The 288,358-nt window shown below is 27.3% G+C and overlaps 5 protein-coding genes and 1 long non-coding RNA gene across 10 annotated transcripts; 3 read left to right on the top strand and 3 right to left on the bottom strand.

The window, feature by feature from the left end:
• Positions 1-5,530: 5,530 nt before the first annotated feature.
• On the top strand, positions 5,531-8,674 carry LOC113556010 (the record flags this gene model as incomplete). The annotated part of the gene is given in 2 exon segments (XM_026960740.1): positions 5,531-5,624; positions 8,607-8,674. Coding segments are annotated over 2 exon segments (162 nt in total), but the record flags the coding sequence as incomplete, so codon positions are not given.
• A 1,653-nt stretch (positions 8,675-10,327) lies between these two features.
• Positions 10,328-19,499, bottom strand: LOC113560051. The gene is made up of 3 exons (XR_003406106.1): positions 18,764-19,499; positions 18,570-18,615; positions 10,328-11,734 (listed from the first exon to the last, which is right to left on the bottom strand). It is a non-coding gene; the product is annotated as an uncharacterized LOC113560051 (long non-coding RNA).
• A 3,414-nt stretch (positions 19,500-22,913) lies between these two features.
• LOC113555940 lies at positions 22,914-50,092 on the top strand. The gene is made up of 32 exons (XM_026960617.1): positions 22,914-23,064; positions 23,562-23,570; positions 23,731-23,760; positions 23,951-23,995; positions 24,795-24,839; positions 25,844-25,870; positions 25,957-25,986; positions 26,350-26,406; positions 27,066-27,104; positions 28,024-28,077; positions 28,522-28,575; positions 29,996-30,040; positions 31,889-31,900; positions 33,426-33,458; positions 34,136-34,162; positions 34,892-34,900; positions 35,653-35,685; positions 36,110-36,148; positions 36,995-37,003; positions 37,148-37,174; positions 37,498-37,545; positions 37,766-37,786; positions 38,641-38,658; positions 40,609-40,653; positions 42,028-42,075; positions 42,938-42,946; positions 43,368-43,394; positions 44,135-44,179; positions 46,949-46,975; positions 48,352-48,402; positions 49,173-49,229; positions 49,877-50,092. Exons 1-32 carry the CDS (start codon positions 22,983-22,985, stop codon positions 49,960-49,962), a joined length of 1,188 nt encoding a protein of 395 aa, XP_026816418.1. The 5' UTR covers positions 22,914-22,982; the 3' UTR covers positions 49,963-50,092.
• A 23,248-nt stretch (positions 50,093-73,340) lies between these two features.
• Positions 73,341-225,161, bottom strand: LOC113560556 (cytoplasmic polyadenylation element-binding protein 2). 2 transcript variants are annotated; one of them, XM_026966498.1, is made up of 11 exons: positions 224,566-225,161; positions 222,570-222,810; positions 222,334-222,503; positions 162,455-162,560; positions 116,968-117,012; positions 77,871-78,065; positions 77,645-77,757; positions 75,847-76,057; positions 75,450-75,631; positions 74,551-74,661; positions 73,341-74,100 (listed from the first exon to the last, which is right to left on the bottom strand). In XM_026966498.1, the coding sequence occupies exons 1-11, from the start codon at positions 224,998-225,000 to the stop codon at positions 73,984-73,986; spliced, it is 1,926 nt and encodes a 641-aa protein (XP_026822299.1). In that variant the 5' UTR covers positions 225,001-225,161; the 3' UTR covers positions 73,341-73,983. The 2 variants fall into 2 exon arrangements, with proteins under 2 accessions (XP_026822299.1, XP_026822298.1); XM_026966497.1 differs by having other exon boundaries at positions 222,334-222,810.
• Positions 225,162-229,180: 4,019 nt separating this feature from the next.
• LOC113549392 (alpha-ketoglutarate-dependent taurine dioxygenase-like) lies at positions 229,181-231,702 on the bottom strand. Its single transcript, XM_026950670.1, has 5 exons — positions 231,475-231,702; positions 231,129-231,323; positions 230,385-230,626; positions 230,146-230,301; positions 229,181-229,388 (listed from the first exon to the last, which is right to left on the bottom strand). Exons 1-5 carry the CDS (start codon positions 231,569-231,571, stop codon positions 229,245-229,247), a joined length of 834 nt encoding a protein of 277 aa, XP_026806471.1. The 5' UTR covers positions 231,572-231,702; the 3' UTR covers positions 229,181-229,244.
• Positions 231,703-239,582: 7,880 nt separating this feature from the next.
• On the top strand, positions 239,583-285,783 carry LOC113548505 (protein MLP1). 4 transcript variants are annotated; one of them, XM_026949411.1, is made up of 17 exons: positions 239,583-239,603; positions 248,423-248,624; positions 264,107-264,172; positions 272,333-272,395; positions 275,833-275,976; positions 276,477-276,740; positions 276,989-277,099; positions 278,543-279,156; positions 279,232-280,114; positions 280,176-280,274; positions 282,322-282,501; positions 282,567-282,659; positions 282,885-283,017; positions 283,103-283,125; positions 283,214-283,489; positions 284,808-284,942; positions 285,365-285,783. In XM_026949411.1, the coding sequence occupies exons 2-17, from the start codon at positions 248,439-248,441 to the stop codon at positions 285,533-285,535; spliced, it is 3,441 nt and encodes a 1,146-aa protein (XP_026805212.1). In that variant the 5' UTR covers positions 239,583-239,603; positions 248,423-248,438; the 3' UTR covers positions 285,536-285,783. The 4 variants fall into 4 exon arrangements, with proteins under 4 accessions (XP_026805212.1, XP_026805211.1, XP_026805213.1 ...); XM_026949410.1 differs by lacking the exon at positions 239,583-239,603 and adding an exon at positions 240,006-240,179; XM_026949412.1 differs by lacking the exons at positions 239,583-239,603; positions 284,808-284,942 and adding an exon at positions 240,006-240,179.
• The last annotated feature ends 2,575 nt before the right edge of the window (positions 285,784-288,358 follow it).

Genomic DNA, 288,358 nt, shown 5'->3' with positions numbered 1-288,358 from the left:
TAATAATTAATAACACTTAAAAACACGTGATAATCAAAGTATTAAATTCAATTTTACTTAAATTTTGTAGTTAAAAAATGTGGTAAGTAGTACTAAGTACTTTTATTTGTATTATTATAATTAGATATAGAGATATGTGATAAGTGAAGTAGATCTAATCAAAAATTGGAACAATGTCAAGTATCATACTGTGATCGGAAAAATATTAACTTATTTTTTTTTTTTTACTATTGAGTGTTTTAATAAACTAAAATAATTTTAAGCACAGTGGTTTTTAAAGTTGCATTTGGGAAATTACATTAAAATATAATAGTTATAAGTTAAAATACATGTTTGAATATGAAAATGCGATGAACGATATTTCATAATTTTCTCAAACGTATTGTAGTTTGTTGTAGGCTTTAGCACATCATTCGTAACGATAATTTATTTGTATATTTATTTTGCGATAACGTTTCTGTTTATTATTAATTTAAAAAATTGAATATTGTGTATTGACATTTCTCTAAAAATGACAATGGTTCATAAAATCAGATAGTATAAGATAAATATAAAATTATTTACAAATCCTCGCACAAATAATGACAATTATACTTGAAATATATGTATTATTAGTTTTAAAATAGAACGACTAAAAAAAGCGCACTTTAGATATATTCCAACAAATGTTGTACGTTCAGGTCTTATTTGAAACAAGACAAATGAAAAATAATAGGAAACAACTTAAACTAATTAGTAAATGTCAAGAAGTATTATTAGATCAGTTTGCTATGTACCAAAATCTAATACCATATTCTATCATCACGAAAACATTAAATATTTTAATATTGTAAAATATCGATACTGACACGAAATAAAATTGTAATTAATGGCGTTTGTGTCAATGTTTTTCGAGATAATACAAAAATAAATAAACATCTACCTACATTGGAATTATATAATGCCAATAATGTTTAATTTATACCAAAATAATTCTCAACTATAGTGTGAGGATCGGAGTATCGCGATAATGATATGTGTCAGTCCGGTGACAGTGGCAATAATTACATTTTAACATCCATCGTTGGTAATAATTATAATTATTATTATTTGACGAAAACAGCAACGATTTTACAAAATGAATTAATACTTCTATACGTATACTATCATCAATTGTCATAAAAGCTTATTCATCGTGTAAATGTCGATACAGCATAAAACATTGTTGGTTGAAATTTACATAATATGTAAAACACATGAAATGTATATAATAAATATTATATAATTTAAAAATATAAAAATGCCTTTAAACGGTCGTAATGCTCGCATTATTATTAAACCATGATGTATGTTTAGGAACTGACTTAATTCCAATAATTTATCATTATTAATATAATATATTATGTCATACATAATTTTATAATTTTGTAGAAAATGAAGAACCTGGTAAGTATTTATGAAATCATATTTTGTATTAGTTATTATATTATAGTGTTTTTTTTTTTTTAAATTTCGATTGTTCATGTTAATTTAATTTTAATTTTATAGGTTTATATATTCGTGAGTGTATTTAATGAAAATTAGTATAATAAGAAATTGGTGATGTAATTAAATCGAAATTCATGTTATAGTCTGTACTAATATTTAACAATTGAATTTTAATTTGATTGGGAATTTAGGAATCACATTTTGAGCTCATCGATTTAAATGAACCTCTAAATATTTCAGTTAGATTGATTTAGAAATAATAGGTTTGGTATCTAGTAAAATATTTGTTATGGTGGTACCTTGTCAAAAATAGACATTTTGTGTAACTTTTTAAATATTTGGAAAAAACTAACTAATGGAAATATTTATTTTTATTTAGCATACTTTTTGGAACAAATAGTTTTATTTTATATTTTATCTGAGAGACTTGAAATTTTACCAAACACATATTAAAACTATAAATTTGGCTATTTTTAATTTAATTTAGATATCCATTTTTACATTTTGTATTGTTTTTTTTTTAAATGTATGTTAATACAATTTTTGGTTCTAAGTCAAAATATAAACAAGGTTTCTTTTTAATGTTCTGATACTTAGTAGTACAGTAGTCAAAATCACTGTATATAAACCATTTACCTATATAGTAAATTTTTTTTAAAAATGTTATCTGTTTAAATTTCAATAAAATTATATATTGACATGAAAAAAATAGCTTTTATATTATTGGAATTAAAAATATAAATCGTTGAACCTTTTCATATATTACTTTCTGTATGAGTATATATTGAAATGTAAAAACATTCAGACTAATTTTAAGTTATTTATACCACAAATTTATACAATGTTCTAATTCACGTTTGTATTAACTTATAAGTCATATGATATGTTTTCAAAAAAGTTAGTTAATCTATAGAATTCAAAAAATAAATTCTAATAATATTAAATTATTTAAATTGTATTAGGATACCTATTCGGTAAGTGTGAATGACGTAAAATCCTAATAGTGTTGAATATATAGTTCATGTGAAGCTATAATAATATTGGTTATGTAAAAACAATTTGAATGCCTCTATAGTTATTAATACTCATACGTTATTTCATTTTATTTTTCACAAAAAGATATGGGTAAGTGTTGTAATTTAAGCGATAATAAGCTTCTGTCAGAACTGAAAATTTGATAAATTCAATATATTATCATAGTTCAATATTAAATATTTTAAAATCAATGACAATCAATATAATAAATATGTTAAAACGTTTAAGAAAAATTGAACATTTTTTTGATAGGGATGGAATTATAAATGAATTATGAAAATGATATTAAAATAATAAAACATAAATACAACTTGCATTTATAATTTATTTGTAATTATTATTATATTGCACTAAACTATTACATTTTTAATTTGTAGAAAGAATTTTGAGTAAGTGTTTAATGTTTATATTTGTTATGGATCCTTATATTTACTTATACGACCTTAAAAAATACAAATTATAAAATAGAAAATATTGAACGTAGAAATGAGACGTAGTAACTTGACTTCCTAATCATATTGCCATAATCATAGTATGTTCTGATTTTAATTTTGAAAGCAACATTTTATCTTCGGATATTATAGACATCATATGAGTAAAGAAGCTAGATATTAAAATATCTTTACGTCTTATATGTCTGTTATTACTTATTTCATGGTATTTAATTTTAAGTTGAAATTACTCAAATAGGGAGTGTGTTTTAATTCGTCCTACATTTGTTGATAAATACCAAGACTGAAATGAAAAATGTTCATTTGACATCTAAATCATTACAACATTTATAGAAAAACTAGGTAAAATGTATGTAGATAACGAATTTATGACCGAGATTCCAATAAGAGTTAAATTCTTATAATTATATTTTAGTGACAGATGAAAAAAATAAAACATATCAGTTAGGTAAGTTTCTTTTTATACTATTTATGTATGGAGGAAATATTACTTGGAGACAATCCCAATAACTAACACTGTCGAACACTAAGGACTTTAAATTTAAATGAAAATCGTCAAACCTCTGGCAGTCAGTCTTCATAAACATGGCAGACACCTCGTATACCTCTCTAGAAAGCAAAATCCTCATTTACGAGTATGAATAATTGGTTTGTCTTTAGATTTTCAATGGCATTCAAATGTTGGGGTCTATCAACACATCTAACCTAAAATTATTCAAATCAATCTTATACATAAACTTTTACTGGTCTTGTTCTCAATACACATTACTCTTACCTCTATGTTATGCCACAACTTCCACAATTATCTTCCACTGTACAACGCATTTGCTTATTGTTTACGATTTATGGATATAGAATATTTATGTATATATTTCTATTTTATGGAAACGTGAATAAAATTATTTTCGCATTGTTAATCTGATATCTGTTATGCAGCCTTCAACAATAGTAGGCAGAGGTACCGGGTTTACACCGAAGATTAAATTACACTGAAATAAAATTAAACATGTACAGGGATACTGTACAAAAACCTTTTTTTTTTTATAATTTATTGAACGAATTTAAAACGTTTAACTTTACTATGCTATGTATTCTTTTTCGGTTACACTGTAGAATATTAAGTCTCATTTTAATTAATTGGATTGCCGATCAAATAAAAACAAAACGAGAAAATTCGTGACTTAAATTATATCATGTACAATAAATTATGGTGTTGTATTATTACTACTACGTAGTAATATTATTTTTAAATTGTCCGATGTTATCATTTTTATTATTTTCGTTAAAAATTATTGGTGGCAAAATGCACAAAATGGTTCTTTTCATTCATTGCGACTACTAAAATACTATAAATTTTAACTAATTATTATTGTACAAAAAAAAAATTGCTTAAAGTTTTTATAAGTACAAACGATTAGTTTGAAATACTTGTTATAATATTATATAATATACAAGACGACTCTTTAATAAAACTACACTCATTATATTAAAATAAATTAATTTGAAAAAAATTTGAAATTTGAAAATACTTTTTTTAAATAACATTTTTCAAAATAAAACACTTAAAAATTTTTTATTTTTTAAAATATTTTCATTCATTATATTTTTTAAGGTTTTAAATTTTATATTCTGAAACAGAATATTTTTGAGAGTATTTTGATAGACAAAAATTGGAATTTGGAAGTGTAATTTTTAAGTTAAAAGTATTTAAAATGTAGGTAATCGGAGTAGTAAACCAACATTTTGCGGGGTATCTCTGAATTATTTTATTCCGTTAGCTAATTTTTGAAATATTTATAACTTAAAAACAACTCTTCCGAATTTCAATTTTAATGTAACGAAATACTCATAAAAAGATTCTGTTTCAGGATACAAATTTAAAAATGTATGTTGTCATTTAAAAAAAGCAAAATTCTTAAAAATGTATAACGATTAAAAATATTAAAAAATATATTTTTTTTAATTAAGTTCTATCTTGACTATAAATTATGTAAAAAAATATTTTTAAGAACATTAATTATTTTTTAAATTATGAGTGTTAATGATAATGGAATAAATCTGTGTATATTTTTTAATTTCATAAAATTGATTTGATTGTTTAATATTAAATTATTATTTATTGTACATTCCAATATTTTGACATTTTTAAATTCAAGAATACACTTTTTTCTAAATGAATAATTTAAAAAATATATTACCGGCATAACACTATGTATATATTTTATATAAAATATACAGAGCTTGGTACAAACAAATCGCATGACCGTTAAAATTATGTTTGTGTGGCATATTGAATAGGAGGTTACCAAGCATCGTCAAACCAACTTAGGACACCGATGCCAATCGATCAATATTAAAATATTATGACTACAATGACAAGAACAATAATAATAATCACAATGAAAATAATTATAAGATATTTGTGGCTGATTGATAAAAACGCAGATTACGTGACTGTTACTGCGTTCCGGGAATTGGGAGTTGGGATTCGATGACAATAGTTTTGTTACGTCACCTAATCTCTACCATTACAATTGGTATTCACTAAAAACGATTTAAAATAATGGGGTTTTATTGATAAAAATAACTAATAACTACTGTGGAATTCATACGTTTTAGAATTTGTATCTAAATACAGTCAACACTTGGAAAAACTAATGTTAAAGGACGGTATGTATCATATTTCTTGGTAATATATTTAATTAAATTTTCTAAACAAAATAATAATACTATACTCATGAGTGACTATATTAGTTGCGTCTTGCAGTAAAAATGTTAGTCTTAGGAAAATAAGTCCGAAACATAAAAAATCCACGGTAAAATAGTTCAGTATAACTGGTGTATAAATATGTGATGTACAATTTAAATTAGTATTAATATAATAAAAAATATAACAAATTATCTTATAAGTACATTTTCTCGGCAATATCACAGTACTTGTTACTCGTTACAACTATTTTTTGGGATTTTGAATACTGTCCGATTTTTCTAATCAAATATTATTTAATTTATCTTAATTATTTGGTTCGTCGAGATTCAAATTAATTGCGGCCCAGGGTTTTTATGGTTACTTACATATTTGTTAAAATTATTAAACCATATAGTATAAAAACTATAATTCTATAAAATTAAATAAAATAGACATTATATAATATTATAATATATTATGGACATTATAATTTTATACTATTCTAAACTTTATTTTCCATTTCGTTTGACACGGATTTAAAATAACTGCCTGTAACTATAGACGCTATAGCACTACTACAGGTATAGGTTAAAAATTTAATATTTTTTTTAAATTTTAAAATGCTTTCTTTTTTATCGTTTGTCATATCTCTTTAAAACTATAGTTATATTTCTTTAAATGTGTTGTCACTTTTGTTTGATTATGCCATATATATTGCGGTATACTACGGTCTGATAAACTTCAAATTTATTTGAAAATTTAAATCTGATAATTTGATTTTCTTCTAATAATGTCATATTATTTATAACGAATGTTTCTTTGTTTATTATATATTTTTTTTTGTGGTTATTCGAGTGGGTGTTTTTTAGGGGCGCACCTTCTAACCTCGTTCAAAAATGACCTTCCTTTTTTCGCCCACGTCCTCTTCATTCCACTATACAAACAATTTAAATATAAATTAAATCCATGACATGACATGCCATTTTTTTTCAACGACGTCATAACAATTAATGACAAATACCTAACTGATATCTCTATTATGTGATAATTATTTTTGCACAAACACAATACATTTTTTGAGAGTAATAGAAGCCGTACCCTTGTGGTGCTCTATGGGTTATGCTAAATGGCTTTATTATTAATAATTTTGAGATAGTGAAACCGTGGAAAAAAGAATGAAATTATTTTTAGGCGAAAAGTGGAAACTTTTTTTATCATTTTTGGGAGAAAAGGGTACCTAAATATTTAGGTGTGCATTGTAGAGAGTACTCAGCGTAGAACATGCTGTTTTCAAACTTTGAATAAAAATCCTCACAGCAATTAGTATTTTAAAATAGTAGTTATTATTAAACTAGATACGGTAAATTATAATATAATAAGTATGATAGACACATTTTAAAATGGTTAATATTAGTCGGGCAGCAACTATCAGATATAAGTTATATATCATATAACCCACAAAAACCGGCCTGAAATTAGGATTAGATCTTTTTTCGTAGTTATCTTTGGCCCTTTGGGTCGCAACTAGTAAGTAGCTGTACTTATAAGAAATGAGTGATACATTTGAAATTTCACTTGTAAAAAAAAATTAGGCGTTAATCTTACCAACTCTTTTTTAGCACTCAAATTTTTAAGTCATTCTTTAAATTAATTGTCATTTACTAATCGTATGATCGATTTTTGAAAACAAAAAATGTAGACATACATGATTTAGTAAACGACGATAGTTAGTAACTATAATAGTTACGAACCTATCGGTGGTATTTCCAGGGTTATCCAACTGCTTTCCTGTTTTTAGTGTATCATAATTTAAATATTAAAATATGTTCTTAAAATTTGATGAATTGTAATGACTTTTCAGTATATTTGTGATAAATTATAATCACACATTTCATTTCAAATAAAAGAGAGTATTTTATAAACAGATAATATATTCATCATATTTCACACAACTATTAACAGTGTACATTTATATAGCAATGTAGTGTTTTTAATTAACTATTCAAAATTGAAAGTCAGCATAATTTACTTATAACCAGGGCACGGATGTTGTAGTACCTATACACTTAAAAATACCAAAAATCGCATTAAAACAGCGTTTTGTTATAAATGTTTTTAATTGACTGTTATAATCTAAAATTCTACCAAATATATATATTGCAACTTTATTATACATTATAATATAATCATATCATCACCATAACATCATATTATATATCATTGAGTTTAAATTTTCAAAATCCAAGTCTCTTTAATATAGAGCTAATAACTAATAAGTTTTTATATCTCTAAAAACTTTGGTTCTGCGTCAGTTTATGTAAGCGGAACGTATTTTAAATAGTGTAAATTGCTTACTGTCAATAGCCTTCGGGTAAACAATCAAACAGTTTTCCTAGTCCAGTCAACATATCGTTGATTTTAATAATGGTTTCAAATTCAGTATTCTTTTGAGAGTGGCTGAAGAACAAATTATAACAATATAATGCATAATATTGTCAAATAGTGACATTTCACAAATTATTTTTGTGTTATATTAAATAACTATCAACTTGGAATTATCTTTATTTTACATGTTTACATAGATGTTACGACGGTTGAGTGTCGACTATAACTAAAATAGTTGTATAAATGAGGAAATTCAATAAAATTGCAATAAAAATCCAAAAACTGCACTCAAAACTTATAAATTTTAGATCGTATACTTACATGGCACGCATTTAAAACGTACTTGGCAATAAATTGAAAAAGTAAAAAAAAGAAGTTGCAAATGCAACAACATCCGTGCTCTACTTATAAAAAAAAAAAAAAAAATGAGCTCTAAGATCACTCCTGTAACCCGAGTATCAAAATCAATACAAGTTTACAAAAGTATTATGTAAATTCAATAACAATATATTAAATGCAATAAGAAAAAGGCAACAATGTGAACAATGAACAACATTCATTATTTTTTATTATTACAGATAGAACAAGAAGAATCCCGTTCGAATGGTGTATGTTTACTGTCGTGCAGGAAACTATAGATTTATGAAATATAATATTTATAATTTTCAATTACGTACCTATTATGTTATATTGTAATATTTCCTTCATGTACATTCAAAAGACTCAAGATTTTGTATGTATATATATATTTTTTTTTTTTTAGAATAGTTGTAAAAACGATTGTATTAATAAAAAAAGTCTGTCATCATTGAATGATTTTTCAATTTTATTATTATTATTACTTAATGTCACCAATGATTTAGTCATGCAGCAGCTTAAAAGTCTTATTCCGGGTTGCATGAACCATAACTAAACGTTTAATGAAACATTTAATCGATAGTGAACTAATATTGTCCTTAATTGTGGTATATAATGTAACATTTTTTTGAACCATTAATTAATTAATTAATCAATTTTTAATGTATTCTGACATGAGTTGTATAATTAATCTTTAATATACACGAATTTCAGCTATTTCCTACGGTTTTACTCGCATAGTCGCATATCAGTAGTTTTGTTACGGTCGATACAGACACGAATTAAAGTGTAAACAGTGCAGGCTGCAACCTATAGAACCACGGATTTAGGAGCATCACATACTGTCCTTATTTTTGTTGAAATATCTGAAATCTGAAATAGTAAATTAAAGCCGGTATCGGGTGGTATTACATTTATTTGTAAACAAGCGTATTTTTTTGTTTTATAATTTTGAATCTTAGTTTTAGCTTTAACATAATATGTATCTGGTTGATTTTAATAATAATTATGCAAATTAATTTTCAAAATTATTATTATCACTTAGCGTAATATTATAACGTCATACATACTTTTATATTTAATGTCGCAATTATCTTGTAATATTTGTATATTTAATACAACAACCTACAATCGTCCTATATTGCCCTTATATAAAACGTAATATATTATATTTTATGATAAAAAACATATACTATCTGACTGTCATCACTCATTACCCGTACTGGCCATTGCTTTATCTTACATAGAGGCTGGACAATTTTGAAAAGTAAACATTTTTTTAAACGTATATTTTGGACGTGTATTGGAATATATATATATATATATATTATACTACGTAAAAAATTTTCTTTTTTCTTGAAAAAAAATTTTTGACTCAGATTTAGTTTTTATCAATCATTCGTTTTCAAAGAATTGCCAACAATTAGAAAAAACTATGTGTTGAATTTAAATGTTTCAAATAGGCGAAAAAATAGTTTATACTATAACACGTTTAATATAGGTATATACCACATGTTCCTTATTGTTTAGAATTTTAAAATAAAACAATTTTAAAGTCATACAAAACTTAGTTATCTTACGAAATTAATTCTATTAATTTTCTCATACTTATATAGGTTATAGGAATATACTTACATAACGTAGTGCGTTTCAAATGAACAATTCTATGACAGATATTGATAAATCATCTCCGTTCAGAATTGTTTTTCGTATGACGTATACAATGATACCTGTCATTGTATTCAAATTTAACACATCCACTATAGTGACCTACTCTCCATCTCTATTATACAGCAGAGTGATATCCGCTTTTTTTTTTTAATATGTAATATTTATTATGCTAATTAAGTAATTAGTCAAACATAATACGAACCGGTATTTATTTGATAAGAAATTTATTTATTTTCACAAGTATAATATACATTTTAACAATGTACTCGTATTAAAATATTATACAAAACAATAGTATATTTTATACACAGTAGAACTCCGATTATCCGGACTAATTAATGTCAAGGGCGGTCCGGACAAGCAAATACCCGGATGATTGGCGTATGATACATGAAAAGTTATATAACTGTATGAATATATTGTATGTATGTATTTATCATTAATATATACGTAATATAATTTAAAATTCGTAACCATAAACAAATAATTTTATTATATATTTATCTGAAACAAAATAAGCCTTAATTATAATATGTGACGTATTTTTAAGCCAAAAAAAGCTTTTTTTTACTCGTCCGGATGATTGGCGTTCGGATAATCGGAGTTCTACTGTATATAAAATACACGTTACACGTTATGCCCTACACGTAGAAGTTATTATTAGGGTGCCTAACCCACTGGGGGCGGTGAACTTTAGAACGAACGTTATAGAGATGCACATTGCTGGTACCGTACGTCATTGGGTTGTCGGGGAGAGGCTGGCGAGGCCCATTGCGTATGTAATGGGAATTATCGGGTGGAGGGGCACGAGGGAGATTACCGCGTACGTTATAGGGACGGTGGGGAGAGGGTGTCGAGGCACAGCATCACATACGTCGTAAAAAATGTTGGTTTTTGAATAGCTAAGGACTTGCTCTATAGTTTCCATTTGTTCTACAAATGAAAAAATTGCGTAATTTTAAGTGGCACTCTTTAACAAATAACAAAACGCTCAAAATCAATTTTTTTAAATATTTGTAGTACGATATAAAATAGAAAAAAAAAAATCAAAATCTATTTTTAGTCTTTTGTAATATTCAAGGATACTCATGATTTATATTAACAGTATTTGTGGTTATAAAAGTATTTATACAACGGCCGTATATTACGTACAAGTAAGACAACGAAATACTACGTGATAGGGATAGAAATAAGAAAATATCTTGCGAACGATGCTACACTGTGTCCGTGAAATTGGACCTAGAAGGTTGTAACCCTGTTTGCCTATTCCCTAGGGTGTGCAGATAACGATTTTATTAAAAAAAAAAAAAAACATAAAAATTAAAATTTTGAATGATGTTTCGGACCGTTGTGCGGGGGGTCACATACGTTATAGGGACGGCGGTGAGAGGGTGGCGAGGCACAGCATCACATACGTCACTGTCTTAGGTCTCCGGGTCTGTTCTCTGTTTTGCCTGCAACTTTCTTGATTCAATCTTTTCTTTTAATTTTAAAAGCTTTTTCCTAACCGTTAGCACCGTTGGTTTGCATGGTGCGAGTACTTGTACCGGCGACTCCCCGCGCGAAATGCTGGTAGTCGCCGCCGGTGCTTTCTCCTCCACGCAAACCAACGGTGTCGGTTCGGCCGGAGGCGTATAGCTGCAAGATGTGTTCTCCGGCTCTTCGATCTTCTTCGTGTCTGCAAAGGACAGTTGGTATAGTGCAATTTAATTTATTAAAATAGAACGCTGTGACGGAAAAAATTGTCATAGCTGCTGTTCGTTGTGTTAAACTATCAAAATCCTCGGGACCAAAGTGCTCGGTTTTCAAAATAAAATATACCCGATTGTTGAGAAAGTTTTTGGTCAGTGAACCTCTGCATAACATCTGTACAATATATTTCGGTGAAATATTGTGCGTGAATACTATAGTGGTAACTAGACCTCTATTTCTGGGTAGGCCGAATTGACATTAGCGATCCGCGGGGATTTCGCCCAAAAACCACTAGTATTGATTATTAACACCGACATAAAAAAACTGGGTGGGCTGAGCTACCCTACTAGTCGTGCTTATGAATTAGTGGTTTACCCATCAGTTTCCTCACTTTTTCTTCCAAAACCCTTGCTCCCTATAGAGTATATAAAAATATATACGCCCGCCGGAGACCGTGTTCAAGGCCAGAGACACCAGATTTGGCCAATATCACACAGTGTCTATAGCCTGGTAATAATTAATAATAATAATAATAATAACAATAATGCGGTTATGATGATGTCGATGATAATATATTGATAAAATATTATGTGTGTCATACGTTGTTTTCAGTTTAATTCGCTGCAAAATAGAATATTTGTCTGCAACTGATGAACACCACAAATAAAAAATTATTATGTAATAGCCACTAATAAATAATAATAATGTATATTGAATTTTTTATCTAATTCAGCGTTTCTCAAAGTGTGGGTCGCGGCCCACTGATGAGTCGTCAGTCAATTTCCAGTGGGTCGTGAACAATTTTTTGAATTATGATGTCAATGCTGTTATTAACCATAAGAGAAAACAAGCACATATTTCGCATACACATCATTATTAAAAGTACATTTATTAAAATAAATTGGTTATAAACCTATAAAATACTAAATATATATCACAAATTTATACATATTTATAAAATACAAATTTTGTTTTTTATAACTACTTCTTGAAAAGTGAAACCATGTGGGTTGCGAAAGATTTTTCAGGGTAAATTTGGGCCGCGGTACTAAAAAGATTGAGAACCACCGATCTAATTAAATGTATATTTGATTCGTTTTTCCACTATTTATTGACTTATATCGTTCAACAGTCACCAATATAGAGCCGTGGCTGTATATAGTATTATAAAATAATAAAGTATTTTAATAGGAAGTGAATTTAAACTTAAAATGTTATGAATTAAATTTAAGAACATGTTTGTGTGTATGTTTATGCGTGTATCTATTAAGTTTTGGTTATTTATTTTATAAATTTCTAGTTGTTTTTCATTAGTAATTTTACTCGGTATTAGAATAGATAGTAGATACCTAAATTATTCTCATAACAGTCATAGTGAACATTTATAATATTTTTTGATTTTTAAAGACTAAGTTATTGGATTTTATAACAGTAATTATTGTTGTATGGTGGTGATATAGCCTAGATCGAAATAATTGAGATATTTCAGATACTGCAGCGGTTGTTGTATGAGGCTAATCGGTGTAGTTATAATAGTTATACAACATATATAGGATATTGGTATATGGCTAAATGGCTTCACAAATAAACTTAGTTAACAACCAACAACGTTCATAATATCAGGCTGATATTAACTCCGTTTTGATGGTCACCCGAATAACAGCACTCATTATTCGCTCGTGAAATTTTCAATTTCAATATTATTTTTAGACAACAACACATGGCGAGCGTATTACATTCTGATGAGATAAATGTTTAGCAAATAGACCGCTTACTATTTTTAAATCGTTCATTATCATTTTATGATTAGAACAAATAATTCCGCTGTGTATTAAAATTTGGCGTTTTTTTTTTTTTTTTTTATAAACGTTTGTAATGACACCCCATTCGACATTATTTTAGATCACTTATACTATCACTTATCACTAATACACGTAGACTAATGTTTCACTGTGAATTTTATTTATAGAATTTATGATGTGTAACTAATTAATTTCAACTGCTGGAGGCATGTATTGCGTATTTTTGCATTTGTGGAGGACAACGGCGCCAGGGGCAATAAGAAGGCCCAACAATCATCTGTAGGCACAGCTACAGAAACATTTATTGTTCTCGACCGGACGGCGCTCGTGGTGGCTGAGGCTACCGTGGCCGGAAAAGTAAGGCGGCGCGTGACCAAGCTTGACAGCGCGGTCGAGCCACTCGGGCGGACGTGTCGGAGACGATGGTCGAGTCGTCGATGCCAACCTGCGCCAGGCCGTAGGCTCCGCGACCGTCTACCGGCCGTGTCCAAGTTGCCGGCCAGAAAGACCCACCGGCAACGTTTGTCCAAGTGTGCGTCACACGGTCACCACTCGCAGCGTTATGGCTGTATCCAGTATCCCTGGTTGAGGGACGATCGCGTCCAAACTTACATGGAGTTGATGAACTTGAAGGATGTGCAGGATAAACTGCTCTCACGTACGAAAAGAACAACGACGATTGATAGAACTTCCGAAAAACACGATCTCATTGTCCTGCTTAAAAACCACCGTCTTCGGTTAAAGAAAACGCAGGACGAAAACACGTCGGAACAAAGGGTCTTGATGGTGGAGCTAGGTTCGCATCTTGCGTCTCGCATCACAACCATCTGTTAATTAAAATATCGTCATCAAATTAGGTATGTCGAGCACGAATAATATATGATAAACGAGAGTGACAATCTTTTTTTCTCACCCCGCTTTATACGAATATAACGATTGCAATTTCGGAGTTGTAGAGAATAATCCTAGAATGGCGCGTGGCGCAGGACCCAAGTGCACCCCGAACAGTTTTTTGTTTATTGTGAAATAAATAATAATCACTACAAATTATTCGGGGTTCTATATAGTGTTATATTAATTATTATTATTTGTTGTTGTTAATAATCTACTTTTCCGGCGTCATCTGCTAATAATAATACCGTACCTGTAGTACATTGCTACAGTAGATTGAAGTACAAATGGCACAATTATAAAAAAAAAAAATGGAGACTATAAAGTATGAATGTATTAACGATAATTTTTAACTGTGGTAAGAAAAACTTATGAGAAACCTTGTACTGTAAGATATTATACACAATGAAAATTTCAAAACATGCCGATTAATTTTAAGCTATTGCCTATGTTTAAACCACGGACCAATTATTCACATTGTTTTACAACAAGATGATATTAAGTCAAAAAGTTTATGACAATAATATAATATTGATATGATATAAATAAATACTATTACGATGATTAATGATCGAATATATCAATAATATGATAAATGCAATGTTTTCGGTAAAAATTAAATTAAAATAAATTACTTAGACAGGAATAAAAAAAAAAAAATACATCATGAAATAATATTATATACTTTGGTATGTAATAAGCTAACCTTTGGTAGGTTGACTGTTCAGATATCTCCGTTCAGAATGGTTTTTTTTTTTTTTTTTTAACGATATTATAAATCATTGAATTCAAAAATACGATACCCGTTATAGTGATCCACTCGACACACCTGTATACTGTACAGTAGAGAGACACTTACCTCCTTAAGACCACCTTTCTAATATTACCGCGCGGTTTCGGCGGTCGACGGAGACTTACCAGACCTTTGCTCCTCCGTGAGTTTCGCCTTGCGTTTTAATCGAACACGGCGGTCTTTAGGCTTGACACTGAGGTCATGCTTTTCGGAAGTCCTGTCAATCGTTCTTGTCTTTTTCGCTTTGCGCGAGAGCTTCTGCTGCAGTTTATCCTGCAGCTCCCTCGCGTCCATCAGTTCCATGTATGTTTGGACGTTATCGTCCAACCACCAGGGAAATTGCATACAGCCATAGCGCGATTGGGTGCCGCGGGACGCTGATCTGGACACTCGTTGTCGGTGAGCGTTCTTGGCCGGCATTCTGGATACGGCGGACCGTCGCGGTGCGCACGGCTTGTCGCAGGTCGGCTTCGGCGACTCGACCGTCTTCTCCGTCACGCCCAGTTGAGTGGCGCGACCGCTGTCGTCTTTGAAGGTCACGCGACGCCTTATTTTCCTGGCCACGGTAGTCACGGTGGCCAGCCCATGCTCGGGCGCCGTCCGGTCGAGAACAGTTTCTGTGGCTGTGCCTTGGGCTTTAGTCTTATTGCCCCTGGCGCCGTTTACTTTTAAGTTTTTTGTGTTCATTTTTGTCGTGTAAATTTTGAAGTGTTGATAGTTTTAAAATGTTAAGAAATAAATCTAACGATTATAAATATCTGTTTATTTATGTATGTCGTAGAGATGGTAACGATATATATATATACTCATCGTGTATAATTAAGTATATCAAACATTTTCTGTATCGATATTCAATTTTGACTGTCGATCAAATTTTTCGTTATAATAATAATTATTTTAGTTATAATCATTTTTTGATTTTAAACCGAACGATGAATGTAATAATGTATTAAAATATGTTAAATGTGTATTTTTTCTGTGTTCACGATTTATAGTAAAAAAAAAAATGCTTTTATTTTATTATTTTTTGATTATGTTCTGTGAAATCAAAATGGTTAAGAAACACTGATTTAGCAAATAGTAGGTACTTTAGGAGATCAAAAGTAAAAAATTCCCATGGTACTTTTCTTTAATCGGGAAAAACAAAATAAAAAAATTAGTGAAAATGGAAATTTTTTTGGAAAACCTGCAGTTTTTGGAAAAATCGATTTCGTATTTTTGTAATAATTTAAAAATAAATATAATGTATATTTAATTTTCTTAAAATATTTATTTAGCATTTTTTAGAAATGATATAATTTTAAAATATTTGCAATTATTTGCAAATACAAATTGAAATTTTTCAATTTTTTTTTAAAGTTTATTTATGATTAAATTTTTATTTTTGAGTGAAGAAACTTGGCAATTAAATATACGATTTTTCTCACGAGTTATTCCTACCATAGTTACAAAACATCAATAATACATAGTTCCAATTTTTTAATAAATATTTTTAAGTTCAAATGTATACCGAATACATTAAAATAACGAAGAGATGAATATTTGAAAACTATTTTGTAGTCATGAATGCATTTGATTTATATTTATCAAATATTATTTGATTATAATTTATAGCATCTTATTATACACTATAATATAGTAGCTATGTATAATAATAATTAATAACAATACTAAAAACGGTTTTTAAAAAAGTGAAAATAGATATTGCAAGACTGAGTAGTGATTATAGTTTTGTCGCTTCACATAGGTTTAGGTAGCTAATAATTTAAAATTAAATTTTAAAGTCATAAGCACGCATCATTTTATTTGTATAAATTTATTGTAAACTCATTTTTCATTCACAATACCTAATTATTATTGGACTATCAACGTAATTATAATATGTAACATGATACCAACATTAGTTCATATTATATGATGCAGTCTTATACGTTATTGTGATTAGTGACCAGTGATTTATTTTTTTTATAATACTTCTTACAACAATCCTTGATGATAATGATGAGATAACATACGTACACTTACCTGTGAAATGGTAATGTTTTAATGAAAAGATAGGTCTTAACGTATTTTTATAAATAGTTTCTATGTAAATTGTAATTTAATAAAATATTATACTTCTTCCAGTGGTGTGTTCAGCACGAGATAATTGGGTAGACCAGTTTTGTTCTGTAGTGTGTAGGTGTGTTTATAACTAAGATTTTCCTATCACATGGCTAGATGGGATATGGAGCTGATAATAATATTCGATAATAAATATTAATAGTAACATATTTATTTTTAATAAAAAAAAAAAAAACCGAACAGTCAAATACAAATTGGGTTGACCCGGGCCTAGTCGGCCTACCCTCTGTAAACACGTCACTGACTTCTTCAAGTACATTAATCCAGGTAATTAATTTATAATTTTTTCCCGGTAATTTATCATGTTGAAATTTACTAAATTCAAATTTTAAACGTTCAGAAATTGAAATTCTTTACTCTTACTTACTATATGTAGGTAGATATTTTATAATACCTATATTATATGGGCTATATGTAATAAAGTTTAACATCCAACAATGCGTGTAAAGTTTCAGAGTTTTAAAATAAATCCTTCACCGCGCAAACCTGCATACTAGTTTTTTTCTTCAAATAGTGGTTTTTAGTAGACTTATAGATGTTAAATATTAAGATTTTCGACATTATACAGTATTAAGTGCACAACGGCTCCCTACCACGTTAAAGATACGTAGACACGCAGTGAACGTTTTAAAGAAATTTTGGATATGCCATTGAGGTTGTATATACAAGGTGATTTTTTAAGCACGCTTACCTCATTTTTATGCTTAAATTTTGCATGTATTCAAATTATTATTTTTTCACAGTTTCAAGTTGTTAAAAAAGAATGTTTTTATTAAAAAATTATATTTTTAAATATTTTTTATCCTTATATTTTTTTAAGTTTTTTATTTTTTTGAATGACAACATAGAGTTTTAATTTCATATTCCAAAGCAGAATATTTTTCTGAATATTTTGATACATAAAAATCGAATTTAGGGCGAGTAGTTAATGAGTTATACGTATTTAAAGTTTAGACATAGCACTTCGATAAGTGATTTATTAACACCAATAACGTCTGAAAGGTCTGCAGAAACTTCACTAAATTATAGTGATCTTGCACATGTCTCCTAAAACAATAACACCATCAGCGGAATTGAAAGTAATAGATTGTTGTCAGAACGAGTGAGTATTTGTATGAAGTGAATATACGCACATATAATGTATATTATGCATAATATATTATATGTATTAACGTATCCTATACCTATTTAATTTATAATTAACAACTCACGTTTTCTGGAGTATGATCGATGCCTCCGGTGAATATGGTGGAATATCTGGAGGTAAATAATTTAATAAAGAATATTAGCCATATTGGGTTTAATTTGAATATTTTGTAAAAAAATTTAATGGTTTATAAAATAATGTAAACATATTTTTAATCTCTGCGAGTTTCTGCCCTCAAGGTATATAATTGCATTTTACCTATATTAACCGTCCTTTCTAGACACAACGAGCGACGGAGGCGAGGCTGAACTGCTGAAGGAGAAAGCACAGGTGGTGAACCGGATGTTCACCGACCAAATATTGCGAGACCCGGCGTGAGCGACCATATACCGTCGGAGTTGGGCAGACAGGACGGTGGACATCCGACGTTCACTGGAGCTTCAAACAATCACCGACGGTGTGCAGGCACAGCAGCCAGAAGAATCGATGCCACGGCAATCGGCGACAAAAACGACGGCGAAAGACGAGCAAAAGACGAGCGGAGCCACAGACCCGAATCCCGCAAACCGATCAGGCGTCGCCCGAGTGCGCCCCGTTAATCATATTATCGTACCTTTTTAATAGCACAACTGCGTCCGCAATAATATCGCTAAAGATTTTGGTACATCGCATGTGCGTCCGCGATATTATTGCTAACAATATTTATCTTTATGAATAAAATGCATTGATAACTAATAATATTACACTGTGTCAGTTTGCATTTATTTCCATACGTAGAAACGTACTATTCGTAACTAATCTTTGACAATCACGTGCAGTATGTGTAGTGATGTGTAGTGATGTGTAAAGCTTCCATTCAAAATTGAATTCATGTTTTTACACACCTCGTCCGGACATATATTCCTTCTTAGAAATGTTAACGAAAATTCAAATAGACACAAACGTTTTGATTCAAACTTCCAATCATATATCTAAAAAAAATAGATCAGTCAGTGAAAAAAATATGAAATTCATTGAAAAAAATATACGAAAATACAAAACTGAACAGATCTCTAGATATGATTTATTTATTTATTTAGATATATTTATATTTTTGAGGTGTAAGCCAGTTCACCTGCTCGTGGTGCACCCTGGGTAACTGGTATATGAACTGGGACGCACTTGGGCTACGTCAAAGTAGTGACCCTTTTCTCTTGGGACGCACTCGGGAGTTGCCCAGCCGACCAACACCGGCGTTAGTGACGGAGACCTAGTACCGGCAACAAATGGCGAAATGCCCATGCCCCGGTAAAGGTATCCGTGGCACCCTGCACGCCAGTGGTAAAGATGACGAGGACGGAGGCATAGAAGGCGCGGATTTGTAAAGCTGCGAAGGAAAAGAAAAAGGTCAGGGAGCAATTGCTAAAACGGCAATAGCTTGCCATGCAACCTGTGCTAATATCTGATCCTGAGGCCGCAGGGTATCTGTACCGGTACATCAGGCATTTCGCCATTCTCTTCCGTCACTAACGCCGGTTATTTGGGTTGGCGGGCCGCTCATCTGACCACTGGTCTGCAGTTTAATATTTTGTATCATCTACAATCTACATGACCGACCTTTGGCCTTTCGATTTAAACTTTGCTATTAAATTCTCAAAATACCAAAATTTACTTCAGACTATTATCAAAAAAGCACGTATTCTACACTATCAAAATGAAATGTTACAAGCAAGTTCAAATACAAAATCTACTTGTTGTATGAAAATACAAGTAATGAAATTACTGAAAATAAAAAAAAACACATAATTGTGAAACCAATGCATTCATCGCTCCGTTCAGAATTTAAATTGTAAAATATTTTAATATTTTAGGTACACACATTACTATAAATTATGTCATGTTCCTAAAATACATTGTATAAAATTTATAATATTGCAAATAATATTTTAATGAAATATCATCTATGTATACATTTTTTTTACCATAGCTATATTTTAATATTTATATAACAATGTAAATAATATTAAATTATCACCACTATAATAATTCTTAATTCGTTGATCAAAACACACAAACATAATATGTTTATGTATATTGTATATTTGTATAATGTATATTATAAATTTAATTTGATGCCACTGATGAGTGGTTGTTCGAAGTTCGTGTAGTAAATTACTGATATCATCTAAATAATCATTATTTACTTGCAGTGTTTATCTGTATGTGTTCGTTTGATAAATATATATATTATAGATTATTATTTGATCAAGTGGTTATGGATTATTGTTCTGAACAGTTGTTATGTTCTTACTGTTGTATATTAAATTGTTAAACTATAATATTACGGTGTTCAATTTTATGTAATCGTGAATTAGATTTTTGAAGTTTCAATTCATAATAAAATATTTCAACAATATTTCATTGTAATATAAAACATATATCTACACTTTACTAGGATTATGAGATATTATCATTTATTGATTATTACGTTGGAATAGATGAAATATATATATCTTGTATTTTTGAATTGAATTTAAATGTTTTGCACGTGAAAAATATATAATTACAATTAAAAAAATATTAAAAATCATATTTACTTTTAAAAAAAAGTAAATTTTACAACATTTTTCAAAAAGTGTTAAAACGCAAACCGCATACATAGGAATTCAAAATATCAACATGATGTATACGATTGATTAATTGTTATAATCAAAGTATAATGATATTTTATTTGGTAGCCATAGCAACTCAAATAAAGTTAGAAAAAAAAAGGTAGGCAGGTGACTGGTGAGTACAATTCTGCTGTACTTAGATGTGAGTGGGTCACTGTAATAGATATGTCAAATTTGAACTTCTTTTAATGTTTATAAATTTCATACAATTTTTAATTCCAGTATAACAAACATGAACATTATATTAAATATAAAAATGTTGACTATAAAAATTTAAGATTTTATACACTTCTTATTACAAAGTACTATTGTGTAATTTTTGTAATTCAGACGCATTTTCAGAAGAAATTATATTTTTAAATATAGTACTAAAAACATATAAAGAACCGTCTATCAGATTTTAAAATCTTAAGTGTAAACAGTATTTTATTTATAAATTTCTTACTGTTTGTCATGTTCGAGATTTTGATGATTTTTATTAATATTCTAACTTAAAATATTCATAAAAAAATATTGTGTTTAAACATTATTGATTTTCTTATTGTGAAATGAACAATTTATTAGGAACATTGTATTTAATGTTCAAGCATTTTTAACAATTAATATATATTTTTATAGACGTTTATAAAAATAAAAATAAAAAAACCTCTTTAATTTCAATTGCTTAAAATAATAAAATATTTTGAAAACTATATATTTATAATATCATAAGTATATAGAAAATTATAATGATAAACATTTTGTAAAAATTTCAAGTGCCTATGGTTATTTATTTTTGAATTATAACAAAATAAGATATTAATTTTGTCAAAAACTGGTTTGGTGTAAAAATTGAAAAATACTGGAAATTTTTTTATTTTAACCCGTTGTAAAAACTGATAAATTCTTACTGATATCCACGGCTACACGAATTGGGATTTAAATTATATTTACCTAATAATAATATCACCAAAAAAAAGATTTATCCAATTAGAAGTTAATTTCTATTTATCTAATATTATATTATTTATATTGTACGTATTAATTTTACTAATGCTTTCGACATTTAAAATAATATCAATTGTGTACATTTTATAACTTTTAGAACTACAGCATTATATTCTGAAATTTACTTATTGGGGTTGTCGAATGATATAGTTAATGAGATAATGTAATGATACCTCATATAAATGTTTTTAGACAATTACAGCAGTTAGCAGTGTTATCTATCATTACTCTATAATCTATAGGTAGATGTTGTAATATGCAATATAGTATTGTAAGTGAACAAAAAGCAACTTGTTCTTATAACTTTTTTTTTGATTTTTGAATGGTATTTTTGAAGAAATAGCACATTTAAACTAAAATTTCAACTTCTATTATTGAAATACAAAAAAAAAAAAATATTTTGATCGTCATTTAAAAATTAAAATCTAATATCCCTTACTCGTAATATATTCCTTATATTTTTGAAAATATTCTCAAACATTCGTTTTATAATCTTTATATTATTACTATTCTAAAATCAGAATTCTTAAATTTATAATAGGGAGAAGATAATCGATAATTTCCCAATATATTAAATACTTTGTATATTATATGTTTAAAAATTATGTCATTTAATACATGATGTTTAGAAACATTTGCAGCAACAAGTCAAGTTTTAAAAGCTGTACAAGTGTACAATGAATTGTTTGTATACTATGAACAGCTATGCTAGCTCACAATTGTTTCGAAGAACATTACTTTATTTTTTATTTCATGGATTTTATATTTTTTGCTAGTCGTTTATTAAAATATTAGTTAAATGCACAATTTCTAGAGGAACCGAAGTTTAAAAAGTGAACATGTTTTTTTTAATAAACAATTTAACGATATTTGTTATAACTATAATCGTTATTTTCTGCAAACCGGATGATGATGTAAAAGGTATATTTCCAATATATTAAATTAAATTATTTCCAATTTTTAAGTAATAAATATAATAATAACAGCGAATTATTTTCCTTAATTTCTCTATAAAAACCATAATTATATTAAGCTTTATTTTACGTAAATATAGAAAGGACAAGTTTTATGTACATAAAAATATGTAGGTTCAAATATTAGGTATGTAAAAACCATCGAGTTAAGTATTACCATTATCAAAATAGAATGGTTTTTGAAAAAAAGGAAATACTTATCGATTAAATAGTACATTATGCTTTGTAAGTTATTGAATTTTTTCAAAAAAATAAGCGTCAAGTAGATAACAATTGTTATCTTACCCCTTAAAATCAAAATTTTGCGCACTTTTACTTTTTTTAAAAGAAATACGGATTTACAGAAAAGAAACAAATTGATTAAGTCAATTGTTTATTCATTAAATAAAATTAATAATAAAAAGTCAAATTGATTTAATAAAAATTTCTTTTTTTAAATTTTAGAATGTATAAGTAAGATTACAGTTTTATATAAAAGATAAATTTATTGAATTAACAATAATAAATTGCTATGTTGAGAAATAATAAATGTTAATAATAAGCATTGGAACGTTCCATTTACCGTTTGTCAATCATAATTGATTTTGATGTTATAAATAAAATATCTTAACAGATGAACTGATTAATGTTGGATTCGATATAAGTATGTCGTATAAATATATGGTATTATAAATTATAATATAAAGAATCTATTATGTAGTACTTACGCTAATTATTTTATGATTGGAATTTTTCACATATACGAATTAATAGAGCATGAGTTATAAAATTGTCTAATAACTGATAATGCTCATAACATTAATATTGAATTTAATTTTTTTTTTTTTTTTTAGATGATAATGGATTTAATAATTTATACAAAATAAATACATTTTTGAGTATATATTTTTACAATAAATCGTTTAATTGATTAACACAATATGTACTTTTGTTTTATTTATAATAGTTATTCAAATGTGATTGTTCGAAAGTTTTAATTGGCGATTAATATTGAAAAATTAATTCCATCAATTACGACTTATCCTTTTTTTATAAATGAGTTATAGCCTAAATAATAAAATTGTCTTGGACACAACTAATTGTTTTAAAATCATAACGGTTATATGGAATTTAACAATGGAGATTAGCTAAGCCCTTAAACTAAAAAAATAACCAATTATTTTAAATTCAAATGCATCCGTTTAATAACAAAGCACTTTTTCTGTGTTTTTAATAATGCACTCCATTCCAATAGTTCATAACATTGTCCAAACCTTATACGATCGCTTTCACTTCCACCTATTCAAACACCGCGATCATCTAATATTCTACTTTTCCCACCATGTAGTATTTTAGAGTCGTGCCTCCATAAAAACAGTTAAATAAAATAATAGTTCGAAAATAGTCATGAGTATTGATTCGATATTCGTTTTAATATTATAAATAATTCACACAGGTACTCGCTACTTATTCATAGCTTGCTTAAAAATATATTGAAATATCGCAAAGACCAACGTACAAATGCAATTAATGTTTTACCTGAAAAAATCAACTTTTATATAACATTTTTGCACTGTAATGCGTATTGAAGCCAACAATGAACCATTAGTTCTTATGAACAACGATTTACTGTGTGAAACGTCTCAGACAAATTCGCTTCTCCATTATTAACACAAATTTATTTTTTATTTGTTTTAGTTTACAATCCCAGACGTCGTTTAGACAAAGAACAATTAAAAGACTGTAAGATATAACTTATGAACATGTTGTTGAATAGATTTTAGAGTTTTTATATAGTGTCGATTCAAAGTAGATTTTTTTTCTGTCATATTCAAATGATGAAAATTGTAAATGAACTATTATGCCTCCTTACAACGGATAAAGTGGTATAGACGTATAGAGCAAATTCCATGGTTGAAAACGTTTTATAATACGAACGCCAATGTTCGAAACGTTTATAAGGTTGAAATTTGTAAGCGCTTGCCGCTCACTGCAGTATGTAAGTTAACCGTAGTTAAAATAATAGTAGTCTTAAATAATAATTATACCCTGCGATAAGACCGTATAGTAATCACGATAGCGATTATGATACAAATAAACAGGTATAGGAACAGTTTCAACCACGGTATTGGTTATTTGAGTTATTTCGTATTTGAACTAAACGGGAAAAACGCTGGATCACGCGTTTACAATGATTGTAAATTTTTACTACGTCTTTTAGCAAACAGACGGTCCGAATTTATCTATTATTAAATCTTTCCAACATTTACCGCTATAGAATTTGCTCATAATATCGACTATTTTATTATAATAAAATAAACTATCGATAATTTGGATTTATTCTATAAAATATGTGATGAAATAATAAATTTGTGTCTGGCGCGAATACATAGAAATCTAATTATACTACTGTGCAATACTATAATAGTAATACTGTATAATAGACATTGCGTTAATTTTTTTTTTTTTAAGAATAAAATAATTTGTTTCTTTGTATTAATTATTTTAAGTCGACACCGAGTGACTTTTTATATTTATATATTTTATAATAATAATAAGCGGCGACGTTGTACTAGATCGTGTCTTATGAGTGCAAGCTTATTTCGTAGGGATTTCATCGGTTTTAAGAGCTTAATGAAGAAAAAACAAAGTGTGGTTTACATTTGTTTTTTGTATACTAAATATTTTCACCTATAGACTATAATGCACTATGATTATAAACGATAATTTGAATTAATTTGTTTTAGACAAACAAAATGTTATATCACATATTTGTAAGTTATCTTTAATATTTATAAAGACTTTTATGACTAGGTAGTCCTTTGACATGATTAAATATAGAGCATCTCTTTGTTCTTAGCTTACGAATTTCCCAAAAAAACTGAACAGAGTAAGTTATTATTGTTTGGTTTATAGTTTTTTTTTCGTGTTTAGAAGCAATTCATAAGCAATCATATGTTTCTTCATCGATTTAGCAAACATAGGCTTCTACAAAACAAACATTAATAATCACTTCATTTTTAATTATTAAATAATATGGTCAATGACCATTGTTCATAGGCGCGACTAGAGCTCTATTTCTGGAAAGGCTGAATTGATATCGGTGACCCGCTAACATAAAAAAAAAATGGGTAGGTTACAGACAAAACTGGGCGGACTAAGCCCTACTAAGCCCCCCCCCCTAGTTGCACCTATGAATATAGTGTATTGTAATTGTAAAAGGTTACTAAAAGATTAAAACCATTTATTTCAGAAATCGTTTATGGAAATTCGTATATTAATGAACTAGGGAAGCATGTTCTAAACACAAGTATGGATTTTCGATACGATACAATACGAACACGTCATAATATTTTAACTAAAAAAAGAAAAAAACATAATGGTTTTATGGCCAATATTGAATGATTAATTGGGAAAAATATATTGATGAGTTGTATTATTCGTTTTGATGGTGTTATATAATTTTACGTATTATACACGTTTAATAAAACATTGTTTATTGAACAAAGAATATGATGGCTACTATAAATAAATTAGTTGTATTCATATAATATTAACAAATTATGATATTAGAATATTTAAGGATTTCTACATAAAAATATACGTCATATTATTATGCACAACTTAATTCAACATAATGCCATAGTACGCCGTAATTATAATTTTATACTATTCTGTTAGATTAACCAACGTTAACCTTATGTAACGTTAAAAATGTATACAATAATTTACAATGGTCATTATTGACTAGGTACTGTTAATAAAAAATATAAAAAAAAGATTGTATATTTGAAAAAAAAATAATAATGTTAAGTTAATATTTTATAATAAAGATATTTTTATGTTATTTAAGTTATTTAATAAATATCGACTATCTATACAGTGCGATATCATGCAGTGAAATTATGAAATTTTTTTTAGAACATTGTTGTTAACAGAAAACATTGAAAATTATTTTTGTCTTTTTAGAAAGTATGTTGTCAATTACAACTTGGTGTTCAATCAATGGTAAAGGTTTTGTCGTTTATTTAGTGTATATTGTATAATGTGCATACAATTCAGAGGATGCCAATAGATTGTTTTTTAACTTAAAAAATAAAAAATATAAATGAGGCTTATTGACAATAAATAATGACTTAAAAAATATTTAATTTTAATTATTAAATAATTAGTAACTAAGTTGCTTCTTTATTAAAATTGTTTAATATTTGATTAAAATAGGTACATAATATATACATATACCTAGTTACTTTACAGACAAATTTAATGATAAAAGTTAAAAAAAAAAATATTAAATAATATATCGCCGAAGTACCGCCAATGGGCGGTCTTTTCACTTAATATTTATCCAACAGTCAACATAAGCTCATACACTTTAAAAAATATAGTGTTTTATAAATTGTGTAGGTAATAAAAAATGAGTTTGAAAGCTTGAAATTTATTTATAAATTTTATATTATCGTAAATTGTATAATAATAAGTATAAACATTTTTACTGAAAATAAATTCAGAGGTATACAAATTTTGAATAAAACATTTGGTAATTAACTTCGAATTTTAAATATTAAGGTATTTTAATATACCAATTTAGACCAAGGTCCTAAACTTATATTGAAGTAAGAATAATGATAAGAGAATAAAATATAACTATTTTTAATTATGGAGAATATTTTAGGTAAAGCGATTACGGTTATTGTAATTTGTATGTGTATTACGCACTATATAATATATATTATTGAAAATTTTTCATTTATTTAATTTTATAATCAATACAATTATATAAAAATAAATAGCATTTTACTTATGATTTTTTTCATATAGTAAAATGAGTAACTTTATAACAATATTATAAAATTAAATTGCATTTTATAGAAAATAAATTATTTAAAAGATGAATTTTATAATAAAAGTTTTATTATCCTTCTAGCAAATACTACAATGGATGTGGAAGAATTTTCAGTGAATAAACCCTATACACAATGTACTTTAGTGTTGTAATCATAATTATTTTAATTTGTATTACTCAGATATTAAAATATTTACACATTAAATACATAATAGAGATACATTATTTTTTAATGTAGCGTTAGTCAATATGACTAATATAATGTTCACTAATAATATTTATTGCTATCAATATTTTAAATTACAATGCGAATATTACATTACGGTCAACGGCGAAAACATAGGCATTTTATCGCACTGAATTTTGCAATTAAATTAGCTACCAAATGTACAATATACTCAATCATTAAATAGAATGATTAATCTTAATCCTTCAGTGAAAGTTTTATGAATACCAAATTGATCAAGTTTTTTTGTTCCAAACCAATGAGAGAAATTCATACAAATAATGTATCTAAATTGTATATAATGTTCCATTGCCTTTTATATTTAATTAATACCTTTGTTTATTATTTTTTAGTGACTGAAAAGATTAGTAATATACAATATGCAAGACGTATAGCACGTAATATAGGTCAATACATAATTTAACCATTTTTATTATTTTATTTATTTTATTTTTTAGCATAACATTCATTATTATCCGTTTAGACTTTTCACGGTGTATAATATGTTAATAATTATAATGAATTATTATTATAGTACAATTATTATTTAGTCTTGTTAAGGATTTGGGAGCGTTAGGCATCATATAGTTGTGATAAAATATGTATATTGTATATGTATGGTAATAGTATCAGGGACTGGAACCTTAATGCTTTTTACGGTTCCGGTTTCGGTTAGGTTCTTAAAAAAACTAAAATTTCGGTTTCGGTTTTTAAAAAAACAAGTATTTCGGTTCCGGTTCCTTTTCGGTTTTTAAATTTGGGTTTCGATTTTTTTTCGGTTCCTAAAAAATGAAAAATACGTTTCCTATTTTGGTTTTGTACTTTTGTCAATTAAAATTTGGTTGTATCGATTTTTTTTAAAAATATTATAAAATATTAGTAGTGTCAAATGACATCAATTATGACAGGTCAATAACAATTTTCAACCAAAAATCCTACTAATTGTTTAGGTTAAAGAAAAAGACTAGATAAGTAAAACAATTACTAAACACTATTAATGTTATATACATTAAACATAATCTTGTTTTAAATAACCCTTTTTGTTTTTTTTTAAATTTTTATACCTAGTTTATACTTTAATTTTTATATAATATATGTATTATTTACTAATTACCACTTATTGTATCAATATTCGGTATTTCAAATTTTAAAATATCACTAAATTTTTATTTATTATCACCACATACTATATTTATAGTATACTATTTACTCTATTAAAAACCGAAATTAGTCGTAAAAAACCTTTATAAAAAAGTAACGGTTCTGGTTTTTAAATTAATTTAAATTAGGGTTTAGGTGAGGTTCCGGTTCCCAAAATTTAAAGGGTTCCGGTTCCAAAACCAGTTCTTTTCGGTACGGTTCCGCACCTTGAATAGTATACATACATGCATATAAAATATATGTACAATACATTTATAAATAGCACAATATCTTGTATAGACACTACTGACCTGTATTGTTTATGATAGTCATTAATTTATAACAAGCAAGATCATTTTTTGGGTGGGGGGGAGTAAATATTTATAATACATGAATTAAAATACATTATTTTATTATTATTTTAATGATAAAAAATAATTCTACCTAAGGAATTTTCGAGAGGGTTGAACCCTGTTTATGTGCTTGATTTATAATACAATATAAGTATTATTTAGCCGATAGTAAAATAACACTTGATAAGTAATCTTCTCGTAGTATAATGAGAGAAAAAAGTATTTGTTAAATATACTTATCTTGTATCATTGAAAAAAATTAGGTACCTATAATTGAATGATTATTTTAAAAAAAGGTTACAATGAAATCAAAACTTTTATTTTTTTTTTTTAGGAATGCCGAAATCTTATCAAGTTATTGGTTTCAAAACTATAAAGGGTAAACAACAATTCCAATTTGTTATTATTTTTCGTGAATGATTAGATTAGTTTTTGACATGAAGTATGTTATAATGATTCACTATATTGTGTTAAATTTATATGACATCAATAACAATGAAATAGTATTTTATATACAAAATGTGTAATTGAATACACTTTTTGGATAACTAACCTATTTTTTATTGAGCATTATATGGTAGCTCAGCACGTACTGTTGCCGCCTCTGTGCGCATGCCTATGATCACTAAATATATAGTTCATGATATTTTTATTGAAATTGCTATTAAAGAAATTAATTTTACTATTGATATTATGCACTATGGTAAGTTACGGACATTTTTTCCGAAAACATGGAATTTTTAATATTATTAATTTATTAGTATTTAATTCTTATAATACAAGTAATAGTTAAAGTGAGTCAAAAAAGTGTATATTCGACATACGTATAATACAGATTCATAATATAAAACTAGAAATAGGTAATATATCAAATTTAATTTATCTATTTTTAAAATGTCATTGAGTATAGTAAAATTCATAATATACGTAAATGTTAAGACCAAAAGTGGTATTTTTTTAAAGACATTTGGAATTTAAATTTGGATGGAATAACGTATCTACTTTAACAATGCTTAAGGATGTTGATTATTTCGTTATAATAAAATTCAAAAATATTATTCGTTGGGACATAACACTTGTACGCGTATTATATGTTTAAATAACTAAACTCAATGACAATTTTAAGATATATTTCTAGTCTTATACAATAACCACTATTTTACGGTAAAGCGGTATCGACTCAAAAGTAACAATAATACAATATTGTTATAATAATGAAGTACTAATAGTATAAAAAATACCACGTTTTCGCAAAAAATTAATTGACTTACCATAATATCAATAGAAAAATAAATTGTTTTTGTTGCAATATAAATAAACATATTACTTAGTGATGAGACAGATGGTCTCCAGTCTAAATCATTTTTCGTATACAAATATGCAATTATATAATACATTTGATTTCAAATTTAACACATTGAGCACAATGACAACAGTGACCCACTTGACACCTATTATTCAGCAGAGCGACGTTTATTCACTAGTCCACCTTTTCTTATAATTTAATCATTAAATGTTTTAGTTATTTTTTTTTGTATATTTATAATAATATATTGATTGAATTTAATAAATAATAAATTGATATAACACTAATTTTAAAGTTGTCGTGGCTTTTTACATTATATTTTCGCAAGCAGCGTTCTTTTTCATCGAATTTAGTATTTTTTGAATGTTAAAAATGTTTACTATCTAATCCTATACTAACATTGCATATGAAGTGAATTATAAAATAAAAGAAAGAATATAATTGAAGAGTTTAACACTCATGTGTGAAAACTTTATACTCACTTACAATTTGGTTTTTAATTTATCTTTTCTTAATTTTTGTTTTGTTTTATCGTATAATTAATGCCAAAGTTAATTTTTGTTTCGAGTAATCAATTTGATTTAAATAATAAATACATCGTGATAAACGGTAGATAATATTTCGGATTGGTTAAATTTTTATTGAAATTTAACAGAAGTGAAAGAAATTAGTTGATAAGTTTTCATTTTTATATTTATTATTAATTTCGATTGAGTGTTTGGTGTTTTGACAGCTTCTCAATAAATGTTTGTATTTTTTAATGACTTCTATTACACGTGTAGGCTATATTATTTGTTCAAAATAATTTAATAATTTTTAATTTTGATATTGATAAGTATGAGAGAAGGTTGTTTTTTGATTAAATATGAATGAAAAATAATATTATACGAGTTAATTTTTGTTTATTTGTTTATGATTTAGTCTGTCACGAGGGTAAGTTTTTGGATTATAAGATAATAAACATTATATTTTAAAAAATACGTATGGAATTTAAAGGATATAAGCGAATCCTGTTTGTATGAAATAACTATTGATTATGTCATCGATACATACTACATACTTAATAATTAGTTTAATCGAGAACGTTACAAAACGAAACTATGTTTCACATAAGTTATAATATTACACAACTATTATAAGAGACATCGTTATATTCTTAATCAGGAATAAGTAGCAGCCGGCGGTGGTCAAATAAATTCGTCATGGGATATGGCCGATATGGAATGTGGCTGATTTTTTAACACACACTGTTTGATTATTAAAAATATAATTTGTGGTTATGTCTGATATAATTTTTTTTTAAATTACGGTAAATAGCGTCAGCGGAAATTTGGTGGTCTTGAGTAACAACAACTTTTGTAAACTGCTTGACCTCAAAGAGACGGTTTACGATTTAACAAATTCTGTAGGTCTAGATAGATGGGTATTGTATATAACTACACGTTTAGGTTTATCTTCTCGTGATTGGCAGATATGGTATTCTGGTATTCAGAATTGTTTTTTTGAAGATAACGAATTAGCACTCTATAAAAATCAGAGTTTGCGGTCTGTATTTTCAGGCGGTTATCAGTAGATTTTGTAAAATAATTTGTTGACTCCAATTAGTTTGATTAGTACTGAGCAGAAATTCGGGAAATCCAATGAAGTTTTTATGAATATTAGGGATTATGTGGCATTTGCATAATTTGATTCTTTTGTATTAAAGATCAATGACGATCGATTAATTTTAAGTTAGAGGTTCAAAACTGTTGTATATAGTTAATATATAATTTTTTTTTTTATGGAAGAACGGTTTTAGAAGTAGAAGCTTCGGAATAGGAGCTCTATCGAATTCTTTTAGTTTGCTTCGTTGTCCAGCCGTCGTTTGCATAACTGTTCATATAACTATTCTAAGTACTGTAGTCAGAATTATTTTTGAAATTTTTATTAGAAATTTCAAAAATTGTTAAGCAAGCATGTTGCATAGAATTGACTATTTTATCCGAATTTTGTTTTTATGATTTATTTTGAAGATGATTTATTTTTGGAGAGAACGACCCATAAAATCGTGGATCATCAAACGACGCACGCAATAAGGCGATAACGAAACGTGTTAACTATGAGTGCCGCGATGGCTGAAGATAATCGCACTTTGATTAACCTAATCAAAAGCAAAAAAAAGCTACATTTTGCAAGCACGGATAGAGCGTACTCGCAGGTTCAATTTAAATTAGATCGAATTTGACGTTAACGATTTATACGTATTCATTTTTACATAATTGATTGCGAAGAACAAGAACGACTACGAATTTTAAAGGAGTTAAATGCAGACGTGTGTGTCGCGTTATATTTTTATTGAAAAAAAAAAGTAGCGGAATTAGAAAAATAATTACTGTTAGAATTATTACAACTGTATGTGCCCGCACAATATTACGATTTGTTAGTATGTATCTTAGTTTTAATACAAAAAATATTCCAGAAGTATCTACTACTCTTGCAGAACTTAAAATAAGTAAGTATTTAAAGCAAAATTTTGAAAATTTACGATACCAAACTATCTAAGTATAACTATGTATTTATTTAAATTATTTAAACGAATACTATTATGTATATGAAATAACTATTGATGATGTTATCGTTTTACTGTCTAATAATTAGTTTGATCGAGAATATTTTTAAACACGACACTATGTTTCAAATAAGTTATAATATTGTAAAACTATTATAAGTGGCTGTTATTTCCATAATTAAGGATGAGTAACAGTGATGGATTTGAGACTATACATTTTTTTGGCGGGACAATGTATTCATCATGTTTTAAACGCACATAAGAGTAGAAAACAAATATTTAATAATTATCCATAGTTAAAAATGTTCATTAATTATACCAATAGTAATTGGTTAACCTGAGAATAAATAAATACAAAATATAAAAATACGAGTTTAACCATAATATAAGCTACTTAGGTATAAACAATTTTAATTCCACAAAGTCGCTTACAAACCACGATGTCAAATTAATATAATAATGTATTATTACTATTATTATTAAAAACAAAATGTTGAACGAGAAAAACGATTATTGTTAAAATTACAACTGTATGTACTCATACTTATTATACTCGTATAATATTATGATAATTTATTATTATTTTAATGTTTTTAATTATAATAAAACAATTATTATAGATTTAAATTATTATGCATATAAAAAAGGTAAGTATTCCAAGTAAAATGTTGTAAATGTATTACGTCAAATTATAACTATGTATTTGTTCAAATTGATTATATTTTAATGATTAGGTTATATTAAACCCTACAGGGGCATCTTAATTGGTAATGTGTGTGATAAGGGTCTAGTCATCGGCGTAGCGGAAGTATCGTTTCCATCGCCAAATTTGCTCAGGGTGCTACTTAAATGTAGCTCTTCCTTTACCTAAGTGAGTCAAGAATAAAATATTATGTGTCAGATGGTATTTTGGGTGAATACTTTGGAAGTTTTAGATATAATACACTAACAGATCAGATTTTCTATGTTCACCAAATTGCTCGGAAATCATGAAGATTTATAAAACAAATGGTATAGAAAGAAGACTAATGAGGGTTGGGCACAATTAGAGGAAATTTATTAAGATGGTTATTTCCGAAATTCCGAATGGAAATTGAAAATAAAAAAATTATGCCTAGAATAGGTTTAAGATGGGGTAACTGTATAAAAAAAGGATGTCGAGTTAGTGGTATCGAATGTAGATATATCAAGAAAAGAAGATGGACAATTTTCTCTAAAATCTGGTCTTAAAGGCCAAAATCCATAATACGAAGAAAGTCTATTATAATATATTAAGTACCTATTGAACCTCATAGTATAATTTAAAAATGAATAGTCTTACGTTGGTTCCATAATATCAAAGTAAAAGATTAAATTTATTTAATTTTGATTTTTAGTAAAACTATGTAAGTTATTTATATAAATAATTAATTAAATTATTATTTTCGGTATATTTATTCAGTTTAAGTGATGCAATACTATAACTATACAATATTGCGGTAATTTGTCTAAAATAAATATTAAACATTATTAAAATGGTTAAATATAATAGTTATAATTATAATATTTCATAAAAAAAAAAAAAAAATGTCAATAATAGAATAAAAACAGTTATATTTATATAATAAAAATCGAATTTAAATTTTCAACCGAAAATTAACAGCTATTATACTATGTAAACAGTTTTAAAATTTAATATCATACAAGCGTTGACGATAAATTTACGGTAAATTACCATCTTGTTGTCGCATAAAGCTCACGTGATGATGGCATAGCCGTCATCAAACGATGATTCTAAAACTGCATAATATACAGTTGTTCTAATTAAAAAAAAAAAAATAAAAAAATATCAGTTACAACATACGAACTTACTTTTGAAATTATTTTGCATTTAATTTGTCTTTACCGACCCGATAGAGTCGGTCAGTGGCAGCAAGTGAACTACCTAGTTACTGCTTCTGTGCGAACACTTTAATAACGATAACTGTAACAATTTTTTAATCATCGATGTATTATTAAAAAACATATTTCGTTCAATTATAAAATATTGCATAAAATAATAATTACTTACAATAATCAAATTAATAAAATAAGAATATAAACATAGTTTATAGTTGTATAGTTCAACATAATGGTTCTTTTGTATTTTGTTGTTAAGCATATTACGAGTTGTACCACAATTACAATAACGGTGAGTGATATTTAAAAAGTACTCGGGTTATCTTAGCAGTAATTTTATATACCATTTTGATAATTTATATCCATTTACATGTAAATAATAATTATTTTTATCTATACAACAACAATAATTTTCAATCAGTTGGTTGGAAACAAAAATGAGTAATTTGTATTTGTCGAAAATATAATTTGATAAAATTTATTATTTCAATTTATTAGTATAACACCGTACGAACGTCCATTGAAGTATAAATAATTATTTAACAATAAGAAATGTATTTGTTTAGAACCATTTTTTTCTAGTCTACGTTAATTTAATCAAAATGTTACTGTCAAATCGTTTTGAAAAATATATCAATAACAAACTATAATACGTGTAAAATATAAATTGGTTTTAATTAAAATGTTTATTTAATACATATTTTTTTTATTTGTAGTTCTTAAACTAGATCCGCTAAACTGGTGCGCAATCAACGGTAAATATGTACAGTTATAAAGAATTGAGTTTAATTTTTTGTTTTATACTTTTGTAGGCACATTAAAGTCTTGAATTTAGATATGCTGTCACTATATCACGTTGGTAGCCTCAGCAATCCGGCATATATATTTTTTTTTGACTATCGATTAAATAATTCAATAATATTGTTGGAATTTCAACTAAAATTGTAAACGTTTTAGTGACACATCTGCACTTGTAATTCAATAAAAGTGCGATAAAAAAAAATACCATTTACGTATCTAGTTTTTTTGATAACCTAGCAGCACTATATAGTCCCATATGTGTCGGTCTAAACAAGACTCTACTATAAATATAAATATTAACATTAAAAATTAAGTTAAGATATTTTCATTTTAAAAGAAAGATACGTATATTATTATATCTTGTACACACAATGACATTTTCAAATGTTATGATTTAATCGAAAATGCATCAACCTACCATATTATTACAACAGTAATAATATAAATAATGCATCATAAAATATACTTAGGAAAAAAAGCTTTTCCTATATACCCAATAGACCGTCTTCACTCGTAATCGTTTTATATGAAAAGATTTATCATTGAATTCAAATTAAAAACATACATTATAATGTCAATAGACACTAACTGTATAGTATAGCGGTTACTTACATTCAACATTTTTTTGATCAATTTTTAAAAATAATTTTATTTCTTATTAATTAATACCAATCAGAAAAACAATAATAATAATAATAATACCGAATGTAATTTAAATTGTACATAACGTTAACTATATTTAATAAAATTCTACTTTTTTAAATTAAAATATTAATTTTATTTTTGTTTTCTTATTTTAGTTTGCTATGGTAAGACAATAATAAATGCTAGTTAAAGTGTGTAGACAACATTGACATTAATCAATTTATTATTAAGTGTATTAGGTTAGTTAAACCTGAATTAATCTATTGTTTTTAAAGAAAATTAAAATATTTTATTTATATTCTTAACAGTCACATTAACGACAGCTGGTTTTGAAAGTAATTCATTTATTTATGTGCTGTTGTTAATATAATACATTGAAATATATAATAATATTACATAATAATTTCAAAAATATATATTATATTTTATTATATTTTAGTGCTAATATATATTATTATGCTTACCTGTTGACTGTGAAACATATCTAATTTCCGTTTTTGATTTGTCCAAGTGAAAAAATATAATTTAATTACAATTTAGTAAAACCTAAAGGTCCACTGTTAAATTTATATGCTATCTAGAACTAAGAAGTGACCACATTTTCTTATTGCATATATAGCTACGGTTATAATATTATATTTATTAATCGTTATTTTAGATGTATCAGCTGAAGAAAATATTGAAATAATAAATCTTCTTAAGAAAAGTACGTATGTATTAGATCACAAACTACATTAATAAAAGAATGATATTGTTCGGAATTCAGCATAGACTTGAAGTTGTAGAGGCTATATTATGTATAAATTACATAATATGAATCAAAATCCAATCAAATTACGAGTTCATAAATATAATTCAATATGAATGTGACGTTGGAGATGTTAATTATTTTTTATCAATTGTTTTTATTAATTTATTATGTTTAGCAATAAGCGAAACGGCTGATGGTAAGTCAATTTATTTTACGTTGGTCGCGATTCGTTGCGGCTATTACTTAATGATTTACTGATAACGTAGATATAAAGACGTAATATAGTGATATTAAACGTGTTCTGTGATTCTGGTCAAATCAAATTAAAAGAATACAAATGTTTAATAGTTGAAAATGGCAAATAAAACTTTTTATAAAAGTCATAAACATTTAACATTAAAAAATACAAAAAACGAATTACGTAGATAAAAAATATTACCATGTTAAGTTATACATTACTATTACAAATCAAATATATTATTTTAAGTAAATATTATCTAATATTTTTTAACCTCTGAAAGGATTACAATTACATTGGTTATAAATGTTATCAAAAATGACCGATCACTGTGTAAATCGAGGCTTTAATATGACAAATGTAACTATTTACTAATTATAATAACTAAAAGCCAAAAAGCATAATTTTTTCTAGAGATGGTATTATAATAAATAAATAACCTGTACAACTTAGTCCTAGTTGCTATGATATGAAATACATGTTAGAAAAAGCCAATTAATGCATACCTATCAGAAAAATAATATTATATTCATTTTTACTATGCTCCTTAGGTGTATATGTATACCGTTTTTATGAATATATCAAAAAATTCAGTGAAAGACAAAGTATGTAACATTAAATTAATTGTGAATTATTTTTATAGCAAGAATTGAATTTGAAAACGTTCTGCATCAATAATGTTAACTTTTATTAACACCCGACCTAATGAATTATAAACTTTAATTCTCTGTCATTGAAAAATCACTTAAATATTTTAACTTACAATATTATTATTTATTTTATTTATTTATTAATTAATTAACGCCCGTTAGAGAAATATTATGACGAAGGTAAATATACAAAAGAAAAATACATAATATTATTATTATTATTATTACAATACAGTTATTATATAGTTGTTTACAAAATAATACACAGAACATAATATAATTAGGATTCAGCAGTGTTGGTATTTTGGTAGACAGGACTATCTTACAAAAAGGAGTGGTCTCATTTGCCAAGCAATTATTATTTGAGATAATATATCAAACCAGTGTTATATATTTGTGTTATGCTCTAATGTTATATTGAACCAGTCATGTTTGACGTTTGTGCCATCGTCGTATTTTATTTTATAATAATGGAGTGTTTTATTGGAGTGTCAATATAAATAATAAATAAACTTATCATAGAAATTATTTTTTTTTAAATTTTTAATTATTAAATTGAATATTTCTTAGACGATTTGGTTAATAATACGAAATATGAATAATAAACTGTAATTTAGTAATACATTATATTTTAATTTTGAACATTAATACACATTATAATAATATAGATACCCTTTCGATCTACTATAGTTGTCGGCACGTCATCGCGATCCCTTTTAAAATACATAACCTTATCATTCTTTTTTTCTTTCTTCTAACTTTTTAGTTGACATGGAAAACTATTCCATCGTACTTTGGACTTACATCTCGTACACCTATAACACATCACTTATATCATGCGGATTCTCCACATACACTCTAGACCCTTTTCTAAATTGTATATTGAATTCATAGAACTAAAGCCTAATTTTCATTCTCCGAAATATTAATGGTAATATCAACTTTAACGTGTTTTTGAACGTAAAACTCCAATAACTTGTGATCACATTCTATTATTATTTTCTCTCCATGGATAAACTTATAAGAGTTGTGACCAACAACCCTAGACTATCACGTATGTTACTTTTTCAGTTCATGTTCATATAGTTTAGTTAATGCTTTTGAAGTCAAATATACTGGTAAAGCATACTGAATTATAAAGTTGTCCACAGACAATATTATTTTCTTGTTTGGGTTGATATTTGTAAGACTAGAATCTTACACAAATCTTGTTTAATGTTTTTAAATATTTTCCTTATTGTGGCTGCACTTAAAACTGGAATTTCGTTTTAAAAATATCCTAATGGTTCAATTATGTTTGTTGCATGAGGAATAAAATATGTTTGTACAATATAAATTATATAATATTATACATTTCTAAAAACCTTTCAATATCTTTTCTACACTTTGGTTGTGCTATTTCATTAATACGACGGTTTGGCATCATACTGATACTTGAAAACTCGTAAATAATGAGTATTAATTTTCTAATTGTTTATTTACACTTGTCATTATTTATTTAGGGCTACTAGGCATTACTTTTTTCTAGACATCTGTTTTCATCTTTCCCCAAAACAAATATGTCTTCCATGTATGTTTGTATTTCCTTTAAATAATTGTGAAAATGCTTTTGAAATATTTTTGTGGCTACGTCTTGTAGATGGACTAAAACAATATGTTCTGAGGGGTGTGTTAAAAGTTATCAATTTAACAACATCATCTTTTAATACAATTTGAAAAATCCTTTTTTTTTCGTCCAAATTACTGAGTATAGTAAAGTTACTCTCTAGTAAATTTACTTTTTTTGAATTAAATTTTTTTATAAAAGTAAATAATCATCTTACTACATTTGAAGTAAAAATATGATATTGTGGAAACAAAACAAGTTTTTCAGATACGATTTAAAGATATATTATTAATTGAAATAATGATAGATTAGAGTTCAAGAAAATTATTTTCATTCTGTTAAAATATATATATTTAAGAATTAAAACTATAAGTGTTTAAACAAATACCGGTTCACCCCCATGAAGCGATACTACACACAAAAAAAACAAAGACTGAACCAGTATTTTATGAGTTTATGGCTGTCGATACATATTTTCATCATAATTGTTATTATTACGCTATTGATTCTGATTTTGGTTATAGATTCAGAGGAAAATATTTATAATATCGTATCACCTTATGACAGTAGTAAGTTATTATTTGGTTTATAGATTATTAAACTAGTGTGTAGGGAGTAGGTAAGTTATATGCAGTAACATTTTTACGTAATATGAAATAAGTATGTTATAAAAATGTATTATGATGCATGTATTTCGGATCTATAGGAAGTTTGAGTTACCAAGAGAAATTTTATCATAATTATGATTAATATACCATGTGTCCTCGGAAACAGGATACACTTATCACTCATTATCCTGTTTTTTCAATTCAGTTTAGAGGACGTCAAACTATACTAATGGATCATAAATGATTATGACTAACAATTTTTTTTTAATTTATGTATTTTGCACATGCGCAACACAACTTCAATTTTTTTTTATGGTAACTCCCATTTTAAATATCATTCTCGAATTAATCAATTTTGTTTTATCAACTTATATATTTTTTATTTTAAACCAAAATCAGTGAATTTGAGCTAGGTATAATTTAAAAAGAATATGTTAAATTCAAACTTTTTTTTAGTTGTACATATTTTTTCGTTCTAAGTACCATAGTATTATAAATTAAACATGTATTATTGAAATAATAAATTATTTACCAAGTAAATAATTAATTGTAAGTCATAAGAATTTATGATCCATTAATTTAGTTTGACGTTCCGCAAACAGAGTTGAAAAATATTTACAGGATAATGAGTGATAAAGTGTACCTATACCCTGTTTCGGTGGACACACAGTATATATTCAGTTGACATATTATTATATGTGAATCCCGTCGTTGGTAAACATGCGAGTGTGACACTCACACAGATGCGTTTTGAAGGTCAGACGTATAAATGTTTGTTGATTGGTTTGTTTTCATTTATTAGTATTGCCTTCAAATAAAAACAAAAAAAAAATAACAAAGCTGTCTATATTTCCTTGGCAGTTATTAGTGAGCAAAGTTGAACCTAACCGATCAAGTGAGTGCCGTGCTCACAGTTTATCCAGGTGTTATACGTTTATTTTGTTTTCATAATAATGGCCTATAAAGTAGTATCGTCGTTAAAGGAGACAGAGGAAGAGTTTTTGGAATAATCGAACGGTACTGAATGAGTGTTGATCCCGTCAGATTATTTGGAAATCATTTTGTACTATACAATTTTTAATTTTTTTTATCTATTTTATAATAATAGTAATTACATAAAAAAAAAATTTCCGATTGGCGGTGTGTAAAAATATACTTGTTTCCATGTATGATTCAATGGTTTAAGTTGATCGAATAATTAAAAGTAATAGAAAAAGTGACGCGTGAATGTCAACAGTTGTTTTACGTAATATAGGTTTACCAACTACGTGTTAAACTTGTAATTTGTAAGGTACCTATATAATATTATGAAACTTATATAACTTTTCTATTTAGGAATTCTCAGTCAAAGTCAGTATCCAATAAATTGGTGCGGTATTAACGGTAAACGCATTATTAAAGCATTTAGTTAACGTGTATTTCGCAAAGTTCTGTACCAAATTTTATTTCATATTATTAATATTACTATTTTTATAGTATAAAGTTTATTTTTTATTGGGCTATGAATAAAAAAGTTTTAATAATTTGTTTTTAAATAAAACTATTGATCGTTGTTCGTGTTTTATTAGAACAACCGTTGGTAATAATAAGTAGACATAACTATTGTTCGCAATAGTCTAATGTATACCTGCGATACTAAACGTCGTACACTAATTGTCTATGAAAATATAAATTGTCTATAATATATTACTAAAAATTCAATTCTAATAATTTTGTGTCCTTAACTTTCATATGTATTTATGCTCTCATTTTTGGACATTCATTAACAAATATAAAAACAATTTTGTATTTTAATATATACAAATATACGTGATACACATGTGTTGACATTAATGTTAAATTGTTGAAATTACAAGTTATTCTATATAATTTCCAAAGTTGAATTTATCTACTGAAATTATAATGATTGCAAAAAAATTATTTTTATAATGTATAATTCAACTATATTTGATTGGTCAAAATATTATTAATTAATAATAAAATGCTATCAATGTTTAGGGCCTTGTAAACGATTTTTATAAACTAAACTTGCATTGAAATTTGTAAAAAATAATTCCATATTGTTATAAATTATATCCAAATTCTACATAACAGTATATAAAATATAGGCATTATACATTTATACATGTAAAATAATTTGTTTGATTTAATTGTAAGTCATACTTTTAAACTTGAAATAGATTTTATAGACACACTTATATATATAAATATTATATACATATATTTTTTTTTATTAACATCGCAGTTTGTTTCGGTAAGGTTTTATATTATATATATTACATATTATTTGTATAAGTAAATTACATATATATATATATATATATATATATTTGCAAATACGTTTTAAAATGTATTTAAGCGATTAGATTTTATTATTTATTGTAATATATTTGGTAATTATTAGATATCCTTGGTTCTGCGTATTATAAAATATCATAAATCACTTAAAGCTTATTGAATAATTTATATTAATAAACCTACAATTTTATTGGGTAAATTGACTGATATATGAAGATTTTAAGTCTTGAAATCAAGTATTCATTTGTTAGTTATTATAATTTTATTAAGCTAATTACAGAACTAAATAATGGATAATTTACTACGATTATATTATATTTATATTTATGTGATGATATTAAAAAAATAATGAAATTATTATTTTGATAAATGTTTAGACGATTTAATAGAGGCAGGTTTCGTATGTAAGTTTAGTGATTTATTGTATTAAAATAAAATTGATTTTCTATTGCACTAAATTATTTATGTATCTACTTTATATGGTGGTTTTGATTAAAATATTTATGTGATATGTACGCATATAGTTAAATAGTACACGTGTGTGTGTGTGTATATAATATATTATACCAATTAAGTTAATAGTATTAACTATTTTTTATGTATACGTGAGTATACAAACAAATATATGTATGAGTATATTGTAAAAAAATGTATTTAAGTTATATGTTCAAATAATGAAAATAAAAATAGCTATTGTTTTATAAATATTTAACCAATAAGTACCCTCAATGATGCACCATACTTTTTGAGCTGTATTTGTTGTAATATATTTAAACCATAATTAATGTTGAATAGGCTACAGCTATTATATTACTTGATATAATTTAACAACAATGTTTTCATTGTTAGTGAATTATACATTTTTTTAGAAAGTAAAAATTATAGTATGCCTACCTATATTAATTATTAACTTATACAGGATAACAAGATCAATACATTTGATGTGATCAATAGTATTCAATGCATCAATGAGTTATACTTAAAATGCATCATTGATCAGGTCTCTAAATACAAAATAGTATTTATAAAGTACTTAAATACCGGTATAAAGGTATTGAAATAATTCACAACACTAAAAAAAAAAAAATGGATAGCTTTTTGTGTTAACTATCACACTTATAATAGCTAAAAAATATATTTTTAGATGAATATGCTTCGGATAATTACGCACATGTATTCTCAGAAATATGTAAGTTATTTATTATAATTAATAATGTTACGAAACAATTACAATATATTGTTAGCATATCTGAAATTTCCCAACATAATTTTAATGAAAAGTCAAAATTTACTAATGAGTTAAGACTATATTATGTAATATACAGAGAAGAAAATATTGCATAACCATTCACTGTATTTTGAACTTTTGATACCATATTAGATACGACCACAACGACATACGTATGACTACTGTTATTTATTCATTAGTCAATCATCATATTGTCACATTAACAATATGTTTACATAATATAATATTTTATTTACCTTTTGTAAAAGAAAAATCTATTTTTAATAATGGACTAACTGGGTTTTTTGCAAACGAAACGATTTGTTTTATTTAATACTTTTAATTTTAATTTGATTTATAGTCTAGAATATTGGGAAGTATTAATTGTTTAGAAACTTGTAAATTTATAATGTTATGCAATCAATAAAATACGTTTGAAGTCGGTTATCGAATACGATTACGATGAAATAACCATGAGTTAGGTGCCATCGGGGTATTGGGAAATATTGGGTTCATCGGTGCTAAGTCTGAAATGGCAAGTTAAAGTTAAAATTGAAACTTAAACGGATATCACACTAATCATATAATTTGCCGTACAGGAGATTTAACAAGGCCGTAATGATTATGCTTATCGTTACATTTGTTTTAACTTATCACGTCGTGCGTAAGCATATAATGTAAGGCAATACGGCGGAATATAAGATGCGACTTTATTGATGTGTACTTTATTAGAGTTTTTCACCAGTAGGTATAAATGTATTATATTATGTCGTTTGGATTTCGTATTTTTCATATAAATAACTGGGGTATGTAAATATTGTTTTACAATAGTTATTTTCGTATGTTTGTTAAGATTATTTCGGGTATACAAAGCAATGGACCCTCAAAGTTAAAAATATTTTTTTTTTTACATTTTATTTCTTGTAGTTGAAAGGTCACGAGAAAACAATCATCGACATTACACGCATAATTATTGTTGATGTTTTAAATTACTCAATTTATATTTTTTTCCCCATAGAAAATGAATATATTAAATATTACAATTTATAATTATTACCTAAATAAATCATTGTGATTAAAAAAAAAATGGAGTAAAATTTAACAATACATCAATTAATAAAAACAATTGCTGTGAACAATATTTTGAATACTTATATTAATCTATTAAGATTATTAAATATTGATAATATTTACGATGAAAGTGTATTTTTAAAATAAATATACAGGGCGATTCTTTTATCATTAAACACTTATTATTTCGTCGAATATTTTTTTTTCATGCTTTTCTCAGACTGTATGACATTTTAATTTTTTTCACAGTGTTTAATAGTGAAACCACTATCAACTTTTGGTTTTACAATGGCAACATATATTTAAAATGTTCTAAAATTCATAAAGAAATAGCTTAACTATTTTATGACATTTTAAATATATAGGTTGCCATTTGAAAATCAAAAACTGATAGTAATTTCATTATTAAATATATAAGAGTGAAAAAAATAAAAATTTTGTATAGGTTTAGAAAAGTATGAAACAAAAGATTTTGAAAAAAAATTAAAAAAAAGTCAACACTTTTTGAAACAATGAGTGTTTAACGATAAAATAATCATCCTGTATATGCTATGCATACTATATACAAAAAATTTAAGGCTTTATTTTATTTTATATATTTATTGCATAGCAATTGAAATTTTCTCGTAATGCTCATTAAGATATCATACTTTTATAAGTTGAAAATATTTTAAACCGTGATTAAAACTGTATTTTTACACGCTGTACTCAACTAAATAATACTTAATTTTTGAACTGCGTCATCAAAATGTTAGATTTAAAGTGTATTAATGAATTTAGTAGGTAATGGTATTTTTTTTTGTGCCTGTATATACGATAAACATTCGAAAAAATGCTTTTACCTTCAACTTTGAGGGTAGTATCAATTAGAAAATTGAATCTATAGTTTCTACTTTAAAAAGTCAAAATTTACTATTAAATTAAAAATATTTTTATAAATACCGATTAAACAATAATTTGCTTGGTTTAAACTTTTGTAATACAGGATACATGAGTTAAATGTATATAAAAATATTAAAAAAACATTGGCAAAATTTTTTTTTACAAATTACAAGTATTTTGTAGTAAACAGTTTTTATAGTCATATTTGAAATAAAATAACTAAAATATGACTAAAATATCTAAAAAAATACACAATCAAATTGTTCAAGTTCAATAGTTAACGAAATTACATATTTTTATAAAAATTATTTAATAAATGCAATGTTTTTGGTAAATATGTAACCTATTACAATTATAACTAATTGTAAAATAAATTATTTTATAACAGTTATATATCTTATATCAAGGCATACGTGATAAACTTAGTAATATAAGTTGACAGATCATCTCCGCTTAGAAATTTTTTTTTGTATACAATGTATATCATTGAATTCAAATTTAACTTATCCATTAAAGATAGTCAACCGACACTATATATATATAGCAGAGTGGTACTCACTTACCCGTTCTGTTCATTGAATAAATATTTTCAATTTGTTTTATTTTTTACTTATTATTATAATAATGTAATATTATTATTACTTAATGATAAATATGAAATAAAATACAATAAATAGTCAGTATAATATTATAGAAACGTCAATATAAATAAAATGTGTATAATGTTTCTTGATATTTATAAAACAATATTTATATATTTTATTTACAATTTTCCAGGCTTTAATACAGAAACTCCATTTAATAGTATGTTTACAGCTTATTCATTTTTATAGAAAAGAACTACTAAATGTGTTGATATTTTATAAACATAATATGTTAGACTCGTAGCCAGGCGCGATGTTTTAGATGTTATAACAAACCCTCCCACCCTCTCGGCTTTCTAAAATAAATATAAATTCCAGAAATATATAACATGCTAAAATGCATCAGGCTGGGTTATGATTGATTACATTTTTCATATATTTTTTTAAAGTTTATAGTCAAAAATTTAAACGTATTTTATTAGCATTACATACCTATAATATAAAATATGATATATATTATATTATTATATGCTATAAGAATTGGGAATTTTAAAATTTAAACAGTTTAAGATGTTAACTTAAGGAATGTTGTTTTTGAATTTTGGACAAACCAATTACATGTGTTTTCTTCGGATTATTACTACTGTTAGGTATTTATGCACAAGAAAATTACAATATTATTTCATAACATTTTAATGGATATACGCTATTGAATAGTTGTAGTTCTTTAATACACGAAATACTTATTTATATTAACCTGCAGAAAATATAAAATACTAGCAATCTCCGTACGCTCCATGGCCCAAACAAAATGCATCAGTGTTAAATTTGGCTACCTAATATATGCTAACATTGCTAACATTTTGAGGGTTTTACGAATTGACCTTATCCCCTCAAACATGTCACTGATATCAATTTTATTTTATCGTTTATTATATTTACTCATTGTTCTACTAGATTGTTAACATTTGTTAACATTTAGTGTAACGCGTTTGGATAAATAATATTTTTGGTTTTCTGATGTGGCGTATTTCCGACATATCAATTTTATCCATAGCTGTCCCGTCCAGCGTTGCTTTTTTCACCATTTTAAAGTAACATTTATTTTTCTATTGAACGACCCAAATTCGATTTCCTTTTCATCCTGAATAAAAAACCAAAAACTCATAAAATTCAATAGTATGAACAAAAAAAACAACAAGTACTGTTATACTACATCTACTATTCATTAAAATACTAATTATACTAATAACTAATTATTGTTACCATTTATTAAAAAAATATATCTTTATATGCGTATTTTCCGATTATTTGAAAAACTAAAAACTCGAATTTTCATTAACTTATAAAATCAGAAATAAGTTCATTCATTAAAAAAAAAAAAAAAAAAAACAATGCAAGATTGAGTTTGAGTTTCAGATTACATGTGTGAACAAAGATTTCCATTTTCACATTTATATGTGTAGATTTTTGAAAACCTATATTTATTAGGAGTTTATTTACTCGTTACTGCTTAGTTTAATACTTACTTGAAAATAAATTAATTTTTTCGATTAAATTAATAAATATAACTATCAATTAAACTTTATTTTTTAGAGTTTGCAATGGCTTACTGTGGACATTTGGCATATATTGTGAATTCGACAAGTACGTATGAATATTTTATCAAAAATTAATAACTATAAAAGTAAAATAAATATATTTTTTTTTTTTTAAACACATATTTTTTTAAATTTTACTTAGAATTATCACTGTTATAGGATACATAATTTACAATTAACACTAGTTGTGCAATTAAATACTATTTTCACGCGTTATTCACTTAGTTATTATCAAATATAAATAAAATATGATACGTTCATCCGAAAAAAAATAATTTGTTCATCTATATTCGATTTGATAAAATAGTTTTTAAAATTTTAAAACTTTACTCAAAACTAACTATTATACATCTCTTACCTTAGTCAAAATAGGTCTTGCGTAGTTTTTTAGTTTATAAGCTACAAATATATGATCATTGCCTCTTGTATACGAAATATATAGAGAAGATTATAAAATAAAGCCTCTTTTTTATTCTGTTCTTCAATAGGAGTACAAACTTTCGATAGTTTTTGTGATTTCCGAGATGACTAAGTACTAACAAGTCTATGTATTTTCTATGTATGTCTAACATTTATTTTTATCTTTTAATGACTAAATATATTTTACTTGTGGACAAAATAAGCGCGTTATAATAGTGTGTTTTTAAATGATCACAAAAATAAATATTTCTAATTCAATGATGATAAAAAAATCATACCGTATAATATTTAAAAATTACATTTTTTTAAAAGTGTATCATATTGTATTATATTTTTACCACAAAATTTAATCGAATCCAGTTATTAACACCGTAAATTACATTATTTGTGTTTTAGATAGATATGTGGTGAAAAGTGATAAACCGGATAGCGCTGTACAGCATATTCCTGCAAGTTAGTTAATATATATTTATTTATTTATTATACGCGTATATTTTACGGAGAAAGTAAGAAATCGTAAATTGTACACAATGCTCAATTTTAGTGGGTCAACGTTGTCTTTTTCTCCAGAAATAAGTCACGGTGACCTAATAAAAGTGGATAAAATAAATTTAATATTAAAGTTAGTAAAGCCAAGTTTAATTCTACAAAGTAATATTATTTTTTATTGAAAAAATCAAAATAAATTAAAATAGTAGTATTACGTATATACATGCATACTTCACATTACTTATATATCATAATATACAAAAATATCGTATCCGTATAAATTTAAAATTTTTAAATACAGCTGTTATAATTACAACTTATGAGGATTCTCGTAATCGATTTTCAAGGTTTTTTCACTTGTAATTAAAATTAATCCAATGATGTGTCAACTTTTTTTGAATTAGTTGATATTAAAAAATATATTGTAGTTGAAAATTGAAACATTTTTAGTGGTCCAACAAGTGATGACAGACGGAAAAAAATTACACATCATTGTAAAATTAATACATTTTCCGCTACGCTCAGAATCGAAAATAAATTATAACTATTATTATGTTATTATTGATACTAGAAAATAATATTATTATTTAATTTTTTTTTTTTTATTACAGATTTTACACCAAGGAACCCATGGGACTTTTGTACACTTACTGTTATAAATCTGGATGTTCCACACAACGCAGAGAATTATGATTAAATAAATAAAAATTATATTTATATACATAAGTATTATATTAAATGTATAACGTCATAAATTACCCTCACGAAAGGGTATCTTCTGTTATTTATTTTTCATTATTTTATATTACTCATCAATTTACCTTATTGTTCAGTAACACGAAATAGATTGCATGAATAAAAACGTTATGTTAATATCATTAAAAAAATGTATAGCGCATTAAATTATAAATAATAATAGTTCCTAAAATCACATTTAAAATCCATTAGGTATATTGTGTAATACTGTAATGTTATTATTATTATCATAATTATTATCTTAACTGTATGTATGTTTAGTAGTTCGTATATCAACGATAATGAATAGGTATTATGTTGCGTCGAACCACAAGTTATGCCACCACGTGGTGTTAGGTTCTCGGGCTACGTCGGACGTCTCCGCACGTCGCCGCGTTATCGATGCAATAGGCGAGATATCACGCCTCTAAATACGGTTACGGTAGGTCCTACAAAGACAGTGCCAACGGAAACTAAATAAACTCAAACAAACAAATTACAGACCACGTAGAATTGAAGAGAACATTCATATCAATACTAATAATACAACATATTAATATGTTGACACAGCTCAATCGCGCGTTAAATCCACACGACTCACGTACACACAGCTCGTCCAGCAGACTAATTTTATATTTGTTGTAAAAAGCCTAAATTCACGTGTAAAACGATAAAAAATATTATAGAAGTGTGATGACATATGGTGTAATTAACACCGTGGTAGATCGATATATATCTACGTTTTTTAGCACTTTACACGAGCAAATTTAAAATTACAAGTGGAAATACAAAAACTTTACACCGCACAAGAACGGTGTTAATTTATAACATAACCTATAGCGTTACCCGCGCCGTACGCAAAATATACCGCCTAATGGATAATATATTAATATGTACGGTGTGCCTGTGCGGACGGCGGTAAACAGAAAACACGACGGACGTCGCGACGACAACGAACGGGTCATTACAATGCGAAAACACCGTGAATTTTCAAACGCCAAGTGTAAATATTTGGCGAAAAAAGGCCAATCTGCAAGTGTATAATATAATAGCTGGCGAATAAAGTATACGACGCACGAGCGCCCACCGTTAAAGACTAAAGAGTATAATATAGTGTGCGAAGTGAAATTAAAATACAAATACGTGCAAAAATAGATAACGTTGAATGATCGGCATTAAAGACTTGCCGCAACATGCAAAATGATGATATTCTTAAATTGATTAAATTGATAAATGAATTATTGTTTAAGTTTAAAGTTATATTTATTGAGTAATTAGTCAAACACAATAATATGAATTGGTATTTTATGGTTTGACGTTTATTTTTACAAGTATATCAATTTTAACAATGTTGTAGTAAAATACCTATGTTATATATATAAAATATATATTGCTAAGCGTTGAAGCTAATAACCATGGTGTTGATGCTGTAACAATACAAAAAAAAAAAAACTTTCTGTGATAAATGTATTATATCACATTATTACGTTACCATGGAATTTAAAAGTACATATTACTAGAATAATATGGGTTGATTTCTTAAATAAAAATTAAATAATATTGGTAATAAAAATCAAATATGTCCGTAAACATAAACTGAATACTACTTTCGAACAATGAAGTACACGTGACTAATTGAAAATGATAATAAGTCATGTATAATAAATATTTAAGGCACCTTACAATTTTAACGTCATACCTATGGCCGGACAACGCATCACGCCGAAATCGCGCGTACTCGCCGGTACACACGCCGGCCGGTCACCAGTGCTTGAATTGTGGGTGGAAGCGGGGAAACGGAGTCCGCCTTTATTTTAATTTTTTTTTTTTTTTTAGCATACTCCTTCTATTTATTTGAAACGGAACGCTGGAAACGCAACATTTGCTGTAGTGAAGTTGTAAATCATCAGTTCTTTTTCTGATGCAAAATAAACCTATAACCTATAGCCACAATATTCGTATATTTGTATGAGAAAAAAAAAATTGGTTAATAATAACGGGTGATTAATATAATCGATCGTTAGGTTGCGGCGACCACACCTAGACCTTTTTCCTATGCGACCGCTGCGGTCCTAGATATTGTGAACGTGACTATTTTTCACGTCTTATTATAATATAATTAATACAAGAAGGATATGTCAAATCTACGAGTGTTTTTTCAACAAATTTTACACTAATTCACTTTTAACAGTGATTGGCCACAGTTGAGTTAATTGCTCATTTTTTTTATGGGAAATCTGTAAAAAAAAATATATATATTCATAGCTAGGTGCTTATAAATAATAAACTTAACTAAATGAACGTGGATATATGTATTACTAAAAAAAATTTGTATAATAGACAATTATTATACGTTACAATTTTACAAACACTACCAAAAAAAGAAAGCACATAACGTTTTCGTAATGTGTACAATGTTTCGAACAGATTCGTGTGTCATTCAACGACGTCACGGCCACCGAATAATCGGATCAGAATCGAATCGCACGCGTTGCCAGATCATTACAGCGGTACACGAGACGGGCAGCTCAAACGAAAGCGATACACTCGCAACGCGGAACTTTGACGAGTCACTGGAACCGTGCCATCTGCTCGTTAGATCCGACGTACGCGCGACTTGTCATTTCTGCGGAACGTAACCCGTCGTAGCTCTGCGCATATGTCGACATTGACGATAACGCACAGCGAAACGGGATTTTACAAATATACGTTCTGTTTGGTAAACATAATTGAACACTCACGAATAACGTATTCCTACGAATGACTGTTTATCGCAAAACACGGGAACAGAAAAAAAATAAAATATGCAAATATGATGCGACGAACAGTGTTCGCGCAAACGCAACAAACCTGCAACCACTAACGCACTGCCCGAACGGTTTCAGATTATTATAGGCCACGGAACAAGGCCAAGGTCGAATTTCGTTTGTGCATACCAGAGCTTGAGTTAAGGAAACGTCAGCTAGAGCTGCTAATAGGTATGAATAAAATCACTATTTAATAATACGAGTACAAGCAATATAATTTGCAGGTAACGTAATATGTTAAATATCAAAAAATTATTGACAACAAATGTATAGATAACTGATGCCTTCACTAATCGCGCAAGTCTGCCCGGGGTGGGTCCTTGTTACGACGGAGGACAGACGGTGAATGTCGGTGCTGGTCGTTTGGCCGGGCCTTCTATACCTGATTCATTAGCGATTACGCAATGTGCAGGACCGATATCGTGTTCTGTGACAGATAACAAGAAACCGTCGAAACCCCAACAGTGCAATCGCCGATAAACGCACAATTTAAATAAAAGTTATTATACGAATAATATAATTATGACAATAATAAAAATTAATTAATATTGATAATAAGAATAAGATTAGGAATAAGAATAATAAAAAGGAAAAGAAGAATCTAGAACTTTATCCGTGCATCCCCCCTCCCCACACCGAATGGAAAAACCCCCCTCTCGGATAAAAAATTAAAAGTTAAAATATTAAACAATTATTTATTGTGTACAAACTTTTCACGGGATTTTAATTTTTAAGACTTTTCCAGGGTTTTTTTCCAACCCGTCATTTTCGTATTCGCGTAATTTGCGTCTTTCGAAAGCCGTGCGTATACACGATTTTTTCGCCGTTTGCGTTCGTAGCAATCGCGATCGCGGTAACTAGTAGGACCGCCGGCGACAGTCCCCCGGACGTCTTTCTTCGTTCTTTTTTATTTTCGCACATAGGATCGCGGACGCCGATCGACGTACGAGATATTTATTCTATTGTTATTGCTTAAATTTCCACGTATATAATATTATACATTTGATTCGAAGTCCATTCGTCGGTGTAAATTACTGTTTTTTTTTTTTTTTTTTTGATTCAATAAATTGCATTTTATCGTATTTATGTTTTTTCTTGTTGTTTTTGGTAGCTAAACTTTCATGTCGTATATCTTCAACCACGGGTTGTAGTGCTGTATACCATAAAAGTGTTTCTCGACGACGTTTGTAGGTGTATAGATGAGTTATTAATAACATGTTATATATCTTTATAAATCGTAATTTAAATTATAATGTCGTTGGATGATGTGTAGTAAATAAGTAAATAAGTGTTTCTTTATTTTAAAATATTTTTATACAATAAATTTAACGATTTTTGGGGATTACGGGCGGCTGATGGGGATGAGGGGACTTTGCACCCCGCAGGCCACAGTAATGTGACATTGGATTTTTTGTGAAACGCTCGTTCATCCAAAATCCATCGAGTCCCCCTTCTAGTTTTTTTCCAAATCAAGCACTGCCGGTCCCTTTGTAATTGTTACATTGTCCCGTACTTCTGTCGTGCGTATTGTTGTTGTTATGAACCGCGTAATATCACATGTTATATATAATATTGCCAATTTATATTTAATACCGTCGTGACTCATCTTAATTGTCGGCGCAGGCCTTTTATGCGTTTTGGGCTATATCAAGCGCGTGCGGACGCTGTCGTTTTAAGTAACTGTGTTCACGACGCGCGATATGAGTGACCCGTCTCGTGCTGACAGTGGTTTATATAATATCGCCACGGATGAAGTCCGATATTAGTCCGTGTCATGGATTTCCAAGTATAATCTGACAAATCTAAAGAACTGCAAATATTTCAATAGACCTCTAATAATTACCAAGATAGACCATAGAATATATCTTCCACTGGATCGGATTGTAAACAATATAATATTCATCGTTTCGCCCCGATACTTTTAAATTGCTTGAACAACAATAACTTATGAGAAACCTTGTATGACACTTTGAACTTTGCAAGCTTATTGATTTGAAAAAAATGTAATATTTTATCAACTCAATTAAACTTAAATAAGTACGAACATTATATAAATGACAAACAAAATAGTATTAAAATTTATTACGGCGCCTTGGATATACGATATTGTTGCATGCACACGTTCATTTTTAATTGGCAAGTACCGTTACAGTTAACTTTTAGTTAGGGTATATTAATACAATGATTATTCTTTATGAATTTTGACCCAAGATGATTTAAACTTTTTATTGTTTTTATAGTTTCTTTATTAACCGATTATATCATTCTAATTAACAAATATTTGATTCGTGTAATTTTAATTTTTGATATCTTACAAAATAGTATTTTTCACTAGTTTAATAACTTATGATGTCGAAGTGTTAAAGACTAAAACCTAAAAAAATTGTATAAAGTTTTTAGTATGATTAACCTTGTTATTACATCAAATAAGTAATATTCATTTATTTAGTTCAACTAATTTACCTTCTCATTTACAGTAATATTATCTATAATATGACAGTTGAGGGTCGGCTATAACTAAAATATTTGCATAAATTAGTTAATTTAATACAATTGTAATTAAAATCTAAAAATACCAAAAAATTGCATTTAAAACTTTTATATTTTACTATATTTTACTTACATGACACAAATTTAAAACATACATGACAATAAATTGAAAACGTTGTAAATGCAGCAACATCCGTGCCCTTAACCCTAGTGATGTATATTTGATGTGTAAATGGAAATAACACATCGATGTCCAGGATAGCCAGAATAGGTCTATAACTAGCTTAAAATTTTAATTAAATTAGGATAAACCGTATTTTAGATGATATAATTGATTAGCGAAAAAATAAATGACGTATTGATTTTACTGTTGTCTTTAATAGATTACAATACTTATTTGCATTTAAAAAAACAAACCAAAGAAAACACTAAAATGTTTATTGACATTATTAACAATTACTATAATATATTATATGTGATCGGAACATCAAGAGTGGAGGTCGTTGACTGTGATTATGGTGACTCTAGTACTCTACTGACACGAGGGGTCGTCTCGTAACATGATTTAGTAATGCTTCCCGATTCGTATCCTCATCCGCGGGACGTCGAATTTCGACTTTTCCGTAAAGAGATTTGTAAATTTACTTTAATGGTTAATCTAATTAATACTATGTTCAACTTCACACTCTTCGTCCTGGCCCCAACATGTTTGTGTTATTAATTATTTAATAAAAATGTGTCGCCACACCATGCAGTAATAATATATATATATGATATATTATTTGATTTATGCACATTATATATACATATGTATGTATATGATATATCATAGAGTTCGTAACAACATATTATACAATATGCATATTTAATAAACCGATTAATATATGTACCTCTACTCAAGTTAATTTTAACTAGGTACATCAAACATTTTATATTTGAAAACTTATAAATAATATTATTGTGTTACCATAATATTTAAATTGTAATTGTTACACCTTGGTTTTTTGTTTGTCTGTGAGTAACTATATTATTATGTTATGGTCAATAGACTGTTACCATTATGTTTATTTCGCGTGATAAGATATATCATAGTAGCATTAGCGATTTAAGTTGATCAACTTATATCTACAATGAATCATTTATACCATGCATTTTAGAAAATATTACATTCCACTATAATGATTAAAGTTCGATTATTATCAATATTTGATTAGTCAATTATATCACGATTATCACCTATAGGGTTTTTCAGATGTCAAACACACTATCTATGTCCCAGTATTTATATGCACGTAACGTATCATGTAAATATCATATTGCACTGTGTGTAAAATTCATTGGAAAAGAATTTTTAATTGAAAATTAATATTAATTAATACTTTTTTTATAACAAGTAGGTACATATATTATGAATAGTGAAATATACCGATTTCTACGTTTAATATATTATGTATATATATATATATTTTTTTTTTAATAAAATGACTAAAACAAAAATTGTTTGGGAACACATCGTATTACTCGTTTGAATAACCTCATAAATTTCCCATATTTGTGTAAAAATATAGAAATAAAAATTGAGGAGACTGTTTGGATTTATGTTTACGAAAGTTAGAATTTAAATTTAGTAATAATTCTTAGCGATGAAATGTAACGTTAAAATACGGTTATATTTCTTTTTTATATCATGGTATAAACTGTACACTTTATTAATGTATCTAATGCTAACCATAGAAAAAAATATTTAAAACTACTTTAGTATTATATAATTATGAGACAAAAACCTTAAACTTAGGGAACGATTTAACGAATTATTACAATTCATTGTCATACAACTCATATATTATAACTAGCTTCATAAAGTTTTCTGCGTAATAAAAACACAGAAAATATTTACAACCTAAAACAACTAATATTAAATCGATGACACATTGTTTGTAAATTTTTCTGTAAATTACACAAAATCTCTCAAATAAGTCTCAAAGCTAAATTTTCGAAATCCAATTAGAATTCATCAATGATGAATAACGATAATAGTAAAATACATTTTTCCGCCGCATATATTTAAAAAAGATAAAGCGTTTACCGGAGAAATAATAACATACTTTGTATAATATCATAATATGTAAATCGCCATTGTGTACATCCATATTATAGTATTTATAATGTGTACTATAGGTATTCAAGCTTACAGGTGTACATTGTAAAACCGCCTTAATCCGCTGAAATTCTTAAACTGTTTGACGTCTATACGGACGTAATATAAATGGATGTTGACCAGTACCGGATCGGCTATATCTATCGTATTGTTCGATACTAATATATTTTCTACCAACGCCAGTCACATAATAAATGAGGTAGGTAGTGGATGAGAATCATATATTTTAATATATATAAACTGACTCTGCGCTCGTGCCACCGAAATTATATTCTACAATAGTAATAAAATAGTAATAGTAATAGTGATAGTATTAAATTATTGTTATTGGGAACACCACGTCGTGTTTGACATAATATTCGTTTAGGTAAACGTCGTTTGAACGCGAATCCCACGGCTATATTAATATATAATACATATACACTGTACTAATATCCACTATGAATATAAATTATTGTGCTGCACGTACGCAGAGTATTCTTTATACCCGCGACTTTTTTCGTTTTATTTTTTTTTTTTTTATATACATTTTATAGTAACAATGTTATGATCTAATATGACGTATAAAATGAGAACGAAATTGGTGAGCGGTACCATCAAATCATTATAATATTACCATAGCGCCTGTGCAGATGCTTGCGAACAATACGACACATCATATTTATTATCAATGGACTGTTTACGAAACTTAATAACTTTATATTGACTGGATGTCGGTACATTACTGATAAAAGTAAAATAACGATACTCGTATGGTACAACGCATCGAAACGTATCCACGAGAAATACCGATGTTTATCGTTAAAACAGTTGAATAATCGTGACCTGTGCATGGTATGTACATTTAAAGCTCGCGATTTTGACCGGACATTAACTTACAAGTGCAAACGGATCCCGTGTACGCGGAATCGTATTAATATCCTTGTAATGAATTATACGCGTTACTGAAATCCGAGTACACGTGCGCTACGTGTAATTACTCAGGTATCCGTGTATCTGAAATACGCGTGTATTTAAATTTCGTTTAAAATAATTGATATATATATATATATATATATATATATATATTTAAAACTTATGAGCTCCAAGTTAAAAATCCATAGTTGTTCTACCTATAAATCGACCATAACATTAGGCATGGTTGAACGATAAATCTCAAAACCTAATGTCAGATATGAGTATATAGGTGTATAAATAAATATTACACTATTTAGTATCATACAACACAGCTATATATACCTCCGTTCAGCTCATACTTCTATGTCACACAATTAACAGAGATGTACGGTTTCATCACATGAAAACAACATTCTCACCGGATTCTAAAACGTAATTCTTTACAACTGTGGGAATAGTTGGCTCAGTTTTCGGCATATTTACAAAACAATAACATAACACAACCACTACGAGTATCCGAAGAACAGATTAGAACAATATAACGCATAATTATTGTCAAATAGTCACATTTCACAAATTATTTTTGTGTTGTATTAAATACCTACCAACTTGAAATTATCTTTATTTTATAAGATAACATATATGTTAGAATTGACGGTATTAAAATATAATCTTATCTACAATATGATGGTTGATGGTCGTCTATAACTAAAATAGTTGTATAAATGATTAAATTCGATAAAATTGAAATTAAAATTCCATAAATTCTAAAAAATTCTACTTAAAAGTTTTCGACTTAAAACATTTTTTTATTTTTAAAGATATAGACTTAGTGCACAGAAAAAGTTATTTGAAATTTCAGCTTTTATTGGCACCAAGTGTCTACGCCAACACATTTGAGATAGACAATCGCGTGTCTTTGGCGATGTATAAAATAACTTTTTTGTAGTATTTTGGTTTGGTAGCTAACGTGTGTTAAACGTGCAACTGAAAATGGCTGCTAATAATTGCGCAACGCAATAACCAGCTAGCTGTTTCATGTATATATTATAGTAACTGCTAACTTACCGTTGGCGTACGTAGTACAATATACTTTCAACCCGACTTGATTTGACATAGCAGAACGAATCGAATATGTAGGTCGTGTATCTTCAATCGCAAAACGATTTCTAGTTTGAAAATAACGCAAATTATTTCCCGCATTTATATACTAATAATATAATAATAATATCGTAAGTATAGGTATGTAGGTACGCACGGCGTATCTCCTCGGGAGTTATCATTTTACCACTATGACAATAATGGCTAAGAAGTCCTTTTCACGACAGCTACCCAGGTGGAAATGAACGAACTACCATATATAATACATAATATAAAAATAATCAACCGTGATCTTCCTCCTGCAGATGGTAAATGTGTGTGTGTGTGTGTGTGTGTGTGTGTGTGTGTGTGTATAGATGATAACCGTTCCGACTCGATTCTATTGTTCGTCGCTTCATTGTTTATTGATTTTATATATTATATTGTCTCCTTTGATTCAACAGCCGTTCGTTTCAACGAACATTTTAAAAGTTGATGTATTTAATAATATTACATTATCCAACAAAAAGATGCCAAAGCTTTTTATGTTTACGATAAACACTGATAGCAATATTATATATGCGTTGTTTAAGATAGGCACGGCAAACAATAAACCAATTGAAAATAATAGCCTTGACAAATATTTTATAATAAATTTGAAAAAATAAAAAAATTAAAGAACGATAAATCCAATAGCACGAAAAATAATATTACAATGAACAATACGGACGGAGAGGTTGAAGTGTGCTGAATATCGACACTCCACCGCAGTCGGCATTCGTCCCGTTATTCCGTTCACCTTGATACGATCCAGTGTTTTATTAATATTATACTATAAGTTTGAATGCAGAGAGATAAATAATCGTATTCGAAAACCATTCGGTTTAAAGGAGTTTAAAAAAAGGTCGAAGTGCTCGTAAAAATAATTTATGAGCAAAGATTTTTAAAATTAATTGAATATGAATTGTTAATACTCCAGTGACCTTGTATAAAAATATTGCAAGTCTTGGTAAACCAATAAATCCCGTAGGTAGAAATAAATCTAAAAATAATTTCACTGTGAATAAATAAATAATAATTTTATATAAATATTAAATTCGATGGTTAGCGATTGAGGAAATATATTATGTTATTAGTTTCACTCTCATTATAAGTTATAATACAATATATGATGTCTAAGTATCAAATGTAAATGTAATTTGAATATAAATTTCCGTGTGATTACTATTTACGATTGCCATATTAATAATAATATGTACTATATTAATCAAATAAATAAATTAATGTAATATAATATTAGATACGGTACATCGATACATAAGATTTTCATGTGGATAAAATGTACGAACAGCGCTTTATTAGCGTATTGACGTAATATGTCATACAGTATAATTACAGTTTATATATTCTTCTCTATAATTCAAAGTTTCAACCAATCATGTAATTTTTTTTCTACTATAATAAATGAACAATCGGTAAAATGTCGACATTTAGCGAATAAAGCGGGAAATTTATAATCAAAATACATTTTTAGGTTGAGTATGAGTTGGTAATTATTCATTTAAAATATTTGAATAGAAACCTTCATATTTAAATTTCACTATTTTTTTTTGTGCTTATATTTTCAAAGGAATTTGTTCAATTACATAATATAATAGTAGTTGTTATCGAATTATTTTTAGGGTTAAGGTCTAAAGGTCTGTTATACAATAGTTGTTGTAAAATAGAAAGAAACATTTAAAAAAAGTAAAGTTAATTTAATTAATTTTAAAATCATTATTAAATAAATAAATACATTCAATTAGTCGGAAATAACCTATAGTATAGTAAAATAAACCAGTCACCAACTCAATTACAGCCTTTTTATTACAATAATGCAAATTACAAATTATTGAATAATAATTGTTCCGTTTGTTACGCATATTGTTAAGCTTACGGATAAAACGGCATAAATATTGATTTAATTTGCTTTAAATTGTATTGAGTATAAAGTATATTTTTAAGTTCACATTTGTTCTCATGTCAGACAAAATGTATCGTATTGAATATAATAAATATTTTGTCTTTAATATCATTTCAAATTCCATATGTGTATCGGTAAGTAGGAGGTGTATGCCAGTATGCTACAATGCGGAATGTTATCACTTTATTTATTATATTACTTACTAATTTAAACTTTGTATACTTATTTCACTAAAAAATAAATTTATACAAAACCAGAATATAATTTATTGCTGTAGTAGTTGTAGGTATAATGACATATAAATCATTAAGTTAGCTCTGTTTTCAAAAAAAAAAAAAACAAAACAAAATCCAACAAAATTTAACAAATATATAGCTTTAATTATACATTATATTTTTGTGTGTATCGGTTCATTGTCATACTTATATTCCACTGTAGGTATTTTAATATTTCGTCTGTTTCTATTTTCTTGTGAAATATATTATAAAAACTTATATAATAACTAATTTCTAAATGTTTAATATCATTAAAGTAGTTTATTATTTTAAATTATTTATATAATAAATCTAAAACTTTTAAAGACGTCAAATTATCATAGAATAAAAATTCTTTAGGTAGGCCAGTTCAAAAATGATAAAGTAGTAAAATTCAACTATTTATTCCCTATATCTATTGAAGTGTATTTTCAACCGCATATTATAAAGTGATTGATCATTAAAAAGCAATAATCATAATATTCCTGTTACACTTACCCGATGATATCATTTATGAATAATATTAACTTTATTTAACTTGGTGAATTTTGAGGAGAGTATACCGAATGTCACAGCCTATATTATAACTATAACAGTCCCATAATGATGAACTGCCTTTCCCTAAGATATTAACAAAACTTTAAATAAAATAGCTAAAAATAATTATTGTATTATTGTATTATTATACATATTATATAAATAATAATATATAAATATAATAATTACAATATTAAATTATTCTAAAATATAAATAATGAACACAGCACACAGCAATGTACCTATTTTGCCCATACATTGCGCCGTCTCAAATAATATAATGTTTATTGTTGAGTATATTTGGTTCGATAACCCAATTATATTATCATATTTATTATATTTTTATGGTTGTAGTTGAATTCACTGTATTGATTTGACTACTCAAAGTTTCAAATTAATAAACACTATTAGGATTTGTTTTCATTATCATCATTTAATAATTGACCTGTTTTTAAATTGACAGATGCGAAAAAAAATAACATTTTAGTAATTTAAAAAATTAAATTTCTAACATAAATATACGACCACTCGTATTTTTTTTTCGTATAATCGTATTTCATACTTATATCGTTCCAAAAAAAATAAAGTAATGAGAAATCACAGCATTCAGAAAACGGTTGTGAGTGGGGATTATTTTTATAATATACCACCTAATGCCTTCATGGAGTTGAAACGTGTTGCTTAGAATTCACTGACGTTCTTTCGCTGCTTTTCACGTTTATCCGGGAACTACTGAGAAATTCGAAAATGACCTTTCTAAAGTACCTACCATCCGTGTTCAATTTCCAATCCATAGAGCTACAGCGTTTTACGATCCCAAAAAGTGTTTTCTGAAAAATAACTCGTAAAATGTAATAATAAAGTGCACACATCATTGTAAAAGTAAAACCAATACATTCCTCTCTTCTTTCAGAATCTAAAATTAAATGATTGAAAAATGTTCACGCGAATGTGTACATCGAAAAAATAAGAGATATCAACAATATAGGTATGCACATATGATAATGTATAATGAAATATTTAAATATATAATATGCATTGAATAAATTATGAACACATTGTCCTGCTTCAATTTATTATAATATTAAATAATTATTTTTTCCAAGAGCAAAAATCATGTTTTATAAATATTAAGTATAAATGCTATGAGAATTATAATATTACTTATTATCATGTCAATTTTTACTATATGAATACAAACAAATTGTTTTTTTTTTCATCAAATCTATCATATTAAATATTAATATATTCTGAATGTTTTAAAATAATGATAAATACATTATATTAAATTATAAATTTAATTACGTACATAACAATTAATCATTTAATTTAATCTAACTTAACGGATTGATAAAAATAATAGCTATATCGATGAAATCAAGCAATATATTTTTATTATAATCCGGTCATTTTACAATAATAATTAAGTATGTTATATTAAGAATAATTTAAAATAATAATGATAATACATAATTATACATACTCGTAAATATAATATAGGCACGCAATATAAAATAAAAAAGTAAAATACCATTAATTAATCGTATCGATCTTAATTAGAATTATATTATTAACTAATTGTTTGTACGCGATGCGGAGAATTGGTGATTACGTACAAAATGTAAATACTTAGAATTGTTTTCCTTTGCTTGCATTTATTTATTTTGCAAAACTGCGTACGCGTACATCAATCATATTCCTTTGCTCTTAAATCAAAGCAGGCGCGGGCTGACGATGTATATATAAATTTGTAATCCCCTTCTTGTTGCGCATTCGGCATATCAATGAGATCGATTTGACACATCGAATTCATTTTCGAAGATATAATTGGTTTAACCACTAATCATTTTTTTCACTGTACTTCCTTTTCTCTGACACGACTCGAAAATTTAAATACGACATTATTGTTTACCTGGTTATATTTTTTATTTATTTCACATTCCATATACGATTTTTACGAACGTGCGTACAAGACAAATGCACTTCACGTAAAATAACTTTTCATTATAATAATAACCATATAATTTTATACAATTATCTTGTTCAGTTATTGACATAATTAAATTTTCGTCGTCTTTCTACAGTATAGTCATTATGTCATATTTCTTCATTAATTTTGAATAGGTTTTTTTTGCTCTTGATTTAGATGTTTTCAATAATTAATTATTTTATAATATCTTAATTAACTAAGAAAAATATTGTTTATTTTTCCACCTTAATTATTTTTTTTTAAAGTTTATATAATTTAGATTTGAATTTTTAAATTAATTTAAATACGCGATGATTAAAACAGACAGCGTTCAATATATACTATATAAATATATACGTACTAAATGTCTTTAAAAACACGAAATTCGATTGGTTAATAAAAATTATCAACAATTTTTCATATATCGTAGCTCAATTTATCAACATAATCATTACTTTTATCGATCAGATATACTTGATAGTTGATATGGACAAATTTGAAAACAATACTTCTATAATAATATAATAATAAATTAGATAAAATGGCTAAGGTTCAACAAGCTGTTAATTCAAACTGTAAGTTTAACAACTCTAGAGCAAAAACCAATTTACGATTTGTAAAGAATACTTTACAAAAAGTAATTAGTTTGTATTAGCAGTTCAAATTTTCTGTGCAGGATAAAATTACTACATTGTCCATACTATAATATGATGTTTTTAGATTCTAAGTGAACGATAAATTGATTTTGCCTTGATGTGTGTGTGTGTGTGTGTCCTTTGACATTTTAACTTAAACAAACAAAACGTAATAGAAAAAAATGGCTTTGAATTTTAAAGGCGTTTTTTTGATAAAAAATTGGATTTATCATATATATATATATATATATATATATATATATATATATCTAATGGTTCTTTTTAGAGGTAAAAGTTTCAATTCACAGTAGATATTATTCAAAATATTTTGGAATAAAAAAGTCAAAATGGGTATGTTTACCCAAACCCAGTTCTTGACGAAATAAATTTTGTTTTTTTTGGTTTAACTCAAAAACAAATTACTCTAGGTACCAACATTTTTCACCAAATTACTGTAATAGTATTTTCTATGTATGATAGAATTTTCAACATAGTACTTTGAAGATTTTTCGAGCGATTTATAGTCATTTGAAATGTGACATTTCTTTAGATTTTTTCCATACCCTGTTATTTTTAATATAAATAAAATTTGTTTTTTGTCAAACAGTATATAAAGTGATAATACTCGTTCAATGTACATTGATGACTTGACTGATTTTTTCTACGCACATACGCACACAGTATGTATCTGTGTACGGGTATAATACAATCGTTTTCAGTGCTATTTAAAACGAGAATATGATAGGTATTGTATCATTACATAGCCGTAAGCAGTGGCACACAGTACATTTTTCACAAGGGTGTCGAAAATATATATTTCGAGGTACCCACCCACCCCCATCCGTAAAATCTAAATTTAGGCATAGTTTAACTCTTATTTTTAAGTGTTTTTGGTTTTTTCTTACTAAAAAAGATGCTAAAAATAAAATTATATGTACAAATATTCATCCTAGTTCACAGTTCACATAGCATTGTCACCCACCAATTCCCTGAGGGGTGTCAGTCGACACCCCTGACCTCCCTGTGTGTGCCAATGGCCGTAAGTATCAAAATAGTTGCTAAAATGAATAAATATCGTTTATACTATGTTCGGAATTCAACACGAGGCTTAAACGATATCGCGGCCACGACGTAGGTAGTTATTTTACGTACGCGGTTTTTTATAAAAGCTTTTGCACAAATTATTAATATACGTTGCACGAGGTCTGCAGAAAATAAATATAATAAATTACCGTCAGCACGTTTTTTTTTTTTTTAAACATTATGGTGATGAGTTGAACTTGTATAATATGGTTTAGAGGAAATATTATAATCTTAAATCGCGCGTGTATTACCTAAATTACCGTGTATACCCGTGCAGATAAAAAATAATACACTCTGGTCACATATCGACATCGGTTGGTGCACGAATTTTTTACAATAAAAATATTACGAAATCCAGTGCTGTTGTTTTTTTTATTTTGGGTATCACACATGCCAACACTTTATTAACGTCACGGACGACAAATGGGACCAAAGTACAAAAAAAGTTCTATATTTCTATAATAAACTATATTACATCCTCCTACGTAGACGTTACACACAAGTCCCGATTTAAACTCGACAAAGCTAGGTTTTAGTTGTTAATTCTAAGTAGGGTATTAAATTCTGTGATTTGTAAAATCATACTATTCATATTTAGTGAAAGTTTAAAAGCACGATATTATTCGGGATCTTAGTAAAAACGTCTTGTAAAATCTATGAATGTATATATTATCATGACAATACAATTCACTGATTGGTCCATAACATAAAACTAATAGGATTACATAAGACGCCAGCAAAAACAATATTTGATAGAATATAAATAAAACTATAACACTATGGATATGTTTTATTGTAATTATTTATAAAAATACAAAGTTTCCAATTGTGGCGAAAAATTAGTCAATCAGCAAATTTATAATGTAATGATAATTAATAACAATAAAATACCTATACAACAGAGATTTTTGTTTTTGAAATTCCAATTCGTAAGATATAAATATATAATAACATATACATTTTATGTTAAGGATAAATCAGCTTTTGCTGTCATGATTTATATATCCTATGAGATGCGCACAACGCCTTTAGTAAAAGCCCGAATTATGCTTTTCAGCGTTTATTGATTACTATTAGTAAATCCTAGTAAAACCTAGCATTACATGCACAGTAATTGTGCTTTGTAGATAACATAGACATTTGTGGATACGCCTGCTGATTTAAAATTGCTACTGCATGGAGCTCAAATGAAGACAGTGACGGGTGCCCAAGAGATTTCGGTAATCTACAGTATTGTGAGCATTTATAATATATTATTATATACATGTATACTGATAAGCGGTCGTAAGCTCGTCAAAAAAAAAAATAAAAAAAATAAGGCTGATAGATATGCCAATGTCATGGTTTTTTTATACTTACTTTCTTTTGATTACATCTCGTATCTATGTTGATGAAAAGTGTTATAAAAAAAGAGCTTTTTCAAAACCATGAGAATAATGAGCTCAAAAAAAAAAAAATAAATAAACATAAAATACACGTCTGGTATACTGTTTACCGTTTACTACGCTTGCTAATGAGTAATAATATATTTCAGCATCTCCTCCGGGACGGTTTTTGGAGTTTAAACTGAAAAAAAATATAATTAAACAATATTTTGTGTGTTTTGTTTAATTAGTCTTTGCACTATTCCCTCTAAAATTATTTAATATTTCGATTAATTAAAAAAATGTATTCGGTTTAATTTGTATAATGATTAACATTATAACTATTATGCGTTGGATTTCAAATGTTAAAATAACTGATATTATTCTGTAGTATTACACTGATACTACGTCTGTCGACTTTTACTTTAAGTTAATTATTTTTGTATCCAATTTACAATAAAATGTAAACTTACACATCAAAAATAAATATTATCAACATTGATCTTTTGCTTCGCCGTTTTCCTATAAAAAAAAAAGTATTTGTCGTCACATTTTTTATTCAATTTTAACAACACGTTCAAAGTTTCTAATTTTGAAATAGATGATGGAAATATGGTGTATAGTATTTTTAGGACCTTTTTTATCGGAGGATTCAACGCTGACACTAAACATCGAACGTAAAACGAACTGAAATAATTCTGGAATAACTACCTACCTACTTACCTAATTATTGCACATTTCCGTCCATACAGCTAGTAACATTTTTAATTCCACGTCGACGAGTAGAACTAACCTGATTGTTACAATTAAACTTTTTAGCGGAATAACGGTTACCAATTAAGGAACTCACCAATAACGACGTAATATTATGATTGTGACTCACATTTAGTCAACGTTGCAACATTTATTATCATACCATTTTTAAAATAAAAATAAAATTACATTTTATGTTTCTCAATTATTAGTCGCATACCTATAAGTCTATAGTTCAAAAATAATTATTCATAAAAAATAAAACGTGTTTTTAGTATTTCGTACACGTGTAATATTATGGTTATATCAAAACTTTGCATAAATAATTTAAAATAAAATTTTCCTTGGAATATATTTTTATTATATTCTGTATTTTATTGGAATTTCTTTAGGTAGATATTTTAAATTGAATGGATCCATTTTCTATGGATACCTTATACCTAGTAATACTTGAGATATATAATACATTTTTGTGATTGTCTGCTAAACGTTTTATGGTTATTATACTTGCTGTTCTATATTATGTATAGTTTGGGCATAACACGATTACGTGGGTAGTATTTACGTTATGATTATTTGTGCACGTTAGTAGTGTATGTTTTTTATGCCATTACACATATTGAAAGCAGTTTTTTCCTATTATACTTACATGATATGTCGGAATATATTTTTGATTAATTTCAGTGACTGGCCTATGGATGGCGATCTCCGACCACTCGAAGTAGGTACTCAACGTTATACTTACCAGAATTACACGAATTTTGCGCAAACCTAATTGCGCTTTTAGATATTATATGTACGAAAAAAAATTCTTCGACAACAGTTTGTTATAAATTAGCGTTAATCGTGATAATTATTATGTAAACAATACTGTGAACCATTGCAGCAGTCGGCACCTGTTTGCTACTGAAACAGTAGTAGATAATTAATATTATAACACGGAAATACGTATAACGATTGTCCTTACAATGCGACGAAATTAAATAAAAACAACAAAAGATAATATTGTAATTTTTTTTTATTATATGGATATACATTATTATAATGATTTTACAAAACAAAACAAAAAATAAAAATAAAAACAAAAACAAAACCATAATAAATTGACCCAATCGAAACATCGGGGCAAGTTACCGGGAAAAGCAAGTTGGACATTGTGTGTTATACATGTTATATAATATATTTATATATATTATTAAAATTAAATAATAAAGACAGACAAATCTTTTCTTGAACATAAAAATGAAATAATCATCATTTTTTTTTCTCAAGAAAAATTTGATTTAAGGTATTTGGGTAAACAAGTGTTAATATTTTATAATAGATTTGTCCAACATTACTACATTTAAAAAATACGTAGTATACAAAAAAAAAAAAATATATATTAGAAAAACGTACAAAATTCATAAAAAATAGGAGTGATGAAAAAAATGCACACAAATAATATATTTAGCATAGGCTATTTTTTTTTTTTTTAGCATTTATCTAAACTAGGTATACTACAAAAGAATATTTTATCATTTATTTTCCATCTCTATTATAGTAAATAATTAGGTAATTACGTTTATTTTAATTTTTTTTTTTTTTAATATAAAGTTAACAAAAAGCAAAATTATTGAACTCAAGTCTCACTTTCCCTTCCAGCTGGCAATATGATATTATATTTTGTGTCTTTGAAATTAAAATATGCATTTTATATTGCATAAATAAAAAACAAAATAAAATAAATAAATAAAATAAATTAATAAAACAAACTAAAAAACGCTAGATAAAAGTTGTCAAAAAAATAAATATAAATGATGTATGAATATAATAATAATAAATAAAAATCCCAGGTAAATAATAAAAAAAAATCAACTAATAAAATAAAAACCAAAAACAATTTAACATTTTTTTATTTTATTTTTATTTTTAACAAGATGTAAGTTACTTTTTTTATTTTTCTGGACAAGAGATCAATACGATCGACATTATTTAAAAACGTTTTACATAATTAATTAGACCATAAAGAAAATAATAAACAAACCAAACATATAGGTATCTGTTTTTACAATCATTTTTATTGATCATATCACAGTCCTGCCTATTTAAATATAAAAGAAAAAATTATATAACAAATTTCTGAATATGTGTGTGTATTTGGATTTTACAGAAATAAAATATCTGTTCAAAAAACACAATAATTATTAGCTTATAGATCCTACAACAACAGCACAATGGTAATCGTTGTTTATAACAAATTGTGGTAAAATATTAGTTAAACAAATTATACAATAAATTTTACTAAAGTTTGTCAAACAGTTTATAAAATAAATAACATAAATGGTTATTATTATATTTGATGTTTTGAAAAAAAAAAAACAATAATAGTAATAATACTAATACTAATTAAATAACAAAACTAAAACATGAACTCGAAGAATGATTATTTTTTGATTACAATGTTGTAATGATTAATGAAAAAGTAGGATTACCTATGTTTTATAAATTTTTAACCGTTAAATTAAATATGCGTTTGGCTTGCAGCAAATAGCTTATTTAATAAATCATTTGTATGGAAGAAAATATTGAGCCATAGGAAATAAAAAACCGTATAGGTACAAGTTTCAATTATTATTATTATTATTATTATTATTATTATTATCATCATCATTCGAACTGTAAGAGGAACGAGAATAATAAAACTTAAGATTATTGATCAATTAAAAAAATTATGGGAAAAACAAAACAATTTATTTACACAGAGAAGTAATTGCACTATTAAGAAATAAAAAACGAAATATATTAAGTGGTAACCGACCCTTACAGAAAACTGGACAAGTTATTGTAATTATTATAAATTTACATGAAAAAAAAAAGAAAAAGAAAAATATATATAGCCATTTTCATCCCATAAAAGAGTAAAAGAAAAGATAAACGAGTCAACAATTCAATTAAACAAGCATTACGCAGTTAAAAAATAAAAGATGTATAAAATACTGTATCACAGCCAAATACATGTATGTCAGAATGGCCAGCGAAATAAAAACAAGTAATTACATAATATTAAAATTTGTAATAAAATTATAAAAGATTGTATTATTTTTAAAGAAAAATTAAAATTATTTCCCTACCGCAAAAACCACACAAGCCAAAACACTAAATGACAAACAGACATTATTATATTATATAAACACCGATGAACACTTAAAGTATAATGCTTTTTTTCTTAGCATTTAATAGACAAAAAAGTTTAAAAAAAATACAACTATTTATTTATTTTTGTTATCTCAAAATAACTAAATCTAATTTTGAATAATATTTGTAATTTTAATTTTAATAATATATAAAATATCAGTTTGTCAGCATAAAAAGAAAAATTATTATTTTAAAAATGGAAAATTTTTTTTGAAAATGTTTACTGTTAAAATTGTTTAATTGTTATAGTAATGAGCAATAGAAAAGAAAAGAAAAACAATTATCTACTTTTAATATTTGTATTATTAAATATGGCTCCTGTGCTTAGGAACATAATGGGCTAATGATAATTTGACTAGAAACTAGTAAAATCTGACTGCCAAAATATTTTAAAAATTATTTTTTTTTGTTTTTTTTTTTAAAAAATTTTTTTTTTACATATTATCAATAAACCTAATGTATATAATGAAAAAATTCGCTATAAATAATTTATATATTTTAGGTGCGATTAAAAAACTTATCGATTCATAATAAAAATTACACTAAATTTTTCCCCCAAAATAAGAAAACACAACAATTTGCCTAAACCATAATTATTTTGTTTTTTTTCTTATGTACATAGTGAAATTTATCATTACTCTCTAAATCAAGTGCAAGAAAACGCAGTATCATCTATTATTATAGTATAAATCACCATTCTTAAAAATGTATTATTATTTTATTATTTATTATCTTTTTTTATTTTTATTGAAAAATGTATAGTATATATTTTAACTTAAGTACAATGTATTTAAATTGCTTGTTTTTTGATTTTATCTTCTCAGCTTAACGTTACCAAATCAAATGACAATGAAATCTGAGGTACGATATAAAGGAAAAGGAGGGCCAAATAATTGTTAAATACTGTGATATTGTTATATTGTATGTCGGTTAAATCGGTAGCGCTGATGTCAAATGTTAAAAGGTAGAATGCCTTCGAATGTTTATATTAATTGTTCGCTTAACATCAATTATTGATATGATTTGATAAATTCAAACTTGATTTAAATGTGACGTATACATAATGAACAGCACGAGACATTTACGTGTAAATAATACATAATCGTTCAGAACACAACTGGAGATAATTTAACAGTGACCAAAGGACTTTGAAAACATTTCTATCTAATTATTTTTAGAACATACATACAATGCTACCGACCAATTCAAAAATATTAGTAATTCAAAGACAATTTATTAAAACCTTATATTACAGTTAATATATTTTTTTAAATCATTGATAATTTTTAACTTCTGGAACATTGTCAATTTCAATGGAAAAATAAGGGGTAAAGGGCAGAAGACCTGCGTCAAGCATGCCTCAAAAATTGAGGTATTTTATAAAACCGATCGGGTTCCTAAGGGTATAGTAGAGTATATTAAAAATATAGAGAATTATTATAAAAAATAAAGGTAGGTTTTTAAAAACTAAATACTATCAATATCAAAAAACAAATAACGAAACATTAAAAACTTTTGAAACTAAATAACATTCAACAAACGTTATTCATTTTTTTTATTTAAAAAAAGGTAATACAAATTTTGATGAGAAAACACCAGTTTTCAGTTTTGTGTAGTTTTAAATATTATTCTCTTCTTATTTTTAACTTTTAACGTTTTAGAATTGGTAACTAGGCTAAGACGTAACGAAGCTGCCTAAAAAATATAAAAAAGAAGTAGAAAAATATATTTAATATCGTATTCTTTTTATTTCATATTGTAATTTAAAACTTAGGCGAAAAACCAGGAAAAGGGCACACCTATTGTTTGCATGGATGCATGCATACATTTAATTTACGAAACATTGCACATTGATAATTAATTAATTTATTAAAGAGTTTCGATTGCTATAGGTAACACCTGTGGTCCACGTCCGCAATATCAATTAGATATATTGGTTATTCTATACAATATTGCCCCCAAAAATATAAATAATTATAATAAGATAATATTAAGAACAAAAATCATGGGAAAATAAAAGGTTTACATATCAAACTGATTTAACTTGCAAATTAATAATGTCAATATTTAATTTATTTATATATTTTATATATAAATATGTATATATGTATATATACATATAATATATTATTATATATATATATATTAAATGTGTATATAAAAAAACCATTTTATCAAAACAAAAAAAAAAACAAAATTAAAACAATATCTATAAAAATGTATGATAAAAAGGTGGCAGTAGTCGAAACAATTTGTCTAAAAATAATAAACTTTAAAATAAAATAAAAACAAAACTCTTAAGTTAGGTTATTAAACAAAAAAATAAAATAAAATATTTTTGGAAGTTGCATATTATCTAAGTATAAAGAGAAAAACCAACAGTTGAAAAACAATAAAAATAAAATGAAAAATAGTTCTAACGAAACAAATCTAAGTTCTTTGGAAGGTTTGTGTAGTACTAATACAATTCGTTTGTAGTACTAATACAATTCGTTTTTGCTCGGTGTAAAGAGCCCTATCCATTGTGTTTACCCTGAATTATTTAAATAGTCCTAAAGAATAATTACAATAAAAAAAAACCATCAATTTCCCTAAGTCAGTAAAGGCTTAATTGTGTAATAAAGGTAGATTAAAAAAAATTGTAAAAAACAGTTCTCGCATTAAAAAACGACAGATTTTAAAAAGACTATTCAAAAACATTAAAAATTTTTTTATATCATTTGTATAAACATGCGTAAGAATAATAAAATAAAATAAAAAAAACAAAACAAATAAGTGGATTAATAAAATGTGACTACTCGTTTTGGAATCTTACGTTATGACCAACGGAATGGCACAGTTCTTGGACGTTCTGCGCCTTCTTTAACTAACGGCTTGTGAAATTCCCGGCCTGGTCTTGAGTGGATCGTTGCCCAGCATAGTTCGCAATAGTACTGAAAACATATATGTAATTTTTTTTAAATTAAAATTACTTGTATCGACCTTAATATTCCGAATAGAGTTGATCATATATTATAAATTATAATAAATAATGTTCAATAATGTAACGTTAAATAAAACTTTAAATTCACAAAAATATTTTAATATATATATGAAAAGAAAAATAATTATACCTTGACGTATATAAATTAAATATATTCTATATACATTTAAAATATTAATTTTGATGTTCTTAATGCGGAACAGTAAGGCTTAATAACTTACAAGACGTTTTAAAAGTTTGAAAAGTTTAATTAATGTCTTTAAACCGTTTTAAAATTTACACTTCCAAACTTTATATGAATACATGTATATATGCGTACAAAATAAATTCAACAAATCAAACCAAAATCAAAATAATAATACCAAACTAATAGAATTATTTTGACTCACGGCTCGCTTACTTGTAAACAAGTGACGTTGGCGCAAAAGAATGGTGCAAACTTGCCACCACATCTTTGTCCTTGGCACTCGTCGCACATCTGATCATCAAGTACGTACGGTTTAACTTCAACCTTGGCAAAATCAAGTATATTAATAACCAAGTAAATAAAATCGTTAGATAACAGTTATGACGATAGTGAAGGTGGGAAAACATGCAAATTAATATCATAAATATGTAATACTGAACAGGGTGCCTGCAAGGACCTTTTAGAGTGGCGTATTTGAGAGTGTACATGATGACGGGACTCTTGTTCCTTTTGTGATTTAGGTCTTGGCTTTATTTAAGTATTTAAAACAGTGTTACACGAATAATAAAAAGGTTAGAAGAAACATCCAATAAGTTAATCAATATGATGAGTTTTCCGTATCGTCGCATATTAAAACATTTCGATTACCAACCCCTGAGACTCATAATCGATCTACAACAGACCATTGGGTACACGCTATACCAGGAGTGGAATGGAGAAGTTTCACCACGCTGCAATGGTAGGTTTAGTTGTTAAGCAGGTGACCATGCTATAGTCCAAATAGTACAATATGATGTATATTATTATAACTAAGTATATATTTTCCCCATGACGTCGATAGATTATATTGCAGTAGAAACTTAAATCATTTAATATTAATACGTATATGTTACACTTGATAAAAATTCAAAGTAACAACCATGACGCTGCTCTGGGGACAAACTGTATAGTAGGACGACATTAAACTTTGCACCAACCCAATTACAGTATATAATTCATTTTAATTTCAAGCCAGAATCGCGGTTTGGAACACCTCAAAACCTAACCTAACCTCTTCTTAAGTAAATTTGTTCTACGCGTTGCGCTATCCATAGGATGGAAACAATACTCACTCTCTTGTCGATATCTCCATGCTGGAGCTGTACGAAACGGGCGCTAATAGCGGCAATATAGCTCTGTTGGTTGCTAAACGCTACTCGGCCAGCTCCTTTCGGATATTTAAGCTCTGGATCGGTATCTATACCAGCATAACACACTCCACCGTACAATCTGTCCATAATCATAGCCAATTCGACTAGAAATAAAAATATGATAGTGTCAAAAAAAAAAAAAAAACTAATTGTGAATCGCATACAAAAAGTAATACTAAAATAATTGGGATCAAGTGTGGTGTTACACAATTTCAAATTTTTCGTATACGTCTTGATAAAATAATATAATATTATATATATTATGTATTTATTTAAAAGTAGTAATATTTCAATGTTTATTATTTGTATCAAAACTTACCGGCTTTCAACGGTCTGGGTACGCCACCCACGAAGACAGTTTTTCGGGGATCTAACGGCATGGATGCGTCCAACACAAAATCAGCATCGGAAAGACGCCAAGGCCTAATTTGCACTGGTTTGTCTTTGATGGTCGGCGAAGACACGCACAAGTATAGTTTGTCGTCATCCTGAATGCATGCATCGATCAATTGCTGTACCGAAGACTCGTCCTGCAGAAATATATCGCGTAAGAAATATCCAAACGTACAATTGTTATAGGTATGTAAGTATATAATGTAATATACGACGATGATACAGTATAACTATATATTATATACTTTGCCATGATATATTGAAATTAGCCGTTTTGCAAAAAATATTAACACAAAAACCATATATCTCTCTGCCACTTTTTTCATTCGTTGTATTTCTAGTATGGCCGTGAAACAGGCGGGAAAATTTAAATATTGGGCCAATTGGCACTTTGCCAAATAATTTAAACACAAACAAATACAAAACAAATCAAATATATAAGCGAAAAAGAGGGAAATAAGGATTTTTTTTTAAACACCTTCAAGTTTTTAAAAAATAATTAATCAACGAGTTTATTTGTTTGTTTAATTAATTATTTTTTTTTTTATTTAATTCAATAATGCAACATAAATGAGATTTTAAAGTAACTTTTTCCGTAAGGGCAGACTTCTTAATTATTCACATACACAATTTAAGAGAATCAAAATTTAAATTTAATTTAACTTTAACGAATACGTTATAATTATAATTAAGAGTTGATATTTAATTTTTATTTTAAAAACATTTTTTTTTGCCATACACTTTTGACTTATATTAATCTTGTATTCATAATTTTCAAAAACTTTTATAGGTCAATTTTTTTGGTATGTTAAGTACTTGTAAAATAATTTATGATATATTGCAATATTTACCTTGTACGACTGATGGCTAAAGCAGCTTATTTTATAAGTTATATATACTTTATATAGTGAGAGTAAGAAACTTAAAAAAAGTTTAAAAATATGTATAAAGTTTAAAAATAAAAACTTCATATTTTTTAAAATTAAGGTAATGAGTCTAATTTTGTGTAATACATATAAGAATTACAATAAAAGCTTTATCTTAAAAAACGTATTGATATTCAAGAGAAATTTTTAAATTATTGAATAAAAATAATAATTAATTAGATTTTATACACTGCTGATAAATAAATAATCAAGTATTTCTTCTTAACAATAGATTGTTTTTACAAGTAGACGGGTATTAACTGTCAAATTAATATTCCATACAATTATCTTATTACATGCTCATGTCATTCAACAACCGTTAAAAAGATTTTCTTAAGGTGCATTTAAAGTAAAAAATAATAATTATTTTGTGAGACCATTCTCACCTGTATACATTCACTAATTGAATATACTATTTAGTTAAGATGAACCATAGTCTAAACAGTTAACTATAGTATTATAATGTTTATTATGTAACTAAAATATAATATTATTTATTTAATGAAATTTAATCTGTTAAGTGATGGAAAGGTTTTTCTTTTTTTCATTATAATGGTTTCAGGTGATCAATTTAATATGTTTTATAATCTTATTTTGAAATTTTATGTATTGTAAATTGTAACAATAACGTTAAATTAAAATATTATGAACACGACTTAAAACCTAAAAATCAGATAGATTATTCTAATTAGTAGTTTGAAAAACAATAGATTATAAATTAATTAGAAATACTGGAAATAATCAAAGAGAGCGTTTTTAGAATATTGTGTTAAATAATTGATTAAACACAATACATACCTGAAATAAAAGAAAAGCGTATCCTTTTGGCGGAAAATAAGACTTGCTCTCAGCTTTATGAGGCCAGTCGACCACCAGTTGACCGAATCTGCGGAAACTAGCCGTGATTTCATCTAGAAAATAAATGTAAAACGCAAATTAGCTTTCATCGACAAAAATATTCAAACAAAAATCCAATTAAATAAGAATTTTATTTTTAAAGATTGGTGATAACGTTTAAACGAACCTTCATCGATATCGGGTGGCAAGCCGCCTACAAACACTTTCCTGGAAAACCTTTCGCTGCTTTCCGATCCTTGACTGTGGGGCGACGACCGAGATGGCGACGTCAGAGCTTGCACGGATGTATCGATCAAATGCGAACCAGGGTCGTCCAACAATCCCGTTTGATCTTCAAGTGTTTGAAAGAAAGGCGATTTACCTGGAAACGAAAATGTTGATTACATTTCGTGCACGCCTACGTTCACATATAATATATTGTATACATGGTTGGTATAAAATTATGCTGGACACAAAAAAGAAAACGGAACGTTTCACGATTATTAGAGCAAACTGTTTGTCGAATACACGAGATGCTTACCTACATTACAGGAGTGTACGAATTGAGAGGGGGCGTGCGTATGTATATATAACACTAATCTCCGTGAGAGCTATATAATACATAAATACTTATACGCGCACACACGAGTTCATAAAAGTATTTTCGTAAGCGCGACGAGATAGAAAATGTGATGCAATTATTAGCTCAATGATGAAGGAAACGACGTATTATATTGCTATACATATCAAAAGCGCACAATAGTATTATAGGAAAGTGTATATAAAATATATATAATATATAATATATATACTTAAAAATATATACCCTCGACTAAACGTATATATAAGACGTATCGGAGCACGGAATTTCATTCGCACAACACACGGGTACGCGCGGTGGAATATTTACCTTTAGGATATATAATATGACATAATATAATACCTATAAAATATAATATTTATAGAGTTGTCGTAGTTTTCTATGCGAGACTTTTGGGGGCATCGTCCCCTCCCCCGGGAAAAAGTTCAAATAGAAAATATTAATGATACACCCGACGACGTCATTCGACAACGTGCGAAGGATCGAGCAATATTTTTCTCTTTTCGCTCATATATACGACGCAGTGCACGGAGAATAGGAATACATTACGTGGATTCGGATGTTGACAGGTCTCAAGGACACAGTATGAGGGATATATTATGAGGACGACTAAGACGGGATATCATTCATTCATATATGTATATATATTGGTACAACAATGCGGTTGGTCCTATATATATATATATAATAGTATATGTATATTCCTCGTCAACCTCTTCACGGCAGAGCTGGCGGAATAGTATGACGAGTGAGAGATGACGTGTATAAAATATACACATATTATATACGTATCGCGCGAAAAATATGATATTGCCACAAAATCAATATACGACGAACCGTAATTTTATTAATGATCGTCTAACGTATGCGCTGCTACTCCAATTTGTATATAAATAGGTACCGTTAAGACAATATGTATAGAATACTATATTCGTCAAGATTCGAGTTGAAATCCGGATTAAACTCGTAACACGTATCCTGACTACGTATAAAATAGAAGGCTTGCTTTGGAATAGTTGTGTTTAGTGTAATTATTAGAGGTTTTATGATTTTAATTTCTGGATTATAACTCGGCCGCATATTTACTTGTTTACAGCTTGGATATTATCATTAGTCATATAAAACAATTTTTTTAGATAACAGTCAGTGAAACGGTCGAAATATTCGTAGCCACCGCCACCGAGAGTAGACAATAATAATATATTGTTATTATAGTTTCTATACAACTTAATGGTCTTAATGTTGTCAAAGATTAAAAACGAATCTTCTGTTGTGGGATGATTACAATGTACAATATGGAGAACGTTTTCACGGATAATAACATTATAATAATCAACCACAATCCAATACCATCGATAAAGAAAAAAACTACACTCAAAAATGTTGCCACCCCTCAAAATGTGTCATTGCTATAGTGCTTGCATATATGGATACGCCACTGTGTACAATTCACTCAAGCCATGACGGCGACACGGCACACCCCACGACCGAGTAAGAAATACGTCAAAACTATATACTACGCACGCATTTTAATCATCATTTGGCACACTGTTACTTCCACTACGCTTACGGCATGCCGTTACCACATACGTATTATTTATATTGATTTCGTGTATTTTATGCGTATAATTTATTTTGATACTTGATTAATTACTTGATTAAAGCCGACCGAACAGATTTATGTTTAATTTAATTTAATATTATAAGTGACTTGCCTCTATCATCCCTCTACAATAATAATAATAATAATAATAATAATAACGGGTAAATCACTATTGTGTAATTATTCAAATTTAGATAGAATACGATATATTTATATATATATACATTGTCATTTAAAAAATATATTCAAACGTATATGGAGACAGCTTTTGTTCTGTGTGCTTTAATTTAACGGATGGCAGAAGAATTATGTACATATAGGTATTAATAATGCCGGTGCCGACCGTCGTCTCTTCTTACTACGATCGTTCGATCGTTCCGTCGCCTTATGATATTATAATATACCTACTTTCAACGTAAAATAATACAGCGCAGGTCACCGTGTTATTCATATAAGGCTAACATAGAGAAAAAAATGAGAGAATACGGTTACCCCTTTCCTGCATATAAATACACACAAAGCTCAGACTACTATAACTGTTTACCTGCGGTCTCTTATACAGAATTTTGCGACATACACAAATCTTCTCTCTCATCTGTTTTTCTTTATTTCTTTCTATCTATATATTTATTATTTATATATATACGACCCTTGGCCCGAGTCCACAATGTCGCCTCAGGTTTTTTTTTACCTTTTAAAGTGTTAAATCGTTTCGACGGGTGTTTTTGACGATGATTTTAAATTCTCTTTGGCGAGCGTCTTCTTCTCTATGTACATCCATTCTATACGCGCTGCACACAAAAAGACCGTATATTTGAATTTTAAATTGTAAACTTTCGCTTAAATCGATTTCGAAATTTTTATACATCTTAAAGCGAAACTCATTGTAATATATACTATATATATTTTATGTTGTACTCGTATTGTGTGCTGTATTTTACGTGAGTATATCGGGTTTGATGATGTATTTTTTCTTACTTATAATATAGGCATGGAATTCTGAGGAGCACAACTGTTGATATGGCTGACTACTGCTGCTGCAGTATAATATTTTAATTACATATCTAATAACCTATAGTTCTATCTAGTTAGAGATTCTTTTTGTTTCTTACACGAGATATATAAATGTGTATAATCAAAGAGCTTAATTGAGTAATTCACCATAATTAAAAAAAAAAAAAAAATACCTATCCTACTATACTTATACAAAAAGTAAAAATAAAAACGAAAAACTATTTAATTTCGATAATATGAAGTAGTAATATAATATGTAAATACGTGACGCATCACAGTGCATTACACTCATCTGTTTACCAATGTTTTACGTTACAATGATAACGTGCGAACCAGGTCATTATAGATTGTGCGCATACGGCATTTAAGCGCTTTATATTTTCGCAATATAACCAAACCGAAAAAACTACACATAAAGTACGACTATATATATATATATATATATATATAGTATACATTATAGTATAAATTTTTTGTACAATATGTAAACCATGTCCCAGACAGATGTTACATAATGTTCAGGAATAATTTTCATTTTCAAATCCCATTCGAATACTTTCGAGGAATTGTATTCCAACGCATTCGATACTTTACACTTTAATATACATTATACAGTAAGCAGAAGGTATACACAATCTTCACGAGTTGTTTCAAGGGTCCTTACATCAAAAAAATTGATAATAAAGGGGAAACAAATCTAAACATTTATGACAGTGCAAAATTATTCCATAAAAGATAAAATAAATAAACAAATATATTATATTACAAGAAGACAATTAAATGCTCGATATACAATGTTTGCTATTTCCTAGCTCCATAACGCTTAAAAAAAATAAAGTAAATTATTTCATTAAAAAAAACAAAAAAGCATTACAAATAGAATATATAAAAATATCATATTATATAGGTAATACGTAAAATTAAAACCTACATAAAGAAAACGGTAAAAATTGTTCTTTATTTACGTTCAGATTGAACTCGAAGTAAATATTTCACAATAAATATTTATTATTTCATTAAGACGAAATTAGTTCTTTTTTGCGTCTCGCATCCGCATTATTATCGACGCAGCGGAAGGACAAAAATGTCTTCAAAAGATTCTTTTATTACGAAAAAAAAAAAAAAAACACCATACAATGCCAGGTCAGCAGCAGTGGCGGCAGTATGAAAGCGTCAGTAGCGCGTGGAAAAAATTTAAAAGAAAGAAAAAGTTTATTATATACTACGAAAACGATTGCTTCCGGTTCGGATATTATATAGCCGGATAATGCCGTATATCCAGGAGTTACAATGCTGCGCACTCATTACGGGGAAATAAGACGTTTTCTACGATGGACTTTTATTCACAGCCAACCCATATTCTAGCAGGGGTTTCCTCTCTACCGTATACTTATGTCGCAAGTTTTACGCATCAACCGTTAAGGTCATGCATCCAGGAGTATTCTATTTTAAATAGCCTAGTCGCATTTCAGTTTTTAATATCATAAGTTATATATTAAATTATCAATTATCATACATTTAAATAAAACAATCTAGGTACATTTTTAATGTAATTAATAAATACAAATATATTTTATATTGAGAAATTATATTATATTTAAGTAGAACCTAAAATAGAACGTGAATTAGTGTGCAGTCTATAGTATGTACCTAAGTATAGAATTTGAGTTCAAAATAATTAATTTCGAAGTCATTTTTAATACGGTAACACCAAAATAATAATAATATTGTTATAATATATTGTATTACCTAGTGAAAAATGCACTTATATTCCTACTAAGAAATTGTAGTTGCATCACTGATTCAAATTCAATCGACCGAAGCGTGTATTCAAAAATGTTGAATCCATAATACCGACTTACGTCCCCTTACGATCATTATAATATATAATGTATATTATACATTTTCATATATAAGATGACCCACGAACATATATACGTCGTATTATATATAAGTGTTATTTTAAAGCACTGTGAGTAATAATAACGAAAACTCCATTACATAACACCACTTTATATTAGCAGTGAACCGTCAAGGGACAGTCCGTATGTTATATATTTTATAATATTTTGAACGTGATTAATTTAAAACGCGGTTATTTTTTTATATATATTTATAGGTAGGTAGGTACATATATATATATTATATATACCCGTTGGAGTAATGAATTTTTCAAGCTCAAGATTTTACGACGTAATATCGCACACAGCGGCTGCAAACGTTTTAATCGAATTTGTATTACTCCTATCCGTAGACAAACTCATAATATATATATATATATATATATATAAGCGACGCGTTATATATATAGTTGAGTATAAAACGCGCGTATTTGCCCGATAAAATATTAAGTACGTCCGTGGAGTGAATTATTATAACGTAATATTTATTTTTACACGTTTCGTTGCAGAGTACATAATATAATATACGAACTGCGATTACAATCTCAGCGCGTCACTGTATATATAATATAATATATATACACATGAATATTGTAGCCAGAGGTATATATAATTTCAAGTCCGCGTAGCCACAATGTACAACGCGTACATTGTAGTATTATAATATACGATTATACAATTAATATGTACGCCGTACACCAGTGTACGATCGGGGAAAAAGAAAATGCTGGACAGATTCCGTATAAGGGTAGAATAAAACATAATATATATATACTATTTGTACACTTATTCACGAGACACAAGTGTTCAAAACTTGTACATAATAATGTAACCCATGTACGCGATATACCTATACAGATTGGTAAAACGATAAAAACATAAAAAAGATATAAGGTATGTGGTATAATAGGTATATAAAAAAAGAAATATGTATAATAATACAAGTATGAATACATATTATCAGGCACTTTTTACAGCCGATAACGACGACATCGTCGAAACAATTATGTAAAGGATGAAAAAATAACCGACTGTCGTGTTATACCTAATATATGATAATTAAATGTGTGTGTAAATAAATATAGATATAAGCACACCGGGTTATCCGTTTAACGTAAGATGTTTGTTTTTTAATTTTTGTTGAAAGCACGCATTTTTTATTTCATTTTTAGGCAGAGCATATAATATTCAGAGTATTTCTATCTATATAAATCAAAATCTAGAGAAGAAGTTATAAATTATAAATATTAAAACCGGAGAAAAGGTACAGGAATACTCCGTAAAATGTTGTTCCACTATGCCTCCTTGTCTAAGCTTAAGACACTTATAATTAATAAACTTCGTGCTTAGATTTTTAGAGATCAAAATATAAAAAAAAGATTATTTTCCGAAAATAATGTTTTGAAACGACATACAATTATTTAACAAAAATATTTTGAAAAACGTAAGTATTTACTGAAATAATGAGTGTCTCTCGTTAAATAGATCACCTCGTGTGTGTGTATACACATATATATATACACGAGAGAGAGAGAGAGAGAGAGTAAGAGTGAGAGAGAAGAGGGGAAGAGAGAGAAACAGGGACGATGGCGTAAAGCTTCCGATTTTATTTTTTCCTACAAAAAGCTAATTCACATGCAGGCGACTGTGGAAGCTGCAGTGAGCCAGCGCAGGCAGACACGCGCGCGCGAGAGGAATGAAGAGGAGGAGCGCAGCCGATCGGGTCGTCTCCGGTCTCGTTTCGCCACCACCACCATCCTCCGACCACAAAAGGCCGCCGACAACGACCAACCCACTCGCGCAAAAGCAGTCTACCGCCGCCGCCGACGTGCGCGCGGCCGTCAAAGACGGCGGTATTGCGTGTGACCCACTCACGCGCGCGCACACCCCTCCGACGGCCAGACGCAGCACCAGAGGTCAATGACACACGCACGTGCGTATGTATACTCTCTACCACTGACGCGGCAACCCAAGCCACCCACACCAACTCCGTCACACCCCTGCACCCTCCCGACGGTGATGGAGCACGTGCCGCTGACGATCGTTTTCCCTCTCACTCACGGCGCGCTCACTCTCTCTCGCTCAGAGACAAGCGCACACGCACACACACAAGTCGTGTGTGGATGTACATATAACGTGTGTACTATGTCAACGCGTCGTTGATACCTGTGCCGAGCTTACACACACACACACACGACTTTACGGAAGAATAATACTCGTCATATATTATTATAACATGGGTACATTATTAATTAAAACGTAAAAAATTAGATTCAAGCACCGGAGACCACCTTTTGTAGCTGTGGATTTTTAAACGGTTCAAGTGTTTTATCTTTTAAACCGTATAACCATTGTACCATATAAATTTTATATTCCACAGCAAAATATTTTTACCGAAAACATCATTAATGAAATAGATATCGTCAATCATATAGAGTATAATATATACTGATGGATTTTTTATAAGCGATTCGAGTCGAGAGATAGGGTAAATACATTATGTATAAATGGGCAAATGGCGATAATGATATTATACCCCCCCCCACAATTACGCATTTTTGCAGAACAGATCATCTCGGCTTTGATCAATTTTGATATATAATGAATCATAATATTAGGTATTGCTAGTTTAATAATATACCGTGAAAACAACAAAATGTTGAGAAAAATATTTTGTCTCTAAACACAAAATTAAAAAATATCGGTCTCCATTACAATAAAACAAAGTACATGGAAACATTTAATTTTTCCGGAAAAGTATATACTTTATGGAATATATGCTATAACACTATATATAAATATATAGTGTTTACATTTAGGTAAGTACCTACATATATTGTAACAGTACATCACTCACTAAAACAGTCCTTATCAGGACTACACAATATCAGCCAATCAGAACACGCCCTACAGAAAATTACAGTAGTCAAAGCCGTTTTATAAAATATAAGTTCTTCCAACTACACTAACAACCTGACAAATACGGCCATGGATAGGGGAGGTCAGGACAAATATAATGAAACCCCCCCCACCCATGGCTGTAATCAAAAAACCCAGCAAACAGCACGCAGATCCGTAAAGACGGAAAACACAAACATCACGGCGGCACACACGATAGTTTACTAGTCGGCACGGCGCACGGGTTATATACCGGTCGATTTCCGACCTCATACTACAGTCTTCAATCAACAGAATTTCTTCTATTAGAACGTATTTTTAATCAGTACGAAGAAGAGAAGAAAAGAGGGAACACCCAAGCGACACGACGACCAGCAGCAGTCTGAAAGTAACATCGACAAGTATATCGAACGAACGTTCCTCGTACGGACCGTGAGCAACCCATACGGGCATCGCCACACTCTTTCCGTACGGGACGACACCGCAATCGGCGATCCAAACAACAAGAAAACCAGACAGTCCGCGTTCTTCACACGGATCACGAACAACATAGTATACGGGTAGTTCCCCCCCCAATTCATCTACGGCCGCACTTGAGAGCTTGCCTTCCCGGGTCAGATTCACGATAGCAGTCGCTTCATAGCTAGACACTACTCGTGGTCGTCTCCGTACCCTCATCTGTACATCCTCTATGCATATGACCCTGAAGTGCAGATAGGGCGGAGCTTCCAGCTCGTCGTGACCATACGCCGTATCCGGCAATCCGCTTTCAAGCCTGGCTGCCGCGTTAGCGTATCAGCCCCATGCGTCTGTATATACTTGTATAAATTTATATGAAAATAAATAGAAAAAGTGATACCATTAACCAAAGCGGTGTCATTCACTTTTAACGAAACAAGCCAGAAGGCTATTGTTTCAATATATAGAATCGATTTTATCAACAACACAAATATGTACCACCAAAATAAGCGCGTTACGTAAATATAAGATTACCGCGTGTACACGTGACCCAAAGTCGACCGAGCATTAAACAGCTATAAATATACCTATTTTAAGTCATACTCCCGTGTAACGGCATGTGACTAACTTGTCAGAAACGTATATACCCTTCCACGGAGTAGAAAAAAAGGGTCTCTCATGACATGAAAACTAATTTCCAAAATACTAACTATGTAAGTAGCTATGAAGGTAACAAATAGAAATCCATTTTTAGAATAATTATTATCACTCTTATCACTGGTATACATGAATATACGTTGAAAATATGTTATCATGTCATAATCGAAACGAGATAAATTATCTTTCATCAAAAACGTACATTTCGAGTATCTAAAAAAATAAAAAAAATTTTCCACTTCGTAATATACGTACACATTGGTGTAAAGTTTATTTAATTTTTTGCTGGTATACCACAAAATTTTAGTACAAAGACGGTTTGAACGTAACTCGCTCGAGAATTATGTCATAGAGATCGGTCGAGTTATTTTCAAGATATGCGCACGACATCATGGTGTGCGCTTCCGAGGAGCTTGGCGTAGTATTAATTTAAATAGTTTTGGTTTTTACTATACACAAAGTCGTTTCAACAACAAAGGGAGAGAAAATATATTTTACCGTCGGTAGTTTTTCGGCAATAACAATCAACGGTTTCTTTGATATACTTGCTGCATAAAAGTTTTCTACGAAATCCCCCGGATAATCCCTTTGCAGTAAAACGTTTGAAGGACACCACGGAGGATTTCGGTAAAATTATTCTCGTTTTTAATAATAACTATAAAAATATTGCCACACAGTTCGGTTAACAATTCGCAATGAAAAGTTTTTCACTAGAACCGTTATCAACCGCAGACACGGTGTCACAATCGTAAATTATCGTTTTATTATGGTTATATATGCGTATACATTCAATAATTTATTCGTAATAGAAATCATAATAAATTAATGTCAGACTCGGTTAACTAAAATGAAAAAAAAAAAAACGGCAAATTAATTAACATGAGTTATTGTGTTCAACGATATGGTAAGTTTCATAAAATATGCGAATGAAACAACAACAAATATAATGTTATAATACATCATTCGATATACAGGGTTATTTATGTTAAATCGCATTTTGTGATCAATTTGTGAAAGAAATTTGTTCATAACTTTAACTTTTTTTCTGGAAATTTCGACTTAAAATATATCAAATATTGCAAAACATATAGGTACCCCTAACGATGAACGAAGTGTTTGATATTCGATATACTATAATGTAATATAAGCACTATAAATTATGGTTATATATTAAAGATACAAAAATAAATAAAATAAAATAAATAAAATCGGTACAAACAATATGAAGTGAAATAATTTTTAATAACCAACCATTCAATATAATATATATACATACAAAAATATAAAAATATTTCGTTTTTGTCAAAAACATGAAAAATGATCGTAAAAAAAATGTGTTTCGCGTGAAAAAAAGAGCGCGCTACAATAATAGTCTCGCATGAACGACTATGCGCGGTGATGGTGTGTTCTTGCATCATAAATATTTTTATATAGTATTATCTGTTTATTGTACGAGAAAAACGTCAAACTGTTATATATGTCTTTTAGGAATAGCGTGGGCCAACAGAAAATGCCGAACGCGCATACTATCAAGAGAAGATCGGGCACAACAATCTTTAACCCCATGGATAAAGGTGTCTTCTGCATGTGTCGTATGTATGAGATATTAACGCTATTATTATAACTCTGTAACTTAGCCGAGCAAGTTTCAAACCTTTATACACAAAAAATAAAAATAAAATGCGTATTTAAAATTCCTGGTATATAGCGGACTTGCTCGCCTTCCTATAACTCGTGTACCTATATAATAATAATGTAATATTATAATGTATTGTAAAATCCAGGTGCTAAGCGATGTTGACAATATTGTTAATACGGCCAAACGAAGCGCTTTTCGTTAAATAAAAAAAAATACTTCCAGTACTTAAAACACACCCGCGCCGAAAATGTTGCTGTTCTTATGGTTATTATTTTTTTTTTTTTTTATGATTAGTGATCAGGTTCAGGTGTTTATACTCGGAACGACCCATCATAAATCCAATTCACTGCTGTTTATGAAATTCGGTTACATTAATTTTATCGAACAGTGTATATATATATATAGGTATATATACGCGGCGCTTTACTATGCTATTACAAAGACGCCTAGCGAGAAATAATTAAAAGAAAAAACATTAATCTTCCGACAGAGAAGAGAAGATTATATTATATTATTAAACGGGAGAAAATTAAACGATCACGCCATTTTCAGACGAATAAACTTTAAAAAAAATTCTAAAATTATCAGAGAATTGAAAAGAACTCGGGCAAGGTTATACTATATATTATGTATCGTAAATATTCCGAGAACGATTAAGGATACACGTTGGGAAAATGAAAAATGCGATAATTAACCAAACTATTAATTAAAATAAAAAAGTTTTGCCAATAGTGATTTAATTGATTATATACATTTCATTTGCTCCTCACTATTTGTCATTAGGTAAATGAAGCGCCACACAAAAAAAAATATTTTATCGTTTGATTCGTTCACCATTACATTAATAAATTATTAAATACACGAATGCACATAAATTCTACCTATGCATTTTTGTACAAAGAAAAAAAATTTTAATGTCCCCCTAACGCAAACATTACATGTAAATACCAACTCATTATTAATAATATTTATATTTACATGTTATTATTTCTGCCAACGAAAAAAATAATGAATATGTGGTGGCGGCGCTTCCGTGCAGTGTATATACGCTGGATACTTAAAAACAATATTAATAAAAATATTATCACTATATGAGGGTGATGGTATTTCCTTTTCCTGTCATCCGAGATAATACATCAACCTAAACTTCGCTAAGTACCAGCATTCCCATTTGCATAATTGCTGGTACGTCGTTTGTGAAAGTTCAGACACTAACGACGCCATTACAGGGTTTGCAAGCATTAAAATGGCCGCTACACACACAAAAATTCTTGGACTCACAGATTGAGTGGTGGTTGGAGGGTATAATGGGGGATGATGTGTATATAGTTCGTTTTGTTTTCTTTTGATAACGTGCTAAATGTTCATCAAAGCAGATATGTTTTTTGTGCATATATATTAAAATTATCGGGAACAAAAAAATGTACCTACATCTGAGTAACATTTTAATCATATGGTAATACGCATTTGACAAATTAGATCGTCATGGCGTGCATAATAATACATTGAGTTATATGATTTTTAAGTCACGAAACGTGTAGTAGTTCATTAATCAAAGTAATATTGTGTACGCTTGTGAATCGAATAACATAATACTTAAAACAGTTGAAAATGTACAATTTTTGAAACGTTTCATTTATTTCAAAATTGAAATTTTTTAAAACATAAACTACCTACGCGAAAAATGCGATAATTTATATCTACTGTAAATTAAATGATAAACGAAAGCTTTTACATAAACAAGTAAGTATAGTATATCATATCATTATTACGTGAATACTGTATGCTCTAACAAAATCATTCGAACTCCGTAGAGTTATTGAGAAACATTAATATATAAGTGAATAGTTTTGAAATGGTATTAAAACGAAGAGTTAAAATGTAGGTCAAACAGTTCTTATTACAGGACCCTCTTAATGACAGTGGCCTGCAAACAGTAGAAATTAGACCCAAAAGTTAAAAGTAATAACCCATTATCGAGTGTTTTAGGTTTCATAATACATATACCCAACATTATATAATATACGGCGCAGCACATACAACATGTGTACACATCATGCCATTGCGATCAACACATATATCACACTGTTATAGTTTCTTGTTTGTCTCCGCGAGTGCCGAGCTAATAGCACACAATATATGTTATACATTAATGGTAATAATAATATACGATAATTCATAATAAATAAATGAAAGTAGAAATAATAAGCGTTTTTAGCTGTGCTTATCGCCTGGCATCGCGGTCACTAGGATGCTGTTACACATTATATTCGTACATAAATCCAAAAAGCAATCATCGACATAAATCACGTACTTATAATACGCGACCGAAAAAGTCAAATTATAAAATGCATTTTAAGTACTTGACGGTGCGCATATATGAATATGTGATAAATATATATATTATATTAAACGTGTGTATAAGCGCATACGTTATACTTGTAATTATATTATAATACAGTTGATTTATGTAGTAATAATGTATATTTTCTCAAGTTTTGCGCGCGCTGTATATTGCGGTCATGAAATACATAAACACTTTTGAAGTCTATTTTTTTTTTTGTTTTTAATAAACGACACGATAAATAATAAAAACTTTAAAAGCTCGCGTAAAGACACACAGAATTAAAAAGAACCACCGAATTTCCGGTTTTTAAGCTCCCGTCGTCTTCGTCGTAGGAGGTACGCGTACACACACATACATAAAAGTCGAGAGTTAAGTCTTAAAACCCTAAACTTAAAATCGACTCAACTACGTGCATATATATATATATATTATAAATTGGCATGGATTTTCTAAATATTGTAGTTTTTGTTTCGTCTATATCGCACCAGAGCTTACATAAGTTTTACAGACAGTATATATTCGCGTGATTCGTCCTTCCGGTGGGGAAAAAACGATGATATACTTATAGGTAGTAAGTCTTGTCATAGGATATCAAAACGTTCGAAACAGTTAAGGGAATTGTAAATAATATATAGACTTTCCAAATACATAATGATTAATTGAAAACACTCTATTTTTTAGGTTACTGTTTACTTTTTGTTTTTTGTCGACAAAAAATATTGTCGGATACATGTAAAAAAAAAAATCAAGTTCTTACATTATTTATATTGATGTGGTAAGTCGACTTTTTTTTAAGTCGACCATTATTTTTTATTTCATATACTGACAATGTTACCATACAATCGTGTATCGCATCCAGTGATCAGAGTTTAGATACACGTTAGCTGAGCGGTAGAGATGTGTCGTGATTTGTCTTTTTTAGCGTTTCACTACTTAGCTCGTTTTAACCCTATAAAATATGAGCATACACGATACGCGATCATTAGAAGAATAGGTATTCTATATTCGTTCAAACGTTTCGAAAAAAATATATTTTTGGAATTATTAAATAATCAATAATAGAGTCTTCGCGTTTATGCTGTATATAAAAGGCTTTACGAGGGAATATTTTCGTGCGACTAATGAGCGTGACGATATAATAAATTAACAACGGTTGGATGCGTACGCGCCATTACACTATTATTTATTTTGTTTTTTTTTTCATTTACCCTTCTATATAGTAATATAATTATAATACACGGCCATACAGTGTATACCGTGTGGCAGCAGCAGTGACTAATAATGCACCAAAATCAGCAGAAACGAGCGAATAGCGACGATATACCGGCCGATTAATCATGAACGATTTGGCATAATTATTATGATTTTCATTCGTTTATGGCGTGTCATACATGGTATATATATATAATATTATGATGCTGTATAGATGTGCAGTATATCCGTAAACACGAATAACGCGAAACATTACAATATATTAACTTTTTTCAGGACACACAAACAGCGAATATATCGCATATAAGATATATGCACATGTTTACATTCTACCTATATCATCTATATATATATATATATATATACATACATATAATATTTATAGGTATGCTTTTTTTTTTTTTTGGTTTTACAGTACCCAGCAAGCTTTATCGGAGCCACTAAAAAGATGGTCTTAGCTCGATGGCATCGTGAATTCGTTTATCGTTCTGACCCCCAGAAGAGGAATTTGTGTTTTTCTAACGTCATCGTCGATAATTTATGTAATACATTTAGAGAATAATAGTACACACATATATATATAATGTATTATATGCGTATATGTACCTATAACCCTTAACCTTTTATTTGTATTGGCAAATTTAACGAACGGAAGACCTAGTTACGCGCTTTGCATGAATCGATCATAAATTATTCAATGTCCATGTTTACCCCTAGAATTTCGTTGTTGCGTCTTCAGTGCGCGCATTTTTTTCCACGCATCATAAACTGCAATAATATTATAATGGTGATGAAAAAAAAAAACTGAAAAACGATGCGAATTTTATCGTACCAGTTTATGTTTGTGAGACGACTCATTCGGTATGCTCGCGTGTTCGGCGAACGAAAAGGTTTTAAATATAGGTTATCCGTATCGCCGCGGCATCGAGCGCGCGCGATAGTGATTTTATCACGCAATATACCTTCGGATGTATACAATATTATATTATAAATACATACAATTTACATGCATATATTGTGTTTGCTTTTTTTTTCCCCAGAACGTTTTCAAATAGTTTATTCACTTTAATTCTCTCCACATTTTACATAATACATATTCCCGAACGCAATTGTTAGTTTACGATCGGATACTACGGTTTGAAAATAGACATTTTCCCAGTTCGATTTGGTTACTATTATTATTATTATAAATAAACATAACACACACACACACACACAACATATATATAACAACTGTAATAGTACCGTACTCGGGGTAATTGTCAGGATTTAACACGCAATCTAAGTAAACTTAATTTCGTTTCAATTACACACTGCAGTTGATGTACAAATGTTTTACTTATTATGTGTATATATGCAATGGGTATTAAAAACATAAATATATGTTGTAGTTACACTATCGTGCTACGTTATAGAGATTCATGATGATGGTTTATGTTAAGAAATTTAATTTAAAATTTTTATACGAAATCAATCTCAGATCCACGGCAAATAATGTAATTTTTAAAGTTATTTTATGCGAGTAATGGACTTCACGGCATTTCGTAGCACAGTATCATATCATCATACAGCAACTGTATATTTTATAAATATAGTCTAAGGATATACAACGGTTATAATATGGTGGGTTGACATGTTATCCGAATATATTACATAATATTATACATACCGTCATAATATATCTTTGGTACACCTATGAGTTGTCAAACTTTGGTAAGTTTGTGATGTACATGCACCTACCTATATAGTACGTATTTATTTGATGGATATATCGAGGTGCAGATACAATTTAATATATAAATATATAGTATATAGTATATACTCATGAAATATTCATTAATAACTTTTAAGTTGCCGAAGCAACAAAACGCAAGAGAAGTTTTCATTTTCGCACAGTATCTATACCTACTATCTATAGTATAGATTCTGACATATAAGACGATTTAACAAGTATGCTCACCTCCATTTTCTCTTTTCTCTTTAATAATGATTTTATTAAAATTACAATTTTTGGAATTTTTAACAGTATAATTAAAAATCATATTTTCAAATGGGTATCTATAGATTTTTTTTATACAATTTAATAAGGTGATACTGACCTATTTTTTTCAAAAGAAAATTTTTTTCTATTAATTGTTATGCAGATGATTTTTTTTTATTATTTAAGTTAATATTGTAACAATAATATAGAAATTCGAACGATAAGTTTTTGACTTTTAAATAATTTAAATTAGTGTACTTAAGATTATTATTCTTCACAAATCTATTGGTTTGGATTATATGATGGATATTATGATTTTAAAATTATAGTAATTAATTTTATTCTATTATTAACATTAGGTATATAATTTGTAAATATTATCAGATATTATGAATTATATATATGAGTATAATTTTACTTTACACCTACATTTTAATTACTCAAATTCTTTAAATTTTGATTTAGATACATCAAAATGTTTATTCAAAAAAATATCTTTTTAATAATTTACAGTAGGTAAAAGATATAAGTTCGCATTTGCAAAAAGTAAGTTTTTATAAAAAACTAACTGTTTAAAAACATGGTCATTAAATATGTTTAAAAATAGAAGGTGAGCATGCTAGACAAATTACCCTGTATATAATTATTATTATATTATATCACTTTTGGCGTTTCTAAGTGATTATAAAAATATTTACATTTCATGATAAATATTATTGTATTTATTATTCGTGCGCTAGTAAAAACAAGCAAATGTTTTTCTTCCATAAAATGTTAACAATTTGTTGTTGTAATATGTTTTAATATATATATTCACATCGACTTCTTATATATACGTACCTCAGTGGACCCAAGGCACGAAATAAAAGAAAAGTTTTATAGTTCACATAAAGTACCAATATATTTACATTGAGTATATACAATATATAAACTTATTTATCTACCTACTTTAACAAACAGTATTTATATTTATTTTGTTTCCTAACGAGAATTTCCTTACGTTTATTTCAACGGAGATTAAACGACGTCTGGTACTAACTGAAATATATGTTAGACACAAGCTGCTCATATCAAAACACATAATAATTATATAATTGAAATTTCATTAAATTAATCCAGAAATTTAATTCATTCATGATACCGAAATACTATGATTTGTACAATAGAAGTATAAAAATTTATTTTTCGTTTAACAGCTACATGGAATAATCAGCAGCGACCAAGGGCCAAGACAAAACTCTTATTCAAATACGAGTGAAATACCTGACTCTAGTACTTTACATATAATTAGCTACGTGTATTTAAAATACGATAACTAATAATAGTAAATCAGTTTTTTTATGCATTTCTGAATTTCTAAAATAGTAATTATGTATATCTTACAGTATTCGTACTTTTACCGTTACATATGTATACGCATATTGTTCTGTATGTAAATCATCAATAGAGTATTACAAAATAATTATTTACCTATATTTACTTTACATAATCTATCTATAAATATTATACGGTGATGAGATTTGTATAGTTTTCATATAGACTATACATACTCATTTATACCAATACCGAATATAAATACATCATCATGATAAATCTTGTACCAAAGGTATGAAGTGTGAATAAAAATGGTCGAGTTGCAGTGTTAATAATGAGCAGAAACGTATACAATTATTATTATGAACAGTGTAGATAATGAGAATATATTATACCTTCAGGGTATTTTATTTTGTTATATAATCATATTTTATATGCATTTTTTACGGTAGTAAAAAAATAAAATAAAAAGCTTTTTGTATAAAATATGTATTAACCCGAGCTGTTTTTATATATACATGATTTTGGGAAATCTTAACAGGAAATTCTGAAAAACAGACATTTTGAACAAGATATTAATTTTATTATTTTAAGCGACGGGAGAGGTCGAGTAAATAATGGCATGGCGGTTAGAGAATCGGTTAAAAAGAATGACATTGGTTAAAGAAATTTAATATAAAATATGATTGGTGGGCTAACATTCTCGACCGGACCACTGCTGTCGTTCTCTAAGCTTCGCGTTAATTCTTACTATATTCGACGCCTATCAATTTTAATTAAACGTCAGTTACTGTTGCAGCGTGTCTTTCTTTTAGATATAATTTATTTAATGATTAAAATTAAGAAGACGTCACATAAGATTTGTTGTCTTAATCTGCCATTTACGAGTATAACGACGACAACGTTTCCTAATGACATTTTGTAAAATAAATCGATTCATCAAGAAGACGCATCAAAAGAACACAGAGATTCAGTGATTATTGTCGTTATGGGGTTTTTTCTTCTCTCGGCGATATTTCGAAGCTAACGCGCGAATTCGTGATATCTACGCGTTTATTGTGTAAAAACAAATTAAAGACAACGTAAATACAGTGAACAAATACCAGACCCATTGCGTTTCAACTTAATGTCGTGTTTTAGGTGTGATCAAACAACGGATAATACGCCCAGATAGGTAAGGCTGGTTGACCGAATCACCAAGACCACTGCTTGGTTACACCAGTCAATTCCTATAATATAATTAGATCATTCGGTTGTAAGAACCACTCGGTTATACGCGTTAAGTGTACACAAATCAAACGCGGTACACTACGAATAATATTAAAATACGAGGTAGCTATAGCAACGGTGTACATGTTAAAAGTGTTATAGACCAATATATAAACAAAGTTGAATATATTAACACAATATTGGTACCTATATGAACAATTTAAATATATACTTTATAAACACAATAATCCGGTATATAATCCTTATGTGGTTATTGTGGTATACATTTTACGCATATACCTTGTAAATACGTAGGTATAGGTATTAAAATTTAGTGATATAAATATAAACTATCTGACTAATAAATGTTTTCATAATTTATCAGCGGACTAGTGTAAATCACATACACTAGGCGATTCTTTTATCGGACAACAATTTTATTTTAAAATGATAACGTACATTATTAATTTTATAGTCTGAAGTAGATTATTTTTTTGGAGTATTTTTATGTATAAAAATCGAAATACTGACGAGTGGTGTATGAGTTATAAATATTTAAAGTTTGGTAAGCGGATCAGAGAGGTACAAGAATACCCTGGAAAATATTGGTCTATCATCAGGATTAATTATAGTTATAGATAGTCAATAACACTTTTCAAATCGAGGTAAAAGAGAGGTCATTGAGGATTAAAATAATCGTATTATATCATGAATTATAGAAACTATATATGGTTACTGATTTCAATCAATTAAAATGCTGGACATTAATATACCTATATAAATAAGGTATAGGTACACATACGCAATTTTGGTTTAAGATATAAACACTGTAATGATAAATATACTAAAATTAAAATAACTAACCTAAAGTTTATACAAAATACGCATTCACACAAATATTATGTTTATATATTTTTATACATATAATATACTAAAAATAGTCGTACTGGCATTATATACATATATAATACATTATACAACATAAATGGTTTTGTATAAACTTCAGTTGCAGATTAAATGTATCAATAACGTGAAAGATAATCAGACATTCGATGGGCTATAAAAACTTTAAAATAATAATAATACTTAAAGTTTTCGATTTCGTCAAATTTGGTGCATGATGAACAACACATAGGCGAGCACGCGTGCGTCTTCATATCGCGCATTGATTACAACTGTAAACCCAAACCAATAAAAACCAATAGAACAGACGAACGTTTTACGCGGTATGCACTAAACACATAATCGTACTAACGCCACACCATGGGGTTAAAACAAATACAAAGTACACATACACTACCGAAAATGTTTTTCGGAGATCATCACCATTTCGTATTACTAAAATATAATATAATGTGTAGGGGAAATGTTATTAAATCAAATAATGAAAAATTGTGTAATTATTGAAGGGGAGAATGCGGAGAGAACGCTTGGTGAATTACCCTGCATATTTATAAACGTTGGACAGCAAATGAAAGAGCAATCATAATACATATTATTATCGCTACGTGTAAAAATTCGGCGTTCACAGTCGGAGAGAGTCGCACTGTATTCAGATTTGTTTCCCGAAGAAAACAATCGTTTTTCGTGCGTTCGATGTCGTTTGTCACCCGTGAAGGCCCGAGTAAACACGCGCTGACCCTCCCCCCCATTCGTGATCCATCGGTTTAGCGGATATTCCTAAGTACACAATACGCAGTAGTATATACGTACACGCGTCAATACTTAGGTATAGGTCCCTACTACGGAACAACAATAACAACAATTGGCGTGTGCCGCGTCCCCCGAGTCAGTGGTTAGACGGAAGAGTGTCGAAAAATAAACGATTGTTCGGGGGTCAAGACTCGAGAGTGTATTTTCGTTGGACGTATTATAGTGCACGTACATTTTTTATTCGCGGCACATCCACAGAAATTGCTCGGCGATTCACGACTGTCAAAACTGAATAGGATATATATATATATATATATATATATTTTCAAACACAACATATATATGTAAGCGCGAGAGCGCATGTGTACGTGTAATAGGTAGTGTAGAGAGCCGTCGCATCGACGTCAATAGAAAATGATAATATTATTATTTCTTCGTAAAACCTCGCCGCACACAATATACGACTAAAGTGTTAATAAAACTTATACGTATATAAAACTATATTATATAATAATATATAGAAAATACACATACAAAGCATAACATTCGTCTATCACACGGAATATAGAAATTGTGTTATTTTCGAGATGGAAAAACTACGTACCAACACATCACATCGTATATGTACTGTACTATACGTACCATCATCCCCCGTCAGAATAAATACAAATAGAAATATTAAATTCGGTAAACCAATATTATTCTAACGGAGGGATGAAAAATAAAATATAGTAATAAAAATAACTCATTACACAATTCCGCATTATTACCAAAACGCATACGCGAATATTTTAGGTATCATACTATCAAAATATTTTCATAATAGTACATCTATATACCGCTTAGGAACAAAATAAAAATGAAAAAAACCACTCCTTACGTTTCCGGTACATCGACGAAGTCCGTCTGTACTGAACATTCGTATTATAAAAGAAAAAAAACGAGCCCAGCAAAAGTGATGATAAATTTACGCCACAATTTTATTCAATTGACGAGGTGGCGATGAAAGCGGTACGGAGAGGCGATGGTATATGGAAAAACGAGGAAGAGATGAAAAACAGATACACTATAGGTCTTTGATACGAATTGCCGTCACCGCTGGAGTCGTATACACAGCATATACACAAATACTTTATATATATTCGGAAGCGGGCGCGCGTAAATCGAGAGCCGTTAATCTTGCCCCGAAAAGGAGACGCCCTTTAATTTGTTTTAGTAGATCGCGTCGCCCGGGGTTTGAAGGATGGGGAAAGACTTGTCTCTAAATAGACCCGAGATAAATCGTTTGTCGTATATGCGGCGGGCCACGAAAAACGGGATAAGACGTCGACGACACATCACAAGAGGTTTTTTTTTTTTAATAGCGGAAAATACATCGTCGGAATACACCTGCGCAAGATCGAAAATAATTCCTTCATCGGTTCTACAGTTACATAATATAATACATAAATGTGTATAGTTTTACCAGCCACAAACGCTATTTGTTTATACAAATCCTATAACCTCGTTTTATACGCTCTTATCGTCAAATAGCTACCTTATATATATATACGAACTACTATAATGCACATGATAAACTTTTTTCTGTTTTTAACTTTGTGTCGATTTTTCATTTTATTTTGTTTATTATCTACGGGTGAAAACGAACGACACTATAATCTATGTACGTATGTATGTATGTATGTATGTATGAGTATTAAATATATATATATATCGATCGCTTTGTCGGGGGTTAACGGAGTTTTAATATAATAACAATCATACGATTTTCTTTGGAAAAATACTTTCAATTCCAGGGGCGTTACATCCGATACTTTTGTATCTATATAATCAACTTAAACGACTGGAGATTTAGTTAAAACTATTAGTTTCACGTTCTAAGTGTAAAACATTTGTTTCTGTGACGTGGGGGGTAGTACTTGGCGAATGATTAATAATGATGTATAGCTTTATTTCTCGACAAATTACAATAAATTGCTGGTGTAACTTTAAAAGTGTATACCATTGGTTGTAACACCCACGAGTGTGCATTTTATTAGTTTTAATTTAAATGTTGTTTAAATTAAGCTTATAACGACTGTAAGATATACAGTATACAGTGAGAAAGTAAATGTCAAAAAGTTTACAATAAGGCAAGCTATTAAGGCGCCACGTATAATACATTAAGTAGATATTAGACAAAGTTAATATTCATATTTATAATAATTTTATTTCTCCAAAAAGTCTTTAAACTTATAAACGAATAATGTTAATCCATTCGAGTTTGATTGATTAAATAATATAGTGTTAATTAAGTACCTATTTATTTTAACATACTCTCACCACAATGAAATTTATATTAAAACAAAGAACTCGTTCTACTGTAAAATGTACCTGTTTAAGCTGCAGGTTCCAATAACGATTGTCCTAAATTTGAACTCAGTGATAACTGATAAGTAAATGAATACAAAATACCCAATAACGAAGAATTTAAACTCTTTACCTCTCAAAACACCTAGATAAACCTTCTAACAAAACCTACCATCAGTGTTAAAAAAGTTTTAATAATAAACATTTACGAATGTAATGTGTATATCATAATAGGAGATCGAACAAAATCGTATAAAAATTTAATTATAATTAAACAATAATAAAACAAATAATATTAGGGACAAATTTCAAAGAAGGTTTTTGTCTTTTTGTGTTGCGGTTGAATATTTAAATAAAAAACCTTTTCAGATTTACATCCGTATTGTTATTACTGAGTTGGTTTTGTCAAACAAGGTAATAAAATTAATAGTAGAAAAAAAATAATAAAAAATATACCAGACTCCGGGGGGTTGTTTGGTGCGAGTCTCGTCCATAGTAGATACCTGCAGCCATTCAAGATGAAAAAATTTACAATTTTAATGGCCAAGTACCACTCGAGACGTATTCAGCGAAAAAGGGTGGGAAACTCGCAGAAATCATGATACGTATCTCTACGGACGAGACGACGATGTAAACGAGAGAAGAGCAGACGTTGTTTTAAAACAAAACTATATAATATACACACATAGTATATATATATATACACTATATACCTAGTGCATTTTTCAATACCCAGTCCACGTCATTAAGACGGCGGCAAAAGCTGTAGCTTTTATACTATATATATATATATATTATATTTTGTGCTACACAACCGCACACACGCCCGAGAATTATAGATACGAAACCGGCAAAACTTGGAACACCGTTTGTATAATCGCTATGCAGATCATTTATCAAATCTCAACATTTCCATGGTTTCACTTTAAACCTTTTGTCTTACTCAGCTCGCACTATAGACACGGACGACGGCATGGCGGCGGGTGGGCTCTAAAAGCCATTAGTTAACGCGGTAGGGTCTGTTTTTTTTTCACATTTTTTTCCCCGTTGATGTTGTTGTTATTCCATCTCCTACGCCGCAGACAGACGACACTTGGGCACAGCAGCATCAATTGTACATTTGTACTTGAACCCACACACCGCGAAAGAGAGCGTATACTGTATACAATATATAATACGATATATAGGTACCTCTCGAGATCGAAAACGAACCTTTTGTTTCCCGGATGAATCGATTTTTTAAAATTACTCGACAGAAATGTCCGCCATTATATTCGCGTAACAGTCGCGCGCGAAAAACTCGGTCGTTCATATAGTGGTGCTACATATATATATATCTTGTATAGGTGCAGACACATTAACTGTAAGCGTGTACACACACACACACACACACATATTATATATAGGACGCAGATACAATGGGGACGCATACGTTTTGTCCAGCCCGATAGGGTGGACGCGCGTAGTTATATACAGATATAGCAAATGTATAGTACTGCTACTATACTACCACAGTAAAGTCGGTGCGAATAATAACAGAGATTTATTATTAGAAAAAGAAATAAAGTACGAAACAACCAAATGGCATTATTCGAAACATTGTTCTCTCTCTCACTTTCCTTGTCTCTCTCTCCCTCTCTCTTTCCGCCTCTATCGTATACTAAAAATAGAGAAACAACGACAACGTGTACTACGGTAACTACATGTATTTATGTTTCAGTAGTAAAAGGTGCAGAGTGACAATAAGCGTGTATCTTCAACACGTATATATACGTGAAAACACATTCGTAGAAACAAAACATGAAAAAGCTGAAGAAAAACTAAATAAGAAAAAAGTCTACCCGCAATCGAGTTATACGACCTATTTTGTACGCCAACACACACACCGCGCACGTACACACACGTCGGTTTTTCCAGCGGTTATAATTAAATTCCTGTGGGGACGGAGGTCCCCAGGGACCGGGCCGCCAGACGTTTACGACGGGGCGGCGATAGTCGCGAACGTTCAAAAAGCTCCGCCGAGTAATTTTTAACGTGCTTACAACTGGATAGAAAGAGATTTAAACGGGTGACAGAGAGACGGAGAGGGAGAGGGAGTAAGAAGCATAGACCTGGCAGAGAAACGAGAGGAGGTAGACACTGCGTTTCACAGGCTTCTGACCCCGCGCGAAAACTGTGTCACGAACGCCGTCGACGCCACGTACGGTTTACGCCACCCGCACTATTGACTTTTTCGATACGATTTTATAACTATTTTGTATACGCCGTGTTTTTAACCACCATGTTGTGTGTAGCGTATTATTGTTCTAATAATAATAAATTATTATAACATAGATAATATAGTATAGGTAAGCCATTGCGTGGTGGCCGTGATGTCTGAACGAATAAATAATGCAAGACTATAAAGACGGGTTCCGTAAACGACAGGGGGCCTGTCGTCGTCAATCCGCGACGGATTGGGCTGGCGAGCTACAGAGAGAATCTCGGTGCACCAGTTTATGAGTGTTTCGTCGTAATTGAATTTTTTTTTAGAATACTGATAAATTAGGAACAATATTAATAGAACATATAATTGAATTGAATTATTAAACCGTAATATAAAACTCGGCAGTCCGATACCTTACCCGTTATCCAGCGTTGACAAATGCTCACTAAACGTTTAATTAATCAATAACGAGTTAATGATCCCTTAGACATGATTTAGTGCTCATGTTGATCGGTTCATTAAATTTTAGTGAACCGTTAAAATAATATAATTTTTTTATGAAAAAACATAATAATAAAATCAAAAACCGAATGTGTTCTCGAATTGTCTCTACTCCACCAACATAGAATTTTTTTTTTTTAGTGGCATATTATTTTTATACTTGGGATGAATTAATTACCACGTGGATGATATCTCGAACACTAACTATACATAAATGCGCAAATATGATGATAAAATTATTAAAAATTTCCATTTAATTTTTTTCCTTCTGATAAAACGTGTTTTACTGTCTGCTTGAAATAGTATTTTAACACAGATAACATGATACATTACATTCTTTCGATGAGTTTACTTTACAAAAATTCCACATATTCATATTTATCATTTTTGATTTTCTGACGTTGGTAAAAGATACCAACAAATACGAGCTAAGAGTTTTAGGTTAGAGTACAATTTAGTAATTATTGGACAATGGAAAATTAAAATTATTATTTAATATGCACAGCTTTTTGTTTTGAAAAAAATGTGTGTTTTATTCATATTAAAGCATTGTACATTTCGACGAAATTTTAACAAATATAGGCAAAAATTATAGTATGTATATTAAATTAATAGATGAGTGTATAAAACAAAATTATCATACAGATAAAAAAAAAATAAAAATGTGAATATTATAGTTTATATTAACCGAATATCAAATAGTATTACAATTGAGATTAGATTTATTGTAATCATTTATTATTTTAAATTATTTAATGAAGATTAATCGAGTAAATCTTTATGTATGATTTTGCAGTTATCAGAGATAAGTATAAACTAAATATGAAGAGTTATGACTAATTAGCTGTAGCTTATTATTATGATGGAATATCAAATTTTTATATTATATTTAGTTGCATGCTTTATTATCGTTCAAAATCGACTGTATAATAATAATAAAAAAAAGAGTGGTATAGTTAATTGAAGATTTTTCGTAAAACAAGTATATTGTAGAATATAAATATATTTATTAGAAAAAAGTTCCAATATAATTTTGTAAAGAACGGAGTAAGGAATTAAGTAACGTAACTATATAGACTGACGTGATGGTGTCAGGATTCAGTTGGGAACAAAATGCATCTGAAATTGGTGCTCTTATCGTTAACTGTAAATTGTTTTCCTGGCCTTCCTGTGCCAGGTTATCACATAAATATATATTAGAAAGTATATTTTCCAAATCTTCTCTTGGTTATTATACATTATTTGTAATAAATACAGTATTCATAAAATAGATGTCTCGGTGAATATATAATATATTTTCCATTTATATAAATATATGAAAATTAATCATTTACATTGGTAACTTTAATAATATAACTCTTGTACGTTCATTCTACATTGACGATTACAACATAGTTACATTAAACATGAATTGTTTCACAAATTTCCCACCTGTTATAAGCTAAACTATAAATTATAAAGTTGGTTATTGCAAGCGTAGACTATTACGACCCGTTCAATCATAAGTTCATTTATTCCAGTATATAGTTTCTGTCCACCATTCTGTTAAATTCGTGAGTCCGTAACATAATAATATTACACATACGCCACACCCGGATAATTCTGTTAACGTAAAACACTCATTATTTCAAAAACTATTAACATTATACAAAACATCATTTTTAAGTAAAGTACCTATTTACGATTATAAATTACAATATACATTTTTAATGGCATATCCCAAAACAGAATATTTTTTCTAGTATTCCTCGAATATTTATGTTTAATAATCAAAAGAGTATACCACAAAATGTTATTATATTAAAGTGAGTACTCGTTATGCTTATCTAAACATTAAATACATATATTTAATTAATGACTCGTTTTAAATTTGATTTACGTTCATTGAATACTTCGAAATTTCTTTACATATTAAAAATAGAGAAAATGATAATTTTTTTTAGAATAACAACAGATGAGATGAGATCAAAATCAAATTACCCAGTAAGAGTTGGTTCGTCAATTTATTACACCTTTCAATATGTTTTAGTTTTGATAGCAACTACACTATACATAGCAAATTTAAGTACAAATAAACGACATTTTAATCTCCATCAAAGGGTTTTCAGTTTACTTTAAAACAATAATCAGTAATGTTAAATAAAAAAAATACAATCGCAAAAATAATTGTTTGCCAATCTATTAGACCTAACCATTATTGCTTATTGTTGATCCAGTTGTTAGAATTGCATTTACATTAATTCTATTATGTATTTAACCCATAGAAAATCTAATTAAATATAAGTATATAAAGTACGTTTCAACTTCGTCAAGTACAATTCTTACACATTTTATATGTTGTAAATCTAGTACAAGCATTATTTTTAGAATATACGAGTATATTCTAAAAATCAATGATATAAGTAATAAAACAACGGACCATGGACATTATACATAGGTGCATACATCATACATAATCAAACTAATGACGTAATTATTTAATAAACACCAAAATATAATCATTCAAATGAAAAACAATCAGATAAAACTACATCCAGCATGTGTATTATCTAATGGGAACAATTCGGAATGCTGTAAGTGAGTATAGGTATAATAAAATATTTAGATTTAATTTATTAACTGCTGTAATGAAAAAAAAAATACCATATTTTTATAAAACATGTAGTGTGTATAAAAAACCATGTTGTATTGAGTATTATTATTTCAGCAAGTTTTGTCACATAAAATGGAACGTCAGTGAACCGTTGCTATTGGCAATGGCCGATTTTTTTTCCTAGTTAAATAAAGAACTTTCATGTTGTTTGAACAGTTATTTTTTCGAAACTCTGAATACTTGCGTCACTATTTGGTGGGTCCCGTTTGCTTTTATGACAAATAAAAAGAGTAAAGTACGTTAAATATATTTTTCAAAATAAACTGTACATACACTAATGGATGGTGGTTTTAAAAATAATAATAATAATTATAATAATGATAAAAAAAAATAATAACGCCCAAAAAATGTGATTGTTTTCTACCCTTACACTTTAGAGAATTTGATTACTTAACTGTATTTATTATTTTCTGTATTCAAATATAAAATATCAAATGGAAAAATAAATTATGATTTATGAAACAACACTACTAAACTTAACCTAATAAAATATTATTTATGTTTAGTATAATATGAGCTATACCGTACAAATGTATTTTCGTATATTATATTATAAATGTATACAAATAATTTTTCACCGCAAAAATCATCAAGTTTTAGGCGTGAAGCATTGTTTTTCTATTAATAAATTGATCACTCATATATAGTGTTAATGTATGCAATTGACTGCGATAACGATGTGTGCTTATATGTTAAAGACACGAGTAAATAGAAAAATATTTTTCATCATAAACGATAAGAGACGAAAATCTCCCGTGTCGTATAATATCAAGACAAGAACACGCATGCGCGTATATTATTATAATAATATCATGTGAATAGCTGGCTTAATTCGGTTAAATGAATGGAGCCCATACCTAATATACATAACAATATGTTAATATGACAGCATTTTACGGATGGCTGTAACTTTAGAAGATTGCCTGGGCTTGAAATCGATTTTAAATATCGAAATAAATAATTAGAAGAAACTCTAAACCATGAAAAATCTATAAAAATCTTAAATTTTCTCACAAAAATTAAAATGTTGAACAATCTTTGATAATCCCAACATCAATATGTATATACATAATGTGTACCTTTTGAATGTAATTTTTAACACGATGTAGCATTTACACAAGTCTAATAACCTTAGATGTTGCAGAAGCTTTTCTTTCTTTTAAATAAAATATTTATATGTATAGTAAGAAATAAAAATTAATTTTTTTTTTATGATATTCAAAATGTATATTTAAATATAAACAAATTTAAGTCAATACTTCTTATAACCTTAATCGTTCTATATTTTGTATAAATAAATCGATTCAAAATGTAAACAAATAATTAATTAAAATTTAAAATTAGTTTATTTTAGGCACTGTTCATCTGGAGTAAATATTAAGTTAAAATAACTAATTTTTCGTTGTTTTTTTTTTGGCCCTTTCCATAATAACCGTCTGTTTTTGGACGTATGAAACTCGGGAAAGATGACAATGTCATGTAGGTACACATTTAAATAAATATCGTAAAAATGTAAGTAATTTTTTGTTGAAAGAAAAAAAAATTATGTTTAAAATCAAAATACTAATCAGACGAAAATTAAATCGATATTATGCAATAATATAAAGTACATAAGATTATAAAATCAATGAACTATTTTAAATTTATATCAGAAAAAACCAATATTGATAAACGAAATTAAAATTAAAGTCGAATAATTTTTGTTCAAATTAAATTTAATATATATCCGAATTTCAAAACAATAAATAATACTGGGAGAACAAAATAGATTTTGTGCTCCGACTCTATAAACAAGAGAAGACAGACATTATATAAATCAAAGAAACAAACTGTTTTTTACTAAATTTATATAAATATATTTTTTACTCTATTAAGGATTATACATCTCTTTAAACATACAATGTTTCGGGTATTAATCTAGACTTATCAGGACATATAACTTGTATACAGTATTGTGTGGTAATGTATTTTTAATGTGAAATATTAGATAATTTGTATACTCTTTTTAAAGTCTATTTTACTTACTAAAAGTACCGTTAAATTTATGACAATTTGAGAAACGAACGCGTTATGTTTAAATATTAACTTACAGTATAAAAATGTTTAAAACGATTTTATGCATCATACATAAAAATAAAATTAGCTCAAAGTTAACGATAAATCGAATTTCTCAACATTACAGAAATAACTAAATTGAAATATTAGCAATTATTAAACTATATTTTTGAATGTTGCAGCTCAATAAATTTATAATAACAGTTATGAATAAGAATTAAATATATGGTTATCATAAAATATATTAATTTGTTTGATTTAGTAAATATTTATAAAGAATTTAACAAGGTCGGGTAACTGAAATATGTCTTATTCAACTATTAATTTCAAAACTAAATGTTCATCTCATTTTTATAGTGGTTATATTTAAGAGTTAGAATCAAAATACGATTCATAAAAAAATATAAGCTAATTGGTTTTTTTTTATTTTCTTATATTTTGAAATTATTACTATATAATATTATTACTTTATGGACTGTTGAACTATACATTTATTTTAAAAAAAATAGTAAACGAAATGTCATCAAATACATAAATTGTTCAATTAGTTTATAGAATTTCACAGCGTGTATCTTGCTGACATTCACTTATATACATCGATAAATTTAGAGAGAAAATACTTCCATTAGATACAACTTGGGATGTGGTCGGATTGAGTTTGCTCTGCTGCTGGAGCGTGATGAATTTTATTTTTTATACATTTTTTTTTCTGGTAATGGGTCGTATAACGTGACGGCTACGGAAACGCCCAAACGCACAAAGTTCACTATAGTGTAAATACAGTGGTTGAGAGAGTGATAGAGAGTGGTAGAAGTGATAAGAGAGTGAGGGTGCGAGTTCAACGAATAATATCTCTTTCTACTATTTACACTATACTTCCGTTAGCTTCTTTTCTTCTCTTTCCGAGACCAGACAACAATTCGATGAAGAGAGCAAAATATAGACAGTTTTCATTTGAACTTACATAATCGACCAGCATGATGCAGCAGTCGTCAGAAGGGACAAAAACTAAAAAATGAATATTCTTGATGACAGCATAGAAGATAAGACAATGAACGTTAAGATTCACGTGATTGATTGTAGTTGAAAATGTATATAGGTATAATGTATATTTGTACCAAGTATGAGAATGTGTATAACGTTAAATATGGATCCGTTTTTAAAAATTGTGAATTAAAATAATTAGTAACTACCAATATTTTAACTATATACATTTTTAGCATATTCAATATGAATAGTATGATTTCAAGTACTGACATAATCCGTATGACATTATATGATAAAATAATTTAATGTAATTAATGGTACAATTATTAAATAAAACACAATTTTTTATTTTAGGTATATAGATTTTTTAAAACTGATTGCAATTATGTACTAAAAAAAATAATGACAGTAATAATAAATAAACACCGACATTGTAAAATTAATTTAATATTTAAAATTAAACAGAAATATTTTATTAAAAAAGAAGGCGTTATGTCATAAAGTTATAAAAAAGTTTCATGCAAATTTAAAATGTCAAAATTAAAGGTGCCCCTCCTCCTTTTCATTTTAATTTAGTTTGCCCGTTCTTGGTGTGGTTTCCTATGTCTGCCTGGTAGCATTAATGATTGCGCCTGGTTGCGTCTACTCAAAAACAGTCAAAGCGAATTATATGAAGAAATATTATGTGAAAAAAAGTCAACAATTAAAAATAAAAACGAGATTTTACATGATTTTAAAGTTCATTTGTATATATATTTGTTTAAAATGTATATCGCAATTTTGAAAATTATTTTTCATGCATAAATGTATGTTGTTGACTAAAGTAAACTTAAAGCAAACGCTTTGATTTTTGAATAATTAAGTAATCATGCGGTTCAATAAATAGCTGATTAATTAATAAATTCAGAACAAAAAGTGTTGTTTTTCTGCATAAAACCTAAGTACAGTATTTTAAATTGTATAATATTAAGAATGAATTGTGCTCAACATAAATTGATTTAAAATGAATTCGTGACGCTGATCAATCAATGAAATGTTTTTGTTTTTTTATTTGTTTATATATTAAACGATTTTGATTGCAATATTGTACTTCTATCAAATAATTTTATATATACACTACTTTAAAAACTGTATGCTAAAAATTACAAATCTACTATTTTTATATCAATAATATAATAAGTATATACATTTATAACTACAGGATTGTTTTTTGTCGCAAATTATAATACGAAAAATAATTGCAAAGAAAAATCTTGAATTCAAAACATATTAAACACATACGTTTTTAATCAAAATAATTCATGGTTATTTTTTTATTATTATACCTACTAGCACTATATGAGTATAGCTAGTATAAATTGAAGTTAATTATAGTAGTTAAAATACATCGATTAAGATCAAAACACATTTTCAATATTACATTGTACAGTATAGCAAATAAATAACGTTTTGTTTTTTTAGGTTAATTGTTAAAGGAAAAAGAACATAACGATAAAGCATTCAACTATTGTCCATAATATAATATCATATACCTAGTGTTTTGAATTGTGTTTAAAAAAAAAAAAAATTGGTCCCAACGTTGTTCAGCCAGCGATGGCGGCCAAGGTCATATTATATTATAATATGCCACATCATTGTAGTGGTTGTAATATATGACACTATTTTATACGCAATTACAATTATGCAGGTGTAGTGCGCGACGGCGTAAGGAATTTTTTTCATATATTTTACCATTAAATTCTAAAACGCCGGAGAGTCTACGATACTCAGATTATAAACATATTATAATATTACAACCTGTCCCATTGCCCTCGTTTTCGCATCGGCTTCCGAAATACTGTAGCCGTTCAGGCGGCTGCTATATACTATATTTATACAAATGTATGTATATATATATATATTTATATATATATATGCATATTATTACACTATATAATATAAACACCGTCGTTTAGCGTAATAATCTCGTAAATCGGTCGAAAAGCTGCGCGCACCCTGCTTCTTCTCCGGTAGCCGCGCCGTTTAACTGCGAATTATTGTGACTTTATCGTCCACCGACTACGCAGCTCGACCCCGCCTAGTCGCCCGATACTCGGTTGGACACGAATTTATGGCGCCCCCAGGCCATTGCCGCCGCCGGCAAACATTGCAGCTCCAAAATATACACTGAAATTCCGGCATGATAATATTAATACATTATATGTATTATTGCATTATATTAAAATATCCACATATCTATATATACACAACGCTACGGGTTGACATCGGCACAACGACATTCATACAACAATATTATAGGTAGGTAAATTCTATTGTTTTTATTTTTATAAAAAATAATAATAATAGCATAATATAACACTTTGAATTGCATCAGCTATGTTTTACCTTTCGAATTCACTAGCCATCATCATACATCAGTGCGCGCACACACAACATTTATTAGTCTCATCGTGATAATAATTTGATTCGTAATAATAATAATTTAGCAAGACTTTTCTACGTATAAAAATATTATTGTAATAAGCAAATTAAAAAAAAAAAAATTAAAATCATTCATATAATCATATATATCCAAATCCTAAGATTGTGATTAACTCTCGAATAATATAATAAGTATATTATGGTTAATGATTTTAATGACCAAGTTTGCAGAAAAAAAAAATAGACCGAATTAAGAATACTTCATGCGACAATATAACTTAACAATTAATTTTTCTACGACTCTTTTATAAAGATATTTTAGTAATTATAAAATTGTAGCTCACGCATAAAGGAAGCATGTATTAATTTTATTTTATTATTCTTCTAATAAAACGTGAGATACTGAAATGCCGTCTTAGATAAGACCTTTGGCCGATGCTCACACCCTACCCGCGTACGGGTCGTATCTATAACGCGTTAAGACACGTCACCGTCGCCTGCACATATTATTGTTTCCCAATGCGATTACCTTAATTAAAATTATGCACGGCGGTATAACGTAATGATAATGTGGACACCATACAGTAGAGGTCAGAGCCCTCTAAATACAATAATTGACATATTTTTTTTTTTTTTAATGTTGTTTTAGATACAACAATATGTACACATATATAATAAAACGTTATGAAAATAATCATTCGAATAATACACGCCCAATTCCAGACAGAGTAGTTTAATGCCATTCAATTTTAATCAGCACACTATACGTAGAAACATATTTAAATTACATTTTCATTTATCAATACCCGCACATAATTTCAAAGGAATTTTTAAAACGGAAAAAATAAACTTTGCACTGTGTAGAAAAAAATATGATTAAATTCTATACAAATGTATTGTTTTAATTTCAGAATTTATCGAGCGTGTGTCCACGTTTAAATTAAGTTATACATATTTTAATGTAAAATATAATAACCCCTTACACAAATACGCAAAACATTTTTTTAATTCAATATTTTAAAAATTGAGCTCAATTATGATTTTTGAATTTGTTAAGAATAGGAAATCCATTAAGAAGTATCTTGTAATAATACGAGTATAAACAATACATTTTTTTTTTTTAGAAACACTTATTTTTACTGACAATTTTTAAGCAAATGGTTTTAAGCAATAACAGTGTTTATGTACTCACTACCTTCTAAGAATAATAGTCCTTACTTGTTTTACAAAAAATATAAAACAAGTCTATTATATTTTAATGTAGTACTTATAATTATTATACTCTGAATTTTTTTACAAATGTATTATACAATATATTATATATTAATATTGGTTATACAATAATTTTCATATCGCAATAACCATCACCTTATAATATAATAGTGTAAATTTGTAATTGCAGGTATAAATCGTATATATTTTTAATTAAATCTAATTAAAATGGGTAGGTAACAAAACGGTTGAATAAACTATAGATGGTACCTATGTAGTTAATTAACGACGAAGAATGTATATTAATAAACACATTTTCTTTGAAATATTGTAATCTAAAAAGGGTTTCACAGGACAATTATTTTTTTTTTAACTTTTTAAAACAACGAATCCCCAATACAAAATAAAAAAACGCACTTTATGTTAATTGAAACCGTTTTTGGTGTAAGTTTGTCACTGAATATATATATTTTTTTTTAAATAGTTTCACGACAAACGGAAATTAAAAGTATGCTCGGGACAGGAAGTGTTGCTTCTCCGAGTTGTGTATATCATTAAAGCGATGTTTATCAATGTTAATTAGACGAAGGAAAAATAATTGATCATACAGAGCACTTTATGGAATACAATTTATTATTATAGTAATACACGTATTATTTACACACGACGACAACAGTTACATGGAGTCTAAAGGGGTCAGGAGGACACGAACGATAGGTCACACGTATAGGCAGCTATAACTATATATATTATGATATTATATTATTAATAGTAACTATGTAATATTATAATGCATTATGATTTCCGATCGCGGATTTTAATTACAGCGAATACTTGTGGTAACACTATGTATATTCGTTGTTTTCGGTGTCATCATTGTACGGTATTTCTCACACAGTGTAAATTACAATAAAATAATATTTACATCATGTCATTGCGACCCGTGTAAAACGCACAGCACAATGCTATGTTGTACATCGCATGAAAATATAATATAACATTATTGTATACATTTATATATTCAAACATGGGTAAGCACGGCTGTTAAAACCCCGCCGTATAATCAATTCATTCACGACGGTTGATTAACCACTTTGACCGTAACTAAACGGCTGTGAAACGGCAATCGTTATTAATATAATAATGGCTAATGGCATATATATTAAATAAAATGCTAGTGAATGGGAGGGTGACGGGGTAACGGCGGTGTGTCAGTACGTTTATACCAAAGCCTAGCTTTTAATAGAATAATTTAATATAATTTCTTAACGATGGAAATTCAAAATATTATTTAAAACTGGTAACGAACAGAAGCTGCGGAGGTACGTCAGAAAATCGAAGTCGCGTTCACTAGGATCCGATGATGGGCATGAGGAGGGGTTGCCGTAATCGAGCGCGACGGGAGGGGGGAGGGAAAAAATGAATAATGCATGACGGGCGACGTTTTCCCGGATTTATTCGTCTTTTTGGCGTACACGTACACACACACACACACACACACACACAGACGCGCATATATATAAGAGTTTATATGCACAAAAGTGTTTTATCGGCCGACGGGTTTCGATGGGTCAAAAAGAGATTGATTCAAAAAGTCGTGTGCGTGCCACGGCTTGGTTTGGCCGGTCCGTGGAAATACATCTAAACAAATCTGTTGTCGGACGATCATCAAACGTATAATATATTACTTATTACGTTTTGGAACTCTCAACGCCTGTGCATCAGGATTTGTTGAATAGTATAAATTGGGGTTTATGTTTATAAAAATATAATTTGATCAGAATAAGTCATATAATATATATATTATACAATGGGATTTAATATATGTTATGGGAGACGACGGGACGAGATCATACCAACTAGTAACCGCGAATTCATAGCGGTAACTTAAGCAAAAGTTTTAAGTTTCCACGATTAATGTTTTAAATTAAAACAAATAATTAAAATCGTAATTTATCATCTAAATGAAACGTTTCTTCCAAATTTGAAATTATGATAACAGACTATAAAAAAATAATTGTCTACATAGATTTCCAAGATTTTATAGTTTCAGTTTGAACTATTTATGAGAAATCTTGTATTACATTTTCATAACTTAAAAAGAAAATGAAAATTTGTTATAAATTTCTGTAACTATAAAATTGTTTACATTATTTTGTGATTTTGTCAAATTTCATCAAAATTTTAATTTCAAAAAAACTTATACCTAGGTATTTTTATTATTTGTATACAGATATAAGAACAACTAGAGTAAGATCTTGTATTACATTTTCAAAAATGTTGATCCAACAAATATTTTTTTATAAATAGAATTATAGAAATAATACAAAAAAATAAAATAATACATTCGTCCCTCTGATCATAATCTAAAATAAACAGTCTGAATGATCAAGTTTAAGGTACCTAAATAAAGTTATTTAATTATCAGAAAAATAAAATATAACACCGGCTTTACTTTTTTTACTAAACAATTACTTTTACAGACATAAGCATTACAAAATATTTTTAAAATTATAATTAATGTCTGTTTACATTAAGCTCACACTCAAGATAATTATAAAATAATAATTTAAACTCTTTAAAAGTCAACAACAAAATGAAAAAAAATGTTAAAAGGTATATACGATTATATTTAACTTGTATTCTGTTACTTTAATTACAGAAGTATATACAAATAATAATTCTGTTTTTAATTATTATTACTATGTTTATATACTTGGTGTTGTAAACGATTATATATAATTACATTTCAAACATCGATTACTTTATTCGGTTAAAATTAATAACTGCAAATTGTTAACTTCAGTTTAGAATCACGTTGTTGTTCACGTCAAAAATAATGAAAATCCTTTTGGTAAAGATTTTTTCACCTAAGTATGCATAAGGTATTTAGATACAGTGAAGGAGTGTTTGACAAGCCTACGTAATAGGTACGTTTTGCAATGGATAAAGGTTTTCTTTAACGTAAGCAGATTTTCACGGTCGTTGTAGATGTGAAAAAAATGTCATGCTTGTCACAAATTTCCAACTCGGTAAAATACAAATTATACACATAAAGAAATATATAAAAGGCATTTGCAGTACATACACGGAACATTTTTTTTATTATTTTTTTGTTAAACAACATGTATAGATAGGTGTACCTATGTTATACCTAGCTTTAGGCTACATTTTACATTGTAATTATAACAAAAAAATAAGCAGTCATGACCTTAATAGCATAAGTACTTATATATTTCAAAAACTAATAAGATGAGTATGCAATGCAGTCAACGACGAAAGTGACTATTGAATAGATAATTTATATTAATTAAATATAATATAATAATATGAATACTCATACAAATATATATATATATATATATATATATTTATATAATTATACTCATTCATAAAACATATACACGACTAAATAGTTTAAAAAAAAAAGTATGGCTAATATTTTTTTAAATAATTTTAAATTATAATTTCAAATACTTACCATAGAATATAACAAATATATAGGTAGGTAAAATTGAAATGAATATTTTATTGTGATAATTTTTATCGATAGGTACTAATGATTTAACCAACACGAGGTGTTAATCATAATTATTATGTATGTATAATAAATAATGTTTATAGGGTAAATATTGAAATAATACTAAATTATTTTTACCTAAGGTCAATTATAACAACACATTATTTAAACAATATACGAATGTGTTTATAATTTGATTTAATTAAATCTCTAAAACTCGCGAGTGTTTCATCAAAATATTTTGCCACGTATTAAAACAAATTAAAATAATCAGCAAGCAAAAAAAAAAAAAAATTAAAACTCTTCATTATAGAACTCGTCAGTCAGTCAAAAATAGTTTATTAATACTTCATCATATAGATGTGGCCTCCGGTGTATAATAATACATATGCAAGACGAAAAATAAAAATAATTTAAATAAATCATTAATTGACGCATATGAAAAAAAAACAAGGGAGAAAAATGTGTAGAATAAAACTCAGAGAGATGGTTATACAGATATTATAATATATATAGTCGTATATTATTTTATAATAGGAGAACAATATTCGTTTAACTTGTATAGGGATTTTCAGGAGAGACAATATGTGTCAATTATAATTATATTTGACTGACGGCAGAGAAGTTCATTTTGTATCGTTAGCACGTAATAATTGAGACCTTGTCAAAAATCAACATGATTTACAACTGGAAAATCTATTTACTATATAAAGCCGATGATTTGTGTTGATGATGCGCGTGGATATTACCTACACATGTATACAACACACTACGACATCGTCACATCGTCAATGAACAGAAGAATAAGTGAAATCGTTAAAAATTGTTTATCCGACAAACTATATAAGTTAACTCAATTTCGTAGTTATATTTCTCAAAAAAATACACTTACCGTGTAGGTGAGCTAGAGAGTGTAGAGTGTTCGAGTTGATAAAACCTGAAACAAAACATTATTGTTAGACTATTTTGTCAACCAATGATAAAATGATAATAAATTATAGTAAAAGTAAAATGTCTACGAAAAGAATCAGTTCCCGTATTTATTATAGTAATAATAAAACAATAATAATAATTAAATATTATTTAACAATTAATATAAAATAATAATGTATATATTGATTGTCGAAAAGGTTTAAACGTGACCTTTTTCGCATTATTTGTCTGTATTTTTTTTCCATTTTCTTTTTTGGGTGTATGAAACACGTTTTTAAGAAAAATATTACTTACACACACTGATACGTATTATGTATTGTTATAAAACGCACCTTTTTGTGCTGGCGTGTCACGTAATAAACAGTAAGTTTCACAATGTGTTCGAACAATATAAAAGCTGTCGTGGAAAAAACGAAAGGGATTCGAAGTCTTATACGGATATGAACGTTTTCGGCCAATACTATTGCATATCGATACACAGCGATTAAACTTTTGGTAGTAAATATAACACAACCACACAGCAATAATATAAAGCGTACATAATATTATATTTATAGAGTTTGTGAATTGTGTTGTACCATTTAGCGATGTATGTTTATATGTATACAGATTACATATAGTTTATCTGGAGTTGTCATTTTGACATTGAAATTATATTTAAATGTCACATACTCGCATTTCCCAAAAATACACCACTAGGGCCAAAGCTAAGAGGGTGTGCAACGGTCTTATGTTACCCATAACAGTGGGCTTTTTAAAAGGGCGGATAGTCTTGAGTTTCCTGCGTCGTATTTCAACTTATCGAACTAAACAATTGTGTTATGATTTGTTTTATTCTTATTTACTAACGAATAAGTAATTGCACAAGTAAACAAGCAAATACGAATATTGTTTTTGTTTGTTTTCATATTTTTGTCATATCCACAAAAATAATAATAATAATAATAATAAAAATAAATAAATAACGAGACTCAGTTCTCCGTTGCTCGAAAGAGGCAAGTTCGATACAGGCAAGTCATTCACCCGGTACAATATGTGAATATAAATATTATACGACGTCATACACCAGTCGAATGTTGTCAAAAATATTTCCTGTTTATGATGCGGACGAGTAATTGGGCACTGATATATAGTAGGAATTATAAGCCATAATATGGCGTGTGTTGTTGATACAGTCGGTTTGTTTAACATAATGTGACGTGCGGCGTTCTTGTGCACGTGTCTTAAACGATTTTAATAAAACAAAACAAATCTCAGCTAGGCTATACGAGGAGAACGGCGGCGGCGGCGGCGGCTGCGGCTTCTGGATGATGACAATAACCGTACCACAACGATATAATAATAACAATGGTGATAATAACTATGTAGTACTTAACACGGAAAATAAGAATAACGTTTTGGCCGACGGTATATCATTATATTATAATACTTTGATGACGCGGACGAAAGTCGGGACCGCCGCACGCGCGCGTCGCCCCGGCCGTCATCGCAAACGGCTCCGATAGGATTCAGGTACAATAACGTTCGTACGGAATACCTGCAAGCACAATATTATGGCAAGCAGAGGACGGTGATTTACGACGTTTCCTCCGAAATAAATTAATCTGTATCGCGTGTGGTAATAATAATTGGAAACAACCGCTGATACGTTTCAAACATATATAATAATACAATAATACTGCAATGCACGCATTGTATTGTGCGACACGGAGAAAGTTTCCGAGTGCTTCGTAAATTATATGACATGTTTATTGTTCTCCGGAAAACTGCGAATACGCCCGTGTAATATATAATATACGCGGCGAGTCTTCTCGTGTACGATTGTTTGCGTACAAAATACTCGTTGTACACTGCACACACATACAGATCGATGACGTTTAATAATAACAATAACGATGACGACCATGATGATGGTGATTATTTATTATTATTATTAATAATTGAATAAATCTAGTTTTTTCAGAGGAAATCGACGCGAGTTCTAGGGATACGTGATCATAAATAATTGTTTGAATTAGTTATGCATTATCTGCGACCGCTTGATGTAGCGTTACGGACAGTATATTATTATTATTGTTGTTGTTGTTGTTGTTGTGTTGTACAGCTGCTATAGTTTCTGGTACGATCAGTAAATGTTTTACATGCATAATTAAAAACTCATCGATTTCAATTGAATCGGTTTGTCAAAAAGTCAAATGTAAAAAAACCCCTTACACACTAAGGCTCGAATCAATTGACTTTTTGCTGCAGTGCGATCGAACAGTTATAATGTCATGCAATATGTTTTAAGTGTTATAACATAATATTATATTATACAATGCGATATTGCTATAGGAAAACTTAATGCTGAAAAATAACGTGTTTCGTATTTTATCCCAAATACAAAATAATGACTATTGTAATTTATAATGTAGTACTCTGTACTCATATAGCAGATTTAAATATGTTTAATAGTAAAGCAAACATACAATAATATTATACCGTCGATAAAAGGTCGATTGATTTGTTGAGCAGTTGAAGCAAATATAGTATGAAATATTAATACAATATTATTGGTGTGGTCGTATATGGTTTTTATATTTAATCGCTGATTATTCATTATTATATAATTACGAGTATAAACCAAATTTATCACAGATATAAAAAAATAAAACATTAAATTTATCACGGGTTGTCAGACGAAGATCTATTGCCATAAACCATAAAGTTTAATAAAACGTGGAATGTGATAACATCAAGAACAGCATTGATCACGATTTCAAATACATAAATATAAAATATAATTACAACTTTACAATGTATAATCGAGTGGACACTATGCATTGCCTCCATTATAACATAAAATTCACATAACTATATATCGTTTAACGTTTATATATTATTATGTACGCATTTCAATACGTCCGATTTATATAGGTATTATATGTGCATTATACGACGGTATGGTCTATAGGTACAATAAGTACGTATTATACAGAACGAATTATAATATGTTACAAAAGAATTTTCAACGTTTATAGCATACATACACGGAGAATCGGTTGCATCTATACAATAATACAGCATTAGTATGAAGTCTCAATGGTTTCGTCGTCCACTTTCAACATTTAAATCATACACGGTACATTTGATAGTCCTCTGGAGGATGATGAGCTAAATTATTTGAGGTTTTATACAGAACCCGTCGCCCTCCCTTAAAACCCGCAGACTGCAGACAATCCGATGTGCAACCCGACTTTATGTAGGCGCTCGTTAAACGAATATGTTATTATTAACATTATTATATAAATACAACGTAACATACTAATATAGTCATATTATTAATATCATTACATATGGACGGCGAAGTGTGGAATAGAAAATAATAACGATATACGTAATAACAAATAAGTAATAAGTGAGTATTTAATCGTTTCGCTATAATTAAAAATACATTAAACGCTTAGTTGCTCAAATAGGCAGGCGGGTGAGCTTGGAAGTTATAAGAAAATATATTGAAAATATTCAATTTGTAACAAATATTTATATTATAAAAAAATATTCTTAAAACCTATAAAACTATCTAAATTATATATTTTAGAACTCAAGTTTCTTGATTCGTTCAAGGATTATTAATATTTGTGACACTGCATGATTAAAATTAAACTACAAACACAATTTTTTTTTTGATTTTCATTTGAAATACATTTTCATGAACGGACATATGACCTCGGCGAAGGGTTGGATTCTTTTATGTTCAATCAAATATAACCATTTGGATATGACATTTTTAGATTTTCTATAACGTTATAATAAAATTATTCTAGACATTAATTCTTGTTTCCTAATTATAGCTCGCTGATCGCTTTTAATACAGTTGAAATCAACTAATTTGAATCGATATATAACTTCTGTACCGGTTGCGTATTGAGTCTGTATTTTTTTTAATTATTCCTAATAATACATATAACTATCAAAACAAACATATAATTGCACAACAACCATATATATCTCTCTATCTCTCTGACCAGTGGGCAGAGACCGTCAACTGTAAATCGTATTACTGCAGTGATAAACACATACGAATCGTGAATAGAATAATATTAAATAATTTTTCGTTTAAACACTGTACAACGCTGATAATAAATAATAATATATGTACCTACCATTGCACCCGCCCACTATACGTATATATACTCAATGCGCTGCTCACTACACTGGTTGATTTTCACGATAGATCAATTTTTTAGTTATTTCAAAAGGAATCGTATTTTTAACTAAGTATTGTTATGTACTATTTATAATTTTGTACACGCCAAAATGTCGCTTATTTGATATTTTCGACAACTTCTAGAATGTTGAGGTTTTTGGATTCGATTTCAAGATGGAAAAAAAATACTACCTATACTAACTACGCTGTACAACGACGTCGTCATCGGTTTATCATTTTGTCACCGAGGCATTAGCATTTACAGTCGATGACTTGCCGTTGATATACTAATATATGAAGAGTCAATAACCTCGTACTTCCTTTCTCGGGGCAATCTATATATATATAATAATGCGTTTGAATCCACTGTTTGCTTGCGCTTGGAATTCATTTTCTGTAAATCGTTCACAATTTTCTCGAAACGAGACTACAGATAGCGTACACCGTTGATAGGCGTACGGCACATATACATAAGCGTACAAACGGCGTTTTAAACAACTTCAATAACAATTAAAACCGATAGTGAAGCATATGCCAGTTGTTTTTACCATCGATTATTATTTATCACCAGCTTAACTCGTATTAATTGTCTACATGAGAATGCGCGTTAATGTTCTATACAACAGCAGTGATCACATTTACATATTATCATAGGATATAATACTGCACGTATCGAAACTGCAATGACAAATTTAAATAAATAATAACAAGATAACGCGGTAAACACCGTCACACACATGGTTTTTTTTAGACATACATATTATAGTAATCATCTTGACACGATTTATATTATCTGGGGTACAATGCCTGTGGACAATGACATTTGACTTTTTTTATACCTTGTTTAGTTAACAGTTTGTCTCTATTGCACGAGATTATAATAATCGTTTAACAATTGTACAGCGGCTTTGAATTCACGTGCCGGTTCATACATGTTCTGTGTGGCTCATAAAGGTACACTTATACTTATATGCGAAATCTGAAGATCGTTCACACATTGAAAAAGTTAAAATATTTGTTACACTTGTATTTTTATTCTATTTTTACAGCGCGAATTCGTGAAAGGGCATTTACCTTGGTTATTTATGGTGCCTATATTAGATAAGTATACATATGAATACATATCTAACGTGCAGTACCAATAAAAGTAGGTACAGGTACCTACTTATACCTACTGTATGCAATAAAATATATATATAATACATTACACGCTGCTCGTCGGTTCATCGAGCTGCAATTAGGCATTAGCCACCCGACAGTTTTCTAAGCGTTTTCTTTCCACATTTCATTTATCTAGGTGAAGGCGATTAATACTATACTATACACTTCAATGGTGCGGTAAATTATCAAGTCATTTACAATAATTGCGTGGCTACACATAATCTTGAGACGATATAATTTCTGCATTATATTAGTTCTCCAAAGGCAAATAATATAATAGCAATATACGCCCGTTCGTCTGATGAATACGTCTATTGGCACGTAAACGGCAGATACAAACGATAATCTGACGCCGTGACGGGTGTGTATATATATTATAATATTGTGCTGCGACTGTGGCTAAATCTGACGGTTGTAATAAATCAACAAGGTCGGGAGCGTAATTAGTGGACACCCGAGTGGTCAATTCAGTCGAACGAAATCGCGGAAAACAAAAAAAAAAATGACGATGAGTCTATAACGAGCGAAATGTCGAGAACAAGATCCAATGCCGTCTTCGATGCATCGACACACGCGGTAATAACACAATGTCTTTGAAAACCGTTTCGCAGTCAGTAAATATAAATTACCTAATAAAGTAATAACCTTTAACGTGTGATACCACAACGATAGTATGTGGCGGAAACTCTTCGGGCGGTAAAAAGAAAAAAAAAAGAGAGAACAAAACCATTATTTATCGATATTATAACGCGCGTGTTTACGGCGTATATAAGAATATCGTTCTTTCAATATATTCGGTTTCGCTTAGAGATATATTAATATTGCGAAATATTCTGACGGAGTAAAATAACCAGAACGCGAGCAGTGCACCTACATTTCACACGTTGTAATCCGCGGTATATATAAAATAAAATTAAAAAAAAAATCATAAGCCCGCGAGTATTCAAAAACTTTCCCCGTTATTGCGGAAAGATAAGCTGTATAATATACTGTACGAAAAGATTTTAAAACAAGATTGTATAAATTAATAACAATAACAATTCTAGGTCGTTTGTGCATGCGGTTTTGCGGCCGCCCGTCGGCAACGTTTCGATATATAATAATATTATGCATATACGACCAGCGATGTCGTCTCACCATAATATTACACCCCACCACGGCTCACAATATTATTGCACGGCGCCGCGATACTCATTGTAGGTACCTACCTTAATTATTGTAAATTATTATACAGTTAATCAATATTGTGGGTCAATTTCCAAACACTGGATGCAAAATTGTTGGATTATTAAACGTTATCGTATTATTATGATTAAGTCAAAATATAAAATAACACAACGCAATTTATGCGTAAATAGGATCGAAGACGATTGGATCAAAATCATATCAACACTCGTAACGGTATATTATAAATCGGTACAATTGATTTTTTCTATATACCTTTAAATATTATTATTTTCAGTAATCAAACATTATCAATTAGTTATATAAATTAAATACGTCGATTGTATAAACTCTACATAATATGTAAGCGATAGTGAATTAACTAGTTTAAAAACATCGTATATGATAGTGAAAGTAGCTAATTTACATTTTTTAACTACGTCCGACCACTTATTATAAATAAATACTATACAAATACAAAATATAAATACTTTCTGTCTAAATAATAAAATTAAAATCATATTAAATATGACTAAAATGTTGTTTTTTTTTTTTTTTTGGTATATAACGCAACGATTTGTGAAAACGAGTATTTATATTAATTTAAAAAACAAAATCAATGAAAATACATCGAACATTGAGAAAGAATATAATATTATAGCATTCAGTTTAAATACAATTTTATATTTTAGTTCAACTATAACTAAAAGTATTACGCAGCGAGAATTTAAAATGTGTTTTTTCCTATATCTAGACAGTAGAAAATAGACATATTGTCTATTATATGACATTATTATATTATAGTATACACCGACTGTAAACATTAAACCTTGTCACATCAGCGCCTTAACAATTACAAATAATGATAACTAATTGGTTTTGACGGTATAATGACTAAAATGCGTGTATAACATGTACTTATATTATACCAATGTGTCTTGAAAATTTAAATATGAAGAAAAATTATGTTCCAGTCGTTGAGTAACGGTTGATTATGTGAATATATGAGAATAAAATAAAATACACACAAGTTGTCAATTATTACACTTGCAATAACGTGACGTGCACACGACTGACCTTGCACCGAATGTCCTTGGCCGAGGTACAGTTTCGTTTTTCTGCGTTCAATATAATTTATAAATATACATTTTTTTTTTTTTTTGTGCAAACGCTTCAAATTTATAATGCCTCGTGTACATTGTTCTGAAAAAATGGTAATTTTTCCACTTAAAAAGCCGAACAGAATGGTAAAAAAAACCACGTAAACCGCAATAACGAACGTATCACTTCTCCTGTATACGTACCAGTACCACCACTACTAATATTAAGAGCCTCTTTAAATAGTTATCAATCACAGCAAAATACGTATATATTAAGCGTTTTCACTAAGGTAATAATATACCTAATCTAAGCGCTAGGAAGGTTAATGTATAGAAAAATACGAATATTTTTAATCAGCAGCGCTTTGTAGACATGTTATAAAGATTGTACTATAAAGTACATACAAAGTGGATAGCACAATGACGATCAAACATCAGAATAACAAGGAATACGATACACAGTAGCTTGTAAATTGTAATACACAATTAATTCACAAAACATACTCACTCCCGCTTTTATTTGATAATGAATTTCTTCAAAATATGATTTTTGAAATTATTAAATATATTTATAGACCATATTTTCATATTCTTGAGAGTTTGTGCAAGTAGTATACTGCAGAGTTTTTAATAATTAAAATACTACACTTTCAAATTTTTATTTCGAATCATCGACATGTTGAAAAAATAACCTGCTAAATATTTTTTGTAGAAAATGAAATCCTTTTTTGAAAAAAAAAAATAGTTTGTTTCTCCACACAATACAGTTTAAGTAATATAAAAATCTTAACAATTTAAAAACATTGTCTTTAGGTAGATATAATTAAAAATTCCAAAATATACATGTATATTAATATATTGTACTAGTTTCAAGCAGAGTAAGCTTTACGCACAGGTTTTTATATCACACGTTGGATAAAATTGAACGCGGAAGAATATACTGTAAAATATCTAAGAACCATGACCAAATCGTTACTACCAGGCAGGGCTGTAGTTATAAAAACCGGCAAGAGGGCATTTGCCAAGGGCGCAATTTCATCGAGTGGCATTCTTAATTCAAATATGATAATTTAAAAAAATAAAAATACATAATAAAACAATTTTTATAGCTAATAATAAAATAATAAAATAAATATAACTTGTGCTACACTCAACAGTGCGTTTTTTTTTTTAAATACTGAAAATTTTATATTTTTATGGTACTAGAAAGAAAAATTGGATGAGGGGGGTGCAGATTTGGTATTTTGCCAGGAGCGCTACTGGTTCTTGCTACGGCTCTGCTACCAGCTAGGGTACCTACTAAACCATACCAATTATAATATAAGAGATCCTAGTGACAGAGGTTAACATCGTTCAGGTATATATATCTCAACCTGCAGTGTTTCATAGGCATCTAACTTTGACAGATTCATTATTACAATTATTATAATTTTACTACTAAAAATTATTACAATTATATGATATGTGTTGCGAAAAGGTAAAATCTCTGAAGAGTTGTCTAAACCCAACACATGAGTATTCATTTAAACAGTATGCTCAGGATTTTTGAATTTTATTGATATATATATATATAGTAAATACATATATATTTGTTAGGGTAAGTTGAATATTCGAAATGTTATTTTATATTACACATTTGTGTGTATTATTATTTACGACACTTGATAAAATATAATGATTACATTTATATATATTTAAAAATACAATAATTATTGCATTTTTAGTATTTATCGACAATGCGTAATTCATATTGGTTAGTTTTAACTTGCTATATTTTCAAAGATGTATTAAGCTGAATACTGGACAAAGTCGGCTTAGTAAGATGTACTGAATTAAATTGTATATTATTTTAAAATCGATTTTAATTGATTTCCTATTCAATTAAAGTCAACAGTAGTTTGTGCGTCTTCAGTAAATGAACACACTTAATTATATCAAAACGAGTTGATATTGTTGATCTAAGATTATTTGTTTTGTTCCTTTGTACTCTCAAACATAGAAACGAAGAATCTTTGTTTCCTAAAATGTTACCAAAAACCTATTGCAAAAACGTTAATATAAGCACTATGCATATATATAGTGGTAAATATAATTTATAATTAAATATGAAAACATAAGAAATAAATCACAATGTATGACAAAATTCATATACGTTAGGAACAACTTTTACCTACTCAGTAATTATGAGGTTGTTGTTTTTATTTCATTTTTTTTTTTTTAATTTCGTAATAGTTATTACATATTGCAGTGATTAGTGTTGGGCGCGGAGGGCTCTGTCCCCCTATCTATGACTGCGCTAAAATGTGTCCCCTTTAACTAATTTTTCAAATGTTATGCAAGAATACTGATGCTTTGAAATTTAATCAAATAATTTCTCATCCGTTAAAAGTAATTTAGGTAATAACTTATTTTCAAAAATATATCTTTTTATATTTTTCAGGATTTATAAGTTTATTTATACATCAACTTATGCTAAATGTTCCAAAAATCAAAAATAAATTATATTCGTATTTCCAATCATGATTTGAGCGAAGCGAGAAAAAAATTGTTGGTTATAAGAATTAATTAACTATTGCACGGGATGACACTGCATGGAACGATCTAAAAAAAATATGAACTATAGTACCCTTTACTAATTTGTGCTACTTTAAGACCTGCAGCTTATTTGAGGCCAGTAGAGACGTTCAAATCACGTTAATTCATTAATAAAACTTTTCGCTCAAGTCAATATGAGCATGCACGCAAAATGTAATAAAACTATATATACACGCAGAGGTGAACATTAAAGTTATAACCATTATCATTTATTATATCAATGGGCGTAAAAAAAAAATAAAAAAAAAAAAAAAAAAATTGTACTAAAATTAATTGGTTCGTGGAGTGCGGAACCGCGGAAAAAATGAAAATGATTTATTAATGTATACGCGAATGTGAAACTGTTGAAAACTGTAAACAAAACAAAAAAGTAAAAAGTCATATAGGCAGGCACATATATAAATGAATAATGATCGATCTTTTGAAATTCGTGAAAATGTTTTCACATATATACCCGTACCCGCGGCCCTTGGATCCGGAATCCAGATGGGGTTACATACTGCTGCTGTTCATGAGACAAATCTGAAGCCAATTCAGTATAATACATAAAGTTTTCCTATTGATTTTTTCCGCATTTCCATATCGCATTATGTGAAACAAGAAATACCTATATAACGTCATATTTCCGATTCAAAAACATTTTCGTATATAAATATATATATATATATATATAAATAAATCGAAACGATTGCAGATAATTGTACACTGTTCACTGTACCGCGACTGATGGGCAAACAAAATGTACATGCGAAAATGCTTACAGAGAACAAATATCAAATATCGCACAACACTATACATACACACACACACTATATTCTGCTATATTATAGGAGGTGGTAACCGTGTCGCATTTAAACGTATTATATTATTATAATATAGAGAAAAACCAACGGAATTTGATTTTAAAACGTTTCGGAGGTTATCGCTAAACCACACGTCGAAAACCACGCGGTGTCCTGGTTGTATGCGACACATCTGTATTATAACACAATGCGACGAAGAGATAAAAATACAAAATTCTCACGGGAACACGACATTACATATGTTTAATATTCCAAACCGAAAAATAAAAACAACATGATGGTTTGGGTGAAACCGCTTTTGTATTTTATTTCGACAAGGCGTAACTGCTCTACCGGGTCCGACCGGGTGCATAATATTATTATAGTATGTCGTGGAATGAACACGAGATAGTGTGCGTTTTAAACCAAAGCGTCAAATTAATGTTCACTGATAACACATTATAAAGTATATTATATATCATTGCATACTCGCACAGAATGCGTTGCAAATATTTCCTTCAAATAAAACGTGCCGCAAACAAGTTGAAAATAAAACCAAAATACTGTGTTAGGTATTATATCTAAAATATTTTTGGACGTTTTCTTCAAAACAGCCACACAACACAATATTTGAATAAAAGTAACTCACTACCGTCATTATGATATTATATTATGGTACACATTTTAAGCGTATAACGTTAAAACGGTTTTTGAACATTACATTTTTTTTTTTTTTTTGTTAAGCACTTAAGTACCCCGCATTACTAATAATAACGATTATTCTGCGCATAAATTATCTCGCTAATGATCCAAAAATATGAATTGGACTTAAGGAGAGAAATTTAAGCACAGACGGCAATTAACTCCGTGTGGTGTTGGAGGTAGTGGTGGGGAGAGGGGTATTTTTAAAATATTACGATACGGTAGGCAACTCCTAAAACATCCATAACGAAAAAGAACGATATTTTAAAGTATAGGTTTGGTAAATCTTTAGTATATTGTACTCATTCACGGGTATGACGTCCTCTTGCTTATATTATAAGATTAATTATCATTTATCTTAATACCATTATCTTATCTACGCCCATTAATACGCATACTATAACGACTATAACGTTTTGTTTAATCTTTTTGTAACAGGACTTAGAGAAATTGAATATCGATAATAATTATATTAAGAACCTAATGCACTATAGAGTTTGAACCGGACGACGCACAATGAACACACAAAAACTATTTGTAAGCAAAAAAATCGTGTTTTATTCGATTCTATTTCCATCGATTTGCGGGTATAATCGGTTATTCAACTAAATATATATTTTTATTGTAATGTGCCGTGGAATAGCGTTGGTCACTAATAATATGAAATACATTTTAAAGTCTCAAAATAGTATTATAATAGGCAGGTAGTAGGTAGTAGGTATTAATATATTAACGCGTGCGCCTGATAAGTAATAGTGCTAGTGAGTCAAATACCGAAATAATAGGTATTAAATTGTAAATCCGACGACGAAAATCTGAGGCCTTTTGTAGGAGTTTTGTGTATAAATAATAACATTATGCTGAGAATGCATTTCGTTTGCATAGCAAAACGGGTTTCCACCGGGCACCGAGAAAGTGGGAAAATTATCGCAATCATTGTGGGACGCCGGCACGCGATAATAATATTATTGCGGCCGACAACTCATGTGAACATCCTCTTTTCGATCTATTATTTACAATTGCACATTGTTGCGTTATCGTCAATGCATAGCAGATAATAAAGCAAATAATAATAACAAAATAAATAATAGTAACAATACAGTTAAAAAAAAAAAGACTGAAAGGCGAACGGCCGTCGTTAGAAATAGCGCGTGTTGGCCAACCACGACGTATGAATCACACATGCCGAGTTTTTGTAACAGTTTTTCAATGCCTACTACCTAACCCCTAAAATATAGTGATAACATGGGTGACTACTATATTGTATTGGTATGCAAAGCAATCGTTTCCACGATGATAGTATTTACTCTAGAAATGAATCGTCAGCATACGCTGTACAAAACCACTAGTATAATAGTATTTAAACGTTATCCGGGTTTTTGAGGGTGTATATTGAAAACACGATCACAATAAACTAAGTTTGAAACGGACACGGGGCAGTTTTTTTATAATTTTCATTGTTTTTGTTTTTAAATAAATCACGCTGAACGAACATGTAGGAGTAAAAATTAAAGATTTTCAACAAAAAAAAATTCCATTGCGGTCGTTAGTTTAAAATAGAGAAATAGCGACATTTTTTCAATACCTTTTTTATCGTACAACACATTGTGCTTGTACCATCCGAGATTGTATAACACTTATTATCTATAAAACCGCACACACAACGCGTTCGGCAAACCTTACACAAAACAATTAAGGTCAAATTTCAAAAAAAAAAAAAACGACGAAAGCCGAAAGACATACAGTCCAATATCCGTTTCCTGCGTGTAAAAAGTGTAGTAGATTATGATATCTTATTGCCTTTGAACAGAATAAGTCAGAATAGCTCATATTCCAGTTCAAAACATGAATATAAGTGTTATTTGTACACGTTAACATTTATAAATGTAATATAACTAATGAAATTATGATGATAAATAATAGTTATAACATTGACATTATTGATGTGATAAGATACTGTTCCATGTTAAAAAATAATTTACAATTCTATAATGCTCGACTTGTTTGAAAATTAAAATTAAAATAAAAACCTTTCAAGGTGCCACGAATAAAATGTTTACAATTAAATTATAAGATAGGACAATTTACCCCAATATTAAAAATAACAAACTAAAACGTTTTGTCATGTTATGTGTCAGTCACACGTGCGGGTAATAACGTCCTCTTAAATTTTAATATAACATTTATCTCCATATCTATCTTGTATTAGTCACAATTATTTTTGGTTAGTTTATAAACGTCTAAACACTGTCAGTAATAGAATTTGTTACTATATTAAAGTACGATGAAAATATGTAAACTCTTGAACGAACACAGCAGTGGACTTATTAAAAAAATGGTTCCGCCAAACCTGAGGCCGTCCTCGGGGCCGGTTTGAAGACCGTGTAACCCATCATGCCGTTGTACGGAGTCAATTGGAACAGAAACAAAATGATTTGGAACTTATTGATGGTTGTCAAGTATATTTTGAAATAAATTAATAACAATTAATCAATTGGTCACGTAAGGAAGTTGTATTAAGCGTTTAATAAAATATATATTAAAATGTGTAATAATAAATAGTATTCAAAAACTAGTTTAAGAAAACAGCCATAGGTAATGAGTGAAATTTCAAAATAATAACCAATAGGTTACAGCATAAGAACATGCGAGTACCTCCTAGGTTAAGATAATAATTGCGTAAAACATAACAGTTGGTATAACCATTTTAAGCATATTGAAGGTAGTATAATTCGATATTACAATGATTATTATAAGCAGAACAACAATTGTGTGCATAGTTAGTATTATAATTAGATTAAACGTAAAATCAATGTTGTGATATAACTAACATTTAAGGAAGATATGAACAGATATAGGTGGTCAGTGGTGGTGTGACGCCGCGTGTTGATTAAGTATTTTACAATATTTGGTTGTTCGTTTATCGTGTACGCTGTTCGAGCGATCGACGTGTACGACATGACATATCAAATTTATCGAAATTATAAATTATAATTTATGCGTTTAATAATAATTGTTAATGTACAACACAACAACGGTTTTATTACGATCTATATATACATATAGATACACGTAGTTAATGAGGTGCACGAAAACAGTACGCCCGGGGCACTGGGCTGTAGTGTAATCATAATTTATAACAGTTATTATTATGCGATTTTTATAACAGTAATAATTGTAAACCCAGGGACTAGCGCTATATGCAGCGGTGCGGTTTCGGTGGTTACCTCGGTGGAACACGTTGAAATTCCACGCGGCGGCGGCGGCGGCGTGCGGGTACACCAGGCTCAGGTCGCCCGGCACCGACACCATGTTGCGGTTAGCGCCGGTGTCCACGGCGGGCGCGGCGGCGGCGGTGGCGGCGGCGGTGTTGCCCTGGTGGTAGGCCCGGAACATGCTCATGGCCGACGGCGAGCGGACGGGTCGAGACGGACGGAGCGTCGAACGAGCGGACGCCGTTCTCTCGTCAACGGGCGGTGGGTCGGACGCGAAATGCCGAACGGTCAACTATAACGCGCGCGACACATGTAGTAAAAACAAAAACAAAAACAGCGTGTGTATCGGGAAAAAAAGAACACACGAAACGGCGAGCGAAACCGTCAAATTAGATGTTATTATTGTTGCCGCCGTTGCTGTGGTAGTCGATCACGCGTATGCGTCACGTACACGTCGAGCTCGTATTATTGTGTTTTTAATCGAATGTTTGAGGTTAAAACGCGTGTCGCGTGATATGGGCCCACCGGCACTCGGCGGATCCTTGAAAATCGATCTGGAAACGAGACGCATGCAAAACCAAGATTTGCCGGGCCGAATCCGGGGCACGAGCGACGACGGTCGGGCACGCGCGCACGCACTTACACACACTCGCGCGCGACAACGAACAACGCGATGGCGCGCCGAACTACCGCCGGTAAAATACTATGCTGTACAGTGACAATAGTGATATTAATAAATACGACGAAAATCGACGTCGGCCTGCGGAATGACTGACTGACTGACGACGTGCCGCGGCGGTGCAATGCGTGTGTGTTAAAATACTGAAATACGTGTGCTTGCGGACTACGGCGTGCCGACGGTGGTTATGAGGAAAAAAAAAAAAAAAAAACGCCGCCTCCCCACCAAGACGCGCGACGTCGACGACGACGAGTGACGTAGAGCGTTATCGGTCCCACCGCCGCCGCCGCCGCCGCGCCCGGATAATAATAATTACTGTAGCGATGATAACGCGCGCGCGCGCGCGTGTGTGTGTGTGTGTACGTACGTCTGTTTCGTACGACTATACGCGCGCCGTGTGCGCGCCCGAGCCGAACGCCGAGCCGATCCGCAGCACTTGTTGTTTTTACTTTTCGTTATTGTGTATACATATTATATACTTTTTCAATAATACACGCGTGTGTACGTACTACGGGTACACCGCAGCTGGGCGATAATATGAAATAAAATAAATTATAATACGTACGTACAACACGACTACTACCGACGAAAACGGTCGTTTGTGTGCACAGGACTATGACTAACACACAATATCGCTCGACTAATATTTAGTTTTCGACATCATAATATGCGGTGTATAATATTAATCGGTTGCCGCGCTATACCGAGTCCGGTTCGGCACGGTATAACGGCGGTTCGGTAATTAATACGACCGAATGTATATAATACGGAGAAAGAGAGATGGAATGCTTAACAGTAATTTATGGTCACCCATCCGCGTCCACGATGACAATAATAATTATTAACGACCTTATACGCAGCGCTGAATCGAAACGAGATACACCTACCGTTTTGACGCAATCAAACATGTCAAAACGCGTATTTACCGCGAAAAAACGTCAAAAGCCTAGAACAATAAAGTCATACAGACTGTTCGGTTTTCGAACCAAACTCCGATAGCAATAGATGGTTTGGTTCGAATTTACGATCCGTATACCAATATTATATTTACAATAATAGCATTCTATTCACTATGTATTTTATGTCAACGAATTGATATTATAATTGATAACCTAACGAAATTGAGTTATGTGAAAAAGATGAAAACAATAAATACGAACAACGTAGATGAATTTTGTATTTTTTAATATTTTTATTTGGTTTAGGTTCGTTAAAATTAAAAATAACTTTTAGGTTCAGCTGGTTCAGGTTTCAGTACATGTCACTATTACAGTGACTGTTTCTTTAATATGATCTACGTGTTCAGACATTAAAGGCCGCGCGTGTTCCACCGCTTGACGTAGTAGTAGTAGAGGTAAGTTTCTCACTATTACTCTAGAACGGCTTTTCACTTAGTTCCGAATATGATAGATTTTACATGTTTTTGAATTCAAGAAACCAAGTTAATCTGGCTTAGGAATAAAGTTTAAGGCTAAAGTAAGAATCAAAAAAAAAAAAAAATCGTTATTAAGTTCTTGAGAATTGAATCTTTTTAAAAATTTTGTCAACTAAAATAATTAACCATGTTCGTTTTTGATCGAGCTTATTGGTAGTTGAGAAATCGGGACATTCTATACTCCTATCATCATGTGAATAGAAAGGAACGTAGGAAAAAATTCAACGATAGAAACATTAGAAACTAATAATAATAATATTATTACAATAATAACGCGTCATTTGTATGTGCATTGCAGACAGTGCGCGCGCACTGTACAACTTACACAAGTGTTGATGTTGCTGTACTCGTAAGTATAATATACGATAACCTGCGTCGGGACGATACCGTAAAACTAAATCGACTGGATTAAACGACAACGACGTCTCCATTAAAAATAAGTAATAACTACTTTTTTTTTTTTTTTTAATTCAAACATTTTTTTTTATATAATTAACAATGCATAACATGCAGTTAACAACCACTGTGTAAATACAGAATAAATACGTCATTGTACATAATAATATCATGGACCATAAAACACTGTAGTGTTTTGAAAGACGAAGTAATAAAATAGTCACTGATAACAATTTAGTTACATTATTATAAGTAATAAAATAGATCTCTAACTCGTGATAATGAGTGCGAAGTCGATGTATGCATAATTTAAACACATTTTTGTGTGTGCACATAAAAACTTAGTAGCTATTTTCACATATTCACGGTGAAATGTGTTTATAGGCTAATATTTAAAGTATGTATAACCATTGAATATATATATTAAATATCTCGACTTAATAGATATTATTAAAGTATTAACGGTAACAAATATTAAAAACAAAATACAAGTGATAATTGAAAACTGATTGCAATGTTAATAAATAATTTGTAACTATAATTTTTTATTGATATATACTCTTATACATCCATTTAATATTTAATGATAAAATTACTATTCATCTTTTTTTTTAAATTAATATTTATTACATAATATTAACAACCATTTTATATATTATGACTAATTTTCACATGTTTGGTTCAGCTTAAAATGTACTTGCATGTAACAAACTACATAGGTAAACAATCATTATTGTTATTAATTATTTTTAATCACTTAATACGATTGTAATATGGATTTACGTAAGATATATGATGTATATTGCAGGGAATTTTTACACTTTTTTATGAAAACAATATTTAAGTATATTTTAAATTCTTTACTAAGTGATCAGTCGTGCATTTACATCGAACATTCAAATTACGTGCATACTAATCAATTTTACATAAAAAAAAATTCTTATATTATGAAACTACTCTAATAAGTATTCTATTTAAGTATTTTTTAGCATAATGTAACATAACATATTTCACAGTTATTAAAATATTCTTAAAATAGATTTTAATAATGCAAATTTTGCGAAATCATGGCGAAATCATATAAAAAAATTCACTGATACATAAAAATATAGTACCTATATTCAACTACCTATATACATAATTGTTGCAATCAATGAGCAGAGAAATTATATTTTAGTTTATTCTGCTGCAGCTAGATAATATATTTTTGTTAATTAAATAAAGGTACAGCATATTAATGTGGTACAACAATCCAATTATTATTTCTTGCTAATATCATAATAATCAGTATTTTAGTTTCACGTTGGTCGATTGACAAGAATATACCTTCCCTACCAACAGGTAATAATTATTAAGTAATAACTACAATAAATTATATTTATAAACGTACGAGTATGTCGTTTAAATTATATAGAAACAAAACCATTCTGAATTTCAGACAATGTATATATGTATTTAAATGGTAGAGGATTTGGTATACGAAAAACAAGTTGTAGGTTAACTAATGGGTTTAGATAGTTTCTTAGACAGATTTTCTGAACTTGATATAGTCAACTTTCAAAACTCAATAATAGTTAAATGGTTAAGACTGCAGTGAACGGCTGTAGGTATCTAACTGAATACATTCTAAAAAAAAAATAACTATGCCATGTTTGGGTGTAAGTTTGCTTATGATGAAAAAAAATTTGTGTTAATGCGTAACGGTACACATCAAAATATAATATGTATGTCTGAGTCACAATAAATTAAACAGTAATTCAAAATAAACCAATTAATGCAAATTGAATTTGAATAATATAAAATTATGTTAGACATATTTTTATAAACACAAACAAAAATGTCGGTGCATAGGTACAAAGTACTAATAATGTTTCTACAAAACGAAATTTTTTGTTATGTTTACATTATGTATGCAAAATATCATAAAACATTTACAAAAATTATGCCTGTATAAAAAACTGATAACAGTAAAAAATTACACGGACTTAAAAGTAAAAATTCAACTAGGTTTCATATATAGTTTATTTTTTAAAACGAAAGACCAAATTTAATATAATACGATCATAATATTGATCTATAATTTAAACTAAAATAAATAAATTTAGACAGAACTTTAAAACCCACGACCACCATGAAAATATAGTAAAATAAAAAAATAAAAATTTAACTAAGTTAGTTGACATTTTTTTTTCGGGAAAATCATTTTGAGCATAAATAATTTCTTCACCAAAAAAAGTTTGCTTAAGTCGGAACATGACGTGGACTTTATTGACTATATTGTCACGACCAAAGTAGATTTTTATCGTGTTTAAAGTAACTGACAATGTACGTGTCTAGCATTTATGTACAATACATAATAAATATATGTGTGTGTGTGTGTTCTATATATATTTATAGAGCTTCTGAGTTTATAATGTTCTTATATTTTTTATAGGACAATATAATATTTTGAATGGTGAAATTTCAAACCATGTGTTTTAAACTTGGAACAAAGACCTCCATATGTTTATAATTTAATTTAATTACTGATCGGTACAGACAGTGATCAATGATTTAATACCAAATAACATTACACATGAAATATACATTATATATGTATAGAAGTATATTATATTAATATGTTTATTATAACTGTATTTTAGATACGAAAAATAAAATCAATACAATGATGCTTTCGATTTAACTATAATCGATGACTGTGCAATAATTAAATATCATACTATTTAATAACATAGGAACTATAGGTTTTAAAAGGAAACTATCGACCTTGTGACAAACGCGCGTATTTTCGTTTATGTGAAAACAGTTAATTTTTTTGTGCATGTCCTTCCTTCTATTATTATACGTTTTATATTTGTTTTTATTGAAAAAACGCATAAAATACAACTATATGTGTAATGAAGGTTACTGATGATGACAGAAGTTTGCAAAACGTCGTTACATAATAATATAGATAGGTAGATTTAGTAATATAAAAACATAGAAACATAGAAAAAACAAAACGTAGTTAAACATTAATTGTAATTGCAAATTTATCTTATAGGATAGGTAGATATAAACAATCCGCTGCAAGAAGTAAAATCAATATAATACTTAAAGCATACGGCTGAAGTATTTAGTCTATTTTATAACAATAGTACTTTGTGTAATATGTAATATATTACGATACTAAATAATAATATTGTTTAAAACTTTTTGTTGAGTATTCATTTTAAATTCACCAGTTTTTATTATGCATATTAATATTGTAATGACTTTTAAGTTGTAACTGTATTGCAGTCTCTGTATATAGTACATATAGTACTGTATAGTAGTGTGGCTATATATTTATTATACAAATATAAGTATATTATGTAATGCTGTATGTTTCGAATAAAGTTAGCGTTAGGTTTAGTTTTGAATTTTAATAATTGAACTTATTATAATTTCTTTGTAAATTAATAATGAATATTTAGATTTTTATATTCAACATTTTACACTTTATAATAAAAATATATAACTTGGAAATTACAAAATAGAGACTCTTAAATACAGACCTAACAGTATTACCAAAAATAAACTCATTAAAATGTTGCATTCCACAGTCAGTAACTATTCAATAGCAGAAATAGCAGTTTAGTAATATATATATATTGTGGCGCTTAACATTATCTTACCGAAATCTGAAATGTTATTAATGTGTACAAAGACTTAAACTGTGTTTTAACAATTTAACTGTCACACATTTTTTTATAACACTACTTCAACAGGTAAACTTGATTTTATTATTATTATTATTATTACACGTGGTCGATAAAAGTATAATATACAGCGAAATAAATACTTATATAAAGTGAATCGAATTGAAATTAGCTTTCATAGTATATATACAAGAAACGAAACGCCAGCAGAACAAATAGAACAGCTTACATTGGATATACAGACTGCACGTAGCCTAACAGAGATTGTAGCAACGATTCGCATACACACCGGATTTCCGTTTGCCGAGTTGGGGGAATCGTTGGTTTATCTTTCGTACCATATGCATGAATACGATTACATAACCTCTATCTCATATTCCAAGTTTATCCGACACCCCGTTGGCTAAGAATTACGAATGCAAAATATTTAAAAATAGCAATATGTACGAACGTATGTAGCCGAACGTAAGATATTATACAAACTTATTTCATATTTTATCAGGAACGTAATATGACCATTATTCTTAGATGATTTATTTACCTAGTAAAATAAAATTATGATTATTAAAATTATTCGTATAATAATATTGAGAAACATTTACAAAATTGGCCAGGTTGCATTGTGTTATAAAGACATGGTCACATGGGCATTATAGTATCTCTGTACCTGATTCTAAATTTATATTATATGCATTATACGTGCTTAATCAATTTATCAATCATTATTAAGACCAATGTAAGTACGATTGTGGAAATTATAGTAATTAGTATTTTAAAATTAAAAAATAAAATATTGTACTCGACAATTATTATAATCGAGCATTATTTGACCGTACGGTAAAACATACAAATGCATAAATCCCCTGATCTAGATATTGATAAACGCTAATGGTGGTGTATATTGTATAAAGTTGGCTTCATAAAATATGCCAATTTAACAATGCAATGAAAACAAAATTGTATTTTTAATTGACTAACAATAATGAATAATGAACATATTATAATAAATTATCGAATTTCGGTATAAATTGTAGATGTGCACAATAATAATGATGTGACGAAAATAAACGTTATTATACATTCCAAATGGCTTCTAATTAAAATATTATCTTGAGTTCTGCAAGAATTTCTAGAGAGAAAAATCAGTATGTATACTAATATATTTTACGTAATATTAAAAAAAAAATAATTGTGTTTTAAACAATTAAACTAAATTTATACATATAACAAGTGAATAAAATGATATACTCAATTGTATCAGGATTTTCAATATATATCCATCGTGGTTGTAAGTATTTAAATTTAAAATTTAAAAAAACGTAAGTACCTAGTTAAAATAAAGTAAAACAAATTTGAAAAATAACCGAAGCTTAAAATTTATTATTAATTAATAATATTATAATATTATTTGTGTAAAACATTTGATTATAGATCAAATTTGATCGATATTAAAACTTTACAAATAGGTGTATATATATATATATATATATATATATATATATATATCAATTTTTTAATCAAAATATTTAGAAATCAGATAAAATATATTAAAATACTCGCAATCGAACAGGATTATATAATAAATAATAAATAGCTGCGAGAGATAATCAATTTAATGCATAATATATGCGTATAATGTGTACCTATACAATTTAGATATTAAGTAAGCTGTTAATATGTATGAAGTATGTATAAAAATAAACATGTTAATAAGTCTCACAGTAGCATCACAGTGGCACAAAATGTATGGCTATTATTAATACACCATAGCACAATTGAAAAGAAAATATTAAATCAAAAACTAAAAATTATAATTATTTAACAAATCATTTTTATGTAGTTGGTTACTAATTATAACTATATAACGAGTACACGTACATCGTATGTTTAACTTTTCTCAAAACATACATTTATAATAATATGTACGATGCGATAATATTATATTGTAATTACTTATACCCTAAGGATATTGAAAGTAGACTATATTATAATCAAGTTTGTTCTGTACTAAATATTAATTGCGATTACTAGTAATGTTGATAAAGTAAAAGCATATTATAATGTGTAACATAGGTATATATAACAATTTATGGTGTGAGTGTGAGTATCACAGTTTTTTTTTTTTTTTTTATCGACATGATATTAGACAAACTATACATCAGTTGCAGACACACGCAGGCCTATCGTAGCCAGACCTCCGCGGCAATTGGACGATCAATCACTGGACTTTATCCCTTAACACTGACAGAAAAACTAAACTACAGAAATTTTAAAATTAGATAAAATGTCAGTTTGATCGACTGTTTGTGCATTTTACACAATGTATTGACCACTCCTGTTTACCTCTCAAAACGAGTTTATTTTCGTATTTATAGTTACTAGTATATAAATATGACTATATTATTATATCTATAATAATAAAGCCACTTACTTATTTAGTTATTGACATATTGTATGTATAATTTACATATTTAAGCCTACCCTATATAATATAATATAACGGGGAAATTGTGTACGCTGTATACGTTGAATATTTAACACCAGAATGATAATCGTCTTAGTGACATTTATGTAACGGCTAAAGTGAACCTACACGACACCTCAAATGTAACACCTGCTTATACGGTATTATGTATAGGATAAAAAAAGCATGCGAAAAGTATACAGGGTGATTCTCCAAGCACTATTCTCCTCTAATGATGAACTTTTTCGAATTCCCATTCATTGATTTTTGAAGTTCCTATAAGTCTATTTAATTTTCAACTATTAATGTCTTATGACGATACAAGCTTCTTTTTTTAAATGAAAATCACCATTTAGTCTTGTATATTTTTTAACAGATTAAATGATTTAAAAATTATAGTGCGTATAAATTAATATGTATATAAATTATGAATAGCAATCTATCAAAATGGTTATGATTTGTAAAAATTGCCTACGTATAATAAAAACTAAATTAAATAATAAATGTATTCTATTTTTGTAAAACATTGTTCAATGGTTACCATCTCTTTCGTATACACATTGAAATTAGTCGTTAAAATGTTAGTAAAAATTAAATTACATTAATATTTTCAAAATAACTATCTGCTTATCAACAATCTACAGTAAAAGTTATTGGTTCTCATTTGAAATAATACTAACATTGCCAAAGAACAGCTTAGTCTCTAAACATCTAAACGGTATAATAAGAGCTCCACAATTGAAAGTATGATAATATTCATTATTAAGTATACTTAAAATTACCAAAAATTAGAATTTATAAAATGAATTGTTAATGACAAAAACGGTGGTTAGCACATTGTGTACCAGTGTAATTCGATCAAGCTAATTTAAACAATTCCCTACAGGAACTTTATGTACATTTTTAAATTGTTTTCAAGCAATCGCAACTCTGTACTACAGACCATACATATTCATATAAATATTGGTTTACGATCCATTTTTATTTTTGGAACCAATAGACTATGAGAAGATTACAAAGATACATTATTCATAATGTTGAGTGGAAAAAAATATAACTATTATTGGGGCGTTTTCGATTATGTTCATGGTCTGATAATGTATTCAGTAATATATTATATATTTTATTACATATAAATCGAAAATTGATTTGTTTCATTTTACTCTATTTGAACAGCATACATTCAATAGCATATATTGAACTTTAATAACATTCATATAAATTTTACATGATTACTTTTATAGAAAAAAAAACATATAATATCAAAGTAAAACTAATATTATATTTCAATAACACCTATCTATTCTAAACATATCAAACATTTTTTTTACATATTAATGGAAAATAAACAAAGGTTTAAATTAACATTTCAAAAATTTAATTAAATACCTAGTGAGGTCATCTAAAATTAAAACTTTGATGTAATGATCAAGCAAATAGACGAACAATATATTCATTATACGTTTTATATAATTAATATGGTAAATATAAAACAATTAAAAAATATTTTAATAATTATACTCCAGTACTTTGTGTGGGATAGAATAAGAAAAAAAAATACAACAATAGTTAAAAATTATTTAGACATCGTCTAAATTCTAAACTCTAGAAATTAGATGTCGATAATAGTAATATCAAACTATAATCTATGCGGCTACCAGTTAACAAAATAATTTAACGAAGTTGGATCCGATAATTTCAAACAAATATAATGACATTTAGTTGTTTAGATATATATGATATTTTTGAAATAAATAAGACACAAGCTCTAAGAAAAAATATAATATGAAATCGTGAGCACTGTCGCAAACAATAGGATTAATAGGAATAAAACAGCATTCGTCTACGAAGTAACACGACATTGATGCCATTATACATACATCCGCAGGCTGATTCTACAAGCTTCGTAGTTGTATCTAAGAGTTTACGGTTAAATAAGTTATCTTTTTCCTCCTGTGTTGTTCTTTTTTGTTGGGGACTACTATCCCGATGAAAAATGATGGCGACAAAAATATGATATGATTTATGACACAAAAATACTGCTCGAAACAACAAAGTTCAAGAATGAGAAAAATATAAATACTTGAAAAAGAGCTGAAATTTTATAGGACCAATTTATTTTTAGTTTAAATGAAACGTGATTAAAAAATATTATAGACATTTTTAATGCAAATTAAAAAATGATTAACACAAAGTGTATAACATAATATAGAATCAGTTATCGTAGATTCGTTTAACTAATACGATAAGGTTCATAATAATGATAATAACTATCTATATATTAAATTATGTTATATAATTTTTTTAGAAGATTAATATTGCAATAATGTTCCTGATTTTTTACTGAATAACGTTTAGAAAGAAAAAATAGGATTTATGTGACTGAACTCATATGTGGTCGTTCAAAAAAAATTACATCCATAAAATATGCCTCAATAAAAATGTATTGATCAAATGGTTCATTAGATTGATATAAAAGCACTTAGAGTATATTATTTTTAAGACTATTAAGATACTTACATATGTATAATATGATGTTTTTATCAATATTATAAGTATTTAAATTTAAATATATAGAAGAATAACAAGATATAAAATATGAAAAATTATTATTTTAAGAAATTAAGTTTTAAAAAATATATACCTACAAGTTAAGCATGACTATATAAACGGATCAACCACCATTATATTAGGTAATTTTACTATAAACGTTAATTTAAATATTTTATATGCGTTTTCTTGATTGAAGTATCAAATGATTTAAAGTATAACAAGTGTTTTTGAATGTAATGAAGAATGTTAATATTTTGATTTAAGATTTATCATATTACTTTTTAGTGTAATGTCATCAATATAGTATAATGTTTAATTAGTACTTAATACAGTAAAATATCATTAAAAATGTTAAGACATTTCATAAAATCACGAAATATTGAATACATAATTGACAATTTTAAGCTTTATAATTTATAGCTTGTAAAACTTACAGAAATCATGCTGTGCACGTCTCAAATTGACCAGCTAAATAGATGGACAATAATGCCAATATATAATAACTACTACACAAAAATGAATTTTGTGGAGTGGATTTTGTTAAAGATAATAATAATAAAAAAAGTAACTTTCAAAGTCATGTCACAGAGCATAAAACTTTTTTATTGTAGAGGTGTGTAGGTATGTTAAAAGAATATTTTTTTTCTTTTTAGAGAATAAAAAGCTATTTTGATGACCTTGTTTCTTTATATCGCGTAATTCAAGAAGATTTCAAAATCACTTAAATGACAAATATAAAAGGAAACACCACTCTTATTAAAAACATACTGACTCGTTTTTATATACATACATAACAAAATAAATACAAAAACTTTTGATTTATGGGGAATACAGTATGAAAATATATTCACTGTTATTTTATTGTTAGATATTAAAAAATCATTTTATCTATACACTACACAAAATATTTAACTCTTAGTAACAATGATTATCAGATATTTTTTTTAATGATGGATGCATTAAATAATAAGTAACATAGAATGTAGTTTAACATACAAAAGTAATATTTTAATCAATAAACTAAACACATATAATATTATTTCACGTACTACAAGTAGAAATATTGTTCCTTGCTTACTACGAAAATGAGTTATTATTTATGATAATAATAATAATCTAAAAATACGGCTACTCAAGTCATGAAAAATCGATTCAAAAATATTTAATATTGAGTAATACGAGAACTTTAACCAAGTAAAACAATAATACATAAGTGCATTTAAATTTTACTGAGAAACCTACTCAATTAATGAAAAAAAAAAAAAATGAATTTATAACATGAAATTATATTTACGAATTATAACCAATATACACGTAGTAAAAATAAATAAATATTATAGATAATATTGGTAAATAACGAGTTTTCGTTTATAAAAAACAATTTTTAAGAAAAATATAGTTTTAGTATTTTTATTTTATTAATGCTCGCTTGCATGGCAGCGTATTTATTTCAAAGGTATATATATATAAAAAAAAATCAATAAATGTTAAAGGTATAATATCTAAACTCATAAAATACATATATTCCTAGACCTGAAAGAATAAAAAAAATCAATTATGATCTACCTCTATTGGCTCTTTTCCATTTCCTAATGAAAATGCAATTTAAACGTTTTATATTTTTATATTATTGAAACATTTATTGAGTCATTGGACAATGGATATAAATATAATCACTAAAATATTATCAAGTCGATAGAAGTAGTTAATGCGTTAATAATGATTTATTATTTCTATATAATATATTTAAAAATTATTATTACAATTCAAATATTATGATATATTTAACAAGAATCAATAATGTGCATTTTTTTTCATTTATAATGGTTGAATAGTAATAAACTCATAGAAAATTAATTGTAATAATAATTTTTAAAACAAAATAATCAGGTACTCAAAGACGTGTGATACACATAAAATAAAACATTAATGAAAAAATACGAATATATGTTTAAATAAATAGATATGCTGCCTAAGTCTGATAAAGAAACATAACAGAAATACTCAAAATACAAAGCTAAGTAATAATATTATCGAATATAATTTACAAAGAACATACGTCACATGAGAATGGACTAAAATATTAAAATCATGTGATATTTATTGAAAGAAGTGAAACAAAATAATATATGAACTAATTTAGTATACAGTAATTTATTAATATTAATGTATTCTATTAAAAAAATGTATTTATTCGACTCCAAATAAAAAAAAAGGGTATGAGATGATTGATTAAAAAAAAGTTAATGTATATAATATATTTATGTATGTATATATGTATAGATATGAATTGTTACATTGATGTATATTATCATCAATGAGAAACGATATTTGCAAGGCCTTTCAAACGAAAATTCAGACACAGTCGATAAATTCCGAATCCAGTTTGATTGATGTGAAACCTAAAAAAAAAGGCATCAATCTCTGTGAGTAAAAACGTTTTCAGTGTTATCCACTGTAACGGTCACCACCCTTAAAATTTTCATTCCAGCAATATTCTTATATCGAAGACATTTCACTGTTTTTCTGTACTTCAAAGAAACGACCAAACTATACTTTACCAATTAATATGACCTAGTTTAACTCTGGTCTTTTATATTTGCGCTAGTATTTATCGTGCACATTTCAGAATTTACAACTGAACTTGCCATGTACACAAACACTTAATTTTAAGAAAACCATATTTATGTAATTTGATATTAGAAAACCACAATAACTAACGTAATTTATTAATGAAGATGAATATTGTAAAAAAAAAATAGGAAAACCATCTAGATGAAATTTTTGTATTTATTACAACTTCTAGATAGAAAGTATGAACTAAAACCATATGCATCATATCCCACATAAGGTCGCTAACATAAAAGAATCATCAGTCAATAAATAATTTATTGATAAAATTAATGGGTGGTAACAACAATATGTGAAGCAAAAATCGAATAAAAATAATTAAAAATAAACATGAATTACAGCAGTATAAATATATATATTATAATTGTAAGTTTATAGTTTGACAATTAATTAATATTTATTTATTAAGTAGAGTTGAATATGATAATTGTTTGTTAAAGGGTTAATACTAAGAAGTTTGGAACAAATAAATGTTTTATATTAATTATGCATATTATTGTTGTTTAGTTTTAACTCAAAAGCGTTCAAACAATAATATATTATTTTGTATATGTATATCAATTAAGTTTGAACCTATGCTGAAAACTTAAAAATAAAAATATCATCAATAAATTTATAATATCTTTTTAAAATATGTGCAGTATATTGTGTATAATATTATAAACTGTAAAATTAGTTTACCGGTAGAAATATTAAAAAAAGAAAATATTAATGAATATTATATGTAAAGTAATCAAAACGTGTCTGTACATAATATTATTTGAGTTATTATCTTTATAGAAAACACATAGATAAATAATATATTAATAGGTAGTTGACAACAAATAAAAAATGAAATAGGAAAAAAAAGTAAAATATGTTAATATTTTTATTCAATCATTACTAACGCAATATTCGAGTACAATATAAAATGGTATTAAATAAAATCCAACGATAATATAATATGTTCCTTTGATAAGATTTTTCTAGAAAAAATTGATTTATCAGCATTAAGAATAATTATTCAAAACTTTAAAGATGACACTGCTGCTGGTTATGATAAGATAATAGTTAAAAATTTTAAAAGTATTTCTGAATTAATTATTACTCCAATGGTCTATATTTTCAATTTGAGTATAGAAAATAGTATTTTCCCGGATAATTTAAAATTGCAATTAATAAGCCTCTATTCAACCGAAAAACCATAAGTAATTATAGACCTATATCAATGTTAATCAATTTCTCCAAAATATTTGAGAAAATAATTAAAATAAGGCTGATTTCTTACCTTGAGAAAAATAACTTATTATCTAAAAGCCAATACGGATTTCGACCAGGACTAAGCACTGAAAATGCCTTGTATATTCCTACTCAATTTTGATATGACTCTCCGGATAAAGGTTTAAAAACAATTGCTGTCTTCATTGACTTAGCAAAGGCCTTCGATACTAATCAACATGATATCTTATTAAGAATTCTACCAAATTTTGGAATAAATAATAAAAGTCTCCTCTGGTTTAAGAGCTACCTTTCTAACAGACAAAAAATGGTGAAATTAAATGATGTAATAAGCAACACAAATTATATCGAATATGATGTCCCACAGGGCAGTGTTCTAGATCCCATTTTGTTCATACTATACATTTTTAATATGTTTTTTAGTAGTTTGTAATTTAAACGTTCATGGCAAAATAGTGACCTATGCAGATGATACCTGTCTGTTATTTTGGGATAAATGCTAGGAAGGAGTATACCTCAAAGGAACGAAAGGTCTACAATTAATGTATAAATGCACAAGTGAATTGGACTTAACTATGAATTCAGACAAAACTACGTACATGAAGTTTTCAATAAATAAGATTACTAATGACAACTTTCCGCTAATAATTCACAATTGCCAAAATCAATTGATATGCAATATGCAAAACTGTAAGAAAATCAATGAAGTTTCAAAAATTCGCTATCTGAGTATTATTTTTGATAATAATTTGAGGTGGAACTTCCATATCCATAATTTAGTAGGGAAACTGCGATACTCTTTGCACAAATTCATTTTACTAAAAGATATCTTACCAGAAGAAACTTTACGTACAATTTATTTTGCGTTCTATCAGTCCATCTATCAATATGGCCTTTTGGTATGGGGAGGTGTAAAAGAAAATTTTTTAACAATTAAATATAATTATTAAGTATTATTTTTAATAATACTAAATATAAAATCTTTAGTAGGCTCAACTAAAGTGAATTACATAAAATTAGGTTTTCTTACAATAAGGTACCTATACAAGAAGTATGCAATTTTATTTACAATAAAAAAATTAGTTAATTTCAATAACAATAACAGACATTTAAGAGATCATACAGCCTATAATTTTCCAGTAAAATATTCGAAAAAACCCTTTGGTCAATCTTTTGTTGATTATTTAGGTTCTATCTATTTTAATCAGATGCAGACTCTATACAAAAAAAAATATTCATGGAGGTCTAGTTAATGAGAAAAAAGTCGTCTATAAATGGCTATTCACAGAACTAATTACTCCCTAAATAATAGTTCGCATTTCAGTGATTATGATTTTTTATTTTTATTTTTGATCTAGTTTGTTTATTAAATTTATTAAATTTAACTACTAATTTTTAAAGAATGTATTTCGAATCTTGCTACGTTTCTCTCTTATATATTCATATGATGTCTTTTATTATATTTATTTTATATCTTATATATTATTGTATTGTATTGTAACTTAAACTGGTCTGTTTAATGTGACTGATTTTGTATTCTTATTCTTATCTTATTTTATATTTATTTATTTATATTTTATTTTATATATACTTATTGAGAAATTTGTTCTTTTGCGAAAAGATGTATCTATCCTAGTTTTATTATTTTTTGTTGTTTTATTCTAATGTTGCTATTTTAAATTACTATTATTATTAATATTTTTACTAGTATTACTATTATTATTATTGTTATTATTATTATTACTACTATTGTCAACTCTCTACTCCATCATAAGCTTAGGCTTAAAGGAGTAGATATATTTATTTATCTATACAATTATTGAAAAAAAAAAAAATTTAAAAGAATAATAAAACAAAATGCAGGTATAAATAAAACCCAATTATCAATTAGGTATTCAAATTAATTTATGTTATATCGTTTGTTATACCTAGTGAATTCACATAATTACTCATACGTATCACAATCACATCATATTTTTTTTTACATTATATAATTATATATGTGCATTGTACGAAGAGATCAGAAAAATTCAAATAATATTTGTCACGGAACTTTTAATTCGAGAGTAAACTATGAGTCACGGATTTAGAGTAGGACAATGGTTAAAACCAAAGTGGATATTCGATCAAATTAATTTTAAATAATGTAAAATAAAAGGAGTTCAAAAAAAAAATCAATAACTGAATACGGAAAAAAAATTATTAATACAATCAATAAAATATTTAATATAATTCTATTATTGTATCCTAGCTTACCGGGTGTTGCAATTTTTATTCCGAGAATGTTTGGACATACGACCTATCATTTTCTATTCGTTATAAAAATGACAACGATATTTGATTATAAATTATAACATTAAACTCTGAATAAAAAATCGATCGTCTGTAAAAATAAATATGTTGAAAAATCATGAATATAAAATTCTCAATTATAAATTTATGTTGAGAATTATTTAGTTTAAAAGATATTTGAGAATTGAGATTCATAAAAATACTGCAATTAAAGTTATAATTTTCCATATTGCATCAAAGTAAAGTTATCTTACAATATAATTAAATAAAAATAAATAATATTTCAATTTCAATAGATACCTACCTATGTGAACAAATTTAACCATTAGAAGTTAAATTCTGATTACTGTTATAAACACTTCATAATCTTTAAACGATATATATTATCATGTCTTTAGTCATATTATTTATCCTTTAAACTAAAATCTTAATCAACTATACAAACTGTAAACTTTTTATAAGTTATAATCTAATATGACCTTATTCTTAAAACTAAATTAATATTCCTTAAGAGTGTTTATTCTTTCATAATTTTATTTTGTTTTAATTAATTTTTAATATTCTAATCTCAGGTTATTATTATATTTCTATATAGTAGGTATATATTAAGAATAAATATAAACATATTTTCTATATAAATATTAGAAACTAATGAAATGGAATAGTTATGCATTTATAGATGTAGGTACTTATATACATTTTAATCAATAATTATATATATTCATTATTCGTTATAGATAAAAAATTAATTTTTTTCCCAATAACACTTAAAAATACGAATGTAGTAACACTGTAATTGTAACTGAAGATTCAATACAATTTTATTTAGACAATACATATTTTGTAATACAATAATAAGATAATAGGTTTAGAACATAATTCTACATTTTTGACCCAGCAACTTACATAAATCATTAAATTACTAGTAGTTCCATACAAAAACTATGTATAACTTAATCTAATAAGATTTATAATAATTATTTTGATAACTTAACTATGCCCAATACTAATTTACTTCAAAATTACTTTTAAATCTATTTTCGAACTTTAATACTGATATAGTGTAGTATAAGATGGAACACTACTGCAATATTTTGGGAATTACTGGCTAAATTTTAATGTAAGAAACAGCTTGTTTCTCAACTGAAGCTTAACGTATTTACTCATTTCTATAGTGGTGTTGCAACCACAATACTCACTCAAAATAGTTCTACGTACTTTGTTCAGTATAATTATATATATAACCTAGTTTTCTCGGTAAACAATGAGATAGCTCCAACTAAGAGAAAATAACACTTTGTTAACCAAAACGCATTTTTGGTTCTCAATTAATTGTATACAATATTAACCGAATATAATAATAATCCTAAAATGAATACACACCATAAGGTGTGGGGGCAATACTATAAAGCCATAAAACAATTATTATTCGAACCCCAACGTAACCAGCCGAGAGGGAGAAAGTTAAAATGTGAAAGACATGGGGTGGTGGAATGAAGAAAGAGAGAATACGAGAGAAATAGAGAGGTAAGAAGGTCTAATCCTGGGGAACTAATAAAGTTGAAGTGAGTACGCACCGGAAACCAGGATTACCGAGTAAAGTCAGTATTTACGTAACGGTTTCAATTTACATAGTAAAAACTTAGAGTTGTCTCAAAATAAGAATTTCAACTAGAAGCAAAAAATAGAGAATCGAATATTTCTATAGTGTAAAAAACAAACGCTGTAGACATAACTTTGGTAAAGTAGGAAAATATACAATGTTAAACAATGTTAAGAAATAGAAAAAATGGATTAAACTTCTATTGAAAAATTTAAACTCAACCTACAAGTTTATTTTTAAAGGTTTTTATTCTATAAAATTAATATAACACTGTATGGTGTAGAAATTCTGTTTTGACTTTTTAAACTTTTCGTGGTAATTTACTTGTGTAAAAATATATTTTTTTTTGGCTACCAAGCTTAAAGTGGTTTTTAATTTATAGTACACGTATAACAGACATTGAATAATACATTTTTTATCGTTACAACTAAAAGAATAGTAAAATACAAAAGAGATGGAGAAAATGATTATTAATACATTTGAAAAATATATATGATGTATTTATACGCGTAACTATGTATAGTTGCAAAATAATTCAGCTAACCTAATAAATATGAAGTGTAATATTATTCTATACAAGGGAAATTATATAAACCAATATAGTATATGGTATAAATAATATATAGATATATAGATATGACCCAATAATTAATAATAAGTATTAAACAATTCAAATATTTTATTTATGATTTATGATGTTATACGTAGGTAGTAGGTAAAAAGGTAATAAAAATGTTAAAGTTGACAATAATAATATTAATAAATAGTAAAATAACTAGTATACATGTAATTAAATAAAAACGTGTAAGTATATAGAATATATATATATATATATAATATATAATATACAATCCTAATTAGTAGAACAATGATTATTTATTTGCCTATAATGCAACTAATTTATTAGTAATTATAAGGAATTATCACTTTTAATATAGAATGTATTATGTTCAATAGACATCTTATAAAATATAATTAATTGACAAATAATAGTGATTATTATTCTTTACAATCTATGTATTATATTTATATATCAGTCATTTTAATACAGTCTATTCGATGAAAAAAATTTGAAGAATATAATAATTATGAAGATCTATATATTTTTTTTTTATTCCATATATTTATTTATTTGAAATTAATCTAAATGTGTACCATTCGTAGTTGTAAAGATAATTATAGAGATTAATTTCCACATAGTTCATTATTTTTCTGTAACTTTGTTACATTTAAAAATTCAAATCGAAAAAAAATATAAATCATTCTTAAGAAAAACGACAATCAAATCAAATAAATATGTACCTAATCATAATTGAGCGATTTTGTTGTAACAATACAGTCGTTCCGTCGTTCGTAGTGATTACATAATCAAAACAAAGCTACACATTTAATTTATTATTTTTTTTTAATTTTTAATGAAAACATAATTACACATCAGTTATGCTTATAAAATATACATCTAAATAATAATGTATCAAATCAGAATATCATTATACTTACTAATAAAAAAAAAAGTTATATTCGACGTTTAAAATTCAGTTATAACTATATAGGTACCTACTAGAACTTTTAAGAATTCACTTTGTTCAAAATTATACAAAGATTTCAACTTTAAACATCAATGAAAACTTTTTATACATTAAATTAAAATTAATTTAATAAAACCATATAACGATTACAAGTTTTTTTTTTTACAATTTTCAATTAATAAAAATTATAATTTAAATATTAAACAAATAATATGAATAGAACACATTAAATTAATTGTCAACTGTATTTAATTTTGGGATTATATAATATTACTTCAGAAATAAAATTAAATTGGCACAAATAAAAACTAATTTTCAATAATAAAATAAACGATTTTTTAATCTTTTATTTTACTTTAATTAAAAAATAAATTATTAAACACTAGTTGACTTTTAAAAAGGTATATAATTAATAATTATTAATTATACCAATTGTTATTCCAAGAAAAATAAATTATAGTAATTATGTTAATATTAAAATCAAAGATGTATGTTAAGAATTATAATATTTTGATTTTATATAGGATAGGTAAAATATATATAAAAATAGATTAGTGTTCAGTTCAATTGTTTTTAGCAAGTTTTTATCAAACAATAAATTTGAGTAGTATATTATTATTAATGATGCGTATTTTATTTGATACATCAGCTAAACATATCAAATTAAAAATTAACTAAAGTGACACTAATTTTGGACGGCCAATAAAATCCTGTGTCCACTAAATCTGTGACAACCTGGTGGCATAATTGCGTAGACAACCATTTTGCATGAGCCATAAAGGGCTGATGGGATCTGCAGGCTTAACGGTTTACATACAAAATCAATGGCCAGTGACCCGAATTCAAGGTAGGTACGCTACATCTGCTGATTCGCACACATCAGTGCGTACAATGTACAAAACACATTAATTTGTATAAATAATAATTTTGTATTATATAATTTTTACTACATCATATCATACAAATGTTATTTTAAAAAATCGGATTAAAATTGAATGTATTATTAAACACAACAATGATAGTATACAAACCAATTTTAAATGTAATTACATTTTTGTTTATAATGTGTAGAGTAAATATGGATATGGTAACAAATTAGAGGAAATGCAAAACAAATAAACGTATGAACGGTAGTTACAGGAATTTTTATATTGGGTACTTGTCTCGGTTCACTCATCCAGACACTAGCCAGTGTTGCATTATTATTTTAATTTCAAAAACAATGATAGCCGTTGTAGGATAACAAAAGTAGTAAAATGATATTGAACGGAAACTTGGTAAACTGAAACGGTGTTTATACTGTTAATTGGGAATTCTAAGTGCTCATATAACAAAAGTTATGACTTTATGAGTAACGATCTATAAATATCATTGTAACATTTGAAATACTTATAACTTAATTTAATAAATTTCTAATTAAATAAAAAGTAAAAATAGTAATATTTATAGAACGAAAGGGCAATAGAAGATGTTTGTAAAAAATTGGATATACTTAGAATTTTAAATAAGTTCTACAGTTTTTAAAAATGAAATTATAGATTTTATGAGGTGCACTTGGCTATATTTATTTATGGTGAAATAAATATATTAAAAAATGTACTTAAATAAATATATTTACCTTAAAAACAACCGTTAGAGATATGATGAAAAAATATTAAACAAAATAAATGGCTAGGTTTTATTATTTATTATGCACAATGCACGATACGATTTTTAATTTATAAAATAATCGTTTTATTCGATATATAAAAAAAAAAAAAATATGTTATTAGCGTTTCATCGAACTCCAAATAAAATGCTTATTGAATACGAGTATACTATTTCACTGTTTCAATTTAAAACAATGAATAATGCAATTTACTATAAACAACGACTATTCTAAGAGATCTGACCTAAATTCAATTTCTCAACAATTAATGTTTGATGTTGTACGCATTGGAGTAAATAACATAACTACTCGTCTACACACAGTAACTTATTAAATGTAAAATGAAATATTCGAATTGAAAAATTATACAACGATTGATTTGAAGGTTTGCAGAAAATTAACAATAAAATATCGTACTCGGCCATTCGTTAAGCGCACATACATAATATAATTATGTTTGTGTATACCAATAAGGCAGTTTGAAGTCCCGAAAGTACGATTTGCATTTTCCAAAGGTAATTTTAAACGTAATTCCACTTGTTATTCATTATCCGGCCGAAATAGGACGTGCTGGGTTTAACGATTATGAGAAGTCCGGGCAGGATTTGTACGCCACCACATCTAAAAGGGAAGGACAGGGGGGCACCTATACATGGTATGGTTCATAGTTTTAGTTTATCAAGTTATTTTATAATAGGGGTAACCAACTTGTTATTCGGTGTGACAAAATCGATGGAAACACAAGAACAATATTATTATTACGACTCGGAAACATCGTCACGGGACGTGGCCTGTCGAGGATTTAAATAATTGTTTTAAGGAAAATACGACACCACCATAATAGTGCCGATTGTAAATCAAGATGGTTCTTCATTATTTGGACAATAAAAAACCAGACATAACTGTAGAAGAGTAAGGTAGAAACCCCCAGGGCACGACAAAAATATTTACAGTCCGGACAAAATTCTCTACTACAACGTTTATTCTTTCACGACTCCATTTTATATTATATTACGTCAAATAAATATGGTGGGTGTATGTATTATTATTTACACCTTTTTTTCTATAGTTTTATGCGAAATATACGATCTTTACAAAATTCATATTGACAAATATTTATATCGAGTGTCAAGAATATTTTTAAAAACGAATTTTCAATTAAGTTAGCTTTTAACGATATATAAGAGAGTATATCCATGACCAGGAAAAAAAAATATTTTATTAAAATGAATATAATGTTATAATAGAATTAATAAAATTGTTTTATTTGTTAGCCTATTTATCTATTATATATTAAAATGAAAATAATAAAAGTTTATTTATATCAAAAATCTATTCAAATACTCTTAAATTATAATATTTGTATTATATTAACAACGTAGCGGTTTTAGATGCGATTAAGTTATATTTCCATTAGACGCGCATCTCAACTCTTAATTATAAGTAAAGTTATTGAAATATTATACTACAGTATACACGTACTACCTATACATGCATTTTATCATATAGCTAAAATAATGTAAATTATATACATCGCATGTTTATTTTTACATTTCATTAAACTTTGGTTAATACAAGTTTTTTCTACTGATAATATAACAATAATAGTGTTAGTGCAAAATATATAGACATTTACGACAAAACATTATTTAATTATAAATATGATAAAGTTTTCAATGTCTAATTTATCAACGCTGTCATAAGTTAAATATAAAATAGGTTTAAATCGACTTGAATAGTTTCCAAGAGAACTTTACATTTAATATTGGGTATTGAGGATTAAATGAGATTTTCTACAGGATTTGAAGGGTTTTTGAAGAAGTGAAAGTCTATAATTATGATTGAAGAACGTTTGAACATAATATAAATGAATAATCCAGATTAGAAGTATTTCAAATACTCATCACACGCATATTTAATAAATAATGATGTAAATTTTAAAATAATAGTGATTTAATTTTTTTTTATTATTTTTACATTGCTAGATAAACATATAATACACTAAAATTTATTTTTACATTTTAAAATAATTCAGTAAAATTTTTATTCGTAGTATAGCATATTATAAATATTAAGTTATTTTCAAATTTTAATTAATCGTATACATTGTATAATATACAATTAATATTATATATGTATATAGGTATATATGCAACATTTCATGGAATAATTTTAATTTTAATCAAGACATAAATAAATTAAAACAGATAAATATTAATTACTAATATTAAAATCCCATTATTAATTATACTTAATTCATCTGCAAGACTAAATTATAGTTTTAAGACATTTTTCATTTAATGAAAATACATTTAGCAAGAAATATGATTTACATTATATCACATTGTCATAAGTTCAAAAAAATTTAATTAGCAAGGATAGCTACTATTTATATTTATTATTATTAACGTTAAATATCTAAGCCTAAGCAATTTCAATAAAATATCGTACAATATGGAATTTATTATGCCACACCATACATTATGCATTCAATATGTCAACAGATTTCTTAAGACGTCCAATAACGTAATAAATATGAATGAAAATATATCATATCACAAATTATAAGAGATTTGCAGCTGATCAACCTGTCACACACGATTATTTCACACGACAGATCATGGTGAATAAATTTAAGGTTTTTTTTTTCATTTCATACATATATGCATCGATTAAATATTAAAAATCAAATGTTAGTTACGTTTCAAATACAAAAATTATAATAGTATAAATAATAAAACTAATTTTTGTTTACAACTTTTTAAGATAAAATCAGATATTATCATTAAATAATTAAACCACAGTTAAATGGCAAAAACAACAATAGCGTGTGTAAATTAACGTTTAACACCTAAATAATGTAATAAAATCAAACACGTTGTACGTATAATATTATATGTTAAAATACGGCTAAGACCATTGATATTGTAAAAACTCAAAATGACTAATTTATATTTTATATAAATATTTAAATCTAATAAAAAAAATGATTAAATAATCGATCATAATATTATCAAGATGTAGTAAAATGTATTTATCTACATATTCTCAACACTGACTATGTATATGTTTATTGCTACAACCAATTTATTATTTTATTATATTCTTTCGGGGCATATACAATATGGTGAACGTGTTATATTCAAGACTTCTATGTACCACAATTGCCTATACAGTAACGCCTGGTAAAACACGCGGATATTACGTATGAGCTAATAATAGTAAACCACGTTCAAAAACAAGAGAAAAGTTAAACCTGTCATCGTGTGACACTGATGAATGAAAAAGAAAGGAGGTGGAGGCAGGTTTTGGTCTTCGAATCCGGGTCAAACTATTCGCACATAAAATCAGACCAAGGGGTGGGCGCCCGAGAAAAGCATTTGTCCTTGTCGCCCTCCTCTCATACATATTCCGCACTATTAGACCCGACATAAATTACCAAATGTCCCCCTCACCCACCAGCCACAAATTCTGAAAGCGTACAGACCGAAACCTTATGATAAATATCTTGTGGAGAGCTGGAAATAAAAAAAAAACCTCGACTGTCATTACATGATTGTGACGTCACTAAAAAAGGGTAAACAAATCGAATACAGTATATATAAGTACAAAAAAAAAATATAATATAATATAAAATATTTCATCTAAAAACGAAATTTAATTTTAAATACAATACAGAAAAAAAATACCCAGCTATGGCAGGATAGCTATAATATATTGGGTACTTGTATCTCCTTCACTCACCACAAATATGATCTTGGTGTATTATGAGTTACTCATAAAAACAATAACAATTGATAACTAGTGAACTAAAAGGATTCTAAAATTCAACCTTATTTTAAATTAAAATTAATTATGATTATTAATTGTAAAACAGTTTTTATTTTTATGTTGAAAGCGCAGATGCAAATTCACTAAAAAAAAAAATGTATGTTTACTTTTAATTTATTATTTTATTAACTATATTATAGTCAAAGGCATATCATTAAATTATTAAAAAAAAACATTCACTGAATCTATCAATGACTCAATAATTGCATTCGATAAATAAAATTAATATTTATATGTTACCGTCTGAATTCAATAAAAATTGATTAAACACACTTGAATACTTATAATACAGAAATGTGTGAATCACAGTAGTAATATAGGTACAAAATTTGTTTTATTATTATTTTTTTTTTTACTAAGCTAACATGGAATATTTGCAAGTGTAGGTAATTGTAGTTATTTACACTTCATAAGTCGTCTATTGAATCAATGAATACAGACTGTATAGTAGGTAATTTTTTTTTTTAGATCACATAACTTTTTAACTGTTGTATTTCTCTAGTAAGCGCTACAACCCTCTACATGCAGTTTCATTGTTTTAAAAAAAAAACCCTCTCACTATAATAATTTCTGCCATTTCTCTTATACTTTTATTATTATTTTTTTGTCTTTATTGTTGCGACGACTCTTTTGTACATCCGGGTCGAGGGGTTGCCCTTGTTTCATTTTCTTTACAATTCTATTTTGTGAAAAGTACAGAGAAGAAAATATCTCTGCCTCTTATGACGTATTATTGCGGAAAAAATCTGAACGACAGGTGGTATGACATACAAATAACTTCCAAGAGAAAATTTAACAAAAAAATAATATTATGTAGATTAACAAAGAAAAAATAGACTAATTATGAAATGAGTATTACAAAATAAAATCATGATCAGATCGCGATACACAGAAAAAATTAAGTTAGATTGTGACTCGAGAAGGTTTATCGTGTTTATACGAAGACTTTTATTTGATTGTTCAACAGCTTATTAAATTAAAAAAAAAAAACAACTAAAAACTATCTATAAATCTAAAACACAAAAATTAAATATGTTAAAAACGTATACTTAACGATAATATTATTTTTTAAATTAAAAATTATAAATCATAATATTATATTTATTTATATGAAAAGAAAAAAAAATTTGTATCCATTCAATTATATATATTTTAATTAAATTAAAATAATTAAGTATTATGTTTATAACTCAAAAATTAAAATCGTTTAAACAGTACCTATACATTTTAATTTTTATTTAAAACGTTACTTTAACTCAAGGATATGCAATTAATAAAATGTCACGAAAAATATCAAGAAAATAATAATAATAATAAATAGCTGAATGGTATTTTGTTGTATTTAAGTATATGTTTATAAAATCAATATCGAATAATAAAATGCAGGAAAAACCCTAGATGTGACATAATGTAACTCAAAATAGACAAGAGACGGTGATGTGCCTAAATTGCCTATTTAAAACGCCGTGTTATAAAAATCTAAAAATGTTTAGTAGTATTAACGACATATGCAGAGTGAATTGTCACGATTATACAATGTTTGGTACAATAACATTCAGCTGGGCTGAACTAACTATAAAAAACAATTAATACAATTTATATAGTTTATTATAAATAAGGACCTATTTTATTTATTATGTATGAACCCCAACATAATAATATAAAATCATCTTTTTTATTTTTATGAAGCTTCCATTATGGCATATCAATTGTCAGTGTCTTTAGTATTATGTTACGGATCGTTTGAGCGTTTTATAATGCGTGTCAATGGTCAATCCACATCTATATTCACTCACCAATAAACATTTTAATCGGCCAAACATTTTGATATATATATAGATTTAATTATTATTATTATTATTATTATTATTATTATAGTTTATTATAGTCACAACTTTTTATACATTGTTATTACGACTCGACAAATTTGATGATCAAAATAAATATAAAAATTAACGATTAATCGAATTAAAATTGCTAAATAATATTGTTAAAATTGTATAAAATTAAAATAATAATTAAAAAGTTTAGAGTTAAGTGGGATGAGACCGTGTATTTTTTTTAAAAAATATACATATAATTATAAGTTATATATTCAAACGTGTATTATTCGAAAATAATGAAGTATTAGCAAAATATTTTGTTTAAAACACATTTTATAATTATATATGTCATTTCTATAATAATCAAGTAGATGATAAGTAATATAAGCATTGAGCGAGGATAAAATAATAGCAGTAGTATTCTGTCAGTTCATATATTGTCCTATACAACGTCCTCTGGGAAAACTAGTACTAATCAGGCGATGACGCAACACAGCTGCTTTTAACTAGAATAATTCAGTTAAGTTCCAAGAACATAACTCAAATATTATACTTACATAAATATAAATAAACCATGATAAACAATAGTATTCGGAATAATTATTTAATTGTGTAGTTCATTTATAAATCCAAAACAATCAAATAAAACGTGTTACACTGAAGAAAAAAATTAAATCTTATTTACATTATATTTAATGCACATAAATAAAACTAATTATATTAATGTTGATATTTATCAATTCTTCAATTGTTATTAAATAAAGATCAAGATTGTAAGTGTGTTAAGAGAACAACTTTTAAAAAATTCGATGAAAGAATGATAAATATTAATTTCATATTCCTCAGATATTTAAAAAAAAGGAAATAATTACAATTAATTTACTTTATTAAATCGTATTGCTGATATTAAATTGAAAAAAAAATCTGTTCTTTATTTTGCGGGCGACTGATGTATAGTCAAAATTAAATAAATATCAATAATAATGAATTCGAATTTTATAGAGAAATATATATCTGACTTTAATATCTTATATCTACGAGATTCAAAAATAAACTAAAAAACAAATAGTTTTTAAAGAAAATTCTAAATCTATAAATTATTTAATTAAAGAAATTTATTTAATTTCAATACTATCGAACTTAATAGCGAACAATCATGGGTGACAAAAAGGAAGAAAATAAATTACATTTTTATTCAAACCTATAGCATTGCGTCTTTGCACAAATTTCAATCAATCCATTACAAACTAGTATTTATTTTTCAAGTGTTAATTTTTTCTTGTTTTATGGATATTTTATTAGTTAGAACATAAATTCAATCTTTAAATTTATTGGAGGCTAAGAAAAAAAATGTCAAAAGAACACAAAAAAAAAAACTGTGGCCAAACGGTTTTTTTTTTAATGAGGTTTCTTAAACTATTTACCATATTTATAAAGATACTTTGTATAAAAGTACCTACTACGTTTAAATGTGAGTATATTACAACATGATAAGACCTTGTAGACACGATTTCGTTATTGTTAGAAAAATAGAATCAATTGAAAATTCATATTATAATATATAATAAATTATGCAACAAGGTTAAAAATGTGTATGATCGATACAATATATGGTGGCGTTGGTAAACAACACACAGTAGACGATTATACGTCGACAACAACGGCATCAACCATTATTCAAATCATTCTGGGAAACATTAAATTTAACGTTTATTGTTCCAGAACTAATAGACGTTTAGACAGGTTATTAATTACTGGCAGCTGGCATTGTACATTGCTGGCGAACACGGTAAAGGTGTACGGGAAAAACGCTCACGGAACCAGCAAAGGCTGCGTGCGCGCGGCGGGGGGACGCCAGATAGAAAAGGACCATAACAGCCAGGACAAAGTTCCGTTTGGGGATTCGATCGTGACGCGTTTACAGTGGTCTATATATGTGTGCGCGTGTGTGTAAAGTACTATTGTACTAAATCCCCCCTCCTGCCACCGACCTTATTGGCGGTTTCGACGAGCCGTTATTAATGTCAACCATGCGCGGGTGTAGGTGAACAGGACGGACAGGTGAAGGGGATTTAACCAACCACCTTTGGACCCAATTCCGTTATAGGTTCTACATTACCACCCCGTGTCTTTCCTGTTGGCATTATTGGATTTTCGCCAATATCGAATACATATACACAGACACACATACACTAGATAGATAAATGAAAGGATGGATAGATAGAGCATTGATAGAAAACTGCGTGTGCTCAAAATGAATGGAAAAAAAACGAAAAGGAAATAGAATACGATATATACTATATATAATATTATCTATTCGTAATTGTGTATTATATAATGGTTTCACTACGTTGTGCGCATTATACATTCATAAAACGGTTGTATTTATAATGGAAAAATAACGCCATGAAAAATCACGTCTCAAATAGACTAATGGTATAATCAATATATACTTCAGTTTCATTTACCATTATATTACAAAATATATTTCTCACGAGTTACAAAACACAAATCGATAGCAAAACAATATATATTGTGCCCGTGATAAACACAAAGAAAAGGTGTAAATATCACGATGGGAATTTGTGTACAAACACGCTCGTTTAAATTAACAATATACTCATATCTACGTATATGATGGATTGATTTTTGGTAACATTTTAAAATCGTTTGCTAACATTGTTTTAATATAATATTAATATGCAACATTAGAATAGTACATTTTTCATTTGACAGATTATATGCAGTAACCTTACCTTTCGCGTGTTCCGGATTTTCCGTACCAGAACGCATAATATCATTTAAATAGTGTTCAAGATTGCGCATGTTGTCCAAAGGTCCGGTACCGTTTCCGCATCGTTCCTGAAACATATCAAGTACATCAAATTCATATATTATAAGGTATTAGAGCATATCATTTGTTATATTCTTAGTGGATTTATTTGTTACTTATTCTAAAAAAATATAAATACATAAACTAAACATATTTTTACATAAATAAATGAATAAATCATGTTTTTAAATTTGAAAGAGAAAAAACAAAACAATTCTATTCATAATGTTTTATATTATACGAATAGCTAATTACTTCATGAAAATTTCAATTTCGTATTGAAATACAAAGGTTACTTTATACCTGAATAATTAAACTTATTATGATAAAGAGTAATGAATATTTTAATTTTGAATAACTCTTTAATTGTAAATTGTTAATTAAATTTCCATTGAAACCCAAATGCTATTTTATAAAGCTTCTATTGTTCATAATTTATAATTTATAATTTTTGTTTTTTGTTTTAAAATACCAATATAACTTCATTGATCATTCAATACATAGTTAAACATGATAATTGATTGCAATTAATTTAATGTATCAATATTATTGTATATAAAATGTAGGTTTTTTTACATACATACCAAAAGTATAATTAAAAATACAAAAACTGTTTTAATACGTTTAATGACTTCTAAACGATATGCATAGTTCACCATAATAAAGTAAAATTACTTAACTAACCAAAAATGCAAGTATATCAAATTATTTAGTTATTTAACTACATAAATGTAATAGATAGAGTTTTTGGTTTGATTAATAATACGAGTATAATATAAATTGGTTCCTAACGCATAACTCTGCCTTTGTCTACGTATCTTCTTAACACGTCATTAAACGTAAAATGTTAAGAAACGTTAATATTTAATAATTAACATCTGAAAATGTTCACTACTATATACTGTATAACTATAATAAAAATAATTCTTGTTGGTTTAAATAAATAATATACGATCTTTATTCTAAGTAGTGGATTCATTCAAAATTGTATTAATTATTCAAATATAAAAAGGATAATTCACATACAATTAAAAAATGTATAATACATTATGTCAGTGTACTGTGATTTGATGAAAACAATTTTGGTAAAGAAATATGACCGCAACTAAATTTTCAATTTGACTTAAATATATATAATACATATCCTTATAAATAAATAATAAATTTGTATTTTATATTATTATCAGAAGAGAATTTTGAATTTTTTCGTATTAATTTATTAAAATATTATTATAGATTCAAAATATAAACATTATGTATAGTACCTACATAATATGTTTTCGTTTGATCATAACTCATAGTGCATAATATTTAATCATATATATGCATATATTATAAGTCTAAAATTAAATTATATTTAATGGGAACTAAAATTGATCAGTTAAAAACCTTTTAATTACATTAAACCTTGATTATCATTTGATCCCTTTTGTTTTTACACTTCATAATGATACTTGGATTATTAACATCCAATAATAATAATAGCTTTTAGTTATATATAAATAAAATATGTATATATATAATTTATTGGATTACATATATAATTTCTTTATGATTTTTTGGGGTTCGTAAAATTTCATTAAAACAACTGGAAGTCCCAAATAACATCCTGTGCCAAACCAAAATTTCTACTGTTTTTATTATAACATAATAGTTTGAGAAGGGTGCACAAAGTTTCACCAACAAATCCAATTTTTTGTTTTTGTCACCATAAGGTTTCGTATTAATTGGCAAAATTAGAAAATACACCATTCATTAGGCTGATGTCCATTAGTATAGAGTTTATAAATTTACTCTCCTTAATGACTAATGGGTAGCTATTATCACAGACCCTCTCAAACTGCCTACTATGTATGATGATAGTAGGGAATTTTTTTTTTAAAACAAAATCATATAAAGTAAATTACAATATAATCTTATATAAAAACAGTGAAAATTAAAAAAAATTAATATTATTTTGAACTAAATAGTAGTTGTTAAGTAGTACTATACAATATTTCAATAGTTTAAAATATATGGAGATAAATTTGTTGTCAGTTTTTCCAAGTCACTCATTGAAATTTAAACATAACAGAGAAATTTATTTTAAAATTTAATTTAATTCATATGCTAGTTATTGTATGTTAGTTGGGACAAAATTTGATTAGTTGTGTATAAAATATTAAAGACAGACAGTATACTTTATACACCACAAAACACCTTAATATAATTTCACAATAATATCAAATGCAATAACACGTCAAATTTTTGGCATCAATCATATAAAAATAAAATAGATTTAAAAATATTTGTTATAATATATTGTATATTATGCTTCTGAATATAAAACTATTCAAAATTACTAAAATTGTTGCAATTATAACTTAGTATATTAAGAGAATCTATAGTGTCTGTAATAGTCTGTAAACTGTATAATATTATTATTTGTTTTAAATTATATGTATATATGACGAAAATAAAATAAATTTGATACCTACAATAATATTATTAATATTATTTAAGAGTAATTTTAATCAATGTTAATTAATTGTTGGAGTTCATTTAAATTTTTATAAAATTCAACAATACATTTTTCTAGATGACATCAAATTTTGTAAAAAAAAAAAAATAATAAAAATAAGGTACACCTTTAACAAAATATCAACAAAAAATAAAAACTTAAAATACAAATTTTGTTATTAGATTAAGGAACTTAATTTATTAAACTATTAATTAGTGTTGATTAAGTTTGAAAAATCAACAACCTACATAATTTATTTAATTATGATATGGATTTTATGTGAATAAAAATAAAATATCTACCCTATTATATAATGTGTAGTTTCGTATTTTGAAAATGAGTATATTTTAATGGTTTTACTAAGATGTGTAATAAGTTTTATAAATTACGCATACGGCCATCTACTCTTTCTTTCGAAAAATTATATAAACGTGTAATATAATATATATCCACTTTAATCTGTTAAACTTTGACAGATATATTGTACATTTAAGAAGTAATTTTTGAAATAGTCTTGTCTATTTTTTAAAGAAAAATATATAATTTTTAAAACAGTGAAAATATTTTTCTTTTATCATTTAAATATGAAGAACTTATCAGAATTACATTTTAAATGTGAATGTTGTACAATATTATTATTTATAAATTATCATTATTATAGTGTATCTAAATTATAATAATATTGTATACATAACGCAATATTATCTTACACTTAAGTTATGTAATCGAGGCGAGTTTCAAACACTTACACAATGTATACACCAATCGTATTTATTGTATATGCATTAAAGGTTTAGAAGATCTATTTATCTATTTATCTATTTATTTATAAATATCAAAATGTTTAACAAATTAATTATTAACAAGTCAACAGTTAGTTTTTTTTTAAATTTACGTTGTTAAAATATAATTTAGATTTCAATAGTTTTACTCATATTTTGTTATAAAAAACTGTTTATCCAAAAATATATAAGAATAAGTTAAGATATATGTAACCGTTGCATTTCTAATACTATGACAAAAAAATATTAAAATATACATATTACATATATCTCTTTCATGACGTTCAACATTTAAAATACATAATTCTAATACAACAAAAATATTATTGATGATTAAATAAATAGCAAGTCATATTATCTAATATTATTTCATTTATGATTGATGACAAAGTTCAATAACACGATCAATCTAACTAATAGATCCCATTTATTAAAACAAGAAGTTTTTACATTAGAAATATATTAATTAATAATTATAGTACTGAATTCGTTTCTATATATATTGAAAAACTTTGGTTGATTTAGAAATGAAATAAATTTTACAAAAATAGTTAGTTGACATATCTGTAAAAATGTAAACATGTTACAGAACATGTTATAGCAATCGTGATAGGTGTTGAAGATAATGACAGGTCATCTTTCAGCATTGATTTAGTCCTCACTCAATTACTTGAATTAACTGTGGATGATTATCTTGTAACGATCTAGAGTACATGTAGCACTTTCAGGACCTAATCTTTCAGGACTTGGTACAATATTTTATGATTTAATGTATACTTGTTTAATTTTATAATTTAAAATTTTTCTGTTATTCGTGTTATGTCGTTTCCTTAATTCTAAAACGAATATATATCTTTAATAATGCAAAACATTAAGATAAACTAAAATCTTTAAAATTCACAATGTCGTCCTATAGTAATAATGTTAAATCTATATTCAGTTACTGAAAAGTTGTATCCTAAAAAATGTATATTGATATACAATAGTATAAGCGTATTATGAAACATATAATCATTTTAAAAACCACCAGCTTAGGGTTTTTATATATACCTTAATAAAATAGCAGATTTTTAGAGTATACTATGATGAAATAAAATGTAAATTGGTTTTCTTCTGTTGTAGACAGTCGACAGAGTAAGCGGAATAAATAAAATGCAAAGATACAAAAGGTTCCTTGACAAAATTAGTTTTCAAACTATTTTCGTACCCATCGGATTGAGATGAAAGAATTATTAAATTATAGTTGAAAACGGTCCATTTAAATCTTATTCTGAGCTTTAAATTGTTATAAAAATTTCTCTGATAATCTATTTTCAGAATACAATATGTATACTTAAAATGTGATAGTTAATAATGAACTTCATTGAATTAAACTTAATTTTCGTCGTACCTAACCTTCATATTTTTTTTTAAATCAAATTCTCGCATACAATCTCATAAGTTTTGGTTTAAATTTTTGATTACTAGATTCGATTATCATTATTTCGATAACGAGTTTCACAAGCAGTACAACAAGTAAAATTATTGAGTTATATTTAATAATAATATTCGAGTAGGCATTAAATTAAATTGTATATACCTATTTATTTTTTTTTCATATGCTGCAATGATGTTGCTGGAAATATCAATTTGAATTCATTGACCAAGTAAACCAACTAAATTGTATGAAAATAGACGATGAACTTTATTATTTATAATAATTGAAATAACAACTTACAGTGAAAAAGTATTCAAAAAGGGTTTATTTTTTTTTATTATCCTTATAATTGAATATTTAAAATTGAAATTGCATAGAGAACAATATAAAGTTTTACATATAATTGTGTTATTATTTTTTCCTGTTATAATATTATTATCAACTATACAACTTGTGTTATTTAAACTAAATCTCTTTCAATTACGGTCAAAGGTTCTTTAGCTTGGAATTGATTAATTTATTTTATGAATTTAACCACGATTATAAAAAAAAGTACTATGTATTATCTGATTTCATAAAATTAATTTTAGAGATATTCTCAATCTAAATTTTAATGTCAGTGATAATTTCTGCTTAAGATTTTCTTAATAAAATGTTTATAATTTAATTTGATAATATAATTTTCTTCAATAGAGGATAATTCTAAAATATAATACAGAAAAAATAATACAAATAAAATGTATGAGCAGATAAGAAATTCAGGTTACAAAAATAGAAGATGTATTAAACGAAATTAATGTAACATGCATTTCTAAACAATAATATATTATACATTTATTGTCATCATGTTTTTTTTTACTTCATAAAAGTTCTTAAGTTAATTAAAAAATTCATATTTTCATTACAAAAATTGAAAATATATATTACCTATATTTAACTGTAGTTTCATCAATGTGACCGATATGTTATAACTTTGTACGGAAACATTTTTTTACAAACGTGTTTTTTTTCCGAATTAGTTAAATACAGATAGTAAAAAAAGAATTATTCAATAACCTGCTAGCTTAATAAAAAAATTAATTAATATTTTTCAATGATATGTATATGGTTAAAGTAATCTCTTTAGTATGAAAATGATAAATATAAAACATACAATACTTTAAAAGAGTATTGAGAATTCTATTTTAAAATAATCTTCTTGTTAAAAAGTATTGTAGGTTCAACTAATCAACTAGTATGATTTTGAAATATCTATTGTAATTTATAAATAACAGTAACATTATTTTTATAAAGTTGAAATATAATTATGAAATAATAAAAAATGAGTTTGACCTGATTATGATAGAGATCCATATAAGTATAATAGTATAGTTAATAAATAATGATTCTACAAAAACATAGAAAAAAGAATGGGCAACATAATGAAAAATATAAATGATTTTTACATATTTTTGTTTTAAATCAATACAAATTAATATGTTATTAAAAACCTGTTAACACATTCTCTACCATAATAAATAGTAGGTACCAACCTTAAGACTAAATAACATATCTGTTGAAAATTATTTTTTTATGATAGTACAAACTACCTATTATAAATACCAATATACATTTACTTTTACTATGTATATCGGACCGATTTATATGATATGCATAATATATAGGTAATTTTTGGATAGTTTTTACTTTTATATTATAATGTACCTATATTTACCAACAAATAATATCAAATTCAACATTATTGGTAATGATATCGACTCACTTATAATCGTAGAGTGTATAAAAAATGTAAGTTTAATATCTAACATTGAATTATGAAATTGGATATTTATAATTTTTCGAGAATATAACTTGCTTTATTATATAGATAAGTTATGTAGCAATCATAGAATTATTTTTATAGATAATTTCGCTTAAAAATATATAAAAATCATATAGTGTACAAGACACAGCTATAGGTACCTATTTTAAAACGTATTTAAATTAGTCCACAAATTATATTAAACATTAATAAATGTATAAATTATGTTATTGGTATACACCGTTATTTTCGTTGAAAATAATATTCCGATTTACAATGATTGAAAGGATTATATAAAGTATAATGCATGTTTCCTATGCACATTATGCATATACACGTTTTTATGTACAATTTCAGTTGGTAAAAACTAAAAAGTAATAGTTACACAGGAGAAAGAGAAAACAGTGCTAATGATCCACGGTATATACTAAGCTCAATAAATATCACAGAACTTTTAAACCATAACCCTAGCGACAGAAATACTGCTTCTATATGCTTTTAGTACACGTCATAATATATTATATGTCTTTATTTAATTATTATTTTCACGCCAAAAATGCATACAAAATTGCAATAGTTAAAAAACCGAAACTATCCTATTCATAAGCAATAACATAGTTTTTATTACAATGTGCATATTATTACAATAGTAAAAATATCAAATGTTAATGGAATTCAATTTAAGTATATCAATTTTTACGCACAGTAATGTACTAATGTTGAACGGTGAAAGATATACGTAAGCATATATGACGAGGGAGAAGAGTGTTCTGGCGAGACATGCGCCCGTCACCGCTCCCATCGTACTGTATTATAATACACACATCCGAACTACGTTTCCGGAAACTATATTAGGGGACGTAAGTAGTTAAATAATTAATGCCGGCACACAATGCCAAAAGGCAACCATGTTGCACAGCACACGGTGAGTGTATAATAATATCTATACAGAGTGTTCGCGTCATGAGGTGCCTACCTCGTCGGAATAGACGCTATGATTGAATCGAAATATTGTCGAACCTCGACTAACTACCATAATAATGAAATATTATTTATAATATTGTAAATTATTCTTCGGAAACATCGCTCACCGCTCTAACACGACAATTGTAAGATGTTAGGTAAGTATATACGTAATATATAGGTAGTTATTATATCGCGTTTTAGATATGCGCCACCATTTGTTTCCGGTCTGACCCTAATCTACTCTATCTACCGTACCAGTATACAAAAGTTATGGAGTTGTGCAACGCGCATTTAAACTGTGCTAAAAATACGAAGTACGGGAGCGGAAAAGACAAACTTCGTCGTAACGTGTGTCGTATGTGTGTATGGCAACGAAAAGTTTCTAGCTTGCAGCATGCAAAAATCGCGGCGGAACGAATACTGTGACATTTAATTTAACGTTTTTTATTGCACATGAAAAAATAACGACAAAAAATAAAATCTCGACGCACCGACACCAGAAAAATAACTATGTGGCATTATCATATATAAAACGTTGACAGAATAGGAAAACGAAAGACACGACGATGTATTTACGAGACGCTTTTCTTCAGATCATGTTATACGTGGATGTTTTTGAGACTTTTTCCCGCCAACGGACAAAAGCCCTACGCGGTTCTACGATAAAGAAAAAATCCACAGAGTATGTTTTACACACAACTATATAGCTTTAATTCCATACACTCATAGCATATGGATGCGTTCACTATAGGTCGTCAGTCGTAGCAAACAAAAAGTAGTGGAAAAATATTTTTCAATAAATGAGTTTCAGGCCTCCGGCTATACTCAAATCACTAAATAAACACACAATGCGAAAATACAAATAATTACGCATGCGTTATAAACCTGTATAGAAACATATTATATATACCATATGGCATATAAAAAAAAATTTAACGACAACGATTCCAGGTCAGACGATGAGAAAACTCTGCCAACGTAGCCGTCGTCGTTGTTGCAAAAGGGTGTATTTATTTTCATTCAAGAATTATTATCATCGCCGCTGATAATTAATAGTGCAAAGTGGGAAGACGAAAACTCTGTTTCCAAACCGGAGGAAAGACTATTTATCACTGTCCGTCGACAAAACGCGAGCACACACGATATTATATAAAATTATTTTATTTAATAATTATTATATCCGTGACACATATCACCAAATAATTATGACAAACCACGGGACAATCCCCTCACTTAGAAAAATTATACATATTTAATAAGGTAATTTAAACCAGACATGAATGATTTTGAATGAAAAATTCAGCAACTCCCTCATAAAGTTAATTCCTGTTGTCTCGATTTTATAAATCCAAAAATACGTTTAAAACTACGAAAAAACAAAATATATAAAAACCTGCCGAATTCAATCTAAGAAAAGAATTTATAAATTAGTAATTTGTATTCTATTTTTCATTATTAAATATAGGTGTATAAGTACCTATATTTATACTTCTGATAAATGATTAAGTTGCATATCATACAGCATATTTTTGAGCTTATGTTTTATTTATTTAAAATATTCATTAATATAATCATTTATACAATGTATTACAAAATGAATATTATACGAAACAACGAAGTTTATTTATATTATAGGAGGTTTTAGGGATGGGGGTGATTTTTTGGACTGAGGAAACGTCACAGTATCGTTACCTTCATATTGTATTCACATGTATACCATAATATGGTCCACCCGAGTAATATGCGTTTTAATAATATAATGCGTCATCCCACGCCCGAACGTGGTATACCCAGCCGTCTGAATAAATAATAAAACATTCGTTTCAAAGGCCGTCGCCATATATTATATTATACTATAAGACACCATATAATATTATAATATTTTAAGAGGACGCTACGTTGTCTCAGTCTTACACGCGCATATAACATAGCGAATCAATGTACCGAATTTTTACACCGTTTTAATTATAGTTAATATTAGTGTACATTTACATACTATCAAACTTGTAAAGTAAAATATATTGTAAAATGTGCCCAAGTGGAAGGTTTTTTTTCCAAATATTTAATTTAAAACGAGTAATGTACATTTTTTTTTTTAAATAAATTATTTAAGTACTTACTTATAACTTATTTAAAAAAAAAAAAATAATATATGATAAACATCTTATGTGTATTCGTTTAGAGACAGTTAATAACATTCTCCACTAAAATTCAAAAATTCGTTGAATCTAATCAAAATTGAATATGGTTAATAATATAATATGGGTTATAAATTCATGAACAGTATAAATATAATATAATTTGATAAAACATGTGTTTGTTGAATGTAACAAAATAACTTACATACGTTGAATCAATTTAATCTAATCAAAATTAAATAAAGATAATAATATAAAAAAAAAAAATAAATATATAATACAATTATAACCATAAATCAATAAAAAAAAGTATCTTAGTAAAACGTTACTTTTATACTTTTTTGACAAACTCAATCAGATTTTCAATAAATAAAATATTGTTTCAGTGGGGTTCAGTGTGTGTACATATACATATTAGCTAGCTTTTAATTAACATTAAAGTATCAATTTGAATTATTTTTAAAAGATATAGAAATATAAGTATGTACAAATTTTTATAAAAGCTACTAAATTACTTAATTTGTTATGAAAAAAAGCTCGAACTTGTTCGTGTATAGTTCACTGTAAGTATGATCTTATATTTGCACACATTGATAGAAAAAAAATAATTCATCTAGAATATTATTTTTGATCCAACAATCAGCTAAATCTATAACTTTAAAATCAATAAGTTGTGTTTCTGATAGTAAAAAATCAAAAAAAAAAATCACAAACGTCATGTAGACAACTCAAAAAGAATATTCAAAAAATATATGACAAATATAATATAATACTTGCAACCTTTTCATTCGTCTTATATTCTTCAACTAATTCTAGGTCATAAATTATTCATTACCAATAATTTCCTTGATGAATCTTCCGAAATTAATAACTTTAAGTGCCTTAGTAATGTAATCGTGATTCTTGTTTTTATATTTTTTTTTTTTATATATATATATACTAAAGACACGTAATAATTATTAAAAAGGTCGTTAACTCGTAAATTATAAACAATTGGCAAGAAAATTGTGTAAGTATATTATTCAAAAGTGCCATCAACACAGATTTAATTTTACTTAAAAATTTTAAATTAATTTGTCTTGTGTAACTTTTCGTTAAAAAAATTACCAAAAATTTGTCGATTTATTATTGCTTTAATAATGTGTTATGGTCGTGTTTAATGTTGCCAATGTTAATTAAAATGTCATCATTTACGTTGATTTTAAAATTTACTTAACATGTTTTCTCTCTGCGTTTCCAACGTTTTATACTATTTATAGCCAAACATTTTTAAAAACAGACTCAAGCCCATCGATTATTTTCAAATGCTTTTGATTTTCACATATAATATTTTGCACTTTCGTCATAAAAATTTAAAAACAAATCAGTAGTCACACCTTATCACATTCAAAATACTTAGCAAAAACTACAATTTAAAATTTTAACATAAAAAAATACTTATCAGTATTAACAGAAGGTAACAATATTGGTTAATACTATTTGTTATTAAACTATACAATATATATTTGTTTTTATCAGCTTGGTAAATTTAAAACAGTGTGAGAAACTAAATTACTAAATACTATACACAATTATACATAACTAGTGATATTATCAGATTTTGGCTGAGTTAAAATTAATCTCTATCGCTTTCCGTTTTGCTTCAATTTAAATAAATAATACAAACAACGCAATCAAAATGAATAATTTTCCTCGTCTTGATTTCAGACATACCTTTGATGTAAATACAAAACAAATAGGTACAGATTCAACAAATGCTTAAAGACTGACGTAAATCCAATATCATTAAGACTGGTATTCGTTTTTATTAGTTTACACCAAAAATATGTCCAGAATTAAGAAAACAAATTGTGGTTGCGAATAATAAAAGTAACCATTGTAATATTGTTCATATAAGAATTTAATATTTGTTTTTAAATATATTTTCTGAAATTTTTATATGCCTTATTTTTACTAATTATAATAGTGATATTATAATCTATAACCGAAACTAAATTAATGTGTGAGCTATCATATAACAACCTATAGGGGTTAAAAATTAAGCTATAAGTCCCAAAAAAATTATTGATAAAACAAGTTGAAAACAATCAAATCATTCAGATATTACGCGATTGCAATAGACGTACAGAAAAATTAAATACATAGAAAGATATTCGTATGCATTATATAATATATTTGTATATATAAGCAGCTTTGTTATGACTGACAGGAAATCAACGTAGATCCTAAACTATAATAAGTAGTAACTTGGAATTTTGACAGTACCTACATTTCAAAATGTAAGTGCACACTAAAAAAAGTTTACAAAATTCGCATTTTAAAGAAAAACTCACACAGGAATTGGTTGGCTCATGAAAAACGATTATTATTTTTTTTTGTATATAGTTGTCATTGGTTACAGAATATAAAATAGTTATTATAATAATTGGTTCTAAAATATTTTAGACCTATATGGCAGCATTTTATAATTGGTCGTATCTATCCATTTAACATCACGCTGAACACATTTGTATTTAAAGTGTTTACAGCTATTATCGTGTTTATTTTTGTTCAATTACAATTCGGATGTTTAAATATATTAATACGGTATTTGATGAACATCTTAGTTAACGGTTTTCATCCCAACAATAAAATCGCTGCATGGACAGATCAATATCGGACTTTCTTCTACCACTTAAACTATAAATTAATATTTTGGATTTATTACTAAATTATAAGCAATTAATTATTTGAATATAAATTATAAGACATTCTTTTATAAAAAAAAAAATGTTGAGTGTTATTACACTTAGTATTAAATAATGAATTTGACAAAGTATGAATCACATAAGAGGTATCATTTTTAACGGCAACCTAAATGTCTAGTATAATAATATAGTCGAACATACCACGACTATCCGTGAATTCATCCACATCTAAATCTTCATGATGCATCAAAGGTGACCAACGGTTTATTATAACATAACATCTAGGTACCCTATTTAAAAGGTGTACCTGTAGCATCCAGATCTTCTCAAAGGAGTCTATTTTATAATTCCCGCAACTCACTCTGCCCGTAACTAGATTTCTTTCCCTAACCTCAGTCACACCAACTCGTTAGATCATAATCACCCTCTTAGAACTACTGAATGAACATTGTACTCCCCGATTAAATATATATTATGTTCACACTGTATAGTAATAATATTTTGCAACATATTTTCAGAACTCATGAATCCTAAAAATACATCACGGAGAAGTCATGAAAAAAAAATACCTAACGACATACTCGTAATGGAATGCAATTCGTATACACCTTTTTTTATGAAACATAACTATTATCTTCTTGAGATGTTATTGGATACCAATTGTAACAAGTGCACACGCTGAAAAAGGGTAGTATTTTGGTGAGTTTTCAATATTTAAGTTGTCATTATATTATTAGGTATTGTTATTTTTATCTTACATTGTCGTTTGAGTTTTCAAATACATACACTGATTAAAAACGATTTATCGACGAGCGGTTTACCTATATACTGCACTGTATATTATACACAGACATTGATATCTCATGCGTTACATACGCATTTTTTAAATTATATAAAGCGATTCACTATAAACACGCTTAACCTTTAATCGTACATTTTATGTTCTTATTTTTTGAATCTTTTAAAGTATACCTGCTAATCTGCTAAAAGTCTAAAGACCAAATTACCAAATTATAAAATTCTTAAATATTTTATACAATACGTGTCCCGAGGCGAAATAAACTTCTGTTTAATTATTATAACTTCCAAGACATGAAAATATTTTTTTTTTAATATGGGATAAGCGTAATTTAATTTAAAAAAAAACTAGAATAAAAACAAAAACACGTAGTTATAATATAAAATAGTGATCGCAGAGAGAATAACCCTAAAATGGATATGGGTATTATTACTATATCGGCACAATTACTTGCGATATTTTTCGTATTTACCGAACTCCCTAGCGTACATGTGAATTAATAATATGTATTAATACGGACATAGCAACGGACTGTTAATTATTTTAATATTATACTGTTGTGTTATTTCGAGATTTCTATATAACTTAATCACGGTTAAAGGGGACTATATTATAATGTAGACAATATAATAAACGATGTAATATACAAAAACGTTCGGAATAAAAAAAAGTTCACATTACTTTGTAATAAACATTAAACATCCGGGTGAACTTTTTTCAGGGTAAATAATTATTGAACAACACAAAAAAGCAAAGATTTGTTAATGCATTTTTAACGTACAAAAAGGTCTCTGGCGCCGCTGCTTCAAATATTACATAATTTAATATTTTAAGTTCAAAATCGTATTCTGTTATTACATTTCACTTATAAATATAAAAATATGTAGGTATATAGTATATACTAAATTATACTAAATATGGAACCATTTGACGTGCTACTCAATGTTTTTAGTCAAAATATTTGTATTCAATTTTTCAAACATAAATATTTAGCTATTATTTAACTTTAACTATTTTTAATTTACCATGAATTATTATAAAATAAGACATTTATGAAAAAAATTGCATTGTCTTCTATTGTTATCCTTATAATATTTAATTGTTCTTATTTTTTTCTAAACAGCATAATAAATTTTAGATTTCCACCTGAGTTTTAAAATAATTCTTTTAATATAACATTATGTTTATTTTGCTTGTGTATATTATTTTAAATAGATTATAGAATGAATGAATCAAAAGTTGCGTAGAATAATAATTTATGAAATCGAAAATTGCTTTCAAATATTGATATTTATTTATTTTGTTATTAATTTAATGTACTTCATTGAGTTTCTAATTTTAGTTTCAAAATAATATGAAATGACATTGATTAGAAAAAAATGTATAAATATTACAACTTTTGACCCTAATAAAGTAATATTATTTTGATTATTTTAATTATAATATCAATAATTAATTTATCAAACTCGTTATGGGTAAAAAAAAATGATTGAACCACCAAATTGTATACAAAAATAAACGTATCCAAATACCAGAATTCCATTTATATAAATTATGTTTACATTGAATAAAGGTTCATTCAAATATGTGAAAACTGAAACAATTATAAACATTTTAATTTGAGCTTGAAAACAATATCTATGTGTTATCCAAATAATAATGTATTTTTATAATTATTAAAATTGTGCATTCTACCATAAATAAAAAATGCTACAACATACAAAAAAATTAGTTGAATAAGTATCATCATATTTATCATAAATTCTTCCAAAAAATAAAATGATTTATACTTGATGATTAACATATTTTTTATTACCATTAAATAATACCGGCTTCTAAATTTATTTTTAATTATATTTATTTTTCTATTTTTACTATTCAATTAAAACGTTGGAGTATATGTATTAATTAACAAGTTACTTTCCAAAGGAAATTGTTTTATAATTTTATATAAGTATACGTATAATGTGTAAAGAAAAAATACAATTGTTATAAATTAAATATAAATAACGATTAGTTTTTTAAATAAATGAAATGATTAGGAATTAGTTAAATAATAAATAATTGTAATATAACGTATCATTGATTAATTATTAACAAATGTATAATATGCATGTACAGAATATTATAACATAAAGTGTAAATTTTAAATGTAATGAATAGGAATCTAAAGGGAAAATTAATTTTAAAATAGTTGTAGGTACCTACAAGTCAACATGTTCGTAACTGCGTTCTAAATTCATTAAATTAAATGCGTCGTGCTTGAAGACGAATCGCGTCACTAAACAAGAATTTATAGTTGTAGTAATATGGGCACATCAATAGACGCATACGTATCGTTTAAAATAACCAACAAGTAAAGAACGCAACTAGGGAAATGTAATTTAAAAAAAAAAACCATTACGTACGGAAGGGGACATATGCAATAGCATCAATATACAATTTGAATAATGAATATTTTATAAATAAAGTTTTTAAATTAAATCATTTATTTTGTATTTATTTAATATTATTTTATATTACCTATATAATATATTTGTCCAAATTAAAAGGACATATAATAAATGTTTATCGTACAATTTTTACGATTTTAACCATAATTATAATTTAAACACTATAAAAGTTTTGCACACTGCAGTTATTTGCTCCCCTTTGACCCATATTGAACTTTAGAAATTGAAAAATTCCTTTGGGAAGTAAATGCTTATAAATATTTCCGTATGAACTGCACTCAATGTAACATACTTAAATATCCTAAAGCTTCAATTAAAATTATTAAATCAAATACAAGAACAAACATAACAAATAAGCTAATACGCACATTAATGAAAGAATAAACAAGATAATATAAACATAAACAATAAATACTTACAACTTACAATATGATTGCACTACTGATATATTGAATTTTTCTTAATTTAAATGAAATTTATGAATTTCTTGTGTATACTGAAGTGATTTAATTTATAATTTTCAATAGTTAATTATTTTTGGGTCAGATTAACAACACTGACTTTACATTAGTATTATATTAATGTATAACATGCAGTTAAGAATTTCCTCACTAGAATGGAATATTCTTAAAATAAATTAACTCTTGCAAAATTAAAGATAACTATCCCTGTGGCACTAAATTTATTATTGAAATATGCGGACACGATAAATCACATTTTCAATTTCCCTTACCTTTTTATTTTAATGTTGGATAGATATAGTAGTTAAACTGGATACAACACAACATATTTGAATGAGAATATTATTTAAATTTTTAGCAAAATACAACTACTATAAGACCGTCAACGGAAAATATTTTTTCACTATAATATTTATAAATACTGTACCATATACATTATACATTGTATAATGCATATAATATATATATTTAAATATTTATTAGTACCATTTAAATTTTACATTTCTAGAAGATAGTAATGATTGCATTACAGTTTAAGGTAACCGCTTCCATTTCTGAGAAGTAAAATTTGAATTATCACATAAATTATATAATTATTGAATCTATGTGCAATATTCATGTATAAATACAGTGCAGTTTATATTCAGTATTATTTATATTTCAAAACGTATATAAATAACATTACATTTTAGAAAAAAAAAAAAATAAAATATTATGAATTAATATAGTAGTCGACTTCATACAAATATGTGTTTTGTACAAAACTCCCTATGCAGCTATGCAAATTCTACAATTTTATCAATTTTTAAATAACCTTATTCGATAATTTATAGATTAGTATATAGCTTTAGCTTAAAATACGTAAATTCAAAAGACAAATATATAAGTACTCAAAGATGAGTCCGATAAAAATGAAATACTTAATAAGCTTGATCAAAATATATTAAAATCTTATTTTCCTGAACCAGTAATATCTCATAGCAATTTATCAATATAATCTATAGTTGAAAGAAAGGTAACTTCCGCGTTTTAACGAAAATTGGATATTTTTGCGCATCCTCACACCAGCCGGTGTTTCACACCTAATCACACCACATTTGGCCAGGCAACAGTTCATAACTCAGTCTACATGCGCGAAACGATACCTTTCTTTTATTAAACAAACTATAAAATAATTCAATCGATACAATTAATTGATGGTTATATTTATATTTTCCACATCGATAAATTTGAATTACAATTAATTAGAGTAGATGTATCGCAACGATGATCAATGTACATTTTACTTGAAAACAATAAATACGTTATAACAGTATTTACTTTAATACCAAAGAACATAACATGTATGTGGTTGAAACCAAATGCAAAATAAAATATAACCATTTCTATGGTTATAGATTTAAAAATATTTATTCATACCTATTAATTTTCATAATAAGCATAATCATATTACATATTGTCTAAGGTGAAATAACACAAATACACCATGTGTATATAGGCACGCACTTAAGTACATTAAGTAGGGTTGTATTACTTGTACTAAGCCATAGGGATAAAGCCAGAAAATTTCTCGGTAGGCCAATGGTTAAACACGAAGCAAATGCACAGCGATATTTAATGCATTTTATATTTTGTTTATGCAGTGATGGGTATTTAAATACATCGACCAAGTGTGTGTTTTTAATTTTCCCAATTACCTACGAGTACAAAAACAACCGTATAAGCGATCAATAAAACTAAAATGTAATTTTGAAAAAGGCGGTTTAAAATCGCAATAGTTTTTTTTTTTCGAGTTTTCATTAATTTATTAAAATTAAATGTCAACGAAAATATACCAAAACTTGTAATAACTAAAATTGTGGGAAATAAATAACAACAATACATTAATTTTGTTTTTGTATAGGTATCTGTTGTTTTTGTTCACCCCAGAGTAATTTATGGAAAAAATATAATATACATATGAAATATATTTTAAATATAAGACCAATACAAAATGATAGTTTATGAGAAAATAATAATTTATGAGCAATAATCATTATGCTGCATTTAGATACTAAATAATAAATCAAGTTTAGTATAATATGTAATTAAAATGTAAATTAAGAAAAATATTTCAATTGTATATTCTTAGATGAACAACAATCATATTTGAATTGTTTTTAATATAAGATTAAAAGTGTTATTTTTTTAATAAAGACACTTTAGAAATTAATAAATAAAAACACATTTAATTATAAAAATAACAAATTATAGAAATTTACCTTCAATTGGTAAACTAATAAAAATTGTATTCACTGTCTTTTTTAAGTAGCCGTATAAATCTGTAGTAATAATATTATTTTGACCAATAGAATTCTACCTTTATAAATTTATTGTAAAATTATACATTTTTTAGTTATGCTATCTTATTTTAACAATACCGGACTAAAAACCGGAATTATATATAAAAATTTTAAGATATACAATTTTAATTTGTAAGATAAAATCGATAGAGCTGATTTCACAGATTTTCTCATAATTTTCGAAATAAAATTTTCAACAAATGTACCTACAACTGTATATAAGCACTAGTTAGAAAAAAAATCCTTGACCATTTTTGAATAAACAGTTTTTTTTTAATTTTCCTCGAATGCACAATAGTTCCACACTATTACGTACAAAATATTTGAATTTATATCGTTCCATTAGTAACACAATAATATTGAAATTGAGTTTGGTATTTACGTATAGTATAGTAATAACTAATATTGGTAAAAAAAAATATTATTTAAGTTAGACACCACAAAAAAATATCGTTTATTAAATTCTAATATTTATTTTCGGATAGATGATATTTTGTAAATACAAAGTATTAAGTAGTTAAAAAGTAGTGTAGTAGAAAATATCATAACCTATAAACCTATTAATTGAATTTTAAAAGGAAAATATTTCCTGCGATATATCTTCTAAAATTAGTTAATTTGTCTTATAATTTTAGTAATATGTATTAGCGGTGTAGAAAAACGAATGGATTTGTCTAAGTCGGTAGAGATCAGACGCGTAATACAAATCATATATTCATTGGATATAGATAACCATTAAAGGAAATATAATATGAACATGGTACCTACACAGTTACCATAGAGGAGGGACAATAAGTAATCGTGGTTATACACATACTCTTCCATAATCCATACCAGATAATAATAATCTACGGATATTAAACAAACATTTTTAAAATGGTCTATCAACTAAATAAGATATAAATAAGATATTAAAATTTATAAAAAAAAAAAATACACACACACAAGAACATAATAAATATTGTTCCGACATTTATAAATATTGTTGTTTCAATATAAATATAAAATTGTATAATAATTATTAATAAGAATCCAATTATAATTGGCTCTAGTTATATATGGTTCTAATTTAAAGGAATTTGCTAAATTAAAGACAAAAATAACAAATATTAGTTTAACACTTAGAACAACTCACATTTAATCACTGATTAAAAATAAAATACCAATTACATTACCAATATGAGTTGCCGATTTAAAGCACTACGATGTTATACATTAGAGTAATATTTATAAAATGAATAAATTCCATTCTTATAAGTAATAAGCTAATAACGGATTGATTTAAAAAGGATTATTATTCATCTTAAATTAATTTTAGGAATTTAATTATAAAAATAACAATAAAAGCACAAGCATTTATAGATACAGTAGAACAGTAGGAAGTAAGGAACAAAAATATAGTTTCAATTTCGAATTTATAATACGTAATTTATAGTCCAAAAAAAAAACCTTTAAAATATTTATGTATACAAGCGAAACGTTTGGAATAAATTTGAAATTTAAATCTCATCCAGCCGGTTTTACACTATCAAAATATAAATTCAATTAGTGGCAGTCCTCCAGGAGGATTAAAATATTTCTGTGCGACCAACTCCATCAATCTACCCCAGATATTATCGAAATCTTACGGTGTTCAGGATTCGTTCTTATTGACCCCATTACGTCGAGTTTCGACTGTTCGTCCCGTTGATTAAATACAGCCACCGGGCGGAATGAATTAATATTTAATAAACCACATTAAAGAGGAGTAGGAACGGCAGGAAATAATCGTTTAATTAGTCATAACACTCATACTAAGACACGTCAAAATGCACATCAAGTTACTGACTAACATACTGTGTTAACTCCAGATGACTATAAACCAGTCTCTGAAGTCAGTATATATTTCATCAAATTGGTTAACTGCACACAAAAACGATGCAATGATGATAACACACTATAATATCTGTGAGACTACGTAGTTAGTATACACTATACAGTATACACCTAATCAATTATCATCAAAATTAAAATTATGTATACAAAACGATATGACATATTAATTATTTTACATGCGTCACAACTAATAGGGAAAGGAGAGAATCAATAAGTAATTTAATTAAAATATACAATACAAATATTGAAATATAAATGACAAAAAATATCTATAATAACTTTAATATTAGTTGAATGTAATAACAAGAGGACACTAAAGCTGTATAATATGTGTATTATTTCCGTACTACGCACAACAATTTTAAAAGGCTCATACTCGCTTTAAAATTTAAATATCAATAAAATCATGAGATTCTGATTTAATAAAATTTTAACCTTTAAATGTAATATGTTAAACATTTATGAGACAGAGACAGTACATGCGCGTGTATGCGGCATTCTCATAAATTATTATGTTTTATATAAATTGTTTATTAATGGTCATATGATTAATTTTAAGAACAATGACGTACTAAAAGTCTGTTAAAAAATATTATTTGAAAACGCATACTAATTTTACAATAGGGAAGAATTTAAGAGGCATTTACTATAATAATTTTAGACTTCCAAAAAAAGTAAAATTGGGCTTGTGTAATCTTAACCTACACAAACATACTAATACCGTGCCCGCTACTACCTTACCATGGTCATGGTAAATCGAAAATCATTGATATTCAAGCAAATGGAAAATCGAAACAATTGTCTGATAACGTCAACTGCCATTTATAACGTTTTGCGATAAATTCGGGAAGCAGTTACGTTAACCCCTCCCACCCAATGGCCCCGCGAAACAAAAAAGCTATTAAAACTCTTCCCAAAGTGTCAACAGATTATACGTAGAATGAAAAAAAACAACTACGTGCGCGGTGTATCCGATTTTCCGTGATTCGACGACCGCGACGCATACCATTTAAACACATCGCGATGAGCTTTCGCGTTGGATAAATTTTGTTTACGAGTATTATAACAAAAACACTGCTGTGGTCGCGAATGTGTTGGAAACGTGAAATTTATATTTATATTTTTTCATGATAACGATAGAATTGTGTATGTCATTCACTGGGCTATTGTAGTAAAGAGCTAGATTACATAACAGATTGTATTTTATAGTGTATAATATACGCACGATATACTTACATATAGGTACATATAATATTAATATTATGTCGCTAAACAGTTTCGATATGATCACAATAAATGCACGGCAACGCGTATATACATACAATTAAGGAAAATAATTAATTAATATGTGCGACCTCTTTTTATTATTTATTAATTTATTTGCATTTTCTAGCGACCATATGCCTAATATATGAATATGCGGTCGTGCAAACAACTTGTCTCAGCTGATCTTCGAGGAAGAAAAAATGCATTATATGATATACACAGAAACTATATTTCACTGTGATTTTATACCATTCAAAATTGACGGGGATATATATAATTTGTGTGCATTTATATATGTATCCAAGTCGTAAAATATAAGGACACGGCATTTAATTAAAACGTATATCACGTGCGTGGGAACGGTCAGCGGAATAGGGTACTTGCATATGTATACGTATAAAATATATTTAGGTAGTCGTAGACAATTCAAAAGTACACAACTCGTGTGTACGTCAGAACGTAAGTGCAAAATTTAATTTAAAAACAAACGAACTTTTTCGTCTACCTATAACAAAAACACACCGCAAGTGTAGACATTGTGTAGGTATGGCCGTACGGGACTTGACAAAACACACACATATATATATATATATATATATATACATTTGGTAAACACTGGAAAGACAAAAATAAATAAAATTGGTGTATGTATCTATAATATGAAAGTTTATGTTAAAAAAACACATATTTCAAGTGAAAGTTGCAAATTCTATGAAAACAATACAACTTATAACATGATGGTCACCTATAGACTCTTAATGCTTAAATAAGCCGTATATTATTGCCAATTCGATAATTATAGGTCTGTTTAATCCTTGAGTAGTATATAAATACATGTTACATCCTGTAGGCATCGTAAAGAAAATTAACTATACCAACCTAACGCCATATACCTACATATTATTATAATATGCAAAGATAAATATTAATACTTAGTGTTACGTATATAATTGGTAAGCACAGTTTTATCGGAGAAGAAACTTTACCAATATCAGTTACAAAGAAATTATTTTCGCAGAGCACGTGGATACCTTTCAAAAATTGCAATTTAATCAGTCTCATATAATGGGAATAAACTTACACATCAATCCTAATATGTGGACGATAAAAATTCACCCGTTAGATACGAAATGAATTTTCATATTAATAATTATACTCACGAGTTATTTGATATAATGTTATAACACCAAAAGAAACTCACCTGTAACAAAATAAAAACAAAATTATAAATAAACAACGCATTTTAACACTAAAATAAAAATACTAATTTAAAATATATTCGATATTAAAATGATTAAAGTAGTGACGATACGAATAACGGAATAACGTAGTAAAATACAAAATTAAATAACAAACTGTTATCAGCATAACATTAAATGTAAGTACACAATATTAAATTATTATTAAAACTTATTTCACGCCACATAAATAAAATACTTTTATCATTCAAATAACCAAAGTACTTTGCATATTTATGTGTAAAATAAATAAATTGTTAAAGGTGAAAGAAATATTTTTATAAATAAACACTAATACTCCAAACTTAAATATAATTTAATATAATACTTTCATATACTTATTTTATGGAAAACATACTCGTAAAATGAAGTAATTAAATGTCTGCGTACTCAGCTATAAAAAAACTTAGTTACTTTGGTCTATGGGAGATATATTTATTATACGACGCCAATAGTTGCTATGTGAGGGCAAGTTTTTATTTGTGACACACTAGCCTCAAAACACTTGTTCGATATTGACTACACTTTGCGCAGGGTGTATGACCTAGTTTTACGTCATTTGTAAATGATTGTACCTATATAATATCGAACAACATGTTTTTATCATTACCAATCGGATATGAAATAGTTTATATGATTTTAAGTGTAACGATTAATTTAAGACAATAAGATCAAAATAAAACATAAAAACATATTTAAAATTTATTTTATCAAACAAAAATTATACCAGGGCAGTACAGCAGCTTTTCCTGACCTATAAGTCGTAACCGGACGTTGGGTTTCGCATTTTTATGGTGGGTCAAAGGCATATTATTTTAAGATAAAAAATAAAATAATTATATAATTATAGCATTATTTAGTATTTATTTCAATAAATGTATAACAATACAACTAAAATTTATTTTATGGGTCACATGGCAGAATAAAGGTTAAATAGTGGGTCACTACATCAAAAAGGTTAGGAAACACTGCTGTATAGGGTATCTTACCAGGTGTTTATCTATAATATATCCACCTACCACCCAATTCAACTTAAAACTTACTTAATCATTTAAATATTTAACGGAATTTAATAATTTTACTTAAAATAAGTAGATAAGTTATATCTTTAAATTGGTTATTTCAGATATCCAAGTAACACAAAAACCACAATTTTAATTTTATTTCGAATTTTGAATAACCAAAAAATACATACATTGATAACATAAACGTAAAATCTTAAATATTAAAATACTTTATACAATAATATATATACATTATAATTTAAAAATATTAATCAATCAAAGCACTAATAAAAAGGAAAAAATATACAACGATAGTTTTTGGGGTGCACTTTTTTAATACCTAACATACCGGCTATATACTGACAATAAAGTTTAAGAACACATTTATTATTACAACGGGGTAAGGAAGTTAAGATGTGCACAAAAATGTTAACACAATGGTTTTTTTTTTCAATATGCTATAATATTATACATACTAGCAGACATTAGAGAATTTTAAATGCAATATAATATATTATAGCAACTAGGTCCATTTTCAGATAGATAGAATGCCACCAATAAAACCTCAAACACCTACCTACATATAAATACTACGAACATATAATATATATCATCAGGTTTTTATCAGTATTTTTGAACCACAAACAAATAATGGACCGTGCACGTATTTCCGCACACTGGGTTTCCTGTTTGAGTTTTGATGGTTGGGGAGGGAGTTGAAAGGCAAAAATGGCGTTTTATTTATACGCAACGGAAATCATGAGTTTTCGCACACGCACACCCACGAATATACGCAAAAGTTTATATACATTTATAATATACATATTTAACACACACAACCACATTCTGATACAAATACATATGTACATAGTATACCGGTATACCGGATGTTTCATAGTTTTCAATACAAAATTAGGCTGACTTGTTACATATCAATCCGTCACTGTAACCTGCGCTTAGGACGATCTATGATCAATCCTACGGACCAGTCGCGGCATTTACTCAAAGGAAGCTTTAATAGCAGCCCATAAAAATACGTGCGTGTAAACGAGTGGTTGGTATGTGTGAGTAAGGGGGGTATAGATCGCGAAAGAGCAGCTGAAAGGGTGAGACCTCACGCGCGCGGTCGGCGATGGCCGAGAAAGATTTAAAGGTTGGAATTTTGCCCGGAAACGTATATTGTATAAGGGATGAGTCGACTGAGCGAGATCGTCTTCGGCTTCATCGTCGGCGTAGTCGCCGGCATCGTCGCCATCGCTGCAGTCGTCGGTGGAACCCGGCCAACAGATTTGCCCTACTGCGTCCGGGCGCTGGGATTATATTTGGCAATTTCCGGAGATAAAGTTTTCGATATATAACTAGATAAAAACGCATTTTTAAACGGTTAACGCACGTTCGTGTTTGCCGAACAAATTTCATCGAATTATGTCAGTCTTTCGCACGTACATAAATATAAATACGTATATCTTTTATACATACATTATGTATGAATGTGTATAGGTATACAAAATGACACAAAGGCTAAAAGGTATACGGGAGCGCAAACACATATATATTTTTACATACATTTGTACATTGCCGCTAGATCCATTGGATTGTTTTGTTTTTAGAAAAGTGCCGTTCTGGTCTATGTGTCTATGTATAAATAGCAACGGTAAGAAAACCATATTTTTTTATATTTAGACACTCAGCAAAATAATTGCGATCAGAAAAGTATTTATATACTAGGTGGGAGGAAGACGCGTGTATGACAGTAACACGAGTACAATTAGTTATAACATCATATTATACTGCAGCTGGTGCGAAACATACTAATCAACATAAAATGGAAAACAGTATAATATTACTGCCTCTGTCTGCGTTTTAGTTTAATGAACAATCAACAAATAAATTAACAATAATACGGTCCGAAAGATAGTGAATTGTTAATTTATAAATCGTATTACGTACATTAACGAGAGAAATTCTGCGTTCCTATTGCGTGGATTGTCGAGAAATATTTGGCGGCCGGCTTGCGAAGATCCATTTATCTGTTATCAGTTTCCACCAGACTAACTGGCAAAATTATAATATTTATTCATAGGTAACGATTGTGCCGAGAATGGCGGCGAGAGGATAACAGTATGCTTTGATTTAACAAATTTACCTATCGTCTATGCACGATTCTATGAATGCACTCGCTATAGAATTAGAGACAATAATACATATTAATTCATTAAAAAATTTCCGACAACATATTTGTATTATAACTTTAAAGAAAAAAAAAACGACGTTATTCAGAAACATTACAAATATTGTAGTTGACAATTTATACAACAGTATAGTATGTAGGCACAATTATTATCCAGTCCACACCAAAGTCCCGACGAATCTGTTTGCACACAAAAATGAATAACTAATTATTATTTTTGACTCTAAGACAAGCCTAGACCGATAACAATATCTGCAAAGGTATTCGCCAGACAAACAACTGGAGCTATATACAAATGCTATAAATGTGTATGTATGAATATAAAACGTCAGAAAGATACCATTGGCGACTTTGCTTTGAAGTAACCATGCATGAACACGAATGGCACGGAAAAAGCAATAATATTTGAAAAATGTGTTTATATACATGGGTAGCTACACTATATCGCCGTTGCAAATTGAAAAGTCAAAAGTTGGATAGATAAATTGTATACACCTCACAATAACTCACTAACCCACTAAACGTCTAAGCTTTGGATGGGACCAAATGCATCACCTTAACACCCAAGTTCGTACATCCGGTATGTCCGTTTGGCTGCATGCACTGATATAAATAGCTTATAAATCGCATTTACGACGACTGTAAAAGTATCGCCGTCGTGATACGTATTTATCGACAAGCATGTGCTTACGTTTGTGTACATTGCGTGTTCCGTATAGGTACCACGGCACTGCTAACACTGCACATCGCTGTGTGCCTTACATTACATCGTTTATCGTACGATTATCACTATTGCGTTTATAAAATTATGATTTTATTTTTTTATTAATACTTGATATTTATTGGTTATATCAATACAAATTATTTTATATATTTGCATTACCACCGATATAGATTCGATTCATTATTATTTCGATTCAATAATGATGCATTATTTACTCGTACCTACTCGTATTACACGTTGTGCAGTTGTACTCGTCATATTATACCTATACTCGTATTTTTCGGCAAGGTTAGTTCTGCATATTTTGTACTGCGTTTCGGCGTGAGACATGAGACACATTCACTTTCTTATTAAACCATTTTAATACATTAAATTTTATAAAAAAACTCGTCTTAAAATTAAAAAGATCTAGAGAATCTCTAATCCCGATATAATATTACATTAAAACTATACTTATCCTTTACCTAGAGAACGATTATAAGATAAACAGATAATAAACGAGTAGCATTAGTTGCATTTGATAAGTAAAAAAAAAACCTAAGTAACATTATTGTATGAGTTTTAATCAAAATCAGTAGTTCCCTCTATATTATGCCGTGCGGATTTTTTTATTTTTTAAACGAGCTCGGAACTTTGTCAAACCTTTTTTGGTAATAAATCACAAACCAAGCGTTTCCGGCCGACAATAAATGTTACGCGTGTGCCGTCAAAAAAAAAAAATAAAATAAAATAAAATAACGTAAAAGATAACATATTATTATATATTTTTATGGTGGAAGGGAAGTGTAAAAAAAATGTGTCGGGTCCGGTCGCGCGGACCGAATTTGTTTTTATAAATCGTTTAGACGTTGTCTGCACAATTCGCGCGCGCGTGCGCACATGCAATAATAATAATAAGACCTACGAAAACTTATAACCTACACGACGGCGGCAAGAGGAGCGGGTCATACATCATATTAATATAGCAGTTCGAGGCGGCCTTACAAGACTCGTGTGTACCCAACCATGCACACGCGTATAATATGTATACATATATGTTTATATAATATATTTAGGTATATATAGTTTATATAATATATATTATATTATACGAGCTCTGAGCACGTGCCGTGAAATACGTCGTCGTCGCCATCGCCTCCTTTCCAAAAGCTCGAGACTGTGGGTTATTATTTCGACGCTATATATGTATAGATACAACTTCAGCTTTAGAAAACACAACGACGGACGTAAAATACATTCGTTCGCACAGTAACGGAGAATGAAGGACCCAGATGGGTCGAGGGGTACGAATAATAAGGTGGCGTTTGTCGACCACACATCCTCCTCGCATCACCACCAACACACATCCAACATAATTATTGATGCTAGGTATTAATTTCGTTTTATTTTATTAATTTGATGATTAGTAAATTATGCGTTTATATAGTTTACCGTCATAATATTATATACAGACTAGCGGCGCCTGTTTCAGCTGCGATATTCGAAAGGTTAGTTAAAATCACTAGCCGTACTGGTTATACGGATGAATAACCTTAAATTAAATATTTATATTCATAATTTTACTCTAGTCCTGCGCCTCTTTGTTGTACTAATGAATACGATTTTTTCTTTGACAACTTGATGACATATATAATATTTAAGCGCAATATTAATAAAGGGGAGTAAAGCCCATCACAACTCACTTCAAGCATTAAACTTATCGATTAATTCTATATGTATACCAACATCTTTAATAATGTTTTGTGCAACTCACCCCCCCCCCCCTCAACGTACTCTTACTGCTAAAAAATTCTAGTTCCCAATCCACAACTGCAGTAACGAACTTAACACGAAAACTATGTGATATGATATATATGTATATACCTAGTACCTACTGAAATTTCAAAACAAAACTACAACGTACATAGGTACGCGGATGACATTGCAAAGCGGACTTGGCACACATAAAGCGCGTACAGTGTGGTGTATACTATAAATAATATTACATACAGTTTGTTTTTTCTCTTTTATCAGAAAAAACCGAATGCTTCGATACCGGAAATTACAGTGTCTCTCAAAATGAAAAAAGCAAAACGATCGACAAAAAAAAATATATTTATATAAAAAGACGGTAGTTGCCGGGATCGACCACGGTGGCGTCCAATAACATATTGTGTACGGACAGCAAACACTTTAATGAAACTTTTTGAACGCGTCGAGTTTATTTTGTATACAATATAATATACGCAAACTAAGCTTACCCACTACCACAAAATGGTATATGTATAACGAAAACGTTGTTGTTGTTTTTAAACGTTTTTTGTATGTAAAAGTGGAGGCGTCACTAGCTTATATGACGTACTATATACAGAGTGATTCTTTTAAATTGGACATTGGTCGTTCAGACCCCAGATCAATATTTCATAAAAGTTATCTTAAAAATTAATTAAATAGTGACGATAAATTTATTTCAAAATAAAATGCCTTTATAAAGATGCCTAATAATTTCGAATATAAATGCTGTAGAAAATAAAAAAAAAATTCAATGAAATTATTTATATATTATATAGAAACGTCAATATATTTATAAAAAAAATAAATAGAGATTTACATAAAAAAATAGACTTGGTAAATCACCATCATGATCAATTGTAAGAAAAAACAGAATTATGAACAATATGAACTGTATTAAAAACGCTAACTTTAACAAAAAGATAACGTTATAAAATAATTATTATGTATAAACTGATAAATTTTAGGATACTACGTGGTGATTAAATTATTTTTTTGACATGAAACACGCATGTCGTTGGTGTCAGTTGACAGACGGTTTCCATAACAGCGGTGATGGAGGAGACTCGACAGATATTTTGATCGATCCAAAGATTGTTGTATTTTAATATACAATTAACGCGAGTAAGTTTAAAGTATATAGATATTACCACATCAAACGCGATCCATTTTTTTCTTCAGAATTTACATGTGTAATAATTCCCTTGCATATAATAGCAGGGGGTTGTACCTAACAATGGGGTAAAAATTTTGATACATATTACAACTTTAAAAATTAAAAAAAACTAAATGCAAAATATTATAAACATATATATTACATTTATAAGTAAATATTATATACATATGAATCTATACATTATTTATTTTATGAAAAATTAATTAACACGACAAATTAAAGTTATGAATCAGTCCATAAAATTGTATATATATATGTATATATCACCAATGTTAACTAACAATTATTTATTTTCATAATATAGATGGTAATACAATTTATTTATTGTATTAGGTACATTTAAGAAACTTTAAATCTGTTAACTTTGAACCAATTTTTCTCGTTTTTCATAAAAATCGTTTTGAGTGTTTACAAAAACCAATTTAGACACAAATGGGTTGCATCCGATATGGTTCCTACCCAATTATTAATTTATTATGCATACCTATACACTATACAGTTGAAGATCGCTGATAGTTTCTATATTCATTTTATTCCATGGTGTATAAATATTAATAGGGAGTAGAGATGACGATGTTTTTCGATGAAATTCAATAGGTCCATTACAATGTTACTATCCTAATTTGCATATTTAAATCATTTAATAGCTCACAAACGTACGTGACTCGGTAATTTGTATTAAATAGCACGCAGCTTAATCACACTTTGGAAACAAAACAAACTTTTGTTTTCACATAAAACATTCAAATGTAAAACTGAAATATAATTTTCTATTGCTTTCGCGCGTTTTTTTCTGTAACGTCCTGTATAGGCAACACCGTGACCGGGATTTTACTTAGGGCGGGTGGAACGCATAAACCGACTGCGATTTCAAAGGTGTGCCTGCAGGTGCCCGCCACAATATAGCCTTTTAAGTAAGTATACAATATGTATTGTATACACCGTAAAATATAAATGAGCGATATTATTAATACGCATTTAATAATATATTATTATAATTGCTGTAAACATAATTTATTAGAGGTAAAATAAATATATATGTTCTTATATTAACGGTGCGAATCTGGTAGGTATGTTTATTATTTTCTTTTTTTTTTAATCGTTAAAATTATTCTAAATCCCCGATAAAATTATAATTAATAAAAAGTGTGTTCTTAAAAACGTTCCAATTTGCTTTAATTAAAAACAACAGCAAAATACTGTGTACGCGTATAAAATATCTCATAATAAACAAAAAAAAAAAAAAACAGCACGATGACGTCGACGTGTAAACTACTCATAATAAAAATAATAATAATATTATACACATTTGTTATAAAGCACACTGACGCTGATTAAAATCGTGATCTTACTTAATATACTATAAAGTTATAATTATTATTGGTATCAATGTAGATATTTATTTTACGTAAAGTATAGGTGCACTTTAGTCTACAACGCTGCTCCATAATCATTCACATTGCTTGCAGCACACGCACACGCGGCAATGATCGACGACATCACCCGACCCTCGTGACCCACTAGCCGATCTATTTTTATCTGGCGGCAGTCTGGTAATATTTTTAATTCGAAAAAAACATAATAATATTATATAGGTATCTATGTATATATATATAAGTAAAACCATGTAGTGAGCGTCGGTCAGTGCACAGCTGTGCAGTTACAGCGGCGTTCAGGGGTTCGTTATTGATATCACTACAGCGCGGGTCGCGTGAGGATTAAAATCGATATCTGTCGAAGTGAAAAAAAAAATTTAGTGTGAACGTGACGAGGCGAACAGGGTGGTAGGGAATGATAGGATGGAACGGGATCGTATATTAATTCGAAAAACGAAAAGTGTGAGTGCGCGCAACGGAAAACACTGCATAAATGAAGAGCAAAAAACCAGAGCATCGATAATAAACCGTAAAGTGTAATATGTTATTAATTTATAATTAATAACTGTAATTATTGCTCTGCTCTTACCTGGCCAAGGTAATATTAGAGCTACTGTAAGTATTTTGGGAAATACAAAAGTGGAACAAGAAAAATACTTATATCGTTCTTATTATAATTATCTATTACAATTGGCAATCTTAAGAATTATTTTAAAATTACAATTGTTCAAAGCGCTCAACCAAAAGTCAAACGTCTATTTTATGTATTGGTATTTAAACAGTATAAATATAAAATTCATACATATCTTGTCCAATTGTATATATTAAATCCTAGTATTAAAGAAATTAAGTAACCTGTAGTGAAAGTGCGCAGAGCCTCTTATTTTTAAGATTTATAAACTTGTATATTTGTTTTATCCTAATTAATTGACATCCACGTATTATGCATCTAGATAGACCACTACAACTTTTACAAAGAAAAATTGTTAGGATATGTTTAAGTAAAAATACGTTAATTGGTTCAACTAAAAAAAAATTTAAGTTATTAGATGTGTTACCATTTGAATGTTTATAAGAAAATAGTTATTGTACGTGTATACAATTAAAAACTTCAAACCATATCTGGATATAAAAAAGATAATAGTTTAAAGAGAAAATAGAGCATTTGATGTGAGAATGGAATATTATAGAAAAGCGTTTGGTCAAAAATTCATAGACTATCTAAGTCCAAAAAAATTCAACTTAATCCCAATAAATATAAAAAGGGAATTGTATAACTATATAGGATTAAAAAAAAATTCAGATTTGGTTATTTTTAAAACTATATTTAACTGTTGTAATTTATTATTAGGTTTAAGTATTCAAATTGTATGTATTACTTCTTTTATTCTATTCTATTTTTTATATATATATATATTACGTTTATTCTTTATATTGCTCAATTCTTGTCAGCTTTTTCTACTTATAATTAAATTGTTCACAATATGTTATATAACTCTTTCCCATTACCACAAGCATATACTTAAATATGGTAGATATTTTATTTAAATATTATTTAAATAAAATTGCTTACTAAAAAAAAAGTCATTTTAAGTTTTGGAACTAGAAATTTAATATGATATGTATGCACGATGACGTGTTGTTATTTCATTTTCCCAACGCAAAGTACATCATCAACGAACTGGAAGCAACCACCAACCCCACATTCGCCGCCAATGCTACTGACACTAACAAAATATCTTAAATTTTTAGATTTTCTTTCACACACAAATATCATAATACCTATCGCTTTAGTACAAGATGTATACTAGCCGTACAAAGGCATACGAGAGTAGGTCGTTCTCGGAGTAACTGTCAGCGACCATATTATAATAAACAGAGGTAAAAAAATAAATAAATGAAAAAACACTGACAAAAAGGAAAAAAATTGACCTAATGACGGAGAAACGGATGCTGCTACTTCAAATGGGATAAAATGATACAGGAAAATGTAAATAAATATAAAACCGTTCGTCATCGGTCCTAGACACGACGACGACGATGAAAATGATAATATTATCCGTCCTATAAATATATACGCACTACACGGCACGAGCGAATTGCATATTAAACACGCGCACACATATACCCACGCACACGCACTCCCGGCGAACGCGTTTCGAGAGAATTTTCCCTAGGCCTGGGCCGTCGCCACCGCCGACGCCGCCGCCGCTGCCGCCGTTGCAATGAATAAATCAATACGGCAACACGCGCACACCGCAACACCGTCGGTTGCATAGTTGGCCCCGTTATATTATATAACAGAGCCGCGCGTGTACACCCTCCTGCCGAGCCACCACGCAGTTACCGACGTCGCTGCCGACTTCTCTTTCGGTTCGGCGACGAATATTATATTATTATTGTGACGCGCTTAGGATAACAAACACATTATTATCATAATATTAATATTATTATTATTATTATTACTATCATAACCATACGAACCTATAACATATAATATAATTATGTACAATATACTATTATATATACATAAAAAACTGCAGTATAAGTAACCCGTATAGGTTAGGATAAGTCCTTTTTAAATACCCGAGACATTTGTGGTTTCGGATAACACGTAGAACACGAATTACTCTGTCTCCGTCGTTCGAACGACGTTATACATTTTCAAAGACCACTATATAGTAGAAATATAATACCTCTTGCGAATTTCTATACATATCTCTGAACACATAAAAAATACGTAAACAGCGTTAATTATATATTAACCACAACCATAAACTTATAAAAAGGGTCCCGGAGGTATCTGACCTATATCATGTATTGATATATGTGATGTTTAATATTATATACATTTTTTTTAAATTCTTAGACTCCAAACGGTAATAAGAAAAGTTAAATAATACATTTTAACTCAGCATAAGTATATAATACTTATATGGCAAAATTACTCAACCGGTATCTATATTGATAAAAAGCAATGTTTGCGTGTTTAAGCAATCCAAAACATAGTCAAATCTATCGTACTAATGGCTTTGAAATTTGGTAGGAACATGCCTATAATATGTAATCTTATACCCAAGGATGTATGCCTCGAAGCCAATCGTTTAAATTTTGCAACCATACATATGATGTACAGGAATTTGTTGGCTCACGAAAAACTAATATTTTTTTGTCCTTATATTGAGTTGCAATTGTTTATATGTAAATGAAATAGTTAAGATAATTGTACATAGGATTTTAGACTTTTATTTTATATTTGGTTCAAACCGACTAAATGATCGTGTTAAAAATATGTGAAGTTAACATTTACCAACATTTAAAACAGATTAAATCCATTAGAATTATTTAATTTATAGACAACGTCGTGCAAGATTAGATAATGTTGAATAAAATAATATATTATATATTTTTTCAAGAACAAAATCAATTGCAGTGTAGTAATTAATAATATACTTTTGCGCCGGTATCTTACACACTAACCAGTTGTCGGCAGTAACATATACGTTAACGAAACCCTTTTAACTGAAAGCACCTATTTTAGTCCAATTTTAAATAGCAATTTAGTACTTACCAATACGCTGTATAAGCCGTATTAGTAAAAGCTGTTTACCAATTACATTAAAAAAATTGTCCAAAAAAGTAATTTAATTTGAAACAGTTTTATTTTTTTTTTTTTTTGGTTTAGTAATCAATATATATAATGTCATAACGTATTACAGTTTATAAGTAATACTTACTCTCAACACTGCGGCTTTGCTGAAACTATATTCATTTATATATTTTTCAAAACTATCAAAAATCAAACGTGCAAGGTATATACCGATGCATGGTAGTCAAGTACCTAGAATGGAGATACACAAGGACAAGGTGAACTATATACTTGTGTCAATACTCAATATCACGCACCACCGAACAAAATGGTAATATCGCGAGCGTCCAATTAAAACACGTCCAGAGACATTAATGTTCAAAATTCGGTAATTTATTCTCGTCCGCAACAGCATTGTCAATCGGCATGCAAACTATGATTCAGAATTCAATATTTCAATATAACATATGTAATGTATACATTATGATTTGGCGTGTTTTTTATTTTTCTTCTATTACATACAATAAAAACTGTAACAATTTCAAAAAAAGTGTCTTTAACGAATTGAACACACGCCCAGGATACACGTCTTTTTTCCTCGCCTTTCGACTAGATAACAGTCTATTGTTTTTATTTACACATACATACGCTATACATATTATACAGTATACACACATGGGAATCGCTGCCGAACTACTCGAAATCGTCGCATAGCACTGTAATATATATACATATTATACTATATAATATTCTAATGACGTGTAACGTTGTAAATATTAATCTACACGTTCCTCGCGGTGAGTACCTGCACTAAATGCGAATAAAACAAATAAAAAAAATACTGTATCCGACTATTGTTTTCTCATGTTTGCTACGACGCCATTAAATTATATATACATATAGGCAACGAAATTAATCCAAATTAATATATCACGTATGCGCGTTATGCACGTTTCTCGATCGTTATTATTGCCGATGATGTATACGTAAGGCTATCGATAGAACGATCCAAAACATATTTCAAATAATTAATTGCTAAAAACGTTGCCTCCGTCATTAATATGCATGAACATAAATTCGGACGAAACATATACAAATAATACAGTATAATGTACAAATGAACACTTATATCTCTATGCGTATAATCTGAATAACTGAAATTGGTACAATTTTAAAACATTTCTTGTATTTATTGTGCTTAATTTTATAATATTATTAATATTTATTTCGTTTTGATCAAATATTATTTCAATTATTAATCGAATTCACTGTAATATTTTAATAAATAAACATTATTTTTAACGTTCGAATAAAATTTAATTTTATTATCCACCAATATTATGTTATCACTATCAATAAGCACACATATATTTTATACAAATAAAAATCCATCGTCAAATGTCTACTGATATACACAGAATAAAACTTTATTCCACTACACCAACAAACACGTACCCTATATAGTATATCATACACAATTTTATGAATTGCACTCGAACCTTTGATACATTCATCAGTCAGACGATTTTACAACTTGCTCGCAAATTGAACTTTATCAAGTATAGATCCCTAACCATATGCAATCCCTGAGGACATAACCTTCTACATAGAACGGGAGAAATAAAAAAAAAAGAAAGAAATCTTAAAAGCAAAGATGCGTTGGAAAAACATCTATAAAAGAAAAGTCAACACTTTACGACATGTGAGACCGAAAGCAATCGGTGCCAAGTTTCAAATTAAACGTTATATTGTATTTGTGGAAGCAATTGTACTCTTTTCCGTAGAACAAAAAAATCATAGAAACGTTAAGTATTTTGCTGGAAATTCGTTTTAGTTAGATTAACCGTATAACTTATATAAAACAATAAAAATCTTTAATACCCTATGCTCTATAGGTATAAACATAATTAAACACCAGATTCAAAATATTGCAACAACACTTTTTAATTTTTTTAGTTTAACAAACGTACACAACCTTCATACACAACTTTGCACTACATGTAAATATCTTATTATATAATAATCTATGCATATGAGTGTCAAAAAATGTATTATTTATTATATAACTTAACAAAATTCAAAATATGTAGAATAAATGTATAACTGATATTATAAAGACATTGTAATTTTGACTTTCCCTAAGTAAAATCTGCATCTAATATTTTATCAAATACCATACTATATATATATATATGAAACGTGTAGAATAACACTCTCATTAAACTTTACTTTAAAAAATGTTCTTACAAAAAGAAAGAAATTATTACTGTAAATCTATTAACTTTTTTTGCTTCACTTAGTAATAATAATCTACAAATTACTTGAATTTTTTGTTACGTGTATAAATATTGTTCCAAACTTACTACGCAGTGTTACATGCCAGAATATTTTAAAACACTTTTTAATATAAATAATTCGTACAGTAAATTACATTAATGATATAGAAATACATTAATATATTTATAAAAATATTAAAATAACATAAGCGACGTCAAAAAACTGTACCTATATTTAAATTGTAATACAGTTTAAGTTATTTTTAGTCTAATAAGAAAAAAATATATTATTAATAAATTTTTCGGTTAAAATATGACACGAAAAAAGTATTTCCAAAACAATACATGTATAATGTATATGCTTAAGTGATACAAATTAAATAATATTACAATTTAACATAGCACCACTTTATTCATAGATAATGAAGTTTTAATAATTTATACAGTTATCTTTTCAAGTGCAATGAAAATTATATAAATAAGGAGTATATAGAAAACGACAATAATATTTATCGCGTAGTTTCTCAATCAAAATCCTATATCTTATAATTATTATAAGTAGCTATATTATATAATAATAAAACATAATTAATAACACTATACATGTGTAAACCTTATAAAAAAAAAACTATAAATTTAGTAAACTAATCGATTTTTTCCAATTATATTGTGTAATATAGTCTGTATATTATAGGCAATAAAATGAACCAATGATTATCATCATTTATTCTGTATAGTAGATTTTTCAAAGAAAAATAATTAATTGACAATATAATCGCATGCGGTACTCCCTTAGTTTCTTTAATTAGTCAATTTTTCAAAATCCCATCAAGTTTCAAAGATAAATATACCACGGGGTTAATAGCCATTAAATTAATCACTACCGAAAATGATTTAAAAGTTTTTTTTTTTTAACTATAGTAAAAAATCATAAATTATGCGTTCTGAAATAACAGTTCTCCAGAGAGATGTCCAGCAAATTATACATATACACAACGAGGAGAAGGGGGGGAAGAATGAGGTTTATGCTCACAAAATCTTTATAATTGGCTCTCCAACGGGCACAGAGTCAATCCCCTAAAGTGCTGGCAGAGCATCCTTTACATCCTTATCATATATATTACACGAAAAACACAAAACACGTACGAAATTTTATTTATTAATGTGTCGTAACTACGAATATGATATTGACATGGACATTTGGACGTATAACAAGACAAACTAATATAAGATCACACTGTCGATCAATTCAATTTAAGTGTTTCGGGATTATCCACATATTGCATGAACTATCATTTCTAAGCGAATAACAACGACACAACGCTATACAAAATAAATTCTAATAAATTGATCAACGCCATACAAAATAAACTAATATATTGCATCGAACCCGTCGACAGCCTAGTAGCCCCAGAGGTTTTTAGATTTCTGGTAAGTTTCATTACGAACAATGAATCTGTCATCGCGTCAGCAAAACGGGCCTAAATCGACAGTTTCATTTAGCCATTTGATTATTATGTGGAGGGGATTTACCCTCGGATGGTCGCCATGGTTACGGTTTAAGAGTTTCAGTGAGAAATCCATTCAAGAGCCTCAGGCCTATACATTGTAGTTTCCTATAGAATATTATTTGTACTTATGTACAAGTTATAAAATTTATGATATGATATTTATATCAAAAATAAAATAATAAACAATTATTAAAAATACTTTTTTTTGACTATGGAAATATATAAACCACAACACAAATACTTGGTATTTTGAATATACTTGATAAAAAAATGGTTTACGATAGATACGAACATCAAAATCATATTTTTTCAAGATGATCACGAGATGCAATAATGTATAAAATAGCAATAAACTTGCATTCTGAAGAAAGCAGTTGTGCCATGTCACTTTGTGGAGGAGTGACCAATGGTCTGCAAACTTACATATTAAATTTGTCGTATTCAAATAAAATGATAGTTCTTGGAATATGAATCTATAAACTGTACTCCAAATTTTAAATTTATATCAACACCGCTATATAATCATTAATGTTATTTATTGAAACAAATAACAAAAAATAAACATAGAAAAGAACAAATACAAATCAAACATTCTATACATGCAATAGACATATACTACAGCGGTATTAATGCAAGTGAAAATCAATCAACTATAACAAAAATAGATTAAGTAGATTACGAGCAATTTTAAAAATAAAGCATATAATAGTGTATTATAATATAAATATAATACTCGTAAATAGTAACTATATTCAACGTTATTCCTGTACCTATAGAATTATACAGTACCTAATAAGTATTTTTTTTTTTTATAAATATGCATCTTGTTTATAATTTATTTCTGCATTAATAAGTCAAAGCTGTTTTGTGTTACTTTATCGCGTTAAAATAATTAGCTGTATAGGAACTAGCTGTTTTTAAATGCTAACCAAATATTTTGACAGCATCTACTTTAGAGCTTTAAAAATTTTAACATCCTACAAATGTTTATATTTTAAAAAAGCATTTTAATTAAAAACCTATAACGCCTATATAATATTTAAAAAGAATAAAGAAAATATTCTATTAAACCAATTATTGTAATGATATAAATGAATAAAAACAAAGTTAAAATTACCCTATAAACCAACTTAAATATTTTTTTGTACAACTTATATATAAATACATTTTAATAATTCAGATTAAAAATATATGATTTCTAAATCCCTAGTAAATTGATATGGATAAAAAAAATATATTTGATCCTTAGATTATCCGAGCGTATTATATATTATTGTAACAACTGCTGTCAAGTTTATTAAGTTAAAAAACATGTTTTTAATATTTATGCCCTCAAATTGTTCAGCCTTCTGATTTTAAATTTATTTACTTAAGCTTCTAATCCTTTATTATTTTTCAATAACTTTGTAATATAATGTATTTTTACGGATTTTTTTTTATTTTAGGTTTCACTGGTTTTTATTTATTATTTAAATTGTTGTGGTAAATGTTTTTTGTTACTAAATCTCGTAAAGAAAAAAACAAAATTAATAATTTCCATATTTCCATAATCATAAAAGTATTTATTGACACACTATATAACAATTATATATTATATTCATGTTTTAATCTTCACAAAGAGTTTTAAAATATTATAAAAATTGATTAATAAAGTATACATTTATTTTAATTTAAAACAGATGACACCAAAATCTGAGAATAAAAACATGACACGTTAGGTATATTATATGAAAGAAAAAACTTAAAATAATCATTTTATTATTATTTTAAGTTTAAATATATATCAAAATAAAATATTATGTTATTTCAACGCTTTAAATGCTGAAACATTTTTTTCGTTCCACAAAAAAAATTTAAGACATTCTTTTGAAGAATTAAATAACAAATCAAGCTTATTAGTTAGATAAATCATACAAATAATAAAAAACATTAAAAGAGAATAAGCAAACATTTTAAAAATAATAATAGGTAAGTAAAAACATAAAACTAAATTTAGACTAAATTAATTTAACTGACAATCTTTTGTTGACGCACATTTTATTAATACAATCATAAAAATAATGATAGAGATTTATTTTACATGAATCCAAAGACCCTTTTATAACCAAGAGTATTATTATTCAGTCTACATATTTTATATATATGATATATTTTTATCTACATATATATCATATATGCACACATCTTATAATAATGATTATATTTTATAAGCTATTTTAAAAATGTAAATAATGTTTATTTTGAGAATTTGCATCACACTAAATATATTTTAGTTTAACTAAACTATTTATATATATATATATATAATCAATATCAATTTAAAATCAATATAATCAAGTAATGTAATAAATTGGCCAAAGATGAATTATCTACAGAGTGCAGGAATATAGTATACAATTAGAACACGCAGCCCCAACGCCGGAATACCTTATATATGTATAACAATTGATGGGCAAAGCCTTAACATTAAAGGTATAGTGCCAAACCACAAAAATAAAAGTTAGTACACAAAACAACATCCTAAAAAATTAACCGGAAGTGATTCCACCGGGAGATGATTCGTGCCAGGCCAAGAAATAGTTTGTTTCACTACATAAAGCATAGTATATATATATATATATATATATATTATAACCACGTCTTATACTGAGTGCGACGAAAGTTCAAATTATATTCGGGATCGCGACCACTTCAACAAAATTTTAAGAATCCAGCAGTAAGATGTAAAAAACAAGAGAATAAAAGCAAAAATAAACAATAAATATACTTTTTACCAACACAACCTCTAACAGACCAACGTCAAAAATATTGTGGGCCTAGAAAAAAAAAATAGTTGACATAGATGAAACAATGATGGTAGCAAAACACCAACAATGTACAGTACAACATCCCCATTAATATCAATACAATAATTACCACCAAAAAATATAGGCGATAGTATACAGAGAAGTGTGGAAAACAATAAACCTATCGAGGGAGGAAGTTTCCCAAACCATGTCTACACACACCTGCTCAAATAAATAGAGATACATTGATGACGAACAGACTACGGAACACGACAAACGGTGAGACATGCAATACATATACTTAGTTATTCACAAAACATTTGCACAACCTTTTAACCCGTAGACCGTAGTATATAATACATTTATTCAAATTCAAATTTTGGCATTTTTAAATCGATACACTTAATAAAAACCATATTTTCAAATACTTAGATTTTTTTTATATTATTTACGAGCTATCATTTGGCGATATAAACTTCCTTATTTTTAAAGAAGAACTACTCTTTTAACTGTAAATCTATAATACAATTAATTTTTAGAACTTTTTTAAAAATCGAAATTTAAACGAGTATTTTAAAATTATTAAACTTTATATACTAAAGATAATAGTTTTAGATCAACTATAATATATATGTAATATTTAGTCTATAATAGGAAACTGTTTACATACTATGAAATGTAAATAATTTATGTTTATAACTAATAGTTTCAATTCATTGTAGTTCCATAAATTCTAAACCTATCATCAAGTTTAATAATTTCGATTTATAAATATCAATATTTTCAACAAAAAAATGCTCTCCTTAAAAATTTATATTAAAAACGGTGTTACACATTTGCAATAAGTTGCGCATCCCTAAATAAAACACTCTTTAAATTACATACAAATTCAAGTATTTAAAATATGGTCTCCAAGTTGAATTTAAAATTGCAAAAATCAGAATTTAAATGAGTGTTAAAAGGGAAAATTAATATGTATGATTAGTGAATCCCACTGTATGCTATGTATATAGTATATACCTTGCTATGTAGAATACAATTTCTTTATGTGCATATTCGTGTTATCCGATTCCTGAAAGCTATGCAAATACACTCACACACACACACATTTACACACAAAAAAAGCGTCCTATTGTATATAGTGTGGGCAAAACATAGGAACGAAAACTTGGACGCGCCTTTAACAACAGCCACGATAAGAAAAAGAGTGATTGATATTGTATAGAACTATTATAAAGTAAATTTATAATCTGTGTATATTTAATTAAATTTTGTATTTACCAGCTTGGGTTTATATTAAAATAAAATATTGGCGTAACAACAAACAATGGATTTTAAATAAGATATCCATGTCATAGTTTAAGTATTATTCTCTTTCTGAAAAAGTTTTCTTTTTAAAATTATAAACAAACATTTGGTTCTAGTTAAAACTTATCTTTTATATCATATCAGACAACTATATTATAATAAACAGTGTATTATACACAATCAAAATAGTATTTATTTTTCATAAAAAATTTGTCAAAACTTGCAAGACAACTAATGCATTTACATATTATAAAAAAATTAAAAGTTAAAATGGTTTTTTTTGTTACTACAGAAAAACATTCCCCGAGGAAACGCAATGAGAGCAAATTTTACTTGAGTAATCATTTACAGACAAAAACAGAGGAAACTGGATCTTCTTGGTTCTTTTTTTTAGAAATTGCGCAAAATATGCGAAATGATTAACATCCCTAAGTTTAAGTTAGCTTTTAAGCCCTAAGGCACAAGAAATTTCATAAAGAACGAAACTCTAATTCAATCGTTGTAACGTCTAAAAATGTCTCAAAGGTTTTCATAAACATCATATCATGTTATAAAATCGTTAGTTTATATCATTATACTTTTTTAAATGTTTATTATTATATTGTCCATTTGAGTTCAATAGTATATTATAGACTATAAAAAAAATAATAATAATAATAATGATAATAATGACACGCAAATTTAACACAAATATATGTTTCGATGTCTTATATGCATTCTACAAACAACCAATATTTTGTTCAGTGAACAAATATATTCTTAGCATACACAGGTAAAATACAGACGTACAAACATGCACACATAAAATGACAATACCACGTACGTAATATCCCGAATCGTTGAAAATGTGTACTAATCAAACCTAACCTGGAAAACGCAATATCGATTGTAAAACTACATGTGTTCTATAGTCTTAAAAACCAACATTTGTTGTCTCATATTCTAAGCTATGTTTACAAATTACAACTATAGTGAATTTAATAAAACCCAAATAAATATCATTATTATTATTATTATTATTAAATATATGTATTATGTATATTCAACAAAACTACACTAAAACCATAAATACGCTGTGTATTATAAATTCGTGTAACCTAATACGTTCAAACTATGTTAGAGTCGGGAACGTTAACAATAAAATACTAATAAAAAACCAAAAAAAAAATATCATAATAATCTTTGCATACGCATTATGTAATATATAAAACATTTGAGTTTTTGTTTTTAATTTATAAATTATTGCAATACCTATACCTATATAGTAATTGATAAACAGTTAGCTAATTATATTAATGGACTTATTATTATTTATTTATTTATTATAAGGTAGATAACAATAATTGATAAACATAAAAAAATAATTAATATCAATCTAATTGTATATGCATAAGGTTATGAGTATGAAAGTTGTATGAAAGTTTAATTTACAAAAACAAAAAGTACAAACATAACAGACAATTTACGTATTATTCATATTATGATTTTTAAAAATAATTAGATACAATTAAATCATTGCAATGTAAATTCACAAAACAGGATCCTTTAAACAGTTAATCACGAAGGATGAAAAAATAATGCTTTTAAACTAAATTATACCTATAATTAATTTTTATTAAAACGTATTACTAACTTTAAGGACGACATGAGTTTAAGAAAATTCGTATATTTTCGAAACGTATCTTTATTTTAAAAATTAAGCTTATAAATTCTTTATATAATATTTTAGCGAAGAATAATGGTTTAGTTGATATTGTACCATGGCTATCGAACGATTAACGTAGTTCTTCAGATCAGTGTTATATACCGCAGTATTGTACGTATGTTATATGATCACTCGCAATCGCATACGGTAAACTTAAGCGAGTTACGAAACGACCATGAAGCTATGAGCACAATATGTTGTTTGCTGTCTGGATGAAATTGATTGTGTGATGATAAAACACATCAAGGACTGATCATAAGCGGAAAGAGGGAAAGGAGGGACCGGAAAGCCTAATAGGCGTCTATATACGACGTCAATGCTGATGTCGGACACAGGCACAAAAATATTCTCTCCTCAGTCCACACCGCGGAATTCAGTGATGACTGATGATAAACACCAGAAAGGACTTATACGCACGTAAACACAAAAACAAACATAGATTTAAAAAATACTAGGCCACAAACAATAAACATTACACTATGTTTTGAACAGCGTAAAATAATCCATGTAATAAGAGGACGTGATACCCACCGAATATACCATCTCATCCGTCATACTGTCGAACACATAGCAAAATGTCACAACGCAAAATCGAAATTGTTGCATTTATAATTGAATATTATAATATAGTTTAAACACATAATAATACTAAATTAAAAGAAAATTATATTTTGGAGATAACGTCATATCGTTTTTGTAAAATATTTTCCAACGAAGAAAATACATTCACTGTATCTGGTTATGATAGTATTAGGAAATATAAAACACATCATTAAATCCTTCGTTAGACAATATTTTACAACACTAATTGATATAATTATTTTGAATATATCTTCTTTTTTAAATTTTATAATGAATATTTAAACTTGATTATAACCTGGAAGTTAGAATTTCAATCGTTTTTAGTAGATCAAGCTACTATATATTATATATAAATGCATATAAGGGTATCAAGCAGTTCTCTCAAGAAATAGTTATATTAGTTTGGCATCCAAAATCCTTGTACAAAGTTACATTTTATTCCATTTTTTTTTCATTTTTTTTAGGTATAATGTCGTATTGATTATACTATATAATTCGATGGAAATATACAAGACGACGTAGTAATCTTTATTTGAACATCAAAATTAAATTATGTATAATGCCACAGTATTCTATACATTATAAGAATACAAATAATACGATTCACACATTATAACATACAATCATTGTACACTGAAATGCGTAAACTTAAACTGAGAATAACTGTTATAACAATTTTTTTTTTTTAATGTATTTATTCAAGTGTATTCTAGTTTTACGTAGGCTTTATAGTTAATTACATACGTAACTAAGTTATAGGAAATACTTTCGTATGTAGTTTCCTTTGAAATACACCATTTAAACTACGTACGAATTTGAAAATTTAAAGCACGCTGTATATTTTTTTGTGTACTGTGTTAACTATTGGTCACTAAAAGCTTAAACGGTCCTACATCGGAACCAGAAAATTAAATGTCCTAAGTTATAGAAATATAATTGAAACTACAGAATATAGATTATAAAACATTAAGCCAACAATCATTATATTATGTTTAACATTATTTCATAGTTTAATTATGGACGTAAATTTAGATTTATTTTTATGATAAAATATTTGAAAATGTTAAAATCTATTAAATAATGCCAGTATACTCGTAAAGCCATAGTACATCAATAATTATATAATTATTGTACTAAATGTTGTTGAGCTTTAACAAATCTTAATAGGACTAGATTACACTATAGAAGTATAAAAATATATTATTCTGTATCTATTATTATACTATTTATTTATTAAAACATGCGTAATGCATATTTCAAACAAATATATTTTTTTTAAATCATATTAATTATTATAATTACTATTGCACCGTTACTACTTACACACGATCTGCTTTATAATGTTTATGTTAAGTGCAATTAAAGTGTTATTCATTATTCTAAAAACTCCATTATTAAAATAACCATGTACAATAATGTATAACAAAAAAATACAAATTTATCTATAAATATGTATCATATTTTAATAATGTAAAATATTTCACCACTTGTATTTACTATTTTAGTTTTTTATATATATAAGGCCTACACAGATTGCATCAGTTGACAACGAAAACGTGACACTGCAGCGGTACTATAATCAGGGATGTTTAATTAAAACATTTTTTTCTATTAAACTTTTGATAGTGGAACTGAAAATGTTTAGGACTTACGTGACTCAGTGCGTAGCTCGAATAATGCAAACAAAAAACGTGTTTCGCAGACATATTTTAATAATTGAAGTAAAAAACTCAGAGAATAATAATACTGTTCGGACGTTCGGTAGAGATGAAAACTGTTCATTGGCATAATATAAACAGAGGAAGCAGGAAAGTAGTTGAATACTGAACACCTACAGTGACAAATAATATTTGAATATACAATTTTTACTATAGATTAAAACTTAAAAAAGATTCCATGCAGTATAAACTAATAACGCGAGTAGGTAACTACATTTAAAATTTCTATTCCAATTTATGCCTATTGCCTACCTATTAAAATGGATCATGATCAATCATCAATTCAATTCATTTTTTAAAGTATTAACGCTATTAAAAAAGTAAAGCCTTAAACATTTTGTATAGCATTATCTCTTTTAAAGAAAAATACATCGAAAATGTTAATAAGCATAAAATAGAAAATGTTATTTAAAAAAAAAAAAAAGTATAGGTATACAGAGGATCTGGGACACTTGTCACGCTTCGCTTACTTCAGCATAAGATACTATTACATGATTATTCTTAATTTAAAAGCAATGGTAAACCATTGCATTTGAAAAACGATTCAAAAAGTGTTTTCCGGTACAAATCACATAGTTGTTAAAATCAATACCCAAATCCTTACTACTGTGCTTGCGGAATCAAAAACTAAAACAAACTCCATATTTCCAAATACAATATTTTTTTTATTGATTTTATCTCACCTTAAATAAAATACATAAACGTCGAACGTATTCAAGTATATCATTGATTCATAAAATAATAAATATGGTATAATAACGCTTATAATTAGGGTTACCATTCATCCGCAATTTTGTCCAGACAACCCAGATTTCAAACACTCGTGTAAATCCAGATTTTACAAAGGTAAACGGAAAACACAGCTATATTGGTACAAAAAATTATATCAAGAGTTAGATTACCAACTATCATCGCTGTTGATATAAAATAAACGATTAACGTATCACTTAATATAATTCTACTAATATTATTTTTAACCGTGTGTTGATTTGTTCACATTTAATTCCTAGCGCTGGTCCGTGGTCTTACCCCCGGTCCCCTAAAGGACTTAGGACTTTGGTTAGGTACATTATGGTAACCCGCCTATCTATAATATTACATTTTTCAAAATTTCATTTTTTGTACCATTATAATAGGATAATTTTGGAAAAAAATAATATTATATGGTTTTTACAACTAGTTAACGCCAGCTAATTTTTGAATTTAAAAAGTATAATGCATACTTATGTTTACTAAGTTTACTTTAATAAACACTTTAATCTTCATATTTTATGCAAAGTTCAATTATTAATAAACAATTAAACCAGTTCATTATCTAATCAAATCATAAAACACAATAAAAATTTGTTAAATTTAAATTTTTAAATTATTTTTCTGTTATATTATATATAATATAAGTATGGTACTACAAAACCTAAATAGTACGTTTGAAAAAATAATTTTTTAGATTTATCCTAAATAGTTTTATTTTTGAAAAATCTATACATAGAGTTGAATTTATTTACATAGCACAAAAATCAAAACAAATAATAACATGACTTTTAAAAATTAACATTTGTTCATTATTTTTTCAAATTAATATTTAACACAATATATTTTTGAACGTTATCAAATATATGAATATAAATTTCAAATGCTTGATTAATCGGATTTGAACTGTTTTCTGAACAAATAATTCATTTTATACATGGGTCAAAACATTAATTCTTATGGTTATGAATATCTGACAAATGTCAAGTTAAAAGATTTAAGGAAGAAATATTATGTACCTAATGTGACAAACATTTTCAAAATTTAAAATCCAATAAATATAATAGTTATTAAAATAAAAAAGCTATTTAATATTAAATAATTTAGAATCATACAGGAGCCCTTTATCAATGAAAAGTATTTTAGTAAATAATATAACTTAAATAAATTCAATACAATTTTATTCCATACGATGAAAAAAATTATATCATATAATATATACATAGGAACACCACAAGAAATAAGAAAACGTTTTGGTCGATTATACTACGGTGATACACCAATCGGATTACAGTCGCTTCTCTGTTGTCATATACATTATTATTAAACGTATGATGTCCTTGGGGATGTCCGGTTCCCTAAATTTACTTGGAACTATCCGACTATCCCTTTCTATAATAACTACCATATAAATACTCCAATGACTTACTAACTTTTAGCAGAACTAACAAATTCGATTTTAACACATAAGAAATATCATATGGAACTTCCTAAGTCTGCAATATTATATTGAAAATAGATAGTATACTTTGATATTATTATATTAATATTTTTTTAAATAATAGATAATGTGACTATATAGTAAATAATATAATTTATAATTGTAATTATTTTCTTTTAAGATTTTTTTTTTTTTTAATTATAATATAATACTAAATTAAAATAAACATTTATGTAGAATATTACTAAAATAAATCAAAAACAATAAAATATAATAATAGGAGTGAAATTTAAGTAAAATTGTATTATAACTAGAAAATATTCGTTCATATTTAGAACTTGTTTTTATGTTAAATTATTTAAATGTATAAATTGAGCTGATTTATTTATTTTTGATATTTCTCAAAAACTATTGTAACATTGTTACTAAATGACCACACAAAGAAAACATTGTAATCAAATAAAAATAAGAAAACCACAAATTATTATGATACCAGTGAGTCTATCACTTCACATAAAATATATAAAATACATAAATTAATTTTTATGTGAAGATATAAAATTTAAATTTGTGGTTACATGTGAACTATCTATATTTTGGAACATTGAAAGATAAACTCAATTATGAAACATTATCCAACTTTATATAATAATTGTAAATCAAATGAGTCAATAGCACTTTTTAATATAAATACCTATATCACTATATCAAAGGAACGGATGAGGTGTTATTATAAAATGGCCTATTCTCTGTGTTGGCTTAATCCTAAAACATTGAATTCTGTGCGCCCACTCCTATTTGAAAAATCGTTAAACTACGAGTGCGTGTCCACAGCGCTTGACCCTTTACTTCTGGACGACCACTAATTACGTCCACCCTCGGTATGGTCTTGCATTATTAATTCAACCCAGGACGCATATAATCGTTTGCATGTAAACTGCTCTCCGTTTCTAGGATTATCTTCAAACCACTAGGTCTACGTCTCTATACCGCCCGAAATATATACACAAACCTTGATAAGAACTATATATATGAAAATAAATTTTAATAAATTAAATCAAGAAATTGGTAAAACAATTTAAAACAAATTAAAACAAATAAATACCTGATAATTTATTATTGAATATTTACTCAAATTTATATTTGTTATAAATATATGAGTTATTAAATAATTAAAACAAAGGTTTAAATTTGATTTAATCAAGTTTTACAAACAGAAACAAAATAATTAAACTAAAAGATCTTTTTCCGAACAAAAATATATTTTAGAACGTGTTTACATAATTTAAACTAATATAAACTAATATCCTAATAAATTAAAAAATGAGTAGGTAGTTGATTTAAAATAAATAGTTTGGTACAAAAAAGTAACAAAAAAAGAACTAAAGTAAAAAGTATATTTATTTTAGAGAAATTAAGTTCTTTTCACTTAAAAAAAAAAAATGTTTAATAATAGATATACCTGAAATTTAAAATGTAGTAAGAGTTACTACTTATTAGTTTGGTTAAAAAAATAGAACAATTTACCTATTTCAAAATAAATAATGAATAATTTTTTATTTAAAGAACATTTTTCTCATCTAATAATAATTGAAAATTATACTTATGAATTATTATAAGTGATTATTAAATGACAATAAAATACTAGTAATATATCAACATTTTTTTTAATACAAAGATCTGTTTAATTATATTTGAAATTGTACAGTTAATATTACAACATATAAAGATAAGAGTTTAACGAACATGATAAGATCGAAATTAGTCTAAATCCAACAACGTATATAACCAAGCTTATTGAGCAATAAATTAAATTGCTTAATAATTATGTTTGACTCGAATTACGTATTAAGTAGTATACCACTACTATTATATTTTTTAAACCACAAAAACCATAATAATAAAATAATTATAAATAAATATTTTAGTATTTTATATAAATATATCATAAGCTAGTTGATAAAATTATTTAATCACGAATAAAAGATATAATTTATATATGAAAACACATTAAATCTAAGTATACATCATTAAAATATTTGATTTGCAACCACTATCTATGGTACCATGTATAATATTTAAATGAATATTTGACATTTTTTAATATACATCTGAACAATCAATACCACTTAAAAATATATAATGAAGTGAAAAACCAAGAACTTATAGTCGGAAATCAGAATTTGGTAAATTTATCAATGCCACGTATCCCAATAATAGATCCGTAACTTCACTAGTTAAACCTAAATATTCTGTAGGCCTAAGCGCTAAGCACATAAAATACAATAGCACGTGGCGATATAGTCTTCAAGCAATTGATTACATGATTAATGGCCATTTCCTATAACAGAACTAATGGACTGTAAATAAATCAGCAACAATCATAGTTTAATGTCTAAGGTCATTACAGCCATTATTACTTACGAATTTTATTGTTTTCATAAGATAGCACTGTGCCTGTAAGTGATACCTAATGTTTATACACAGGACATGAAATAACCGAAATCAAATGTTTTGATATGCATACTGCATAATATAGCTAGGACCTATCTACTAAGTGTATACTGTACCAACATACACAAATATATTATAAGGGTAGATAGTATACAAAAAAATATGGCATTTATTCTTCAGAATTCTTAAAACTATAGAATATCTTATACTCGAGAATTCTAACACTAACAGTTAGAATTATAATAAGTGAATATAAAATAACTTCTAAAACATTAAAAAATAAACACAAACTCAAACAAATATTATCAGCATTTTTAAATTATGAAGCCATACATAAATGAAAAGCAATACAAGCCAAATATATAATATATAATTGAAAAATCGTCCACAAACAAATCAGAAAATCTGGCTCATTTCCGTCACGTTATGTTTAGAATAAAAAAAAAACCAGGGAAGTTAGCCTATTATAGTCTATAATACTCTAAATACATTTTGTGTGTATTTTATCATTGAGTAAATCACTGTTATAAATGTGTTTTGTTTAAATTTAAATTTAATGATAAATTATTACATACGAAGAAATAATACTAAGTGGTAACGGAAGTGTCAACCAACATTTCTAAGGGTATTTTATAATTTATTTTTCTATTAGTAATTACAGTATTTTGAACTAATTTTTGCAAAAAATATTTAGCATACAATAAAATAGTACGTACAACCGAATGGTATAAAAATTAGCGAACAATTGGTCAAAATATTTTTAAAATTATTATTAGTGTGTAAAAAATAATTATAAAATATATAAAATGGCAAAAAGCTTCAAGTCCCTACAATTAATAAATTTTAAATTACAACATAATAACTAAAATTGTTTGAGAAAGAATCGTTGTTATACGTTTGAATATCCAATTTAATCAAAATTTGTACTTTAAAGTTCATAAAAAATATATTATATGGCTTTACATTATAAACTTTTTTTTTTAATTCCAGTAAGAAAACTTATGAAAATCTTATATACAATTTTCAAGCTTTTCTTATAAAAAATAAAACCTAAATGCATTTTTAAATACAAAATAATTTACACATTTTCGTAATTTTGACAAATTTCATCAATAAACAATAGGTAATAATTTTAAACGCTTATTAAAAAAATTGTAAAATATTTTCAATACTTTTTAGTAGTCAAATGAACAAATTATGAGGAACCTTGTTGTATTAAATTGTCAATCTTTTTTAACTCTTTATTAAAATACATAAAAAAAAACAATATCTTAAATGATAATTAATAATTAGCTTCAAAAGTTCTAAAAAGTTTTTGAAAATAATATCTTCTCTAGAAAATGCTAAAATAAATATTTGGCAAAAATTTCAAATATTTGAATGTAACAAAATCTCTAAATTAATTCAATTTGCTTCCAGAAACCATGTTCAAAGTCAAAGATTAAAGCATTTTTCTATACTTTTTTAGAAACGTATATCAGACCATAGAGTAATATCATTCAAACAAATAAAAAAAAAGTATCATATTGATTTAAATCAATACGTTCATTACCCCGAGAAATGATGTTAGATAAACTATTATTTTAAATAGATAACTAATAGTAATTTTAGCTTAACTAAAATACAAAAATAAATTAATAACATAATATTGAATGATTTACGAATACATTGATGTTCAATATTTTCATTAAGTACATGTTTCATTATTTAAAAATTACATGACTAAAAAACAACACTTAAAAGTTACATAACTAGAATATTAAACTTATTATAGGTTTTTTTTTACGGCCTGACATTGTAGCATTGCATTATTGATATTGTATACAATAGTACACAAAAGTAAATGAAAATTTGGTGTATAAAATAAAAAAACGTTACACTACTTTAAAGTAAAGAACTATTTTATGTCTAAGTTCAATAATTTGATATATTTATGTACATTTTCATTAGTGACATAATTAGGGTAGAGGAAATTAAATGAAGTCGGGTAGGTTGAAGTATATTATGCATAGTTTTGGCATTCTTCGAGGTATACAGTTTAGGGGTAATATTTGAATAAATTAATTATTTAACATCACATATTATTTAAACTTTAATTTTGCTTTTTGACTTACATTTTTCAAATAACCGTGTAACGATATCTTAGATATTATGTGCAAATAACAAATAAACAATATAAAGACAATAACAAAAGCTTATAATATTTAATTAAATACCTATATAAATCATAAACATTTATGTATATTAAATGTTGTAGATATGATAATAGATTTAATTTTAAAGTCATTAAACTTACAAGATTATCTATTGAATATTTCCATGTAGTTTTAAATTTACCATTTATAATATTATTTTACTTTTGAACAAACGTGAAAGACCTTAATTATTTTAAGTGAAATAATATTATATGTTATCTTATAACATAATAAATTATATGTTTTGAAATCTAAGTTCAATTTAAAAATATTTACATTAGAAAACATACATATCAAGTATTGTATATATAAGTTAACGATTATTACGATCACATGCTACATCGATAACGATGACTGCTATTACTCGTATACTACTTATTAAAAGAAATTTACTTATAGCTTTTATTAAATAGTAAATTAATGTTAGTACCGTGAAATTAAATAAAATATAATATAAAACTAGGCATGGAATTAAAACATTAATATAATAAGGCTAAAAATATAATTCAAAGTTTTATAACTCTAGGGATGAATTTTTATGTGTAAAAAATCTTACAACATCGCATGTATACAACTTGAACCAGAAAGCAAAAACTAGAAACGAAATTTCCATAAGTATTAATACAAATATTATATATATACCTATTACCTACACATTGGTTAAATAGTTTAAATATTTAAACTATGTCAAACGAAAACAGTTTCAAATAAATACATGTTTTATTAGAAACTATATTATTTTAAGGTTGAATTTTATTTTGACTAGCTAGCGAAATGTCCTAGTTGAACGGCCGCCAGCACCAAATACGTTCATACGTCTAGTATGTCCAGGCGTATAATAATAGCTATTGCCGAGAAAAACTTGAGTAAATGAAAAATTTCATCCCCACACTTGGCACAAGAGTCACATGGTTTTTTTTTTTTACAAAAACCCCCTCCTGATTAAGTCTCAAGCAGTGCAATCGGATTTGGCATAAACAGCACGCAGAAAAAAATGTGTAGCCAACATTGGAATCTAGAAGCCACCACTGTTCTATTTATATACTCGGCCGACATAAGGATTTTAAGAAGTTTCTTTGACCGCTACTTATGACACACAGCCTACCAATCTACGGTTACTATATAGTTAATTTTTTAGCCAACCTATTTAGAGAAAATTCATCAATAACGAATTAGATAGTAATATGAATTTTTATAATTTATTTTACGCTAAACAATATTATTGTTTTAAATTAAAATATCAGCTCTACTACGTTACTAAATAACTTTTATATTGAGTAATAATGTAGTAAATGATGTACAAAATTATAAAAAAATTGATACAATTCAATTCATGACAACAAAACAGTACAAATTTTATAGTAATGATACGCCATATGCTCCGTAGAGTGTAAACCTAAAAATAACGTCATCAAACAAAAATTGTATAAAGTTAATAACAACGAAAGTTGCAGTGGACACACAGACCTATGTCGTGCGCATTATGTATTTTAAACCTATCATATTATAGATTCTATAATATTTTACGCAATTTCAGGTTTCTATTATTATAGAAACTTAAATTACGTAAAAGTCCTACCTAGACAAAAAAAACATGAAATACTATACTAAAATCCAATGATTTAGTTTAATAGAAATAATTTCAAATAATCTAGCGAACGTTTTAACTACATAATTATAATTACCTATATTATGACATATAAGTACACTAAAAATTATTTTTATGTAATGTAAAAATAAAATATATCTCAAATTCTACTCATAATTAAACAAGAATAATACAAAGAAATTGAACTATAAAAGTCGATTCCCCGAGCCTAATATAAGCATATTTTTTGGTTAAAAATCTATGCAAGTTGGATTTTTATAAAAAAAAAAAATAATAATAATGAAGCTATAAATAATTAGAATAAAAGTATTTTTTACTTAATAATTAAAAAAGCAGACAAGATAAACACTGATCATTGGGTTGTTTAAGATAATATATATATCACTGTCCAATAGGTACCTCCGGCCGTCACTCAATTCGGAATTTAAAATGTGAGTTATTATATATGATTTAATCATTAAAATAGTAAGTACAATATACCAATGATGTGTAAAGGTAATTAAAATTCAATATGTAAATGCTCAGATGAACCCACGTGGTTTCTAAAAGCATTACCACTATACAAATTGCGTTTTACCAGTAATTAACTAGGTCTCTCTTTTATATTAGATCACTTTCACATCGTTTTTGTCCTTTTTAGGACAAACTGCTCATATAATAGACAACAATGTGATGTGTTTAACCTAACAAAGCTAACATAGAAATGACAATTCTAGGTAAAAAGTTAAGCAGGACTTATGTTTATAAAAAAAAGTATTAAATATTCATATATAAAACTTACGATACTAGATTATGATACTCTAAAATAGGTACTTCTCTTACTCTTGCTCTTTATATACTTCTTAAAATCAAGTATAAAAACAAATATTTAATTTATTAAGTACTTCGCAATATATGATTAACTTCACAAATTTCAACTTTTTAAAATATTTCAATAAAAAATTAATAGAATGTTTAGAATTAATTAAGTATTTAATTATTGATACCTTACAAAACACATTTTATTGAAATATAATAAACAAAAAAATTAATTAATTTTATATAAGCACAAAAAAAACAATAACTTTCAGTAAGTTAAGCAAAAAATTTTAAAATAAACACAATTTATCATTAAACAAAAAAAATATAATTAAAAAAAAAGTCTTTACAAGGTGTTTAACCAAATAAAAAACACACTATATTATATATATATATATATATATATATATGACCAAAATCAACAATCAAGACGGAAAGACATATTTTATAGTTCATCAACAAGTTTTTGAAATGAAAATATTACATATGTATAATACCTATTTAATAAACAAAATAAATATTGAACATCAAAACTGTACAATTAATTGAGACCTTATATTGTAAATTAAAATACGTACATGAATAAATCCTAAAAAAATGATTTTTTGGGGGGGTTTACATGCGAATTGACCTTTTAGTGTTATTAATATTTTCTTTTGACATGCATGAGTTAGTACCTTCTATATATCTATGGTTTGTACTCTGTACACCCGCCAGTCGGCATACACCCCTGTGTCATTTACCAAGCGCGCGTGTATGTGCTCATTGCAACGTGGCGAACCTGAGAGGTTATTCGTAGTAAAGCCGCCCATCGTCCACGCGCCGCCGGCGGGGCCACTATTTTTATTGACCGTACAGCCGGAGGGTCTTCTTAACGCCTGCGTCGGCTACCTTTTGAAACAATGTATCAAAAAAAAAGACAACGACAACGACAACGAAAAAACACTATATCAATGTGACAACCTGGTTTTTAGTTTTAGATTTGATTAAAAATAAAAATATTTTAAATTATATTTATACAATAATTAAATACTATTAAATACAACCAAACTATTTGAATTACTTAAAAAATTGAAATTTTTTGTTTATTTATTGCTATATAATTTATAACACATTTCACGAAAACAATTGGAAAATAATGGATTCTACTTCAGCGAATAATAAATAGTTTCAAAATAAATTGAAATTCAGAGACGTGGCTATTGTAATAAGACTACAAACATTTAAAGAGGTAAATCCTCTTAAGAGAACTTTTATATGAAACTTTCTGAATAGAATTCAGTTCAGTTTATAAAGGTTAGTATGGTTTTACTTTAGCACAATTATTACACAAATTACTACACCCTTTAGGAGAAGAAAAGTACAGAAAACGTGAAAGAATGACTGTTGTGAATATGTGATCATTTTAACAAAACACTATATATGTAGGTAGTAAAGCCTCAATTGGAGTAGACAAATAATTTAATATTAACTGGTCTACATTTTAAATAATATACAATATTATTAATACATAGAAATATTTTGGTAAAAAAAAATGAAATGGAAAACTCAGATTATTTAGATGGCATATTTTTAGAAAAAGAAATATAAACCAAATAATTTAACTATTATTAAAAACGAAAAGCATTAAAAACATTGGTATTTGAGTTATTTAAGGACCAATATAATTATTTCATTTTGGCTAGGTATTTGGTTTTGATGATTTTAAATTTAACATTTACATCGTATAACAATACAATATTGGTAATTTAGTAGTTATTATATGCTTACGTAAAAATTTAAATATATGAGTATATTATGCATAATAACCTAACCTATATATTAAACAAAAACCATATTTGTATACCTAATCTTTTTTCTTAACATAGTAAAATATGTTTTTTTTTTTTTTATTATACTTATATTTTACGTAAATACATTTTGAATTAATGGTATATAATTCATATAATAAATGTTAAAAATAATAACAGACAACAGTAGTAAGCATGTCATTCATTTTACCAATATCCCGCAGGGATTCCTGATAATGGTATGAAGGATTTAATATGGTGGTGGTTTAAATAAGCAAGAAAAACGTGTTTAATCGGCAGTGCCAAATGAGTATTCACAAAAGATAGAAAAGAGCGGAAGAGGGTTCGTTAATAAAACAACAGACTTGGCATAATGCCGCCATTACTCATAAGAATTGTTTTCCTAAGTTTTCCTTAGAGTAACAAATAAAACAACAGCACAGGATAATGTTTGGGCAGTTGGACCTTCCTAATCTATCTACCAATTAATTAAACGGAAATAATTCTATTTCAAAAATACTAAATTAATTTTCACTAAAATAAACAAATAAATGTATTCGTTTTATCAATAAGTTAGAAAACGATAATACTAAACTTTGTTTTAGAGTTGTATAAATGATTAATATCTGTTTATCACAATTTCAGACATCTTAAAAAAATAGGTATTAAAATTATTCATAAACGTATCAGACTTTTTTAAAATTATATAATTAATATATCTTTTGAGTTGTCTATTAAAATTGGAACAGTAATACACATTTTAAATAATTTATAGGAAATGTGTATGATACCCATCATTATTAAACTAACTATATCGAGTATTATACATAAATGTAAGATATTTAAAAAAATATTGCAGGCCTTGTGTTTAAAATAAGTTAGGCGAGTTAATTGTTATTGAAAAAGAACACTACAAAAATATTTTGGTACAAAACAAAGGTAGTAAAGTACATAATTTGACAATTATAACTTATATTTGTGCTCTAAACTACATTATAGATATGTTTATTTAAAAGTTGTTATCTATATGATTAAAGTTTAAAGTTATGAAAACAACTTTTATATAATAATTGAAAACTATAAATTTAATTGTATAATACAATTGGAAAATGGTTTGAATGTTACTCAGTGTAGTAGTTTTCTACATATTCTTAAAGCCATTTTATCATATTGATAACATATTGTACCTGAGTACATATATTGATGCCTATGTCAAAATCTTGATAAAAAAATAAATGGATACATAATCAAATTAATGATGAAAATTACATACTCTATATGTAAGTCCCATGAAGATTCACTAACCTAAAGGTCATAGTGTTATAAATGTTGCATTACTAAAACAATTTAAACATAATAGGTCCTCTTGAAACTTTATACATGTAAACAATATTATACATTAACTGGAATTTATAAATTAATATGTAGCCACTGATAGATGCTAATATATCATATGACATTTTCATTAAACAAACACAATACAATGTATCTTTATTTGAATTCCTTTAACTCCTTGAACTCATCTCAGAGCAAGATAATAGTGTGTTGTGGTATTAATTTATAAAATTATGATGAAGCATTATAATAAAAAATATTTCTGAACAAAGCTGCACTCAATGAAAATGTTTTCAAACAATTAGAAAAACTACAAAAAATTAAATCACATACATATTCAAAATATCAACATATAGCTTGATCTCTAACAAATTATGTACATGACTACTTGAAACACTTAAGAGTACTCTTTCTATTCAAAAATATATCAAAAAATATCATTGTAAAACTAATACAATTATTACTGCACTGAAAATCTAAAATATATTTATTCCTTGATACTCCTAAGTTATAACTTATTAATTATTAATTAATCATACCCATGTATAAAATTAAATATATATAAGTATGAAATTATTTACAGATATTTACTATAAACTATATAACATCAATGTACTTTGATTTAATAAAGAAAATTACTAAATAAATATCCATAAAATAGCAATTTTGTCACTAATGAGAACAATTTGTTATTGTTTTTTTTAATAGAGACGTGCTTTAAATACATTGATAATTTGCTTAATTGTTAATTTCTTATTAGATAACTATGATTATCAAAATGTAAAAACTTCTTATTAACAAACAAGGCAATAATTAAGTATAGAAAAGTAAAAGGCCTAGATACAACAAATATATTTTAAATTATGATATATAAATATAAATAATAGATTCTTCTCCTAATTCCTGATACTCTAACCCTGACAATAAACACTTTTACTGTCTAAGTACTAAAATTAATTATAAATCATAATGATTTTAAAAATCTTACCTGATAACTTATTGCGTCTGTCTCATCGATGTTGTTAATATCAAAAGTTGTAGAATTTTGATTGAATAATCCTTTTCCCGGGTAAGAAGTACTACGTCTAAATTTTGATGAATTCATAGGAGTAGATTGATGTTGGTGATGATTGTAATTAGTATTTGGCTTACGACCAGCTAAAGCATGCATTGGATTCAAATTAGGTACAGAACGACCACGATTCCATGATGAACCAGCTATACCACTTTGATTTTGACTAGAGTTAAGCCACGAGTTCTGATGAGACTGTGACCAAGAATATCCCTTACTGGCCATGTACAGGTTCTGCGGATGAGCTGACTGTTGCAGTTGCCTAGACAAATTGTGAGGGAAATTATGTGTGGCGCCAGATGCTTGACGTCTATGATGATGTTGCTGTGGTTGCTGTTGCTGTTGCGGATGATGAGGTCCCAAGCCAGTATTGTACAAAGTATTTGGGAAATTCTAAAAACATTAAATAATTAAATTTATCAGTTGAAAAATAATCATGCATCAATTCAAATAACCATAAACAACTTAGAACTAAATTTAAAATTATGTCAAATATAAATTTAATTTATCATTTTACTAAGTATTAAGAAAATTCTCATGTCTAACAAAAGTTTATAATAAATAGGTATTGTTTAACTTTTAAATGAGACTGGAAATAACAATAACTATCGTTTACATAAATAAGTAGAACTTTCTCAAAAAAGCTTCTTATTAAATATCACAATGATTGATACTTATTTTTCATATTTCATAGATAATAAAAAATATTCATGAAAACTTTATTGGTTGAAAAGTTATAATAAAAACAGCTTTGAATTCTTACTGTAATTTATAAAAATTTAAAAATATTATGTATTAAAAAATTAATATTTGGTCTGGTATATAGACATTTCTTATAATTGTGTAACATTTTAAACTATTTAAAAAAATAATAATAATTTTTAGTTTATAAATTAGGTAAGTAGATAAAAAGACAAAACATATCAATCAAAATTAAAAATAATGATTTGAAATATAATAGATTTAATATACTTATTAATGGTTTATGTATTGTGCTATTCAAATTAGACAACTACTTATTACATTTAAATCAACATAAATCCTTAGTAAATCAATCAAATAATTACAAATATAACATCAAGTATTGTTATTTGTAAAATCTTTAAGTTGTTTTTAAGTTATATGTACCATGTGTACCTACAAAATTAAGTGTAAAGCATACATTCACTATTAGTCATAGGTATTTATCTATCTAAATATACATCTTTTCTTCCAAGTTTAATACTTGGTTAAAAAATAGATATCGGTTAAATATAATAAATACTTATACTTAATATATTTTCCAGATTTTTTTAAGTTAGCCCAGTAAATAGTAAATACTTGGTAAAAATAAATATTTATTAAATTTATAATTTCCATTTTTCCTTTAATTTAAATTAATATTTTTTAATATTTTAAAAATGCTGAAAAAAATATGAAAATAATATAATAATGTTATCTACTAAAAACTTACGTCAAACATACAAACAATGATTATGAAGCTAAAAAGTTAAGAGAGGCTAAAATATAGTATTGTAAATTATGTACTTTCAAATAGTCAAGCTAATTTTACAACTGACGCCTAAATAAAATTTTAAATTAAAAACAAAATCATACAACTGGGAATGATTTATAATTTTAAACTTTATATTTTTATAGAATATTAAAATATCAAATAAATATTTAACATAAAGTCTAGTTACTAATAAACTAGTTTTTAGGAAAAAATATCTTAATATTTTATTTTATTTAGTGACAAAATATATGTTTTTCAAAAATGTATGCATACATAATGCACAATTGCTAATTGCATTGTATACACAATATACACATAATTTGGTAAAATATTAACTAAAAAATTACTAAAATTACTAAGTATAGGTAACTTATGTAGGTAATACATTTAAATAATTCTTAAAGAAATAAGTAATCCCTGGTCAAAAATCATAAACATTGAGCATTGAAAAAAAAATAAGTAAAATAAATATATAAGTGAATATATTTTTTGTTTGTTTTATCATGAAGACAAGTGAAAAATAAATGTTAAATTAAAAACATAGGTATAGAACAATGTCTCGACTTTTGGTTGGTTAGAATACATAAACATAAACATTAGCTTTTTACAGAGGTAATTTACACAATCATTATATTTTTTAATGCATAACTTACAACGTTGTTTGCAGCCGCAGAAGCATTTAACCCATGTATTAACGTATCATCAACAGATGCTGACCATAGACTAGACGTAGATGAGTTGGTCGACGAGTTTATCACATTAAGACTAGCTTCATTGTTATAAGATGATGGTAACTGCATTTGTGGGCCGCCCGATGATTTATCACCTCCACCACCACCACCTAACGCTGCCAACACGGAATCTTCTTTGACAGAGCCTTTGGTGGAGGGCAGCTGTTGGTGATCGCCGTTGACCGGTGACGGTGAGATCTGCTGTTTGACGGCAACGTCCTGCAACTGCTGTGGGCCGTCGTCGGCAAAATACGACTGTGACGACGACGACGACGACGGCAACCCGGACGTGTTCACCGACGATTGGTACTCGATTGAACTTAAACTAGAATTTACACTAAATTTGTACTCCCCCATTTATACAATATCACGAACGGTCCCGTGCGGAATAATGGTATGCCGCGCGCGAACCTCTCCTGCTCGAAACGCACACGTCTGAATATTATATTATATTAAATAGTGTAACGAATTTCGAAAACCGACAACAGAAGACCGCTGCGGAATATTATTTATATATAAATATATATATATATAATATATATAATATATATTTATAATTGGGAATATAATACAATATTATATTATATAATATTTTTTATATAATATAATGATATACGGTGTTTTGCGCTTGAAATTTTGATTTAAAAAAAAAAAAAAAAAATTTAACTAGAGCTGCGGCTGCAAACGGGCACGTTGGCCACCCGCTGATAACACGACTGCACGAGCCGAAACGCGATAGCAGCGGCGGCAGCAGCTTGTCGGCAACTCCCCCACCCCTCCGCACAACAACCAACGCGCCGTGCGTTCCACACCGCCAACAGAAAGCCGCCAATCATATGTTTATTGGCAATTTTCGGATTCGACGCACTTCGCCGCTATCGTCGTCAACACTCGGATTTTCTCGACTTGGCGTCGGAATGATGTATTATTATTATTATTATTATTATTATTATTATTATTATTGTTATGACATATTATTATTAAATTTACTATTTAGGTAACTCCGTCGCCTTGTCAATTGTTCATTTGTCAAGTTGCGCTTATTATTTTAATATTACAATTTCAATACAAATTATGATTATTGTTTTTTAAATAAAATAATAATAAAAACAAGATGTCAAGACAGACAAGTACCGTGATAATAAAATTATTATACAATTATATACACCATTATGCGCGCCAGTGGTGTGTTCATATGTATGTTAAATTTAATTAAATACCTACCTACTATATTGCTATTTTGTGTGAGATAATTATACCTTTACGGCTTTATTTATTCGGGTACCGACTACTGCAATAATAGTCCAATATCTATAACAGTAGATATATATAGTCTCCAATACTCACAGTTAACACCTAACACCTATTGATATGTTAATGTTAAACTACTGGAATAATACCTATCCATAAATAATTATTAAGACTACCTGTGATATATTTTTATATTACAATAAATATGAATAAAAATTCACCACATTCTAAAGATCTATAGTAATATTAAGAATAAAAATAACTAATAAGTACGTAGGTACCATAGTTCTATACCAGGTGATCCATTTAACGTAATACCCATAGTTTTAAGTATTAGGTAAAAACAACATTTTTAATTTCTTATTCCAAAACAAAATATTTTTTGGGGTACTTGTAAAAATCAAATTTTACACGAATAGTTTAATGAAATATTTTAACGAGCGGAGTGGTACAACAAAATCACAAACGCCTTATCCTTAATTTATTTTTATAAGTTAAAAACCCAAGTAATATTCTGCTTTAAAGTATGAAATTATACATTTATATATTTATAAAAGTGAAAAAAAATTAAAAACGATAAAAAAAAAGTATTTTCTTGAAATGTTATTGTTTTTTTAAATAATGAGTGTCCAACGGTATATAAATCACCCCGTTAAATACCTATTAACCTATAGCCTATAACTTACTATGATAATAATAAGAATTTAGTAATATAATATGAAATAGGTATATAGTGCACTATTAACACGTTAACAGTTTTATTTTATTGTTAATAGTATTATGGTTATACTTATAGTTAATACAATTATAAAGTTACACTGACACTGTTATATAGCTTTTCGTTATAATTATCAGTAACAGTTGTAGATACCTACGTTATACACCATATACCTCCTATTCGTAAAGCGGCATAAACTTATTCTATCTAAATTATTTTGGTTTATGTTGTTCAAATCAAATAGATTTTAAAATGACAGTTTAATAGTTATAACTTTTATATTCTTAGAATATAGTATATTATAAGAATATAAAAGTATAGTATAAGTATATAGTAATCAAAAAAAATCCATAAGCATCGAAAAATAGTATTCTGAATATTAGTATAAAAAAAACCATTTACAATTTTTTAGCTTGATGTAAAATTTACTTAATATTAAACTTACCTAACATATAATTGATATTTCACATATTTTATTATGTATAACACATTGGTCGCAGGGGCAAATGGCTATACACAAATTTAATAGGTACTAATCAGTCGTGAACTCGTAACTGTAACTGAATAAGTACAACGTAGGTAGATTGTAGATAGGTACCTAAAGTTTACCTATAAGTATATTACAGATATATAGGAAAATATAATAAATCTCATTGCCGATCTCTCGAAAACTTTTTAAGCTGTATCACAATAAAACACAATACCTACGCATTACGTAGTTACTAATAGCCACCACTGAACCATGGACTAAAATAAGATGTTTAGATGTATTATAGATATAGCTTATGGTATAACCATGTAGGTACCTTGTACCTATATTACCTATGTACTACAGCCTGGGCTTAAAGCGGGAAAAAATTCCAGAGGGACTAATGTAGTTTTAAACGTACCTCCCCCACTTTAACCCCTGGGTCCACACTACAACTAAAATCTCAATTCGTGGTAGCAATTATTTTTAGGTAACAAATCAACAGCTAATATCTTGGTAGATTAATGAAACGGAAACTTTTACCGCGAGAACAAAATGAAATTTGTTATCAAAACATGAATATTTTTATAATACCCATTGTAATAGTTATACATTTATAATGCATTTTCAATATATTTTCACTGTTTATTTTATTTTTATTAATTTTTTTAGAGAAGATGTGTAAATTTTTCGCATATACGTATAAATAAATATATAGTATGCAGTGGCGTAACCAGGGGAAGTAAGGGGTTGTAACCCCTCCCGAAATTTCTCCGAGGCCTAGTATAGTAACCTATGTACGTATCGTATGTATATGCTAGTTACTTATATAAAATGTAGTGATCAATTTTCTAAATATATTATGACTTATGATAATAACTTAAAACTAAATTATATAATTAAAATTACTGATAATCCTAGGTATAAATTAGGAGGGTACTTAGCCTTAAGCTAAGTATAATAAACTATGTTAATACACATTAATTTAAATTTTAAGCTCTCAAATTTTTAACCATATTTATACTTATATAAATAACTAATAAGATACCAAGGTTAAATTAAATAAAAATATATATATAACCTTATTTTGTTATAGGTACCTATTACTATAAATAATGAATTTCAAAATAAAGTACCTACATTACTTATACGATAAATTCTGTTCTTTGCACAACTAGTCTATTAACCCCTTCTACCTTCACTCGAATTTTTGCATTAGTTATAAAGGTAGGTTTATCAGCATACCTATGTATTATTAAAAATTTTAATTTCCTCAACTAGCTTAATATCACTGACTTATTAATTAGACAATCAATATTAATATCTATACAGTAAAGGTACATAATAAAATACAAATATAAATATATTTTTTTTTTTTTTGGTTAATAGTAAAGTAAAGTTATTACTAACAACTAACAGAACTAATGTTCAACCTATGTCACAAGAACCCCTTGGGCTATATACTTTCTGTTCGATTCATCATGCATTCATGCAGGTGGTATTATTTACCAACTTAAGTTATAAGTTATAACTTTCAAAATCGACTGAGTACTGACAAAACCGGAGTAATGTACATAATAAATAATTAAATTTCTCCAGTGTTAAAATATCAATAGGACTGTTTGAGTAGAGTCTAGAAATGTATGGTAAATTATTATGTACCAACATATATACACTTATAGGTAAGTATACGGAACCTAATACATGTCAAAAAATTTTGATTTTTGTACTTTATTAATAATATTCAAAATTAAAAGAATAATTTTGAAGCCAAAAATAAGTAGACCTACTACAAGTAATAATAAAACTATAGTGACTATTATTTTTAAATATTTTATAATTTGTTTTGTATAGCAACATACTTACTCACGTCAGTACATCTCACTTAATGTGTTTGGATTATAAGGATGGAACTTATAACTTGTATCCAACAAAGTATAATATAACTAATATCACTTACTAGTATAAGTATTACCATTTATTCATTCACTGTTGATTAAGTAAGAATAATATGAATGGGTAATTTATAATAGGATATTATAGAAAAAAATATGTATCTAATAAAAAAAAAAAATAATAACATACAATCTTTAATAAAATATATAACAAAAGTTTATGAATATAAAAAATATTACAATAATTATATTCAAAAATAAATAAATTTTATTTCTTTGGTGGATGTGTTCCTTTAATAGTAGTTCTATGTAGAACTCTGAGACCAACTTCACTTCTGGGTGCCTGTGTACTTGAGTGAGCAAAATGTCCAACAGCTAAGTTATCAGATATAATAAAATCCCCTGGTTCCCACTAAACAGAATAAAATGAAATAAATATAATTAATAAAGTTTTTAACATAAAATGTTTAAATTAACGTTACAAACGATGTATTATCAATAAACAAATGACATGTTTGAAATGAATATTGTATTATATACATAAAATAATTCTTTTTAACTTTGTATTTTCTTTTACATATGTCAAAAATATAAACAATTGATCAACAATTAATATGTATATTGTAAGATCAAATTAGGAATTCAGAAGTTTTTTTTTTTGGAGGGGAAATCAAAATAATTTTAAAAAATTAATTTCTTATCTACAGATAAATATGTCTGAGAATAATCATTGGTGACCTATTTAAACTTAACAATTTAAATTGATGAAACTCTGAAAAAACTATATAATACTGATATTTCATGAAATAATATAAAAAAAATCTAAATTGTCAAGTAATAAAATAGATTTTTTAAAGTAACTTCAACATAATACATTAGTGTGAAAATACATAAGTTCTAAGTTCTAAATTTAACTAAATATATATTGATAATAATTCATTTTTTATACATTATGCGTATTACCAAAATAAAAAATAAAGCCAGAAGATATTTTTATAATTAATATATTATAGCATAAAAGTATCCACACATTTTAGATATTATACTTAATAATTTGTTTTAATTTTTTAACAATAATAGTGAATAATTTATGAAATGTATAAATGGTCAAAATCAATAATTGTCCTTTAAAATTATTATTTTGTTTAAGTTTAAAATAAAAAATATACCTTGTGTACATATATATACTTTCCATGATCTTGATTGATTTTACTGTTTATTGAATCTAAAAGTTCTTCGTACTCTTCATGACTAGCAATTGATTCTGAGGGAAGTTTATAATTCCAAATAAATTCAGTAGTCATTCCCAAATGAAAACATAATACCTATAGTAATGATTGCTATTAATATTACAATTAATTATAAATAATAAATATTATAACTTTAAATAGTTATCAATTATACACACTGGTTTGCCTGTTCGAGGATGACTATATATCAGTGGATGGATGGGTGATGATCTTCTATCACTAACCATCCAAGCTCGATTCCAAGTGTCATAAGTATCTTTATCCAAACTTTGAATTAGTTCTGTGAGTGGAATAAATAACGTATGTCCTTCTTTAGGTACAGACTCCATGTGATATAAAGAATAACTAAATGGTGCTGGTTGAAATGTCCCATCAATGTGCCAACCTGATCGTCCTACACCTTAAATAATACATATATAATTACAAAATTATATTATTTTGATATCAATTTAGTAAGACAGAGGTTATATTTAGATAAACTCAAATGTCAAATAAATTTAATTATGGTAAATTTTGATATTTTCCAGTAAGCTTAAAATAAAAACCTTGTAACACTTAAGAACTGTTAATTCTATTAACATATCTACATATTGACCATTTATAAATATAGGTATAAATTATTTTCACATTTAGAAGTGTTATTAAAATGTATGGTTTAATGAAGTACTTATTTTAATACAAGTAAATATTACATTTAAGTTTGTATATTCATAAAGTAAGAAAGTACAAACAACTATGTAGCATTACAAAAATAAGATTTTCATAAAATTTAAATAGTTAAATATCAATACACTAACAAATACCTACTTAACAAAAATAATTACTAAATCAAAATTTGATAAAAAAAAATTAAAATGCCTACATTAAAAATGGATTTAGTTAGTATTTATAGACATATTTACCAGTGCATCCTTCATTTTTATCATTAGATACTCGAAACACATCAGGATGAGGTGATTTCCGATGTTTGTAGAATGTAGATTCTAATTCTCCAAACCAACGACTAATTTCAACATGCCTATCACCACTTATGATACCTTGATCTTTAAATATTAATATTCTATGTTTTGTGACATCTTCTTGTATCTGTTTAATAACTGAAAATAAATTGAAAATTCATAAAAACAATATAATATAATTAAATTACAATTTAACTATATATTGTAAATAAGTATATCAATTAACTGTTAAATAATGCATATGTGAAACACGGTTATTATTTATTATATTATAAAACATAAACATTACTTTCAGGTCTATTTTCAGTTTTTAAGTCAATTCCACGAACTTCGCATCCTAATGGCTTCAAAATTTTTTCCATCTTACCAAAAATATTTCTTAACATGAATTTGACAACAGACTAATTCTTATTATACTATTAGTTATTACAATGGTATAATTAAAATAAATTATGTTTAAACTATTATTAAATGTAACATGTACATAATAATAAAATAGAATACAACAGAAACTACTTTGTTATTATCTATACTCAAACATAAAATCACAGAATAAATTATTCTGTGATAATATTATGTAATACAAATGATAAGAATTATCAAAATGTATTTGGTAAACATAATGAAAAATCATATTTCCGCCCAAAAATAAAAGTTCTTGAACATTTTATATAATTTATTTTATAATGTGACTATGAGAGTGATGATTAACAATATCATATTCATATACTTTTAACTGGTACTTTAAATACCTAATACGTCTAGGATTATGTATTATTTTTTAATCAAAATAGGTATAGGTACCTTGGTATATAATACCTAATGGAGTAACATTGTATCTTTGTAACTTAAGGAGTCGGATTGTGCCACCAGTGGCGGCTTGAGTCTTCATAACTCAAGGAGCAAGTTTTTAAACAAAAAATATGTTACATTTTAGTGAAAATTGGATATACCTAGGTACACAGGCCGCCTATGATAGGCGTTACTAGTGAGGGGGCTTGGGTGGGCTTAAGCTCCCTAGAATGTTTGTGTAAATGTATGTACTTACAAACATGTTATAGTATTAACTTTATTTTCGCCTACATTCTATAATATAAAAAAATATAATGTTTCAATGTTTCTTATAAACGAATAATCATTCAATTCAGTTGTCAACACCAATAGAAACAAAAAATAATAATCTAATTAAAAAAATTTGCTATAAAACATTTTTAGGAATCGAGCCCCCTAACTTAATGGACTATTGAACATTCAAAATATGTTTTTCTCTAAACAAAAAACAGTCTTTACTTAATAGATAACATATTTTATCAGCCTTCAACCAAATATCTTATAATTTACTTATAATATAGGTAGTTATATACTTATATTAATATTATGTAGGTAATTCGTGTTGTTTAAATTTTCCAATTTAATATATATTTATTATATTTTTAATTTATGTGATGATCGTGCATCTAAATGTTAATTTCTGAGACTTATTGGTACATTAAATAATAAAAATACTCAGTTATTAAGTTAATTCTTTAATCTTTTTAACTTTGCTACAGAAATTTAATCCTAGTAACTTAACTTCATAACTCAATTATTTGATATTTCAAGTATTCATTATAATAACCGAGTTTTTTCAATTTAACTGAAAAATAATAATTAATGTCTTATTTATACATAATATTCCATGTTCTATCTCTTTATAATTAAAACGAATTAATTAATTAATAATTTATTTGTTCAGTATTACCATTGATTTTAGAATATATTCTAAAATATTGTTTTTAAATACAAATAAACAAAGTGCATACAAATATGTTTTGATTTGATAATGATATTAACATAAGTGTAATAATCGATTTAACTATTCAACTCACAACCTCACGTTCTCACATGCAATATAATTATGTATAAGAAGGAATATAGTACATATGAGATGTACAATGTTAAATAGCAATACCGACAGTACCTACATAAAAAAAATTGATATATAAATGAATTAATAATGATCACAATAATTAGAATTATTTTTTAATCATCAACCAATGATTGTTATTTAATTGCTAATTTTGTAATTCATATAAAATTAAAATATTATTTTATTATTTGCGTATTACATACGGTATAATCATTGAATTATAATTTATATAATCTACGCGTGTGCAACAGCATAACATATAGTGACATCTAGCGGCTTGATGTACAAGTTCGTTATCATTAAATTTAGAATCAAATACCGTTAGTTCTACAGCATGACGGCTCCTGCCAGATAATGGACACCATTAGGAGTGGAACATGCCAAAGGGATCGGTACCACAATCGTTAGGACGAACACGGAGTTCTGAGATTTTGGAGGGGGCTGTGAGAAGGAGAAAGTGCAGTTCTCATCTATCGTGTACTTTTTATCATTGATGAGATTTACCTAATAAATACAATTTTATACATATTAACTTACAAATAATTTTTCTAATTTTAATGAATTTTGATAAAATATTTTATATTTTTTAATGATAATTAAGAATAATTATTGTTGTAAGTTTATTACATCAAATTTTAAGTTATAATTTTATTTACTTATGGATGGATCTTGTATTGAATTAAATTGAATTTTCAATCATTTTAACTCGTAAACAAACGGTGACGTTTCTCTGCTGTATTGATGATGGCGTGTGTATATAATCAATCGTCACTGAATAAATTAGTGTAATCTGTAACGGTTGTATTGCATTTTAATTCTAACATAAACCATTATCCATTATTACATACAAGCAGTCAATAATTTATCGGCGTATTTACCGTGGTCTGTAGAATGGTCTGAATTGATGCATGGTATGAATACCTAGTTGGATCCAAATAATTTAAAAAGTATTTATTTTGTTTAGTGCGTATTAATTTATATCGTGTATATATATTTTAACGGAAATACGGAAATCAAATAACTGCCGAAAAATGTTTACAACATATCAACATTCATCGTATGATTATCTATCAATGTAATTATTATAATTAATTAATATATTATCTACGATGTAGAAAAGATTCTTCTTTAAATTTATGACATTTAGCCGTATACTATCTGCAACTTCTTGCGCAAAGTGCTACAAAATAAGTAGAAAGAAAAACAACATCAGTCGATAAGTCAAGTCTTCTTTATTATAAGCTGAAAGACCGATCACTTATTAGAATAGTTTGATATCCCATTCATTTTGATTTTATTAAATATTATTTTATTTTTTCTCGTTGTATATGCTAATAATAATAAACGGCGGAGGCTAACGTCAATAATACCATAATTAGCCTTCGATTCCATGTGTAAAAAAAAAAAAAGCTGTAAGTACCAATTTACTGATAATATAGCAACGTCTATCTTATTTTAATCTTGCGACATGCTAATCTGCCGTTCAATTGTGTATGTTTACACATTATATAAAGAAGTTTCACATCAAATGTGCTATTGTATTTTAGAGATTTTTAGGTTTCAATAAGAACTTTAAAAGGAAAATAAGAACGTTGCATTAAATTTTATACATTTTTAACTACAAAATAAATTGCAAATTTTTGTGATTTTGACGAATTTTTCAACTTTAAACATTTTATTATAACGAATAACATTAACTTTTTTTTTAAATATAAGTTTGTAAAATAATTTGTATTGTTTTATGTAGATAGTAAAGTATGTTGTTTTGGTTATCAAAATATAAAATAAACTAAGTGAATCCCGAGTGGTGCAAGTGGTTTTGCAATACTTAGTAATAAATAGATAATAGTCTCTCGTGAACCATAGGGCCATAGACCATAATAGTACCTCAGTACTAAAATTCTGAGTAATAGTATATCTTAATTTATTTTAACTACAGAATAGAAGGGGCGTGGTATGTAAAGTGTTTCTTTACCTTAGTGGTTTTATTCAATATTACTACTTATCATTTTATTAAATGTATATTCCTATTAATCACTAATTATAATATAAACTAAATAATTAATATAATTATATACCATTGCTACAATTAAATTCCTTGGCGTATAATTTTCTATTGTATGTAAAATAGCTAATAGGTAAACAAATTAGACAGTAGCCGCATCATATATTTATGAAATTTCTAATTAAAAATAAAGAGTAGGTTTTAAAATGGTAAGTACCCACCTAAACGCACCACACTCTAAAAGTTCATATAAGCAATATGTTATTAGTATATACTGTAAACTGCATATATACCTATACAAATAATTTATGTATTATTATTATTTATACATAATTTATTATTATAACATTAATCATGCTTCATTAGACTAATAAAGTTAATTTTATCTATTTTTTTCGTTTAAAAGTATAATATTACGTTATATAATATTTTATAATATATTATTTGAATATAAAAAAAATAGTAAATGTATGTAAATAAAAAGTAAAGTTTGTTAATTATTATAAACTTTAACAGTAAGTTGTGTAACAATAATATATTATACAATATGTCAAAGTAGAATAAAATAGCAAATTTCTAACAAAATTGTTTTATATAATAAATGCCCATTGTGGCATGGTTAATGTTCACAACCAACAGATCTGTCATATAAATTACTATACAATAAAATCTGTCCAAAACAGACCCAAGAGAGCTGGAAAATTATTTCGGTTGGAATTAATTTTGTTCTCGGCATATAAGTTACAAAGTGTCATTAAAGATATAAATAAACATTTGATATTTACTACCGGGGTCGTCTTTAGACCCATTTTTAGGAGTGGAAAAAAGGCTTAAACAGTATTTTCATTTAATTTTAAATTATTTATTAAAAAATATACATTTATTTTTATTAAGACCTCGTATATATATCTCTGTCTTACTAACGCATAACATAGGAAATTATATAGGTACATTTAAAATACTTAAATTGTATTATAATATTTTTAATTTTATATTAAATTAATTTATTATTAAATTTAATGATAAGAAGATGATGGAAGCCCTACTTTAGGAATTTTTGTATATTTTAATTACTAAGCAAGTTGTAATTATTTTAAAGTTTACAGAAAAACGTAAGATTTGAAATTGCCAATTACTTGTTTTAAAATTAAATTATAAAAAAAGTCTACCTAGAACACTTATTTTTGGCTATAGACCAAATTACTCCAAAATTAAAAATAACAGGATGAAATTGATTATTTTTAACGTAAAATTTACTATGTTATTCGTCAGTTGAACGTATTTAACATTCGGGATGATTGTTTTGTCTATCAGAAATCCGTGTTAGCCTTGTATGCCCGATTCTCGCTCAATTTAATTTTTATTTTCATTTGCGATGCTGATATTTTTGTTTTTATTCCATATATAATAACAGAATATTTTATTTGACTTTACTTGGGTGTTTAACTATATGAGTATATGACGTATATACTGTCATAATAAAGAGACGGGGCATTTTGTTTAGTTTGTTTTTTTAATATTGGTGTAATAGTGCTGTACAGGGAGATGCCCATGAATCTTACGTCAGGTGAAAAATGTTTATTTAGCTTGTTTATCTGCTATTTTGTTACGGACTACGCCAGTGTGTCCAGATATCAAAAAATAAATAATTATATTTAGTAAAAAGTAGAGTGTAGATATACTACTAAATGTGCACATCATAGTATCATACTCATGATTTTACCATGTTACGTAACTATAAATACGTATGTATATAATATATAATAAACATCGAAATATATTTTGATTTCGTATTAGCACTTAAGAGCGATATATATCGCCAGCGAACCATCAATATGTTAATATGTCTATTACGTATTTCGCGTGTTTCCGGAACACGAACTAATCGAGTAAATCGTTGCATATCTACGACGCCGTGTAATGGCAATTTTACGATTGGTACTTGTCTTATTGAAATAATTTACAACAATATTATTGACATAATTTTACTATTATTATATTTGATACCCGACAAAACGGACAAAATACTTTATTGTGACTTTAGTAGTTTAGTAGCTTATGTGAAGACCACATAAGTCTTAGAAATTTGATAAAAAAAAACACCCTTCACGCAACCATTGATTTTATTTATCGGTGTATACGAGTAATTATTAATGTATGTAGTTCGACTGCAATCACTATAGTCTTTGACAATTATTGATGGTTATTTATTATTGATTTTTAGAGTCAGTAATAATTTCTCTGTCGATTATTCTCTGTTTGTGTTTATAAATCAATCGTCAGTCTTATCACTCTTGTCGCGTATAATTCATATCATTCTGTTATTACGAACACTACTTAAACTCGATACTAAAGCATGAAAATAATTGTTGAACTGGACAAAAAAAAAAAAAAATTCAAACTGCTGATACTTGTAAGTACCGTTGAATATAATATAAAATATCTTAAAGCAAATCGGTTTTACATAATACACTGACCGTTACTATTGCGGCGCAAGACGAATGGAACTATTTTAGTTACCTGGTTTACAAAACCTATATTTATATGCCACATTATCCATGTCTTATTGTATGTTATATATTATATACATTACAATATTACACATAGCCACACAGGTACAAATAAAACGATAATTTTGTTTTATTATACGTATATATATATATATATATATATATCATACATGAGTTTGGATAATTTCAAAGATTGATACTAACCAACAGCCAAATGTGATTCTAATGACCATTGACCGCCACTAACAAGTTGTGCTAATGCAACAAATACTTAGAAATTATTAGTGAAATTTGTCAATTAAAATTGTTAAGTGAATGGTTCATATTGTGCATGGATAAGATAATATACCATGTTATTTTTAATATGTACTCGTATATTAAATCGTGTGTGTTATCATAGATTATGATAAAACTAACAACGATGTTGTATGTAAAAAAAATTGTAAAAAATCAGTTTTTATTGTTGTTTCTAGTTGTTTGTTTATAAAGTATAACTGATCGAATAGTTGGTCACCGATGACGAACCAAATGTTAATACGATTTTTTTGAAATATATTTAGTAGGTTTATCATAAATGCGTAACATCATAATATTAATATCGTATACCTAATATGACCATGATTCGTATATTGTGTTACGTCACCCACTGTAAAAATATTAAATATCTATTGAGTTTGCGAAGTCGTAATACTCATTATACAATTAACTGATAATCGAAACGATATTTTTACAAGGAAATGTGTAATTATATAATATATTATATTATAATATTATATATGCGTAAGGAAACAACTAAGATGCCAGCACAAAAAAAAATATTCATACATAATATATTCATATTACATATTACTATTATCATTGCCCATCGTCCGTTACCGTAGATTAGTACAGTAGTCAAATATCCTATAAAAAGCATAAAAATGAGTGTGTATATCTATATAGATATTATCTATATCATGATATCTTAATTATTTTTTTATTTACCACAACAAAGCATATAATAATGATAATATTAATATTTAAACACAAATACATCATGTCCCTCGTGAAATCTTTTAATCACTGAATCGCCTAAGTATAGACTGAATTGGTCAGCAAATGCAATCTTTAAAGTTTAAGATTGAAGTAGTTTTACTTCTCTACAAAATTAGGCACAATATTAGGTATAGAACTTAAAATTGTTAAAGTTATTCGAACATTTATTATGTATAAGACCATCCAGGTGATAATTGAAAACAAAATATTAACCAACTTTTTTTTAACTCAGTTGAGTTATATTTTTATCCAAATTTATTACTTAACGTTTATTTAATGTATTAGGTTGACTGCACCAAGGCCCTATATCATTTGTTCATTAAATTTCCCATCTTTTGTTGCACAAATGCCTATTTCGACACCTCTAGATTTATGTTTATGCCATCATCCACGAAATCGTCTACCAGTAAATAAAAAATACATAACAGTCACACATAAGTGAACAATTAAGATAAAGTTGTGGTATACATATTATTATTAGACCATGTTCAACGTATAATATATTATGAACTGAGGTAATAATAATAATAACAATTATTTTATACTTACACGGCGACCACTGCAGATAATGTACCTACTCTGCTACCTCCAGTCACCACCTCCATGAGCGTATTATATTAGTATATAATATTATGTAGTCACCGTAAGTGCTGTGACCGTGACATACGGGGATGGTGGGATTACGAGTCGATCGCTGAGGGGGGCGGACAAATAGGTTTGACGTTGATTCTAGAACGGCCCCGTCGATCTTCGGTCCAGTCTCGATTTATTTTGACTGAGTTCATAGTGCGTATTATTATGACAACAATACGCCGTATAGGTATTATACGTCGTGATTGTAACAATAATATTATTATACCTACTGTTTATGCGGACGCGGCGGTCTTCTGTTGATGATAAATATGCTATAAGTATTCGCCGGGCGTGCGACACCCGTAGATACACCCATATATTATTTGGTACGTATAAAATAAGTATACATTTACAGGGATTTTACGAAAGACTTTTTGAGGGGAAAAGCCGTCGCTGCGCAGTATTGTTTATATAGTTGTACATTAATTAAGCCGTTATTGATATACTGCTATTGGTTATTACATTAAGTAATAAATTACGATTGTAAGCGTATAACATAACGAGTATTTTTTATTTTTTTCAAGAACATTTTTATGACGTTTTAATAATATACGGCCGACGAGCATGTTACGAGTATATTCGCGTAACGATGTCAGTGGCGGCGGTTGCGTTCGAGTTTTCGCCGCATCGACCGCGTCGAGTTAAAAATAATAATAATATAATGATTATTAAATAACCGCGCCGACTGAACTGCAAATATAATATCGTCTTTTGACTAGCCGGCCAGATCGGAGTCCGGAGTGGTGCCGTCGCGGTGTCCGTCCGCTGCAACGCGTTTCCGTCTGTCATAAATTATTATTTTATTATTTTTAAATACCGTAGAAAAACGCAAGAGGGACACGCACCCTCGAGCCGGGGCACGCATGCTGTTGAATTGTCGTTGTCGTCGTCATAACTTACAGGTATCTATATATTGTCATTTGCTATGCACTCACACACGTGAATTATCTGCGACGGCTAAGTCAAATGTAAATCGTTGAAACTTGAATTGTTTAACTATGTACAAGTTAATTATAACCGTAGATTAATGGGTGATTGAAGTTCAGAAAAAATGTGTAAACAACACAAAAACAAATTAAATTTCTATTTTATTTCATTATATTATTGGTCTTAGGTACTGAGTTTATACGTTGTATATAGCCGAGAACAAATCATAAACTTTTATTGAGTTAATCTTTTTTCAATAGCATTTTAAACTTTTAGTTTTCGATCAAAATTTTGAAGCAACTCTTAACTGAATGAATATATATATATATATATTAACTATACTAACTATATATTAACTTAGCTTAAACTTTAATAGGGAGTTTAAATAAAAAAACTTACAGCATATACCCAGCTTTGCACAGTAGCATGTTTATACAATTTATTAAATACTAATTAGGTTTGGGTAATAACCGATTCTATCTATCAGAATATATCACGTTGTGTATTTTTCCCAATTCTGTTTACCAGCTGTGCGATGACGACATTATTATTTTTGAGAAAAGAATCTTGATAAGTATAGTAAATAGTTGTTAGGCACTAAATATTTGACTATTTTAGTAAAAATGATTTTCAGTTGAAACTTCAACTTCAAATTTCATTTGTATTGTCATTTGGAGTTATTTTATAAATATATTATATAAATCCGATGGGACTATTATTTCAATGTAAAGTTTAAGGTTAACCGTTTGTTGTATACAATACGACGGTATTGTTGTACCTATACAATATAATTACTTAATAAAATATGGAATTTGTATAAATCACATTAAATATTTCAATCGTACAATAATTAGGTACCTATTTAATTTATAATCAGTTCGTAATTTATTTATGACAATAAATATGATAAACCATTTACTATTATAGTACTTATTTATTATTATACAATACTGACAGTTAAACGCTAAACCACAGTACATGCAGCTTAAATGGATTCTTAGGAAATTAAGTTATACAGCTACTTATAAGTTATGTTATGTATTTAGTGAATTTGAATTTTAAGCGTCTACTGCAGTCTAAGCAATTTATATAGTTTTCAAATTCAAAACATTATTATAAGTTTGGAGAGTAAACAACTTCAGTCTCCACTAGTAAATGTTTTTTAAACGCGATAATATACGTCATACTGGTTTCTAATTTAGTGCAATCCTACATTAAAAATACATTTACAAAAAATATTAAATTTCTTTAAACTCGTAAACTTAAATTAGTCTAGAAAAGAAAAAAAAATGTCTAATTACTTGTTAAACATTTAAATATTTATTTAATCTAAAAGTTTTTAGCTTTTATAATATAAAATAATGGTCTTATTAAGAGTATAATATAAGTACCTATGTATTAAAAATATATATATTAAAAACATTATTACATAATAAACACACGTTTCTCAAAAAAAAAAAATAAATAACTATTAGTTTTGAATAACAAATTTTCAGAATAATTTATTTTTACCTTTCCCTTTTAGTATACATACAATCTTAAAAACTGAATACTTAAATTAAAATATGTATGAATGTATAATATAATAAATAATAATAATATATCTATTACAACTTAAAATATTATTGAATTATATACGTATTATAATTTATTCATAGGTACGTTTAGATTAAACCCACTCAGACGCCATAAAAAAAATTTGTTTAATATTTGCTTAAGTAGTTTAAAATTATTTAAAATAGTTGACATGCTAATACGTGCCTATACGATTGCTAGGTATAATAAGGCTTCTCTACAATATAGTTAATAGCAGAATACTACTTATTAATATAACAAAATATATTTTTTTTTTTATAAATTACAACGGACCTATTTAACAAGTAGGTGTAATATTGCATGTATCAATACGTATTTTTTAACAAAAAAGAAACTAATAAAAAAAAACATTTGAAATTTCGTTAAAATACATAATACGATATGGTATATTGGTATACATCGAGATTTTTTAAAATTAAGCTTGAATTAGTAAAAAAATCATTTATGTGGAGATCCTATGGTGTGAAAAATGTATAAACGGTTTTCATTGAAATTATGTTATATGGATATTAAGTAGAGCAAGGTAGACAAATCTAATAATGCACGTTATTAAGTTTGTTGAAAATAATAAACGTATCACGTTGAGTTTTTTTACTGTTAGTCCGGACTATCTAATGTTAGGGTTCTTTAGTGATAAACATTAAACAACACGCATCGGTCAAAAAAACAAAAATAGACACCAACGTAGCTGGCTCGTGTTCCGTTGACCTACACACATGGCTATTCTACTAAATGTGTAATTGATTCGTGTGTGTGTGAGTGCACGGATATAGTGACTATAATATATCTTAATTGTTTTTTGTTTCGTGGGAAACATAGTCAAATAATCCTCGTTAAGTTACCTATTTTTTTTTTCAATACGCCATCTAAAAAAACAACAGTTATAAATTAATTTTCATGTCAGCATACTCGTGAGCTATTGAATACTTGAGTTTCATACTTATGTGATATATAATATAAAAGTATAATAAATGACAATTTGACAACCATTTTGTTATAAATACGCGTTATTATTCATTATTTTTTTTATACACTGTTAATTAATTACAATTGGGTAGTACATGATATATAAAATTCTAGAGAGTTAAAAACGTATACATTACCTATAATAAGGTCAAATAAAATATGTATTAAAAATTCATAGTAATACCTAAATATTACTATAAAATATAAATTGATAATACAAATAGTAATTTGTAAGGAAATAAATAAATGCTATGATCTGAACAAAACAGATAATAGTTTAACAAAAATGTTGGATTATTTTTATAATAAACATTTTATACAGAACTTCTAATTTAAATATATTTTATTATATTGACAACTACTTCACTAGCTTATCTAACTTACTTATTCAATTGTCTTACATCATTTTAAAGTCCATTAAAAAAAAAATCAAATGATTTTTACTAGATAATTATTTATTTAACTGATGTATACTCGAATAACTCTGACTATCATCGAGTATAATATTATAATATGATATGTTTAAACTGTTGCCTAATTATTATTTTAAAGGAGTTATAATACCTATATTAATATAGTAAAGTGATTTATTTTAGTGAAATGGTTTACAAGACACAGAAACTTACATTTAAATTATTAGCGTGGATAATTTATTTGCCGTAAATTGTAAATATAATATTTTCAACAAGAACTGATGATATAAAAAATAATTCTTTTACAAAATAAGTATGCTATTCAAATTGTATGAAAAATAGTTGAAACTTATAATTTTACATTAAATAGAAAAAATAACTGAGTTTTATGAATGCTGTTTTTAATGGTTTTATTTCATAAAGTAGTTCAATTTCAAGTTTAATCTAGTGGTCTATTTTTTTTTCTGAATCAGGTATTAATAAATAATAATATATCTATGGAATGCTTTTACTACTAACAGACACATTATTTATTACACATATATATATTTAAAAAAATTCAGTTCATTGCCTAGCACTCTAGTATAATAATAATCAATATAATTACTATTTTTCATAGATATCTATAAAAATCTGAACATTTAATTTTATATACATATTATTACTATACATGTATGGTTTATACACGTTCCTGACTTAACGTACATTAAACCGTAAGTATACTATACAATTTACATTTGAAATTATATTAGATAAATTAAAATTGAATTCTACTTTTAAAGGCAAAATTTATGTAATTACAAACAATCTTGTGTCTTTTAAAAGGTAAATCTATAAATTATAATCCAACTTGTAAATTATTATTATTATTATTATTATTAAATAATTATGGCATTTAAATCAATTAAAAGTGATTAAGGAAAATATAAATATATAATAATAGTTGATAACTTGTTTTATTATATTTTATTTATATAATTTAATATAATGTAATAGTTAATTGTATGATAAATGGATTATTAAAAAAATTATATTTTTGTGGGCGTTTATTGACTATTGTTTTTATAATTATTTAATTAATAGTTACTAGTATTTTAAATTGAGTAAACATAAAGTGTAGAATTAAGATTTAAGCAACTATCTATTAGGCAAGTAGTTATCACAAGTCTATAATTATGTAATTTATTCTAAATTCGGTTTTCAACATTACTAGTTATCTCTTTCTATATTATAACTTTTAATACCTACTATAATAATAGTGAAATCCGTATTCGTTAGCAACAGCCAATAAATAAAATAAATTATATAAATAAATTCAAATTTAAGTATTGAAATTTATATTTTAAAATTAACTATTTTTCGGTTTTAACGTAAATATGGTGAAGGACTGCGTGAGTTTTACTACTGTTGTATTTGCTGTGAAAGTGTGAACAATATATTATATAACATACAAAATATTATACATAAATTATGCAGATAATACAATATATTTAATATTTATTATATCATAATTATTAATGTTAAATTAAAGAATATAATTTTTGATGTAGTACGAATATGCTCCTATTCAAAATTGTTAAATACATCAATAATTTATTTAAATTGTTGATTTATTGCGTGATTAAAATATTTTATATTCTTGATTTTCTTAAATAATTTCTTTATTCAAAATCGCATCGATTAAGTTCAATTGTATAAGACATACGATTACATTTTTTGTTAAATTACTAAAATTATTGAGCACGATATTTTCTTGTAATTATTTTCTCATGGAAGTAATGGTGAAAGTATTGTTAAATAAAATTATATATTGTACTAATTTAAAAATATAATTTCATTATTTTTATAAAATAATAATTATTGTTAGTGCTTAAATTGAAAAATATGGTGCACTGATATAGAGCTAATGTTTCTTTTAAGTGTATAATGCTATTATATAATTAGTAAAATTTATTAGAACATGTTAAATTGCTGAAATATCATTAAAGTTCTGGGGGGCTGATAGGGTTCTCTCAGTACAGCGTGCATAATAGATAATCAGACTAATCGAACTTAAATTGCTTATGTCGTATTTTACATATTAGTAAGTTACTTCATAAGTCATGACTGTTGTTCAATTGTTGAATATTATTTTCAACTTCGCAAAATATAACGGCAAGATAATGTTAAGGATTATCGTTAGTAGGTATCTATTTTTTTTTATATAAACATCTTTTAATACATGATTATTTTATTAATTAAAATTAATTTAAATAAGGATTAAGTATGTAGATTCTACGAATTGAGTCATGTTTTTACGATATACTTAACTGTTTTTTTTTTCTTATAACAGATATTAAACCATGCTAAAATAGTAAAAAAATATATGTACCGTTGTAAATAATCGTAGATGTAAATATAAACTAACATATTGGTTAGGAATGTCTTATTTTATTATTAATTAAAAAATTATTATTATAATAGGTAGGTATATTAATGAATATCAAATGAGTTAAAATATCTCTACAATATTGTGAATAATGATTTAAAATATAGAGATAAAAACATATTCAATACAATTTAACAATTATTTTTAAAATATGATTGCATAAAAGTTCACAATTTTAGTATAAAATGTTCACCAATATCAAGGTATTTAAATTTTCGTAAGTAATTGAATTTTTACTTAGAAACTGATGAACACTTTCAATTTAAAATAAAAAAATATTCAACATTTTATTTTTATTTTATTATATGACATATAGATGATTGATTATTTTACATAGTCAACTAATATAATGAAATAATATGTAAGTTAAGTCTTAAGTGTTTTTTAAATAGAAAATCGTATAAATTTATATTACCCAGATCGCTTATTTCAGACATAGAATTAAAATTGTATAGTATTTATATTTTTTAATAAATAAAACATATCTTTTGATTCATACTGTCGTGTGAACTGTGTAAACTGTCAACAAAATCTACATAATACTGACACTAAACCATATTAATTGACCCTGTGGCCTGCACTTGGCATATACCCGATTGGATAAAGTTAGCAGCACCGTAAACCGCTACAATAACATTAAATGCTTTTTTTTTCGTCCCTTTGCCTCGCCAACTACGTATATAGATGGAAAAAAACCTGTATGACGAAAAAATATAGACATAATGCCCTTCCCTACATTCTCTCTCTCTGTCGTCAATGAAAAATGTTGACTTACATTTAAGTCTCGATCACACATAACATTATGTTATTATATTATACGAATATATATATAATAATATATTATGTTATTATGTTATTGTACATATTACTGTGTATATGTTACGCTAGGAAAAGTATATAATAGTGTGTATTACGTGTATGGTCAGCTATGCACGCCGACGTGGGAGGGCCGCGCGGTCGATGACAAAAATGAAATGTTATCGGGAGGGCTCACGATTTTTAAAACCTCAAAAGAATGTTAATACTCCGAAACGTTTATGGTCCGGTGCAATATTTTTTTATTTCTACCGCGGTGTCCATAAAAAACACGTACGCACACACACACACACACACACACACACACACACACACACACGCACGCGAATGCGAACGCGCGCGCGCTGCACCGGTGTGTAAGCCGGTGCATGGCGGGACAGTGTGAAAGAGAGGACGGAACGTAATAATGTATAATGACTGTTTTATTTCGAACGCGCGGAAGAGACATTAACGCGTCTTGTCTATATATCGCCGCACCGCACGCTGGTTAACCCTCTCTGAACTGCTCCGGTCCATCGCACAGTCAATTTAACGCAATGAATACGATGACCGTCTTATAATAATAATGATAATAATGATGACACCGGTCTGTCGTACCTATACTCATATAATGCATATATATATATATATATATATATTATAGTTATAGTTATAGTTCTCGTCAGTCTCAACGGGTGTTGTTTTCTGCTGCCGCTATCGATAGTTAATATTGTGTCCTTGTGGCGCGCGCCACCGACGAAGACGATTACCGTTCATCTATAGCCGTCGTAAAATACGACCAATTTAACAAATTTACACACATATGCGCGTAGTATTTTTTTTTTTTTTTTTTTTTTTTTATTACCATTACGTTTTTAAACCTGTAAATAAATGCGATGAATTTGTGCCGGTGGTCGTTATTAGCGGTAATTTTCCTTGACAAAATAATGGGACTGCTTTTGCGATTAAGTCTTTTTGGTTTTATTATGGGATTTACTATACGTAACATTCGAACGTGTATATACATATTTGATTGTTTTTACGTCGAGCTGTCGATAAATTACACGTTTTGTAGAATGTTTGCAAGTTAACGTGGTACATGGCCACATGGCCTACACATAGAGTCTTATCAATTTTATTGCTTGAAAGGAACAACGATTTAAACTGCTCATTAGATTGATTATTACAGTCTTCAGCAACCTTATGAATATTACTTATTTTTAAATCGTTATTGTAAAAATAACTGCTGATATATTTACGTTTAACAGTTATTAATACATTCAAATTGTTCAATTGTTTAAATAAAATTTTATACATTTTTAATTTTAATGAACTTATTACAATCATCATTTTGGAAAACTGTTGTGAACTGTTATAAAACCAGAAAAAGAAAATTGGTTTTATTTTTAAAGTTGTCAAATTACAACTTTTTTAGTAATTTATTATACATTTTTCTTTAAATTATTATCATGCCTAAAAAACATCCTGCAATCATCGGCGTGTTAAACAATAATTTAAAGCTTAAATATTTATTTGTTTTGAATTAAAATATATTATTACGGTTCCAAGTGCATCTTGCAAACAATCTCTCGCAATGGTCTATCGATATTTTATTTTACTTTGAACTCCTAATCGCCCGAAGGTTTTCGTGCATTTGATTTTTTTTTCATTCGAACAGTCGATGAAACGTGTATTCTTCACGGTTCACTAATCATTTTTAAATTACATACACAAAGCGCGGGACGGTATGTACTCAGTTGGCTACCCATAAGCGAGTGAGACACTAAATCTCAGAAAAAAATAAAAGAAGTAGGTAAGAATAATAATATTATTGGTTCACCAAACCTACTGTTTCAAAATCCTTGAATTTCCGGTTAAAGACCTGAGGATTTCTGGTTCAATAGACCCCAGTCTTTCTAGTGATGGACTGTCAACAATTACGATTTAAATCTCGTACGAATTTACAATAGGTTTATATTATGCATAAAATATTATTATTAATAATGTAATAATGTTATAGGCACGATAATAGCAAGATGTGGCCATACATACGGAAAACAGAGAGCGTTGCAGAACTTAAGATGAAATTCACCGGTAACCAAAATGTCAAGAACGGCATTGGGGTTTCGGATAAACCAACCAGGATACCGCAGACGAGCACAAGTATTACGGTAACAAAAAATGGTGTGAAGCAGAAAATTCCGGTTGTAAACTCCAAAAAAGTAAGTACCTATACTATTTATAATTTAAATTTTTAAGTTATAAGGTAATATTTTATTATATTTGAAATTAATTATTATACAATAATAATATAAATATTATATTATACTACTATTATTATACATATCAAATCTATCAAATAGTTAATAATAAAATTGAGGAAAACTTGGAAATTTTAATATTAAAAATGTGGGTAATAATAATAATGATTTTTAAATTATATTATGTTATATTTTTTTCTCATGAAAGATAAATAAAAAAAATTTAAACAATACAATATTTTGTGAAAGAAAACTTTATTATTGCTACATAATATTAAATTTGAACATAGATTTGGTGTATGATTTTTAAATAATCTGTGATCATATCTAGAAAATTAAGGAAACCTATGGGCTATGATACTTATTCATGATTTGTAAGAAATTCCTTAATGATAGTTTTAGCTTGTATTACGATATTTGATCATATTATGAGCAAATATTTTTTTCATAATGTTGTATAATTACTAATTAAGTTATATTAATATCTATAACAAAGATATTTGTAAAATGCTTAATTATATTATAATCTTCTCACAATTGAGTTAATAGTAGTAATAATAATAATAATAAATAATAATAATAATAATAATGAATATAAAAAACACTATTATGTTATAAAATCATTGGATTTAAAAAAAAAATAATAATCCACAAGTATAATTTGAATAAACTTCGTTTCTATCGATAAATATATTTTCAAATATTGCTATAAATTATATCTATTGCAAGATTCATTTCTAATTCAAATTTCTAGTTCTTTTATAGACATCTATACATCGGTTCTATACTCATATTTTCGTTGTAACAAAGATAGTCAGGGATATATACAGTATCAATTTTATTGGCATTAAAAATATTTTATAATATTTGATCACGAAAAACAAGAGGCGCACTAGCGGCCATCGACCGGTTGTAACACAGTGACCGGTTCTATCTGGTTTTAATGGTACATACACATACAGATCCAAGACAAGATACGCAATACATAATATATATGTATAGACGTATAGTGTATACGCATATGAACGTATTCGTGTTATTCCGTTTACTTCCGGTTCCAATTCCCATTTCGTTAGTAAAAGACAAAAAAGCAAAATACAAGATTCTGAATGCTAAGCACATTGTATACGGAATATATTACAGTTTAATATCGTGATATATTCTACATTTAAAATGTATATTCATTTAAATATGTTAACCACATTGTCAAACTTATCAAAAAAATAATAATTTTGACATCATGGTAATGCGCGACCCATGTATCATTGTTACTGTGACTATTATTGTTCACAAAATGCAATATATTACATTATACTAAATTCCAACTAGGAGGTAATAAATCAATTGCTTTATTTAGAAAAAAAATTAAAATAGTGGTGAAGTCTTTACCACTATTTTGATTACCGATGTTTAGTGGTCCAGTGAATGCATATGACAATATAGTATAATGCACTATAGACAGGAGATACTAATGTTATGAATCATATACGTATACTCTTGTATATGAATTATGAATAGTCATATAGTTTGTATAGAAGTATGCATATTTCAATAAATCATTTTAAAACTGAATAAAATATAGATTAAAGTATATAGTAATGTATTTAAAACACAATTTTAGTTAATTTTTACAAATTTGATTATTTTTTTTTATTAAAATGCATAGTATTTTATAGATAGATTTGAAAATTCCATTTTAATGTTATAAGTTTTATTACAAGATACTATGATTTACTTATTTTTATTATATTATAGAATTTCTTTTATGTATCAATTCTTTTTATATATCGATTCGTATTATAAATAAGTACCTAGTGAAAAGTATTTAAAATTATTTATTTTTTGGTAATTTATGTAATACTAAATATCACGATTTATTTTATGTTCTTGTAATATCTTGATATACTCATATAATTTAAGATATTTAATGTTGGAGATATAATATTATATATAGTGAATAATCAGTATCAATGAATTAAATTATCATTAAGTACCCAAGTATAATACAAGTTATTGATTGATATTATCATAAATATAATATTATGTATTGTAAAAAAAATTAGAATACATTTCAAAAATATATTAAAACGGACTATGTACACTTTCTAAAAATCAAATTTCCAACCATGTATAGTCCCTAGTCCCTGAATTTATAATAACAGGTTTTGACAACTGACGAAAGTAACAGAGTTGAGTTCCATCAAACCGACCTCCCTTGGCGATCAATAATCTTCAACTATTTTTTATTTATTTATCTGTACTGAATCTTCTGAAAAATTGGTGCCCTGACTATACTGTATTAATGTATTATGTAAATTATAACCATTAAGACGTCGGTAATGTACTTTCGTACCGTGTGAACCAAGTGTAAGCTGTCGTCAATCTGTCCGTACAAGTGCGGTCCCTAGTTACATTGACGTGTATTGGTTTACTCCGTAAGAGTTTCAATACCGGTATTTGCTCTGTTTCCAAAAGTAATTGTAGAATGATTATCTATTTTTTTATACTTTATATGCAAATTTTGTCATGTTGATAGGTATTTGGTAATTTGTTACATTATTTCAAGTATGAAGAAAACAAAAATTTCACCTAACATGAAAATTTAAATTGAAATGTTAATAATATTTCAAATGAACGTAATATCGTATATGTATATTATTATTGTATGTAACTGGTTTTGAATTAGAATTCGTATTAAGACATTAATGATGCGTTTTTCTATAAAATGTTTAAAATACAGTAGTTATTTTTTTTCTTATATATAATGAGCAAAGTGTTGAATGTATTTATTATACAATGATGTGTGTTTTTTGTACATTACATATAATCATATATATATATATATATATATTTGTAATTGTCATTACCGTTATAAACAGCAAAATGGTTCAATCATTAAATTTGATGGTAGTTAGGTTTTTGGTATCAAATTAGATAGTTGGTACTTAACTATTACGAAGTATATAGAGTATCGAAAAAACGACCAGTAACTTTTCAAAATAATTGGTACATACATAAATAAATTCGAATAATTCAAAAATAAATAACTGTAGATTTGAAAACTAAAAATATTCACATTAAGGTCTTTCAATGAAATTTAGAGTCATTTGAAATTTTTGATTTGTGTTTTTTCAGTTTTATTTTGTTTTGCGTATGATAAAAAGTATTTTTATAATTTTAATTAATACATTTAACTAAATGGTAAATCGACTTTTTATTAATATTTGAAGTTAAAATCACGAAAATTGTAAATTATTTTATAGTTAAATTAATTTTAACTGTAACTGAATATAATATAATGTTCCACACTCAAATCAGTCTTAGAGTATTTTAAAAATATCAATGATTTTATGAATGATTCATTATTGTATTCAAATTTAACACATTCATTACTGTGACCTACTCAATGATGGAATACACAAGAAACGCTACTAGGTATTACAACAGATTCACTTTCCAAGTTTTAAATATATTTTTAACTAATGAGTTAATGCTATTTACTTTATATATAATCTGATATTGAAATCTTCATATCTTAAATGTTGATAGTAGTTTCTTATATTAAAATAATTATGTAATATTATGTTCGATATGAATTCAAGTCACATCCAAAATATATAAAAATTAATATTCATACAGACAAAAAGTTACTGAAACAACGTTATAACAGTTTTGTTTGTTAGGATAGGTGAGTTAACCACTATAAACGCAATTAATAAACGGAGCATACTAAAACAACGGTATCTAAAGAACACATTTGAAATTTGTTAACCTACCGGCACATGGTTTCGGTCATAACACTTACGCAAAATTACATACCGTTAAACGTGCACACAGCAATGTTATTGCTTTTATTTTTTAATTCATAATTTGTTTTATATATATCTAATTATACAACTTCCAGAATTACAATGGCAATTTATGCATATACTTAACGATAACGGCGCCGCGTATATGTACATTGAATATCGTATTCAATTGTTATGTTCAGTATGTAGTACATGCTATGGGGGGGGGGGGTATATAAATGATATTATTAGAATCTTAATTTGTATGGGAAACGAACATAGTTCATTTTTTCTTTGGGTCCGTCCTATATAGCTGAGATCTTACAGTAACATACCGAAAATAATGGAATCCACATAGGTATAACTAATTTTAAGACGTTTCGTTGGTGGTCCACTATATGCGTGCATAATAATAATAATATGTAGGCCTGTTCTGATTATAGCCCACGGGATGGAACAATAATAATCAACCATTGATACAAACTTTTGTGATCTGTTCGCTATTCACCATTTAAAATATTGTTCATCTAAAAGAAAAGAAATGTTATAATTATTTTCTACACCTACTACTCAGCCGTTGAATTCTTCGATTCAGTTATTCTAAGCCAAGTTTTTTTTTCAATTTCATTTTTCATTAGCATTTGTTTAGTTATAAGAAACAATGTTGGATATAACTAAGATGATAATATGTTTATTTCTGTAAATTTGTTATGTTTTTGTAGTATACTCAGAAGTTATGCCTATTTAAATTTCTATTTCACAATTGTAAAAAATAAAGTTTAGATAATTTGTACAAATTGTTACATTGAAAACTATTTGAAGATATTTACCGTTGAATATAAAGAAATAGTTAAATATATCAACTATTGTAAAAAACTCATTTTTTAAATTACAAAACCAATTAATATTACGATATTTATTTAGTTTTAGTAATATATTAAAATGCGAAGTTAGAAATTGTGTATTAAATTTTAAATCATATCATCGACCATATAATAAGGATAATGCCTATACTATATGATATGGTTTATAATTCTAATTAGTTAGATAATCCATATAATATCATAACACAATAATTAGAATTTTTTCTTTAATTCACGAATCCTCTTCAACTGTAAATTCAAAATCAAGCTTAGGATAATATAGTTGTAAAATATTTAATATTTTAAATACAAAATAAACAAAAAATTAGAACTATTAATTTATTTATATATACGCATCATTAGATTATTATCACGATTTTTTTATTTGGCTTAAATTCTATAACTTAAATAAATAAATTGTTAGGACAACATGGTCAGTGCATTAAACAAGAGAAAAGTAGATTTAACTGTTTGTTTATTTTTCTCTTTATTTTTATTCTCTCATCTAAACCCTAAGGAAATAGGAAACGTTAACATACATATACGCTACATGCGAAAACGACCAACTCACGAACAATATGCTGCATGTAAACGAGTGGGTATCGTGTGTATGAATCTTGTTTAACAGTAACTCAGCCGTCGTAAGTACAAAACAGCAGCGCGACGGGCCATAATATTGAAAATTAAATATCTTGTTGAATTTTTTTATTACATACTTATGTACAAAAAATATGTTACCCGTATGCAATTTAAAAAAACTTAAATGATTTAGTATGGAAATTCCAAATATAATAGTAGATAATCATATTGTAACTTGCTTTCTGCGAGCAAATAAAAATGTATAATATATAATGTTTAGTTAAAAATGTAACGTGTTAGTCAAATACTGAATTGTGTATTAAGTTTAAATAACATTTTAAGTACGTTGACTTTTTTTTCAATTATTAAGATTTATTAAAAAAAATTTAAATTACGAGAACTGAAACACAGTATCGAAAACCTAGCTATAATATTATAATATACTTAAAGTCTTCTAATTTATAATCTTGAATGTAAAATACAATAAAGTTGTTTACATGTTTATTGGCGATATTAAACTAAATTTATGTTTAAGATATCAAAATTATCGAGGTTAATTTATCGAATGAACTCTATTATAGTTTCTATATTTATTTAAGGTTTGAAAAATAATGAGTTTATTATACTTACTAATTATCTTGTATTATAAATTATGATAGATAGTATTACACCAATTGCAATATAAAAAATAAGAATATATTGTTTTTTTATATAATAATCGTCATCTTTTTAAAATAGTTAGTTTTAGTTAGATACTCATCAATACATCCATTATGTATACATATTGAATCAATCATTTTACTTAGATATATTTATTATCAACATTAATTATTCTTCGTTACAATCATTAATTAATTCGACTAATATTCCAAAATTCTGAATATGATATTATTAAATAATTTTAAATATAAGTATTAAGTACATATATATATATTTTTTTATATAAAACGTAATTTTATTTTATAAAATATAATTTCTGAAATTTAACTACACTTTATTTCTAGTGCTTAATGTTTATGATGTATTATTATATAGGTACATTTGAATACGATAAAGTCCTTACACCATATAAAAGATATCCATTCATTAAGTTAACAATTTCTTTTAAAACAACTAAATAAACTGTGGGCGATAACATTTCACTTCTGATATCGTTTTTCTAACATTATATTATATTTAAATACTAAGACAATTTTTATATTCTAAATTTTCATGAATAACTTACATATTATTTATAGCTATATAGTATATATTTTATTAGCTATGTGAAAGTTTAGATTGTTTAGAATAGAGAGTTTAGCATAAAAACAATCCTTTAACATCGTTGATCTAAATTGAAAATGTAATAAAAATGCATAGTGTTAGGTATTGGATTTAGTATTAGTATGATATAATATTATTCGTCCGTTAAGCTACCAGATAGTTAGTGCCTGTTCTGTTCTTTAGTATTTACTATAATATGTAATACAATTTCCTGGCAGATTTAATGTCAATGACTATCGACTAACACTTTTAATTTAATGATATTATAAAAAGTCGGAAAATTAATCGTTAAGTGTATAATGTATATACATAGTTTTGTGGTGGAATTGTTTTCAATATGTCTATTGTTATAATATATTTTTTTATTATTTTCAAATCAATTACAATATTTCAATATTGCAATTTCGTCTTCATTGTTTATGAATTATAATGATTGAAAATATAATGAAAAATCAATAGAGCAGGACGGAGAAACCACCGGAGGTTTTCGTGTTTGACGATTTTTGTTGAGGATTGAGCTTCTGAAACATGTTATATTATAAAAATTTCAAACCATCTTAACAGTCAATAAGAAAGTAATAAATTATATAAAATATATAACTAAAAAAAAAATCCCAAAAACAATACTCGATTGTAAAAACAACGGCTTAATCGCTTTGAGCTAAAAAGTTATACAGTCATTTTGCTTAAGATGTTTAATACGTTATTGTATATTATCTACACCACGAAACATTTGTTGACTCCAAAAAGTAAAAATACTCAACGAAACCACAAATTGATGTCGTTGAACCACAATATATACACGCCATAATAATGGTCTGTAAATGGAAGAGTCTGTGTGCTCGGTGTACAGAGCTGTGTCAATTTCCTTTCTTTTCGCCGCCGCCATATATTCAATGTGTATGTAGACGTCTGCACTGGGGTTATGATGGAGAACGATAGTCGGAGCAACAGGTGCTTTGCTAGTGCACTCAGTTCGGTCTCACGTTCCAACGGTGAAACGTGTTTTGATTGTTGCGTCTGTGCGCGTGTTCGGGAATAATGCCGGTGCCGTTGTTATCGGTCGAGTGTCGTCCACAAGGCTTGTTATATATTTATTATTATTATTAATTTCTCATTGATACACCCACAACTTCCGATGGATCTTATAAACACGCCACTCCATTTTGACGCTGCCATGCAGGTAAACAGATATTTTGAAATTTTTCTTGACGTGCACTCCGATATAGACTTGAACGCTTGCACTGCAGTTATTTACCCTATTTAGTATTTTAGATGACAGACTTCGTTTTAAGATTTGTTAAGTCCGTTGCTTCATGTATTAAAGTTCAATATTCTTTTCCCAAAAAAATATCAATAAAATATGTATTTAGAGTTAACTGTTTAATTCAAAATATTAACCATTTTTGTTGAAATTCCAATGATAATACTTAATAAAAAATAAAACATTTGGTAATATTTTAAAACAAGTTGTAACGGTATAATCAATTTAATTATTACAAACTATTAAAGTTATCTTTATTTGATTAATGTTATAAAAAAATTGTATTTATTTTTAAAATCATACTGATATTTGTTTATAATATACTGTATTTACTTACATCACTTGTACTGTATACATACATTTCTCATATCTAAAATAGGGTTTAATTTACAACCAACACAGTTTTATATGTTGTTAATAAAATTATTATTTAGTATTTCGTTGTTAATATTTTATTGGTGCATACATTATAATTTTAAATAGCTATAATTTAAACTAAACATTTTATACGAGTTACAAAAATTAATGTTTAAAAGATAATAACGAATAATTATTTATTTTTTATACAAAAATATTATAAATAAAAATTATGGAGTACCTAATTAAATCAAATGTATCTGTTGTGTTCATTTAATTTTGAATACATAAATTTTTAGATAATTAAAGACTTCAATAATTTAAAATTATGAATGATTACTGATATTACTATTATATTATTAGACATTAGTTATAACTTTATAAGTGTTATTTTTTTAACAAAATAATATGTATCTGATATTTTTATATTTTATATTTAAAAATAATTTTAAAATGTATATACTAAAGAACAATTAAGTGTGATTTATACATTCATTATGCGTAATTGATAGTTGCATAGGTACTAAAATACCTCTAGTAAAAAAGTTAAAACATTTTATAATATATATATATATATATATATATTATAAAATAAGTGGGTAATTAATAAAATGAAACTGTATTTTTAACCATTATTTCTAATTATACGAGTTGATCATGTTATTTTATTTTTATCAAATAACGATAAAGAAGGTTTAGTGAATTTATATTTGAATTTTACAGTCAGTATATCTCACGACTTTTATTTATAGGAAAATGCAACAAATAAAAGTAGATACCTACCTACGAGTTGTAACATATTATACAATACACTTTTTACTTGTTGCCTGATTACCATAGTAGTTTGTGTAATGTGTTACTTATCTAAATAGAAATATAATTGATAATAATTATTTTTATTTACATTTAAATAACTATGGTTTAATTTTCAATAAAAATCGTACTTCTACTTAATTAAAGACAACAGTTAAATGTTTAAAAACAAAATATTTAAAATTTAAAACAGAGTTAATATTTAAACTACATAATAATTTTATTTAACTTTAATTATCTTATAATAATTATAAATGTCATTTAAAATCTCTATTAATTAATAAAAAATGAAAATACATTACATAATTTATTTTTACAAATTTTGTAATTGACATTGATTTTGAACTATCATAATAATAGTTATATTTTAGTAAAATTATTTACTAAATAAGTATGATTTATAGTCTTATTGAAAACATAATTTTACCATAATGGATTATAAGTGTACATTTCTTTCGATCTAAAAAATTTATTTTATAAATAATTTAGCCTGGTATAGATAACATTAGCATCTTTTATACTTTATTGGTAAGTTATATTATAACGTAAAAAACTTATCGGCCTCGACCTATAGTGTCGTATAAATCGGCCTAAGTCACTATACATAAAGCCCCCAGGAATCATTGCGATTGACCACAAATCGATATTGGCCTTAACCTCCTGTACATTCACCTCTGATCTAACCAATTGTGATTTTTGGTCACGAATTCAATTTTAATTCGTTCCTTTTAAATCGTTCATTACGATGATGGAAGATGATTTCAAGTTAAGCTTGCGAATAATAATTTTGAATTTGATACCGTACTAGACAATGGTTTTCCAAATAGGGTTTGTAGGGGAAACTCAAATTCATTAATGTGCATACACTTATCTAAAGCTTGAGAAATACTGTTTGAAACAATCCATGCATGAAATTCAATTATAAGGACAAATATAAAATCTCTAATAGTACGTGTTTTTTTTATACAAGCTAATAGCGAAGAACAATCTTTGTTTAAGCAGCATTTTTAGTATTTATTATATTTTTTGATCTATACAAAATTAAAGGTAAGTACTTTGAACTAATAGTTATTAAATAAAAAAATAAATATTAAGTTCCTACAATTGAATTGAATGTGATAATAATACATTTTAACATATTGTCATAATTACTTGTTATTATATTTATACATATGTATATATATATATAAATTATTTACAAATTATATTAATCACTATAATATAATATAAATGATAAAATAATAATATTCATTATTCATAATAATATACTATATAAAATTTAAATTGTTTTGTAATAATTTTTTTAAATTTATACGAAAGATATTGCTGTATTAATGTATACAATTTACAAAGATTATATAGAAATTGAAAAATAATAACAAATAGATAAAGCAAAATTGTATTGTATCTTAAACATTTTTTAATCTATTATTTTCGAAATTGTTTATTCGGTTAATTATTATTACTATTAGGTTTGACTAATCACCCAAAAACATAAAAAGCAACTACATTTGTTACTGTTGAGCAAGGATTATCGGGTTATTTTTAAATTGGATTAAACTGCCATTTATAGACCAAGTCATTCGGCGTGTTATTCAATATTTTACGATGAGAACTGTGTAGTCATGCATGTTATTATTCTTCGCAAATTACAAGCTAAATTTTAAGACTAAGCTAACGGAAATGTAATAATACTCTTCTATTACGATGATATTTTAATCAAAATAACATTTGTTTTACTTAAACGTGCGTTCTATAAATATATATATTTTTTAAATATTATGTTTATGTATAATATTATCAATATTATATTATTATGCTAGGTACATATCGTTACAACACTATACGGTACAGTTTTTAACCGGCTATTTTGCATATACCTGTTGCCCGACAATAATTATTAGATTACCTATACGTTTATAATATGATACTATACATTGTGTTTATGTATTTTTGTTTTCTGGAAATAGCGATTTATTGTTGTCGTAATAACCACTGCGCATGCACTTGACTGCAGTGATTTCATTCACTAAAATAATCGGGGGAAGATGTCGGTCATTTAATTATTATTCGGTGTTCCAAACGAACGGACTGGGAACTCGTTTTTTTTTAGCGACTTCCTTTCCTACATGTTCCACATAATAAATTATTTACCTATCGTTCGAAATTTCATCAGCCGGTTTGAGATATTCTCTCGACGAGCAGTGGCGGCGGCACAACGTCTAGGAGGGAGGGGTGGAATGAGTAACCAGTCTTCCGATTTAGCCAATTGTTCTTTGACATTTAAGAACAATCTGGGACATCGGGTGCCCTTATAAGGTAAATGGGCCAATTGTCCAGTAGAAATTTGGGGCGCTCTTCCTGTATATACCTACCTATATAAATATATACATATCTACGGATTGATAGTATTGATAGAGGCCGTCGGTAGCTATAGAATACGTTTATTAATAATATATACAGCGCGCTGCGCATTATATATTAAATCGTTCATCGTTGTTACGTAAACGATTTGAATAGTAAATAATAATTCCTCTAGTTACCTGTAAAGGGTAGGTAGATCCAGGGAAAAAGAAAGGAAAAATTGACAACCCAGTAACGGGAGATTCAGGTAACAGGTGGGTCAGTGGACCAAGCGGCTGGTTATAATAACTTGGGGCCCCCGTGCGGCGTGCAAGAGTAATATGTGATAAGTGGCACATCCTCCTCGTGTGAAACGACGTTTGGCTATCGCGGGAACGTGACCTCGGCATTTACAATTTTTCGTATGTTATATATCCGTATTGGCATTGTTTTCCCACCACGAGTGAAAATTTATTTTAAATTTCATATTTGAACGCATCGTTGTTTAGTTCCGAATTATTTTTTAAAACATTTTATTTTATATTCGTCAAGTGGGCGGGACACATTAATAAAAATTGATATTATTATTATTATTTTTTCAATAAACATACTTTTAATTAACTCCATGATCACCATAATACTATAATCGTAAATGTCTCTACAAAATAATATTTATTTTCGTGTTATTCCATAATATTATATACGTTATTAAAATAAAATCAATTAATGTGACATAATTATTTGAATAATTTACAGTGGATTATCGCAATAGATTATAAAACGTAATAATATGTGTATGTTTACGTTGTATGTATGTCCATAAATACAATAATACTCAGACGCTTAACCTATATAAAAGTATACTACCAAACAAAAATAAAAATGATTGTTTATTATACAGTAGTTATTTGCCTAGTATATTTCCTTCAAACTCGTATTTTTTATGTTAACATTGTTAACTAAAAATTACTTAAGGCAATGTGTTAAGAACAACCTCAAATTGAACTTAATTTAACTTAGTACAAAAATCTTAATAGGCACAATAATATAGCTCATAACTCTATTTATGTTTTTAATAATGTTTTATTAAAACGATTAGTGTGAATAATTAAATTTAAAATATTTTATTATAAATTGTGATACAGCCGCGTACTCAGTGTATATTTTGAAAAATATAAAATTTTTAAAAGTTGTAATATAATGTTAAATACAACATTGATTTTTTTTTAGTAAACAAACAAATTTTTAATTTAATATTATTGATTTTTGATATGTCATTATGTTATTTTTAAAATTTATAACTCTTGACTAACTAATAATCTTTTGACATCTGATGGCATTAGAAAGTCGAATACGCAAGGGGAAAGCTCAGACCATGTGACATTATGAAATAATGGGAACTGTTAACATACCTGCGGCACTTCCTGTGCCCGAGGACAGTAAAACATGCTAAAACTATAAATAGTAACTGTTATGGATATAAAAGAACCCGATATCCGTAATGACGTGATATATTAACGTATTATGTAGTAGAAACAAAATGAAATATATCCTCGAAGCACAATTTTCGAATATTACAATTTTTTATAATCAATCTATAGCGATACAAGTCTTAGTCTACCATATAATTATATCACGGTCCTCTATACAAACACAAATATTTAAATTAATGAGATAATCAAATTAAACGATTTCCCTTTCAGCTTTGAGCGTAAATTACCTTTATAAGGCATCTTTTGTCGGTATATTTTTAAATATTTTTTTGGAATGTATTTCGTTTTCCATGTATTAGAAATGATAATATTTCTAATCGATGCAAAATGTGAATATTGGTTATCCATATCTCATAACATATTGAGCAGATGATGTGTTCACATAACAGCATTGTTTTCTAAAATCAATTTATAGTGAAGCAGTTATTACTGTTTTTTTTTTATGTGTCCGTAAGCTAACAAAGTGACTGAAATGTTATAATTTATAACTGCAGAGTATTACAATTATTTAAAAATGTACTTAACTTACATGTTTCCTATGCCAAGCAGTTTAATCTATTGCTATATTCAAACCTTATGTTTTATATTACCTAATTATACCTAGTTATTTAATTTATACCAACATTTAAAGTGTACTTCGACAAATTCGCAATAAAATGTTTATTAAGCTACATTTTTTTTTTTTTTGATGACCTGTGTTATGATTGTGTGTTTATATCTAATGGTCAACGAAAATGTTTGTAGTACATAATTCGTACGTAGTATACCTTTGTATTGTCCAAATAGTATAATATATCGTGTGTTCATGTTCGAAATATAATATGATGCTTCCGCCCTATAGACATCTAATATATATTTAATCAAAGTAAAAATACGAAATAATGCCGCCACTGTGTGTATTATAAGCACAGTAGACTAAAATTTATACTGATCTTAGACTTTTTAATAAACTTCAAAGAAATAATATGTAATAGAATAAAACATTATCCACCATTAATAGCAATTTAATCATTATCGTAAACGCGTTTCCGATAGCTTCGTGTCGTTACCTCGTTAATTACGCTCCATCACGAGAACGTGCCCTTAATTGGTTGTAATGTTTAATTACTCATTAACCACCGTGTACCGTCATTATCGTCTGGTGAACTTTTTTCTCTCCAAACACGCACAAGTGTGATTTCTACATTTCCCTTGTCACTGTTTAAAAAAATATATATATATCAAATATAATATAACATAATTCATTTCATATAAATAATCATTAAACATTTTTTCTCTTAAATACATACAGAATTAGTAATACAATAAAATTACAGACAATTAATTAAAAGTATAATTTAGATTTACAAAAACATTTTTAGTTGTATAACATTAGAAGGAATATAGTTGTCCGTGTATACAACGTAGATATACCTATCACATACATATATATATATAAATTACAATAACTGTAAACAAATAAGATGTATTGTAGCGCGTTTTGGAGAAACATATGAATATATGATCATGTTTAAGGAATCATTAATATTTAAAAGAATTTCAAGTTTCATATCATATTATAATTTTTAACCAATATTTGTTGTATTTTTTAATAATAAATTAAACACATTATAATATTATACGATTAAGTTTGCTTATACTCGTATCATTCATAATATACTAACATTACCGTTATACGTAATAGGTATGCCTATTATGTTAAAAAACTTAAAATAATTATATATATATATAATATGATATTAAATTGTACATATATTTATATACCTATAAATGTATAATTATTTTATATATATATATATATATATATATGTATGGGATTATGTTGATAAGACGTTGTTAAAGAGTATAAGCTATTGAAAATAATTAATTTTAATTTTATTCAAAATAACGATCTTTGTTGGATATTAAAAGCTAATATACTTAGTATAATAAACCATTATTTTTTCTCAATCTCATAGAATAAAGTAAAGCTATTTATTTAATAAATGTTGATAAACTTATAAAATTTGAAAAGGGTTTTCAACCAATTATAAAATAATATTTCTTCAAAATTTACATAATCTATTTTAACCCTCCAAAAATTCAATAAACTAAAAACTCACTTCGTCCGCAAACAAAAGAATACTTATATTAATTCTTATAAAATAAATAAAATAAATTAAGTTATTTAAATTTCTAATTTATGCAAAATATTTGTTAAAAATCTGAAAAGGAATTTTTTTCTGTTTATCGACACAAACGTTGTAATGATTCTGAGGAATCTTTTAAAACAATAATACATAATGATTATTGTAATATTTATTTAATTTAAAATTATAAATTTATCCATATTAAATATTTAATCCATAAAAAAGTCAGCAACAATTTATTCTCTGATGCTAAAATTATATATATGATATTATTTGATACGACTGTAATATGTGCGTCGTGCTCTAATATGTGTCAATCATATTTTTACAAGTTTCATAAAATTATTTTTTCTAGTTGCTCGCAATTTTAAAATGTTTTATTATATTTTATCTTAAACCTTATTAGATTCAATAATATATTTGTTTTTTAATTGTCTATTTAGCTGTGCGGTATATACATTAAAAATAATTATTTGAATATGTGGTATAATATACCTTATCACCTATATAATAACTAAATTCGAACATTTATTTGATTTTTTTGTTTATAGATGATCAAAGATTCAGTTGAAGATTTGACGCTTACGAGTAAAAACTCGAGTAGAGTCAAAGACCTGGTAAGTAACTTTTTTTTTCTTTAAACTAAAGGGAGAATATTATTTGGACTACATAGGTTACAACAATAAGTCATTGGCTCATATGCTTCCGGTGATTTTTAATTAAAACCCGTTTTTTTACAAGCATTATTATGTTGGTTGGATTTATTAAAACTGATAAAAGATAACGCTAGAAGGTCTGTTCCCGATAAGAACAATAAAATAGAACAACCGCAGTCGGTATAAACTACAAATATAATTGTGTCAGTGTACTGGTTTTTATTTAGTCACATATTTTAATCAATAATAATAATAATTAAAAATTAATACATTGTAAGTGCATTCATATTGTTAAATGCACTGGATTTACAATACAATAACATTAGTATTATGGTATATAGGCGTATATTATAACTATTTTTACTATATGTACGTACCTATTATAGTTATTAGTTATAAAATAACGATAATATAATATGGTATCTGAACAACTGAATTTGAAGTATATTTCCGTGCACTCAATAGTCATATACTCATACTCTATACAATAATTAAAGACGATGAAAGGCTTAAATTTACCGTCAATGAATTAAATTTATTCACATTGTATTATGTAGGTACTTTTACCATACTTTCATAATGGGTGTATTTGACTCGTCGTACGTCAACACATCACACAATATGGTAAAAGTGAACAACGGGTGTATATTACCATAATACCTATTAATATATTGTTATATTTTTATTCGTAAATTTTAATTTTATTCATACATTTCTTGATTACACAATAATAAGACAGTACTTACTTGAAGCTTTCCGTGTATGTTCATTAAATAATAAAATTGACAAACTGTTTCAATCATTTCAACCTTGATAAATTGAAATTTATAATTTATAGTAGCTAGATGTCAAACTGAAATAATATAGATAGGTTTAAACATCCAGCTTATTCTGTTAACATTGTTATATTTTAATTCACAATCCTGCATAACTGAGATACATAGAAAATACAAATTACCTACCCATTTCAACGATCTATTATTATTACTTGTTACTTATTAATTATTATTATAATAAAAAAAATAGTAACTAGTTCATTTCAATCAATACGAAAAAAATTAAATAATATATTTGATACAATAACAAAAAAAAAAAAAAAATAAGAATTAATAACTATCATTTGTTATAACTTTATTGCATAATATGATTAATATGAGTGATAATTTATTAAGTCTTTGTCAGTTTGGAATTTATATTAATCAATAATTTATTATACATGCTTTCTAGTTTTTGTCATATTTATAGATTAGTATAGTGCACAACAATATAATATTTTTGTTATTTATTCGTGTTATGTAAATATTAAAGGAGTTTTATCATCAAATGTAGTTATTATGTTCAAGATAAAACATATAATTATTGAATTCAAAAATTAAAACAAATCAATTAAATTATTCAGATTTATTAATAATTTAGTTAAATTTATTAAAAAAAATATTATTTGTAATATGCACCTATATAATGGTATTTCATGTAGATTAAAATATCATAAAAGTTCCATAATTTGATATTTATTTGAAGCCGAGGAATCAAAATAATTAATAATATTTATAAAATAATTTTTTTCAAAGTCCCGAATTAATAAGAAAAGTGTCTTGTAGTTTCTGTGTAATGAAATACTTCATTAAATCCACTTTACTCAATACTTACAAGATTTCTACATAGTTACATAAATTCAATTACAACTAAATTAAAAAAATAATAATTTTTATAAATGACATAAATTTATTTAAGAGCCACATTGATATAATATTAACTTACTATAGAAATGTATATTTTATATACAAGTTTAAAATTGATGTTTGATACTAAAAAAGTGTATTACTATTTACTATTACAGTGTTAAAATATATTTCATAAGTTCTGACTTATTATTTATATACATTAGTTATATATACTTATATATTTATGAACTATTATATTCAATCATTACTACGTAATTTAAAAATAACGGCTCGATCCACGATTTCTATGTTTTATTTCTGTGTATAAAATTCATTTATAAGTAAGTATATCGATTTTAAATAGATATATAAAAATTACATTATATTACTAAACATATAACAATAGTATTAGTTGCAATGAACATTCAAAATTATTAATATTATCTTTTATGTTTGCATGAGTTTAATTTTGCATAAAAAACTGTTATGTCATTATAATTTATGGTATAGAATAGGTAGATATAGAAGATAGGATGTATGCAAATACATTAAATATTTACAGATGTCAAATATATAATATTTAAATGACAGTTTAGTTTATGTAATTTGAAAATTAAAATTAAAGTATTTATGCAATTAATATTCTATTTATTGATTATTAACAAAATTCGATATAAAAAACAAAATAAATTTAAATATGCTAAACAATAATTTTATCGACAAATTCAAGTTTGTATTAATTTAAATATAGTTGTTATTTTAATAAAATTAGCAAAAAGAATTTATAACTGTAATGAATAAATCATGAATATTTTCTACCATGAAATTTAAACACCAACGTGAAGTATTTATAGTACGATGATCTCTTACCAAAATCTTATATTTTGGTAGAGGTCTTATTTTAATAAAAAATTATTTATCTATTAAGGTTTGACAACATCATTAAAATAATTTGGGAATACCTAATACTACTTTCAGTAATTTGTCTGCGTTCAAAAACATTGAATAAACTACCTACGATTGTATTTGTATCGACTTTCAAGTGGATAGTCGGTGTATGACGATAAACATTATAATATTTAGGTGTACCTATATATTTACGTATTTTATTGTGTTTCTCTAGTATACTAGTATACTAATTCCATATTACCCATTTAACGAGGACCCATATCTGAATAAGGCCTATTTTTTCGGAGACTTGTGCAATACAAAAAACAATTGTTATTCGTTACACCATCATAACTCATACCTATTGTTGTTTTAATAGTCACTTACAAGCATATTATAGCAATGTTTGGAGACTTCACGTCTATGTTTACACATTATATTTAACCATAATCTATTATGTTCTTGGCGTCACGAAATATTCGTCCGGCTACCTTTTATAATATTATTACGTGTATATAGAAGTAAGTACGTAACGCCACAACGGCAATTATTATTAAATACCAAAATTATATACTAATACAATTATTGTTAGGTTTTAGGTATACAATGTTATATATACAATATACATTATACATATGCATAACACAATTATATACTCTCGTGACTATTATATTATAAAATATATAATATATAAATATGTAGTATGTATGCTTTGAGTATTTGTGTGAAAGGTGAAGGTTATAATATTACGGACACTGAATATTATTTTGAAAGTCATTAACGGTATTGGAAGTTTATGAATGCATATTATTGTATCGCCTGTGTGCCTATAAAACGTCATGCGCGTGCAGGTTGTAAATTTTTGTTTATAACAATAAAATTTTGTCAGGAGTAGGAACTAAAAAAATATGTACGATAACAATAATAATAAACACATATACATACACACGTACGTATAAGCCTGCTTATAATATTATTGTTTCCCGCGTGTACTCCGGAACGGGCCAAAGCTACTTTCTCCCGCCGCCGCCGTTTGTACTTTCACTGATACGCGCACACACACGCCATCCGCACACCCAGTTGTATACGTTCGGCGCGTTGCGCATATTATTATTATTATTATTATTATATACACGCACGTACTAAAACATTCGTACATATGAACGGTTTAATAACAATAATGTAATTATGACGTTAACTTTACCGGGGTCCCTAAAGCGCATGCTTACAATGAACCGGTTACGTTTGAGCCTACGGCCGCTGTTGTTAAAAATAAAATAATATAATATATAAATACGTGTGTTTTTTATTATTATATTAATATTTATTACGAAGGGAGTACTTGCGATGTTATAACGCATCAAACGCGATAATTATTTGATTTGAACACACAGATTGAAGTTCGTTCAACCGAAATGCATCGTTCTACCGTTATACTATTATTTGTTTGTGTGTGATTATTGGTTAGGTATTATGTTATTATTAACTAACAAGACGAAACAACAACAACAACAACAACAGTAACAAATACGCGAAAAAATTAATTAGTTTTTTCTCTAAATAATAATAATATCACCTTTCGGACGAATATCCCGGGCTGTAGACAATGTACTAATAAGTGCCTACTTGAAACTACGTGAGTTATTATAACTTGTAAACCTATTGATTTTATGGTCAGAGCATAGTGCTGTAGAGGTAGACGATATTATAGTGCACATTTATAACGCATTAATTATTAGTCGATTTATTCTAAGATATAGTACTTCATATTTATACAACAACTTTTTTAGTATGTATAATATAACTTGTGAATGCATTCGTACACTTATTATAAAACTAATAATAATATGTTATACGTTGAATATTTTTTTAAATATATAATAAAAAGCCGACTATTTGTCTATTTGGATTATTATACAACTCTGTTATAAAATAACAGTTATCTATTATTTACAATACAATTCAATTCAACGTTCCATTGTTCTTATTCTGTATTAAAAAATAAAATAATAATAAATACATAACACAATTAAAGTCGTAAAACATCATTATAAAATATTGTACTTACTATTTAACTAGATAGCTGTTGATGTAAACATTATAATTTTTCTGAATTTTATTACTACAGAGTTAGAGAATATTAATTTATTCTGATATTTTATTCAGTATCACATTGAAATAAATAAGAGTTGTTACAAAATATCTAAATACATTAAAATATTAAATAATATGCATAATTTATTTTAAATTAATCAAAATGCATATTAAACTTTTAATATAATTTTAGTTAAGCATATAATATTAAGAACACATTCTCTACTTTTAATTTATTGTTTAAAATACGTAATTTGTATGCTTATAGCAGATTTTATAACTGTAAAACATTAGAAATTTATACGTAGTTTAGAGATGAAATTTCTCTAATTATTACATTTTTCAGATTATAAAAACATATCAAATTTTTGATTGTTTAGTTTCATAAATAATGTATTTAGAGGAGCCATATCACTAGCAACAGTAGTTTTTAATTCTTAATGGGTTACAATGACTCACCATAATTTTGTAATGGCTTCCACGAGCTTGAGTAAAAATTGTTTAGTGTTTTCATTAAATTATTACATTAATGAATAACCAAACACTTATTTAAATCAAAATACATAACTTAGTATTATAATACAATATTGTTTCCAAAAATAGTTGATTGCATATACTACATATTTATACTATTCTAATAATTATTTTTATTATTTTTCTTTGGTATCTTATTTAAAAAATAAATTATCGTGATTTTAAGAAATCCTAAATAGTATTAATTTTAATTTTTAATTTACTGATTAAAAAAATAAATATATTCAAAAATCAAAAATCAAAAATTTCTCTAATCTTTTGGCTTAAGATTTAAAACCATAATCATTATTGATAAAATCATTAATAAATAAAAATTTGTCTTTTTGTTGATATTTTAATTATTCTTATACTATAAATCACTATGACCGACTAAAAAAAATTACATATATATTTTATTAAGTAGGTTAAGGAAATCAAAAATCTATTATTTTTATCTTAAATCGTATTTATAATACTAAAATATTTTTAACAAATTGTTATGCTGTATTATTTTATGCACATTATATTATATGTTAGCTTTATTTACTAGGTAATACTATTTCATGTGACTTTGGAATTAACCTGTTAGAATAATAATATAATAGACATTTTCCACATCTTTAGGTCACACGTGGTTGTGTCAGGCCATTACATTATACACGGTATATTATGACATTTACAAATTACAATTTTAAATTATTATCATTTATTGCATTTTACCTATAATCCAATATTACTCCAAGTATTCTTGTAACGATTGTAAACCTTGTAGTGTATATAATAATCTAAATCACTTTATTACGTAATTTTAATAGTTAACATCTATAATATATATAATAAATATATTGTTGAATATTCTTTTAAGTAAAAATAAAAATTTGTAATTTTTATTTTACTAATTTGAAAAATAAAATATTATACATAAATAATTATTATATTAGTATTGTTACGTTTATGTATTTATTGATTCTTATTAAATTAATTGTTAATATTTACCTTATTTCGACTACAATATTCTTATAGTAGAGTAGTAGACATGTTAACAGTTTTCGAATTCATCAATGCTTTGAAATATTATCATGTGATTACTTCTCAAAAGTTTGAAAAATGTTGTTAACAATTACGGAATATGCGGTCAGTCAAACATTAAACAACACATAAGAGAATTCGATTATTAAAGCATTAATATAAGCTATAAAATGTCTCAACTAATATTATAGTTATTCATTTTTATTACATATTTATGTATATTATACAAGTATAGGTATACTTAAATATTCTATATTGAAACTGAGTGTATTCAAGCGTGTATAGTACACCTACATTTAATAGCAATGTATGTTCATTTTTTTTTTTTCAACTATAATAATATGTAATTTACGTTTTAGACGTTATCAAAGCATGTTATGAATTAAAAATAAAAATAAAATAGTTGACAATCTTAACATAAAATAATAATGAATTACAACAGTATATGCACCGATATAAATATAAATACCGACGTGTGACATAACATAAATCTTATATTTTATGATTCATTTTTAAAAACAATCAACGAATTATTAGCACTCTGCTCAAGACGTTCATAGAATTTCCACCCATATCAGTATAATATGTAGTACCTACTTAGATTTTTTTCTAGTGGTAGATATTTATTGCTTTGACCTCCTTCGTTTGTTTTCTCGGAGTGTATATAGCATACATATGGCACTGTCCATTAATCAGTCGAAACGAATTGGCGGATTTCCTGTGGGGAATAGGCGTGTTCACCTGTCAAATTTGTGTGATTTCATACATGACTCATCTGCTTATGAATAAAGGCCAACAAATGTCAAATCCTAGTAGGATAAATTGTGAACGTTATTTTTTTTTTATCCCTGCAGCTCGTATTTCAATTCATATTCGAATCCATTAGTCATTACTCATTACCATACGCTTTTATCAAGAAAAAAAAATCCAATGTTCTTACTAATTTTAGTGACACAATATGTAAATTGACAAATTAAATAGCATATACGTATATACCTTACGGATCATCAATCCCGATTGTAAGCTATTGTAAGATTTATAATTCAACTTAAACGAAAAATTATTATGATTATATATTATAATATAGAACCCATTATATTTACCTACTTTATTTTTGTCCGTATTTTTTCTCAAAGGTTAATATAAAGAATTAATACTATTATATGTTTTATTATATACAAGAATTATTCATTAATAAAATAATAGCATGTGGTCCATGATATACGTATAATTTATATATATATATAATAAAGTAAGTGTACACAATATACATTAACAAGTATAATTTAGGTGTCCAACGCTATTAAATGCATCAACATTTCAAAGTTTTATTATTACAAGAATAGTGGGGTGGGGGTATAAATTTAATTTTCATAATCTTCTACAATTTTCTGTGGCAAGAATTTAAGTATTTTGATTAAAAATTATGAAATGATAAACGGTACATTAAACAGGCTGACATGCAGCCATGCAGGTGGGTTGATCGACCGCCGTAAACAGGTGTCGAAATTAATTAGTTAGTTCAATTTGACCGTGCGCCGGGTGCCAAATATATAGGTATAGTAAAATTAAGGCGGAGGTAAAACGTGATCCGGTCGGAGGTGAAAGTGTATTTGTATGAGTGAGCCGCTCGCAACAACGACTAGTTTGAAGCACCCACGACATCACGAGCGATCCAAGGTACCATTTTGGCGGGATCACGATCTGCTGTGGAATCGCATGTGCAAAAAATAATACATTAATGATGATGATGAAAAAATAATAATGTAAATCGCTGAAGACAGCGAAAAAATGAAAGTGAACTATATTAAAAATTGAAACGTATAGAACGTTATTTCACATCGAGCTTATATGCGTCATCATCTATTATTACTATAGTATTGCTATTATTGTTAATTGCTATCATTGATATATATATTTTATTTTTTTTTAGATTAAAAAGTTAAATGAAGGTTCCCAACAGCCAAGTTTTAAAAAAAAAGGACCCGTGCATAAGGTAAGACTGATTACATTTTTAACTTTCAACAACAGTTGTTATATAACCGTTGAAAGTTAATGATTATGTTTACAAAAAAATAACCTTCTAAGTCCAAACAGTCTTTTTGTAGATCATTATTTCTATAAATTCTATAAATTATAGTAGAAAATAACTTGCATGATAATTGGATAACGAAATATATAGGTAAATCGAATATATACTATGTTTTCAATAAATCTGCAGATAACAATAAAATAAATTAGATAATGGACTAATATTATATTATGTTATTGTATAGTTTACAATTACAAACATTTTAAAATTATTTGAATGAAACTTGAGATATCGTTTAATGTATGCAATGTATAATATTGTCATATTGTACAGTTATTGATTTAGACCAATAACTAGCTAAACCTAACCTAACATAAAGTAACGTAAACTATTTACACGAAAACCACTGCGTTGTTAAATGCAAACTAACTCGAGAAGACGTTGAAATGTCACACTCGAATGTCGTCCATCGATTTCTGCGAACGTTTATATGGTTACGGCCGATATAATATTATTATATGCATGTGCATACATGCATAGTAAAAATGTTCAACACGCGTAACGGATGTTTTACTATTATTATAAATATATTTCGAAATGCTTTCTCCCCATCGTCGCTGTATATAATAAAGCTAAGGACTGCAAGAGTGCGTGCGACGCTCGCAATGTACGAATGATCGCAATAATGGCGAAAAAAAAATGAGAAATATTAATATAATACGGTGCCTTTAATCTGTACACGACTGTACGAAAGATGGATATTCGTGATGCCCGACCAAAACGATATTAGTAATCATATCATTATTTTTGATATTGTTTTTCAACCTGAGTGTATACCGTAATGATGGGTTTGTTGTATACGGGACTTTTCAATACCCGTTCTCAATGTCTGTTCAATAAGAATAAACCTTTCTAATGAAATTGTAAAACATCGTAGCGTATTTTAATGTTCACTTCCTCATACGTCATAATAATGCGAATATGTTACATGAGTAAATTATAATTAGAATGTAACATTGTTATTTTTATGATTATAAAATTAATTGCACGTTTTAAAGTAAATAAAAATAATAAATTATGAAGCATTTTTAACAAATAATATTATAATTTAAAATCGTTAGCGTACTTTCCATTTAGGTATATTGTATTAAAGTTAAACATTTTAATTTTACTACCTAAGTATTTAATATTATGTTATTTCAAATATATATAATTTTTAAATTAGTTTGTACTCAATTTATGTGTTGTTTAATAATAATTTGATCAAAACGAATTATATTACATGGGAGGCGTTTAACACATTTAATACACTTAAATTTCCAGTAAATTAAATCGGAAAATGAAATGTTGGCATTTCAGAATATTGCATTGAAGAATTAAATTATATATTCGTGACAACGTATAATTGGATTTAATTTTATGTTCCATATTTTTGCATTCAAATATGACAGTAATTATTATGTAAAAATAGTAATATACAAAACTAAATAAATAATAATTAAAATCGTTTAATTTTAATTCATTTAGAGAAAAAAATAAAATAGTTGTTTTTTTTATAAATCTCGTATATTTTATTAATTATTGATTGGATATGTTTATCATATAACCGGTAACATTAGGAAGTAATTTAGTTATGTAGATATATACCTATTAAAAATTACAGCGTAACATCTTTGGATTTAAGAACTACTTTCCATAATCAATTTATACTTTATTTATTATTATTTTTGAAATAAGTAAAAATTTTTTAGTAAGTTTTATTATATAAAAACTTTAAAAATACATGTAATTTAAAGTTAATTGTCATTTGTCCATAAAAATATAGGTATAGTTAGATTATTACTTATTTACTATATAAATTGTACAGCACATCTTACATCGTGAACTAAATATACTATATTATTAAAATAAAACTAAACTATTATAAACTATTATAAATTTAACTATAAACTATTTTCTAATAAAAAGCCATAAAAAGTAATGAGTAATTAATTATAAAACCTACTTCCAAATTCAAAAAATTATCTTAATATTTTTTATCCGTAAAATTTGATAGTTTGTACAATAGTCAAAAATATAATAAATATTCACTGAACATACAGCTTATTGAAATAAAATATGAATATAGTATAATATAATTCGGTTTAAGTATATAATTATTATTTAGTAATTTTGTGTATGTTTTTAACTGTGAACATTTCAAATCTTATAAAATTCATAATTTAAATTAAAATTAAAATTATTAAATAAAAGAAAAAGAAAATTTAGCAGTCACAAATGTAATTTAATTTCTAACTATTTTTTTATTGACTTATAATTATATAATATACTCGTATTAAGAAAGGAATTCAACTTATTTATAATTGTTGATTTGTACCTAAGTGACTTAAGTTTTTTACATTCATATAACGGTATACCTATCTAAGTTATAATAATTATTAATTACATACAATTAAATAATAATTCTTTCAGATATTAAAAACAAGTAAAATTAAACTTTCCAAAACCATTAGTGCTCAGACATGTCTTCTCGTTTTCGAATAATATAAAAAAAATTAATAAGTAATATAATGAAGAAAAGTACATTTTTATTTTCATTGAAAATAATACATATCAAAATATAAAATATAACTAATAATAATGTATTAATCTAAATTTCTTTGTATAATAAATTGGTATAGTTTATATTTAATTAGTAGTTAGTAGCTGGTACCTATTTAATATTAATCTTTATATGAATAATAGACAAATCTATAATATAACTTCGTACGATTCGCGAAACCTATATAAAAAATATTTGTGCATTACAACTACATTATTTATTTATTTTTGTTGAGATTTATATCTTATGTCACTTCACTAATTTATTATTTTGAAAATTACATACACATAAATAGATAAGTGTAATGTATATTGATAAAATCATTTTTACGAATAAAATTTGATAAAAATCTAGGTAGGTACTTCGCATATATTAATCATTGTTAAAGTGACGAAATGCGTTAATGTTGATAGTGCCTTCTGATTAAAATAACCATTTAGGCTCATAAAAAAAAAAAAAATTATTATTTAATATCTACTACACATTTTTTTTTTTTTTTTTAATGAAAACATAAAATAACACCTCTTTGGAAACTGGCTCACTAAAACTTACTGCCCGAATCACTAGCATTAATAATATTAAAGTAATTTACTATATCGCTGAACCTATTATTATAAGAAAACACGTACAGTTTTCAAATTATATTTATAATTTTAAACTCACAAAAGCTTCAACTATTTCACGTGGGAGTCTGTACAAAATGAATAATTATATACATATATATTTTTGTTTTGTAGTCCACTCTACTGTGGCAATGCTGTTTTTAATATGCCATAAAAATTATGTTTAATCTGTATAGGTACAAAAAATATTAACAAATACGTCAAAAGAGACCATTCAAGATGTTCTCGACGTACGGAAAAAAACTGCCGAAGTCAATAACCGCGTGGGAGGAAACACAACCAATCCGATAATTTTAGACAATGAAAATCAATTACCACAGGTAAGTACATTAAAAGAATTAAAGATTTTTTTTTAATTATGCGTGAAACAATTGTTTTAAATCTATTTTGTCACTATACGTGTATTATATGCTGTATAATTATAAAATTATAAGTAAATAAAATAATGGTAAATATAATAATTTAAGACGTGCACATGATGATACCACATTCTTTACAAGAAAAATAAGAACTTTATAATAAAAATTCAATCTTGCAATTTTTATAATTCGCGTTAATACAATAATGCGATGTCTCAAAAATTATATTTTGAAAAATTTGCATTAAAGCTTATAATTTTTAAAGTATCTTTATTTATGCTAAAAATACGATATATATATACATATATTAACATAAAATATTTAAATATGAAATATATGCTAACTTAATCAAGGAAACCACTTTAAACAGGAATGATAATTTAAAAAAAACACAAATATTTTAATTACTTATACCACACAGGTAAATATAGAACTGTTTCTTATGAGAGTTTTATTTACAGATGGTAGACTTGGAAACTATGTTTTCATTACTTTCTGAAAAACATTCAGAATTATTGCGTGCATACAATTGCATGCAAATGCAACAACTCAAAGACTCGACGTTGCGTAAAGATAAACGAGAAATCCAACGATTGTCAAATATAAATTCTGACCTTTTAGCTGAAGTGAATAAATTGCAAACTCAACTTAAAGAAACATCAGAACACAACGAACTACTCGAGTTCAGGCTTTTGGAGTTGGAAGATATCGAAACAACGACCAAAGTAATATTAAAAAATAATTAAAAATTATATTATTTGATCTTTAAAATATTTAAATAGTATGTTCTTATATCGTTCTTTATTATTTGATTACAAAATTTAATCTTTGAATTATATAATTATATGTTATGCATGTATGTATTCAATATTTATCACGCTCTGTAAAATGGATTTTTGGTCATTGAATATGAAATGTGTCTTGTCTGGTTGCAAAACATTTTAATACTTTTTCGAACGAATTGTTTTTATAGTTAAAAAATCAAAACCGTGAAACAACCGAAGACATGAGTGACTCCGGTGTTATGTCACTGGCCACCAGTGATGATTTTTGCAGTGACGGAGACCAACACGAAAATGAATTAGTAAGTAATCTATGAAAATGATCATAAGTAGGATCTTAAACATTGTATGAATAATGTGTCACATAATAAATTAGTCTTTGAGAAGCAAGGTCGTGGTTTTGTATAGCTTAATAAAGAGTAATTTAAAATGGGTGTTTTTCCTATTGTATATTAAAACTAAATGTTTTTGGTTTGATTTTTTTTGTCCTTGTAATGACAAAATTATTTTTATCTTTATTGTGAGAACAAGGTGTTAGCGTTCAAAAACCAACCAGGATTTGAGAGTTGAACCCAAAGAGATATCGTTTCCTGAAGTAGATATAAAACGAAACATAATTTATTTTTTATTTGGTATTTCAATTATTACAAAATATCATAATACTTAAAATATATTTTATCATTAGCATATTCTTAAATTTTACCAAGAAGAAAACAGACATATTTGTTATAAATAAAAATATATTGATTAACAAAAAAATATACATATATTTTAATACAATAGCCAATATGATGTTGTAAATTATATACAAATACAGGAACTTAAAATAATAATTACCAAATAAATTCACGATTTTTTTTAATGGCTAACACAAAATAATAGTAGGTAACAAAAACAATACTGCCAACTACAGGGTAAAATTTGTATGCAACGCTCGTATCACTTTGTTGTTAATATTCTAAACAAAGCCAATATTTAAAATCACTCTCGTGTGATTGTTATTCGTTTATTTGATTACCAATTTATAATATTCTAGCCATTATGTCATCGAAATCTATAGGTGTGCCGTTATATCAACAAACCCTCTAGTCTTTATTAGAATTACCTATTACCTACCACTCCTACTGTAAAAATAATATCACAATATTATTAATACCATATATTCATGTATGAGATAGAATGTTTTAAATACAATAAGGCCAGGCTTCGAATGGCAACGCCTAAAGTGTATATTATAGCACCATGTGACAACCTTGTAATAGGAATTTTATACTTACGACGAATCGTGATCTGATTTAAGATTTAGTATATAATAATATAATATATCTCACAAATATTAAATGCACTTATTTAATAATACTTGTGTCTACTTTTTAATGGCTTTCCGATTTAGTACTCCACTCGTTGTCTATAGGTCGTTTTAGTAATAAAATTATATTTTTACGGCATCCATAATGCATGGACAAGGTTATTACAGGTTTCGATTTTTACCTCGGGGGATGTAACCGAGAGGGTTCGATGAGAATTTTCGACATACCAAACAAGCATTCCTGCGGTAACAACCGCTACCGTAGAATGTAAAGGTTAACTATGTTGTTATTATTTTTAATTCTTCACTTAACACGTGCACGACTGGATGACTGACATTCGTATATTACGTAAAATCAATAAATATTAAACACATGTTTTAACTACCACATTATATACAACTTATTTTATAAGTTTTAATTTTAATTATATTTTAGGATGTAAGACGATGCGATAACATTAAACAACGACTGATGGAAATGTATAACAGTGTATGTTATTGTGTAGAAGATAGATCAACAATTAATCAAGTGCTAGCTCTCATACGACATTTCGAGTGCCGTTTAATAGATGTAAATCAAAATGATCGCCATAAACAGGCTTACACGGACTGTCTTCAAGAAAGTGGTATTTTTGAAGAGGATATTTATTCAGAAGCTATATCAGAAGCAACTCAAACGGAAAGTCCTATTGAAAAAACCATAGGTATTCTTTCTACCGATTTAACCGAAGAACTTAGAAAATTATCTAGAATTCGTGAAAAAATCGAAGAACGCAAAGTGCCATTAGTTGATGATCGAGTTGCTAAAGAATTGTCGTTTTACAAAGAACATTGGCGAACTTTAGAAAGGAAAATCGAAGCTTATGAAAGCGACGGAGACGATAGAGTGAAACTTTTAACAAAAACTATCGATAGAGAATCAAGACTGGCCAGTGAAATAAAACTTTTGTATACCACTATAGACAAACTAAAAGAACAAAATCGATTGGTAGAAGAAGAAAAATGTGAATTCGAAGAGGCAGAAAACGACACCAGACTTAGATTCCAAAAGTATGTTAATGTTTAAACTACTAAAAATGTGTTATGTTTGTTTAATAACGGTTTGTTAATTTTTCTTATTTTTAGGTTGGAAAATAAATATATGATATTGACTGAAAAAAAAAATACTCTACAGACAGAACTGATTGCCAAGGCTCAAGAAATTGAAGCACTTCGTCAAGAGTTATCTGAAGTAAATGCAAAAAAATGTGAAGCTCGTAAGCATGCGGCCTCCATGGAAGCATTGATCAATAAATACGAGCAGAGAAATTTTGAACTTGAAGAATCCGAAATGGAAACAAAATGTAAATTACAAATTTTGGAAAATGCATGGCCGGCAATAGTGTTATGGAATATATGGCGTATTGTGTGTAAACATTATCGCAAATCCAAATCAATGAAGACTATTGAGAACAAACAGTCCACAGAATTGGACATAGATTATTTAGAGAAACTACAGATTATAACTAAAGAACGAATGGAAATGGAAAAACGGATCCAAGACCTTGAATTTAAAGAAAATGTGTATCAACAGACATTACAACAGGCAGATAACATTTTGGCAAACGTCGAGGAAGGGTATAAGCGGCAAATTGAAGAACTTAACTCAGAATTGGCAGAAAAACAAAAACAGTTAACAGATCGTGAGAACCGGATGCGGTTATCAACTGATTCTAGAGATAGGGAACCAGAACTTCTTGATAGAATACATGGACTCGAAACAGAAATACGAGAACTTGTGCACAAATTAAAAGCTAAAGATGTCGAAAAGCAGTCATGGATCCGCCGTGAAACACAACTTAGAAACGACATGGAACAGTTCGTCAATGAAGTGTGCCAAATAAAATCTGAAAATGCCGTACTTAGAAACCAATTAGATTGCGAGAAAATGAAATTTAAGGACCTACAGAAAGATATTAGTTTTAAACAGTCGGTGTACGCTGAACTTGAGGAGAAATCTAACGTTGAAGTAAACACTTTAATATATTTTCCATAGAATAAAAATATAATTATGTTTAAATATCTTACAGGCAAAAAATTATCAATCTACTATATTAAAATTATCGAAACAAATTGATGAGTATGACGTCACAAACGGAGAACTCAAAGAAGAAGTCGAAACCCTTGAGGTAATTTTTAATTCATTGTTTTTGTAATAATTACAATTATATTTTTATTGGGATAATTGTTAAACGATAATATATTTATTTTTTAAATTAATTTTATGGGCACTATTACTATTTATATCAAAATAAAACTTCGTATAAATATAAAATATTATACACAATACGCAGGGTAATTTTTAAGTTCGAGGTATCCCTAGTACACGTGTTAAAAAAAAATATGAAAATTATTTTTGGTAATTATATTATTCCATTAAAAATTGTATGTTTCATAGAGAAATAACGAAGGAATTTCTTAGATATTAAGTAATGATATACTTAATATATAATAAATATAACTGTTGTGTTTACTGTTTAAGAATATGATATTAAGGAAAATATGATTTTTGTACCATGCCACTGATTATGAGCCTTAATTTACTTCTTTGAAATATTAAATATGGAACCGTCCATACCAGTAGTTGCTATAACTATTTTGGTTTAATTTAATGACTACACTATTTTTCTCTGCTATCGAAAGATACAGTTTTTCTGCGGCTCGTTAATTTTGAATCAATTAATATAAATAGTAAAAAGAAGGAATTTCAAAAAAACATTTGTAAATAAAAATGTATGTTAGTCTTCACAATCATTTGAAATTTTGCACCGACCCTCAAAGTTAGTTTTGGACTTAAAAAATTTGAGTATAATATACTTATTATGTAACATTTACGATACATTTTCATAGTTATTTAAATAAAGGACAGACTGAATGTTGTCAAGGTACCCGTTTGCTTAAGCAGCTATTACTTATTAGGGCCTGGAATTGAATCTATTAATATTATATTTTAGAAGATTTATCTTTTTCGTTAAAATAGTTGTATCAATTCAACTTTTTTTATGCTTTTATACTTTATACAAATATACAAAAAAAGCAAACTATTTATAATACAAACTTAATTCAAACATAAAATTATAAAATTAATGCTTTATTTAGCTCTATTGAATATTTATGATTGCGTAAAAGTCCCATTGATCATTATTCATTACATTGCACAGCAAGCTATTTATTATTATTGTATTTTATGTATAGAATACTGAATATTATAGATCGTATAATTTTTATTCTGTCATATTTGATTTTAATAAAAATAATAAATATATACCTCTGATAGAGTATAAATTATTAAAAAGGATAAATTATTTCTTAATAACTAATATATTATGTAGATACTGTTATAATGTCCAAGATTTTCAAGAAGAAAATGTAAGTTTAGTAATCAAAACTACAATTATTGTAAAATAACTAATATAGGTAGCTTATATTAACATAATTTATTGTATATAGTATTCTATATTATAAATAAACTTAGGATCAGACATTTAGTGAATAATTTGAAAATAGCAGTTAATTTTATAAAGTGTAGATACTTAGTTGTATGTACGCGTGAATTAAAGTATTACGTTGTATGACACGAACGTGTTTCATAAAATTATATTAATTTGTACAATGAGCATTATAAGAGCATCGTTTATCGTAATATCGTTAAAAGTGTAAAAAAAAAAAATAATAAAAAATATTTTAACCGTAATATTCAATTTATAGTATTCTTAGTTCTTCAAGTTCAAAGCAACATTATTGTATAATTCTTGTACATTCGATTATCATTCTTAAAGTTAATAGTGTTTTACCATTATAATTATATCATTTTTACTATAACAAATTATTATTATTTTTAATTTTTAATTTTTAATTTTTAATCGACGACCCAGAAGACAAATATCCACTCACCTCCCTAGCCAGTCTACCCTGATTTAAATCAAAATGAAATAATATTTAAAACGTTTATTAATTTTATATTTGATAAAAATATAATTTATGGATATATTAAAACTGAACAGGCCATATACATACCTACTGGATATATACTATTTGTTTAATTATATAATTGTTAATTTGTTTTAACTTTATGAATGTGTTATTCTGTTTAGAAGTTTTCAATATAATATTTCAACTGAAAAGTTTCTTTTTTTCAGTAATTATTACACACGATTGTTTGTTATATTTCCATAGGCGCACGTCAAACTTTTAAGAAATGCACTAGCAGAAGAAAAGGAAATCAAAGAAAATATAACAGTCGAATTGAACCAAGAACTGTCACAGAAACAAGAAATTATAGATAGTTTGGAAAGACACATGTCGTACAATGGATCGAAAAATGCTGCCGAGGAGCTGCAGTGTGAAAACTTAAAAGTATATAATGGATTTCATATTTTCTTTAATTTATCATTTAATCTCAATTATTATGTTGTTATCAGACTAACAATGTAGGAAAATTAAACTTGGAACAAATCAATGTTAACGATCAACACAAAACGACGCAACAACTACCAAACTTAACACAATTACAGGTGATACAATAATGCATTATAATTTATTATATTGTTAACTAAAATCATAAGTAAAAATAAACTCATTGATAAAATAGTACTATAGTCTTAGAATATAATCGTTCTAATGAGTACACCCAAAAATATTTTTCTTTAGCGAAAAAAAAAATTGGAAAAATTAATTAAAATCTATTCTTTACTTATACCTATAAATTATTTTATTATACCTATAATAATATATTTTAGACGTGCGATGCCTGTTTTAAACATTTTGAACCAATTTTACAAAAAGTTATGAACAATTTCAACAACGTTATAAATACATTAGACTCGAACAGCAATTTAAATTTATCGGATATCTCAACTACAACGTCCGATGGTAATTTATAATATATAAATATTTTTACATCACTCACGTATTGATACACATTGACCTACATTCAACATTTGTATATTTGTTTCAGAACACCTAAAATCTGTGAAACCCGTAAGTATATGATTTATACCCGGAGTTTAATACTTATTATTTTTTTTAAGAAATGTTTGTGCTGAGTACCGACAATGGGTTTGTTTAGGTACAATACAAATGTCCGCCCAAGATTAAACAAACAGTTTGTCACCTAACCAAACAAGCAGCCATGCTGGAGGCTAAGAATTTCGAAAAAAACAAGATAATTATGATGCTGGCTGACGAACTGCTATATTTATCTGAGCACGACAAGTGGAGTAGGCGATTAGAATTCACGAGAGGTCTCGATTCCGTACCATCCACTCGATACGCTCCCGACTTTAATTGCACGACCGTAGAAAAATACTTGAACGGTGGCACTGATTGCACTTCGGATGAAAAGGTTAGCTCATTGTAAAATATAAATTTCATAACACCGTTCGATTCCTACTACAATAGTCTTAAGGCCATCTATATATACCTGCATATGCGCTGCAGAGATTTTTGTTCGAAACGATTATAAAAATAATAAATACACTGGTAATGTTTGCGCTAAGTCATCGATATTATTGCGTTCGAACGTTTTTGTGGTATATTATTACGGCATACGACCCAATTGAGTAATACAGTTAAACACACATGGTATTTTGAATAGACGTATTACAATTATTATACCATTTAGTTTTTTTTTTACATTCCAAACCACCCAAAGAGAGCACAGTAATTTTTAACGTCCGTCAATATTAATTCTTAAAGAGTATGTGGGACAATATTTTTATATTCCTCGTATTTATTTTTTTCGATGATTTGCATCCCCAAAAATGGAAATGAACTAATTAAAAATATTTGAATATTATACCTTTTTAATAATGTACTTTTGTACCCCTCCCACCATGAATAATAAAATACCTAAAATGATATATATTTTTTTTAAATTTTATTATTGAAACACAAAATTCGTGTAATATTTTCTAAAACTTTTTTTACGCATACTATTACTATTAAAAATGAGTTAATGTCACAAATACATAATGAAGTTTTATTGGAAGTGTTTTATCGTCTTATTAAAAATGCTTTAGAACTTCATTACAAATTTTCGTTACATATCTGTGACATTAAAATAAATATTGTTAGTTATAATAATATGACAGATAGTAACTAAAGAGTAATAAAAATGAGATTTTATCGCTTAAAAGAAAGTTTTGTAAATGACAATCAAAATCCTACTATAGTTTATTTTAAAAATAATTAAATTTTATGTACTTAAGCTAGACGCAACTATATAATAGCCTTTACCTTTTTTGGGGACGCAATTTATTCACTCACAATAAGGTATGTATGGTACATAATTAGTATTGCCTTACCCATTCGAAAACAGTGAGGTGAACTCATTAAATCAATAGAAAACTTGCATACGAAATCATGGGACGCAATCAATCTATGAAAATAGTTTACTTAAACAATATTTTTTATCTTGCGATCAATTGTTGTTTGTCTACTTGTCAATCGTATGTGCAATTATTTGTTATTATCGTTTGAAACATTGTTTGTTCACGTGTGGTGTAACTTTGAAGTTGAGTTGTAAGGGATGGTAATCCCTGAAAAATCTTAGGCCCTCTAAATACTTAAGTGCAGAAACTAGTTTTTATAATAATATTAATTTCATAGGACGGCGTTATTATTTCGCGGTGAATTTCAAACAAAAATGATTCTGTTTTTAGAGTGACGACCGTAAATACTTGTGTCTGATCGGACCGGATAATCCAATCGGTCTGCACGTCGTTAGGCAAATCGGACCAGACGGCATCATTCTGGCGTGGAAATCACCACAACCCAATCCGGTTGACTCGTACGAGGTAGGTCGATAACCGTACCCGTGAAAATTCAGTACTTGACTTGTAGTGGTGAAGGAAAGACAGGTGGCCGAGTATTCCAACTAATTTTCTGATATTTTAGTGTGCATCTGTATTCTGTACTTATTTTTTCATGTGGAACAAGCAGAACAGTATGCTATTCATCCTTGGATTAAGTTAATAATGATTCTTCCCTTCTTAGATGCATAAAATAAATCCAGAAACATCCTTTATGTTTGCTATTTTATGTAATCTTTTCAATAGGTAAAGATAATAATTGGAGCGGTGTAATAACAATTTATGTCACTATACAATATGTATACTCTCCACACTATTTTTGTCGTGTCAATCACTGTGCTGGGCCTCGTGTGATTTTTTTTAATATTGAATAATGATGACGTTGACGATTTGATTTTTGTTTAAAGCTGCGGCTGAACGGGAAGTTTGCGCAGAGGATCCCGTGCACGGAACGCTCGACGACCGTGTTGTGTCCGGTCAACCTGCAGGAACCTCTCACAATCACGATGAGCGCGGCGAACGACAAAGACGGAACGGCAATGCTGCCTATCACCGTATACCATCCGTTCGTCATATGAACCCCGTCAGCCACCCGTCGTCGTTTCTCTAGTCTTCAGTATTACTGCAAAAAATCAATCAAAACCGTCCAGCTGTGTAACGCGTTATATTATTTAATATAATAACCCTCATAATATGTATGACACATCAAGTTATGATACACTGCTTCGCATATTACGATCGTTATTGATTATATCAACATTTTGTATTTTGTTTACTTTTAATATTTTGTACCTAATAGTGGAAACATTATTAATTTTTTTTTTCTATGTTATAAAATGATTAGAAAATTATATATATATATTATATTATTTATACAAAAAAAAACTGTTTTGATGAAACAAAATATCAAAAATACCACCGTATGCATAAACGTGTATACTGTATACGGTATATACATATAGGACCATAATCGTGTACTCCCATTTTCCTGACCGACACCATTTGCGGTTACCAAACGTATTCCAATTATAACGCCGCGGACGGCTATTAAAATGCATACGCAATGTATAATATCGTAGCATGTTTGATATATTATATTTTAATATTATGGTTCACACCTCTTATTCGGACTGCTTAGTCGTTGTAATATACTATCGTTATTATTATAATGCCCGTATGTATGTGTGATATCGACACGAAGTCTATTCGAGTACCTATATAAATATATATATATAAACTTATATTATTTTCATATTATATCCCATTACCGGCAAGGTTATGGGTTCAATTAAGCTGCTAAAATAATTGCTTCACCCCTTTCACCATTGTTTCTCCTATGTATACAAAAGCGAAGGACGCGGCGACCCGTCAAAACGTGCTTTGAATCTAAATTATCTCCGGGGGTCTTCGAGACATCCGATTAACCGCGCACTCGTTTGGAATAAAAAAAAATGTTCTCGTATCCTCGTAAACCGTTGACGTCCGTCACTATACATGTCTAAAACGTTTATACGCTTTAAAAAACACAGTGGCTAATATTTGACACCGTTGAACGGTGTGAGGAGGTGGAAGGAGGGGATTAGATTTTTTTGACACAAATAATATTGATATGGAAGATCCTACTCTACGACCAATTATCTATTAATCATCTTTTCGAAGTTTTTTTAATAATAAGATTGATTTTTACTTTATTTAAAATGATAATTTATAATTGTATTATTATAGATAAATATAATTTAAATACTTACATAAGAATAATCAAGGCCTAACATGTAAAAAGTTTAAAGTTCAACACGATTGAAATAATAATTTACATATGTTTCTTGATAAGCTTTATTCAATATCTATAAAAAAAAAGTACCTACAAAGAATTTTTTTATGATAAAAATGATTAATAATTTGATTAAAAAACTTCTCATTTCATTGAATGGTAAGCGTTAATGCGACGATTTGATATTAAACATAGATTAAACCATGATAAAATATATTTTGTCTTGGATTAAACGAACAAATAAAACAAAATATGAGTAATTGTTCTGTGGTAATAATAAAATATTTCTATGATATATTATCTGTTATGAAATTTTAGCAACGTTTTTTAAAAATAAATTTTCATCGTACTTAGATAGTTGTTATTTTAAAATGTAAAGCCCCTACAATTGTACTAGAATTCCACCAATAGAAATGACCAGATATCGCGTCTACTCGTACTCTGATAGTTTTCAATTAAAACTAGCCAATCTTAACTATTGTACACGATATTACAAGTTACGACTGCAGCTGCAGTTGTCTAGAAAAAGAAAAAAACCAAACAACAAAAACAGAAATTGAGACTGCCGTGGCGGTGGCTGTTCGCAAATAAACACCGTTTTATTACCCCAAAACAAACCGACATAATTTTACAACTTGCAGGCGAGGCAGTTTATTATAAAAAAGTAATATCTAATAACATTTTATTTTGTTTTCGCGGACGATGCTCATATGATAATCAATAGAGAAAGTGCCCGTTTCCAACGTAAGTAGGTAGGTACCTACTTAGGTATATGCATGGCGTTGTTTACACGAAAGAAAACCAAATGATATCTGTTTAGGTACACATGTGCGCACGACTTGTGAGTTGTGACTGATGTAGTTGTAAATTCCGCGATTTTGTGAAACACGTTCAAACTCGTTTCTTTTCTTTCTTTCAGTATTTACTGCAGTTTTCCGGTCGTCGAAACCACGCGTGTGACTTTCATTCACGATAATATTATTATTATTACTATATAAATTACATTATGATGTGCAAGGTCATAGTCTTAAGTTTTGCATTAGGTCAACGGTACGATTATAATATACAACTTGACGACAATGTGATTATATAATATAATATATTATTATACTGTTCCATTGTTTTTATAATATTCGGTTGTCAACGATAGTTACGTTATTAAAATCAATTCAGAGGAAAATATTCCAATTGAGAGCCATCATTTTGGTGAATCGCATAAATTAATCAAATGTTTGTCTTTTATATTATAGAAGTTCTAACGACAGATGGTTTAAAAAAACCTATTATGCTTATTTAGTTTTAAACGTTTTGGTAATTTCTTCGTATACTTTGGCTTTAAAAAAGGTTGACCGCGATATCAAAATTAATTGAATGTAATTATTTAACTAGCTAGGCGCACCAACAGACATGTACACAATGGTGTTTGAGTTAGGTATTTGAAAAATACAAGCTAGTATTATTAATTACCACGTGTATAAATTAGTGGAAGCGATAATCCAAATTTTTTTAGCACCCTGTATGTAGTTGTAAACAAAAACATTAATTTATTGTGTGTATTTTTAGGATTTAACTTTTGACTACTTGAAATTAATTCTATACCTACTGCGATTTATTTGGTTTTTTTCACCCT

Source organism: Rhopalosiphum maidis, chromosome 1 (genome assembly GCF_003676215.2).
Source record: "Rhopalosiphum maidis isolate BTI-1 chromosome 1, ASM367621v3, whole genome shotgun sequence".
NCBI lineage: Eukaryota > Metazoa > Arthropoda > Insecta > Hemiptera > Aphididae > Rhopalosiphum > Rhopalosiphum maidis.
Note: the sequence above shows the minus strand (reverse complement) of the source record. Positions and strands in the feature narration are given on the sequence as shown.

What these genes read in the sequence shown, in the direction of transcription:
- LOC113555940 (XM_026960617.1), top strand. Translation starts at nt 22,983, where the DNA reads ATGTTTTTTTTAATAAACAATTTAACGATATTTGTTATAACTATAATC. An exon ending in TAATGTTGGATTCGATATAA is followed by an intron (nt 23,761 to 23,950) that starts GTATGTCGTATA and finishes TTTTTTTTTTAG; the next exon opens with ATGATAATGGATTTAATAAT. An exon ending in AATAAATCTTCTTAAGAAAA is followed by an intron (nt 37,546 to 37,765) that starts GTACGTATGTAT and finishes TATTATGTTTAG; the next exon opens with CAATAAGCGAAACGGCTGAT.
- LOC113560556 (XM_026966497.1), bottom strand. Translation starts at nt 225,000, where the DNA reads ATGGGGGAGTACAAATTTAGTGTAAATTCTAGTTTAAGTTCAATCGAG. An exon ending in AAATCCGGAACACGCGAAAG is followed by an intron (nt 117,013 to 162,454) that starts GTAAGGTTACTG and finishes GTTTTGTTTCAG; the next exon opens with GTTTTATCAACTCGAACACT. An exon ending in CTCTCTAGCTCACCTACACG is followed by an intron (nt 78,066 to 116,967) that starts GTAAGTGTATTT and finishes TTTCGTTTCCAG; the next exon opens with GTAAATCGCCTTTCTTTCAA.
- LOC113549392 (XM_026950670.1), bottom strand. Translation starts at nt 231,571, where the DNA reads ATGTTAAGAAATATTTTTGGTAAGATGGAAAAAATTTTGAAGCCATTA. An exon ending in AACTGAAAATAGACCTGAAA is followed by an intron (nt 231,324 to 231,474) that starts GTAATGTTTATG and finishes ATTTATTTTCAG; the next exon opens with TTATTAAACAGATACAAGAA. An exon ending in ATCCTCGAACAGGCAAACCA is followed by an intron (nt 230,302 to 230,384) that starts GTGTGTATAATT and finishes TCATTACTATAG; the next exon opens with GTATTATGTTTTCATTTGGG.
- LOC113548505 (XM_026949411.1), top strand. Translation starts at nt 248,439, where the DNA reads ATGTGGCCATACATACGGAAAACAGAGAGCGTTGCAGAACTTAAGATG. An exon ending in ATGAAAATCAATTACCACAG is followed by an intron (nt 275,977 to 276,476) that starts GTAAGTACATTA and finishes TTTTATTTACAG; the next exon opens with ATGGTAGACTTGGAAACTAT. An exon ending in TGCAGTGTGAAAACTTAAAA is followed by an intron (nt 282,502 to 282,566) that starts GTATATAATGGA and finishes TGTTGTTATCAG; the next exon opens with ACTAACAATGTAGGAAAATT.